General features: G+C 36.7%; 8 protein-coding genes across 19 annotated transcripts in view; 2 read left to right on the forward strand and 6 right to left on the reverse strand.

The window, feature by feature from the left end:
* Window positions 1-22,240: 22,240 nt before the first annotated feature.
* On the reverse strand, window positions 22,241-54,368 carry ramp1 (receptor activity modifying protein 1). Its single transcript, XM_084121514.1, has 3 exons — window positions 54,014-54,368; window positions 38,491-38,626; window positions 22,241-25,618 (listed from the first exon to the last, which is right to left on the reverse strand). The coding sequence occupies exons 1-3, from the start codon at window positions 54,057-54,059 to the stop codon at window positions 25,363-25,365; spliced, it is 438 nt and encodes a 145-aa protein (XP_083977640.1). The 5' UTR covers window positions 54,060-54,368; the 3' UTR covers window positions 22,241-25,362.
* Window positions 54,369-55,631: 1,263 nt separating this feature from the next.
* On the reverse strand, window positions 55,632-96,259 carry epb41l5 (erythrocyte membrane protein band 4.1 like 5). 3 transcript variants are annotated; one of them, XM_084121493.1, is made up of 26 exons: window positions 96,069-96,259; window positions 94,967-95,171; window positions 86,948-87,052; window positions 81,005-81,047; window positions 80,444-80,522; window positions 80,314-80,358; window positions 79,894-79,946; window positions 79,040-79,160; window positions 78,630-78,717; window positions 78,428-78,516; window positions 76,990-77,059; window positions 75,299-75,468; window positions 74,224-74,330; window positions 73,814-73,832; window positions 72,596-72,635; window positions 71,659-71,783; window positions 67,406-67,548; window positions 64,227-64,318; window positions 63,740-63,868; window positions 63,035-63,099; window positions 62,615-62,737; window positions 60,545-60,626; window positions 59,332-59,409; window positions 59,113-59,172; window positions 58,444-58,568; window positions 55,632-57,162 (listed from the first exon to the last, which is right to left on the reverse strand). In XM_084121493.1, the coding sequence occupies exons 2-26, from the start codon at window positions 95,144-95,146 to the stop codon at window positions 57,096-57,098; spliced, it is 2,298 nt and encodes a 765-aa protein (XP_083977619.1). In that variant the 5' UTR covers window positions 95,147-95,171; window positions 96,069-96,259; the 3' UTR covers window positions 55,632-57,095. The 3 variants fall into 3 exon arrangements, with proteins under 3 accessions (XP_083977619.1, XP_083977618.1, XP_083977620.1); XM_084121492.1 differs by having other exon boundaries at window positions 76,969-77,059; XM_084121494.1 differs by lacking the exon at window positions 59,332-59,409 and having other exon boundaries at window positions 76,969-77,059.
* A 1,384-nt stretch (window positions 96,260-97,643) lies between these two features.
* Window positions 97,644-146,114, reverse strand: ptpn4a (protein tyrosine phosphatase non-receptor type 4a). 3 transcript variants are annotated; one of them, XR_014607400.1, is made up of 28 exons: window positions 145,713-146,114; window positions 129,236-129,390; window positions 122,261-122,368; window positions 121,520-121,562; window positions 121,318-121,396; window positions 120,416-120,460; window positions 120,073-120,125; window positions 117,844-117,964; window positions 117,352-117,439; window positions 116,948-117,036; window positions 115,740-115,803; window positions 114,349-114,521; window positions 113,416-113,484; window positions 111,934-112,068; window positions 111,049-111,213; window positions 106,537-106,690; window positions 105,398-105,481; window positions 105,237-105,293; window positions 104,747-104,903; window positions 103,732-103,898; window positions 102,699-102,789; window positions 102,552-102,613; window positions 102,298-102,444; window positions 102,081-102,209; window positions 101,384-101,532; window positions 101,145-101,280; window positions 97,993-99,805; window positions 97,644-97,889 (listed from the first exon to the last, which is right to left on the reverse strand). XR_014607400.1 is itself a non-coding variant. In XM_084121491.1 (27 exons), exons 2-27 carry the CDS (start codon window positions 129,371-129,373, stop codon window positions 99,713-99,715), a joined length of 2,793 nt encoding a protein of 930 aa, XP_083977617.1. In that variant the 5' UTR covers window positions 129,374-129,390; window positions 145,713-146,114; the 3' UTR covers window positions 97,644-99,712. The 3 variants fall into 3 exon arrangements, 2 of the variants coding, with proteins under 2 accessions (XP_083977617.1, XP_083977616.1); XM_084121491.1 differs by having other exon boundaries at window positions 97,644-99,805; window positions 111,049-111,210; XM_084121490.1 differs by having other exon boundaries at window positions 97,644-99,805.
* A 1,455-nt stretch (window positions 146,115-147,569) lies between these two features.
* Window positions 147,570-149,107, reverse strand: tmem177 (transmembrane protein 177). Its single transcript, XM_084121504.1, has 2 exons — window positions 148,995-149,107; window positions 147,570-148,706 (listed from the first exon to the last, which is right to left on the reverse strand). Exon 2 carries the CDS (start codon window positions 148,681-148,683, stop codon window positions 147,751-147,753), a length of 933 nt encoding a protein of 310 aa, XP_083977630.1. The 5' UTR covers window positions 148,684-148,706; window positions 148,995-149,107; the 3' UTR covers window positions 147,570-147,750.
* A 546-nt stretch (window positions 149,108-149,653) lies between these two features.
* On the forward strand, window positions 149,654-160,246 carry mrasa (muscle RAS oncogene homolog a). Of its 7 annotated transcripts, none has more exons than XM_084121508.1 (8): window positions 149,682-149,939; window positions 150,027-150,085; window positions 151,008-151,486; window positions 154,627-154,833; window positions 155,949-156,102; window positions 156,212-156,311; window positions 157,189-157,268; window positions 157,454-160,246. In XM_084121508.1, the coding sequence occupies exons 4-8, from the start codon at window positions 154,641-154,643 to the stop codon at window positions 157,551-157,553; spliced, it is 627 nt and encodes a 208-aa protein (XP_083977634.1). In that variant the 5' UTR covers window positions 149,682-149,939; window positions 150,027-150,085; window positions 151,008-151,486; window positions 154,627-154,640; the 3' UTR covers window positions 157,554-160,246. The 7 variants fall into 7 exon arrangements, with proteins under 7 accessions (XP_083977631.1, XP_083977635.1, XP_083977634.1 ...); XM_084121510.1 differs by having other exon boundaries at window positions 151,399-151,486; XM_084121509.1 differs by lacking the exon at window positions 151,008-151,486 and having other exon boundaries at window positions 149,667-149,939.
* Window positions 160,247-185,873: 25,627 nt separating this feature from the next.
* pth2ra (parathyroid hormone 2 receptor a) lies at window positions 185,874-231,139 on the reverse strand. Its single transcript, XM_084121495.1, has 13 exons — window positions 230,904-231,139; window positions 227,663-227,762; window positions 224,917-225,027; window positions 224,022-224,137; window positions 223,840-223,937; window positions 219,967-220,153; window positions 211,877-212,030; window positions 202,478-202,538; window positions 199,574-199,640; window positions 195,905-195,999; window positions 193,056-193,194; window positions 190,906-190,947; window positions 185,874-188,302 (listed from the first exon to the last, which is right to left on the reverse strand). Exons 1-13 carry the CDS (start codon window positions 231,042-231,044, stop codon window positions 187,913-187,915), a joined length of 1,701 nt encoding a protein of 566 aa, XP_083977621.1. The 5' UTR covers window positions 231,045-231,139; the 3' UTR covers window positions 185,874-187,912.
* Window positions 231,140-250,538: 19,399 nt separating this feature from the next.
* Window positions 250,539-252,904, forward strand: LOC311087964 (2-oxoglutarate receptor 1). 2 transcript variants are annotated; one of them, XM_084121503.1, is made up of 2 exons: window positions 250,539-250,677; window positions 251,294-252,904. In XM_084121503.1, exons 1-2 carry the CDS (start codon window positions 250,675-250,677, stop codon window positions 252,287-252,289), a joined length of 999 nt encoding a protein of 332 aa, XP_083977629.1. In that variant the 5' UTR covers window positions 250,539-250,674; the 3' UTR covers window positions 252,290-252,904. The 2 variants fall into 2 exon arrangements, with proteins under 2 accessions (XP_083977629.1, XP_083977628.1); XM_084121502.1 differs by having other exon boundaries at window positions 250,547-250,677; window positions 251,288-252,904.
* A 2,033-nt stretch (window positions 252,905-254,937) lies between these two features.
* The window catches only part of hs6st3b (heparan sulfate 6-O-sulfotransferase 3b), a 74,323-nt gene continuing 40,902 nt past the window's right edge, over window positions 254,938-288,358 (reverse strand). The window contains exons 2-3 of the mRNA XM_084121499.1: window positions 258,958-259,729; window positions 254,938-256,663 (exon numbers count right to left, since the gene is read on the reverse strand). Coding sequence (XP_083977625.1) covers window positions 259,015-259,729 — 715 coding nt within the window. The 3' untranslated portion in view covers window positions 254,938-256,663; window positions 258,958-259,014. The remainder of the gene's footprint in view (window positions 256,664-258,957; window positions 259,730-288,358) is intronic.

Here is a 288,358-nt window from a genome sequence, read left to right on the forward strand (position 1 = left end):
ACTTAAAATATTTATTATATTTATATTTAAGGGATTTTACAGTACTAAATATTTACCTCGGAGTCAAGCAGCATTTATCATCTGTAATACTGTTGTGTAACCAGTAGATGGCTGTATTGCCCTATATATAAACATATGGATGCGTATTCCCTAGTTGCTGGATGTTTTCAGTCATAATTACTTGCATATATTAAGTTTTTAATTTGGACATATATTTATTATTAAATACTATTAAAGATTTAACATTTGTCAAAGAAATGTTCATTTGAAGTGCACTTTTTTCATTATTATTAGTCAAATATGGACACAGAAAAAGCAATTTGCTACTCATACTAGATACATATAATAGCTTTATCAGTCATCTTTATCACACAAAAGTAATCAGAATAAATATTGCAACCAGGGCGATACTTCAAAATAATTGAGTGTTTACATATTACGAACAGAGACGTGTTCTGTGGTCAAGTCTTGTCTGTCCTCTTTCAAAAACTTTGCATCGCAAATTAATCAGCAATTGAGAAATTCAGGTTTAAATAGCTTTATTGGCATGGTAAAAAAGGCTTTACATTGCCAAAGTTGAATCAGGCAGTGATTGACAGCGCTCTCGTCCTATGGCATCAGTCATTGACTGATACAGTACAGATAGGCTACTGTACAGTACTCTAGCTCAATGTTGTTTGGGGTGGCTGTGGGGAAATATGATCTAATCGAAGACTGTAACCGAATGTAGATAAACAAGTCATGTAATGATTGGGCTAACAGTTAAATCAAGACAACACAGCTCAGCTGTATAATGTTATGGGCTCTCACAGAGCTCTAAAATGCCTCTCCACCTGAAAAAAGCCAGTACTGTATTATAAATAGTATTAGTATAGTATTAAAAACAAAACAAAAATCAGACTTACCACGAGTAGGCTAACGTTATCCAGTATCCTCCTGATATAGCGACGATGACTAATGATAAATATCATTCGTCTGTACTATTCCTTCTATAAGAGATCATCTCAACAATATAGTGTAGCAGCAAATAAATACAGATATAAACTTAATATCACTAAAATGAAATAGAAAGCTGCGATTACAGACGCTCACATCCACACATATAAACACTGACGTCTTCGCTTCCAGGTCACGAAGCGATCAATCAAAAGCTCAGTAACCAATGACTCAGTAAACACACTGCTACTAGCCCCGCCCCCACGAGAGAAATGTGTCAGAACGGCGAACGAAAACTCTGGGAACGTAAACGAAAACTTCAGAAGCGTAAATGAAAACTCTGGAAGCGCATTTGTAAGTTCAGATCAGCGATTGAAATATGAGAAATAGTTAGCAAAACATGCAGTGTATTAAAAACGAAGTCAAAAAATTTGCCTGCGATTTATTCTTTTTCAGTTTTAGAGATAATTTATTTAGTTTCAATTTATATTTTCATTAGTTTCTTGAAAAGCTACGTTCATTTTTATTGGCACAAGAATAGCTCCATAGTTAATGCATTGGTCATCACATGCATTGGTGTCTCTGTGAAGCATTATTATAGCTTGCTACATGATTAATACTTCATAATACACTCCAGTGAGAAAATCGCTTGTCATTATCTATCAAATTATAATATCTGCCAGTTAGCAGTAAGACTTTTCGTCTAGATCTTCATCCAGAACTGGTTTCTTACACCAAAAATACTAATAATTTAAGAATTTCTTTTCTCTGGCATATAGTATTAAAAAAACATTTTCTTGCTGCTGTACATAAAGCGCCCTAAGACTATCTTCTCCATTTACCTTCTACACTGCAAACATGCAGCTTAAAAGTTTGTTATTTGTATTTAGTCAAGAAATGAATGTATGATGTTTAGATACATTGTAAAAAAAAAAAAAAAAAAAATATATATATATATATTCTTTCCATCAGCAAATATTGTTAAATATTTAAATTTTCCTTTAAAAAAAGTGTTGTACTTTGCTTAATTTGAAGATATATTTATGATGTGATAAATTAAATTCATAATGATTTCATACAGTAGATCCAGAAAATATCAACTGATCACTAACTAATCTTTTTAAGAGGAACTTTATAATATGTAAAACCATGAGATGCACAACTCAATTGAATGTGAAGCTAGCAACCTAAGCAAAAGTTATTTAACTAAAATATTGTGCTGGTGACCTGGATCACCTGTTTTCTATCAAGAACAATGCATGATTGCATCTAACAAATACTTTTTCTATTTTTCGTTTGAAATTTTAGTTTCAGACACATTCATTTTACTATTACATATTTAGCATTTTCTCCATGGGAGTTCTAAATATTAGAACCTCCTTGTGTGTGTGTGTGTGTGTGTGTGTGTGTGTGTGTGTGTGTGTGTGTGTGTGTGTGGCTGTGTGTGTGTGTGTGTGTGTGTGTGTGTGTGTGTGTGTGTGTGTGTGCGTATAAACATAGGGGAACAGAATCCGATGGTGAGAAATGCAGCTGTCAGTATCTATTTCCATGGTGAGAAATGTTGTTGTAGTGGCTTAAAAATGATTGTTTCTCAAGTCATCAAGTCACCTTTATTTTTATATCGCTTTATACAATACAGATTGTTTCAAAGCAGCTTTACAGTTATCAACAGGAAAATGATTCCGTGATGTGCTGTAAAGCAGCTCTAAAAAAGAAAAAAGAAAAAGTGTCATTGTTCAGCTGAAGTCAGTTCGGTGTTGATTCAGTTCCGTCGTTAAATTTGTTCAATTCAGCTGCAGAAAATGCTGATGTCATCATCCAGCTCAGTTCAGTTCAGAACTTTTCAGTCCCAAACCAAACAAGCCAGAGGCAACAGTGGCAAGGAACCCAAACTCCATCAGTGACAGAATGGAGAATAAAAAAACTTGGGTGAAACCAGGCTCAGACGTGGGTCCAGTTCTAAATGAAGCAACATTTAATTCCAGGCTGTATAACAAGTCAGAAGTCAGATTGTGGATTGGTATCATTCAAAATAGTTCCTTTTGCTTGAAGATCGGATGCATCATGCTGGTATGGAGAAGAAGCAGGCCATCAGAGTATGTGCAGAGGATTTGTCTGGTTCTTGTTCTGTGCTGATGACGTCTTCACATGGGAGTGTCTTGGCATGGTCTCTACTGACATTCAGGGCTATGCTTTGGTCTTGTCTGTGCAGGTCCACCATCTGATCTGGATGTGGACTGGATCTGGCTGACTATGGTAACCTCAGGATAAGGATGAGACAGACAGACTAATATTAGATGTAACAAATTTATCGGATGTTGTGGGAAGTGTTCCCGGTAATCGTTGACCTACTTTATGCAGCCTAACAATCCTTTATCGAATTTGAATTTATAGAAATGTGATGGTGTGTAATGTGTTTATGCTAGCTGTATGATTGTGAATGATTCTATCCTAAAAGGGAATGGATCTCAACCAGTGTCAGTTTGATCAATATTAGCACCTCCTTGTATAAGAAACATGTAATTAGTAGTTGACATGTCTCAGTATTTTAAGAAAAATGTTGACTATGAACCTCAAACCTAGGTTCAAGGTTAACATTTCTTAAAATTCCATGTTAAAAATGTTCAGAAATGTTAGTGTTTTTGCAAGCCATTTTTAAGTAAATCTAGCAAAGTCTTTTTGGAGTGAACCATTAGTTTAATTGAATTTAATAATAATGTTTATTGTCAAATTCACCAAACTTTTGTTATTATATAGAACAGTGGGAGAGTACATTCTAAGATTTTGAAGACATTTAGAACAACATGATGCTCAATAAGAACATGCATTAAGCAAGTAAACTGAGTCCTTTTTTATTTCATGTTGACTTTAGATGTGCTTACAGGTGCATTTATTTTAAAGCATCATTATGTAATAGCTTCCGGATAAACATGCTAATTAAAACCTATAATACTTTCTTCCCAGCTTTGATCATCAAGCTAAAGTTGCATTGCTGTGCCATGAGGCAGATCCATTAGAACTGTTAACTGTTGTTGTTCTCATTAAATGCATAGCTGGGAGTCTAATTAATTAAACTCCCATCCAGAAACAATGACATTTCATTGCCACATTCAGGGTGTTTTTGCAGGCAAAACTGAACGCCATACTAATTAAACTGTCATTTCAAGTAAGTTGACTCTTTCTTTTTTTTCTTTCAAAATGATGTGTGCTCACCCTGAAGAACATGCAAAGATGCTTTGTTTTTAGGCTAGAAACAAAAACGAGGCTTAGTCTTTAACGCCGCGGACAGCAGTGTTTTGAGGGAATGAGGCAGAGAGCTTGGTTGTGGGATGTTAATGACTTCTCTCTCAGGTGGCCCATTCTGATTGCATGGACATAAATGTTTTGTCATGCCCCCCAGCTCCGACTTTAATCAGGGGGAGAACAACGCTGCTATCAGCCTGCATATTTATCTTGGTTTGCAAGAGCACCTCGAGTTCTTCTAACCAGGACAAACAGAAATCTCATCTGTTTTTAACACATCATAAATATTTAAATAAGCAACGACCTTGTGAGATGAATAAATGAAAGCTGAGTTTGAAATGGATGATTGTTTGATAAAAGTTGTAATAAATTTCATTTAACAAGTTTAAAAACTTCAGTTAACTCATACAGTAGATACATAAACTGTTTCCAGAAGAGCTGTCATCGAAGTTCTATAAATTAGTACAGTTATGGAGGACAGTTTTAAGATATTCTGTTGATTTTTCCAGGTTTCTATTCACTAAACCTATCAGTCCAATAATGGGAAACAGTCAAAAATAATTTTTTGTTTGAATTAATTACTTACAGCACTACTTCTATAGCCTGGAAATCCAGACCTAAATCTGAAAGATTAATGGTCTGACGTCGACTAATGAAAATCGGCCAGCTCGAGGGGCGGCACCAAGCGTGCATTTTAAAATTTCACTGCACGCAATTGGATAACACTACGACCAATCACAACAAGCCCCATACGCTTAGCTACCAGCGGAGCTAACTGTAGATTAGACTCTTGCCGTATCCGGTCGGCAAAACAGCAAAAACGTCCTTCTTGCAAAGGAACGATTCGAGCGGCGTCTTCTGTTTGTGTTTTAGATTAAAGCCAAGTCTAACTCGTTCATTGTAGCGGCCAAAGCCGTTTCAAACAACTGGTGTTCATCCATAGCCATCTTGCAATGTTTACTAATGACTTCGATGTCACAGCGCTGTCGTCATCTCGCCTTTGGCCCGCCTATATCAGATAACCCGATGTGATTGGTGCAGCTCGGATACAAGGGCATATTTAATGAGCATCATTACTCGACACCAGAGTAACTCGCTGAGCAAATTCAACTTGTGCTCTCGCGAGAACTCTGGATTTCCAGGGTACTACTTATAGAGAGTTACAGAGGTAAATAAATGGGTGTTAAACCACAAGCTATGATTGACAGTTAATTGTGTCAATCTAATTCATTTCATTGTTGGCTCCAGTCATTTTTTTTTTGTTCTGGTTCACACATTCTTGCTTTATGCAATTATTTGACTTATTCAGCAGAACACTTTAATGTTTGTTACTAGTTTCCATCCCTCTCCTCAGTGGCAGGCCCTGCAGCGCAGGCATTCGTGTAGAATTGCACATCTCTCCAACAACTGACAGCTTTCACATGTGTGCACTACAACTGTCATTCATCCGTGGCCCACTCCAGTAAAATATAATGGGACCACATGCGTCACTGTTTCTAATATACAACCACTCGCATAGTTGCAGTTTTTTCTTGGTTTATTTTAAAAAAAAACTAATTAACCCACGACAAACAATAAATGCTAATATATATAATAAATGCTGATATATGCTGTCAAATCAATTAATCGATTCTAAAATAAAGGTTTGTGTGTATATATATTATTATATTTGTATATATATATGTGTGTGTGTGTGTCATCATGTAATGTCATCATCGGATACGATGGACTACCAAGAGAGATATATATATATAATTTGTATTCATAATGTGTCTGTAATGAGATAGTATAATGGATTAAGGCAACCCCTTGAACTTTTGTTGTCATGTTTTCATGATAACTCTTATTTCCAAGTACTCCTACATGTGAATTTAAATCCGCCCTGAAGTATCTAATCAGTCATGTGCCGCCTCACAGCATATTCTCAATGATACTTAAGGTGCCAAAGAAAGGACTATCATTATATCTCTGATTTGCTTTTATCTTGTGCTGATGTTTTATGGATAGGTATTATCATTTACTTAATGACTAGTTGGATACACGACTTGTGTGATTACATAATAGAATTTTTATGTCATGGTGTGGGCAGTCTCAGTATTCTTAGATTGGTTTATTTCCATTTAAACTGCTAGTACTATTGAACCAACCAGTGAACTGTCATCTTGTTTAAAAATCGCAGGAAGTCCTCAGAGAGGACTGATTCCCTAAGTTGACAGTCTTTGGTGTTAGGCCAGTGTTTATCCCCCTTAGTGCCATCAGGCCCGTGGAGCACGTATTCATGTGGCTTCCCTATGGGATTGCTTGCTATTGACCACAATCCTCAGCTTGGTCGATGAATACTAGGAAGATCTTTGTTAGAGATGCCTGAAAAAACCTTTGAGACAGATGTCAAGCCAGTAGACAATAATTATCTTGACAACAACAAGCCTCACTAAATCAGAATTTGTGCGATTTTCCATTAACAGGTATTAAACTATATTTATTAGATTTCAAGAAGGAAATGTGCTTGCAAGGCAGCAAAGTAATAAAGTGTTTGGTTAGCTAATGCTTTAGATTTTAGTTAATTTAGTTAATTAAAGTTGAAATGTCCCAAACGGATTTGCAGTTAGTTTGTTTAAGTCAATGAGTTCTAGAATACCTGGAGAGAGCGAACCGCTAGCATTCACAATTGTCTCAATTGCAGTACTTGGCTAGTGCAGTAGTAAGCAAAATGCACTAAATTCTGGACTGGTTGTTTTTAATATATGCCTTATGACATTTCTCTGGAGGTGCAAGAATTTTGTCTGCTGCTTTTGACCTAGAAGTGGAAAAACTTGGGACTGAATGCATTCTTGTGGCGCCATCAACCCCATAATTTGGAAACCTGTTAGGAAAGAATCATAAATTTCAATAATGTGCTTGCATTTAGAAAGAGATTAACAAAGGTGTTGATGTCATCCTCATCTTTCATCTGTTTTATTCTGAAACAGTGTTTTGGCCAAAAACAACAAAAAAATATATATTTTTCATAGCTTTGGCTTAAAATTTGGCTTGAGTCAAAAAAGTCTTTATTTCTAATTATTCACTTTAATCATCTTATATTTTTATATAAACAGTCGTAAAAAAAAAAAAAAAGCCTCTAATCAAGCAATGGAATTTTCATGGCCTTCATACAATGTTAATTTGGTGCTCCTTTGTTATTTCAGTGTCTGTTATTAATGAGTGTTATTAATGAGGAAAATCAGCCTTGTGAGAATGTTGCTTGATTAAGAGATGCTGTGAAATCTTGAAGTCAAGAGCAGGTGAACACCCCATAAATCATTTATTTAGTAGTCGTGTAAAAGGTTCTCTCTCTTCAACTTTGCCCAGCTCTGTCTGCATAATGCCCTCACTGTGCAGGGTCATTTCTGCTCTATTTAGCTGTAATTTGTAAATCGCTTGCAGCCAGACAAATCTAAGTGAAATCTGAACAGCCCTGTTTTTATTACAGGAGGATTTTTATATGAGTGATATTTAGCTGAACAGTGAACGTGAAAGGTTTTTTTTTCTCTGTTTAGATAGATCTTAGTTTAGATCTTGCAGTCTTTGTGTGTATATATATATATATATATATATATATATATATATATATATATATATATATATATATATATAGGCTATATATATATATATACAACTTCACGCTCTGGAAATAGCCTTTCCATTTAGCATTGTTAATCCTTTCCTACGGATTATGTGGGAGAAAATCCTTTTGAAAGATTATGATTTTTTTTAAAGAAATGTTTTTTGATTTCACCAGTTTTCCTGCACTTAATATGAGGCATATATCATTCATTATTAATGAATTCTGATTCATTTATGTTCATGTTCTCAGCTGATGCTTTCTTTCTAAAGTTCGGAGTACAGGATGCATGTCACTAAAGCCATGTTTCCACCGCAGGAACTTTCCCCAGGAACTTGGGACTGGGGTGGTATACTCTGTGTGTTTCGACCACAGGGACCAGGCTCTAAGTGAAGTTCCAGGAAAAAAATGTCCCTCTCAGAAAGTCCCTGCTCGCAAGGTAGTACTTTTTCAATGTTCCGAAACTTTCGGGGGTGGGAATTAGGCGCTGAACATGCTGATTGGTTGAGTTCACGCAGCATTTTGATTGGTTGACTCCACGCAGCATTTTATTTAAACCACCATTTTTTTTAAATCTGTTGCGGTGTGTGCGGTGAGTTGTTTGTTATTCAAATCAACAATGGAGTTTAAAAAATACGACCGATGTGTCGACGACGAGGTTCAGGCTTTATTAAGCTTATATACAGAGGACCAAATCTGACTAATTTGCCTAATCTTCGCGGTACTTTAGACCGCAATGGAAATGCAGACAGTAACAGGTCTGGGGGGGAAAAGTTCCTGTGACAAATTGTTCTGGGTAATTTTGTAACTAACTTGCCTCAATACGGTCATATCGTTCATATGTCACATAATTCACATTCATATAATCCCAGCTGTGCATGTGCACAGTAGCTGTTCACTGAGAAATCTAATGAGTGCTGTGGGGCAATTTCCTTTTCTCTTTAGGGGTGAGGCGGACGTGTTTGCCATGAATATGTGTCTGAGAGCACGTCCTGTTTTCTCTGGACTTTTATGGTTGCTGGGCTACACCATGTTTGAGAAACAATAATTAAATAAAAAAAACGTCAATAATTTAGCAATTTTGTATTTCAGTTTGGCTATGAGTTGATCAAAATGTTTGTATAAATATGTTCTGTAAACATATTTATAGATTTAATTATTATTATTTACCAATTAAGACATGTCTTGTCAGATCACATCAGTAATAAAGACAAGACATTTTAATTGCAATGTGCCATTTAAATGTCTACCTTCATTAATACAAATGAGTCGCATGGGTTTTTCTTTAAAACAATATGAAAATAAGCAATGGCTAGCATTCTTTTGGAAAAATAGAACACAAGTAAGCACCACAAAATCCATTTCAAAGGTCCCCAGTTGCCCAATTGAAAACCATTGATAAATGATCATCAGAGATAGTGTACAGTTACAGAGAATAATATTGAGGACACGGTTTTCTGTGAGGAGTAAGGTGGGAAAATAGTTGGTCTATGTATGATGATATTCCTATCAATCAGATTGTCACTGCACATACTGAAATTCAGGAAAAATAAATAAATAAATGGAATCCCTTTAGAAGTTGTTCCTAATTATGTTAAAAATCCTATTGGTATTCATTTATTTGGTTACTTACTGGCATAAGCAATATATAAAAAAATAAATTGCTGCATCCTGTTTACTTAGTTTTCCAAACTTGTCAGCTTTCCGGCTATGTATTTTCATGGGTATTATGTGTGATTGCCCTGTGGATGGCGCAGTGCCTGAGATCTCCTTTTAATCAAAGCTGAAAGCCCATTCCCACAGGCTCATATTATCTCCTAATAAAATCTGTGCCTATTTTAAAGGAGAGATAGCAGGACAAGAATAGCATTCTAATTGTTTGGTCATGTCTGCTAGCTTTAAGACCATCTGTATGCTACTGTACTCCTAAAAGCTGACTCCGTAGTTGATAATGCTGTTTATATTTAACATTTACATTCTTTCTCTTCTGGGACAAAGGACTGAAAATAATGGTGACAACAAGGGTTTATGTAAATATATATATATATATATATATATATAGAGCAATGCATAAGTTAATACACCCATGCTAAAGTTGACTAAAAAGAGGAATAAAAAATCATATTTTGGAAATTGAACTTAATGCCTTAATTTAAAAAATTAGGAAAAATCCAACCTTTTAGGACACCAATTTTCTTTGTGAATGAATAATGTATCGTAAATAAATAAATGTTATTCCTTAAAATACATGGTGCATAAGTGTGTACACCCCTATGTTAAATTCCCATAGAGGCAGGCAGATTTTTATTTTTAAGTATTTTTTTTTAAATTAATTTTTAGGATACTATGCATCCTGATAAAGTTCCCTTGGCCTTTGGAATTAAAATAGCCCCACATCATCACATAGCATTCACCATACCTAGAGATTGGCATGGTTTTATTTCAGTTAGCCTAAAAGCTAGTTTGATTTGCATTGAGAGATGATCTTATGGAAAGTACCCCATGCCAATCTCTAGGTATGGTGAATGCTATGTGATGATGTGGGGCTATTTTAATTCCAAAGGCCAAGGGAACTTTATCAGGATGCATAGTATCCTAAAATTAATTTAAAAAAAATACTTAAAAATAAAAATCTGCCTGCCTCTATGGGAATTTAACATAGGGGTGTACACACTTATGCACCATGTATTTTAAGGAAGAACATTTATTTATTTACGATACATTATTCATTCACAAAGAAAATTGGTGTCCTAAAAGGTTGGATTTTTCCTAATTTTTTAAATTAAGGCATTAAGTTCAATTTCCAAAATATGATTTTTTATTCCTCTTTTTAGTCAACTTTAGCATGGGTGTATTAACTTATGCATTGCACTGTATATATACACCTAATAAGTAGAGTAAACTGAAGAGAATCCAGTCAGTCATGTGGTTTGTAAATGATCTGGCAGATTAATACCCATTTGTACTGGAACTATTTAAAGCCCCACATGCCCAGGAATATTTATGTTATGTAAGGAGCTGACTGTGGGAGTTGAAGTAGCCTGTATCTCATGAGGCGAATTGTAAAAACGATAGTTCTGTCATCCTCATCCAGGCAGTTTCACTCCCTCCGTAGGCCAAATTAACTGCCGTTCATGTCTTTTCTCTCTGTGTCTGTAAGGCACCCGAGAGTCAAAGCCCTAATTATTCTGCAGCAGATGGAGTCTCTTGTTACATCCAGTCTCTGAAGACAGTTCATCATCAGTGCTGGTGGTTTTCTGTAATGAGACAAATGCTCAACCGGGGTGACGAGCAGTATCTGGGTCTGTCTGATATTAGCAGTCCACATCTTACAGACCGTCCCTTGATTTGTATGAGCATCATCGATTGTCCTCAGCATCATTTTCTTCTTTTCTGCTCTCTCCTTCTATACATACTGTACAATTTCAGGCTTCCAACAGGATTATTGGATAATTTGTCATCGCTGTTGCAGTTTCAAAAGTACTGTAGGTAAGAGATGACAAATGTGAATTTGATGTAATTTGTTTTGTCTTGAAAACATGAAAATGAAAAGGACGTTCGAGAAAACGAATGGGGCGCCATAAGCTAGACATGTTCTGATGATAAGCAGATTTTTTTGTTATGGCTGATAATAACCGATAAATGGATGATATTAGTACTAAAAAATAAATAAAATATTATTTTACATGTGAATTGCAATTGAATTTACAGTAATGTGCATTTTGAATATTGGATATTCATTTTGAGATTTGCTGAAGAGTAAATTTAACTGTTATTAAATGATTAGTGCTTTTAAGTGAGCATTAGATGATGTCAAAGGTAATCTAAATGGTAAACTAGAGGAAATTAGTATGAATAATTAAATGTATGCAATACTGGCTGATACAGAAAAAAAAAAAAAAAGTTAAAAAAAATATCAATGCTTTATGGCAGTTTGGCACTCAGAGCTGGCAAATACTATTGGTCTTTGCATCTCAGAACCAATCGAATCAAGCCATTTTGAATATATAATGTGAAGAGTTTTTGAGCCTTATTGGAACTTGAGTGCTTTTTACTTTTATTGTTTTAAAAAGCATGTCCAGGACCTTCATGATGACATTCTAATTTCTTCACCAATGATATGCACATGGTTGTGACTGTGAGTCATACAGTTGTAGATGTTTTCATAGATGTTTTTTGGAAGTCGCTCTTCCAAGCCTGATATTCAGCGCGCCCTAATGGACTACTGTGACATTTAATATCCGGGGGAAGACCTGTGGGAAAATGGGAAGTGCATGGGAGTTCTTAGCCCAGAGCAGAGAACACACTCAGCTGGTCTGAGTCAGTCCATCTCACACTTGATGCACCAGCCAACCTTACTCATCATCTGACGCCCAGAGCCGCTGTAACTGAACCTTAATCACAGACACCAGAGAACGACCACCTGCCATGCTGATTAACAAAATGCAGATTTTGATGAGGGTGCGCTGAGAACGGCTCACATAATGAATTAGCCTGGAAAGAAAATAAGCCCTGTCACTCTGAGATGCTGCCATGTTCCCCAGATGATCTTCCACAAATCCAGCTGCATGCTCATCCAGTATTCTCCCTGGAATCCTGGGATAACTTTTACCTTTAAGACATCGCTATGTAAAAAAATGTTGAGAAATGCATCCTGTACAGCTTGGACATAAATGTCACTCTCCAGAGACCCTGGTTGTTAATGGCTTTATAGACTCCTAAATGGTCTGGAAAGATGGACTTGCATTTCTCCCTCATGTAAAGTTGCTCAATCTCTCTTATATAAGAGGGTGAACACAACCACTCCTCCCTCTAGTATACTGTCCATTCAACCATGGATCTGGTTGTTATCCCAGTATTCCACAGGGAGACACATCTCAACCTTTTAAATACATTTCATTTTTAAAGTTGAGAGATGTTAGTGGAAGTGTCACGCGAGAGACATGTCTTGGAAATTAGGGCAGTAAAGTGCCATCTCTCCACACCATAAACTAACTAACTTTCTTTCTTTCTTTCTTTTTTTCCAATGTATTTTGTATTAAAGGTATTTTTATATTGTATTTAGTACTATTGAAAGGAATTAGGGGAGAAAGATTAGGAATACATTTTGTGAAGTACTGTAGCAATGGTGGCCTCAAGTATTGTAACCAGTGTTTTAAAAAAAATAATGGTACATATTCTTGAGAAGGCAGATATATTGTCTCAGAGAAATCTACCATACAAAAACAAGAAAATGTAAAGACAAATCAGACACACAATTATTTGTTATATTTAACAAATAATCTTTAAAACTCTTTACCCAACAAACAATCTGTGCATAAGAGTTGTATGGGACGACCCCCGAAAGGCAGTTTACACTGAGATGGAGGACCCCAGGCCTCTGGTTACCATGGCAAGCAACGACAAATCATCTGATAAGACGAAAAGAATGTGGGGAGAGTAATTATCACTCTCACATAAGGCCCATAAAAAAGGACTTTCTTCCATCAATTCATAGGCAAACCTTATATGAATGAACATGCATATCTCAATGACATTGTGTATGATTATTACTGTCTTGTATAGTGTATTTTGTATTGTATACCGTTTTATGCATGCTTTATGATAGAACCACTAGTGAATGTAACCTCACCTAATATTGGTATCTACAAATTTGTATTTTGATCTAAATTATTGTGTATATTATGTTGATACCTATGCAAGAATATTTCATAGTTTCTCCATCATCACCCAATCCAGTTACATATTAAAACATGGAAGAAATTGATGGAACCATCAACATTCAATGGCTAAGGCATTGCAAGTATTGTATATTTAACTAACTAAACAGAGGTTTGGTATAAGCTGTAGACCCCTTATTAACAATGTGCTTTAAAATAAGAAACTGATGGGTTTGTTCAGATGGTTATATGACTCTTGTCATGATGTATTCTTTCACTTTCCATTTTATCCACGTTTGCATGATTGTGTGTATGTGTTTGTTTAGATTAGTTATGTGTTCATGATTTAGTTAAATAAAACTTTTGTGCACATTCATGTGAGTTCTGATTCTAGTCCCTGCTTGTAAATCAATGTCCCTTTAACGATGCAATCAGCTTCATGCTAATAAAGAGTTATTTTTTCTGTGGCCACAAAAAATATCCTTTCTGAGAGTTGATAGACTATCAATAATGAGTCTTCGCTGGACGAACAGATTAATTTATTGTAATATTAATTCAGCTACATCAAGTTAATTAGATTAATTTATCCAAATATTTATAATAAATTATAACAAGTTATGATTATTTATTCATTTTTCCCTTTTGAGCTAATTTGCTAAAAAAAAAGAAAAAGAGTTTGCCAATGGGGTATGAAAAATATTTTGTATATATTCTTTTATTTTTCATACTTAGTTTTTTGTTGTTGTTTAGCTTAAACTTCACAATTTAATTAGATGTCTGACTCAATATCTTATGTTTTGCTTCTAGAAAAAGGATTCTTTTAAGAATGTTTAGACAAAAAAGAGAAAAAATACAGTTTATATATGGAAATCTATTTGAGACTTTGTGTCTTATAATAGTTTAAGTTTAGCACGTTTCTCGTATTGCTTTAGAAGAGAATGGCACACAAATCATATGAACTACATGTATGATCATTTTGATTTTGTCATCATCCCAAAGGCATCTCGTTTTATTCATTTTTTTCGTCAAATCATTTGAGGGTGATCAATTATTCCTCAAAGTAATTAATTAATGCACTGATTTATTATTTTCTATAATTAAAGTTTTTTATGTGTTTTGCAGCACAAGATGCACACTTTACATAACATAATGGTGCAAAAGGTGTTTTAGTTTCAGCCAGAGGTGTGGAACAGCACAAGGATTCATCTGTCCTAGTATGCAGCTTGGGAACTAATGAAAACACTGGGTGTTTTGACCTCAAGTATCGATGCTTTATATAGACTGAAAAAAACAGCTCTAACATGTCTTACTATAAAAGAGACAGCAGTTTCTCACCCTTTCACATCTTGTTATTCTCATCATAGACTCAGTGAAGATACTGAGTTCAGTCTGTGACTGGTAAAGCAGCATTGCTGGCCTTTGCTCTGTCTGTCCTGCGAATGAAAGGAGACTAACATATACCTGGTCTTCTCTTCCTCTAAAGATCCTGTTTACTGCTTTGACACCGGTGCAGTTATTTATAATGTCTTGTTGGAGTGTGTGTGTGTTTTGCCATAGGCTTTGTCATATAAAATTCAGAAGAATGTAATAAGAATGTAAAATCAATGGTCGAAGAGCACGTGTGCATAGAATAGACAGCACATATTCACATCCATTTGATGATGTTATATCTCAACCTTTCACCGATTTTTACTTATATTTTTATTTTAAATATATTTAATATAGCAAATGTAACAAATTACTCATGCAAATACCCTCATGCACCTACTTTTGTGTTACATGGATGAAATCACATTGGTTTGGAACCATCTACTTTTTTATAGAACTTATTTTGATGTATATTGTATTTAATGTATTAAATTATTAGAAAACTAGATCCTTAAAAAATCCAGTCTGTGTGCACCAATGCACTTTGATGCCATGCCACCTTTCAGCTATCAGCTTGAGCTTTCAGACGGCTGAATGTGTCCTCAAAGCCTGAACTCTATTCAGTGAAGAGAAGCCAAATGATCATGTATGTCTGAAGTGTAACTGGCATGTCTTCTTAATGCTCTGAGCTCTTCACTGACTTCTTAATCGCACCCGTTCACACTGTACCAGTCTCCAAGGGTGCCACATAAATACATGCACAGCTTCCTTCATCCACAGCTCCATCTCCCCCTGGATTCACTCTCGCTCAAGAGTCCTTGTGTCTTATCAGTAATAGCTTTCTGTCTTAAAAGAATAGTTTAACCAAACATGAAAATACTGTCTTCTTTAACTCCCTCTCATGTTGTTTCAAGCCTGTATGATTTTCCTCCTTCTGTGGAACTCAAAGGATGTCCCCCTTTTCTTAAAAGAAAATAATTATATACAAATAATATAATAAATTGCCAGAATTGTAATATTACTTGTATCGCTACATCTCACAATGTGACTTTATTATTTTAAACTTTTATTTAGTTATTTTTACTCTGAGACAGAAACAAGCTTCCATATGTTTGAGCAATTAACATCAGAAATGAAAATCAATCACCCATGCCACATTAACCAACCTATGCAACTATACCCATATTGATATTTACATACTGTATGTGTTTGGAATATGAAATATCACTATCAAATATTCATATTACATTATCTCCTTCTTTGTGCAAAATGAATTTTGAGGGGAAAACAGGGGCAGTGAAAACCATGGTTATTGCATTACATTAACAAAACCAACGAATGACTCATATTCACCTGCATCAACCTTCAAAACTGAGGACCTCATTCAGTCGCACTCAAATTTCTAAATAAAACTGCCTATTGCTCATCCCTACTGCACTCAGAGCTAAAAATAGATTATGATCACAGTCAAAGTTCAGAGCCAACAACTCTCTCGACATTATCACAAATGCTGTTATGAAAGAGCAGTTCTAGACCAGTGTTTAATGTTCTTACTTTAGCTTTGACAGGTAAGTCCACATCATCAGAATGTGTGTGTTTTTCCCCATTCATGACTTCTCATTCATTTGGATGTTTGATGTTTTGGGTGTTTAGATTCATTTTCATCTGAAATGAAGATCTGCTCTGTTTTATGGACCTGGAGCATTCATGATTCTTGCCAAGCAGGGGTGGAGAGGGCATATGGCATTTTTGTCAGTGATTTTATTCCAAACCTTTTCGAAGGCATTCACAAGTTGCAAATGATTCTCGCTTGAGAGAAAGATGAGACGAGAGAGACACAGACCTGTTTCTGAGCCTGGCTGCTCAAATGTGTAACATGATGACCTGGCAGGGCAAGTAAGCCAAACAGTAGGCTGTCTTTTTTTTTTTTTTTTTTTTTTTTTTTTTTTGAGCTGTCAATCAAATTACCCATCTCTCATTCTGATTTTTGATGAGGCCAAGAGTGTGCAGGCCTGCTGGATGTCCTTCAAGCTAAGCAACGGCTTTATTCATATTTACTTGTTTACATCATTTTGTGGTTTTAAAAGCCCAATATGTATGATTTTTGGATTAAAATATCGTGGAAATCGTGGAAACACCAAAGACACTTTAATATATTATGTGTTTTATTATACATATCTGCATGAGTCCTGTTGGATAGCTATCCATCAGCTGTGGAGATGAAAATGACAACTCCCATGAATCCACGCTTATTCACGGCGTCATCAAGCTACGCATTTGTAATTGTTTTGAATAAGCGACATCTAGCTGTGAAACTTACATACCGTGCCTTCAATGCCAGTGTTGTGTTGATGCCCAATGGTGTAGTCCCATTAGAAAGAAAAATCGCAAATGACATGTTGTGTTCTATACAGAAACGAGAATCAATAGAGATCAAATGGAGTCTTTGGAATAACCCCCATGTTATTCCAAACCTATATGACATTCTTTTTCTTCTGTGAAAAGATATTCTTTAGAATGTTTAATGTTGTCCATTCAATTAAAACGTATTCTTCGAAATATCTTCTTTTGTGTTTCGCTGAACACAGAAAGTCATGCAGGGTTGAAGCAAAATTATGATAGAGGTTTCATTTTTGGGTCAGTTTACCCTCCTGCTTATCGGAGACAAAGAGCTCAGTAATTTCAATCTCACATTTGCTAAAATACCAAATGCTTTAATGAAAAGTCAGCGTTTTCTGAACTCAACAATCCTCACATTTTTTGTATTTCTCCAAAGGAACTGTATTGGGTTAAAAACTCATAACCGAGAGCTTCTTTGACACCTGATATCTAAAGGAGCAATGAAATACTCTATCTCTGTTCTCATGGCCCTGTCGTTGAACTGAGAGTTGTATTTTTTGGAGGGTGAGGTTAGGATCACTATTTGACCAGGCACTGAAGATATGCAATGATAAAACACAATGCTGTTTAAGACAGGACTGGTATTTCACTATCCTCTCCCAGAACTGTCACTAACACTTGAAGGCATTTTAATGGGACTCATTTTAAACTTTGGTGTGGGTTGTAGAGATTCAGTATAGTCTAACCATGTTTCCATTTGTTTCTTCAAAAATAATCAAGTTGTTGGAGCCGTGCATTATCATATAACTTTCAAAGAGCCGTAGATACCATATATACAGTATATATATATATATATATATATATATATATATATATATATATATACATGTGTGTGTGTGTGTGTTACATTAGAACATTATGTACATTTTGCTACTTTGGTACATTAAAGGGATACTCCATTTTAAAATGAAAATTCTGTTATCATATACTCACCCTCATGTTGTTTCAATCCTTTATGAATTTCTTTCTTCTGCTGAACAGAAAGGAAGATATTTAGAAGAATATCAGTAACCAGACAGTTTCTGGTCTCATTGACTTCCATAGTATATTTTTTTCCTACTATGGAAGTCAATGAGACCAGAAACTGTCTGGTTACTGACATTCTTCTAAATATCTATCTTTCTGTTCAGCAGAAGAAAGAAATTCATACAGGTTTGAAACAACATGAGGGTGAGTAAATGATGACAGAATTTTCATTTTAAAGTGGAGTATCCCTTTAACAACCAAATATATATAGTATAGGTGCATTACAATATGACAAAAACCTGTTGATAAATAAGAGTAAAGACACAATGACAGTGGAAATAATGTGACGCTTTATTTAACTGGGATGAAATTGGAGTTGAGCATCCCAAACACCCTGGCCACTCAAAATGAATGACTATTTTTGCGCAGTTGGAGTTAAATAGAAACAGCAGCAACAAAAAAGAATAGAAATTGTTTTGTTTGGCTCATGCTTTTGAGAATAGTGTCTTTTTCAAGGGAATTACTCAGGTGTTCTTGTTTTCCTCCACATGCATTGACTCTATGAAGAGCCTTTGAGTCTGTGTACTTTGCTTTAAATCATGAAAGCCACCCACATTCAGTGCACTTGGTAGCATGAGCTCGTTCTACATCGGTGAACAAACCCACACGCTTACTTTACACGTGGGAGGCATTGTGAAGCAATTTGACTTCAATGCAAACAAACACCTTTTTGTGTAGCCAAGTTAAACACAGAAAATGGGGCAGAAAATTGGACTCAGCCGAGCTCTTCAGAATTAATGCAGGAGTTAAATGATCCAAGAAGAGAGAAACTGAAAATTCTTCAGGAGGACTTCTTGCAGTTAACAAGACTAAAAATACCATATATTTTGACATAATAATCAGAAGTTAGAGTATTTATGTTTTATTTAATAACCAGGCAGTATGTATATTCTTTTGCCCTCCTGAAAACCTGGACAGTCATGGTGGGATGGTCGACTTGTGAGCTGACAGTTGTATACAAACAAATGCATATTTAGGAACTATGACAAAGTTTTAAAAGGAGAAATCATCATGCTGGCATATCTAAGCTGAACTGATAGATCCTGCTTAAAATATCTGGATAATAGTATAAGTAAAATCATTGCCACTGTACATTTATATTGTTGAAAAGCACATAAAATAGGCACGGGAGCATCCAAACTGGACCTTGGAGCAGTGGAAGAAGGTCGTCTGGTCCAATGAGTCCCGGTTTCCTTTACATCACATGGACGGCCGTGTACGTGTGCACCTTGGCACCAGGATGAACTGTGGAACGACGACAGCTGGTTCCATGTGATGAGTGTGTGACCCTGTGTCCAGCTATTCACATGGACATCAATTTGACACGTGCCACCTACCTAAATGTTGCAAACTAGGTACACCCCTTCATGACAATTCTATTCCCTGATAGCAGTGGCCTCTTTCAGCAGGATATGCACTCTGCCACAATGAATACATTGTTCAGAAAAGAAAACATAACAAAGAATTCAAGGTGTTGCCCTGGCCTCAAAATTCCCCAGATCTCAATCCAATTGAGTATTTGTGGGATGTACTGGACCATCAAGTCTGATCCACGGCGGCTCCACCTCGCAACCTACAGAACTTGAAGAATCTGCTGCTAATGTCTTGGTGCCAGATACCACAAGTACACATATATATACATATATATATATAGGCTATATATGAAGAGTTCAGATGCAAAAGCCTCTAAGTGCCATCTGAAATTTTCTTCTAGAATGATCATTTTTATCAAGCTCAGTAATTTCACTTAAATGGCAATGAAATGTACCTATGAATTGTCATTTAAGTGAAAAATGATCATTCTAGAAGAAAATGTCAGATGGCACTTAGAGGCTTTTGCATCTGAACTCTTCATATATATATATATAAAATATATATATATAAAATGATCTTTGTATTTCTGCAGTTTTTTCAGATGAAACAGCAATTTGAGATGTAAATCCATCTGAATGAAATAGTTTATCCAGCAGGCAGTATTTGTGATACAGTAGTAAATGTAGGGATTATGCACTGTGGGTGTGATGGGCCGCCACTGGTCCTGGGCTTTTCTTTACTAGTCTGTAGTCCAGTCCTTTACTAGTCTATCATGCCCAAAACACAACCTTAAGCTGGGTTTATCTGGATTTTCAAGCAGGGTGTTCAATGCTGTATCGATCCAGTGATGTTTTACGTTTGGTGTTTACAACTTCAACTAGGAAATTTGATTTCAGATTCAGGATAGGCAGGTTGTGCTATAAATATATCAAAGTGAATGACTGACATTGACCATTTGGAAAACGTTTCATTACATCTGTCTTTCTCTCTAATCATCATGGTCAGTCCACTAGTCATAATTAGAAGGGGGTCTGCTTTACTAATTAGAGTAGAACCAGCTTCTTTCTTTAACACCCTACTGAACTGAAACCTTGCTTTTCCTACAGAGGATGTAGTGTGTGTTACGTAATGTGGTCACTTGGTATCAAAGCACAGCATCCTACTCAAATATTTCTCTCTCCTGTTACACATATTCACTTCAATGGGCAAGCTATACCTTTCCCTTGGTTTCCTTTAGTTATTTAGGCAACCTGAGTAGAACACTGAATAATAAGTGCAGTGCTTTCACACACAAAAGGATCTTAGGAAACTCTTTCATGTGGACCAGTTGAGAGTCCAGTCATTAATAACATGCTTTGATATCACATACCAATGAAAGGCATAGACCCTCTTATTAGTGTTCCAATGAAGACAAACTAGGGCACTAAATCTGTCTCTAAAAATTATTTACTTCCACCTTGCAAATGGAAAAGTTCACTGCTCATCATTTCAACTTCCTGATCTCATTATTGAAAGAGCTTTACAGGATGGCATTGGCATGCTGGGATAGGACATTGCTACCATTTCGAAATGCGTGAATACCCTACTGTCAGACAGGGTTTTAGACAAAAAACATTTTTATAATAAATGGAAATAGCTCATTAAAGATTGTGCTGATGAAAGCAGCTAATGAGCTCTCAGAAGATCTGTGACTGCAGTTTGAATGTGATCAGAATCATCTGAAGAGAATGGAAATGTGATGGCATAATAGATTTTATGGCTTTTTATGTGAAAATGGGCTTAATAATTTGACTACTGCCTTTGTCTTTTTTTCTTTCTTTTTTTACGATCTGTACAGTTTTACAAGAATTTAAAAAGCATGAGAGCAGTTAGTTTTGGGTCTTGGCTTCTGATTGGTCAACAGCTTTCCAGTTGTGTTATTACAGGTCTTTGCTCTCTTTTATTGTGACTCGTTGTTTCATGGTACTCATAGCATGAAGATAGAAGCACATTTTTCCAATAAGCCTAGGTTGCTATATTGACAAAACTCCACAGCCTCTTGTATCTAATTGTCTAATGATTTCTTTCTTTCAACTTGGACCATTGTTATAGTTTCTTCTCTAGTGGTAAATTACTGTATAAATGCCCCCAGCCACCCCTATTAATCATTTTGGAAACCCACTAAATAAACCCAGAGCCTTTTCCCATTATTCCCAGCAGCTGCGCTCTGCAACTTCCTTTGAACACTAATTGTTTCATAGTAAATGCTCTGGGCCTAAAATCCAACTAAAGGCATTAGGAAGCAGAGTTGGGGACTGCCAGCTTAGTTTTGAGATCCAACAAACTTTAAAGAAACAACCTTTATATTGAAGCTGGAATCACTGCACCTGCTGGAACCAGACTTGTACCTCCTTTCTCGCCCATGGGTTTAGGATACACATTCCAATTACAGAGCCGCAAATGTAACCTGTTTTGAGTTATTGCCGAAGGGAAGGGCACACAATAAACCTGAGGTTATCTAGAGTCATCAAAACAATGGCTCAGCCTATGGGTTATTATAACCTTAAGGGTTATTTGATTGGCTGAACAATGCAGCAGATGAGGGGAGTGTTCTGTAAAATTGTTTGAAAATCAGTTTGGTAATGCTATATAGGATTAGATTTATTCAAAACTCTGAACTTCATAAACAATCAATAAAGTATATGAGGCCAGGGACAGCACATTTGAAATCTTTTATTGATTCTACATACAGATTATATAAAAGAGATGAATGTTGCTCAAGAAAGATGAACTTCCCTGATATAACACCAACAAATCAGCTCATTGTTTACTCTGGAAAAAGTGTGTAAATGCCATTCATAATGTCACAACAGCCTTTTATACAATCTTGCCAATAACTGACTGGGTGATTCTCACCAGCTGAATGTATGTGAATATTCAGGCATCGGATTTAAAGATTTACAGTTATTCACAAAAACTTTGCCTGTGGTGCCCTGGCCTAAACAATTTGCATTCATGGCCCCAGAACATGAAAAGCATGTGGATTGCTTAAGTATAGGATCATGTTGGTGCTATCGGTTATTTTAGGATTTATATATGAAATTTATGATTGAATACTTTAATATCTGATGTCACTTAAATAAGAATCTTAGATCACTTAATTCTTGATATTTCTACCTTTGCGTTCCTTCACAGCTAAGCTCTGTAAAGATTCGTGAAAGCTGAGCTTTTTAGACAGTATGGTGGAGAGGAAAGAAATGCTGATTATTGAATGTGCTGTCATGTCCAAGTTGTGTCTAAGCTGAAATGAGAGCTGAGTTTAAAGATTTTAAAAACTGAAATCTACTTTCATGATTTAGATTACCTTGTAGTGTTGAGATCTTTATCACAAAATGATTGACAATAACTAACAGTGTGTTGTTGTGTCCATTTAGGTAGGTTACTGATTTATGTTTACTAGCAGTGCTTTACAATTTGTGTTAAAATAGTGGCACATCAGTGCATTGGTGATACTGGCAGTTATTTACAAGAATTCATTATTCATCTCTGAGGTTAAAAAATAAAGCTCCATGAATATCCTTCTAGCAACAAAATGCAGAGACATTAACATCATGTGGCATCAACATCGAAGTAATTCAGGAAATAGTAGTGCTGTAACTGACCTGCTGTTATTTAACGGCTAACTTCTGGTGACTCATGACCGCATGCCTTCTCTCGTGTCTGTTTGTTTGCATATGATGTGCTCCAAAGCATCCCTCCAAATGAGGGGAAATGTCCGGAATAAAATAAAAAAAAGTCGAGGGCAAATTACTTTATTACAACTGCAGGAGAAATCAGAGGCTTTGAAATTCAGCTGACATTAGAGACGGCAGGTGTCTGTTCCACTGTCTAATTTGCCACAGGCAGGTGAAAACCACAGGCTTTTAATCCACTTACTGTGGACACAGAGCTCCAGAAACACACATACATAACAACAAAAACCATGTGAATAAAAACATTTTAGTGTTAATACATGAATTATTCCTTGACAAATGCTGCAAGCTTCTTAGCTGGGTTGTCCTCCACTAAAGAAAGAAAATATTTCCCCTTGACATGACCTCATGAAGCCTGTGTGTTGAGACACCAAATAATGCAGTAATTCTCTCAGTTCACTGCTTCTAGTAGTTTCTGATAGCCACTGTCAGTACAAAAGATCTGATCCAGAACATGATGAGCTGCAGGACTGGCTGATGCCTACAGTATATAGACGTATATAGACCCTTAGGCAGTTACCCTACTGGGGGTCACAAAGATTGCGATGAAGCCTAATTGAACTAACACTTTAGAGCAAATTAAAACATTAAATGTAATGGAGGTAGCACATTGTCCCTTATGACATTAGGGATTAAAAATAAAAACCCAGATGGTGTTGAACAATAGTAAAGTCATTTTTGCAGTCTTTGTACGGTGGAATTAAATTATCTTTAAAGCTCCAGAAGTGCCATCAATTTGTACAAACTTAATTGAGATTACATTTGTGGTGTATAAATTAAAACCAATTTCTTCCAACAGCTTCCCAAAATGTTGCATGATTTTGAAGTTGCAATTCATTGTGGGATTGACTTGACTTTGAGAGATGCATGCGATGCTGTGGCCAAAGCATTTTTAGTTCATATAATTTCAATTTAAAAAAACATAATAGACCATAATATAGTAAAGGTTATTGGCATGATCATGGTTGTAGCCCTTTTTTATTTTTTAAATATTACAACAAAATATTAATCATGAATGTCATGCTACAAATGTCATAATTTAGCACAAAGCACATCTATAGCTAAGTTTCCATCCACTTGTCAATCGAATTATCTGAAGTTCGGTAAAAAAAACTCATGCGAATAAAGCTGGTGAAAGTGTGTTTCCATCCAATGGCTTTAAAGCGAAGAAAAACCTGTGCGTAATGACGTCACATGCTGTTTTGCGATCCAATTGGTATATCGAATTGATTTGAGACATTTTAAGGTGTTTCCATTCATTTTCGCACTGAATCGCACAACATTCAAGCAAACATTTGCGAACAAAGTTTTGCTAGAAAAAATGGATCGCGCCATCTACCAACAAATGATCAATATTGCACAAGTTGTAATAGTGCTTATGTGCCAGCTGATAGCGACATATCAAGCTATAACAAGAAAACGACGCTATCAACACATTGCTATGATGATGCAGATGCACGTAAATGCCCGACGATATTCGGCAAATAACGTTTCCATCAGCGTTTATCACATAAGCCGTATATCGATCAAGATAAAATCCGATGAGACCGAACGTATTTCATTTGAGTCGATATTCATGAAATTCAATCGGATTTTACTGTTTCCATAAGGCATTTTTCATTCCATATCACTTAATTGTGATAAAAATGTGTGGATGGAAACATAGCTTATGAGTGTGAAATACATTGAGGTGTCACAAAGTGATTGAGTCCAGTACTCACATAGGTTTGTCAAACACATGGGAATAACAGTGTCCTTCCTTTGGTGTTTATCCATCCAAGGTTATACTTATCCATCATTATAATGACTTGCATCCAGATTGGAGATCTGTTTCACTGACAAAATGCTGGCATGACAAAACATTTAGTTAAAAACTACTTGAAAGAAATTGTGCTGAAAGTTTTTGTCCGTATAAACGACTTGTATGTTATCTGTTTGTAGATAACACAGTGACTGTGTTCACTATAAGCATTTCGACATACAACTACTTGATGAGAAACAAGTCTTTCTTAATGTTCGCAGTCTGTGAAATATCACTTTCTCTGTTGTTTAGTGTGGAGATTCTCGGTTAACTTTTGTAGACTTATACAATTCCCTCGCTGCGTTTACTCCTCCACACCACTAGAGCAGTCATGAGTAGCGTCACCAGAATGGGCACCACGATAAAAGGCCCCAAGATCCGATTGGGTGGATCGTGAAGCAGCCGTCCAGACAATGAACAGTCATGGAAGTAGTGTCTGTGCACCCGGATGAAGAATTCATCCACCATTCGGTTGGGCCAGAAACAGTTCATCTTCAAAGCCACCAGGAACGTGCAGTTGGTTAGTTCTCCATAAGACCTTTAGGAGAGAAAACGGGAGGTTAATGTCGACTGTTTGCATAAGATGGTGTTGTGCACTTTTAAAGGTTTCAGGATGAAGAGAAAATGGTTTAAATGTGAAGTGTGTCAATGTTTGATATTAAAATACTTTCTCTTTCCCCGTAGGAGGCAGGAGAAATGCAGAGCCAACTATAGGGAAGCCACTCAAAGGTTTATTTCCCAGAGAGTGTAAACACTGTGGCACTTTCAAAACATTGCTCTTTTAGAGTGGTTCTACATTCATTTTTAGCTCATTGCAGTGGCCACTGATAGGAGAAACTGAGCTTTTGCAACTCCGAAACAATTAAAGAAATTGCTTCACAATATGATTGACTGTTTTGAAGCGCTGGTCAAAACGGTGTAAATGCAACAAAAAACTAATTTACCAAGTGCAGATGTTTTCTTGAAAGTGTAACCTGCAATCTACCATTAAGCATTAAGGCCTGTTTTCACAGACAGGATTAGGCCTTAGTTCAATTAGGGCATTTAGGTAGCTTTTTTAAATGTGCCATATTTGCAAAGGTTTCGAAGCATCACAAAGCAGTGTTTCGAAAGCACCCATCACTAATGACCACAACTGAAAACTTTCTCTGAGATAAAATGGCACCACTTTATTGATGACTTTACATTCAAGTCATCTGGTTGATAATGTTTTGCACTTGCCTTTATTTTCACGCGGCAGTGAGGTCATCCAAAAGTCGTAGTGATATTTAAATTAGGTTACTGAAGATATTTTTTTAGTCATTTGTCTAAAACCATTTTTGCAATTCCACTTGGTGCCACCGGTGATGCAGAAATTACACAATTCACTTTAAAATTAATATCAATTTAACATGTGCTGAAATATAAAAGTACTATCAATGAATTCACATCAAAACCTGCACAATTTCAAGACTGTACTTGACTGTACATGGTCTGTAAGAAACTAACCATAGGTTCACACGAATCTCTCTGGTGCTGTGCCTAATCATCCATAAAATCCACTACTGCATATTTGTGTGTGAGAGTGTGCGTGATAAATGTCTTTATTAAGCTGAAATAATGATTCTCATAGTGATCATTAAGGAGCCCTGATGGAATGTGATCACTTCAATAATGATGATGATGGTGAAGAAGCTCAAGGAGAGTCTCTTCTTTAGATGAGCTCTTAATAGGTCCCTGTGTGAGTGTTAGACCCCTCCCCCCTCCCCCCTCCCCTGAGCCATCTATTTTTAAGCCCAGTCAGCCTAGCGTGGGATGCCTGGCATAACCGGTGCAGACTTTTAATCAAGAGGTTTCTTCCGGGCCTGTTTTAGGGGCTGGAGCAGACTGCACACCGCCTCCCCTCACATTTCACCCCGAGGGATAAAGATGGCTTGCAGGATGGCAGCTCAAACACTCGGGAAGTGCAAAAAGCACGTCTCATCTTCCCAAAGAGGCATGTGTGACACATATGGGTGTCTAGGTCACCCCTGTGTGCACAGCCAGGCTATGGAGGCTAGGGGGTGTTTGGGTAAAGGAAATGAGAATGAATTAAAGAAGTCAGTAGAGAATGACTGGAACTACTGCAAATTCAGGAGAGGGGTTTAAAGGATTGACTTGGAAACTGAATTTAAAACACTGAGCTACATTTTACTTACTGTTGCACTGCATTATTAAATGCAAGTCCATTTATTATTTATTTTAATCGATTTTATAATTACATACGATATTGATTTTAAACTTGAATTTTATGTGTGTGTGTGTGTGTGTATATATATATATATATATATATATATATATATATATATATATATATATATATATATATATATATACTGTGCTATGTCATGTGCTGTGCTGTGCATGTTTGTGTCGATGTGCCTGGGTACCACTGATAAATGTTAAAACAAAACAAAACAAGAAATCGTTTGTGGTAGACATTCACTAATGGTGAGAGTGAGTCAGTTTTACTGGAATTAATGTTCAGGAGAAGCTCCAGCTTCTGTTAAACTCCGTCTGTTAATGGACTGACCCTGAGTTCACACCTCTGATCGTCTCTGTCTGCCCGTGTATTATTAGCATTCACATTAAAGACTAAAATAAACAAAGAACCATCCGAATGTACGCCCACAATGGACAGTTAAATTGTAAAGTAGCACTGTATTTATTTTTTCTCATTTCATTTTTAATTGTGTTTGCTAAGACCAGCGTCTTTATTATTACTGCTCATATTTGAAGTGAACATATTAGTACTGCTCATACTTATGATTAGAGAACAAACCCCTAAACGTTTTAAACTTTGGCACATAACTCACTGCTTTGGCTGGATAACTTAAGTAGCTTTATTAAGGCCTCTACCATTGAACATGAACAGAATCATGCAGTGAAGACTATGCCAGTAACTGAAGCTATTTTAATTAGCATTATGTTTGGATGATGTTCTCTCTTTTTCCAGTTTTTTTAATGTTTACTTGAATAGTTCATACTGCTGTATGAAAAATTGTATCTTTTTTTTGTTTTGTTCTATTGACGTAATGTTCCTTTGAAGTTTATGTTATTACTGACTGTCTACTCGTCTTGAATAATTTCTTGATAATAGCACATTCCTCTTTCCTGTGTTATCGAAATTGGTATAGAGAATTGTAAAATTTCACTGGTACCGTCTACTGAAATTTTGGTATTGTGACAGCTGACGCACAACACATTCAGAAATATTAGTATATATGAGCACATTGTGGCCATTTTAAGAGGCCACAGGGTCAGAGGACAACAGGCCTCAATAGAAGCTACACAGCAGCACATTTGAAAAGGGCAAAAGATGGATCCATGTAAAAACTGTATAAATGGCATCGTCCCATTGTGACATTTCATAGGCTCTTAAAGAGGTGGCCATCATGAACGTGAGAGAATCAGAAATCTAATAATATAATATCCTCTCCAGGTGGATTGCAGTGTAAAGCTATGCACATAAGGTTGTGCCATTCAACAGCAGTCATCACATTTTCTTTAATCTATATGGGTTTTCAACACTATGCCATTGTACATTCATTTAATTTGAAAGCCATTTTGGTTAGAGAATCTTCCTAATTCATATACACATCAAACCAGGATGAGACGTGCTCAACTATCTGAAAAATAATCTTCTAGTTTCTGCTCTGCTGAAGAGACAAATGAGTATTTCTGTTTATATTTAACTACTTCATCCAACTGTATACAGAGTGATGAAGAAGAGATGTCAAACGTATCATCACCAGCATGAACAGAAACAGCTGTGGCAATATTTAGCCTGTAGCATCAGTTGGAGAGGAAGTCATTTAGTGAAGTTAAATTTGGATGTTTAATCATAAAGAACCAGCTTAATTTTTGCCCTGTCAAAACCTATTATCATGCAATTAACAAGTGAATACAGATCAGATGAAACAGTTCTGGTTAAGATCCTTTGACTGCAGATGTGAGACATCAGATGATATCTTTGTATTAAGGTCATCATTTACTTTCATGTCATCCCAAACCCGTATGACTTTCTTCTGTGGAATACAAAAGATGTTGAGGCATAATAATGTCTTAAATATAGGGCCGGTTCATCACACAATACTATCTTCAGACGACCACAACGTCTACTTTTATAGTGCTTCTCTTTTTTTATAATTAGACAAAATTACAGCTTAATAGACTTTGATAAAACTTTATTAGGGGCGAAATAATTGGTTGTGGGGGAAACAGTCACATTAGGGAGAGTCACAAATTTGGTAAACATGAATATAAAGCATTTTCACACAATAAATATTGAAATGTTTATTTCACTCTTTGTTAACATTGTTTACATTTTATAGTTTATAATGGGACAAAGGTACAACAAAATTTAGACAGGGAATTTGAAAAGTAGAAATAAATGATGAAGGTATGTTAAAAAGTTCATCTACTGGCAATAAATATTTTCTTTCAATTAAATTTTCATATTGTTCAATTATGATTTACTGTACATTATTTATTATCAGTTTAATTAATCTTTGTATTTAAGAGGGAAGTCTTAGGCAGCACTGAAAGAAGCTGCACAAATGTCAGTTCTTAGTTGTTTTGCACTATGATTAACTGATAATAATATACTGAGTTTAATATAAAACTCAGCAAATCTTTCAGTCTATAGGTGACTGCTGGTGCGTTTCTCCATTGACCATGTGATGGGAAAGTCTTCCTGCAGCTTTCAGTCTTGTAAGACAGCAGATTGAATTTCAAAATGGTTTAACACCACTAAATATAACTTGTGTGACAGGACAGAGAGAGTCAGGGACAAACATCAACACACAGAGGCCATGACTACAGCACAGTGTCACTGTTCATGCTGTGGCTTTCCTACACCACCATAACCAGTCACAGAATAAAGATCGCAGCAATGGTTTCACGTTGCCATTTTCATGTTCGATCAATTCCTTTACTCCTGCTCATCCCTATTGGCACTGCACTATTTGTCAATAAAACCTCTTTGCAAACCCTGCAGTATACATTGTGACAGATTCATGAAACCATCCTAATTTCAGCTCATGCTAGATATATAAATTAAATATATAAATAATAACTAAATGTAGTTACAATTTAATATAAAATGCCAAAGTGGGAAGAAAAATAAACTTGAGGGGGAAACAAGTAGTTTAATTACCCCACTGGAAATGTATTCTTTTTTTTTTTCAGTATCTCATGCCATGTTGCTTCAAGTAAATGTATATTGTTTTAAGGATATTTACTTGATTGTACTGGAAAACAATATAATTGTTATGTTTTATTTTATTTTATTATATTTTAGCAGTGAAATGCCTTTTTATGCCAGCTGTGTTTCTCATACTTATAAATGTTAATAATTTTCCAGATTAATAATATTCATCCATCATTTTGGTTTTTGGAGCTCTATCGAAACAGCACATTCAACTGAAGACTGTTTGTAGCAGAACCCATAACAACAGTGACCTAGAAGAACACATACTCGATGATCCAGAAACATCCTCATAAAACATTTTGAGCATGTGCCTCTGCAACAGTTACAGAAGCAGTTGATCTCTGTCCACTGAATGCTGAAGGTGATGAGAATTGTTGAAACATATTATAAAGTGTCACCCTCTTGTTGGCTCTTTCAGTCTCTCTCAAAGTTATCAAGTGTCATCAAGGCTGACAGAGGGGTTAAATGCTTTCAAGTGTGGTCACATTCCCCAGAGCTAATAAAAACTATCCCACAAACACCTGGACTGTAATGTAAAAGGGGGGGGGCATGCCCGCGGGGGAACAGATGGACATTGGGATCAGAACCTAAACTCTGCGACTGCATGGGCAGCAGAAGGATTTCAAGGGGGACATTTCCCCCATAATTCCATCTTTTATATTGCATTCAGTTGGGTAACACGTTTGTTGAATTTACTACATCTCTATGGCAGTATAAGCCATATGGATATTTCCCAATGTAATTCATATAACTTACAAGTACAGACATTGCAGGAAGTTTTGTCACTTCGTATCACTGCATTCAGATACATTTAAACTCTAGCACTGTCTGTTAACCAGCAATTCTAGATTTCAGTATTCCCTTGCCGTCACCAAAACAGTCACTTTACTTTCTCTTCTCTCCTTTAGTTTCACAAGCGATCATGAGCCACCTGTCCTCATGCAGTCTCATCAGGATGAACAGGACAACAGGTCACAGAGGGGCCAAAGAGTCAGAACTGCCCAAACACCAGATGGTGTACACAGAAATTATGGGTACAATGAGTCAAGACACCTGAGCTTGAGTTACAGGAACTCTGACTTATTATGTGCTTGAAGAGGATCACATCCATCATGGAATAGATTTCTCGAGAGGCTAAATGGGGAATAGCCTCTAATATTTTCTCATGGCCTAAAAACATCATCGTTATGTGTCTGGATTAATAACAGCTTCAGCCACTAGAAGTCTTGGGATGTGCGTCTCTTACGTTTTAATTAGATCATTCATTTGTTCAATTAAACTCAATATAATTGTAAAATGATATATAATTTTAAATTAGCAGTTCAAATATCAACAAATAACATTTATTAGCAGACTAATTATGCCTTTTTTGAACACATTAATTAGGTCTGACATTTTGTCTCCTTGACTATTTCAGACAGAACACATCAAAACCTCAATAAAATGGCTATGAAGTCTAAATTAAATATGATTACATACACCAGGCAAATTTTAAAGATTCAGACCAGAGATGTGTTGGTCAAATTTTAGCTTGAATAATAGCTTTTAGCTGTCATGTAACCATTAGCAGAATAAAGCCCTAAAGCACATACAGGCAATCCTTTCTTTGCTAACTATAGATACTGAAACTGACAAGGTTTATTTATTATGACCAATTACCAAGGTTTTCATTCAGTTAGGCTACTTGTTATCTGTTGTGAGTAATGGCACGAAAATAGATAAAGGTTAGTGTTGCCCATTTATCAACTTTAAGTTTTGGAATTGTTGTAACTGCCAGATCTCATTTGTACAAGCACATATTCAAACGTGATGCCTCAAGACACGCTTTCTCTCTCTCTCTGTTTTTGGAGCTTGACAGCTCTTAGTCACTGTACTATTTTGTTGTATGGAGAGAAAAAAACGTCTGCAAATTTTTTTTTTGAGCTCCACAGAGAAAAAGAATATCAGGTTTGGAACAACAATATTTTTATTTTGGACATTATTCCATTAAAATGATGTCCTGCAATAAATAACCTGAAACCACAACTCGATCTCTAGAAGCTGAGTTTTTGTCTCTTCTTCGATGTAATGTTTGCATTTTATTAAACCTGTTGGGATCTGTTTTGTGCTTGTTAAATCAGTAGCAAAACACTTCACAGTGAGGTTTTAACCCTTAAACACATACCTCGGGTCTTTAGTGACCCAGGACATCATTCACATCTCTCCTCCTTATTCATGTTTTAAAGTTAGACATCAACATTCTTACTATTCCTCAATCAATTTAATATAAAATATAAAAGAATGCCTGATTTTGTTCAACTGAAATTGTATAGGGTCGCTGACGACCCTAGGTGTGTAACAGTGTAAGTGTATTTTTCTGCACAACAATAATTGAATCTTTTTTGATGGCTGAAAAGGTTTATTCCACAAGCTGGCAAATAGTGTCTGATACACAATGATGAAGTGATGTTTCACTAGTGAGCGCAGGGAGAAAACAAAAGAATAGAAAGTATCATCAGCAAAACTTGAATAGGCCTAGGGTGCTTCTCATTTCTTATTTGTACATCCTCATTTCCTTTCCTCGCGTCTCAGCTCCACCCCCTGTAGGATGCGAGGGAAGGCTGCAAGGAATCATAGGAACAGTGATCATAGGGATCATAGGATGGAGGACAGAGGAGCGAGGAGACGAGGAGGGATATTGAGAAGCACCCTCAGTGATTTACTGCAGAGCAAGTACTGAACGCAATCAAATATTATTGTCACTGTCACTTGATGGTAGCCTGGCTAACGTCAGACCAAGTCTCATTTGAGACTTGGTCTGGGAACCACATGTTCATTTTCTCGTATTTGAGGCGTGGTTTACGAATGCCCAGAGCCGTTTATTGGGCGCTATGAATGTCTATCAAATGCGCCTGTACGTAGCTCATAGCCAATCGCTTCAATTATACAAGATGACGTATGTAGAGCGACAGAAATTCGACGAGGAAAAAGACGATGGGTCAAAGATTTATTTGTACACAATGGCGTTTAGCGAATATTACCGTTTGTAGAGCGACAGAAATTCGACGAGGAAAAAGACGATGGGTCAAAGATTTATTTGTACACGATGGCGTTTAGCGAATATTACCGTTTGTGCAAGATAAACATGAGGGTAGAAGGTAACGTCGAGTCTGATGCCATGTTGGATCCATAGATATAAACAAACTGCTTCGGTGTTGTCATCGTCTTGCTGCTCCCTCCCCGTTCTGTGATTGGTTCCCTTTTTCAGGGGAAAATAAAATCGCGCTGCGAGCAAGGCAGCATGGGGAAACCCAGGCTAACTTGATGGTTGATCTGGTGAAGAAACTGTCAGCGATCAAAATATTGATTTTGAAGATGTTGAAAAGTATAGTTTTGAGAATATGTTCGAGATGCTGAATGTACTGGGGAATGAGCTCTGACGAGGACAGTGACGATGGTATAAAACATCTGCTCAAACTGAACCCTTCCAAGATCCAAAAGGTAACAAAATATTCTTTATTTTATTCTTCTGTAATTGTTACTTTAATATCAGTAGAGTTTTATATTATTGCGACAGATAGAGATTCATCAGTGTAAGATATAGATCCGGGTCGCTAAAGACCCGAATATGTAGTAATGATTGGCGAAACATTCATGCATTTAATGGTTACATCTGTTCCTTAATCTAATTTCTTCAGAAAAGCGAAAATTGTTTTAGACAAACACCTGCCTAACTCCAGCTCTTCATTGTTAATTTGTATATATTTAACACGTCTATTTTGCCTCTAAACAGTGCTTTAAGAGGAGTTTAATGAGCATACGGCACACACAGAGGAATGACCCTTGGCAGGGCAAAAGTCTATGTCAGTAGATTGTTGGTTCTCGCCGAGGCGGTTTAATGCTTCATTGCCCAGGTGAGACAATTTGCTGAAGTCCAACAGTGCTTGTATATCTTAATTACCTGCAGTTGACTGCCCTCAGTGCTCGATAAGTCTTACCTCACCACTTCTGAGGCTCATTGGAGGCCACACGCCGTTCTACAGCGTTGCTCAGCCTTCATCCCAGACCTGTGGCTGTCTCTAGATGGTGCTTTGTACATAATTAAGCAACGGAGTTGGATGACACCAAGTAGGGAGCTGAGGGGCCATACATACTTTAATGAGCGCTTTTTCACAGGTGAGTGGGGCACTTGAACCTGCTCCCAGATCTGAGAACACCATGAAATCCCCTGAGCTATGAAAGAGCAACCATTGAGCAATAACACTCTTCTCTAGGAAGGCTGACAAACTGAGCCTGGAGTCAAACTTCATGGTAAAAAAAAAGTGCTGCATTGAATCATGGATTAATATTGTTCACTTTCTGTCCTGCCATGACAGATTTATGTCATGAATTTTCTATTGATTTAAAGAAGTGTGGCATCAATCATTTTTGATGTACTCTGTATTTTAAATAAAGCCAGCTAACTTAAGTCTGTGCTTGTTATTAAGGTTTAACCACAGATAAATCATTGAATCAGACAGAAAAAATATTGTTAGCCATGATTTAAGGCTTCGATTTTGTTTGGTGGGCTAAAGCACTTCTAATGTAAAAAAGCACAAAAATGAAATACCAAAGATCAAGGTCATGACAAACCATTATACACAGTTAGCAGAATCTATGACTCACTGTCTAAAGGGAATCACTCAAACTGCTTTTAATAAAGTTGATATGAATAATCATTTTGTGTCATAATGCCTCAGTATAACAACACCCGCAGGAATCAGTCGTCCTCCTCAACACAATTCTTTTTGTTTGCAACTTTAGGGCAAAATTCTGAGATTTTGATCTGAATGACAACAAATGTACCAGCAGTGTTGTGAATGAACACCAAGAACATTTTGCTCTGACAATCTCTCCACTTCATAGTGGAGCAAAAATCTGGGTTAAAGTGAGGCACTTACAGTGGAAGTGAATGAAGTAAATCCATAAAAGTTAAAATATTCAATAGACAAATAATATATGTGTTAACAAGATTTTCTGTGTAAAGCTATATCTAAATTTTCAACTACATCACCATGACAATGAAATAGCATAAACTCTAAAACCTTAAAATGCCTGGGAAAATGTTTTAAACGTCACACCTCAAATAATACAATAATTTTCAGCTAATAATTAATGGGCTTTTATAAAATCATTCTTCAGTAATCTGCCCCATTCACTTATATTATAAGTGCTTAACCGTAACATCATAATTAAAAAAAGTCATGTATTTAATCACCCTTATGTTGTTCCAAACCTGTTTGACTTTTTTCTTTAGCAGAAAAAAAAAAGATATTTGGAAGAATGCTTGTAACCAATCAAGTTTTGGTTACCATTGACTTCCATTGTATGGACAAAAAAAAAACAAAAAAAACAAACAAACAAAAAACAGTGAGACATTTTCAAAATATCTTCTTTTGTGTTCCACAGAATAAAGAAAGTCATACAGACATGACATCAAGAACGACATCAGTGCGAGTACATGACAAAGGACTTTCCCTTTAATTACAGTGATTTCTAGAACTGTAAAACACTGTCAGCATTTTGCACGTTCGCACGAGCTACAGTACAGTATGTGTGAGGTAGGTCGCAGGGGACAAACAGTGTATGAAATGTTGATGACAGGGACTGGCAGACCTTGCTGGCCCCGATCCGACAGCCTTGACATCCAGTGTCACTTTTCTTGACTGTTGCACTGGAGCGCAACGGTTTCAGTCTAACGTCAGAGTGGAAGGTTTTTAGGGTCAGTTGTCAAAGGCACAAAGGTAAAGCTAAGACAGTTCTTCTTGTTAAGTTCTTCAATATCATGTGTTTTCTGGGGCACCACAAATGACCTCCTCCATTATGTCACAGAGACAGCTGCGCATATGGAGGCATTTCCCAGGAACGGTGTACGCCTGGAGCTGTGCCACATGGCACACTAAATCCCTCTGAAGTATGAAGTATATTACGGTATGGGAACCCCTGTCGTCTCTCTTACTGAGAAAACTCTTCACTAACCTTATCATGAACTGTTCAAATAAACATGCAGGTGTGTCAGCAGCAAGGTATGATTAAGCTGAACAAAAGTTGTTGAATGAGTGCTGAACCAAAGTGTATCAGTATGTTTTTTCATTTAATATTCAACAAATATTATTGATCTGCCTTACTTAAGGTGGACGATGACGCAATTTTGAAACAAACTTTGTTGTATTATTTTCATGTTATGACTGTGAAGCTGCTTTGATACAATCTGTATTGTAAAAAGCGCTATATAAATAAAGGTGACTTGACTTGTTTTTGAAAGAAGTTTCTTATGCTCACCAAGGCCTCATTTCTAATGATAAAATACAATAATACTGTTTAAAATATTTTTTAAAAGATTGTAATTTGTAATAATATTTCAATGTATTTTCAGCACCATTATACTCAAATCTTTAGTCACATGATCCTTCAGAAATCATTCTAATATGCTAATTGGGTGCTCAAGAAACATTAAGGGCCCCATCTTGCACCCAGCGCAATTGACTTTGTACACCGACGCATGTATCATTCCTATTTTGCACCCGCGCAAAGCGGACTTTTCCCTCCACAGACGCACGTCGGTTAACTAAGAAATACACTTGCGCTCCCCAGGGCGGTTCAGCGCAAAGAGGAGGCGTGTTCCGGCGCAAACGTTCCCTCATGCTATTTTGCAGGTTTAGAAAACAATTCCGCCACTGACTGAAAAAAAACAGTTTAAAGTCAGTGGTGCGTTGCGCATGTTATACATATGCTATTTTAAGGGCCATAATCAATATAGCGTGTGCACAACGCGCATACACTTTGATTCTCTCATCTACACACAGACGCAGCAGTTATCATTTTTGCAAATCATACATTATTACGATAGATAGATAGATATATAGATAGATAGATAGATCTGGAATTTGCGCCTGGCAAATCCGCCGTTATAATAGGAAACCGCTATAGAACAAGTGCGCCTGCTCTTAAAGGGAATGTGAGATGACGCTCTGATTGGTTTATTTCACGTTACGCCCAAACCACACCTATGAATAATGAAGCTACTTCAGACCAACCCATTTTAGATTTGCGCCTGGCGCAAGAGTCATTTATCCCGCCGGTATAATAGCAACAGCGCCCAAGACCCGCCCACAAAGTTACTTGCGCTTTGCGCTTGATACTTGCGTTTCAGATCGTTAAAATAGGGCCCTTATTGTTATCAGTGTTGAACACTTTTGGGCTGCTTAAAATGTGTCATAGTTTTCACAAAAATATTAAGAATTCTTTGATGAATAGAAAGTTTTTAAAAAAACACACAAAAAAAACAATTTAAAATAGAAATTGTAACAGTGTTGTAGCAAGCATGTACTGTTACTTTTAATGCATACTTTCTGAATAAAAGAATACATTTCTAGACCCTATACAATTTTTACAAAAAATGAATGGGAAAACAGGCATTTTTTAAAAATAATTGTATTCTTTTTTTCTTGTTATATTGTTTATAAAATAACAATATAACAGGCTAACGACCCGAGGTGTGTAACAGTGTAAGTATATTTTTCTGCACAACAATAATAGAATCTTTGATGACTGGATAAGTTTATTCCACAAGGTGGCAAATAGTGTCTGATACACAATGATGAAGTGATGTTTCACTCATATTACCACCCGCAGAAAACAAAAGAATAGAAAGTATCATTGGCAAAACTTGAATAGGCTCAGTGATTTACTGCAGAGCAAGTACTGAACGCAATCAAATATTAGTGTCACTGTCACTTGATGGTAGATCTGGTGAAGAAACTGTCAGCGATCAAAATATTGATTTCGAAGATATTGAAAATGTCGCTGAATGTACTGGGAAATGAGCTCTGACGAGGACAGTGATCATGAGTCAGACTTGTAACCCGAAAGTTGCGGGTTTGAAATGACTGAAGTGCCCATGTGCAAGGCACCTAACCCCCAATCACTCCCCGGTCACCACAGCAAAAATGGCTGCCCACTGCTCTGGGTGTGTCCACGGTTTGCAGTGTGTGTGTGTTCACAACTCACTACTTCTAATGTGTGTGCACTAACTTGGATGGGGGACAAATTCCGAGTATGGGTTACCATATTTGGCCTTCACATGTCATATGTCAGCTAATCAGAATCAAGAAATTACCAATAATATATTAAATCCTACAAGTGTCATGTTTCTCACTTACTCAACAGTGTCCTCCCAGCTGCACCACTGTTGCTGGTCAAGAACCTCCATGTCCAACTTGAACTTGACCAGGCAGAACTCCTCAATGGCATTTCCATAGAGACTGCTACATGCCATCATTAGCACAGGCAGGTTCACTGCAAGAGAAAAAGAATGGAGGATGAAGAAGGAAAAACATCTCAATTATTCTTTACTCCACAGATCACTGTTCCCACTGTGTGTGAAAACATTTTTAGATACATAAATAGTGGAGCTCAATGGTAAAGAAACATCACAAATGAGATCTCTTTATACTGTAACTCAACTGGTTTCCATAGACACCAAAATTCTCTCAAGATCAAATGATCGGCGTTATGTAATTGTACAGCTCTCATACTCTGACATGTCAATAATTGTCTCATCTATGTCTATTTTTATTTTTAGGTATTATTTAAGGGTTTTTTTGTTTGTTTGTTTTTTGCTTTTGCTTTAGCCTATTTAAAGTAGGGGGGAAATGTTTCCATTCTAAAAAAAGAACCCATCTATTTTATTATCTCATTTTCCCAGATTTCCCCATAAGAATAATGAGGCAAGTGGTTAATCAGGATTTGTTTTAACCACATCCCTAGCACATGATGAGTTGTCGACTGTATCTGTCATCTGACCTTAATAAATCAATAGGCTGAAATCAGAGGAAAATTTTAACAAAACACATTAAAATCAGCATGAGAAAATGTGTTTAAGCACGCAAGTTGTTATTTTGATGTGTCTCAATAATAAAAAAGGACACTTAAAACTCAAAACGTTCTCAATAATCATAATGTTTAATGAAATGGACACTGTAGTCTATTGCTGATACCACATTTATAAGTTTAGACTCACCCTGCAGTTTGTAAAAGGCATAAATCAAGCTTTACTTGACTGAACCTGGGACAGTTCTTTAAAATTGAACATCACGTCCAGATAACCAGCAGACGTGCTGTAATTAATTAATTTAATATAAAACTCTCCAAAAAAGCCAGAAACGGATTAAACGTTTCAGAAGCTATAGCAAAGGTCTGAATAGTGTAAAAGAAAAAGAAAAAAACTTCAGAGGAGAAACAAAGATGAGTCATTTCATTAACTCTGATATAATGGTATTAATGTGCAGCTCTTGGAACATAATAGCCTTTTAAACAGAGAAGCCATTGTCTGACTGTCATTTTCTTTCAAATTCTCTGTTCTCTCTCTCCTTCCTATTGTTTTATTCTCCTATAGAGATCCATAGTATGAATGTAGCACTCGCCCCCAATGCCATACAGAAAAGTGTCTGATCAGTATGAAAGACGGGCTCACGGTCAGAGCCGCAGTGACAGTGCTCCCCTCGGCTCATTGTTAGTCAACAACAGCTATCACATCAATTATGTGACAGCTGAGAGTCCCACAAGAAAAATAAAGGAGGAAGGTCAAACAAAAAACAAAGGAATTTGTGCAGGATTACTATCAGACTTTCTTATCAGTATTCCTATCAGACTTTCATAATCTTGAAGGATCCTAATGGGAATTCACTGGATAAACTGAATCCCAACAGGAATTTTTTTTTTTTTATTTTTTTTTTGGTTGTTGCCTTTTTATAGGATAATGTAGTAAAGGATAGATTTGTGTTTTGTTTTGAATAAAAACTCTCTGAAAACTTTTTTCAAATTATGATTCCAGAGTTAGTCCTTACACATTCCTTTAAGCTGAACAATGACACGATTTTCTTTTTAGAGCTGGTTTACAGCAGAATTGAACTCTGTTCGCATCACTGAATTATTATTTTCCTGTTATCACTGTAAAGCTGCTTTGAAACAATCTGCATTGCACTATATAAATAAAAGTAAATCATTTTTTTTATATATATATTTTTTGAATATATAATATATACAAAAATGTCCAGCCATGAATATTTTATGGGAAAGACACACTAAAAACACTTAAATAACATTTTTTAATTAAATTCAGTTGGTTTCTATATAAAACCCTAGGTTTATTGACATCATTTTAAAGATCTCTTTATGACAAGAAGTTATATAAGGAGAAATGTCTTAAATGGTTGCATAAAACTTTTATGTTTAACAGGTTATTTCATTTTTCCCCCCTAGTGATAAAGTATATATACAAGCAGTTTAATTAAATGGAATTAAAATTAAAACTAAATAAATGAATTAAAACTAAATCCATAAAAAGATGCCATGATGGGCACCCCTAAAATGTTCTACATATGGAGCGCCTGACCCATTTAAGGTTCTATATAAAAACTTTTCATCCAAGAGTGCACTGTATGCTTTGAGGCAGATTTAAGAAAAACAGCAAACATTAAAGGAGTGGAAATGCAAAAGTGCCTAACATCACAACATCAAACCATATTTGCAAATAAAAATAAAATCGGCAGAGGGGAGATGCAAGGATGATGACACTACAAAATGCATAAGAGAGCATAAAAACATTAAAAACACTAGATATTGCATAGCATCTGAGATGTGGGAATATGTTCCTGTTTTATTTCAAGTACATAAATAACCCTGGACGTCAACCATGAGTAAATCCTCTAGTGATTCGAGCTATCAGAGTCTGAAATGGAATAGAGCAGATTTTAAAGGCTTTTGCACAATCTAATGCAACACAACATCACATATTCCTGGAAAGAAACATGTATATGTATCCTAAGAGCACAGAAAGCCCTAATCCAAAAATGTTACATGAGCGTTGTTTACCAGCCCAATGATACAGTGAACCTACCTAAAGCTACACTTTCTTCAGAGCATCTTAGATATAATTAACTGGATTTCACAATTTTCATGTTAATTTTGAATCATGCATATCACTTATTTCAGCGAGAGTCCAATTATCATAATTGCAATTCAATTAAATAATGTAATGTTTTATTTATTTGCCATAGCCTGTTTACACTTGCATTTGCCTCTTGGCAGATGTTAATTCTGGATGCTGACTTCAACATTTTCTATTTTCTACTATTCCTCTCTCTGTTTTTGCTTCTGTGCCAGTGTTTTCCCTTCCATGTGCCAATACATTCATGTTTCAGAAGAGAGAAATGTTCATTTTTGTGATAAGATTTTGAATACGAGCCACTGAATCTCACAGAATTGGATGGAAAGTGTTCCTTCACATTTTCCCTGTTAAAACATCTCCCTTGGGAAGACAAATCCATTCACTGTTCTAAATTCTTATCTTGAATGAATTCCCTTTTCAATCACACAGCATATAAACAAGTGAAAATAACAATGTAAAATAAGTGAATGGTTATATGGTGAGGAACAGAAAACTGTATGTGCAAAGCAGTACAATTCCCAACCAACTAGGTCCAGAGAAGACAACATCAAGCATGTCACATTAAAATATGACCTTTGATGCAATATTCTCAATATGACAGGAACCTTTCCACCAGAACACTTAATTAGTCTCTTTATGTGCAACATCACTGCTCTCGCTGACATTCACAGCATATTTGTGTGAGAGAGAGCGAGCAAGTGTGCTGCTAACTACTTCACATCTGCAATATGCTGGCAATCTGGATGATATCCAGGATCCTTTAGAGTCAATTAGTCAGTAATATGTCACTCCATTTACTGTGGTGTGCAAATACAAATGCAAAAAAGGTACAAAGTGTGATTTCACATTATAAGCACATTGGAGCCTTCCGACAACACGACATAGACAGCTTTGCACCCAAAGCAATTCTATTTCATGAGCGATTCTAGCAGGCGTAGGCTTTTATATTGCCCTGAAGATGGATGAAAGGGAAAATGAATAATACAGTGGAACACTGTTCCAGTTTTGCCTCCCAATACAGGCAAAAGTGGCATATTTGCTTATGCAAAGTGAATTTTTAGACTGAGACTGCAAAGACTGCACTGATGGTGTAGGGGACAGGGCGCAGTATGTTTTCGCATGTTGACTTCCTGAGGAGCTGAACTCTTTCAAACAGATATTAGGAAAGAGAACTTGCCATTTATTATAAATCACTGCAACATCATGGATTTTGTAAGAGCAGTGGCTACAAAAACTATTTGTATACTTTAGTCACAATTAAAAATATATGAATGTATTTGTATTAGGTGGCATTATAAAAGAAACGATGCCAAAGCTTAGAACTAACTTTTACAAGACATTTTTGCAATTACTTTTAACAGTTAACAAAATACTAAAGTTGAGGCCAGCCCAGAGTGTGGAGGAGGATGCTGGGCCACACAGATCACATCCATCTGTTCTGGCTGCTGTTAAATGGTAAACTCACAAGTGTTTTCAGAACCACTTCAGTTGTCACAAACTCAGAGTATCTGTAAACAGAGAATAACAATTCAGTAACTACTGCACTGAATATGACTTGATTTTTATCTTTTTTAATCAATACTTTTCAGTATTTAAAAAAATATATTTATAGTTGCTTTTATATTCGAGTCCATTTGTCATCTTGGATGGATATTTTTACTGAACTTGCGATAGTGCATCTTGGGATTGCCTTATCTTTAAGCATATGTGTGATGCTGCATGACATCTTAGAAGGCAGCATAATGTTGTTTTTTTGTGTGTCAGGAGTGCATATGTAATGCCTTTAAATACTGTGTATTGTTGCAGGCCTCCTAAAGTCAAGGTAATAAAATTGAAATATTCCAATAAAACAGTAAAAACAAAACAAAAAACGTATATAATACAGAAAGTTAAAGGGACTGTGTGTAGGAATTTCTCCCATCTAGTGGTGAAATTGTATTTTGCATTCAAACTAATAATGCTCTCCAGCGCCTCACTTTTTTAAATGCGCGTTGCATCTACGGTTGCCGTTATGTACCAAAAAGCTATGACAGGATGTCTTATAATAGCACTTCGAGTTTTTCTTCGGGTGAACAGGTTTGTTATTTAAAACAAACTGAAACTTGAAACAATGAAAAAAAGAATGCTACAGTATGAATTACTGACTGTGAAAAACATTACTCTAACTTTACTCGTTATATTTTTTGAAGTACGTGCATTGTTAGATATCATCATCATCAGAGCCTTCTCTAACGTTACTTTACTCAATAGCTGCTATTCATCAAAGAGCCTGTTTAACTTTTAACTATAAATGTTCTACTGTCTATATAATAAAGTACACAACCAAGCAATGAAAAAAAAAAGCTTGTAATTAAGACCGTAACACTGACTTACCTGTCGAGAAGAAAGCAGGCAACTTCAGGGTCTCTTTTGAAAGCTTTCTCCTGCATTTAGCTATCCCGACATTAACCCTTGTTTTTGTAATCTCCGGTCACGTTTACGGTCTATTTTGGACTTTTTCGACGACGAGGACTCCTTATCCTGTGACTCAGCATATGTATGAATGAACGGTGTATAAATAACCGTGCAGTGCATCCTTTTAAACTTGCCGGGCAGTGACAAGCGCCTCTCACTGCTCTGCTCCTCCGCTTCTGCTGGCTTCAGTCACGTGACGCTGGTTCTGAACGAAAACGCGTTGGCCTAGTACTTTTTGTCCCTCTCTGCTATTATAGTTTTTCAAGATGGCGGAACTACATGGAAGCCTCCGTGGACCTACCCGTCCCATGTATATAAAGATAATAAATTCTTCGTTTACGAGGATTAGTCTGATCACTGGCATAGGTATTTGTACACCATTGAGGGCATATTTATTAATAAAAATATTGATTTTAGATAATAAAATACCTAAAAAGCTACACATAGTCCCTTTAACATCGTGCTGCTACATGACCTTATTTTTTCTCTTCAAACACTGAGATTCTTTTAATCTCAAACTCTTGCATGAGAAATACAGAAAACAGAAATACAGAAAACATTCGGTCTAAGATGAATTTTGAAAGAAAGGAGAACTAAACAAGAGTATTTCGAGTTTCCTACTTGATAATCTCCGTAACTTTGACTGGTTTGACTGCCATATTTATGCAGATGTACTGTAAGGCTGGCTGTTAAAGGAATAGTTCACCCAAAAATGGATATTCAGTCATTAACTCTCACTCATGTTGTTTGAAACACATTTAACATTTCTTCCATGCAACACAAAAGGACAAATTTTATGTTTTTAAGTTAATATTTTTTATCTAATATTTATATTATTTACGCTTTATTTAAAAAAAAATAATTGTTTAGTTAACAATAAAACGTGTGTTATTCCAAGCATTGAATGAAAAAAACACTTACTTAAAGTTGCTTTATGGATTTTGAAGACTACACTGAGTAGCCAAAACATTATAACCAGTCACAAGTGAAACAAAATCACTGATCATCTCCTAACAAGGCTGTATATTAAGGTCAGATTAGATAAGCAAACAATCAGTTCTTGTAATCAACATGTTGGATGGAGGAGAAATGGGCAGGAATAAAGATCGGAGCAAATTTGACAAGGGCTAAATTGTTATGGCAAGGCGACTGGGTCAGAGTATCGAAACGGCAAGGCTAGTGGGTTGCTCATTGATGGTCATCGAAGGGCAACGAAGGCTATCCTGTCTGGTCCGAGCCAACAGAAGGTCTACTGTGACACAAGTCACACAAAATTTGAATGATGGTTATGGGAGGAATGCATCACTGAATGACAGCACTCTGCTGTGTATGGGGCTGCGTAGCGAGTGTCGGAACTGGACCTTGAAACAGTGGAAGAAGGTTTCTTGGTTCGATGAGTCCTGTTTTCTTTTACATCACATGAATGGCCGTATATGCCGTTTGGCACCAGGATAAACTGTGGGACGATGACAAGGCGGGAGTGTGATGCTCTGGACAATGTTCTGCTGGGAAACCCTGTAACCTCTTTGATGCACTCTACCACACTGCACACATTGTTCAGGAATGGTTTGAGGAACATGATGAAGAGTTCAAAGTGTTGCCCTGGCCTCCAAATGCCCTGAGCATCTGTGGGGATGTGCTGGACCAACAAGTTCAATCCACGGCGGCTTCACCTCGCAACCTATAGGACTTGAAGTACCTGCTGCTAAATGTCTTGGTGCCAGATATTTTATGGTGCTTTCATCATGTTTTTTGTTCCTTTGGTAGCTTGACAACCCCTGGTCACTATCTGCTTTCATTGTATAGAAAAGATGAGCCTAGAATCTGAACACAAAAGGGACTTCAGTCCCTGGAAACTCTGCAGTGCCCTTTAAGTCCATTGAATTAATGCTGTTCAAAAGCACCTAACAATAGACATGAACTATTATTTCTAGTCCAGCTGCAGTTTCAGATATGTCCTTCCTCATCCTGTGTCAACATATCTGTTATGCTTAACTAAACATGAAATATATCAGCATCACTCTGCATTCAGTTTTGTGTTTGTATAGCTGATACCCTATTAAGTGTGCCTCCTCTTCCAAACAATGACGCACGAGATGTGTGAATATGTTACTGGTGGTAATTGTGAAACAATGACACGATGAGACTCACAATTCAAAAGGCCACATAATTATCTCTATGGGATAAAATACTGTATATGCCTCTTAAAACAGGGCAAGTGCATTACTGTAAATGCACCTTTATAAAAACTGATGGAGTCACACAAAAAAATTATGCCAAAAAATGCTGTCAATAAAGTTGTATTGAACCCGGAATGCTCATTTAAGCATATTGTTGTGTTAAATTGATGCTCTTCAGGAAGCACTTGAGACTGTGATGGACAAATATTGCTGACAGAAGCATTATACTGAAATTAACCAGTTAGTGAAATTTTTCCTTCAGCATGCTTTTTATGCCACTGTCAAGCTGTCATGTTTTCTTAAGGTGTAACGGCCTCATAATTGGTCAAATGAATGCCTGCCAGGAGTGTCTCATGTTAGTAAATGGATGCAGACAGACAGTGATTGACAGATACTGAGGGGATGTAACTCAAGAGCCAGACTCATATACACTGGATAAAAGAGGACAACAGCTGGATAGGTTGGTATCATCTGAGAAAATATACTTTTGAAGGGACCATATGTCAATTTATCAAGACTGATGTTCAGCTACAAAAATGTTTCCAGTAAAAATGACTAATTATATACAAATATTTAATGTTTTGGATTACATCTCTTGTCCTATTCTTTTCCAAACAAGCACAAAATAAATGTAAAATGTCACTGTGCATTCTGTATTTCAGTAGTGGCCATCACAGTGATTTGGGCTGGCAGCTATATCAATGGTTTTGGCATGTCTGACTCATTGTCAGACATGCCAAAGTGTGAGAGAGGTGTCATTTGTACATGTGACCATCTCTGGGACCCGCTGGAAGCTTCGAAGCTGCAGGTCACTTCAGACTGTTTACGAGCACGGACCAGTCAGCCGTGAACTCAAAGCTACATTTCAGCAACAGTAAAGTCCATTAGAAAAATACCATTTTACTTTAAACTTTTTTTAAACTTTAATTTAAATTTATTTAAAAGACATTTAGAATTTAGTAAAGCAAAATATAATTTTACATTTGTATAAATGGTCACAAGTTATAACAAATAAAATTGACACGTTTGATATTTATTAATACAATTATTTGGACTGAAGCAGAAAACAAAATGACAAATAAAAAATAAAATTTGATACTATTTTTAAAATAAAATATTAAACAAATTAAGTAGTTTTAAAGGCTACAAATGAATTTCGTCATCACATATTATATTTGGATAAAAAGTATATTCTCAGTAATACCTTTGGCTTATTCCAAATACTACAAATTGCACACTTTGTCTTCAATAACAAATGCACATTAATAAACAAATAAAACTTAGCTATACTTTGTACAAAATACTATAATATATTTTTGAAAGTATACTTTCAATGGATTGTTACAATGATCATTTCCAGCACACAGTTAAATATACCTGAAATATATTTTTAATAAAGTGCAAATAAATACACTTTTAAAAAATAAACAGAATTTTCACTTCACTATTCACAATTATTTTAAAGTGTGTTAAAAGTTGTATTGTGAAAATAGGTAAAAGCATGATGCTATATATATATATAAAGCTATGTACTTTTAATATATTTAAAGATAGTACATTTTTTAGTTAGTATATTTGCAATGTACTATTTAAAAAGGGAATATATTTCAAATACAATATATATACAAATTACAAGTTTTCACTAGGGTGGTATTATGATCTTATTATGTACCAGTGTATAAAGTATGCAGAATTGAAGTGTACTCAGACGCTGCTATCCCAGCATGGACAAAAACAGCCTGAGGCTACTCCAGAAGAGCAAGATAACATTTGCATTAAACCCTTTAATGCCAGAAAAGATGCATTAGCCTACAATATGCTGCAGGGGGAAAAAAAACATGGTGAAAGTAACATACAGCAGACAGCACTCCCAGTCAAGAAGCAACCCGTACAAAACATTTGAAAGTTTTGAAGAACTACACTGCATGACCACCTGACCAAGGACTGTCTGTCACTTTTGAAAGCAAGCAATGTGCCAGTACAAAATGCCACTTGTCTTCTTATTGTGTAACATAGTTGCACGTCCTGATTTTGCCGAGTTAGACCCGTTCCTGGGACAACATGTTTTGTTGATCCTGAAACAACATTCTTGTATGAAAATGTAATCCTATCCATATCCATATCCCTACCCCTAAACCTAACCCTACCCATAAGTTATCCCTAAAATCAGAGTGAAATGATAGGTGAATATCACCTAATGATATAGAAGCACTTAACCCTGGTTATAAGAACTTTTAAGTTTATAAGAATAAACTTGACATAAACTGTAAACTTGTCCCTCAAATCTGATTGGTTGATTGGAATGTTGATTCAGAAACGTTGCACTTGGTGAAATCAGGCTCTGCAACATGGTTTATGACTATTGATAAAGTAAATGCCACCATTTACTCTTCTTATCTCAGAAACACACATGCACAACATCCATCATGGCATTCCAAAATAATCTACATGGGTCATAGCTCAGGTCCTTTGTGATGAAGCAATTACCAGGGCCATGAATGTCAGCGTATCTGTCCATACGGGTGATGGATCACTCAAGGCCATTACACCAACGGCTGGTTCCCATTAAAGAGGGTCATTTGCTGCGGGTCACAGTGACTCACTGCTGTAAGAGTTAATCGACACCTTGCACTGTAATTTGTTGTAGGCAGCAATTGAAATGCACTTCATATTAAGCGTCAGAGTTAAGCTGCAAAAAAAAGATGATGATTTGTGTGTTTGCATCATAATTTATATATATATATATATATATATATATAGGGTACACAGATTACACAAATTTTTATGTGAATTTTTACCTATAAATAGTTCAAATCTTTCACCGTTAGTTCACAGACAAGTTGAAACAGAACCATAGTACAATTGAAACACTCATCATTAATGCTCTATAGCCTAATTTCACATATTAAAATGCCTTTAAAGAATCTATTCTGCAAAAATAATTTGATATTATAGCTCTTCATTTTATTTCTGTGCCTCATATATATATCTGATAATTTGCTATTCAAAGGCAGAGACAATGATGTGCATAATACACAGCGCACGTGAATACAAATTTGTTTTTCACTCACTGAAATTGAATCGGAGTGATCAGGGAACTGAGTGAAATAGTGAAATACTTCACACTACATGCTAAAGAGAATAAATGTCAGTCCAACTGAGAAACGTTGCTGGGTTGGTGAACATCATTCAGCGTGTGTTGGTTCTGACAGACATTTCTTTACGCACAAACTACGCATTCTGATTCTGACATTCCTGATTTTTGTATTTTCAATAATTCTTTATTCTTGACTGATCTTTTTTGTCATCATTTTACCAATAGATGAACTGTTAATTGAGTGATCTTGAGATGAGTCCCTGTAGTCGTCCAATTTGACTGTCATATGCTGATGTAATACATCATAAACTTAACAGGTGATTTTTATGAAATGTAGTTTGATCACTATCTTCTCAGTTGTTTAAAAGATTAAGGCAATTATCAAAGTTTGATAAAATGTTTAATTTTCCAATAAAAGATGATAAATACTTACATGATTTGTTACATTTAATTACCCCTTACCAGATTTTGAGTTCATTGTATGAAAACATGATCATGAAAAGCTAAATTCTGTTTTGGGAGGAAAAAAATTATATTCTTTTTAAAGATATGACTGCTTTATAGGGAGAATTAATAATAGGGGATGTTTTAAGCTGCTAAAATATCTTAACACTGAGCTTTCCATGTCAAATCTAAAGGGAAATAAAATGAATGCTTTTGTTGGCTCAAGTGTCGGTTTACAACTCGAAGGCAAGTAGTTGTGATTTAGATGCCACTGCTCGCTCAGGGGCCAGGAAAGATCTTGTTTCCTGAGCTCCTGCTGTCAGAGAGGTCTTAAAAACACTGTATGGGGTCCAGCGCTGCTTTAAGAGTCTCTTTAGACAATCGAACCAAAGACTCCGGAATGATTCTTCACAGCACATTATGCCACATTCAGGGTCAATGCCAGGTTGTCTGTCCCCTGCTTGATAAGAGGGGCCTTTTGTGGCTTTAATCTCAAGCATGTCAATGAGCAAATGAATCAATCCACCTCGTTTTCCTTTAAAACTAATTTATACCATAGCATGACGCAACGCAGTTTATAGGGTGACTCAATCTGCATAATGAATAATCAGCTAATGCAGGAGTTCCAACCCATCCAGCAGCGATGCAGAGAGCTGCACACATTCCAGCATGCCGATTCCCTGCTGGCATCACAAGGCAAAGTTAGGCATCAAATATTAACTGCATTTTTCAGTCCAACACCTAATTCTTAATACATTAAACAGAGCCACGCTTTCATTTTGTAGCAAGACAAATCCTAAATGTGCCTCAAGGGCAGGGCTGGCGCTCAAATAGCCTGTTTTTATTTATATGATCAGCAGCCAAGAGCTAAGTCTCATGCCATTCTGTTAAAAAGAAAAATCTACAATGCTTCTCCAAGACAGTGATTAAATTGAGATCTTTACAGAAGCCTCCTGCTTTACCAGAAAGTAAAAGACCCTAGTAAAGACAAATGTGTGTCTTATAAAGTTTCAGAAGATATTTCTGTCTACGCTCAGATTCGTCAAGATACCAAAGTCAGCAATGAAACGTCTGAGATTTCGATATAAACTCAAACATTTATTATTAAAACCATAAGCTGTGTTGCTATTTTACAGCTCTGTATGTCATCAATTATCTTTATTTCTATTTTTATTTGTCCTTTATATGAAATTGTACATAAATGTATATAAAAATAAACAATAACATAAAATAAACATATTTTATTACACATTTCTTAACTGAAAGCTCCATTAAGTTTCGCTATTGCGCCGTATACGATTAAAGGCCCGTTCGCACCAAGAATGATAACTATAAAGATAACTATAATAAGCATATTAGTGTTCACACCAGCGACCGATACCGTTTTGTTTATAACCGTGCTCTGCAGTGTTGTTGTCTGTTGCTTTAAATGCTCAAGCTCTTTAAAGCAGGATGGATTCTGATTGGCGTTCAATGTTTTTATCGTTCATCAGCTGAAAAAAAAAAAAAAAAAGTTCTGAAAGTGATTTCAACGACATTGTTCCTCCATTGTGCCGTGTGGTGTGGGTTCTGCAATTCTTTTAAATTTAGAACGATTTGTAGATGTTTTTATGTTTTTAGTTATCGTCCTTGGTGTGAACAAGTCTTAACTGCATGTGCTTTTGTATTCACATCTCCCATATGTATCCGGCTGGCCAAATAGGTTATACAATGCTCTTTTTCCGCAAAATACGATTGTTGATGCAGGTGAAGCAGTCATGTGCCAAACAACTCAAAAAGGTCATCTGGGTTTATGCATAAAAGTAACTTCTTTCAGCTTTAATGGTAAATATCAGGGCTCACATGGCTAACTACTATTTTGAGACAATGACAAACACAGAGAATGAAAAATTCATCCAGATTAAATTAATCCACTTTTGCACTTAAGTTATTTAAGGCTATTATCGCGATGTCTTCAGTTTATGCTACATGACTGTCAGCTCTACTCAGAAATATGAATCTGTTGTGTTCGGCTTCAGCAGCCATTCTACACAATCGAGCATGCTTAGTTTATTCCAGCAGCCCTCTGGATGCCATTTAAAACGCTCCATTGGTAAGACAAATTCCTTAAAACTATTATCATTTACCATTAAATTCCTTGCACACAGTGCTCACTAATGCACTTGGATTCGATAGCTACTGAACTGAATTATAACAAAGGTTGAACTGCTTAAGGCAGTACATTAGGATTGAAATACAAAGCGGTCCTGACAAGCGTAAAGAAATAGAGCAGCCATATATTCATCTTCACTTGTTATGGCTGTCCAGATCTCCCCGCCCACTGCCATCAGGTTATTCACCTCAATCAGAGAAATGCACCGTGTTAATCTGTATTTAGAGAACTGTACACATCCCTGAGCTCCCCTTCATCCTGAAGTGTTCTTAACTCTTTGTGGTGTTTTTATCTGTGGTAGACTTTCAAATGTCAGATATATGAGGGCAATGCATCTCAGTGGGTCTCAAAAGATAAAGCATTCTGGCCTGGAACACAGTGAAAGCTTTGTTCGAATTTTAAAATGTGTGCTTGACATTTCTCTCTCAGCTTGCAACAACAGCATAAAGCAACCTTTTTCTCTGTGCCAGTAGTGAACCGTTATGATGCCATCAATATTCTGGGACTTCTCAGGCTCCCCTAGTGCATCTGTGTGACAAGATGGACATAGCTATCTATAAAGAAACTAGGGTGGGAGCCATCTATAAAAATGAAATGAAATGAAATGAAATGAAATGAAAGGAAAGGAAATGAAAGGAAATGAAAGGAAATGAAAGGAAATGAAAAGGAAGGGAAAGGAAAGCTGAAGGGAAAGGAAAGGAAAGGAAAGGAAAGGGAAGGGAAGGGAAGGGAAGGGAAGGGAAGGGAAGGGAAGGGAAGGGAAGGGAAGGGAAGGGAAAGGAAAGGAAAGGAAAGGAAAGGAAAGGAAAGGAAAGGAAAGGAAAGGAAAGGAAAGGAAAGGAAAGGCAGAAGGAAAGGAAAGGTTGAAGGGAAGGAAAGGAAATTAAATGAAAGGTGAATGAAGGAGAAAAATAAAAAAGGAAGGAAAAAAAGGAAAAGGAAGGAAAGGCAGATAAACATGAGACAGGAAAGAAAAGCTAAATGAAAAGTAAAGTAATGCCAAGCAAAAAAAAAAAAAAAAAAAAAGGGGAAAGAGAATGAAAAGGAAAAGTAGAATACATATTGCATTATGTGACCTATTCTAAAATGCAACACATCAAACTGAGCTTGCATAATATCAACGTTTTTTTTTTTTTTTCACATACTTTTTCAGAGAATAGTTAACATCAGAACCCCTGACATACACTTCTCCTGAGTTCACTTCATCGCTTCCTCACACTGTTTCAGAGTAAGAAGATTCTCCTGCTAAATCTACATATTTTATAGGGCACTCACTACAGCGGGCTTAACTGGAGCAGAATTGTTTATTCAAGAGTTACATATTTCTACTGACTGATTGCTAATATCATGAGCTTAATGCCATTGTCTTGTGTGAATCCATCAGCATTCTCTTTTTCCCTCGGCAGTCAGAGAGCCAGATACATGTCTGTATCTGTTTCACTGTCACAAACAAGAAAGAGTCACATACTTGCATTACTTGACTGAGAGTCAGGTCAGTTCACAACAATGAATCGCTCATATTTGCATTAAAATTCTTTAGAGACATTAATTCTAAACAAATGTATGCCATGATGAATCTTTGCAGAGTAAATCTAGCAATCCCAATTGAATAGTGACAGGAAATCAAGGCAAGCAAAGAGCAGCTTGTTAGTCATGATCAGCACAGCTCAGTGAGCTTGTTAAGGTAAGTGTGAAATTAATTCTTTCCAACAGAAGGAGGTTGCCATGCATTATTAATTAGAAAATTAGATAATTGACCCATACATGGGTGTGCTTTTCACTTATGGATTTTTTCACTTTCATCAAAATTTCCAACCTCTGTACAGTGTGGAAAAGACTAAAAGCATGTGTTATACGTACAAAAATATTCCACGTTTTAAAATGTAAAGGTTACATAGTAAACCTGTTTTGGCCAGCAAATAACTAATTAACAATACAATTTAATTATATAAAATATATACATATAATGTATACACTTTATCATAATATAAGATAGCTTTAATATAAGCTGATATAAGCAGTTGCACAAACTAACTAACTGACATGACATTTATTTATATATATATATACATACATACAATTCCCTTGTCCTGAGAACACAAAATCAGCATTTATTATAGTTGGTTATTTGCCTGAATGCATTGTATGCTAGTATGTTCACTTGTTAACCTTCACATTCATTATTATCGTAATATGGTTTGAATTTGATTGAAACCGACCAACATACAAAACCACTGCAAAACCACATTGGACTTCTGATTCAAAACAGTACAGTTACTGAGATGGATAGTTCCGTTCTGATTTGTTCTAGCTTTCTTTTTTGTATTTTACAGTCAGTACGAATTTTCAAAAACACACATAATAGGTTGAAATGCAGACATGAACTGGACAAAGCAGTTTAACTTACCAGCTACCAAGAAGAAAAGCGCGTGTCTCCACGACACTGATGCCATGACGTTTCAATGTCAGTCAAAGCAAACAGAAGTTTCTTGATTAAACGACACTACTCCCTCACAGCTCGACACATCCGCGCGCTTGGCAGGTCATTTTGCAGACAGTTTAATTCAAAGCTGAATCTCCACTGAAGTAGTCTCAGTCACCATACCCTGTGTTTTATAAAGTACTGCTTTCGTTCCGAATAAAGCTCAAACGAACAACTGAAATGGGTCTCGGTCAGCTGAAGCGTGCGCGCTCATTAGTTCTCGCTAAAGTCGCTCGTGGACAGTCGGTATGTGCGCTCGAGCGCGCGTCAGGCATACAATAAAAGATGAGAGCTGTGCTGTGGCAACTGTAAACGCGAAGCCACCTCCCTCAAGGATCATCAACTTAAGATGGCTTATAATAAACATGAACATAATTCATTAGCGAAGTGAGGAAACCACGGTTACCCACAATCTGCCGTTCACACTAGGGAAAAATTAAGGAAAACATTTAGCGACAATAGGCTATGGCCAAAGGGAATCATGCTCAATTTCAATTTTACTACTGCACAAATAGGCTAGGCTACACATACTGTTCAAATGTAATATATAATAAATACACAGAGAGAGATTTTTCAAAGCAAAGAATGAGAGAAACTTGCATCGAAACTAAAGATGGAATGACGCAAATGTCCAAATGAAATATCATAATTTAGAAGAGCAGTCCCAAGATTTTGACCCATCAGAATGTAAATTATGGGGATTTGCCAAAACAATTAGTTATGCTAAAGGAAACAAATAATAGGCTATTCTTTGCGTAGTATTGTACAAAAACAAAACATTAATAATGTTATATAGGCCAATTAGACTGTTTTCCTCCTGTAACATTTAGGTCCAAAATGTAGGCCTATTAGCTTTGTATGAGTTTGTACAGGGCTTTAAAATATTTAAGTTGTTGTCGACTATGAATAAGTGCACACTGCTTTGATTTCATGTGAACTTGTTGCTGTAAGTAATCATATGACATTTATACTAAATGTTAAAATGATTTATTATTAATAATGTTGTAGGATTGCCCTCTATTTCAATTTTGTCAGCATGCTTTCATCTTTTCTGTTGGAGTTATCTAATGAGTAAAATAAATTTGTAAGTAAACTGTTTGGTTAGGGCCATGAGTTTTAAGATGTAATCTGCATTTGTTTCTGATGCTGTCATTTTTTAAATAAATAAAATTGTTTTCAAACAAACTTCCTTAAATATGAGGCGAAAAAAAAGAAGAAAAAGTTTCAGAGCTTGTACTGAAGCTGAACGACTCAAATCGGAGTATCACTCATGCCCGTGGTGAAGAGCTCTGGCTCCACCTGCTGGATACAAGGATAAGTTCAGTGAATTTCCTTTAAATAGTAATGTTTTCATTTATTATGCGTAAAAAAAGCCTTATAATTTTGCCCATAAATACTGGATAAATATCAGCAACATGAGATGAAATAATTAAATAAATAAAAAATGATTGTCTGGTGCTTTTAAGTAAGGAATTCAATCATCCAAATATATTCTAGGAAATCATGGTTGTCCACACTGCATTCACACAAAAGCACTGGTCAATAACTTTAAAATGCTTTTACTTGTGGAAATTCTCACATCATACAAAATTTGACAAGGCTTACAGTCAAGTGTATTTATATAAACATCATTGCTGTGACATATACAGATCATTAATATATGTAAATAAGCCTACAGTGTGAGACTTAGAGAACAAAAGTAATTAGCGCATCAATGGAATCCAGCTACAATTGCCTTCTGTGATCGAGCACTTCCACTAAAGCAGGGAGTACAAAGCAAATCAGAAGATGTAGACCATATAAACAACCTTTGAGAAGTCTGACTTATTCACAAGAACTGATTGTATAAAAAGTTGATATTTGACCTCCAAACATTTCATCCCAGTGATTACAGATCCAGTGATTATACCAATGATGTACTTTTCAGTGTGCTGAAAAATAGCAGCAAAAAAGCTTATGGAACTTAGTGGAGGAAGAAGGGTCCATGAAAGGCCTCTCGTTTTGTGGTAACTACTGGCACAGACTGCAAGTGGTAATTTCCCCCTTATTATATTACAATTAAAAATATTTTAATTTGTTTACATTGTCCAAGTCTTCCACAGTTTTGATAATGTAAGAGCCAGTGGCTGACAGAGGTCTCAGTGGCTCCTGTGTCTCCCATCACATCTAATACAGCATTTATAATCACAGTGAAGCACACTTAAAACTACACAGTGAAATACATCAACTAAATACAGTAGATGACAAACTACATTGCAATACGTTATGTTGTACATTTAAAATCTTATATGAACTATTAAAATAAGGCAGGTGATAACTACAATGTTTGAATAAAAACAGCATTGATAAAAGGTTCAAACAGCAAATCTTGGCTCAATGACTGCATGTTGCCCAATGCTACACAATAGTGCTCTAACAACCTTCCAGTTTAGAGTACAGTACTTAAAAGCGTAAAAATGAGTGCAGCTACTTCTCGTAAGAACACAGAAAGCAGAGCAAAAGAAAGGCAAAGATTAAAAATATATTTTCTGTAGGAAGAACTACTCCAGTTCTAAAAAAATAGTCAGTGGGGGGATTGTGATCCAAGCGCATTCACAAGCTCTTTCGCACAGCCGTCCAATCAGAGAAGATCTCAACAGGAAGTGGAGAGCAGGTGGATCAAACGTTCTACATCAAACATCCAATCACAACAGGACCGGGTCTTATGTGCTGCTGCTAAAACAAAGGGCTGTACAGTCACTCAAAAGAGGTATAAAAGTTATAAAAGGAATGGTGCTCTCCAAACACTGGACTGCTAACCCTTTGTGCAATGAGTTGAATTGTTATCAGCATTGAGATCTGGGCTTGTGGATGCCTTCAGTACAAAGCCAGCATTCTTGAAGATGGAATTGCAACACCGTGCATGGCCAGAGTCCAGCTGTCTGTGCCTGCACTGGAATGTAGTAATCAAAGGACAACGTGTGATGGTCCAGTGGCAGATGTTGGGCATGTGCTCAATGTGTCGCTCTCAGAGTTCAGTGGTCAGCAGACCTTTGGGCTTGTGGCTGTCGTCCTTGGCTGGGTGAGCCACAATGCTGTCAAAGATCAATTCAGCAATTGGCAGGTTAAGAACATACTTTAAATCTAATTGAATTCTTTAAAGCAATTTTTGATGCACTAAAACATTTGCAATTTATATGCTGCATGCAAAAGCACACTACTGTTCAAAAGTTTGGGTTCTGTATGATTTATTTATTTATTTTAAGAAATGAACACTTATATTCAGCAAGGAAGCATTACATTTATCAAAAGTTACAGAAAAGACTTTTATAATGTTACAGAATATTTCTATTTTATATAAATGCTGTTCATTTGAACTATTCATTAAAAATCCTGAAAATGGTTTCCACAAAAATTAAGTGGCACAAATGTTTTTAACATTAATAATAATTAGAAATGTTTCGTGAGCAACAAATCAGCATTAGGCCCTGTCTACACCTGGTATTAAGATGAGTTTTGGTTGATCGGATCACAAGTGGATGATGCTACAGGTGTAAACAGCGTCTAAAATATTTTGAGCTTGTCCAATTTCGACCACTTACAGTAGTCGAAAATGCATTCGGACAGATTGTTTTCTTAGTGTAGACGCTCATGTGGTCGAATATGTTGTAAACATTATGGGAAGCGCACTAGCCAGACGGGATTTAAACTTTGTCGGAGACCCAAGTTTGGTTTGAAGACGAAAAACGTACAAAGGACAATGTTCTCTCATTGTTAATATGTACAATGCGCAAGCTTATTTTGTCCATTAGATCGAAAGACCAGAGGAAACGCATTTACCCGCTCATAGACACTCCACTCAAAGAAATCAGGACAGAAGTGGTTGAAAGTGGACAAAAGAGACAGATTAAAGCGGCAAGTGTAAACGGGGATGCATCTCCCTCGACTACTTGTGATCGGATCGACCGAAACACATCTTAATACCTGGTTTAAACAAGGCCAAATTACAAAAACCAATTATGTGACACTAAAGACTGGCGTAATGATGCTGAAAAGTCAGCTTTGCCATCATGGTAATAAATTACATTTTAAAATATGTTCAAATAGAAAACATTTTTCACATAGATGCAACCTTGGTGAGCAAAAGAGATAACTACAAATTGACCAACCCCAAACTGTCGAACGGTAGTGTATTTAACGGAATACACAACTTCAGTGGAAAAAGCACGCCCACATAATGGTGTAAATACAGCATGACTCCCCTTGGTTTTAACGTCCACTAAGTTGAAAGTGGCGAATATGATTGCTTCAGAAAGTAAAAGGACAACTGTCCTCAACAGAGCAGAGAAAGGTAATGAAGCAGGGATTAAACAAACCTGGTGGCAATCACATTGTGAGTGTGAGAGAGATGGGGGAGTGGGGAAATAGCAGCCCCCTCAGGATGTTGAGATGACATCTCTGCTGTACAGTCAAGGAGGCCGTTAGTAAAGGTGCCAGACAGCTAGACGAGAGAGAGGTAGCAGGGGGGGACAGTCAGTCACTAAATTAACCACTAGAAATGTGAGAAGTGAGGATAATGAAACTGCACACTCCACTGAACGTGTGGCTTGATAGTGAGTCATCTGAGTCAACATCATCAGATGAAATATGAAAGTTTTTACTAAATGTTTAAATCTACAGAGAGCAAAAACAGAACTGCAGAGAAATAGGAAGAGACATCCATGCACAAGTTCTTAGATAAAGTTGCTGATCTTCTACAATAATGCATGGATCAGTGTCTGGAGTCCTTACCGGGGGAAAACAGGGACAGCTAAACCTCTGTGATTTCTGCATGTACTGTTAAGGCTTATCAAATGTATCATATTCTGAGCATTCATCCTATTCATCAATCTGAGATTTCAATTTCATTCATCTAATATCTTCTAATCAGAAATATTCAAAATGACACTAAACCTACTGACATTAAGTCATAAACTTTTATCTGCCTGCTTAGATAAAAGCTTTCAAATAAAAGAAACTGTTATAGATTTGAGCAGTAAACTCACTGTAGGTGCTGAAGCTGGAATGATCCATCGAGGAGTGATTGTGGGTTTGGGGGCTGGCACCTGTGTCAATTCAAATGTTTCCATAAAATATTAATACTTTAGCAACGTGGAAAAATCTATAACAGGCATTATTGTGCCATACAGTCAATCATACGGACAAACAGTAAACGTTGGCTTACTAAAAGCAGCACAAGCTTATTGTTTCAGTGCTGAACTTACTACAGGAATGGGATCTGTGAAGTCTATCAGGTTATCAGTCAGAGGGGCTGTCAGCGGCTCAGGATCCTGAACATTGACCTGCATTGTAAAAAGCCACATGCTCTAAAGGGAATGCCAACCGAAAGCACATTCAATGTCTTTTTCCTGCAGGAAATGCAAATCTAGACATCAAAAAGTTTTACAACTTTTTGTAATCATTAGAAAACAAAATTTTAACAAATGCAGAAAGGGAGAGATTGATAGTAATATTCAACATAGATGGGTAAACAAATGAGTAAATGGGAAATATAGCATTGCTAGGTGATTTCTTTGAGACACAGTCCAAAACACCCTCGCCAATTCTCTATGGTCCCTAGATATGGTGCAGGTCCCTCCTGTAACAAGTCTATGGGTTTGTTTAGTTTTTATGCAATGGTTTCATTAAGTTACAATTGCAGTCACAAAAGCTGTGTGTTGTGTAGAGTGCTGCAGGAATAGGTCCTAAAACCCAGAAACTAATGTACTTCCCGTTCCATTTTCCGAAGTCAATGCTTTTTGTTTTGGTTAAATGCCTGAAGTAAAGTCTGTGGTTAACACAAGCACAACATATTTTCACATTTAAATCTGCAACATCAGTAATAGAAACCACTCGCGATTTAAAAAAAAAAAGATTTTACATGAAATAGAACGACAGAGGCTGTCAGTGACATTAAACGTCATCACACTGAGCAGAAAAACTCATCTACTCACTATTCTGCTTTTACAGCCTTGTTGTGTTTATACTCACAATCTTGCAAATTATTTAAATAAAGTGAAGTTGAAGTTGTGCGACCATGGCGGAGTTTGTTTATAGCCCAACTTTTGCTTTTTTACTTCTGGCGATTTTATCTAGGCTTCAAAATTCATAAAAGTTGTGATGATTTGTGAAGATTATCATTTGTGCAAGTATCCTAAACTTTTGTTGGTTACAGAGCTTATTTTCAGCAATAATCCAAAAGCCAATCCTATTGTTGTTATTTTGTCGAGGGAACCAGGGTGATGCGAATTTCCGGGCTGGCCTACAATATGTAATCCTTGCAGCACTCTATTGACATGCCTGCTGAAATTGAATTTCCCTGTAAAGGAGAACACGTGTCAGCAGGGAGTGAGTAAATGATGGGGAATGTTGACAGCTGCTAGGGACTCTCATTACAGCGTGCCAGCAGCTGGAATGACATTAAGCCACTTTTGTTACCTTGGATGACTGGGTTTCATTCAGTGGGTCTGATGACAGAGGTGGCAAAGAAGAAATGAAGTCGCCTGCGTTCTCTTCCAGGCTAAGGACAGACAATGAATAGTGATGAAGCATGTCTGAGAAGAGCTCTGGACACAAAACCTTTTGATTTGATCACTGGTAAAGAGCACAAAAGACATGGAAAACCTTTGAGCATTTCAAAGCACTTTCCATTGGTGTTCATTCAAAAGACATACAGTATTTCACAATGTTCACCCTTGAATGAAACCTACGAACACCTCTTATGAAGTGTTTGAGGAAATGACTCAGAGGTCATTTGTGATTACTGATGATTATGGGTTTGTGTATGCACATTTGGATGGCTTCCTACCAGAGCAGAGAAGCCTTGACAAAGTGGGTAACATTGTAAAGGTACAAATTATTTATACATTTGGCAGACGACTTTGCCAGTATGTGTGTTCGCCAGGAATCAAACCCATAATTTTGGTGTCTACGAATTGAGCATCTGATGTGGGCATCACTAGTAAATTATATTTTAATCTCTTGATACTTTCCATATTAACTGTTTTTCATATGGTATATAATTTCAATTAGTCACATTTGATATTTGATTCTACGGACATAAAATCGTAAACAAAATCTGCAGCTGATGTGTACAGTGATGTTGAACAGAGAACAAAAAACTTCCACATTAAGACACTAATTTTACATATCTTTCTTTTATCATGTGACTATCAGAGCTGAATGTCTCCAAGTCAGTGTACACAGCTAATTGTGCAGTCAATCTGTGGCATGAGTACATATGTTTACATAAGAACATGTTCCAGTTCCAGGCAGACCACAGCAATATGACCATAGACTGTAAAAGAATATGACCCATCGGTAACTGCATATCAACAGCTGCCACTAGATGGCAACAGCAAGCTACATTAAGGATATGTTAATGCTAGATTAAGGAAAGTTCTGGGTTCACTACAATGAAGGGTCTTTGGACATCATCTGTAAAATGCTGTCAATTAGTTTCTTTTCTAAGTTGTATTTTATTAAAAATAATCAAATAATTTTTTTACAAACTGTACTATAACTGCTTTCATTAAATAACACATTTTCTTTCCAATTGAAAGTATTTTACAGAAGATGTCCATTTTTCTGTGCAAAAAGACAGCATCTCACAGATAAATTATTTGTATTAAACATTTCATCAAAAAAACTGCAGCATTTCAGTCTAGCTTTTAGGACGCAGGATCACACAAATTTGTCCATATTTGACCCCCTTACATTCTTGCCAGTTCTTGTTAACATACACTACTTTCAAAAGTTAGGGGTTGGTAAGATTATTAAATATCTTTGAAATGAGTATCTTACGCTCACTAAGGATGCATTTATTTGATCAAAAATACAATAAACAGAGTAATACTGTGAAATATTATTACAATTTGAAATATGTCTATTTTAACATTTTAAAGTGTAATTTATTCCTGTGATGCAAAGCTGAATTTTCAGCATCATTAATCCAGTCTTCAGTGTCACATGAAATCATTCTAATATGCTGATTTGGTGCTCAAGAAACATTTCTTATTATCATCAGTGTTGAAAACAGCTGTGCTTAACGTGCTTTTTGTGGAAATTATGATATTATTTTTCAAGATTCTTTGATAAATAGGAAGTTCAAAAGCATTTATTTGAAATAAGTTTTGTAACATCATAAATGTCTTTACTGTCACTTTTGGTAAATTTTATGCATCCTCGAATAAAAGTATTGATTTCTTTTAAAAAAAAGAAAAAAGGAAACTTGCTGACTCCAACCTTTAAATGGTAGTGTATGATCATATACAGAAGAAATAAAACAAGCCCTGGCTTGCTGATGGGAGGACCAGGTGTGCCCCAGTTTCTGACTGCCTGCTTGTGCTCCACTGTCCCAGGAGAATTACAGGCCCACAGGCTCACTAACATTTGGTCCTACTATGTCATAATCTACACACTCAAACAACCAAGCAATGCTTCTTTGTAGTACAATCTTCTCACTGTACTTGGACTAGGTTTTGTGTGCTCACTGTGCTGTGGTCTCACCTGCTAGTAGAGCAGGGCAGCAGGCCAGGCTGTTTGAACAGGTCCCAGGACTCCTGCCGCTCCGCTCTCCCACTCACTGGCAGAGAGGTTGTGCTTCCCATACGCCCCCCACGGCACGTCAGTCTGACAAAGAGACAGAAATCCACCATTCACATCTTATCATTTAAAAAAAAAACATTTTTTTTATAACAATCATGTAACAATTTTAATGTTTGTGTCCATGTTATCTGTCAACTGTTACAACAAGAGAATATTATATCAAAAACAATGTCTGACCTTGAATTTCAGCTGCTACATTGTCATTTATAATCGTAGTGCATAAAGTAAATAATTCACCCAAAAATAGTTTAGCTATAAAAGGCATTCTACACCTTTAGCCCAGAAGCACAACAGCGTTCTCGCCCCCGAAACACATCATACCTGGCTGCTGCCTCCTGTAGGTTACAGTTCTTGTCTGGAGTCAATCTAAGCTCATCTCTAGAATCCTAAACAAAGAGATTTTTGAACATTTTCAAACATATACATGCACAAGACTTCATGCAACAGTATACCTGACATTAACATACAGTGGCTTGCAAAAGGATTCATTTTGTTTTGTTGCTGTCTTTAATCTTCACACCATACACCATAATGACATAGCAAAAAAACAGATCTGTGACAACTTTGAAAATGTATTAAAAAGGAAAAACTGAAATAAGTACATTGCAACTCAGTACTTAAAGCACCTTTACAGTCTCAACTCTTTTTAGGTATGATGTGACGAGCTTTGCACATCTGCATTTGCCAATTTTCTGCCAATCTTCTCCTCAGATCCTCAAGATCTGTCAGGTTGACTAGGGACTGTCAGTGGACAGACATTTTCAGGTGTCAGGTATGGAGTGTAGATTAATGTAAAAAAAAGTGTGAAAACAAAATGTGAGAAAAATTAAGGGGTTTGAATACTTCCGCAAGCCACTGTATCTAGTATCATGCCGGCATTGCAACTGTGTATGCAGTCATAAAAAAGACCCCTGGGTGTATGCACACCCCCTTGGGAAAGACGAACAGCCAACTTTCCTAGAATAGGCTAATACGTTAATAATGCGCATGTAAACACTAATACTGCCTATGAGAGTGTTTGAATACCTTGAGTGCTGCCTCTGCCTGAGCTTTCAGGATGTTGCTCTTGAGTTCATCAGGAGGTTTGAGCTGGTTCAGGACAGGACTGTTGCCCACACTATTTAAACTTTTCTCTGTCAGTTTCACCACTTCCTCCTGCACACATATCAAAGATTGAATGTGTGATGATGAATTTGTATCAACTTTGTATTTGTGTTGTGTTAATTGCTTAAATATATAGAAGGCTGAAATAAATATCAGGTTGAAAAGACCTTACATAGCACTGAGCTGGAAACAATATAGAGATCACTGACTGCAGTAATAACATGAGTAATCATCTTCCCTATTCACATTTAAATGTGAAATACATCCTTAGGTTAGAGTGGCATAGTGGCCAACACAGTGTCTACTCCTTTTATTTAAAGTCTGTCAAGCTTTAATCAGATGCTGTGAAGTCATTTTCAAAAAGCTTTGTTCTCAGTGTGTGTGGGTGCTTCTGGATGGCTGAACTGACCTGGTTGTTCATGTTGAGGTTGACGTTGGTTCTGGCTGGAGCAGACACTGGACTGTTTTCGATCTCTAGTTGCTTGAGCCGAGCTGCAGCCTCTGTGGATGAGAACAGATACAGTAAGCATCACTAAACAATGAGAGGCCAGATAGATGGAAACACATCTGCATGTGTGGGGATTAAAACATGTTCACTCTTGGGTTAATCGGTTCACACAATGGAAAGGCAGAGCGTGACATCACCATAACTGAACAGAATCAAATCAAATCAAATCAAGTATATTTGTATAGCGCTTTTCACAATACAGATTGTATCAAAGCAGCTTCACAGTATTAAATTAAAATAAAATAGTACAACAAGGTTTGTTTCTAGTGGAATTTATTGATTGATAGAATAAAATTAAATATCCCCAACTGAGCAAGCCAAAGGCAACAGTGGCAAGGAACGAAAAAACTCCATCAAGTGACCTAATGGTGTCCTAAAACTCCATCAGGTGACCTAATGGAGAAAAAAAAAACCTTGGGAGAACCCAGGCTCAGTCGGGGGCCAGTTCTCCTCTGGCATTTATGAACTAGAGGCCGGATTGTAGTTTGAACTGTAAGATTAACAATATTATATGAATGCCTGGCTGAAAAGATGCGTCTTTAATCTAGTTTTAAACTGGGAGAGCGAGTCCGAGCAACGAACAGTATCAGGAAGGCTATTCCAGAGTTTCGGAGCCAAATGTGAAAATGCTCTCCCTCCTTTGGTTGATCTGGATATCCTAGGTATGACCAAAAGCCTCGAATTTATTGATCTTAAAGAGCGCGATGGATTATAGGGCGATAGAAGATCCGTTAAATAGACTGGAGCTAAGCCGTTTAGGGCTTTATAAGTCAGTAGCAATACCTTATAATTAATACGGAACTTTATAGGTAGCCAATGTAGTGATGATAAAATCGGTGTTATATGATCATATTTTCTTGATCTAGTAAGAACTCTAGCAGCTGCATTTTGGACTAACTGTAGCTTGTTTATTGAGGATGCAGGACAACCAGCTAATAAAGCATTACAGTAATCTAGTCTCGAGGTCATGAATGCATGAACTAACTTTTCTGCATCAGAAACTGATAGCATATTACGTAGCTTAGCAATGTTTCTAAGGTGGAAAAAGGCTGTTTTTGTAACATACGAAATATGATTTTCAAAAGACAGGTTACAATCGAGTATAACACCCAGGTCTTTTACTGTAGAGGATAAAGTAACAGGACATCCTACGATGTCAAAGTTGTATTGTGAGAGGTTCTGTGGGCGGTTTTTTGAACCGATAAGTATTACCTCTGTCTTGTCTGGATTTAATAAAAGAAAATTACGCGTCATCCAATCTTTTATATCTTTAACACACTCTGTCAATTTGGATAATTTAGCGTTTTCATCCGGCCGTGATGAAATATATATTTGAGTGTCATCAGCATAACAATGGAAACTAATTCCATGTTTCCTTATAATATTTCCAAGTGGCATCATATATATTGAGAATAATAGAGGGCCTAACACAGATCCCTGCGGCACTCCATAGTTTACTGGAGTTATGATCGATTTTTCTCCATTTAAATAGACAAAAAGGTAGCGGTCAGATAAGTATGATCTAAACCAGCTTAATGCTTGTCCTTGAACACCAGTATAATTTTGTAGTCGATCTAAGAGTATTGTGTGATCTATAATATCGAACGCAGCACTTAGATCAAGTAAAACTAGTATTGAGATACAGCCTTGGTCAGAAGCTAAAAGTAAATCATTTGTGATTTTAACGAGCGCAGTTTCAGTGCTATGATGCGGCCTGAATCCTGACTGAAACTTTTCATAGATATCATTTTCTTGCAAGAAAGAGCCCAGTTGAGCGGACACAACTTTTTCCCAGCTCAGACTGCAACGCGTGCAGCTCAAATGTATCTTCACCTGCACCAAGAGGTAGACTACTTACATCTGATATATTCGCCATGTTTGTTTGTAAGTGAGTGTGGAGAAGACGCGTTCAGCCGTGATCCACGGACGTAACCTATGAGAGTATCCGGCGTTGGATCACTAATAGGCTTGAGACGCGTCTGCTCAACAGTCCGCGTTGTAACTATGAGGTTTGAGCAGTAGTGCTTCTCAGTGAGGAAAAGTAGAAAATGTTCGTTGTAAGTGAGTTTAAAGGGAAAAATCAAGAATTATAAATCAAATCGATAGAGCTCCAAAGACAACAACGCGTTCAGACGCGACGCATGCGCATTCGAATTCCGGAAAGTAGTAGGAATCAAACTACTGTCAGCCCAGAATGTAAATTCAGGCCTGCTGAAATCAACAAATTAAAAACCAAGTAAAATATAATGCAAGTAGTACTTTGTTTTATAAAGCCTTAGATTTTAAAAAGGACATTTTCTAAATCTTTCATATAAAATGTATATACCCAATATACTCTACAGTTCATTTATTTGATAAAAATACAGTAAAAAAAAAAAAAAGTAATTGTAAAATACTGTTGCAATTTTAAATTACTTATTTATTCCTGTGATCTATAACAGCATCATTTTCAGCATCATTACTCCAGTCTTCAGTGTCACATGATCCTTCAGAAATCATTCTAATATGCTGACTTGGTGCTCAAGAAACATTTCTTATTATTATCAATGTTGAAAACAGTTGTGCTGCTTAATATTTTAAAGGAAATCATTAAACAATTTTCTCAGGATTCATTGACAAATGGGTAGTTAAAAGCAGCTTTTGTAACAATGTTACAAAGATGTCTTTGTCACCTTTGATCTGTTTAATGTATGCTTGCGGAATAAAAGAATACTCATTTCTTTAAAAAACAAAAACATAAACAATCATACTGAGCCCAAACTATAGAATGGTAATGTATGTGTGATTGGTACTGGTCAATATTGCAGTTTTATTTATTATTCTGTAACCTGAATTGGCCTATCCTGGAAGCAGACGATACCAGTGTTTAACTTTTTACCCAGTTCAAACTATAAACTCTTCTTCCTGTGGCAGGTTACAAAAGCATTAAACATGTCTAACGTACATTATAAAATTGTTTTGTTGCCTGATTATTCTTTTGAAGCATTTAAAATGGTCTGTTTTATTTTACATTTGGACAAAACATTGTCCAAAATTTCTCTGTTAGTGCATCCCACTGTATCTGTGAGGTGTTAACTGACCAGCCAGAGAGAGGGTCTCCTCAGTGACTGTGCTGGCTGTGGTATGAGCAGCACTTGGTCCCACTTCTTCTGCTGTCACCGTGGAAACAGAGGCCAGAACCTCATCTACACATGTCTCCAAGAGGTCAGTCACCAAGGGCATGCTGTGAAGGATGAAAGGGTTAATTACCATTTGTCAGTTATAGGATGTAACCCCCTGCTGCTCGTTCATAGTCCACATCGATAGATATGACAAATGTGACTCACCTGGACAAAAATCCTTGAAGCTGGGCCAACCTCAAGTAACAGCTACGTAGACAATAGCACAGTATCACATCCCAAATATGTGATAGTCAAAATTTAAAAAAGAAAACAAATTACACCCAGTGAAAGATGGTGTACTCATAACTAGATGGGTATTAGGCTTGGGCGATATAGATTTACATGTATATGAAATGTATTGCACAACTCTAAGAGTATAATCAAACCTTCATAATCAAATTTGAGCAGACACTTATTACTAGGGAACCTCACACAAAAGGAATAGAACCGTTATCTAACAGAGTCATATGCCAACTGACCACACACATTCCGCTAGATCTAGATTAAAAGACCACACACACACACACACACACGTAATGTTTGTAATGAAAAAGCAATGTATTCTGGAAATGAAGCTTCATTTTGGACATGTAATTCCTTGCCAAACTGACTAAACCCACCACACTTTGCACTATACATTTTTCAGTGCCTGTACGGACCAAGTAATTAGCACTTAATTAAAAAAATTAAAAAAAGGACACCTTCCAGCTTAAGACATGACCATGTATGTCATTTACAGAAATGTTAATATCACATGAGTTCTAACACAAAGCATATAAATATCCCACAGACCTAAAGTGAAACTGAAAAAAAAACAATGGGGAATTGCTTTTGTTTGTTAGTTTTAATCATATGTCTTACAGCCATGTAAGATACAGCTGTCCTTTGGTTATAATTGAACTGTAGACAATCTAAAAACCATGTATATTGCACTTTCACATTGTCAACTGGTAAAAATGTTTAATCACCCCAATAAGAACTTACGGCAAAGTTCAATAATCAGATAATTCTGATTACACAGAGATATACTGAAATAAAACATATAATCTTAGTGGCACTTTCCACAAATAGCGTAAAAGTAGGTTTCCCTATTCACTAAAGGCACAAAAGTATGGAAATATTTTTTCCATAAAATTATTTTCATTTAAAAAATAAACAGGTCCCAATTTAGTTACCCACTTTGGTGTTTTAATTTTTTTTAGAATGTTTACATTAATCAAAAACGAATGGGGTTTAAAAAAATTGCAAACCTCAAATAAATACAACCTCTTGAGGTGGACAAATCATTTTCTGAGTTAAGCACTTCATTTTAGTGAAATTTGAATGCTCTATTTTGTATCCTATTTGTGAAAAGCACCTAATAACTTTGTTTTAAATGTACAGTACTGTAGGTCTAAACAATCAAGTAAATCTGTAAGTATGTTGATCAAGGTATAACATATGTCAAATAAATAGCTAAAATAAATGTCAACAGGACATTTGCTGTGTGACAAAGGTGGTTGAAAAATGACCAAGTCATTGTCATTGCAAGCACAGCCACATTAAGGATGAAGGTTATCTCATCACTCTGGCTGGTTTCAGTCTAACAGGGGAAGGGCATAGAACGCTTTCTGTGGTTAAAATGAGTGGAAGACTTTAGTCCAGGTAGTTTCGCTTGATGTCAGTCAGAGAATATGCCTTTCATCCTGGCGTTCCCTGGCACTCAGTTTGTATCCGAGGAATGCGGGGGTGTGACAGCGTCCGTGTCTGAGAGGAGGAGCAGGGAGTTGCCTGGCGGTCACGCTGGAGTCAGTGCTGGGATTGAATAGGGGGAGTGAAGCCTGGATGGGTCAGTGGAGGAGGGGGGAGTGTTAGCATGAGGGGACAGGAATACTGTAGAAATCAGCGTAGGCAACATAAAGAGAGAAATAAAACGAGGTAAAAAGTTGAAGGAGCTAAGGCAGAGGAAGATATACAGAAAATATATTAAAGATCTATATAGTTTATAGATGACTGCACTAGTTTGAATGCACTATAGAGGAGGTATTTCCTGGTAATGTTATTTCACTCTTTCAAGCTGCATCAGCACACAATGTGTTCTACTAATTTAATGTAGTTTAATATCATGCATCAAACATATCCCAATCATAACCTGATGCAATGACATTTGTATATGCCCATTTCTGAGTGGAAAAGGGTATAATATCTTCATGCTTTAAATCCATTCGTAAATAATGGGTATTGTTAACATGACAACAACCTCATTGTACAACATCACTACTGGTATTTATGAACAACAGCAGAACTCATTTCTTGATTATTGATTTTTTTAATGTTATATAAAGTACATTATTATAAATACCTTGCTGGTTCATTACATGCAACATTTCAGCCATAAATGAATTATAAATGTTAGCTAGATTATGTTCATTACCTGTCTAGCAATGTATGTTTATGCTGACATATAATTAAATAATGGTTTGTATTTTAATCCTATCATCAAAAAAAACATCTATCGCGTGTCGTGAGTTGGCTCACGTTATTTATGTTTCGCGCTTTAGAACTTCCGTTAAGGGAACATAGTAAACATTGATGCTTCCTGGTTTTCACGGTACATTGTGGGACCTTTTAGGGAGCGAACGTTTCAGTGCACTGGAATGATTTTACGATTGAGACAGCCTTTAAAATGACTGACTTCCTGATCAGTGCTCTGACTATCGAACTAGGGAGCTGATAGAGACGCACCATTAGTTTAACAGATTCACAAATCAATCTTCAAACTCCTGAGCAAAATATAAGTTTGAATCCATCTCACTCATTCGGTGAAACTGACTCATTATTTGAGGAATTTTTCATAGCTTACTATTCATGAATTTATCATTGTGTTAAGAAGCTAAATTAATATTTTTACTATTATTGAGACTTATTTTATTAAGATTAATATGAATTAATTATTGTTACTAGTATTAATACTACAATATTATTATAATTTTTCAATTAAATATGACTATTATTGCACGGAAAGATGTAGCAATGTAAATGGATCAATGGGAAAACAAGGTCATGGGGGAGCAGATGGTAAGACAGATGTAAGGTGACAATAAAAGAGGGCTGAATGACTTCAAAACTGGAATGAGGACAAAATCACAGACAAGAAAGCATTTTTAGTCTGTTTACTAGGTTAGGCAGAAGGGGGTTTTGTTTGGTTAGTGAGGAGCATTAATAGGACTAAAGCATCAAATCAGATAAGAAGAACAGAAGTGAGAAATTGTCATCAGAAAGGAGTGGAGAAGGGATATCCACTTGTCTGTGTTGATTCCACCTTTGAATTAGTTTCAGGTTTGATGAAAGAGAGGACAGGACAGTCACAAAGCCAAAAACAGAGAGCCCACAGCTTCATCTGGCAGTTACAACACACCATTCTATTGGTCCAGCTGAGATCACAGGTACCCTACTGATTAGGTTGGCTGGTTTGGACTATAATCAAGCAATAGCAGAACTGATGTTGATACTGATTTTCCCATTCCGAGAAAAAAACAATTGATAAAAAAGCCAATCACAAGAAATCCCTCAGAAATGCACTGATTGGTTGAAGAGAGTCTATGAAGGGTTGAAAACAGGAGTGTACATACCTTGCCTTATGAAAAGGCCACTGGGGTTTCAGAACATCAGACTACAACAAAGTTTAGAAAAACGAGGATCAAATTGTTCATAAGACAGGACAATATATCCAACACTCACATAATAATCCCACTTTCCGATTTAATTTCTTTTCAATATTTCAAGTTTAAGGCAAAGCTCTGCACAGCACAATAACCACAAAGACAGCCTCAGGAGATAGAGCAAGACGAGGGGGAAAGTAAGAGAGAAAGAAAGGCCTTTCACGTCAAGAGAGAGTTTGTATGTAGTCAGCCCAGCAGGCGTTTTCTCCTGTGCTGAAGCAGCCATCTGCTCAACGTCAAAGCTAAACAGCATGAAGCACCTTCAACACCAGTCACCAGCCAGCACCACAACCTCACACCAGCTCACCAACACACTACCAGCAGGACCAAACAGCCCAAACATATCATTTATACAAGTGTCGCACTCTGCCAAAGTGATGTTAACCGGCTGTGCGGGGGACTGAAGTAACAGCAGGGAATCAGATTAACCTGCTTAGAGGTCTTATTGCATTAAAATTGTGAGAAGCTCACCTCCTCTTGTCCGATTGGCTGCCACCGGGGCTTCTGGGGAGGGTTTCGATTTCCATAGAACCTGGTGCAGAGGGTGGGGGGCTGACCACAGGCATACCGGACCAGGGAGGCCGTGTTTGGGCGGGCTGAGGAAAGATGCGTGTGGGCTGCATTTAGGTACAAAAACACTCAAAGCAAAATAGCCTTGCCAAACCAAACATGTGAATGCATGATAAAAAAAAAGATCAAGTTCAAATCAAACTAGTTAGAGATATGCAGTATATTAAGGGGCCAAATATATATTTAACATTTATTTATATTACTCAAATTGTGATGTGCATTTTTGCAAGTTTGAGGTTGGTAAGATATTGTAATATTTTTGGAAGAAGTCTCTTATGCTCACCAAAGCTGCATTTATTTGATCAAAAAACAGAAACGTAGCAATTTAAAATAATTGTTTTAATATTTTAAAATGTAATTTGTTTTCGTTATGGCAATGCTGAATTTTGTGCAGCCATTACTCAAATTACCCAGCCATTATTGGTGCAGTAACATTTCTTATTATCAACGTTGAAAAAGTTTCAGCTTAATATTTTTGTAGAAATCATGACACTTTTTTCAGGATTCTTTGATGAATAGAAAGTTCAAAAGAATAGCATTTCTTTGAAACAGAAATATTTTGTAAAAATATATTTTTTAATTAAAAATTAATTAAAGTATTAATTCAAAAATTCTTACTGACCCCAAAACTTTAAACAGTAATGTATGTTACTATCTTTTTTAAAGTGTTCAGACTTTTTGTATTACTGTGAGATTTATTGTGCAATAATTTTCTTCAAGTTTGGAGTGAAATATGACTTGACATTTCTTTCAATGTAAGACTGAAAAAAAAAAAAAAAACATTGGTAAACATTACAAAAGTATATATTTTTGTAAGGTAACTGCAACGATGTACTACCTTTGTTTCTAAGCTTGGGTTCACTCCGTTATTGTGGTTACTGTGGAGAGAGAAAATGTGAGTGATATATAACCTATATCGGGGTTTATGAGCTACTGTTGACTGACTTCAGTAGGCAGCACAAAGATGGTCCCTTTATAGAGGTGACCAGAAAACATGGCCATGTCAAACCAACACTGGATCAGCATGAGCCAAGACATTCCTGATGTTGTTTCAGCATGTGACCAGGGGCCCCATTTTCAAAACTTTCTGTAGATTTCATCCTAAAAACATGCACAAGTTCCCTTTAGAAAACCCAGTCAGCTGAAGATTGTGCATACATGATCAAGATCACAGGAGCTACGGTATCATTACGCTACTGTCTGCCTGCACACGAAATCAACAGCAGTGGTTGAACAGTATTGTCATCAGACCTTTTCAAACTGGCCAATGGACCGTTCTACCACCAAACTAATCCAACAGTGTTTGCCATGATATCAGAGTCAAGTGCACATCATTGATTATTGTTCTCGCGAGAAATATTTTATTCTGCAATTAAGCTTAAAGAAGAATTGTCATGCGTCTAGGAGTGCTAGGCGCATGACAATTCCTCTTTAAGCTTTAATTGCTGTCATTAAAACATTCAAACGTATAGCGTGCCACAGGAACTACAAATATTTCTAAACCGCATCAGTCACAGCAGTCTTAAAAAAGTCCCTATAAATCAGCACTACAAAAGTGCTAGCACATGATGTTGTCCACATTTGCATCTTTAACTCTGAATCACAGTCCAATTAGGGGTACTTATAAGACTTTCAGCCTGACAGCAGGTCTTTGCTGACAGACTAGTAATGCACTTTTCCCCTGGAATAAGAATGAAGTAAAGTAGTAGTAGTACTTCATATCCTATATTACATTCAAATCATGTTAAGAAATTAACTCAAAAGACCCAAGTTATGTTTTGACAGTATGTTGGTATAAAATAAAATGTAAAAAAGCTCTGGACATTAAATCATTCAAAGTTCATAAACAGTTACTATACACACATATAGTAATACTACACACTAGTATAGAATCACGATTGAGTTCATAGAAGCGGTGAACAGCTCTGAACAGAGTGTTGGTATGCTTTCAAATGACACATACTTTGTGACTGATGTTGAAAGTGGAAGTCACCTCATCACTATACAAGAGAAAATTAAAATTCCATTTCACAATGCAGCAATGTAAAATACTTACTCTAAGGATCTGTTAGGACCTGCAGGGAAACAAACAAAAAAGAATGAGCATTTGTATTATGCAAGATCACATAAAGCTGAAGTCACAACAGAATTACGTGTAGCTGAAACAGTGCTGGGGAACAGGCGAAGACTCAACTATTTGCTGCTAAAAAACAAAAGCTGATTACATTATAACTATTTATAGGAGGCAAAATGGACAAAAAATGCTGCACAGGGACATCTGAAAAAAAATAAAATAATGACTGGTTCACTGAAATTCATTTAGCTATTACTTGTTGGGACCATTAAATAAATAAAACAACTACATGTCTTAAACCTGAGAATGCCATGTTACTGAAAAGGTTGGCAGTGTTATTACATTAAAAATGAACATTTTAATCCTCAACACTGAACAGTTTATTTTCTCACCTCTGTTCTGCATGGTCCTTCTAGAATAACGGCGACTTGGTCGTCTTTCAAACGAGGCAGATCGTCTAGTTTTGTTGCCCTTAGTTGTCTGATATTCTGTCTTCCCACTTCCCACAAATAAAAGAAATTAACGTCAGTTACAGGCATATCTTTAAAACCTTCATGATAAATCCCTGCTGACTCGATAAGACAGCAGACATTTACTTTTATGGGCTTAGAGTAATGAAAGTCTAAAGGCATTGGAAAGAGTAATGCCACTGTTCCTTGGAGGATAAGCAGACTAACCAGCATTAGCAAACAAATTAACAAAAAAATGAGACAATCAGACACACACAGGGGGAAAATAAAGAACACATTAACATAAAAATAGGTTAATTCTTGAGCCTGGATAAGTGCGAAAATAAATGCAGGCAAAAAAAAAGCCTGGCCAATAGGAAGCCGAAATGGACAGCGTCAAAGCTCCAGGCTGGCAGCTGGAGATAAGATGCAATTCCATAGTAAGGACACACACACATACACGTTTAAAGCAGACCATGCTACGATTTACAACTTAGCAGCAGATATTGTAAAGAGGACCTATGAAAAACAGGAAGTCTTATCCCAATCCAGGCAAAAAGACAAAACATTCAACTGACCACTGGGCATGATTATAATGGGTTTATTATACGAAATTATTATACTAAATACACATTATCCAAAATGCACTACTCTAACATGTGCCTCTACTGAAGCCATTGTATGAGCAAAAGCAGAGATGTAATGCTTTTAAGGGCCAATCCCTTAACCAAATTTAAATTACACAAAATTAGAGGCTGCTTTCAATAAAAGCAAGTAACCAAGTAGTCTAAAATATATTTTGGTGGTGCTTGCCCCTGCAAAACTCATTGCTACAATGCTTGTTTTGGGTCAGCACCAAGACATTACCATGCAGTTGCTTAAGTTCAGTGCGAGTAGTTTTAGTGTGTGCTAAGTTTCTAAGTCATTGTCCTATGTCTGTAGAATTTATTTTCCCTGTTTTATTATCTGCCAGACACTCACAATGGATGAATGATTAATGAACTGTAGAAAAACTCACCTGTATCTGAAACGTGAGCCCATTCTGATGAACCCGGAGCGGGCTGAGCTTTTCTGGACGGGGCCACGTAGGCGGAAGAAGGCATGGTGCTCTATGGCACACTTCCACAGATGCTTGCAGGCTTTCGGATGGTCCATGCGGAAGACGAACGTGTGCTCTTGCTCTTTCCCCTACGGCAGAGTACAAAATGTAAGAGCAATGTACTATTCATTCATCCATTGGTTTGACTAAAGAAGCACAGAATGAATGGTTTAAGAATGTAGAAGGCATAAACAAATGTAAACTCAAGAACATGCTGAGAATGATGTTGAGAACATGTAGGCTCAACCTTCAGGAAAGGTTTTCACTACATAGATTAGACAATTAACAGAAGCTTATTTGGCCTAGACAGAGTTATCTTTAAGGGTACACAAAAAGCTCAGTAGCCATTTAGCTATTATTTCGGAGTGCTACTAGTGCTGCAATTTAGAGAAAATTTCTAATTGTGATTTTTATGATAAAAACTGCAGTTGCGATTTGCGAAAAATGACTTATTTAAAAAAAAAAAAAAAAGCTCCAGGTTTTCTGTGGTTGTTTGTAAGGCTCTACAATTTAACACAAAAAAGTTCAATTGTATATCAATCCGATCATAAAATAACCAATTTAATTATTACCATAGCTTTTATTTTGGCAAAAAAAACAAACAAAAAAACCTTCTCTTTTGTTGACAACAGCTGGTTTTTATAAGTGCTTTTCAATACAAATTTGGGAAGACGGCTAGCGTATTTTGCGTTCCCAAATACTTTGTAAGCAGTTTACTGCAAAACGAGTGGCTCCAAGACACTGAGAACACTAAATCATGAGTTGAATGTGTGTAAATTAACACAATGCAGGGCTTCACTCTGAAAAACGAAGAGCATTTATTTAATTAATTTGCTGCCTTTGCGACTGATAGCAAAGACAGAAAAAAAAGATACACCCAGAAAATACCAGTTGCTCAATCTGCTCTATCTAAGCAAATCAAAGTCTGTCTAAGACTTTTATCAGCAGTTCAACTTCAAAGACCTATGGAGTCTGGGGGACTCCAGTAATCAATGACATACACCTCAAGGAGAACTTGTACAATCGAATACAGGACAAAGACTACTAATTGCATCCTATGGGGATACCTTTCTATGACAAACATCATTTTATTACTGGTCACAATCAACTGGATGAATTAATGGTGGAAATAATTACAACAGACTTCCAGACTCAACAGAACCCCATAATGCAATGCACCAAACCCAAGCCCCCATCAAAATACATTTTATTTTGCTGTCTGACACCATAATGTGTCATGACTGAGTAGTCTCTGTCCTCATTCACAGCTCCAGTGCTTTATAAAGTGTGTAGTGCTTCAGATGCCAGGCATGCCTAACTCCTCATGCTGGAGAGATGCCAACAGTCTCGGCAAGAACACACACACACAGAGTGGGGCGAGTAGGACCCGGGTGGAGGGGTTACACGAAGACCCATACCTCACATTGTGTTATTGCAGATGTATGTTATTGCATTTATCAGAAGTGGTCACAGGAGATTTAAGATGCATGTTAATACCAGCTATACACCAAACTGAGTGCATATTATTTTCAATCACCCCTCACAAGCAGATCATGTGTCAACTGTATGTGTGCGAGATGTTTCATTACCTCTTCTGTCTCCTGCATTACCTGTTCATCATCCTCCACTACCACCAGGGTGAGTTTGCTCTTCTTAAAGTCCAAACGTGTGATCTTGGGCCTGTGCAGACAACCGGTTTGCTTTAGATAAAATGGCCATTGTCACTACATTTACTGAAGTATGACAGAACAGTTAGACAGGTCTCCAGACTAACTTCCATAGATTCTACAGATCTAAGCCACTAAGTTCTACAGATGTTGGCGCCAGCACCTGATTTGGTAATGCTAGGGTACAATTTATCATAAAGTTAATTTAATCATTAAATTACTATTGTTTTGCATTAATAAGTGTAGTTACTAATAATATTAGATGTTTGTTTATTGGAAATTTAACAGTAAAGCATTGAGCTTGAATTGATATGCAGATAAAATGAACTTTTATTAACAACAGTAATGTGCAATAACCAAATTTTTATAGGGAACATTTAAATATTCTACTCTTAATAAATGTACCATTAGCCGTTTTCCGACCGGAGGAACCTTTTCACAGTTCCTAGAACTATTGGCTAAAGTACCCGGATGTCGGCGTGTTCGCACCGCAGGAACTAGGAACGATTTTAGTTCTAGGAACTCCATTTGGAGGAACTAATTTAGGTCCTACTTCAGAGTAGGGTCTAAACCAGCACTATAGGAACTACCCGTGACGTTAGTGTACGCTGATTGACCGAACGCACGTGGAGCACCAGCACCCGCCATTTTTAAAACAGCTATAATGTAAACACACAGATTATAGCCTATATATTTACTCCAGAAACTAACTATACAAACATGGAAAACAGTGATAGATGGGTCTCTAAACCTTTATGCTGAAGAGAAAATCCAACGCAACTTTGAGGGGACCAAGTCAAACATCATGATTATGCAACACTGGACATCAACCACACGGCATAGGCTAATAACCTTTTTTTCATATACTGTCTACTTTCTATAACAGTTGTACTGTTTATACAGTCTATACTGTTAGACAGATCGCTAACTAATAAACACAGAGAATGCGAGCATTGTTTGCTCTGGCGTTCTCAGCGCCGCCAAAATAAAGGTCCGTCGCACCGTCAAAATATAAGTCACCGTGCTTGCGTCACTCCCTTACCCCTCCTACCAGTTCCTATGGCCACTTGGCCAGTGCGAACGCAAACAGCAAAACCGAGTTTGGGGGAGAGTAGTTCATAGAACTGTTTAGAAGTGGACAGTTCCTATAACTAAGTTCCTGTAACTACTTGGTCGGAAAGTGGCTATTGTTGTTCTATAATATTATAGACTGCCTTTTATTGCTCTGAGCTGATAAAATGTTTTTTAAATGTTAAACCCACTCAACTATTTCAGAAAAAAAAAAGATTTATTTTGGTAAATGTAAAAATCCGCTTTGGTGCTGCTAGTGGTGAAGAAATGACACACTGCAGCTATAAAGATCTGGTGAGGGACCACTTACCAAAAGAACAGGCCAATCTTAGTTTCCCCCTCAAACACAAGCACGCCAGTGGGGGTCAGACCCAGGCTGTATTCATTTCCGTCACGTGCCTGGAGGACGAGGTAACAAAGAACAGATAAGTTTCTAGATACATCTGGATTGAAGAGAGCCCCCCTCAAGATCATGATTTTAACAAACTCTTGCATGCTTTAAAAATGCATACCTTGACCATATGCATGTCCACCCCATACATCTCCAGCCATTTGGCCTTATTCAGGTAGTTTATCTCAGCTTGGGCTGGAGTCTGGCCCCTGCGACACCACCAAATGAACAGGGTAAAACAAAATGTAAAGAAAATGAAACGACCCGAGCTGCTGCACATCTGCTACTGATTACAGCTGGTCGAGGTTACAGTGATGAGTCATAAATCACATATGAAGTGTTCAGGGTCAACAGTAGAGCTTTGGTTGAGTAGACAGGAGAGATACAGGAAGAGTCAGAGGTGATGACCTACACATTGACATTCATCCACCTGCTTTAAATTTAGATTTCCTCTTTAAGCACAGACTTAAAAGGAGTCATAATGTGCAACTAGGAGGTTTGTTTTTATAGATTGAGCTCTCTCATTTATACCTGCACTCCTTCCAGGCATTGTAGATGTCTACTTCCATATCTTCCGTCTGGTTTGGCGTGAAACGAAATTCTGTCACCAGGTCAGGTCCGTGCTCGGCAGGGTCACAATCCCCCAGTTCAGCTGAAAGATAAAAATTCTACAGATCAGCAACAAAGTTTGTAGCATTTAGCTGATTTTTATACAAGTATAAAAAATGAGTTATCAGGACTGAATGCTCCATCATGGCTCCATCATGATCAGTACCATTTTTGAAGAAAATAATTGCAACTGGTTGTGGGTTTTGTTGTCATGTACAACTCAGTTCAAACAGCAGCGACAGTGGTGAAATTATGAAGATATCATGATTAGAGAGAACCACGACAAATCATTCTCTCCAACAGATAAAACACATGACCCTCAAAACTTGAGATTACATGACCGTGTTACTAAAACAGCTCAAATTAAAACAAGTTGCTAAATGCCAGCAGAGTGTTGTGCATTTATGTAGAAGATCACAGCACAGTTGGAACAGGGGGATTATAAGCCCTTGCTTTACGACCCACACTAATGAGCCGTCATTTACTTTTCAGAATGAAAGAGAAATCTTTTAAAAACATTGTCACGTAATGATGAAAACTCAGCTTTGCCATCACAGGAATAAATTACACTTTAAAATATTTTTACATAAAAAACACAATATTATTTCACAACATTACATTTTATAGTATTTTTAATCAAATAAATGCAGTCTTGATTGGCATAAGAGACTTTCAAAAACAACAAAATCTTACAAACCCCAAACTTTTGAACAGTAGTATAAATCATAGTATTTCTGAACTGATTTAAAAAAAAAACATTCAGTTCTGTCACTTACCCTGTAGAGCATACGCAGCCAACTCCACTGCTGTGTCAAACGAGCACTCCAACCTAGATTAAACAAGATGATCGAAGCATATTTACTAAAAGCCTTCATAAAAAGCATTTTACAAAGTGTTTCGTTACAGTGAGAAATGTATCACAGATTCTGTTACATGTAAAAGGTTTTTGCTGCAATGCCCTTAATACCACTGACTGCATAGTTTCGAAATACAATTTTAAATTCTAAAATCAGTGGCAGAAAGAAAAAAACCAATATAACCAGTATATATTGGGGCCACTGTATGTTTAAGAATGGAAATGTGTCAGTACAGACAACCGATTGCTCAAAAATACATAAAACTTTAAAATAAATAATAGTAATAATAATTAGACAAATGTGAGGATGCTTTGGCATTAAGGACACAACTTCACTTACTTTCCACTGAGAATGTCCTGCTTTAACTGTAGTACAAAAAGGTATCTACAAGAGATAATGTACATAAAAGAAATGAGTAAAACAACTGAGTGAATATTTAGTTTGTTAATGGTATAAACAGGTGATGAACCTTGTTAGCTCTTCGTGTAAGTTGTTGGGCTCTGAGGAGTAGAACTTTACTCTCATGTGGAGGCAATATGGTGGTCCGACTGAAACAAGGCACAAGGCAGAGAACATAACAGACACGTCAAACAAAGCAAAATGGCTTGTGTACAGCTTTTTGTGGTATAAAAAGTTAATGATAAAGATTGCAGAATAGAAATGGAATTTCAGGATGAACATCATTCAAGTGATGAGATACAGAGTTTCCATTTCATGGTTCATTATTACCTGCCCTTCACATACACAGTTAAGCATTAACCTTATACAAACAGTTATTTCTAAGATTACTCAGGAAGACTAACTAAAAATGTTGCTCTATTCCAAAACATTGTGAGCTTCCTACCTAGATAGTGAAATACAAGGTTGTCCACAAGGTTTTGAAACAGAGTTTCTGAGTAAATAACCATGTATCGAGTGTATCAGGCCTCTATCATATCATTGATCAAAGCACCCTTCACAATGTTGCTTATATAATCAAAACATCATTTCACAAAAAGTGAGTTCAGCAGGACAACAACATTTTACTTACTTTTGACTTGTTTTTTGATGCTTTTGGTGACATCGAGCCAATGCTGTAAAATGTAAAATAAATAAATGAAATGCGTCACTTGTTTGAGAATATGGAAAACCTTTAATTTTGTGCATACATCACTAACATTTAACAACATGTCAGGTTAAAACATTTTTTTTTTAATTTTTGGGCAAAAAGTGTTTCATACACACTAGAAAATGCTGTCCTGTCTATTGAAATGGGCTGCTATAATGGGGTGATGCATGAACAATGTGGAGGGAGGGAGAGAGGGTGGAGACACTCATGCTGATGGAAGAATATCGTGTCTCAATCTCTCCCACACATTCCTCACATGCTCTTCCCTCCCTTTGTCCATTCTATGCAAGACTCTGCACTAGCCTGAGTTCTGTCTGCTGCTCTTTAGCATATTTAATATTGTATCACTCTTAAAGTTACAGAAGTGTCAATAATGAAAGTTTTTAGAATGTGCATCCTGAAGTTCTTTTTATTCAGTTGAACAGAAGTTAATACATTATGACTATTTATTCTGCAAAATAAACCATCAGAATAGTTAAAGCAAATGAAACTGCATAAAAAATGGCAATGTTTAACAACTGTGATTAAGGAAAAGCTCCTGATTTTCAGTGATTGTAGATGAAAGCGTTGTTACTGCACAATGTAAGCAGGGAATGCACCAAATCTAGAATGCTCCTGAAATTTAAATAGATACGGCAATAAAAACAGCATCCAAAACTGTCAGGAATTTTGGGAGTTGTGTTTGACTCAAACCAAATCATGAAGAACACCCAGTCATGAGGACTGCCATACAACATCAGGCAATGTGTTCAGTCTTGATGATCCTAGGAGTGGATGTTAAACTCTTCTTGTCTCACTTCAGTGGCTGCCAGTCACTGCCCGCATCAAGTTTAATACACAAGGTTTAGTAGCCCCCCTACCTCCAACTAACTCCCCTGAAAAATCGACTTTGTGAAATGCTGTAGTATCCTTTATTTTTAAGCAGCTTGGATAACAGTGTGCAATAAATGAATAAAAGCAAAATGTAAATCAACAAAGCCTTTTACTAGTGATTCACCGAAATGAAATTTCTGGCCCGAAACCGAAACTTAAAGATGCATTTGGCCAAAAACAGAAAATGTTTTAAAATATATTTTTTTTGTATAATTGTATTAATATTTAACTTTTTAATTCATTTCATGAATTGTACCTATACACAAATTAAAACTTTCAGAAAATGAAAAAGTTTATTTAATAATCAATTAATTAAAGGTAAAGTATGTAGTTTCTGCGACACTAGTGGCTCCTAGCGGAATTAAATAAATACAACATATTTTGCAAACGCCCCTTTCACGTGTATTAGCCAATGAACAATAAACTGGTTATTAAGAGAATGTATATTAATACAAATCTTACATCACCTTTAATCAAATTTATTTAATAACAGGGAACTACACTGCGACCAAAATGGTCGCATATGCGACCTTTTGAAATGCCATTGCGACCCTAATTTTGAATGGGTCGCAAATGTATCACTGATTATTTTTGTACCTATGTTTTAGGCAATATGCTATGATTTACTATGAGCATTTATTAAAACAGAAATGTGTATTTTAAGAATACGTTTTATAACGTGCTCTGAGCATTGAACACATCAAGTTGGCTTCAGCCCCGCGACCGTTACTTAGATTAAAACGTACCATTGTATCAGTGCTGCGCGAGCTCTCTCTCTCTCACAAATACAGACGCGAGCACACAGAGAGAGGAGATAATTGTAAAATGAAAATTGACGGGCTATAGTTTAAATTTTGTTCTTGCTTGTTTTTTTTTTCTGTCAAAATGTCAGAAAGCATTTTGTATTAGCCTATCCATCCGTGTTTTTAAAATTCGTTAAATGACGGACGTTTTACAACACAGCCCTCGTTATATGTCGGATTCGTCTAACTTAGCCTACTTGATATTATTTTTAGAATAAGTGATTCGTTATGCTATTATTGGACTCCTGTCTATTCATTGTCAACTGTTTTCTATAAATATGTTTGTATTGGCTAACATTTATGCAGCTAATGCGTGTCCTGTTTAAAATGTGCAATGTTCAAACGCAAAGACAGCATGTCACAAATAGAAGCTCTTTTTCCTGTGCTATTTAGTATCATATTTGGATATTTGAATAATAAATTAAGTAGCCTATCTTAATTGTACACCTGTTTTTTTTTTTTTTTTTTTTTACTGTTTTCTAGGGGTTTCTTAATTTTAGACAAGTTGACCAGCACACATTATATGCAATGCAATGCAATATAATGCATGTGTGTCCTATCTGTGACATATTTTGCACACAGGTAAAGGTGCCCAACATAAGTAATTTCTAAAGTAAAAAAAAAAGAAAATATCATTTTGGAAAATATCTCTTTATTTGATTATCAGTAAATTTGTTTTCTATACAGAGATATCGGTATCGGCCATAACAGCAATATTAATATCGGTTATTATCGGTATCGGCCACAATTTTCACATCGGTGCATCACTACTTAAGAGTTCAGGAGTCTGCCCATCTGTGCCAACCATAGCATGTTGAAATCCATTTTGCACTTTATTGTGTACTGTATTTTCTATTGCAGTAAATCTATCCCAACCAATGTTAAAGAAAACAAAAACAAGAAGGCATGTTGTTTAAAAGATGGCAAGTAAAATAAAAAGCACATCTGTATGCAATACAGTTTCATTATTGTTCATTATTATCCAGAGCGGCTTACTATAAATAATTTGTGCGACCAAATCATGTTTTGCGCCAGTAACTGAAAGTAGCGCAAGTGCCACCAGTGGAAAAGGTTAGTGTAGTTCCCTGAATAATCAACACTCAAAAAAATTTTATTTCACAAGATACAATTTTTTAATTTTTACATAAGACAATTTCTATATAAACTTTTTATATCAACAGAAATTACTTTCTACTCAAATTTGTTGGAGAAATATAAACATTTAAACAATTGTTGTAATAATTTCTTTTCAAGACAGATTTATTTAAACATACAATTGGATAAAATCATCTGATAAATGAATAAATGTAACTGTACATACATTAAAAATAAATATATCACTAACAGGTTAACTAAAAATATAATGAATATGTAGCCTAATACAGCACGCTGCTCTCCATAAATATTTCTCTAGGTAACTAATAAGATATGGACATTGAATGGCTTGCCTGACGTAAATGTAACATTACATTGAAATATTCTAATAGGGCTGTGTATAGCCAAGAATCTGGCAATGATACAGGGGTTACGATACAATATATTCATTGACAAACCAACGTGTCTCGTATCTTCTAAACAATAAATTATACACCATTTATTTTTTATATAAATTAATACAAATATTAGATTTTTTTTATTTTTAATTAATGCAGTATATGTAATTTAAAAATAGCCAGATTAGCACTATCTGGTTTACGGAATAAATAAAATCAAATGTCATACCATAGTATAGATGGCTGTATAGGCCTATTTTTAAACAGGGTTGTTCATATTCTTGTTACATAATGACTTACTTTTTTTAGGTATTGCATTTGGGTGTTTAGAAATTATCAAAGACTACTTATGGTCAGATGTAATTTTTTTGTTTAAAGGTGCACTGTGTATTTTTTAGCGGCATCTAGTGGTGAGGTTGCTGATTGCAACCAACAGAAGTTACGGTGGCCGACAGGAAAAGATGTTGTCTGAGACAGCAGAGAGTAGCCAGTTAAAGGTGCTCTAAGCGATGTAACGCGTTTTTTAGGCCAAAACATTTTTTGTCACATACAGCAAACATCTCCTCACCATCCGCTAGCTGCCTGTCCCCTGAAAACACTGTAAAAAACGTGGTCTCTGTAGACACCCCAGGCTCCACAAACGGCATGAAAAACAAACTGGGCTAACCTGCACCACGGAACATAACTTCGGATGAGACGTTAAACCGAGGTCCCGACTCTCTGTGGTCATTAAAAATCCCAGGATGTCTTTCGAAAGAGTAGGGGTGTAACCCCGGCATCCTGGCCAAATTTGCCCAGTGGCCTCTGTCCATCATGGCCTCCTAATCATCCCCATACACTGATTGGCTTCATCACTGTCTCCTCTCCACCAGTAAGCTGGTGTGTGGTGGGCGTTCTGGCGCAATATGGCTGCCGTCGCATCATCCAAGTGGATGCTGCACATTGGTGGTGGTTGAGGAGATTCCCCCTTCTATGTAAAGCGCTTTGAGTGCCAAGAAAAGCGCTATATAAATGTAATGAATTATTATTATTATTATTATTATTATAACAAACTGTTCCAGCCAAGAAGGATTTGGGGGCGGGGTTTGGGGGGTTAGTGCGCGGATGAGGAGGAGGGAGGGTCTAGCTAGCCTCCGTTTTGTTTGACAATACTTTAAACGTCAACAAGAAGTGACGTCACCCAACATCGCTTAGAGCACCTTTAAGCAATGAGGTTTCTTTACAAAGATAAATTAAGAAATTAAATTAGGTTTACTTAATTATTCAGTAAAACGATGTTATTGCGAATATTATTGTTACTTGTTCATCATTGAGTCAGTGTTTTATTCGCTGACTTCAGCTAGCTTCTTTATACAAAGAACAACATAGTGACGAAACGCGTTTGTCCGTTTAGGGCTACTGTAGAAACATGTCGGCGCAAAATGGCTATTTCAATGTAAGGGGACCCACGGTGTACGTAGATAGAAATGGCTCATTCTAAGGTAATAAAAAAACATAACGGCTCATTATGTAAGGTCTTTATATACCACTGAAAACAGTTATGTATATGATATTGCATTTCTGTCAATAGATCCTCCTAAATATTACACAATGCACCTTTAAAACGTTGTTGAATCTTCTGGCTCCACTAACTGTCTCTAACTGAGCATTTGATCTCACTCTGCCTCTCTCTGTGTGTGTGTGTGTGTGTGTGTGTGTGTGTGTGTGTGTGTGTGAGAGAGAGAGTGAGTGAGTGAGTGAGTGAGTGAGTGAGTGAGTGAGAGAGAGAGAGAGAGAGTGAGAGAGAGAGAGAGAGAGAGAGAGAGTGAGAGAGAGAGTGAGAGAGAGAGAGAGAGAGAGAGAGTGTCTTTTTTACACTCTTGATGGTTTACAGTTTAACCCATGAATTGCTGTGTGGTTTTGCCTGCATTAAAGGATAATCAATCTCTTAGGCCTTATTCAAAGTACAGCGAGAGCGATTAGAGGGCAGATGGCCCATATGTTTTCGAATCGCGGTACTTTAATGTCATACACCAAACGGTTTGCGCAGCACCGCTTCATGTTGAACACACCTGGTACTTCGTTTCTAAATGAATTCAATGATTCAATGGCCCATTCACAAAGAGAGCCATTTACATCCTTCCAGAATGAATCAGCTTTTGAACAAATCAAATGAATGACTCAATAACTTATTCATTTAGACATTTATCGCCACCTTAGTGGCAGGTTTTGTTTCTTATTTAGAGTATCACTTCATTAAAAAATAATTCAATATTTTTGGGTTAGTTTGCCCAAAAATTTTAAATCTGTTTATTTACATTTACTCCCTCATGTCGTTTCAAATCTGGATGACTTACTTTATTTTGTGTAAAATAAAAGATGATATTTAACTGTATATAACTGAATATATAACTGTTTAGGTCTGTAAATATATCTAAAAAAAAAAACAAGGCCCTTTGTAGCCTAAAAGTTTGTGTGTGCTAAATTCTGTTAAATCAAATAAAATACTTCTTTCTAAAGCTACTTCTCTAGTCTATTTCTCATTTAACACAATAATTTCTCAGCCAAATTTTATGTGAGATTAATTTGATATATTTAATACAGCGCTTTATACAAAATAGATTGTTAGTAATTAACATGAAATTATCATAATAATCAGATGATCATATATCAAAGCAAATTTTGCATCCACTTTCTAGAAATCCTTTCGTTCTTACCGGGACTTGGGCAGAATCCATGAAGCGCAGTCCAAAGTAATCTTTCTCGACAACGTCCAGGTGATACATGATCTGCTCAAATAGCTCTGCACCTTTGGCTTTTTTCTGTAGAGAGAGAGAGAGAGAGAACATGATTTAAATACTAACAGTCAATAGTGGGTTTCAGGCGTTTAAACTTACATTATGTAATATTAAGTATTTATGCAGGCTTTATTTGTGATTGTCAAAAAATCTAAAGCAAAACCTTTAGGCCGTGTGTCCACCAAAGCATTTTTCCCGAGGCTAGTGTATTTTCCCAATTGTTTTCAATGGGAGCGCTGCGTTTTTAAAACGCCAGCAGCATAACGAGGTGCTGTCTATTTCACACTGAGCACTTCTAAGTTTTTTTACCGGTCGCCGAGAGTTGAAGATTGTTCAACTTTGGGTAAAATGCAGAGCTCATCACTTGTCACTTTTTACCCAAGCGTCCAATCACAGTGGAGGAGGAGCGGGACAAATACAACACTGACCAACCGCCACATCCTGCTTGTACAACGCCAACAGATGGCATCAACAAGCATAATAACGGAACAAAATAATTTAAAACAAGAGCCAGAGCAAATAGACATTGCATCGACATTTTTAATATAGAAACAATACAGAAACAAACTATTTGTGATATTAGATACTAGTAACACTTTCGAGGATATTCCGTATCAGAGCAACCAAAGTGTCTCAACTGAAAGAAAAAAAGCGCCTAGCGTTTTCAGCTGGCTAAAAACGGTTTGGTGGACACGCGGCCTTAGATCCTTGGAATCAGTTTAAATATTCTGTTTAAATCCATTCTAAACACTCCAACCATATGGGAATATAAAAAACCTCAGCCCTTTAAGGCACAAAATCCCAATTTCCAAACTGCAAGAAGAGCTCTTCTGTCTTAACCGTGATAACTCAGCAACAGTTCAACCACTTGACTTCAACTGTGCCTGATTTCAAACCACATCTTGACAAACCAATGAGTCACAGTCTGGCTTTTCAACGAAGGAAGACCCTGACCCTTGACCACCAAAGATAGTGTCAAATATTTCACATGGTTGGATTAAAAAACAAGTGATAAATGTTACTGCAGAGACGATTAACAATGGGGCCACTTCATGGATGCTCATAAGTAAATCAGTGAGTTTTAAGTTTAAATTTCTTGATTCCAGATAATCTAATCTAAAATCTAAACAAACCCCTTTATCTTTAGTCTTACAATAAACAAAATAGTAATTTATGGACAGCTACATCCATGCTAGTATCTCCATGTATAAACTAAAGAGTGCTGACACACAAGCATCTCACCCAACTGCTTTGCTCCAAGTTGGGAAGGCCGGTTTAACCGTAGTCCAGGCGCTCAGCACCGGATGCTCACGCAGGCCCCAGTGAGTTGGCATAGTGTACAAAGCATCCCAGCGAGCTGCAAGAATGCAGACAAAGAGTCCATTGTGTGCTTGAGTGAACCCCAGGCTCAGAACTCTCATTGTTCAGCTGAGGTTTTCCAGGCTGCTAGGCCAACATACAGCCTTTGGAGGCGCAGTTACATTCCTCAGTCTGCTTCCAGCAAGCAGGACAGAAAGTAACTTCAAATATCAGATCACCGCTTCTATAATAAAAACAGCCCATTGTCAGCATTCTAAAACTATCTCTTAGATGCACTACCAAAATTAGAGCTTTAAAAAAAGAAAAGCCAATAGTCAAAATCACTAAACAAACAGGTTGACTCAGCCCTAAAGTATGCTTGTCATGATTTGTGACACTGGGCTTTCCTGTGTAGGGCTTGGCTTCACTCCTCAAGAGTTAGAGAACATACATGTCAAGCCAGAAAATTAATTGAACTTGAAACATCCACTTTCTTACTGAGCAGTGAAACATCGATTCAGCATTTATGGGTATCCAGGGTGACTGTTTGAAAGGCTTTTCCTTGGAGATGCACCAGATGGTCATTGCATGTTTGTGCAGCTTGCGAACTGTAAAGATATTTATGTCTCTTCTTTCTCAGAAGCAGAGTACTATAGAATAGGTTTGTTGTCTCTTTGTCTAGAGAGAAGCAGTGGTTTGTCTTTTGTACTTTGGTGCTTAATTTGTGTGAAGAAGAGACCAGAAAATATCAGTCTTTAAAAACAACAGGTAAGAAAAAAAAAGAAAAAAATGCCTTTTTTAAAAGCTTAGCCTATTCATTGTGGAAAAGTTTAGCATTAATGTTTGCCAAAAAAAAAAAAAAAAAAAAACTGACTTGACGCAAGTCATATGCATTTGGAAAAGCATGAGGTTGAATAAATTGATAACTTTCGCTATAAAAGTTTGTTTTTTAGACTGGAATCTGCTCATTTAATGGGTTTGTTTACTCTTGGTTATGAAGTTTGGAACAGATCAAGATCCTCTAATTTATCAGTCACCACTAGTTCAGTTTATGTTCATCATTCCCTTGTGTATGAGAGGGAATCAGATCAGAGATCAGATCAGATCAGATCAGAGGGAATCTTTAAAACAACAACAAAAAAGTAGTGCCAACTATCTGAAATAAGAACAAAACAAAAAAAAGAAGCAGATTACGATCTTAGATTTAACTACTAGCCTATGTGAATGTGAATCCCACTTGAAATCCTTGTCAAGCCTCAAAGAGGCCACCATTAGTAATCTACAGTGACCAGCCCAGAGATCGCAGTGATCCTTATCAGACGGATGAACAAAACCCAGTGCCTTCAGTAAACAGCTAACATCTATTAGGCCTTCCTCACTGCATTAATAAATAAAAATGTAACACAATGAAATCTTTGGGTGCAAGACCACATAAGGGACTAAAATTGATGCCTCAAAACCAAATATATTTAAGCCTTTAATATAAGCTGACCTCAACCATGAAAGAGCTCCAAATCATCACATGTACAAAAAAGAAAAAGAGTCTAAAAACAGTTTGCAATATTAAGACATGACCACACTATGTTGCATTCAGAAAGTGGAGTCTGAATGGGTTGCAAACCACAGACAATTAGTCATTATTATTGGTGCAAGATCACTATGGTTATTTTAAAATATGGGTAGTTTACGCAATTAAAATGACAACAGATGAAATACCAAGGGAACTTATACTAGATTTGTTATACAGTAATACAGGTAGCACATAAATGTGCACATATTAACACAAACAACTAAAATGCACTAAAACATCAGTTAATGGAAATACTGAACTTTAGTTAGGAATGGAGATCAGAAACGCAATAAACTGAATTTAACAACACACTCAGTCATACATCATACCTAACACATTCAGGTGGAGGTCAGAGAAAATCCTGCCAGAGGCTCAACCACAGCGTAAACAAAGGCATTAAGAAGCTGAGGGGGATCAAGTCATTCACTGTCCACACAGCAGAGTCCTGCGAGCGGGACGGGTCAACCGCTAATATTTGATGTAACGGGTGGAATAATATTTATGTTGTCATTTGTGGTGCAGGTCGGGAATCAATAGGCATGGGCGGACTGCGGGTGCAATAGCCAAGACTATTTTGACTCAGTTCGGTACCCACTTGATAGGCAGCTGCTTTCAGACGGTCCTGTGCTTATTTGTGTTCACACTCCGTAGAATTCTCTGAAGAATTAGAGGTTTCTAATTACAACGCGATTTGCAGCGTTGAGCACTGGCGTTTGCGCGCTGCAACTGAAGTGATTGACAGCTTCAGTCATTAAAGGAGCGCTTATTGCTCACTTTCTGTATATAATCTATTCGCAGATTTAAATGCAGAGTGAATCCGCTAAAATATCCCTGATATTAAATGACAGTAAAGGCTCATATTTGGCTATATGTCCTTTTAATTTATAGAGACCTCTAAGCATCTGTATAGCCTATTGTTTGATTTATGCACATTAGCCTGTAGGGCAGAATGTTCACATATAGGCAAAAGTTTTGTATTGTTTACATGACAGATGCACGTTCTCATCCTTTTTTCTTTTAATTATTACAGTGTAGTAGGGCTGTCACTTTACGTTCGAAAATCGATTGCACAATCGATCGGACCAACCAACGCAAGTTTCGAAAACGAAAATAGGGAATCGATTTTAACGGTCTTTTCTCGGAGCGCGTTCAGCTCGTCACGATACGCCCACACGTCACACAGCAACTGCAGGCTCTGACAAACACACATAACAGCAAATTATACTGCTGCATAATGTGTCTCTTTTTACAACAAAACTGTGAATTCTGCCGGTATGCAGACAGTCTCATGCAAACAGATACAGATTCGGGCTACGGGTCTGCAATCGCCTATGCAGGTGAAATTTGTTTGACATTTCTAATCGTAAACACAGCCATGTTGAAGCCTGCAGTAATGTTTTTCATTGATGTTATGGCAGTCCACTCAGCTTATTGTTTTTCGAGAATGTTACACTCCTGCTTGTCATTGTGCACGAAACTTCAAGCCAATAAATCATCAGGAATATTTGCTCACTTGTGCGTGTCTCAAGCGTCCTCTTTACGTTCGTCCTAATGCCTGTTAGTTGTCCGTGGATTTGCCCATATTTGGCGTTTAATATGGAAACGTCTTTAGACATGGAAAATCGATTTTACAATCGATTCAATGAACACTTATGTCTCAAAAATCGAACAGGATTTTTTCACAAAAGTGACAGCCCTATTACGGTGTTGGGCTGCATGTCTATTATTCTTAAATGCATCAACTCTAATGTTGGTTTGATTGCTTGCGTTACATGAGAAAATAAATAATTCTTGTCTACCTGATGCAGTAGATTTAATGCGGGTACTCTTCTGGGTCGCGGCCTTTATGTCAAACGGGTCGGGACAGGTATGGGTTTACCAAACAAACATGTCCCTTGCAGGATTCTGCCACACAGTCCAATGACCCCATGCTACTAGGGCTGAAACGATTCGTCGACATTATCAAAAAAAAAAAAAAAGTGTCGACAAATATTTTTTGTTGTGGAATACAGTGTAAGATACATTGCAGAGCAAAGAGGACACAGACAACTCGCCAACAGATAAGACAGAGCAGATTACTTTTGATATCAAATAAAGTCTCAGCTTTTGAATTCTGTCAATTTTCCTACAGAATTCAAACAATAAATGTGGTTTTGGCGCTCTTTAATGGTGGCGTGACAGATCACTGTAGCAGTTCAAGCGGCACGTGTCGTGAACCTATCATCTCTTCCTCTTTACTACTATTACAGGACAAAATAAACATGAACGAACATCAAAAAGTATGTTGAAAGTTACAGTACAATTGAAATTAATCATCTCTCATGTAAATCACTTAATCAGTGTTTCAACCGCAGAAAGACGTTAATAAACAGCTTGTAAACAATGTCACAGAATGTTACCTTTACCTCAGGAAAACCATTTAGTGACCATAAACTCGATAGTTAAAGGAGCTGTATGTAAGAAATGTATTTCAATTAATCATAAAATGGCCCTGATATGTCACTAGACATTAAGAAATCATGTTCATTTCAACATCACTGACAACAGTAGTACGGCCAGGATATTGTCATTTAAAAAGTGAAGTTGCAGCCCTCAACTGATGTTGATGTTGTCATCTTGTGTTTTGGCCTGAAGCGCCACCCTCCACCTATCTACCAATCACGAAGTCAGTAGTGTTTCGGCATCCGGGTTGCCAGCTCAGCTCTAGTTACCACAGCTGCAGCTACAAACGTTCCTGCTGGATCCTGCAGCCTATCTGGCAACCTCGAGTCAGGGGGAGGGGGAGGGGATACACCGCTCTACAGTAATTTGAAAGTGATTGCAGTACCAGTTTTGGCCACAATCTTACATACGGCTCCTTTAATAATAAAAAAAGAACTCTAGACGAGCATTTTTCTAAAAGAATATGCACAATATTACATATTCATATTTTTAATCATTAAAAAGTTTTACAATTTCCAGACTTAACAAAAACACAGTACCACTCATTGTAACAGTTGGACTATTGATGACTTCTGAGGAGGAAAGAAAACCTGATGGAGATTCAGGTTCGAAATTCATTAAAAATACATTATAAAAAGCTGAGGTGATTTCCTTGTTTTATTTATTAGTTAAAATAGGTATAAACTCAATATTGTAACTAACTGCAAAAGTGGAATAATTGATCAAAGCCTAATGATTAATCAGGGAAATAAATCAATGATTAGTCAATTAACTGTTCCAATAATCATTAGTTTAATCGATTATCAAAATAATCGTTTGTTGCAGGTTTTTGGTGACTTAAAGCATATTATCATCCAGTGTCACTAATAAGTTATTGTTCGCCCAAGTGTCCTGCATTGTTTCGCAAAAATCACGTCTGCTAACCAGCAACAGAGAAATGACCAGGTGGTCACCCTATATAGTGTTAATATCACACTCAATGATGAACAAAACTCAACTTTATTCAGAGGCCCAAACTGAGCAAGAATATGCAATTCAAATCAAATATTATTTATAAGTCCAAAAGTAAGATAATTGTCTGATAGCTTGTAAATCAATTAGATTTTTATAACAGTTACAATATAGCAGACTACTTACATAAAATGCTTATTATGAATATCAGTTGTCACTACATAATATATAAATGCTTAGTTTTGATGAGAAAAGCTCTCTAGTTTTATTTGGGGGCAAAACATATGCAATGAAATGCAATGAAATACAATGAAGGTTGAGAGATGTATAAATAATCATTCCTCAAAAGCCTATTGGCTCATATTTAATTCACACAAGCTAACATCATTTTTCTAAAAAAGGATGTATGGGTAATCAAGCAAACCTCTTTAGTCCATTAAATGTTTATCTTGAAATATTAATAACAATATAAAAGTTATTAGCCTATGTTTACTTTCACAGCAAAAAGACGTGTACCACAAACTAAAGGTAGACATTTTTGGATTGATACTAAAAGGCCTTCTTTCTTTTTTTTTTGCAAAAAAAAAAAAAAAGACTATCAATCTGACGATAGAATCAGGTTTTTTTCTGCATTTAAAAAAATATTTAAATATTAGTCCTGCCAAAGATTAATTTGATGATAATATGACAATACCTGCCATTCTGAAGAACCAGTACCCGCTGATAGTCAGCTACTTTAAAACGCTCCCGTGATTATTTGTGTAAGCACTCCATGAAGTGTGTCAAAGGTTTCTATTTACAATGTGTTTTTGCAGCGTTTAGCTTTGTAGCGAATCACAGACATATCTGTTGAGTGTGTGAACTCAATGGTCAATCAGATGTTTAAATTAGTCAAAATGGTGTTTTTTTGTTCGGCGCAAGTTTTGCCAGCTTCTGAATCATTTCATTATAACCAACGAAGTATAAACACAGTGTCAATAAGTGATTCATTGCACAGCGCAGAGAGCTTCATTGCTAACGGGAGTTTTTGCATCAAATATGATACAATGTAGGCTTTATTCTGTCAAGATGCACTTGTAGGAAAAATGGCCGAAAACCCTCAGCTTGAACACAGCTTCTCATTTCACATGCTAAGACAGAGTAAAGTCATTAAGACACAATAGCAAAAGGTTGAGGGTGGAAATGGTACTGAAAACATAAATTATGAGTGTTCAGCACAAATAAGTTTTAAGTGGATGTGATAAGTAAAAAAGCTTCTTTGAAGGAATTCCTAATCTTAACATAATTACAAAGCTGAGAGTAAAGACTTCTCATTTGTCAAGTAACAAGTGCTAAGCACATCTGTAGTCACTAAACAGTGATGTCTAGTTTCACTCTCTCAGGTTTTCAGCCTCAAACAGCAACGGACAATGGAGAGCTTTCTCTCTGGCATACTGTCTGGAGTATCTGTCAAAGTACAGGCTGAAAACTGATGCCGATTCAACCTTGAGCTTCAATCAAGGACACCTTTTAACTTGAGCAACTCAAGAAAAACAAATCACAACTCAATCAAAAAAAGAGTGCATCACAACAAGTACAACTGTTAAGAACACTGAAACTGACTAAACAAATAGGTCTGTTTATGAAAACCATAGTAAGCCAAACACTGTGCAACACTTGTGCATTAGTCTACTCACCGGCAAGTCAACACTGACATCTGTGCCATCTAACAAAGAAACTCGGCAGGTGATGATGGACTTGGCATCTCCAGCAGCAGGGATGTGTGTTGTGGCTCGCTGGGCTTCCCGGAGTCGAGCTTTCTCTGCATGTTTGCGGATGGACCGCCGACCCAGAGTCCGGCGCAGGAAGCTCAGCATATTCAGGAAGATGTGTTAGTCCAGTCTGAAAGAAAGACCATCTCGGTTACACTCAGGCCAACCTCTGTGAAAATCTGAAATTGTTCTTACCACAGTAAACCTATGGTTAAGTAGCAGCAATAGAAACTAAGACTGTATTAAAATCATAGCTGGCCCCTTATTTCCTAATAAAAATTCACTTCAGTTTTTGTGTAGAATTGTACAGTAACTACTGAGTAATTTGTAATAAGACCACAGCAATAAGTAAAAAGACATCACAAGTAAAACATCAACGTCTTCTTACCATAGTTATGTCAATGAGAATATAATTTCTATAAATTAAACGATGGTATTTATAATAATAATGGTCTAAGATATTTAGAGACTAACTACAACTGCAGTTGTACTAACTGTACTAAATATACTATACTTAAATCTCCTGATTTTCCTTACAGCAAAATATCATTAAGTGTTACTAGACAGTGATCGGTTCTTTGCTGTTCCTACAAGTTATTCATTACTTTGTCTTCAAATTACACACTCGTTTTACCAACACTGAAGCACCTTTTAAGAAAATAACGGCGGACAAAACATCAAACGTTTAACGCTGCTCTCATGCGTGCACGCGCATTTTCCAAACTATTTCATGCTTCGATCAAAATTGTACCGTGCAGCTCACGATCACGCGCTGACTGACTGAACTCCACTGACACCTGTTTGCGTAAGAAATACTGCACCGACCTAACTGACATTTATTAACTATCTAAAAATTAGCGTTTAATGACACAAACAGCTAGAAATCAAAATACGGCTATACACCGGTGATTCATCTAATTTTGTTCCGATAACGTTATATATCGCGTGCACCTCCGGGACAATCGCAGTCGAGGCGCGAATCCACTTGTTGATCCTCAGTCAGACCAAAGACAAAAGCTATACTTACAACAGATTGATGAATATTCCGCCAATGAAAGAGTCCTCTAGCATCGGCTTTTATCAACAAACAACTCTGTGCTTTGAAATATCCATCTTCTAAGCCACAGTGTGGCACAGCCACCTTTTTTTTCTTTCTTGTTTTTTTAGATAAGTGTAACTGCTATTCTCCCTGCTCCGAAAGCTTGTGGGATGTGGGATGGCTGGTTTCACCTCAGGAAATGACGTCACGTAAATCCCTAAAAGTGGATTTACATTTAAAGGGACGGTGTTTTGCCGAATTCTCACAGGACTTTGTGTAACGGATCTGCATATTTCCCTTGTAAAAGGTACTGTTGTGGTACATAGTAAAATGATAAAGAGGGAACCATTGTGGACATTATTGAGTGCACTTATTCAATCTCACATTCAATCCCACTACTGGAACTGTGTTCTAGAAATACATTTGAAATTGATATGAGGGTAGGCAGGCATAGATTCAGAGGCATAAGGTACTGTAAGTATTACATACAACAATAATAAAACAATACATTGACATTTACTTTTGATACAGTACTTTTAAAAACGAGTTCCTTACAACCTTTACTTGTAACGAAGTAATATTTGACCAGTAGTATCTGTACTTTAACACAAGTAAGGAAGTGTGTACTTTGTCCACCTCTGATTATTATCAATGTTGAATGTTTTTGCTGCTTAACATTTTTATTTATTTTTTGTGTGGAAATGGTGGTACTTTTTTCAGGATTCTTTGATTAATAGAAAGTTCAATGAACAGCATTTATGTCCATTTATTAAATGTATGTATTAAACTTGTTAAAGCATTTATTAAATAGAATTTGTTTGTAACATTATGTCTTTACTGTCACCTTTTATCAATTTAATGATCAAATTCCTTGATGAATAAAAGTTTTTAATTTCTCTCTTTTAAAAAAAAAATCTTATCACAAGTCCACAAATGTTTGAATGGTATCATTGTTTCCACAAAAATGTTGAGCAGCAAACACTATTTTCAACATTGATAATAATAAATGTTTCTTGAGCAGCAAATCAGCATATCTGAATGATTGTGACACTGAAGACTGGAATAATGATGCTGAAAATTCTACATTACCATCACAGGAACAAATTACATTTTTTAAAATATATTCATATATTTATATATATAAATTGTAATATTTCACAATATAGCTGTTTTTACTGTATTTTTAAATAAATAAATGCAGCTTTGGTGAGTATAAGAAACTTTACAAACTTTTGACATGTAGGCTACTGTATTTATTTTAAAAATGTATAGAATGGATTGGAAATGTATAATTTGCAGATATTATTGGGGGGGAAAAAACTAATTATTATAACTTGAAAAATCCCTATTCTCTAGCTAAAACATGAGTAACACAACCCTCAAACTATCAGGTGCTTGCAGGTGCTCTGTATTTTGTTTTTCCAACAGCACCACCCACTGGTTACTGAGGGCTCGAAACTTCTGTAACATTAGAAACCAAAATCAAAGGAATTAAAATGTACAAATATGCAATGTACAAAAAACAGAATATATTTAATGCAAAAATGACCCAGATCACACACCTTATTTTATTTTAAAGACTTTCTTTTTAATATACAACATCGTATGTACACTATAATATTTTCATAAAAATGGACAAGTGGCACAACTTGACCTTGTTATTTGCAGCAAATAAATGTTAACACCAGTCTACAATTGTACATCTTTGTTGAAAAAGTGCTGTCTTTCCCACAAGACAGGAGGCGTGTAGTTTCTCCCAAATTGCATGTCGCATTCCTGTTTTAAATGTCTTTTGGTAAAACCTGTAACCTGTTGAGCATAGAAAGGAATTATTTGGTCTTAAAACCAAGGTTTTCCAGCAAGCATGACCACAGAGAAATGACAAATGAGTGACTGTAAAAGTAGATAGTACCTTACAAAGAGTAAAGGCATGGACAACTCTGCGTTCAACTACAGGCAACCTGTGAAACTGGGCAATGAGTCACACAATTCATTTAGCAGACATTGTGTTCCCTAAACTCTCAAACAGCAACACCTTAGCATGAGAAGCCAATGCTATTTTGTCAAAGCCAATGCCAATGTTGGATTTGATGGATTCTAAACATAAGACTGTTCAATAAAACTAGGGCTAAATTAAATAAACTAAATAAAATCATCGTCTGTACCAGGCACCAGCTCTAATGTGTTGAACCAGGCCTAGAGAAAACCTGAACATGTGATTTGGGCTATTACATTCACATTACCAGTATTATAAAACACACTTACACACATACAGACAGACAGCAGAAACATACAGTAATAACACATACTGGACACACTTTCAGCTGGCTAATGTTACAGAGATATTCTGCATGTGCAGTCTGCTACAAGAAATAAACAGGTCAACCATAAACAAACTCCAATCTGATCCCCCAACACAGTACTGCATTTGACACACTGTGGTGTGTAACGTTCAGATTTAACAACAAAACTAAAAGCAACATAGATATTACATCAACTACATGGGATACTAATCCCTTTAATAGAATATCTGATTTTAAATGATAAGGGAGTTCATTTTGAGGGAATGTTTGCTTCTGGAAAGATCAAATTTCTGAATGGCATTCTTCCTTCAACTAAACAGCAGTGTGAATTTAAAATATTTTATGAAAAGAATCAATCGCATTTTAAAAGAATCTTCCATATGTGAATTTCTGACCCTGAATTTAATATTCAACAGCCTCGCTGGTTCTTGCATTACATAACTAATTGTGTCAACTACTACCTGGGAGTAATATTTTCAGTAATTAAAGTTACATTTCAGTCTTTTCCTCACTCAAAGCTATTGTTTAATATAGTAAATATTATGTTTTGTTTTTTCTTGTAGGCTTTCATTGTATGAAAATGAGCAGCATGAACATTTCTCAAAACATTTGTTCCATTGATGAAAGAACATATGGGTTTTGAAAGACACAAGGGTGAGTAAATAATCAAAATATTATTCCTTCTGCACGAGAGGCTGAATCTTTTGCATCACAGCTGTAATGCAAAGTGCTTTAAAGTCCTTGTTGAGAGCATTTTAGTTTGACAGCAAACAGAAAAAAAAAAATTGTCATAAGAAATACAAATTTTGATTTGTAAGTAGTTAGTTATGTTGCATGAACGGGGCTCAAAAATTGAAACTAAAACAATAAATATAAAAAAAAAAAAAAAAAATCATAATCATCTGCAGCACAGGCCTGGATGTGAGTTGTTTTGTAGGTGTTGTTTGTCTCAAAATAATAGGTGACCATATATAAAAACTCTCATTCATTCATGGGCCTGCCCTTACACACTTACATATGGCACCAGCAATCTCTTGACTATTTTCATTTTTAACATATATATTTGTCAAAACCCTGAACACTCAAAGTCCCAACAAGTACCTAATTTACCATTGTTAGATTTAATTTTTTGTCCTTTCTTTCTCTCCTCATTAAAGCTTGGCATATAGTCTCTTTGCCAGCATAAAGTGCAGCAGTGCTTTGTTTATGTCATGTGTTCCTGGCTCGAGATACTTCTCCGTCGCTCTGTCGTGAAGCTGCGATATCATCACATGGAGAAGATCCTGTCAGTGAATTTCAGCATAATTTTCAGGAAAAGCTGGTATCGCATTAGTTGGATTCGTACAGCATGGACTTGAGCGGTTTCACCAGGCCCTCCTCGTAAACCTTCAGTATGGCCTCGCACACAAACTTGAACTGGCTCTGAGAAGACAGAGAACAGAGGGGAAGTCACAGTGAATGAACGATGAGTCAGTCTATCAAGCAAGAGCAGCCAAGCGTGACGATAGTATGTGAAACTGGGATGAGAGCATAATTCATGGACTGTGTATGTGTGTGAGAGAGAGAAAGAGAGAGAAAGCAAGATGGAAGAATGCATATACAGTAGAACCACCGTGGACATTTTTTGACGATAATATGTGGACAATCAAAAATATATTTCTCGGGTCCCTCCTTCAAAATAAGTCTTTAAACCAATTTAGTGTCCACCAAGTGAAGGCAGAGAAGAAACAGCACATTTCTCCTAAACATATAAATAATTTGTTTAAAACTCCAACCTTGTGTACACTACGTTTGGAGTCAGTCAGGTTTTTTAATGTCTCTTCTCTTGCACAGCAAGTCTGCATTGATCAAACATAAATGCAGTAAAAATAGTAATATTGCCCTTATATTAATATTATTACAACTTAAAATAATAGTTTTCTATCTTAATATATTTTAAAATGTAATTTATTCCTGTGATGGCAAAGCTAAATTTTTCAGCTGCCATTATTCCAGTCTACACTGCCACATGATCCTTCAGAAATCATCCTAATATGCTGATTTGCTGCTCAAGGTAACATTTCTTATTATGTTGCAATGTTGAAAATGGTTGTGCTGCTTAATATTTTTGTGGAAACTGTGATACATTTTTTAGGATTCTTTGATAAATAGAAAGTTAAAAAGACCAACATTTATTTGAAATATATTTTTTGTAATAATAATAATTGATAATTTGACACTTTAATGTATGCTTGCTGAGTACAATTACTAATAATTCTTAAAAAAATATATTTCTGACCCCAAATGTTTAAACGGTAGTGTATGAGCAATAGAAAGAGTGATGCTTTAGCAACACCACTAATGAAAAAGAACAGAGTGGGCATGTAGTGCACAAGTGTTTTCACTGAGCATCAGCCCTTTCTTCTTCCTGTTGTCTAATTAGTGTTGTCTCATGGTCAGCACCCTCTGGGCAGACAGGCCTCATTCATGAATCATGCTGAAATCACAGCTGCATCATTGTCTCAAGCTCTGGGAGTCCCAGCCTGGACAAGAACCCCTGCTACAGCAACTCTTCTTCAAGCCAACGGCCTGTAGCTGCATTTTAAATGTCAGTGAAAATGTCACTTCAAATGATTTTTTTGATTGTTTATTTAACATGTCATCATTGGCTGTGCCGTATTCAGCCATGTCTCCGCAAATGAAGACAGAAAGCCAATGATAAACCCTTAATGGATGACTGATGGGGGATATGACAGGACAAAAGAGGGTGGGTGGGACTTACAGGCGTCTGAATCATCATGGCCCTCTGATCCCGCATGGTTCTCACAATGTCTAACGGATACACCGGCTGACTGCACTCCATCAGACACATTGCCGTCTCCATGGTGATGAGAACTCCCGTCCGGCCAATCCCAGCACTGGGACGGAGCAGAGGGAGGGAGAGGAAAACTTGATTACACTGTGATTCTCTTTGAACAACTACATTTAAAAACTACTTTGTGATATAGATATATGAAATACCTGCAGTGGACCACAACGGGCTCGTCCTTCCCAGCTCGTTTATTCCGGACCAGAGCCACGAAATCCAGGAAGTCCGTTGAGTCATCTGGTACACCGTGATCAGGCCATGCCAGGTACTGGATTTGGGTCAATTCCCTGCTCTCCCCACTCTAACAGCACAAACAACAAAACAGCAAACAAAAAAACGACATGGTTATAATGGCATCATAGCAAATGATACACTGTAAACAAGATCCCAGAGTCCAATATTAACATTTTCCAAGTGCCTACTGCAAATAAACATTGGTGGGAAGTGATAGTTCACCCAAAAAAAAAAAGGAAATTGTGTCAACATTTACTCACCCTCATGTTGTTACTTTATTTCTTCTGTGGAACATAAAAGAATACATTTTGAGAAATGTATTTTTTTTCCCGTCCATACACTGGAAGTCAATGGGCACCAAAACTGTTTGGTTACCAACTTTCTTCAAAATATCTTCTTTTGTGTTCCACAGAAGACAGAATGCCACACAGGTTCAGAATGACATGAGGGTGAGTAAATTATGATTTTTTTATTTTTATTTTTGGATGAACCATCCCTTTAAGCAAGTAAATCAAACACCAGTTTGTAACTTTATTAGGAACTGCAACATTACATGGTTCAAGTCGAATTAAGAATGATACTGACTGTTGACAAGCAAATCTGTGATACACTCACCTCAATGTGAGTAAGAGTCATATCTCGAACCAAGAAAGCAGAGTTTCCCTCCTCAGTCTGGCAGGAAACCTGAAAGCCACCGTACGTAGCGCTACCTGAGGGGTTCGGCCAGTACTGATGGCACTTCACCTGCGGCAGAAAGGGATGGAATGATGTTAGCTCAAAAAGTTAAGAAAAGACATAAAAATGAATGCCAAACATCAAGAGGTATACATACACGTCCTCGTTCAACCTGAGTAGTAAGCATGACTACCATAGAGGAGCCCTGCTCCCATGTCATCTGCCAGAAATCCGGGCACGTGTTGGGCAGCGGCCCCTGACAGGCGATATAGCGGTTTATGAGACGGGAGGCAGGGATTTCCATCTGCGAACATGACAGAACAACATTACGAGAGACTATTAATCACAGTCCATCTTTCGCTGGGCGCTTGAGTTTGCAGCGAGATAATAGAATAATTATGAGCTACTCACATTGATGTAATTTGCATTGATGTAGTCAAATGTGCCTTTCAAGATGACTCTAGTAGCATCATCTGACAAGAAAACAACAAAAACTGATTCATTTTTTTTTTTATCACTGGTTATCAGTACAAAGGAACGGCGTGCAGCAATACTCACAAGGTGAGATGTCTCTGTAGCGGTTTTTGGAAATATTCTGAGGTAATTTGGCACATGACATTGTCATTCCAGGCCTTTTCCGATACAGTTGCTTTAAAACAAAACAAAAACAGTCAGTCTACAAAAATCCCATTGAATGAAAACTCATTAATGGACACAAAACTTTAAGTATGACCTTCTGTATTCATGCCTTCTTTTCAACTTTCAAGTATTAGACCAGAAATTCCATACATTACATTTTCCTTTACAAAACATGAACTGTGGGCATACACTACAGATATCTGAACACGTTTTTGCACATGGGACGCTGGGTAGTGGAATAAATAATAATTTTTTTTTTTTTTAAATGTTGAACTTTAAACTTGAGCTCTGCCATTTTTAGAACGCTGTGTCTTGCACGAGACGCTGCAAAAGACGTGAGCGTAATGGTCAAACATGTCCATTTAGTGCATGTTTACATATAAAATCAACAGAAAGGAAGTGCAGTGGAATGCATAACGCATTCTGTGGGAATGACTGCTTACTCTTACTATCCAAGAATTTCAATAATGTATTACTTCAAGGACACATTCCACCCGGTGTTTTGTGTGTAAATCCATGCATGGCCACATAAAAGCACAATGAGCAAAAAAGCATGCATCCCATCCTTTTTTTATTGCAAATTTTATCAACATACACATACACAAACCCCACACACACTAACAGGAAGATTTTAGAGCTGCCTAATGAAAGACAGGAAGTAATAGGAAGTTCTTTTGATATGACCACATCCTGAATAACCCTGATTGCTGTTGATTGAGCATTCTGTAAATGAGCAATTTAGATAAACAATAGCATATGAGCTTAAACTGCCTTTTCCCTGTGGAGAACAGAAGACAGCTTTTTTAATCATTGATGGAGTAAAAGCATTTGATCGTAAAGATCGAATTACTTGAAACCTGGATTCTGTGCTACTAAAAAAAAATGGCAGAAAAAACATGAACTTAGTTAGAACTCAAAAGAATGAGTGACAATAATCCATTTGTTAACTCACATCAAACTGGGCTAGTATAGTAGCATTGTTAAGACCCTCCTTTAACTGCAGCATCGAGTCCCTCCAGGCGTCCTGGTCCAGCTGTGATGGGTCTGTGGGAGATTTCTCTGGGATGTACTGAAAATCAGGCTCTGTCTCCAGTTTCTCCTCAACTACATCATAGATAGCTACATACAGAGAAACAGTTATTGTGATGGCAGCTAAGTCCACATGGTGTAAAGGACAATAAATAATTTACCCCCAACAAAAGCCATAAAAAGTGAATGAATCACATCAAAGGCTGTCTTTATACTTAAGTTTGGAAATCATAATTATAATGTGTGCATTTGAAGTGATTTTGGTCAAAATAAAATGGACGTGTACAACTAAATCCATGATTCTTTAATCATCGCGCCCCAATTCAAAGAGGTTTCAATAAAAATATCTAGTCATCCGAAGTATTTACATAATTGCACCATTCAAAAGACTGGGCTCAGTAAAGACTTTTTCAAAAGACTTTTATACAGCAAGGATGAATTGATCAAAAGTGAGCACACTGTTCGTAGAGTACATCTAATTAAAATTAAATTAATGCTGCTCTTCTGAACTTTCTATTCATCAAATAATACTATAAAAAATATTATCACAGTTTCCACAAAAAATATTAAGCAGCAAAATATTTAAGAAATAATACTACATTGTTCTGCACCAAATCAGCATATTATAATGATCTTTTCATGATCAAAACTGAATGAATGGCTGCTGAAAAAATTCAGCTTTGCCATCACAGTAATAAATAAAATTTTATTATAATATATTAACATAAGATTGGCAATTTTAAATTCAAATATTATTTCACAATATTGCGTTTTTACTGTATTTTTAATCAAATAAATGCAGCCTTGGTGAGTCTAAGAGACTTTTCAAAAACGTAAAAAAAATCGTACAGACCCCTAACTTTTGAATGGTAGTGAAGTCATTTCAACATGACTTGAAGGCAACAAAAGATTAGTTTATTAATCAGGTGAGTGCTCACCGTTGGGCCGCACCAACAGGAGGAGCTCCCCGGAATGGCTCTCACAGCTGGCCTTGATGAACAAGACCACCTGATCATGCGTGTGCTCTGCAATATCTCGACCGTTGATCAGCACAACTTGATCGCCCTCGTTCAGTCGAGGCACACACAAATCAGCCTGGAGAGGAGACAAAGACAGAAAATGATGAAATTCAAACTACTTGACCCTAGATGACAGATGAGATCTTAATTCTTCATTTGGACTGTTCTAATATCAAGTCAGAAATATCAACTAGGAAAACTCCATATGCAATTTTGAATGAAAAGAAGCATAAATCCTTCAACACAGGCATAAACCAAACATTGACACACAGGGCAGTTCACTGCTAATCCTATAGAGGTCACTCTTCAATTAATCTTTCAATTAGTCTTCAGCTTTAATCCATTCCTAGCTGCCCTATAAAGGGTAATACTACAGTATTTACAACAATAAACAGTCTATTAAACATACCGATGTCCCAGGTGCTACTCGAGACACAATAATGGGCATCTTCTGATCAGAGCCACCCTAAAAAGGAGAGAAGGAGAGAGAGAGGTGATTTCTAAGAGGCAATGGAATCATTAAATCATCAACAATCAGTTACAATAAATGACATATGCTGAGCATTTTACCTTCACATTAAACCCAAATCTCCCGTTCTCATCCGGTTTCATTTTGATCAGGACAAGATTGTCATGAGGAATGACACCATTGGGCTAAACATTTGAGAGAAAAAATTACGATAAAGTCAATATTTGATTTTAAATTTAAAACAGCACATTGCATTTGTTTTATCCAAATTTGCATTAATTTTCTATTAAGGACAGGATTCTATATGTTTTTTAAAGCATTGTATGACTTGGCACCTTCCTACATTTTCTTGCTTGCTTCATTTCTTCCTTCTTACAGTTTCTGAGCATGTTTCAAATCATTGTTTGAGCTATTTTATTGGCACATCTTCACCTGATCTCAGACCACTTATAAGCCATTACGCCCCCCAAAATCTGGAAAATCTTACCAAGTTCCAAGCGATCACAATAGCTTTTGAAAACATCTTAGTTAATTAGCTTTTATATAAAACATTGAAACCCTTTTAAGGTGATGATACACAGGGCAACTTTTTGAGCAATGTTGCTGGGCAATCTTGCCGAGCGATTGTTGCTTGGGCACTTTCCCATTGAAAATGGGCAATAAATTTCTATCTGGATAATTTAGATTGGTCGTGGGCCCTGTGTCTCATCTGGTTGCCCGTTGATGGCAACATTGCCCAGCAACATTGCTCAAAAAGTTGCCCTGTGTGTCATCACCTTTAGTCACTGCACTTATTTTTTAAGCTTTTTTCGCCTCTATTAATTTATATCAATCTTTTGATTTCATCCTTATTTTGTATTTGTTTGTTTTTTTAAATATTGCATACTGAAAGAATGAAGCACTTTGGCCTGCATTTTATGTATGAAAAATACTACATACATAAAATGCTTTATTACTATTAGTTTTCACAAACGTAGTGTTTATCTTAAAAGACAGAAAATATCTTAACAGATAAAAAACGTGAAATATTAACTCGCACTGAGGCAGTGAAAATGATTTATGTGCAAGGAACTGCGTGCACCAAACCACCCAGTGTTTTATAACTTTTTGAGAGAACAACCACATCAGCGGTGTACCATAGAAGGGAGGGACGCTGGACTATTAATGCCAACTTTGGAAAAAGGAACAACAAAGCAGCACAAAGAGTCTGGGTCGAGTGAGTCAGTGGATGTATTCTTACCATGGTCTTGTCTGTTGCTATGGGGACATCGTACATTTCGTTGATGTGGTTGTCCAAGTCCTGTTGGGAGTGGGACAGTATAAGCTGGCTCAGGTTCTTCCGGGACTGTTTGGGTGGGAGGGCAGGAGGCGGTCCTTCGACGCCTTCCGGAGACCTATTATATTCAGGGAGAATAAAAATATATATAATAAATATAAATATATTTATGCTTGCATTTCATTGAGAAGAGCATCAAAACATTCTATAAAACATCTCCTTTCGATTTGCTAGATAAAAAGAAAATTATACATGTTTGGATCAACACGAGGGTGAGTAAATGATGTCAATGTTCATTTTGTGGTGAAATATCCCTTTAATAAAATGGTTCCAATACCATTATTTTTGTCCAACACATGAATGAAGCTTCGTAAAAGTTTAGCAGTAGCAAAAAGCTAGCAGAGACATCAAACAGGTCTAGCACAATTCAGCTCAATATATTTAATTCAGTTGAACTGAACACATTATACTGTGACAATCCAGTGAACCACTGAATTATTCAACACATTGTTTTAGCTTTCACACTTGGGCACACACTTCCAATGAACACCACACCATGGGGGTCACGAGTATCTGAGTGTGTGTTTGGATATGGGGTATACGAGTGTGCGCATCTCAATGTGTGCGTCGGCTCTTACTGACCCCGTTAGGCTTTTTTTATTTATTTCTAGTCATGTTTTCACCCCAGCAGCCATGGCTCGTCAAAATATTCATCCAAAATATAGATAAACTATATAAACTGAATCAATCAATCAATTGTAAATGTGTTCAGCATTCTGCAACAAATATTTTTCAGATTTTAAGTCGTAAAGTGAGAAGGATATATTAAAACTTAATGTATGGCTTCTGCAGGCATGTATAATGATGCTAAGTGAGGCAGCGGGTTCCTGAGCCCTCCCCAGCTCTACAGCGCCCCATAGGTTTCCCATGTAAATAAATATGTGGTGAAAAATGGAACTGCAGCGTGATCTGATTGAGAGCCATTGGGGCCGATTTCAGGCAGCCCCGTTTGTTTTCACATTACCTTGCGTAAACCTCGCTCCAGACCAAGACGATATTAATAAGCTTCAGCTTTGTGTATATTAGTCTGCATCAGGTCAGTAACTAGTTGGCATGTCTGTTCTTCCTATGTGGACTAGCGTATCAAATTAATGAAAGTATAAATCCTTAAGCGTGCTCATGTAAATAGCTTTTTATAGTTCTGTTGTGTTTGTTTTATGTTTGAGAATAGACATGGCTTTCTTTTCCTCACTGGAATTCCTCCACAACTTGTAATATTTTAAAACAACATTTGGAAGCAATAAATACTGCATTAAGGCAATTCTAAGATAGCATTCTATGCATGTGTCGTGTGTACTTAAAGCCTGTCAGTCAACACTAGAGTGCCACTCTCAGGCTGAATAACACAACCTCTGCCAAAAGTTTTCTGTGTGTGTTCTGCGATTAGAATATAAGGCTTACAAATGTTTATTATAAACTAGCGCTAACCCAGAATCTGCCCTAGCTAAATTTACGGTCAGGAGCCGCTACTGCACCCTAGCATGGTGTCAGAAAGTGACCCAAACTGAACACATCACACACATACAGAGCAAAGGCCAAAGGTCACAGAGCAAATGTCTGTTTATGTACAGACAGCAGGGACATACAACACAACCAGTGTTGTCCAATTCTCAAACAAATGATTCGTATGAGCCGGATAGTTTCATGAATCGAGAATTTAGTTCTGCTGCTGGGTTCTGAGTATCTACAGCAGGTGGTTATGTCATCATTTGGAAATGTGACAGACTAACAAGTATCAGTGTGTGTGTGTGTGTGTGTGTGTGTGTGTGTGTCTGCATGTTGGTCTATTCTTTAGGTGAACAGGAAGTTAAAACAGAAGAGAAAGCATTGCATGCATTGTGGAGCATGAGCTATGCATAAATCTGTGTGTTATAAAATATATCTATTCATATTCAGTTCCTTTAAATGATATATAAATAAACTAAGAAAGCAGAAAGATGAATGACATTTACCGGCCCAATAAACATCTCCAACACAGACCCTAAGATATGCCAAACTCTCACTTCCCGATTACAGTTAATAGCCCCTTTTACACGTACAGGTAAACTGACAGTAAATTACCGTTCCGAGTTCACGGGAACAGGACCTTTTCCAAAAAAACGTAAATCAGTTCTGGCAATTTTCCAGTTTGAGAAGTTGTAACATTACTAGTAAATTAATGGTATGATGCAATATGTGAAAAAAAAAAAAAAGGATTATTCAGGGTTAGGTCACGACGTGCTGACATAAGAAGCCTGCTTTGGGCCAATCATAAAGCTCTGTCGGAGATGTTTACAGTAAGATCTGCTGCTTTTAATTGTTTTTCTATGTAAACGTTCTAGACAGACCATTCTGACCATTGCGCCACGTCACACTAAAGACCCAGCCTTCATTTCCACTCATTAACACTGTGGCGCTGGAGTTAATTTTTCGCACTATAGCTTAGTTACGGCTGTACTATAGTAACTACAGTGTTATGCGTCTCATGTTTTTAAGAGCAAAACACGTTCTCTGTGATCATCCCCTTACGCCTGACACTCAGAAGTTAGTGAAACTAAAGTGCTTCTATTCAGTGCAGTGTTTAATTTCTGATGATTGACATTACAGAGTTTGCCAGTATTCTGGTACTGAAGTGTAAATATCCTTCCGGTAATAAGACTGAACGCCGATGCTTGTGTGAACAGCACGTTTATCTATTTACAGGAAAAGTCAATCTGGTAATTTTACCAGGTTTAATGTGTAAAAACATATTTTATATTTTATAAAATAATATATTTTACACTTTACACATTTTTTGTGTGAAGATGATTTAACTACAACCGTGTCCGAACACACATTTGATGTATAATACACATTTAGAACCAGATGTTGGACTTATGAGATTTTATTGTGGGCGGGGCTATCCAAAGCAATTTATACATTTATGAATTCAGCAGATGCTTTTATCCAAATTGACTTACAAAAGCAAAGCATAAGCAATTCATCACAGAGCCGACAATATTCATAGCATATGAATATTGGTAGGTCAGCAATACCACATAATTAGAAACCAAGCACTTGACAAAACGTCCAATTGCACATTACATTCTGCAGCTGTGGCTGGTTAGGACATGGTGTTGTGCTATTTTATATATGTTAAACTGCATACATTTTAACACATAAACGAGGGGGGAAAAAAGAATAGAATGAATGAACTTTTGTATAAATAAATAAATAAATTGCAAGCATTGTAACAATGCTCACCAATCAAAATCTAACTCGAACCAAAATATACCTTCTAACTTATTATATCCTCCTGGCATCACATTCTGACAAATGACCTTTAAAAATGGCATATAAATACACCTCAATCTTTCAATAAAATTCATGTTAAGAAATTTTGTGACACTGCAGGCGCTATCAAATTACTTTGAGCCGTAATACTAATTTAAAAAGCAATCAAAGAACAATAATGTTGTTGCTTTTTTGCCTCAGAACATCATCAGACAGGTTATGTGGTGATGCCCCCAACCGTAAACAGGTCATTTCTAAAACGGTTTAAAGAGTGAAACAAAGGAAAGGGGGTGGGGTGTTATATTTCAATTAAACTAGCTCAGCAAACAAAGTCAAAACCACCACATGTCATGCAAACAGCCTATCTGCCACTGGCAATGTCATTAGGCTTAAGTATACTGCAGACCTATTCAAGAGGATCACAAAAGGCTTGACATGTTTACCATGCACCGTTAAAAACCAAAGCTCTGTGCCCTACACTATGAGAGCGGTAAACACGTTTTACAGCTGCGCAGCGTGCGTTTAGTTTCCATTCGGGGCCATTTAAGGGCGCAGACAGAGGGTGGTAGCCGTGATTGGAAGGCAGAGACAAAACAAACAGCCAATATAAGATGGTTTTGGTGCAGAAAAACCACTTTTCCCATTTGAGGAACAGACTTGCACTTCTGTTTTTTTACACTAAATTATGTGGCTTCTCTAAATAGAGTTTATAATAACTGAAATGATTTAATGTTTCAATAAGTTAGAGCGGCACTGCGGTATGGATAAGCAAACATTCAAGTCTTGAAATGCAATACAAAGCACATTAATAAAAAAAGCAAGTATACCAAACGTCTGCAAAAAGAGTTGGTTTTCAGGGGTATTCTACTGAAAGATTAAAATAAACTGTCACTGAAATTACTTTGAATAAAAATATCAGCATTTCATCCGTCGGACTACGACATCTGGAGAGTCTTATCCTTTAAAAGGCATAATCCACGCATTGCTATGTTGTTGCTGGGGTATTGTGGGCGGTCACTAGATCGTTACTAGTTAGTTCTGGGTGGTTGCTTAAGTATGAACACAAGGGGAACCTTAGGAAGCACCATCAATAATAATAAAGCGTTATCAAAGCCAGTTCTTGAGGATGGACTGTTTTCCTTCTGAATAAGAGGAAGTACTTACGGCGTAGACTCCAGGCTGATGCTGTTCGCTTGTGTAGAGGAAGCTGATTTGTGATTGGAGAAAAGAGGAAGGCTGGGGGAGGCATGGATGACATGGTCCACCAGGTGACCCATGGAAGAGGGCCGTAGCCGGGCACCCTCTTGCACAAATAAGGAGTTTCTACTGCTGACAGAACATTTATAGTTGCTGTAATCATTTTCAGCTGTTTGTTTTATGAGTAAATACAAATCCTCTGGCTAAGGTGTTCTTACCTATTAAAACAAATACATTTTTCACAGTAGCATTTATAGTGACTGTAAAGAGTGCAGTGCATTATAACATATGATGAAATGTTAACTCTAACCCTATTTTTTTTTTTTTTTACTGCATTCATACAGTCCCTCTTTCTTCCTGAAAACAAAGTCACTGTTAGTTTACTGATAATGCTGAAGTCCATCTCTGAATCTTTGACTGAGAGTGACAGTTTTCATTAGAGCTCCTTGAACAGCTGTCTGACTCCCTGACTTTCTGCATAGGTAAAACTCACAAAACCTGTCAAGAACATATCTAGGTCGTATTTTACCCCCAAGTCAAAGAAAAAATCATTACAGTTATAATATATTTTGCTTTAGGAATTTAAGCCTTTTCAGGACCATGTTTTTGCATGAAATAAGTTTACATAGTAGTTAAATTATTTTTAGTGCCTTTGTGCTGATTTAGTCATTTTCTTTTTGCAAAGTATAATTTCTTCTTTTTTTTGGAGTGAAATGTGAATAATTGCAATTGTGAGATTCACTTACATACAGCTTACACACTTGTCTCCCCCCCACCCCCATCACCCCAAAGCACCCTGCAGTGTCTTTGCTCATTAGGTTGAAAGTTTCGATGAAACGGAGAGGCACTCACTGGTTGGGTGTCCCAGGGGGGGAGCGGGTGGGCAGGCTTTGGGTCTCCAGCCTCTCTTCAGACAGTGAGTTCCTGCTCACTGCTTCCCAGTCTGTCACACCCATCAACTTTCTGTCCAGGGGCTTGCTGGGAGATCTGAGAGATGAAATGCATTCTGTTAATCTCTGCCATACCCCAGTAGAACCAAAGGCTAAGGTCAATTATAAGCTTGTGTTAACTGTCTGAGGTAAGGCAGTTAGATATTCCAGATTACTATTATCTAATTTGACAGAGATCAGGTTCTTTTTAAACTGAATTCTGAGTATCATTTTACCTTTATGTTCTCCTGAGATATTGTACTACGTTACATTTATATTTTGAATGTTTAACTGCAGACGTTCAGTACATTTAGACACAGTAACCCCTAGTGAGAGATCTCTTTTTAGCACAGAAAACACACCTAAAATTCAAGAGCGCTGTCATATTTTGTTCTGTTATACCAGTATCCACTCTGACAGTCAGACAGAACAATCTACTGCCAATTTCATCATTATTTTGAGATAAAAAAAGAACAAATACAAGTTTGACTATGCTCATTACTTGAGAATTTTGTATTTGTTAACATTTCAAACAACTCAAGTGCATAAAGCATTACATTTTTGAAAAGTCGTAAAAGATAGTAAAAAAAATGAAAGGCTTTTCAGAAAGGATATTAGACTCTAAAAAAAAATGCATAACAAATGTCATTGTCAACAATTTGGTGAAAGTATTAGATTATATTGGAAATTTTAATATGATTTGATTGAGCAGTAACTCATTATTCAATAATTCTCTATTGACAAAGGCATGACCTGGTCTTTTTGCTCTATAATGTTCATGTACTCTACAGTTCAAAAGTTTGGGGTCAATATACGTGTATTTTTTAAGAAATTAATTTTATTCAGCAATTAAGTAAAAGATTAAAAAAAAGATTTCCATTTCAAAAAAACCAATAGCAATTTGTAAAAAAAAATAAAAATAAAAAAAATTAAACTTACTAAATTTTTGAATTGTAGTCTATGTTAGCATTATAGTAGCCTGATTCGAGCTAAAGAAGTTCCATTACACATTACACTGTTGTCAGTAGTAGTGATTTTATTCGCATGACTGAAACATAAGCTAGGCAAACAGTTTTGGAGATTTCTAGTAGATAGGAGCTGTACTTTCGTGACTGAAACCATCTACTCGGGGGTGTTACTAAGACAGTGACCACTGAGTGAACTGATTTACTTAAAAAGGACTTTGATACAAACATCTCAAAGCTGCGAGTAAAGATCCTTCTAAAGTTCACCTGCTGAACCAAGTCACTCCTCCTCACCAGCTGGTAGTATATTTTATAAGAAAGTTCACACTTCCACAGAAATAAATACTCTTTTAGACCAAATATGTTAATGATCATTAACTGAAGAACCATATCATAACCGGTCACCAACACAAAATCCCTTAAGTACAAGCTCACATTACCTTGCAAACACTCTGTCCTTGATTCCCTTCTCCTTGCCATACTGAACAGATTGTGCTTCCGTCCTCCCACTGTGAAGAGATGTACAATGTTGGTCAGGATTCAATCCATATTTCACAACATATAATGTGACTTTCCTGCCTGACACCTCCAATTCTGTGAATGGCCTCATTTTATATGAGGCTCTTGCTGCTCAAAGCTACAGAGTTCAATGTTTCAGTATACTATAGAGAGCACCAATAAACACTAATAAATCTAGAAAGCATTGCAAGATGAATTATTGATCACCTCCTCATCCTAGTTTCCCTACATCTAAAAGTGGCTTAAAGAGCATCATCTATTTTTCAAGAGTTTATCCCCATGATTTACTAGAGTATTTGTTGATGTCGACGAAGGTCAAGCTTTCTGGTGACTGTGGCCTCCCTCAGCAGAAAAAATTAAACGTGCATGCCACACAAAATAAAAGTTTTGAGATTTGTAAGAATAACTTTTACATTGTTCTACATAACCCTGGTTCAACAACAAGAATGATCTGTTGCCACAGTTTCCTATATAAATATAATTGGGTTTCTTTCTAGCTATTGCAAATTTTATTCGTAAATAAACGTAACATGTCTATGTTACGTTTATCAAATATTTAATTTGATTTCTTTATTTTAAATGTATTTATTTATTATATATATATATATGTATACACTTTTAAATTCATACAAATATTAAAATACATAATTTTCTTCTGTTTTGTTTTTGGGCAAGTGAAAAAGTGAAAAGGAATGGCCTGAGTGGGCAAGTAGAATAAAAATCTTAACTGTTGATAACTGACAGCAATTCATAACAAGCTGCACTTCCTCAAACTACATGCACTTTATCTGGCCCCTTTTAAAAAGAAATGCAAAGGGCTGTGGATGTGTAGGAACACTGGAGGAACGTCTTACCAGTAACGGAACTTGGAGCCCAAACTGAAGTAGTGCGCAAAGAAGTTCTTCTGTGGAGGAACGGGCCGATCTAGCCGGAAAAAGGTGTGGTGTTCAACACAGGCCTTCCAGAGATTCTTACAGGCTCGGTAGTTGACCATGTTGAAACCGAGCAATGTATCTCTTGTCTCGTGCTGTAGGCAAAAAAAGAAGGAAGGATCTTGAGGCGGTTAAACCAAGCATACTGCATGCTTAACCCAAAAAACAGGAGATGTCATTTACATTCCCTGCTCTGAACGTTACACACATTATGTCGTCTTGTTTTGCTCTTAACTTGGGCCTCCGTTTGAAACCTAGCCAAAGTATCCAGAAACCTCTGCTCTGGATAGACCTATCAGGCCTGACACTCCAATCTGCAAGGCTCCATTGGTCACTGGGGACTCCAGAGGGGGGTAAATGCACTTCCCAGACTGTTTTTGGTTGTACAAATCGCAGGGCCTGTGACCCAGGTCCAGGGAAATCGGACCCACTCAGCCAAGCTCTGCCATCTGGGCATCAATTATGGATCATGACATCATTGAGTTCTGCTTTTAGTACAACTGCTTCTGAAAGGTCCCTGTGCATTATTCACACCGCCGGGGTGTTTTGAGGTCTCCAGCAGAGGGTCTGTGACACAGTTGAAACCCGGTTCAGGCACACAGGTTTTCATCGAGTCTCAGCAATCAGCATAGTTCTGATGTCAGGTCGCATCCTGCTCCCCCACATGCAAAATGCATCATCTACTCTCCATAATTAATAAGCTGTAAAGAGTGTCTATCTCTCTCTGCATCGTCACTGACAGCAGGGCAGTAATTACAGAGGGATTTCAAATAAACAAAGATCAGTGGTGCTATGGGAGCGAGCCATTATGCTATTTAATTTGATATTGACTGAGATGATTTATTAATAGGAATTACCACTCTCTGCAGTTTCTAAATGGGAGTGATGATGTCTTTTGGAGTCATCTTATGATTTTACATAGTTATCAGCAAATGTATTTTTAATACAAAAATATTGTAGTTTAAATTGAACGTTCACTTCACACATATGCAAATGTGCTGCCACACATTACACAAGAATAAATTATATTTTTAATATTATAAATGTATACTGTTTTAATATAATAATTTTAAAACATTAATATTTATTTAGTTATTTAATTATTTAATTATTTGTGCAGTCAATATAATGCCCTACATTTTGTGAATGGCGACCTTTGTTTTGTGATATGTATCATATATGTCTCAGATTATGTTTCCTGGTTTACTCAGAAATGCATTACATTACATAAGTTAAATGTGTTGTGAAAGCTGTTTTAAGTTGCGATGATTAATTGATCTAGAATTACAGAAAAAAAAAAGTGTACCACTTACCGCCTCTTTTCTTAACTGGATGAAAAACTGTTTGCATTTAAAAGATATTTTAACAATCTTCAACCTAAAATAGAGAAGAAAAAAAACAAGAATTTATTGGTAACACAAAAACACATTGCATTGTTGCAGGGCAGCAACAAACACATTTATGCGCTGTTAAAATTCCCTGACCCATTTCATGGCCCTTTGTGTCTCTCTAAGCATTACTCCTATTAAAATATGACTCAGAGTGAAGCTACATACTTATATTCAACACAACACACACACACACACACTCTCAAATGTCTGAATAAACACATGCTGGAGGAGTGTCAACCACTTATGACACATTCTGTCACACACAAATAGTACAGCAACAGTGTTGCCTCAAGTTGGTCAAACTGAACATCCACATATTTGTGTGCATCCATAGTCAGTGTTGTATACATTTACTCTTTTTAACCATCACTATTGAACTTTATGAACTACAGTGGTGAGCGATAAAATAATCAATAAGCGCAACCGTTTGCCCTGAGAGCTTAGTTGACATCTGTGGTAAACAGCCCCTGTTTCTCTTCTGGGCTAAACATAGTTTGCCTGGAAAGCATCTGTGCGTGTATTTCAAATGGGAGGTGCTTGGACAACAGCTACAGGAGCAGCTGGGCCTTGTGTGCCAGAAAAACAGTCTGCTGGTGTGGGGTGGGGGGAAGCTTTGGCTGATGAGGATTTGGGTGCCGCTATTTACACTTACATTTGATCATTTAGCAGAGGCTTTTATCCATTCCACTTCTCACAATTTGAAATGAGTGCAACCAAAACATGGAAAATCTAAAAATGTCTGAACATTTAGTCTTAATAACAAAATATAGATATGCACATATTTTAAAAGTTGACAAAATCAATAAATCAATAGAAACTAAGTTATATAGTTATAGAACAATTAAGAGTGAATAATATATAATGTTCTTATCAGATTATATTGTCCTACATTGTGAAGCATTTAAACATTCAGCGTTGACAGGCAAACTGACGCCTAGTTAAAATAACACATTAACACAAAAACTTACAGCAACAAAAACTACATTTTGAACTGGAAATCTTCATTCAAGGATGCCTTGAGGCTGACAGCAATGCTTAACATTCAAACTGGCTCAGTTTGCAACCTCAGCCACAGTCATTACACTTCATGACTTGAACCCGAATTACACAAAGTAGGCAAGTTCACTTACCATGGAAAGTAGTTGATTCGTACCCTGTTCTTGAAGATGGCAATGCCAGCTGATATCAAGCCTATGAAAATCTCTGTGTTGCTTTGATCCTGAAAGCAGGAACAGAGCGAGAGAGAGAAATTATTAATGAGGATCATTAAACGGTTTCGAAACTGTGTTGTGTAATGTCGTTTAAAGTGTTAGTCCACCCAAAAGTGAAAACTATTTTCTTACTTCTTACTTTCATGGTACATAAAAGCTATGCAAAATGCTCTTTCCCATACAATGAAAGTACAAAGCCTTCTGAAGCTATACAATAGCTTTGTGTGCGGAACAGACCAGAAATGAGCTCGTTTCAATGATTCTCTTTCTATACAAAGAGGCTTGTGTGTAGATACATAATGGAACAGCACTGGCACACTTACCCTTGCATAGTGCAGTTCCACTCCGTAGAGTTCCAACGTTCGTGCCGTGTTCAGATAATTGAATTCAGACTGTGCTGGGTTAAGTCCACTGTGCCCAGGCCAAAAAAGGGGAGAATAAAAGGTAAAAAATGAAGACATATGCTTCAGATTCACATCACAAGACAGTGTAGTAGAGGTATGTGTGTACAAAATGCTTGTGTAAATCTTTGAGAATCCACCGATTTGTCAGTATGGCAAAGACGTGGAGTACAATGAGCTTCCTGTTCTCAGCACAGCTCTACACTGTACGTACTAAGTAATGAGCACTGACAAAGCACATGTGAAGTGTTCATGAATATTCATAAAGCCATATGTGAAATCAACCAGACTCCTCCATTGTGGCAAATTTCTGACAGCAATGTAATGTGCTGGAAGGAATATTTGATTATAATAGTGACAGTGACAGGGTTGGCCAGAGTTCAGCCAGAGTAAGTTTAGAGCGGTGACTCTTACTTGTGTTGCTGGTGATGTTTGGTGACATCTTTTTCAAAGCCCTGAGGCTGGTTGGGGATGAAGCGGAACTCAGACAGGTATCCCGGCAAATTCTCTGCCTCACTGAAATCACCCAGCTCAGCTGAATCACACAATACAACCACAGTGTTATGAATAACAGCCATGACTCATAACAGTGCAACATGCAGACAATGTCACCCAATAATGTGTATAAAGGGGCAGGATCACCGATGGATACACACTGGTGCCCACATCTCTTGATCACTCGCTTTGTGTGTGATATTATTATGTGTCACTATTATTATGTGACATATTATGTGATGAAGCAAAATGCCCTAAAAGTTACGTGTCTACAACTTATATAAAATAAATAGATAAGAAAAGATATACTTTTATTAAGGATTCATTTAACCGATCAAAAGTGACAGTAAAAACTTTTAAATTGTTACAAATATTTATATTTCAAATAAATCCTGTTATTTTGATATATATATATCAAACTGCTTGCGGCAGTTCTAGTAGTTATGGAATTCTGGCACTTCTAGTGTTAAAACGTATTAAAATAGAAAACAGTTATTTTAAATTGTAATAATATTTAACAATATTAATAATTGTAAAGAAATTTGACCAAATAAATGCAGATTTGGTGAGCATAAGAAACAGCTTTTAACTTTATTTGAAAAATGTATTGAAAATAATTATTAAGATGTGTACAATCATATAAATTCAAGGTGTAAGATAGAATGTAAAAAACAAACGTAATGTCCGCACACTGATATGACTGCTCCAGAAAAGTATTTATTGCATCGTTTTTGACCATCAGGTCTTCGTCAGGCAAAGACCTGCAATAAATACTTTTCTGGAGCAGTCATATCAGTGTGTGGACATTACGTTTGTTTTTTGCTTTAGTTAATCTCCTTTGTCCTGCACATGAGCCCTGTTTGGGTTTGAGGATTGTGCAAACCTTTTTCGTATTTTTGACTTCGTAAGATAGAATGTAAGAATATTCTATATATTTTATATATGTAAAAATATACTATTTTTAAGTTCACATTACATGTTTAGAGTGTTTTAGAGTGAATAAATCAAAACATTCTGATGAGATAACATGTTTTTATTGACAAATGCCAAATGTTGTCAGATCAAACATGTTGAGACAATCCATGACTGCACATTGACTGAACGAGACCAATTCACCTTCACTTAAAAGCCAAGCATTGTGTTATCATTACATTCATCCTCACTTTAGAATACAATGACAAAACACACTAATGCTTAAAGCTATTCAAGGTTTTAGCATGATTAAACACCTGTTACAAATGTATTATCATGTAAAACACACAAGTCTTTCAAATCCGCTAAACCAATCCCATTGACTGACAAAAACAGCATAAACTGCAGCATTTAGCATCAATTTTGCCATTATGGCAGCTTGTCAGTAAACCTTAAAGCAAACAAAATAAGTTGCAATAGATAGCGCTGTCCTAGGCTACTGGGCTCAACAGAATCCCCTATGACCTATATAGCGCCCAAACTGCACGCTAAAAGCCCCGGAGAGACCGGAGCAAATGTGCTCACTACAGCAATCTGTCAAGAGTCATTATTGTTGAGCTCAATCTGGCAAGCGGACCCCCTAGGGCTCGGGATATGCCATGTCACTGCTCCATCTCGAGTGGGCACTATTAGGTTAACTCAGATGTGCTGGGCTGTGTTTGTGCCTGCTGTACTTCAGAGAGATTTCTTGCTCGCATATACTCCTGTTTTACAAGCTAGTGCTTGTTAAGCGTTGAGGTTGTGCACAGATGGAATGTACCATGCTGAGCTTGCGCAGTTGTATTTCGGTGGTTTGCTGGGAAGCTCAGCACTGGATTTTAGTTTGCATGATACCATCTATGGTGAGATATATTGCCTGACGTGGAAAAAGAAATGTGGTGCATATCATAGGCAGAAAACAACTTTAATTATAATTCTGCTGCTATGCTAAATTGCTATCAATTCCTCTCACTCAAGAAAGAGAATTACAGGCGCCACTTGTTTGACACCAAACATAACATTAAACAGGATTTAAAGTTGTAACATTAAAGAGGCCAAACCAGAATTAAAGCAAACCACATGTAATTGACCGTCACATACCGTTCTGCTTTAAAAAACTGATTTAGTTTTGTGGCTTCTTTGTCATTTAGATCCTACAACCATTCATTCCAATGAACGAGAAGAACTCATACTTACACTGAACAGCGTATGATGCCAGGAGTGCGGCAGTATTGTGCGGACAGGGCAGTCTGGGAAGGATATATATTATATTAAATTAACAGTATAACATGTTGGATATCAAACCAAATTGGTCCCAAATTACTATATTCAAGTAACCATAAAAGAACATTAAGCACATGCAACTTCAGAAGCACAAACTGCAGTGGTATCACAAGATGAATATTGAATGAACAATCTACATAGTACGAGTTACAATCATTTACAAGAAAATTGAATGCCCCTACTACTGAACGCACCTACCATGCAACTGGACTTAGAAAGATTTATAGTTAAAACAGTCACACAACATCCAGCTCACCTTCCACTGAGTATGTCCTGCTTAATCTGTAGAAAATACAGGTACCTACACAGATGGAAAAGAACATGACAAATCATTTATGTGAACCACTGGACAAAAAGTTCATGAGGTGAAGTCTTAAATATAAAAAATATAAAAAAATTAATTCAAACATCCTACAGGAAATGCTGTGCAGTCCTTGGATATTGAACCCACGATGACCTGCTAGTGCCATATTCTACTGTTTAAACACTACAAAGAGATAATGCTACCATATCACCATGAATCACTATGAATCACCGATTCAGGTGAGGATATCAATCAGTGTAATTTGCTTTACTCATCCCTGTTCTAGTCTATACTTCTCTGAACTATTTTTTACCTCTATATTACAGCACTTTTTACAGCCGCCTTAGAAACAAGAATTACAACATAAATGATTCAAGTATGCTAAAGGAATAAATGTAAAAGACAGACCCCATGACATTAAATCTATTTTTAGTTTATATCTATTAGCTCTGAAGACTTTTACATGACATGGTACGCATTTAAAAGTGTGCAAATTAACTTTTAGCATACTTATTTTAAAACAAATTGTATTTTTACATTTATTTTTTTCCCCCGCATTTTAAATACAAAATTTTTAAACATGCATTTAAAATGTTCAGTCTTTCTCTTTTAGAAAAACAGACCAAAATATTGCTGACTGAATTTGGTGACAGATTTTGGTCCAAAAAAAAAAAAAAAACTAGAACTAGAACTAGAACTAGAAAAAGGACTAGAATGTCCTTCTTACCTTACGACCTTAACTTATGCCATAGCCAGAATTCAAGACACACAAATGAACAGAGCAATGTTTCTTTAATAAACACTTTTCAGTGTCTTCATTTTATGTGCATCAGAGCTGAAATCCACAAACTCACCGTGTGTATTCTTCCTGAAGTTTGTTGGGGTCACTCACAAAAAATTTCACCCGGAAGTTTAGATGATGTGGGGAGCCCCCTAGCATTTTATTCAAAAGAAGAACACATGTGCAAGATGTGGAGATACAAAAGAGAGAAATAATAAATCAATATTGGGTTGTAAACAACAGCCTTTAAAATAGCTTTATATACAATTACTTACTTTTTAATTGCTTCCTTATGGGTTTATTTGGATCCAGCCACCTCTATAAATTATTGATAGGGAGAAAGAAAGAGAGAGATAGAGAGAGGAGAAGAAAAACCTTAATAACATGGCAACAGTCCAACACGACCTAATGTCACTCAATAATTCAATAGGCTGTTTTCTGCTGTGGGGAGGTGGGGATGTACTTATCTGCAGTTACACAAAGAGACAAAGTAAGTGTGTTTGTTGAGTAAAAAAAACTTTGATCCAGTTTCAACTGAATCAATGTAACTATAGTCTTTTCAGCCACAGATCGACCGATTGGTAGATACCTACTGGTAGACTGATGCAGGTGTAACATGAATGCTGATATGGGTTTGCTTTCATCTGAATGATGTAATTTCTTTTAGAGTCTGGAATATATATATATATATTTAACATTTACTGTAAGATTTTAGGAGGACATTCACTCATTTTTCCCCTAAAGAAACAAATGGCACTTTTGAAACTCACATTAGATGAATAATCCAGTCATATCAGTAGTCTAATATTCTGCTAATACTGAATATTGAGTTGGGCCACCCGAAAGGGAAAGATGCTTAATAGGATCTTTAAACCTGAACCGTTGTCTGTCCTACATTCCTAAATGTGAAACTATGTCAGGAATACTGGCCATTCACACAGTTGTGAAGCGAAACCCTTGTGAATCCCAGACCGGCTGGACTCTGGCACATCATTGAGCTTGACCTTTGAACTCACCGGGTTATCAGAGGAGTCGTCGGCCAGGTACAACCCAAAATAGTCTCTCTCGGTCAGCTCCAGGTGCTTGAAGACAGCGTCCAGTAGGATCTCTCCTTGATCGTGCTTCTATATAGTATGCGCACACACAGAGATAGAGGGAAAAATTCAAGTTTTAAGAATACACTTGAATTTAAGAATAATTTTTATTATGTTATATTAAATATTTGAATTTGAACCATTTAATTGTATTAAATACAATCATCATCTTCAGAATTATACTGTCTACAAATATTATTATACAATAACATTACTATCCTGATTTCTTCATTTTTTAATTTGGCATAAATAGTTGAAAACAGGACCTAGAGGGACCTAGAGCATAAAATAATAAGTGTGGAAGCGAACTAAAAGCAAAATGGGATCAGAGCCTCATTAAACTTTGCATTTGTCACAACAATCATGTGCATCTTTTTGGCTGACATCAGCAGCAAAGTAAAATCGGAAGTATACCCATATTTCCAGTAAATTCCAAGCCACTTGGGTGGTTAGAAACAGTCAGACGTAATAAGCCATTTTTATTGGCTGTCAGATCTGTTACAGCATCCTGATAGCAAAGCTGAGGCATTAGCAGCACTTTTATTTCCCGTTTTATCCATTTAAATGGTCCTGATAATACCAAGACAGCATATTCTGAACACGTGCCTTCTGAGAAACACAGACAGACAGTTCAAACCACATCCACGCTGTGTTGCTCAATAAACAAAATATGGCAACAGTCACATCAGCAGAACGAATGACAGGCCAGCCGAGAGAATATGGACAATCTAACACCTCTGCAGAGCTGCAAAACGTGCAAGAAAATACAGAAATATGGAGCGCAAATAGAATTTACATATTGACGTCACATGGAAAAATTTAAAATGAAACAAGCTTCAAGCTACAGATCATACATTCTGTACACACCATAAAACACACCAGACAAATTATATGTTGTTATTGTTTTTTAGACAGGTTACATGCCTTTAGTCACATCATCATATTTATTAAGTGACTCAAGAGCATTCATACATGTCTTTTATATCAGCATGAGAGCCAACATAAACAACAAATAGTCAAGTCACATCACCTATATTTACATACTGCTTTATACAATACAGATTGTTTCAAAGCAGCTTCACAGCAGGTGAAGTAACAAATAGGTCACAAATAGGTCTTACAGCCTCTGTATACCTTAAAAAATAAACCATGGGAAAAATTTACGTATACCAAAACAGGAAGTGTTTATATGGGCTTTGATTCTTCTAAAAGTTTTTTTTTTTTTTTTTTAGGATGTAGATACGAACAAAGTTCCCGGATTTTTGGAACCTTGTGTTTCCTTCCCCTGCCCTCAGCACTTTTGTGTAGATTTACAAACTAAATAAAAGTGTCTGAGAGGAGACTTGCTGTGGTCTCAGACCTCGAGGCTATTCGAGTGTGAGTTTTCAACAGAAGTCTAAAGTAACAGTAAGAACTGGAAATGGGATCCAAGTGCGGTATTTCCAATGAATGTGTGGATTTTGTTTTGTTTTTTATTTTGTAAATTAATTAAAAAAAATGTAGGCCAAGGACTTGGTTCTCCATCAGTTGTTGATTGGGTGGAGGCAGAACTGCTGAATGTGAGCTTGCAGTCAATTGTAAGAAAATGTTGGGGTTCAAACGGACTAAATGACTGTAAAAGTCTGGCATATGTCACCAGAGAGAAATAGTTTTACCAGAAGATCAAGTTTTTGACATTTTGATTAATCTTAATAAAGTGAAAAAAAAAAAAAAAGTTAAAAAAAATTGTGACATGCACGGATGAATTGTTCACAATAATATCAATAACATACATTTAGAAAATACTGTAAATTTATATTTAATGCTGACTTTAAAGGAGAAAAGGAGAGGAGTGCGGTATGACAAAAATGCTAACAGACTTGCGCCAGCTTGTCCAGATATCAGAGGTCTTCAGGAAGCCTGTGAGTGTTTTGAAGACAGTCAGTCCAAAGGAACAGGCAGCAAATAGCTTTGAGTTCTGTGTTTTGATACTAAGGGAAGATTGGCACTGCACAGGAGGCCCACAAAGTATTTGGACACACTTAAGCCACAATTATAGCCAGCATGAAATTGATTTCTCAATGCACGTTCCTGGGGTTATTGGGCAAGATTCATTAGAGCATGCTGTTTTGAAGGAAAAAAGTAACAATTGTCATAACAAATGTCCTTCTAAGCTAATGTCACTAAGGCCAATTGTGATGTTAAATGTGTCCAGAACTAAACAACAAGGATGGCCCGCTAATCCAGGCCAGAGCCAGAATGAGAGAGTTTCGGTCCAGCTGATGGAACCATCATTGGCCCTATTGGGCTGCTACATTTTACATACTGCGCTCAAAAAGCTGGCTCTCAGACAGCATGCGATCCCAAATTCAATTCTCTTTCGTGGCTTATTGCACTTGAATGGTCAAATACACACAAAATTGTCAAAATGTCCATCTTGGTGAGTATATTTTTGGTCATCATCATCAATATCAATATTTTTTATATAAAATTATGATTTTTTGACAAGAATGGTTAAAAATCTAAACTACTGGTCCGACTGGGCAATTGGAACATATGCTTATTGTTAATCCCCGGTGTTGCTTCTCCTTTAAATTGTATCGCTGTTGCCATCCCTCATTGAAAATAAATGAAATCCACACAACTCGAGGTACCATCCATGTCTTGCGGCAAAGGATAATGCTTAGGGTCAGGGATTTGAACAAACCCTAACCCCAGTATGTGCAATATGATGTTACTTGCCTTCGCAAACACCACTGATAAGAAAATCAAGATCAAAGTGACAAAATCTATAAGAACCTAGACATTCACATTAAGAGAGACGCTACAAGGCAGCAATCAATTCTAATATTTACAAACTTCCGGCTACTTCTCTGCATTCCAGACGTAACATGCACCTCTACAAACACACAGATGAGACATATTTACGATGACCCCTCCGTAACATCAACAACATCAACTTCTGTAACACAAATAACAACCTTCCTGCAAATAACACCTCGCCCCCCTCCTGATTATTTGCCTCTGGTCCTCCTTCTCTCCTTCCATTAGACCCTGTGCTTCCGTTCCATGTGCGCCTTATACTCATCAAGGACCCGTTGTGCTGCCAGACTATCTAGGTCATAAAGAGGTCTAGCACAAAAAAGTACAGACAAGAGAGCGAGTGTGTAAATTTGATCAATGGGGCTGTTACATGAGGACTGGCTTTCCAGGAAATGTTGGTTACAAATCAAAGAACAGAGTGACATGACAACTTCTAAGTAAGAACGCCTTGATTCATCTAACAGATCAGCAGCTGTTTAAAGTGAGTCATGTGATGTTTATAGGTTTACTGTTTATTGCTTGCTCAAAATCGAATATGGAAATACTTCCTGATTCACAGGAAATCCTTGGATAGTGTAACTGACGGGAAACCACTGGGGAAAACCTGAATAACTTTTTGTAACATGAGCAACCTTTAATTCAATTTTGGCACAGGCCCTTATTTCAAGTCAGGACATAACAGTTCTCCGTAAGGACCCTTTTATATACAACACTTTGCACAACACTGTGGATAAGGATGAACAAACACAAGGGTTTTGCAATAAGACCAACAAATGAAAGAGCTGAGGATTTGTGCCTTTGCTTGTCGCGTGTGAGGGGTGTGTCGTGGTAGCTTTATATTGCAGGTGCAAGTATCTACATGAATCTCTGGAACCCTGAAGGCCACTCTTCATCCTGCTGGAATGTCAAGCATGCATCCTTCTATAAGCAGAATTACACACTATCCTCTAGCTAGAACATGAGCATGATGTAGAATAGATGACGCAGACTGGAAAAATTCACATAGACGACACATTTCAAACGAATATGCATATGATTTGGGGTTCATATAGGAAAAAAAGGGAACACTTTATAATAAGTTCTATTTATAAGACCTTAAACACTGCATAATGTTCTACAGATCTGGCATTCACATACAATCATTCATTCATATACTGTATGATTAATGAAGTTTGGTGGCAATTATTTATTACACTACCATTAAAAAGTTTGGGGTTAGTAAGATTTTTTTTTTATGTTTTTGAAATAAGTCTCTTATGCTCACCAACGCTGAATTTATTTGATTAAAAATACTTTCTAATTGAATATATTTTAAAATAATTTATTCCTGTGAGGCACAGCTGAATTTTAATTATTATTAGTCTTCAGTGTCACATGATCCTTCAGAAATCATTCTTATATGCTGATTGGGTGCTCATGAAACATTTCTTATTATTATAAATGTTGAAAACAGTTCAGCTACTAAATATTTTTTGTAGAAATGGTATAATACTTTTTTCAGGATTCTTTGATGAATAGAAAGTTCGAAAGAGCAGCACTTATTGGATGCATCCTTGCTGAATAAAATTACTAATTTCTTTTTTTTATTTTACTTAGCCCAACCATTTGAACGGTATAGTGTAAGTGATATTAACAATGTTACTAATACGGATGCTGATAATTCACTTGTTTAACCATTAACTGGCAGTTAAAGGGTTAAACAGTTTAAAAAGTAATTTAAGTAATTTTTAAAGTAAATTTTCAAGATATTTTAAAACGTTTGCTGCATGGTTAAAAAACACGCTAGATATATAAAACTGAGTTTTTGAGAAAAAAAAACAGATTTTAAATAACTTTCTAATTGAATGTATTTTAAAATAATTTATTCCTGTGAGGCACAGCTGAATTTTAATTATTATTAGTCTTCAATGTCACATGATCTTTCAGAAATCATTCCTATATGCTGATTGGGTGCTCATGAAACATTTCTTATTATTATAAATGTTGAAAATAGTTCAGCTACTTAATATTTTGTACTTCACTTGCGTTCCAGTATCGACGCAAAATATCATCCTTCATATGTGCAAAAAATGTGCTTGGCATAGCACCACTGGGGCGGTGGTCACGCTGAACGGCACAGATTGTACAATGGAGCTATTTAAATTGAGCTGTGTAACTTTTTATGTTTGGTTAACTACTTTATTTTGATAATGAACAAACAATGTCAAGTTAGCATTGCTAGAACTGATATGTTGTGTGTGTGTGTGTGTGCACATGAGGTCACTTAAAATATTCCATTAATGGTCATACAGAAGACATCATTAGAAACTATAAAGGGTTAACTTTTATTTGTGTACACTCACAATAAAAACAAAACATTGTGCTTTTGTAAAATAAAGAAAACAAAGAGGATGCCGCATTCTGCCATCTCCGTCTCCTTTCCTTGAACTTTTTTTGGAGCGCTGCGGCTGCTTTTATACATAGCCTATATGATTTTATTGTTTTTCTTCGTTCACACAAGCGCTGCAGGTGTGTGAATCCTGCGATGTGTGAATCCTCATGTTCTGTTGTTTATTCTGCTATTTGCACATGTAAAATGAAACCCCTAGAAAACAAATGTTGTTATTTTTTATGGTTCACAGACTCTTATCCATTACAATTAAATGTAATTCTAATTGAACATAATCTTGTATGTTAAAGGTTAATGAGTTTCCCAGTTATGGGGGAAAAAAAACTAAATAAAAATCCCTAATTACTAGTGTTTGAAAAGGATATAATCAAGATTTGTGTTGGCTAAAGCAAGCATCACTAATTTTATTTCTCATAAATATGAATAGGGATTTGAAAAAAGAAAAAAATACATGTATTAAACATCAGTGTGAAACTGGTCTTGCACCATGTTACAGACATGAATCATGTCTCAGACTCAGATTGAAGAGAGTGTCTCTTGTTGTAGAGCCAAGCTATAACTTTTACAAATGACCAGACTCATCTGAGGGATGATGAAATGGATGAGAAACCACAACTGACTAACATTAAAAGAGGGACACAAGCCATAAAGACCACAATATCATAGATACTTGGACGTGCATGGACTCCATCCAGAACAACCTACAAGGAAGCATCTAGAAATGATCTATCAACTACCCAGAAGCACCTACCGTGATTTTGTTCATTGATATGTCCCTGGATCAACATCTTTTGTTGATCTTAGAACAATAGTCCTGTCAAAAAACATAGTCCTAACCATATCCCTTCCCCTAAACCTAACCCCACTGTATACCTAATTCTGAGATCTAATTGGATGATTGGAATGTTATTCCAAGATCAACAAGGATGTTGATCCAGGAACATATTCTACTTGTTGAAATCACATTCACCCCAGCAACCACATAGCAACACCACTCACATTTGCTTTAGAAAATGTGCATTTTCACATTTCAAGCATTTTCACATTTTCTTTAGAAAATGAAAATTTTCTGGGAAAACAGAAAAAATGCTGTTGAATTCCCTTTTGCCAAATAGGTAGGAAAACACCCATAATGCACTGGGCACGTTGCCGTCCATGGCCACTCCCACCAGGCTTCTTGGGATTGGCTTACTAGAGTCAAATATTGCCTTGCTTTAGTAGGAAATACTTCCTGGCAAACTTTTAGTCATAATGGTGTTTAGTCATATTATTCCCGGGTGCAAGCTTTCAAGAATAAACATTTAGCGGGAGAGATTTACTTTCGGTCTCTAGTGAAGGATCCAACGTATTGTAGGCAGTGGCTAAAGGCTGCAAAGAACCGCAAATACGTAAAGAACGCCACAACGAACAATCTAAAAAACCTCCATATTTGTAGTCAACATTTCAAACTGGATGACTGACTACGAATACACTGTTTTAAGCCAAACGGAGGGGAAACATTTTTAAAGAAACTTCCATTTTGTCACGCCAACAATCAACAATTTCTCGGTTCAGGCAACACGGAGAACGAGTAAACATTGTTAATTTACATATACTGCCAACATCGTAACAATACAAAGTGGATTGAAAAACGGCGAAGTTAGACATGACCATATCATTAGTTCATGATCTGATCATAAGTAAACTGAATTATTCACATTACTTACATTGACTTTAAAAGGCTGGACAGTGTTATCCAAAAGAAGAACGTTGCAGACCACCTCGGTGCGCTGCCTGTCACGTGCCAGCTCCGTCGCCCGGACATTGTAGGATCTGCCTGCAGGCAACCGGAAGCGTGTGGTCATTACGGTCCAACCAGAGTCTGTAACACAAAGATATCTGCTTAAGGTTGCGCAATTCCAGTATGACATAACATTTGCATCAGGTTGGGTTAGTAATTAATTAATTTAAAAACTAGGGCTGGGTATCGTTCAAAAAAATTCGATACCAATACCGATACCGATACCTTGATTTCGATACCGGTTCCTGAACGATACTTTTTTCGATACCAATTTTATGAAATCCATTTTAACAAGATTACATAACACATTACCTCAGAAAAATGTTGGTTTTATTTTTTCAGTTTGACTCATGCTCCTTAGTCAGTGCACAAAGGAACAAAAAAAGCACAAAGGAACAAAATATTCCTTATACATATACATAAGGTACAAAATATTTTTTTATAAAGAGCTCATGCTCACCAAAGCTGAATTTGTTTGATCAAAAATACAGTAAAACTTGTAATATTGTGGAATAGTATTACAATTTAAAATCTTATTTGAATATATTTCAAAATGTCATTTATTCCTGTGTTGTCAAAGCTGAATTTTCAAAATCATTACTTCAGTGTCACATGATCCTTCAGAAATATGAAAACAGTTTTTGGAAACTATGATACATTTTTTCATGATTCTTTGATGAATAAAAAATTCAAAAGAACAGCATTTATTTGAAACAGAAATCTTTTGTAACATTACACATGTTTTAAGGTCATTTTTGATCACTTTAATGCATCCTTACTGAAAAAAAAATTCTGACCAACACATTTTTGAACGGCAGTGTACACTCAGTAGGTCATTATTGCAATATAAACACTGTCAGAGTGATCAACAAGGTATCTCTTCATTTACCAGTCAAAGACGGAGCAACTTTCTGCTCTTATGTTTACTCATCATATCTGTCGCGGTACCGTCTTTGCAGCAAATACTGCATCGCGCGCTGTTGGCATCGAGCCTGGAGAAATGTAGCCACACTTTTGATCGACTTTTCCACATCTTTAGGGTATTGTGAGTGTGTGTGCTCGCGTCTCATTGAGTATGTGCGCGAGTTTGTGTGTGTGTGCTCGCGTCTCATATGAGAATGTGCGTGGACAGTTTGTGTGCGTGCGCGCGTCTCATATGAGTATGTGCGCAGAGAGTTCCGCGCGTCTCGTGAGTGTAGAGTTTGCGTGTATGTGCGTGAGCGACTTTAGGCGTGTCGTTGTGCATTTCATATGTATTTGTTTGAGCACTGACGTTGACGAGTTAACCCCTTAGGTATCGAAATCTGGTACCGAAAAACAAGTAATTTTTCGATACTCGATAATCGAGGCAATTCGGTCGGTACCTAAAAAGTATCGAACTCGGTACCCAGCCCTATTAAAAACAGGTATAATTATTACTATAAATATATAATTACAGCATAGACAATTTTGTACTGGTTAAACTGGATCACAGCATTTACAAGGCCGATTCAGACTCCAACTTAAATGCACACATGACAAACTGATATTTTTATGTACAGCCTACATTATGCCTAAATATATCTATTTCCTTAGGGGTTCTTACGCAGCTTTCCTGCTAAAAGTAACAGCAAATGGGGACATGGAGGATGGACTCAAAGAAGAGGTATTCACATACACAGAAATACATTTCATTGTGTTGCCTGTCGATGACATCATATCCCCGTTACACTCGATTTCTTTGATTTTACTTCAACCATGGAAACACCAAATATTCTTTAATGTAATATGTGTTTTATTAGACAGGTGAGCAACTGTTTGAATACATTTATTGTCAGAAAAAAAAATCATTGTTATATAGGTCAATATGGTTAGAAATTTGAATCTCTCTGTTTGTCAAGTGGCCGACAAAGCATAATCAGAAAGTCAAAGAGCTTTATTTGTAGTAAGCATTTTCTCCACCATACAATGGCCCGGTTTCATAGACAGGGCTTAGATAAAGCCAGGATTAGGACTTAGTTTAATTAGGATATATAAATAGTTTTTATAAATATGCCTTAGAGAAAAACATTACTGGTCTGCATCTTGAGAGAAAACAATGGTAGGCTACTGACATATTTTAAAATGTAGGGGCTTTTGCACCAGGTAGTTCTAGGAGCTTAGCTTTAGGAACTAGCCACCAGGGGTGCGTTTCCCGAAAGCATCGTTGGCCAACTATGGTCGCAAGTTCATCGCAATGTCCATTGAACTCTATTGGTAACGACAGGACTTGCGACCATAGTTGGCCAACGATGCTTTCGGGAAACGCACCCCAGGGTGGTTCCCAGAGAACTAATGGTTCCCTTAGGAACATTTTCCTGGTTGAATTTGCACCGCCAGTAGGAACTCTGAAGTGACGTAAGCCACGCTTATTGTTGTGACTTTAATATTGACGGCGCGGCGGACCTTTATTTTGAAGGCGCTGAGAACGCCAGAGCCTGATCACACAATGCTCGTATTCTCGTGTTCATTAGTTTACGATCTGTCTAACAGTCCAGCCAGAGTAACGTTATAACATAACTTTAAAAACACTCAAATGTGCTTTTAGTATGGTAGTTTTGACAAGTAAAACAGCCCTGTGTTAACCCACAATTTTAATTAGTCAAATAAAGCGACCTGTATGAGAAGAAGTAATTCAGCACCAGCTACTATTTCATTAGAATTAAATAAAATGTGAATTTAAGTGACCAAACGTAACTAACAAAGTTCAAGTTCAGAGAAGGAGGTGGCGGACGTTAAAAGTAACTTTAATTGTAAAATAAACAAACAACAAAACGAAATAAAGAAACAGCAGCGGCTAGCCTGGCTTCGCCCTCCTACGTACTTCCGCTCAATTTTCATTTTCTTTCAGTACTCCGTCTGGGTTTGCGGTATATTCGTGGGTTTTTTCCGGTCAAATTTTTACCGGTCCAATCAGCGAACAGAGGGGATGGCTGATAGGGCTGAACGATTAATCGCACTATCCATGTAATCGCACTTAAATCGAGATGGCTTATCACGATTTTAAAATCGCAAAGGATGCGATTATTTTTTATGCTCAGTCTGTCATTGATGTACGGCTCTGTAAACGCTGCTCCATCTGAAAGCACTGTGAGTTTGAGTCACTTATAACGTGCATTTGAAAAAACAACACGCGTCAAACATCTTTCCAAAACATGAGAAGCATTTATGAACCTCTTGTCCAACAACAGACATTTAATAACATGCATTTACTCCAAACTTACTTCATAAAGACAGTTGAGCTCCTCCTTCTGTGAGATGATGTGCCTTCTTACACAGAATAAGGCAGCCGTGTATTTATAAGTCATGTTTAATCAAAGCGTTTCAATCTTCTGTTTATTCAGCTACAGCGATAAGGGTTTCCTGGAATGATGCGCATTATTGTACTTCTGCGGCGGGGCATATTTAGCGTGTTTGCGAGATCGCGTGCGGTTTTGTTGCGATTAATCGTTCAGCCCTAGTGGCTGAGAACGATGACGTTGAGGTCATGCACTAGTTTGAGTTGTAGGGTTACGTCAACGTTATTGATTGGTTATGCCAGATCCAGAGTGGCTCTGTACCCTGTACCCTGTACCCTGTACCCGTCTTCAAGGAAGTTAACGCTTGTCAATGGAGTGGCCAGACTCTCTGTACAAATGAAATGTACGAGAGTCTGTTAGGACCAGGCTAAGCAGCGGCTGACTGCGGCATATAAATATAATAAAACGGCAACATAAAATGTCCCATGCAGGCTCTCGGCCCCGCCCTGCATCATATCAATGTTAATAAAACTTTAATACATTAGATCACCCATGAAAATGATTCCTGCCCGAGTCCTGTTGGATAGCTTCCCATCGGCTGTGGAGGTGAAAACGACAACTCATGCTCATTCTTGGCGTCATCAAGCTACGCCTTTGTTATTGTTTTGAATAAATGACCATAGCGGAAAAACTTACATACTGTGCCTTAAACCTTTAAGAGATTCAATTATTAATATTTTTCCCCTCACATTTCTCAGATTGCCTTATCTTGGGAAATCTGCTGTGCTCTATCAGGTGAATAGAACAGTAGAGCAGTTTGTGTGTAAGATCAGCCATGTGGAAGCGCTTTCACTTCAGTATTCTGACATGTCCACGGGTCATAACCAGCAGGCCATCCACAGAGACTTCTGAACCCCTCTCATGTTCATTCATAGATCTACAGTCATGTAAAGGTCACAGAGAAATATCTCTGACCTTTAAGGTACCTCACCTCACAGGGATTTCTGGGCATTCAAGCTCAAAGGTTTTTTTTGTGGGGAAAAAAGGGAAACACTATAATAAAGCATTTAGATTATATATAAGCATCTAAAATAAAACAGAATACATACAATGACTCGATAACAATTCCTATAGTTTTGAAGGGCATGTGTGCATGTCACATGAGCAAGAGAGATCAGGTAAAATGAATGCCTTATGAACTAACAACAGATGACCATCATTTTGTGAAAATGCTAGACAGTCTAGAACAGCATGAGGATGCGTACATTTTAGCTTAACAGACCATTAAGAATGAGTGCACCTTGCATGAGTCTTGCACTGCACAGTTATAATGAAAAATGTCTGAAGTAATCTTGCTGATGATAAGGTACCTCACCTGACTGCTGCCTCTGTATTTAAAACAAATCTAGAGAAACTGCCCTTTGCAGACAATAAGTAATATAGGATTCTGTTGTTCACAGGTTTATTAATGATTTAATTATAGAGTATGACATTTGAATGAAGCAGCTTGCATGTGCATTGCTGGAAGTCAATAATAAAAATAAAAAAACAGGAGAGTAAAAGGGCAAACTACTTAAGACAGATAGTTTACAAACTCAAGACAGATGCTAAGAGCAATGTCCTCATTGTGTCATAATGCCGAACAAGCAGCTGAGGGACTTATAAAGATGTAAACAAAAATTCACCTTAATGGTTTACTATCCGGTCTTCCAAAAACATCAGCTTTAATGCATTCAAAGCACACAAACTCAACGCGCAAAGGTCAGTAAGCATGGCAGAATCTACACAGCCCAGGTGTCCTCAGTGTAGCTCGATCCTCCTATGCAAGCTAACCTTTATATGTCTGTTCCCTCGGGGGACGTCACCTAACCACATGAGCGTGCTTGAATAGGCTTCCATTACATTCAGCATAACTCGGCTCAACAGAACAAGCATTTAACTCGCAAATTACAGCATATGAATGTGAAAAATCATTTGGCTACACCGGTGCAAGTTTCTGACACGCACACAAACTAATGAGGATCTATAATATACCATCAGAATAATAATTCACAAAAAAATAAAACATATATGCAAATTATTTAGACTATGATTGGCTGTTATTCATTCTATTTTTTCATTCCCTCTGCCCATTTCATTTTTGATGTGAAATTATGTTTTGAGGTCCCTGCATTCAATTGTACAATCTCAATGCAAAAATCACCTGTCAAGTTTATTAAATATATTACATCAGCGACAGTCAAATTGGACGAATACAGACATTGATGCAGATCCTGTTGTAAATAATAGTGAAAAATCACTTTATAAAACTGTTGTTCCATTATTACCCCTTAGCAGATTTTGATTAATATACAACCATTCCATTTTAAAGAGTAAAAAAAAAAGAAAAAAAGAAAGTGAATTCATACTTTCAGTAAAAATGCAAACAACAACAAAAAAAAGTTTCTTGATCACCAAATCCGCCATTCAGATTCAGCAGGAACCATTTATGTAACTTAAAAATACTCAATCTATGCCACTGCCATAGAAGCATAAATAAAGACGCCTCAAAAAGTGATGTAGTTTTTGTTTCATATATGATATATTACTATATCACTTTATAATAACTTTCTTTCTTTAAATTAGGGATGCACCGAAATGAAAATTCTGGTCCGAAACCGAAATTTCTGGATGCACTTTGCCGAAAACCAAAACCAAAAATAAATAATACATTAGTAATTAATTAATCAAATTTTTTTAATAATTAACACTTAAATACTGTAGCTAAAACAAATTTAAATTGCACATAAGGCACTTTTAATAATTGTTTATATTCCAATTTGTTGGTGAAATATAAACATTCAAACCAAAAACTGTAATAATTTGTTTTCATGACAGATTTATTCAAGTATACATTAAACAATGAAGACCTCACTAACAGGTTAAGTACAAATATAATGAATTTGTAATACAGTGCATACATTTAGCAAAATGCTTCTCTCTAGAGTTTTTTTTTTAGCTAACTAATGAGTTTATGGACATTGAGGTAAATGTAACATTAAGTGACTTTGTATAGCCTACAAGCTGTTTTATTGACGTCTTTCCCCAGTTGAAACACACTGATTGAGTGATTACATGAGACATGATACATTTCAGTAAGTTGTAATGTATCTTTCAACATACCTTCTGGTGTTCACCCATGTTTATTTCATGCTGTAACAAGTAGTAAAGAGGAGATGAGATGATCAGTTCATGTGCGCTGTGCTGCCGCTCGAACTGTATTAAAGAGCGCCAAAACAACATTTATTGTTTAAATTACGTAATAAAATCGACAGAATTTGAGACTTTGCTTAATATTAAAAATAACAAAATAAAAAGCCGAAATTTTGGTGCATCCCTAATTTAAATAACTCTATAATATCATTCACAAATATACTGAGCCAGAAGTCGAAATTTTCTGGAAATCAACCTACAAATAGCTTATTATTTAGTAGTCTCTGCAGATTACTGAAAGAGAACAAATATTTTAACATAAAAACAATTACAAAGTTCACCTTTAAATGTTTTCATTGGAGGATGTGAATAGTGGGCATGAAACACACATGAAATGCAAATGATCAAAATCAGGTAAAATTACAGTCACTTTAACATTTATTAGAAGCTTACACCAAATTGTTTTTGTGTGCGTTCTCAGGTACAAAATATTGCAAGGCATGGCAAAAGGCTACACTAACAAGCTTCTTGGTTCCCCTGAGCCAAGACTCAAACATTTTTTGATTAAAGCTGCATATTCCAGTCAATTCTGCACTGCTTACAGTAGCAGGTTTAGGCTAACTGCTGAGGGTTTGTCCACTCTAACGACGCTGTCAGTTTCTGGACACACGGACCCTGTATGTTTCCACTCCTGCATCCGGCCTCTCCGCCGAGACATAACCACTCACCAGGAACACAAAGCTACTTGAATAAAAAGACGACTACCACAGCAATCAATATCCTGTAAACAAATCTGCCTCACTTCATTAGAGGGAAGAAAGCCTCCCCTGGGCTGAAGATGGTAGAAGAGTCTTGAGCACTTTAGTAATGGAGACTACAACTGAGAAAGCGGCTAGCTCAACTCAAATGTTCTGTATTCATTATACGTCCCCAGGCGAGGCAAGTCCAGATCGATAGATGCTGTGTGTACTACACGGTCAACTTGAGCCTTGAGCCCTTTGCAGGGATGTGTTGTATGTTGGAAATCCCCATGTCAGATCTCCTTCCATTCATAGGATACATGACTCAGGAGACTCACATGTTACTCTGTCCATTAGCTTATGCATGTTGTAGCCTTTGAAAAAATAATGCGATCTTCGCTTTTTGTTCAAAATGTTGCTTTTTTTAATGAAACTTGTGTGTTGATAAAAAGAATGCATAGAATAAAGTTAGAATAAAAAAAAAAAAAATCTTTTTTTTTTCTGTTCTTTCTTTTTATAGCATGTTCAGATATTTATATGACAAAATATTCTGGGAGCCATGAAAGTTTTGTGCAAATTATCAAAAATGCTAGCGGTGGCTGGCAACTTTTTTCAAAAACGCTGGTGGGGAAAGTGTTAAACAGTTTAAGCTAAATTAATTGTTTTTAAAGCAAGTTTTTTTTATGATTTTAAAACAATTTTGTAACCAGCATGAAACATTAAGCTACCTAAATTAATAAACACTTCTTTTGCCAATTTAGTTCAATAGTTAACTGTAGCCTGATTACAGTTGCTTAGCAACTTGCCGCATTAATAAAGCATTCGACTAACAGTTAAAGGTATACTTCAGCCTCTTTAACACTTTATCTACTTATGATTAGTAATTCTGGTATAAATGTGGGCAGTCATACAATGTTTTATGGATCCAAGGATTTCCAAACAAGCTGATTTTACAGCTTAATACTCAAATGGTTTCAAATCTGAAAGTAAAATTATGTTTACTAGAAGTACATTCAACTTTTATTTCATATGGAGAATTAGCCTTCCCACAATATGATCTAAAAGCTCTTAGGAAGTGGTTGAATTTGCATTGCCTTGAGTATGTGGATCCAGAAATTGTTCATTTTTATATTAGAAAGTGTTAAAATGGGACCAGCATATCTAGATCAGTCAACAAGTCAGACTCTGACCAAAACTGAAACAGGAGAATGATCACACAATTATGCACAGACATCATTCAGAATTACTGCTAGCAAAAGGACTCCCTCAGTCTAAAGCTTAAGGTTTAAGGTTACAGTAGCACTGTTGAACAAGGCAAAACAAATGCAAACACTCTCTCTAAAAGACATTTGCCACAATGCAGCATAATACTGCAGACACACAATACAGAATTGCAAAAGCACAGAGAAAGCTTAAAGCTTAGAATAGCCAATAACTAATAAAGGATAAAGAGTTTGGTAAATTTGCCATGCATGTTAGCTTGAGGTTGGTTTGAATCCCATTTTGGGAGAACAAACACAGACCTTTCCTCTACAGCGAATGGCCAATGGCAGCCCACATAAACAGCGCAATGTGCTGCGAGTGTGTTCTCTGGCATGTGGGGAGGGGAAGTGGGCGTACATCCTGACTCAGGTGAGTATACACACTTTCAAACTAGGTCTACGGGAGTCAGTGTGTAACCAGATCTTACAAGCACGACCCAGTCAATCTCTGAACTTGACATTTTTGCAGCCTCTGGCTACATTTGGCACAGCAAGCACAAATGCAATGACTAGAGGAAGTAAAAAAGGAAAAGAGTGATTTTTCCAACCGCTCTGCTTCAAAAACAGTTTGAATGTGGATGAGGGAAACAAAAACCAGCTTGGACAGTATGGAATTTTAAGGGAAAGCACTTTAGGTATTAAGACTTTTAGTGTACTGCAATAGCTTTTTTGTAAATGTCTTTGTTCTTATTTTTTGTAAAGTTAAAATAAACTATATTATGATTATTAATATAATTATTAATAATAAAAGAATTGGAGGAAAGGATGCATAATTGAATTTTTACCTTCTGAATCATAGGCTAATCAAATCGAATAGTGAGCCAAGCAAAGATTCACACGTCAATTAAATTACCATTGCCGTGATTTAATGTTCACTTAAAAGTGAATCTTTAATAATACTTTTAAATAACTGTTACATGTAATCTTTAGCAAATCTCAAAATTAATATTTTTTTTTATAATGTACATTATAATGTTGTGATGTCTACATTTACATTGGATTAAATACCCCTAAGGTATTTAAATTAATTTACACAATTTAAAAGCATCACAATTAAAATTATTGATTTTAGTTTTTAGTGTATTATTGTAAATGTATGTAGTACAGAATTTTAACATAAGCCATTTATCGGTTAATGACCATAATATGAAAATAACTATAAAGCTTTTAATAATTATTGATTCATCTCTAGTGGGAATACTTCAAAATATCCCATTGTATTTGCATGGTTCAACAATAATACCATGGTATTAAAACGGTAATTTGTCCAACAAGCCATGGTACTCGTAGCCTATGTTCATTCAAGCATACCTCACAGAAAATAATCTAACCTCGGCTGATGTGTCCAAGCATGCAGCGTCGGTTCCGTGAGGTTAAATAAAATTTAATATGCAGAGACAGTTACAAGTAAAGCCATTAGTAGGCTTATATCCTCGCCAAAGAGTAAACATTATGGGCTATGTTTGTTTGAGTATCCCAATGCAGCAACACTGGAAAAATGTGAAATGTAAAGCTAAGAAGCAGTGGGCCCATCAAAACAGGTCTACTCTGAACTGCAAAGTTGTTTCCTAAAAGTTTCAGCATGTCTGGTAGTAGCATCTGAAATCAGTTTCCTACTTTCAAATTAACAACAAGTAAAGTTCATAACACTGTAATTAAAATTATTTTCCACTCACTCCAGATTTGTAAAACACCACATCAAACATCCTATATGGAAAAAAGGTCAATAAACCAACACTTAATTAACTTTTAACAGTTCGTTAAGCCCTTCCACTCGGGCCCTGTCTACACCTGGTATTAAGATGAGTTTTGGTTGATCAGATCACAAGTGGACGACGCTACAGATGTAAACAGGGTCTAAAACATTTTGAGCTTGTCCACTTTCGACCACTTCCAGAGGTAGTCGAAAACGCATTCGGACAGATTGTTTTCTTAGTGTAGACGCTCATGTGGTTGAATGTGTTCGAACAGCCACAACGAACGCGTAAACATTATGGGTAGCGCGATAGCCAGACTGGATTTAAACTTTTCCAGCTGAAGACCTAAGTGAATTGAAGACAAAAAAATAAAAATAATAATGTACCAAGCACAATGTTCTCTCACCATTCCTGATTTAGCGTTCATCGTCGTCTTTAGGCTGTCAGAGTAACGAAAGCTGGTTGTGTGTTTTTCCAGTCTCCGGTCGCATTCATATGTAAATTGCACAAGCTTGTTTCGTCCATTAGATCGAAAGATCTAAAAAAGCCCTTCCATTTACTCGCCCATAGACCCTCCCCTCGAACAAATCAGGACAGATGTGGTCAAAGGTGGACGGAAGAGATGGATTAAAACACCAGGTGTAAACGGGAATATGTCTTCCTCATCTACTTGTGATACGATCGATCAAAACGCATCTTAATACCAGTTGTAAATACTGTAGGGCCTTAGTCATTAAAAAATACAGAGGGTCAGGGTCCAATATATGTTTAGTTATAGATAGATAGCTTATGGTTCTTCTTATTTGAACAAATTCCTAATCTATGTTCCTATTATGTGCACACATCACAAGCATATGGAAATTTCTTGTGAAAATATTTCATGCACAAGTGGTCCAAACACAGGGAACAGGCTTGTGTAATAGAAGGGATAATACAGATGTAGTCTACAGATATAGACACACTCCCGTGTGGGTGAATTTTTCCAAACGACTCTTCCTCTTTCCGTCAAAACACTGAACTGAACACAAGAACTTTACTCAATGCTTAAACATCTCATTGTCTCTTTGAGATGTGTCACGAGCCTTGCATTAAAAATGGAGGGGGAAAAGGAGGTCGTCTATTTTTGTCTGTCTGAGTTTAGTTGCAGACAGGCAAAAGCCAATGAAATGCAGAAGGGAATCTCCACAGGTTTGATCATAAATTGTATCTTCCGGGGCAGAAGAGACATTTTAATAATACAGTATTCTGTTTTGGATGTTTCCTTTCTTTTAAGGTCAAGTTCAACTTAGTGCTTTATTGTATGGCTAAGATTAAAGATAAACACTTTAAAATAATGTTCTGTTTGTTAACATTAGTTACCTACAGTATATTAGTTCAATTAATGTTAATCTCAACATTTACTAAAACGTTATTAAAATTAAACATGTTAACTAACATGAATATGAACAAGTTAATAAATACTGTTAAAAAATATACTGCTCACTGCTAGTTTAAGTATATGTTAACAAATAAGATTTTATTGTTTTTGAAAGGATTTTCACCATCATTACTCAAGTCTTCAATCGCATGACCCTTCAGAAATCATTCTAATATGTTGATTTTGTGCTCAAGAAACATTTATTATTATTCTCAATGTTTTAAAAAATTAAACACTTGTGTTGCTTACTTTTTTCAGGATTTTTTTGATAAATAGAAAGATCAAAAGAACAACATTTATTTAAAATGTAAATATTTTGTAACATTACTGTCACTTTTGGACAATTTACTGCACCCTTGCTGAATGAAAGTATTAATTTCTTTCAAAAACAAATTCTTACTTACCACAAACATTTAAATGGTAATTAGTGTAAATGTCAAATAAGTCTCAAAATAAGAAATTGTATTTCCTGTCCGCAGTGATAAAAAAAAAGAAATCTCAAAGTAAAAAGGAAGCTCATGATAGCTTTTCCTTTCTATTTTGGAGCACTTACCACAAAAATGTGACACTCATTTCCTCAGGGCCGAGCGCGTGTATGGTGACAGCATGAGGAAGCAACACTGAGATTTATAATTAACAAAATCTATGATGTGGATTTGAAAGAATATGCCATTTCATCAGAAAAACTGGGAAATGGAAATTATTGAATAAATCCTCCCTCACAAAAACAACACACAGCTAACAATAACAAGTACCGTTACTCTTGTAAAACACCTTCGAGTCTGCGACAGATGGGCTGTATACACAGCTGTGATTTGCTTCTGTCATATCTGCTGAAACGCATGCGATGTGTGGCTGGTGATCCGTTTGAGTGCCACATGAGCGGTCACCGCAACACCGCTGACAGAACACTCTCTATTCATGATACCGAGGCCAGTCATTCATCTCCTACCATCTCTGACAGGAAGTTTTCATTGGAAAGAACAAGCAGAGAAAATCTGTCAAAACAAGCCTGTATTTCCTGCAGGCTCATCTCTTTATGAATCAGATCTGAGATGAATATATTTGACCTGGCAGCAGAAGGTGCAGTGCTTAGATGAACTAATGATAATTCCTGATTGTCCAGTTAAATCTGATGGGTGTTTCTGTATTGCTATACCCAAATGTTTTCAGTCACTTTGACCCCTGGCGTATGTGGAGGTGCTCTAAACTTTGGTGCATTCAAAGCTCTCTTAAGATTTGCACTAAGTAACTAAGTAGGACACCGAACCCTATAATAATTTCCACAAAGAACAACAGCGCTTCAAATTATCAAGAGAGTCAGACACTGAAATTCTCAGTTGGTGGTGAAAAGAAGTCTCTTGCAGATCCGCTGATCAGCCTTGTGTCATCTTAGAGAGCACACCATCATTTAAAAGTTTGTGGTCAATAAGCTGGTCATGTTGTTAGTTGTTGTTTTTTTTAAAAGAAATTAATACTTCACTGAAAAAAAATTATTCGCTGAATTTAATTTAAAAAATGTATCGTAAGTGGTTGCACACAATTGATTTTACCTACATTTAAACAAATGCATTAAGTTGAACTAAAATTGAACTTAATGCATTTGTTTAAATGTAGGTAAAATCAATTGTGTGCAACCACTTACGATAAAATTTTTTATTAAATTCAACGAATCATTTTTTTCAGTGTTTGATCCAGTAAGAAATAGGAACACTTTTATCAAAAGTGACAGTAAAGACTTCTACACTTAAAGCTAGAACGCTAAATAAAAACAGTATTTAAAGTAAATAAATGCTGTTTTTTTAAGATTTCCATTCATCAAATAATCCTGAAAAAATTTCAGAGTTTCCACAAAAAAATTAAGGAGCACAATAAGATAATAATAAGAAATGTTTCTTCAAACCAGCATAGAAAGATTTCTAAAGGATCATGTGACGCGTTTTAATAATATTACCTAAATTGAAATGAATAAATGCTACTCCCATGAGGAAGCTCAGCGATTAATACAACAAGAGTACTGTGAAAAAGGAAGACCCTTCAGCTTGAAATGAAATATCAGCTCAGTCTGAGAGAGTACATGGTGTTAAGATCCCATGAAACATCTCCATAATAAGGTGCTTAACTTGGCCATGGGTTGCTCTCGGGAGGTCAGAATTTACACTGCAATGTGCTCGGTCAGGCAATGTGGTTTCCAATACTGAGATGGGCAGGTGCTGCCAGTTCCAACTGTCTGAACACCTGCCTCCTGTTACCCCCTCTTCAAAACTCCTCAATTCAGCTCCACATGGCCTTGGCTCAGGTGCACAGAAATGCCTGCCAGGGCCCTTGGTGCAGCCCTCGCGCCCCTAACAGCTGACACCCTGAAACCATCCGGACTACTCCTGCATAACATCCACTCAGCCCAACGGGATGTCATGTAATGTTCATGACCATTCATTAAGATATTTCTATTCTCTTTTGCATATGGGGGTAGTATCTTTTTGTTTGTTCTTTACATAAATAAATACTTTTATTCAGAAAGAATGCCTTAAATTGATCACAAGTGACAGAAAAGTGACCTCTACTTAGTTACAAAATATTTCTATTTCAAATTAATGCTATTCTTTTTGGTTACGCTTTATTTTAAGGTGACGTAGTTACATTGTACTTACTCAAATAAGTACTGAGTAATGTTAATTATACTATAGAGTTAATGTTAGGGTTTGGTTTGGGGTAAATTACTTGTAATTATGCATATTATACTGTTATTACTATAGTAAGTACATGTAGTAATGTGTAACTGTCACCTTTAAATAAAGTGTTACCTTTTTAACTTTATATTCATCAAAGAATCCTAAAATGTTTCACGGTTTACACACAAACATTTTTTAATTAGCACAACTGTTTTCAACATTAATAATTAGAAGAAATGTTTCTTGAGTGCCAAATCAGCATATTAGAAAGGTTTCTGAGGGATCATGTGACACTGAACACCGGAAAAATTCAGCTTTGCCATCACAGGAATAAATTACATTTTAAATATATTCATATAGAAAACAGTTATTTTAAATTGTAACAATATTTCACTATTTTACTGTTTTTACTGTATTTTCAATCAAATAAATGCAGCCTTGGTGAGCATAAAAGACTAAACATTTTAAATGTGTGTACATACATCTACATATATATACACTCCTGGGCAAAAAATATGAATAATGAGCCAAGCCAAAAATATTATTTAGTGGTCTTCTAATGGTTTTGGTTTCCCAGTTCGTTTGAGTTTAATGCGATACCAAATATTCACTATATGGTTCAAATCTGGACTCTGAACAGGCCAAAACATGAGCCTGATGGACTTCTTCTCAAGCCACTTCTTGGTTGTCTTTACAATTTGGGAACACAATGACAGTCTCTTCCACCATGCTTCACTGTGGGAGAGATGCGTTTATTATTATATTCTAACCAGACGTTCGAAGACACCGCTCTGGAGCATCACCATGCAACCCGTGTTTCATTGTCATCACTTCCCAAATTCTGCCAAAAACTTCATTCTGTCTTTGATATTTTTCTGAGACAGAAAAAGTAGTGCATTTGCTTTAATTTTGGTAATTTCCTGACCAATAATTTGTGGTTAAGACAATTAATAGCTTTGTGTATTGCCATTTTAGGCTTGGCCCTTTTTTGCCCAGGAGTGTGTGTGCATTTGTGTATATACACACACACACACACACACACACACTGCCCGGCCAACAAAAAAAAGCTGCTGTTTGGATTTAAATAGGCAAATGCTTAAGAGTATATGATTGGATCATTATTGCAGTGATTATGTTTCTAGCATGTTATAAGTTTGGCAACAGTTCTTCTAACCCTAATTGATGGAGTGTGTCGCTTTTCATTTCTTAAACAACCATGTAGGAAGACACATCATGGCCATATTCCATGATGACAATGTCAAGACTCATCAGGCTCAAACTGTGAAAGAATGGTTGGGAGGGAGCATGAAGAATAATTTTCACACATGAATTGGTACCTCTGAGTCCAGACCTTAAATTCTTTGAAAGTCTTTGGGATGTGCTGGAGTAGACCTTACAGAGTGCTGGACTCTTTTATTGTCAATACAAGATCTTGACCATGAAAACAACATCACAACATTTATTTCCAAATCATCTCAATATCCCAATCACCCTGACAATATATAAACACACAAACACATATCTACTCGTGCCTTCATGAAGGAAGAATTCTGAACAACTGGTTTTCACCTGTCCATATGACGTCGTAATGATCGAGTCACATGCGTCTAGTCATAAACACTGTCAAAAACGATGACGTCATTGACATGTAGACATGTAGACGTGTAGACATATAAAATAACTCTGATTAAAAAAAAGAAAAAAAAGAAAGTGTGACCACGCAAACACATCTTTGACTTAGAAATCACCAAATGTTTTCACCAATGACCAGGATTATCAATGTTTGGCTCTTAATGAGAGAAGTTAAAGAATGATAATCCTCTCAAATAGAATTTATGATTATGTTCATCTCCCATCTGAGCACTATTGAGTTGGTTAAATACACCACAAGCCCCAACAAAATCAATCTGTTTTTAATGTCTTCAGCTAAAGAAAAGGCTATATGAACAGCTGAACCTTCTAACATTTGCAAATAAAATGCTAAAGAAGTATTCCTTGTATGTAATTATTTTCTTTTATAAAAGATAAAAGTATGATAGGCAACGAGAAATACCAAGAAATTTGTTTTGTTTACTTGTTGTTTTTTGTATATAGCCTACAGGAAAGCAGGCAGCATTTTAGTAAAGAAATTCCCCAGTAACATCAAAGTGACATTCCGATTCTTACCGTCATAAACTGCTCCAGGGGTGTCCAGTTTTAGAAGTAAATGTGATTTCGTTCGAGACCCAAGGCAGAGGAGCGGAGAGCCCGCTCAGAGCAGCAGTAGCAGAAGCCTCATACTGACCCACTCCAGCCCAGCACACACACACAACTCAACGAGCCTCCGCTTCCAATAATCCACATAAACTCAATCCTATAAAGCCAGTCAGCGACGACACTTTACAATCCAGTCAACGGACCACTAGGGCGGAGGAAGGGGTCTCGCAGGAGAATAAAAACGCATTTCACACTCCGGAGGTCGGCTCATCAGGATCGCTGACTTTTTTCAGTTGTGTCTCCGTTCACGGCGTTATTACATTGTAGGAGCCGCAGAAGCAGCAAGCAGTGCCGAGTGTTACATTGTAACATGGCCCGACATCTCTCCGCAGCGCCACTAGCGGTCGGGGGTGGAATCACAACCTGGAGATGCGGGGAATTTCCATTTAGATAGACGGACAGATAGATAGAGCTTGTTTTTATCCACAGGCTTGTTTTATCCAGATATAGCGGGACAAACATTGATTGTGGACTCACTAACATTTCTTAACAAAAGTCTAGAAGTGCAACGATTCTTTTGGCATCCAAGATCGCATATTCGAGGCACAGATAGTTTGTGGACAATAGTGGCATCATGTGGCCAAATCGCGTTAAAGCTTATAGTTACGTTTTTACGTTTACGGATTTGATCCTGTTTTTGAGTCTCTTGTGTTTTTTGTAACACTTTATTTGACAGTGTAACTGTTACATTATTTACATGTAGTTAATCATCAAAACTATAAATTATGCATAATTACACGAACTAACCCTAAACTAAACCAAATCCTAATCTAACCCTTATAGTAAGTATGTAGTTACGTAATATCACTCAGTACTTAAATGTATAATTACAGTGTAACAAAGACACCTTAAAATAAAGTGTAGCCTTTTTTTTTTAGTGCTGGGCAACGATTAATCGCGATTGTACTGTGTATAATTATTTTGTATATATAAATACACACACACACACACACACACACACACACACACACACACACACATATATATATATATATATATATATATAAATAAATATTTGCATGTATATACTTTATATTTTTTACATAATTTATATTATATATAAATGTAAATATTTTATATATAAATAACACATTTTTCTTAAATGTATACATGCATGTGTATTATACAAAATAATTATACACAGTACAATTATTGTTTAATTTACTATTATTTGTAAGCCCTGTACTGTTTTCAAATGTCAATAATAATAAAAAAAATTAGTAGATATAAATTCTTTAACAATGTATCTAAAACTTCACAGTGAGCAGAATATATAACACTATAGCAAAAGTTTAAAGACTAAATTGTATAGAAATAAAAAGTATGCTTTTACTTTAGCTATTATCTAGAGGGAAAAAAAAACATACAGTAAAACACTGTTCAGAGAGCCATAAAAGGGCTGACACCGCAGAAAGCCAAACCTACTGGAAATGTCATTACAGAATAAGTGATCTAGTATGCAAACACTGGGAAATGTCCACACCCAAAGTGTGCTTCGGCAAGATTGCCTCTCAAACATCTTTTGGCATCCATCCTTCGGCTGACTGTCACTCACTAAGGTTTTTATGTAGGCATGTGCCAGCAGCAAATATTTTTTAAAAATGTGACCAAAACTATTCTATGTTCCATGATCATTTAGATTTAAAATACAGTACTAAAAGGAAGAATAGGAATTTTGTAATAATCTGTGTCATATGTCATTGTGTGATGACTTAGAAAAATATATATGGCATATTGTTTACATAATATATACAGCCAGTAGCATAGTGTCCTTAAACATAAGTTTGTTTATTCATGTAAAAGAAGACAATGGTATCCAGTGGTGTGTTGTACCATTTCAATCGCATTGTAAATATACAATCTAATTTACAAACACAGTATGATTTTAACATGTTAAAATCCAAGAGATAATCATTAACATATAAGATTTTAAATATATTTGGGCAGCTCATACTTTCTCATTTTTCAAAACATTTAAAATCCCATCCCGTCTAGAAGTGTAAGTTGCATGTCTGAGTTGCAGCAGGTGCCCAGGAAACAAGTTTCCACTGGGGGCGTACATCTCTTCCCCTTTAGGGCCCATCAGAGAGCGCAGGGTCCTGTTCCGTGTCAAGATTTTCTCATAGAACTCTAAGCCACCCTTTGCATAATCGCTAGACAGACATGCCGCACGGTGGTCCGAGCTGTAGTCTAACCACTGGCTCAGAGCATCAGAAGTCATGATATACGACACGACTCCTAAACCCAGTGCAACCACATTAACACCGACCCTGAAGATGATGGACCCAGCCTGAAGCCCAAAGATCTGCTTGAGGGCTACGCTATATATACAAGCTCCGGCCAGACATGCTGGAGCCACTGCAGCGTGCAACACGGGACCCCCAGCCCCCAGTCGGGCCACTTCTCGGGCTATAGCAAACTTCTGCGCCTCTGGAGAGAACACCAGGGAGTTTTTGAGAGCAATGCCCGAGTCGCTGTCCCAATCCAGCTCTTTGCCATTGATGAGAATAGTGCGATTGGTGATGCCCGCTGGCTCCTCAGTGGTGCTGTTGAAGTTGGCTGGGAGGCCGATCTGTGCTCCAGAGGGAAGCCATGGAACACCAGCCCCTACCGGATGAAAGCCGAAAGAGGCAAATGCACTAAAGGTTTTAGAGGAGCTGACAGCAGAATCTTTCAGAACCTCCTGAAAGACGTTCTCAAGCTTCTCTGACAGGCTGGCAGGTTCTCCTTTGTGCCAGGCCTGGTACACTTTTCTGTATGTATGATCTGGGAAAACATGATAAAAAATGTTGGCAGAGAAGACCCCGCCACATCCGACAAGGAGCAGTGGTGTCCGATACTTCTGAATAAACACGGAGAATCTCAGAAAACCCGAAGCCATCTTTTCTTGCTCACCTGGCCAAGCTGTCAAGAAAAAATGACTAAATGTATTAATCATAAATGGCATAGGCCTAATCTTAGCATTTAATAGCAATGTTATCCAATCTTATTAACATGCCATGCAGGCTACATATAAAATATTGCACATATTCAATGTAGGCTATCGCAATAAGCCCTTCTTTTCCCAACACCTACGTTATTATATGTTTAGAATGCATACATTTCCCGCACATTTTCAAACAAGGTTGTGTCAAACAAGTCTTTGGAAATAATTGTCCATTAAAGAGCATAAAACCATTAGTATTCTCTTACTTGCTACTTTGTTTTCATTCTCACAAGGACAGCACGTTGAGAGTGTTATGGAATGACAACTTTACGACACTTTTACGACACCACGGACGATGTGTGGACTCGACTAGAATAAGGATTAGAATAGAAATAAGAGTGTATAAATTTGTATTACTAAAATGGGTGTGGACAGGTACATATATAAATAAAATTTGACAAATTTTAACTCTTCATTTTGTATTTATAAATGAGTGGCTATCAGCGTTGTCTAAATATAATCACGTGTCATGTGAATTTGGGATATCCAATAAGACAAAACATGTCCCAATGGAGGAGATACAAGCTTAAGACATTTCTTGTCTTATGTATTGAACTTGATCTAACATGAGCACGCTTTCACAACAGACACTTACATATTTATTTCACACGGATGTAAGCGCAACTTTTTGTCTGTTGTTCAACCTCATCCAATATGTGACAAATGACAACGCCTACACTTTTCTTCTTTTTAAAAAATATTTTTAAAAGTTACAATTGTCTGTCAAGCGTCGTATTTTTAAGATAAATAGAGAAAACGTAGAGAAGGGTATTTTTAATGTCCACTGAAATGTTTGTTTTGCACCTCATATATCTTATAAATCGTACTGTAATGATATAAATTTATCTGCCGCTTTAAAAGTGATGATGAGGCTTCACACAGAGGAACAGTCCATTTGCGTGTGTGGGGAAGAAAGAGTCTTCCGTGTATTCGACGATGTACATGTTTTGAAGAAGACGGTGTTTTAGGAAAATATCTGGGTATATATTCACGGTTGTTGGTATCGGATGCATAATGCTGCTAGACAAACAAAACAGTGCTGTTCTATAAGAGTGGCAAAAGAAACCCATCCACCCCATCGAAACCATGCTATTTATAGCATCAGCAGTTGCGATGTGAAGTTTGTTACTCCGTAATTTCATAAGGGCGGGGTAAATGTTTTAATATTTCATTTAATCTGAACAGCAGGCCCTGTCTTCACTAAGATTCCGTTGATTATTCTGAACTTAAATATACAGGGATGTCGAGGAGGAGTCGGGATATTTGCACACTTGGTGAATTAACCAACACAGCACTGGTAAGTTTCCTGCCTGCCAGAGTTTGATGATGGTTTTTGATGATCATTGTCAGAAGAATCACACTCATATGTTTAATTTCAGACATAAACGTTTGTCAGTTTACACCCCTCGGGTATAAACTGCTTGTCATTGTTTATAATCATCAAAGATGTTTAGTAAATGAGACTCTGAAATAAACTCTGAAATCTGAATATTGAGACTGATCTAACAGGATACGTCATCACGCCGCGTTAAAAGTTACGTCATCTGTGATGAAAGGGCGCATGAAACATCCGAGTAATAGACTATTAAAGCTAAAACTAAAAAAAACTGCTTTACATGATGTAAGTGATATAATGATACATTTAGAAAATATATGATTTGTAATAATATTGGGGAAGTTCCTGTACATAGAATGAAATGGTCACGTGTACTCATTTCAATCACATAAGAAAAAAAATCATGCTTTGGTAAATAATAACTAGAAATTTAAAAGCCATAATTATGAGATAAAACAGTAATAATGATATAAAAAGTCACATACTGAGTCATAATTATGCTATTAAAAGTCATGCTATAGCAAATCCTAATTATGAGATTTAAAGTCTAATTATGATATTAGAAATAGAATTATAGGTAAAGTCATAATGACGAAAAGTTGAATTTTAATGTCATAATTATGTTTGTAAATTTGTCATAATCTCGTCAGTTTAGGTAATTGTCCTCTTTTTATAGGTCTATCATAATTTTTACTTTTTATACATTTCTCTGAATGTGAAGTGGTCTGTAAGGTAAAACAAGAAAAATAATTTTGAAGCAAATATGATGAATAGAAAAGTATATGTTAAGCTATCCATATATCATACATAATATCACTGTTTATAACTATTTAATTATTTAAACTTAGCATAATTGTGATTATTTCACAATTTCTTCATTTAGGAAAGTTAAAACTCACAGTGACACTTTATCATTGCACTTTATCAACCACTTTGAATTGACTTCCTGATGAAGAATATCTGAAACACTGAAAAAGACTTTCCACTCAAGAAAAAAGTCATATATGGAATGACACGATGGAGTAAATAACAATTGTGGGGCGAACTGTGCATGAAACCTACACCTACAGTACATGAAGTGTTAGCTTGTCATCTTAAGAGGTCAGTTTGGGGTCTCTCTCATGGGTGTGTCTGATCGAGAGGTGTCTCATAGTTTCCTTATGAAAGAGAGATCAGGCCTGTTGGAATTAGGAAGGAAGTTTACTCTTTCCTCACATTGTGGACCGCAGGAAGGGGAGGCCGTCACCCACTGACAGACTTTTCCTCCTGAATAGCCCACAGTGCCCTGCTCACGGGCCAGGCAAACACTTCCTCATTAACCTAGCTGAGTTCCTCTTCTTTCTGCTAGAGTTGTCTTTTTAGGTAAGAAAATGTGTTTTTACTTATTTTATTATTATTTATTATCGTACAACCTGTAGGTACAAATTGCTATTTCACTATAACCAGTGTTGTGCAAGTTACTTCCAAACTGTAATACATTATACATTACTTGTTACTGTTATTAAAAAGTAATTATTTACCTTACAATATTACTGTTTCAGAATTGTAATGTGTTACATTACTCCTGTATTACTTTTGAGTTACTTTAACCAAAATAACTACAGAAGTAGAACTTAACATTCTAAAATGACTAGGGCTGTAAAGATATGTGATATGAAACCGCGACACTCAGATTCATGAACCTGTGTCGGTGTGCGGTGTGAGAAGGCAGAATCACGACACACCCCACACGTCCAGATCCAAAGCTACCACATCTTTAAATTACTTTTAGTATTATTTGAAATTAACATTATAAAATACGTAGACCTCTACACCACAAAACTAGTTGAGAATAAATTATTTAAAATTGGGCAATTCCAGCGTTATGGACGTGACATTTGCAGTAAAAACTTGAAATATAAATTCTCAGAAAATGCATTTAATACCAATATATTGAAACGTCTGTTTATACATCCATAGGCTACTACCTTAATAAAGGAGTCCAGACATTAGAAAAATATACACACATGCATTTTATATTTAATATGAGGGAAATAGCGTGACACAAAAAATCTTTAACTTTTAGGTAGGTTATAGCAAAATATTTTTTAGTAATTCTGTGAATTACACTAAGCAAACCAAAAGTAGGCCTAATACTACCCACCGGATGAAGAAGGGTTGGCTCTCCACAGAACATAATATATTCATTTTATTTTATTTTATTTTATTTTTCGTGTTTGCATTTATGAGGAAAAAACGATGTTGGTCGTGTCAGTTCTCCGTAACGGACGCGACCGCTCTGAAAGCGGCACTAAAGACTGCTTAAGCTTTCACAGAGACCTCAAACAGCACAAAGCCTTTCTTTAAAGTGAATTTCGTTTTGTATTAATTGTATCTTAATTTTAATCAATGATTCATCTACCAATTGCCTGGATTTAATAAGTAAGAAGTAAATATAAGTAGACAAGAGATAACCAGGACACGGAGGCGCGGGCGTCTCATAAATGAACCGAAACTCAGCGTCTACTTGCCTCACTCACAGTCAGACATGTCTACTTTTAAACAGAACAATTCAAAACGAAAGAAAACGGACTGCTCTCTGGTTAGAAAGAAAACACAGAAGAGCAAACAGAGCAATGCGCATACGTCCATCCCGCGAATGTACAGTCTTCTTCTACCATATTCTCCCATTAACCGCTTTTCCACTGGCCAGCGTGAGCACAGAGACCGAAATCATGATCGCGGCACTCCTGTAAAACCTGCCATAAACACGCTTTTACTGGAGTATGTCACACAATAAAGGTACACCAGCAAGAGGGAGATGAATGAAATAAATCGCCTTACAAATATATCAGAAGCTGTCATTTAGTCATTATTTACAAACTTGGACACCACACGCACGGCTATTGACTGACCACGAACAGGTAATAACTTGCATTTTTCATTCGTTAATGTCTCGCGGTCTGGCTGTATTTTTTATTTTTTTTATTTATTTTTTTAACAATTACATTTTGGGCTAAAAGTGTGTTGTAACGCATGCGTTACTGAACATGTACCGAGTAAAATATTACTGAAAATTGATTAGTAATGCCTTACACTACTGCGTTACAACAAAAAGTAATAAGTTACTGTAATACATTACTTTTGTAACGCATTACTCCCAACACTGACTATAACTCTGTACATAATAACACTGGGGAACTTGCTTAAGAATCGTGCTAATAGTTTTACACAGCCAGTCCTTGTTTTCTTGTCATTTGTTGGATATTGATTAGTAAATTAAATATTAATTTATTATTTTTTGATTGCCATAAAATAAAATATAATGCTTGTAGGTTATTTATTTATAGCTTATATATATATATATATATTTAATCAATAATTTGACACAAAATATTGATTTAAAAAGGAGTTTATCGATTTAAAAACGATTGTATTGCTTCCGTTAAAGAAAATAGTCTGTTCCATCTCTACAGTTAGAATCCTGCGTCCATAGCAACGGTCTATTTTTCATGGCAACGGTGTGTTATACTTAGCAGCGGTCTGTTATCAAGAATTATTACATGGCTTGGTTGAATTCTAATGTAAAATGCGGTCTGTTATTTCTTCATAACACCGCTGCGAAGTATAACACACCGTTGCCATGAAAAATACACCGTTGCTATGGACGCAGGATTCTAACTGTAGAGATGGAACAGACTATTTTCTTTAGCGGAAGCAATATAATCGTTTTTAAAACAATAAACTCCTTTTTAAATCAATATTTTGTGTCAAATTATTGATTTATTTGGTGGGTAGCCATGTAATAAGCGGGATAATGTAGAGCGAGGCGGTTGTTATAGCGAATACAACCCCTTCAGGCTGATTCAAGTCCCGATCAGCCTGTCGGGGTTGTATTCGCTATAACAACCACCTCGCTCTACATTATCCCTTCCCTTACATAACAGACTGCAAATATATATATGTATATATATGTATGTATGTATGTATGTATAGATATTTATGAGATCCGTATTGTGTGTGCATATAATGTGCATATGTGGTGCATTTGTACTTTATGGTACATTTTGTATTAAGGATACTTTTTGTATTTAAAGACACATTTGCATGGATAGATCTGATCTTTTATAAATAATATATGAATATCATCAAAAAAAAAAAAAAAAATTCTCATCCTCAAATATAAACTTCATGGAGCTTTAATAGAGTGTAGCCTAATTCTTTTATTTTTTTATTACCGTAAACAAAAATAAAATAGAAGGCTTTGAAGATTCAAGGCTTGTGTTGTGCAGAAAATAACAGCAATTACAAAGAAGCACAATGTCTGCGTCTAGACCATATCCCTCTATCCTAAATTAGCTCTCTGCAGAACTGTTCCCAAACCACACAAAACCTCATTTGAACTTGTTATCCATAGTTTGAGCTTCTTTATTTCACATAAAACCCAAGAGGTGCTCATAACTGTCCTCAATGCTTGGGCCTAAATCATGTTCAAGGATCAGATTCTCCTCTCCTCTCCTCAGGTGTAGCTGTTATCATGGCAACCAGCGCGGTCCCTAGCGACAACCTCCCGACGTACAAATTGGTGGTTGTTGGAGACGGAGGCGTAGGAAAAAGTGCTCTTACCATCCAGTTTTTCCAAAAGATTTTTGTGCCAGATTACGATCCTACTATTGAAGACTCCTACTTGAAACACACAGAGATCGATGGCCAGTGGGCTATTTTGGATGGTATGTGCCAATACCTCATTATTATCTGTAGTGTTTTTCTGTATTATTTATAAGTAATACTCATGCTTTTAGTGCTCTCATATTGTTATGCGTATTTGCAGCCTTATCAGTAGACCTACCGTATATCAAGCTTTTAGCCTAATTACGGCACAACAAAAGTCTTGTGTCCTAATGGAAAATCCAGCTAAAATTAGCTTCAGTTGTTTGCCATTTTAAATAATTTCTAACTGATTGAAGTTGGTCAGGTATGGTCATCAGTTTAGATAAAATAATACAAAATGGTAAAATGTACTGAATTTAACATTCTGCTTTGTAAAAAATACTCTGAAACTGGGTAGAAATTTTTTTTTTAGAATAGTTTATATATATATATACTGTATATACAGTATATATTTATATATATATATATATATATATATATAGTACCGGTAAATGTACTGTATTCCTGTGATGGCAAAGCAGCTGAATTTTGTCTTAAGCGTCACATGATCCATCAGAAATCTTTCTAATTTGCTGATTTGGTGCTTAAGAAACATTTCTTATTATTATCAGTGTTAAACACAGTTCTGCTGCTTAAAGGGATAGTTCACCCAAAAATGAAAATGCTGTCATCATTTACTCTTCCTCCAGTTGTTCCAAACCTGTATGACTTTCTTTCTTCTGCTGAACACAAAAGAAGATATTTTGAAGAAAGTCGGTAACCAAACGACTGATGGACCCCATTGACTTCCATAGTAGGAAAAAAAAATACTATGGAAGTCAATGGGGACCAGCAACTGTTTAATTACCAACCTTCTTTAAAATATCTTCTTTTGTGTTCAGCAGAAGAAAGAAAGTCATACAGGTTTGGAACAACTTGAGGAAGAGTAAATGATGACAGCATTTTCATTTTTGGGTGAACTATCCCTTTAACATTTTTGTGGAACTTTTTTTTTTCCAGGATTCTTTGATGAATAGAAACTATATATATATAAATAAAATTATATATATATATATATATATATATATATACATACTGTATATACACACAGACATACATGCATACAGAGAGACATTCTGTAAACATTTTCCAGATAATATTTTACACACATTATGTTTACTTTTGCTCCTTGCAGTTTTAGACACAGCAGGTCAAGAGGAATTTAGTGCCATGCGAGAGCAGTACATGAGGACTGGTGACGGATTCCTCATTGTGTTCTCTGTGACAGACAAGGCCAGCTTTGAACACGTCGACCGGTTTCACCAGCTCATCCTTCGTGTGAAAGACCGGTCAGAGATCATGTTTACTTCATACAAAACTCAAGACCACTACACATATTTGACTAGACTTCTCCTTACAAAAAAATTCTAAGTAAAGTTTCTTTCGTGTCTGCACCAGAGAGTCTTTCCCCATGGTTTTGGTGGCTAACAAAGTGGACCTGGTGCATCTGAGGAAAGTGACAAATGAACAGGGCTGTGAGATGGCCGCCAAACACAACGTGAGTCCGTCAGATATCGAAGCACTACTTTATGTGAGAATGACAATTGTCAGTGTGTGTGCCTGTGTGTGTGTGTGTGTGTGTGTTTGTGTTGACTGACAGTGGTTAAAGGGTTAGTTCACCCAAAAATGAAAATTCTGTCATAATATACTCACCCCATTTCAAACCTGAATGACTTTCTTCTGTAGAAGAAAGGGAGATTTTCAGTGAATAACACTCAATTTTCAGTCTGTACTATAACTACTAATTCTACAGTGCTTTTTTATGTCATTTTTGGAGCATAAACACTGATACACTACCCTTCAAAACTTTGGAGTCAGTAAGATTTCTATTTTAGAAAAACTATTTTATATTTTTATATTTTTTTTACATGTAATTTTTTTCCTGTGATGGCAATGCTGAATTTTCAGCATCATTAATTCAGTTTTCAGTGTCACATGATCCTTCAGAAATCATTCTAATATGTTGATTTTGTGATATGTTGACAATAAAAAATAAATACATAAATATATAAATATATATATATTTATAAATAAAAAAATTCAGGGTGAATAGAAAGTTTAAAAGAACAGCATTTATTTATATGCAAACATTTTGTTACTACTGTCACTTGATCAATTATAGTATTCTTGCTGAGATAAGGTTTTGATTTCTTTGGAAAAAATCTAATCTTACTGACTCCAAACTTTTGAACAGTACCGTATTTTTGTAATTATTCTGATATTGTATACATCATTAACAGTTTATCTAAAATCTTAAAGAAAAAAATATCAAATTTACGGTCACACAAGTGTTTATCCTCCTACTCTTTTTAAAGGCTGAAGTAAATGCGAGTGACTTCATTGCAGTAATTTGCATTTCTTAACTATTTCTTTAGATTACTTACATTGAAACAAGTGCCAAGGATCCCCCAATGAATGTGGAAAGAGCTTTCCATGAACTAGTCAGAGTTATCAGGTGAATAAAACTCATAATCTCACATTTTTCAGGGGTTTGTCTTCTCATAATGATGTACAGTAAAAGATAAAAACGTAATCTATTTCTGCCTACCCAGACAGCATTTTGGGGCATTATTGGTGCAGTTAAAAGTTTCAGAGTTTTTATATTAAAATGTCCCTTTCATTCATGCTTTGCCTTTTTAGACAGCAAGTTCCAGAGCATATTCTGAAAAACAAGAAAAAGACAAAGTGGCGTGGAGACAGAGCCATGAGTTCTCACAAGCTTCACTGTGTGATACTGTGATATTGAGTCTCTTCTGGTTGAAATCATCAGCGTTTGGCAAGATAAAATGCCAGAGAGGACTGACTAGAGATCTGCACTAATCAGAGGACCACAGACTTTATCAAACTAGAACTGGCATGAAGCCATACTATCTCTTCCTGTCTCAGGGAAGCATATTAGGTCAGTGAAGGAATCACTACTGCCAGACAAAGGAGGAACAATCAGGTCAACACGTCCTAATGGAAGCACTGCCTGAAACAACAAAGATCACAGCCAATCAGAACATGTTTGATGTTTAATATACTATTTGAAGCTAAATTTTAGTCCAGTGAGATTGCACTGTGGGTGGAGCTACCCAGATAGATGCATCAAAACCGAAACCATACACCGCAATAGTTTACGCACCTACATCAAAATTATGTGCAGCTTCCAAAACGCTCATATAATTATGTGGATGATTGTTTTGTAGAGCTGTCTAAACATTTTATTTTCAGTAGTTACCACAAATATGAAGGGATATTGTTGTTTTAACCTTCAAAAAGAGCTAAAATAAACCTTACAAATGGATATTTATTCGCAAAGGAATATGTAGCTATAGTCAAACTTCTTTGACTTTTAGTGTCATAGAGTGTTAGATGCATCTTCAATATGGCCTTTACTGTTAAGCACAAAAAGTACTTAAAACGTTGGATGGGCTCATTGCACTAGAAGACAAATGCAAGTCTTTTTGCACTTTCAGTATTTGCTCGTTGGCTTTTGCTGTTTAACATGCTGTTCAAAGTTGAATTGTGATGTTAAAGACGTATGTATTGAATTTTGTTGCACACTTTACAGGTGCTCTAAGCCTTTTTTTTATAACACCACACAGAAAAATCCCCACTACTTAACAGATACCACTGAAATACTTCCTTAGAAATCTCACGTCCGTCCCTGTTACAGCTCTGTGGGCAGTATTAAAAAAAAAAGAGTGAACATTTTTTTCAGAAACACTTCTTTGAATGATTTTGCACCTTCGGATTCGCTAACATATAGAGAGTTTCTTGAGTGCCACATCAGCATATCAGAATCATTTCTGAAGGATCATGTGACACTGAAGACTGGAGTAATGATGCTGAAAATTCAGCTTTGCCATCATATGAATACATTTCATTTTAAAATATGTTCAAATAGAAAACAGTTATTTTTAATTGTAAAAACATTGCTGTTTTTACTGTATTTTTTATATAAAAGAATGTTGCCAACCCCAAACATGTGAATGGATATAAACCATTAAATTTAGCATACATTGTGACTGAAGGTTGCCAAGGCAGTGTGAAGAATATAGGTTTTATTCTTAATCAACCTTCAGTATTCAACAGTTTGCCAAACCTCCTGTGCCTCAGTTTCCTCTACATTGGACCAATTTATGTGTCTGTGCCAGTGGGATAAATAATCTGTTTTTTAGCCACTGGCTTATCCAACTGTTCCCAAAGCGCAGGCCTGTAGAAGCTGATCCCATCTGCTGTTAAGCCAAATTATGTGTTGTAATGTTCATAACAGCTTTGCTCTGCGCACCCAATTTTATATTGACACATAAATAAATCAGTAGCCTAAGGCACAATATCAGACCGTGCTGTGATCTTTTGAATTGGGATTTTTTGGTTTATTTTTTTATTGTTTTGAAACATCATGTCTAATCAGCTAGAGAGTTCAACATATCCAGAAGCTCTGTTAGAATTTGTTTAACATTGACATTGGACTAAATTGACAGTATATGGAGATGAATTTCCACAGGTGAATAGATGCCTTACAATGACTCTCTGGCTTGATTTATACAGTATAAGGTTAAATAAAAGTAAAATCACAGTAATCTGACAGTACATTCCATTTTGCTCCCCTAGAAATATTGTTGTTATGTATTTGTTTTTCCTTTGGTTGGTCAATTACATTAAACGCTTCATAATTAGAACACTGCTATCAGTGATGTCATAAACTGGTGTATTAGACACTAGATCAGAGTTCATACCAATCCAATCCTATGTTGTGTATGATATGATAGATCCGGACAAGGTTTGTCAAGCATTAATCATTGTCTGCATGCACTGCTTGTAAATGAGTTGTTTTGCATCCAGAGGTCATCATGGGTCTAATGGGTTTTTCGTACTGTGAAAAAAAAAAAAAAAAAAAAATTTGTGAATGAATGGAAAGTTTGTTTATTGCATTACTTGACACTTGTTTTCCAATGCCATAACTATTTAATAAGTTGTCATCTCATCTCTAAATGAACAGAACCAACATTTGTTTAATCAGAGAAGCATGTCAGGTTTGATATTGTTGTGCAACATCTCTTTTTTTTTTCTCACCCTGATAAGATTTGAAAGTGTTTCAATGTGCAAGTCATTGTCAAAAAGCTGCTCAAAAGAAAATGACATTTTAAATTGCCTTGGATAAGAAAGTAAAGCTATTATGATGGATTGTTAGTGATGGGGTTTTAAATAAATAATTCTTTATACACAGTGTAGCCAATCATAGATTTTTACAAGAAGATGACTTGCTTTTGAACGTAAATATTTGTATTAGGTCAGTACGCTATATCTTTACATCTGTAGTAAATGCTTAACGATTTCTTTTTTAATTTATGGATATTAGGCACTGAATGTATATCTGAAACAAAAAGACACCAGGATACGCTTGCATTTACCAGCAGGTGGCAGTAAAGTACAGACATTTGTATTGATCTGACTCGAGAAAGTTTCATTCGTATCCTACAACAGCGATTTGTATTCTTTATTTTAATGCTGAATTGAAATCATTTATTTGACATTTGCCAGTGATAGACAGAACATGAAAATATAGATTTAGATCTATGATCTTATACCTATAAGAGGGGGGAACCCTCTTCAAATAGCTTATTGTGTAGCCTATATTTTAGCAGACTCGTTATTAGTATTTGACTGTTTTATATGCTCTGTCTTTTTCCTGTGGATTACAAATGAGTCAGTTCTGCTTAATATTGAATTGTGCCTATTCATTAAGAATAAGAATTTGAGTATTTTTAAGTTACAGTGAATTAATTTTGTATCTTATCTCATTATCTCCCAGAAAAACGAGGATTCAAAGCAACTCTCTTTTTTTCTCTTTTTTTTTAGCTTTTTAACACAGTTCCTTAGAGGATTCACTCTGTTCTCTGAGTCTGGCTCTATTAACCATCATAAAATGCTGAGTGCTAGCAAAATATAGATTATGCAATAAAATGTGGATTTTTAAAGAGCTCAGCATTTGATTATTGCTTAAATGAAGCTCTGAGATAACTTGATTCCGTAAGTTTGTGGACTCAACGTACAATCACCAGAATCTGCTAATTAGGAAAAGGTTCAAATATAATTGGTTTGTCCGATGCTTTCCTTGAAAAGCTGCATGAACGATGCACTCAGCATTATTTTTTTATGTTGAATAACTGCTAAGACTGTGACCTTAAAGGGATATGATATAATATGAAAAAACGGTAGAGTATCCCTTTAAGAGCCACGTGAAAGGAAACTCAGAATGTCTTAATGTCTTCTTTTATCCCTTTTTATTGCGTGGTCCATGAAAACTTACACAGACTAACACGTTTCACCTCCTACTGTTCTACAGATGCTTTGAGAGCAAATACAACCAACAACACACCAATATGTCAGAGTCTTTCAGAAGCAGCTCCTTATGAGCGCTTTTTTCCCTCCATGAATCATCAAGAAATTTGAAGATTTTATAACCCTCACGAGTCCTCTTCTCATCTTGAATACCTTGACATCTGCTCCATTCAAAATTCATGCTGTGAATGGACACAAAATATTTCTTTCCAGTAATGCTTGTAAAAGCCATTTACATTCACTTCTGCATAGTTTTTTTTTTTTTTTTTTACAGAGCATTTGACTCTTATGTATTTGATAACAATACCGCTTTTGAGTAGGCTCAGTTAAATTCTAAGGAATACAATTTAGTCCATTCAAGGCCACCCAGCGAGCAAAAAGTCGTCCAGAAGACGTCTAAAAGACGTCATTCTTAGACATCCAGAAGACGTCCTCACAGGAGCCAGAATGAAAGTTTTTTTGACGTCTTTTCTGGACATTGTATAGACGTCAATTAAAGACGTGCTAAAGACGTCATTCTTAGACATCCAGAAGACGTCCTCTCAGGAGCCAGAATGAAAGTTTTTTTGACGTCTTTTCTGGACATTGTATAGACGTCAATTAAAGACGTGCTACAGACGTCATTCTTAGACATCCAGAAGACGTCCTCTCAGGAGCCAGAATGAAAGTTTTTTTGACGTCTTTTCTGGACATTGTATAGACGTCAATTAAAGACGTGCTAAAGACGTCATTCTTAGACATCCAGAAGACGTCCTCACAGAAGCCAGAATGAAAGTTTTTTTTACGTCTTTTCTGGACATTGTATAGACGTCAATTAAAGACGTGCTAAAGACGTCATTCTTAGACATCCAGAAGACGTCCTCACAGAAGCCAGAATTAAAGTTTTTTTGACGTCTTTTCTGGACATTGTATAGATGTAAATTAAAGACGTGCTACAGACGTCATTCTTAGACATCCAGAAGACATCCTCACAGAAGCCAGAATGAACGTTTTTTTTGCGTCTTTTCTGGACATTGTATAGACGTCAATTAAAGACGTGCTACAGACGTCATTCTTAGACATCCAGAAGACGTCCTCACAGGAGCCAGAATGAAAGTTTTTTTTACGTCTTTTCTGGACATTGTATAGATGTCAAGTAAAGACGTGCTACAGACGTAATTGTTAGACATCTAAAGGCAGCCAGAATAAAAGTTGTATTAGACGTGTTTTCTGTAGTAGAAATGTCAAAGACTGTTAAAGACCCATACTGACATGGAAATCCCATATGTGCATTTTGCAAGGATCCAACTTTAAAAAATATTTACTTACAAATATTTATAAAACAGTGGTTGAACTTGTGAGTGAGCTAGTTCTCACTGAGAAAAACCCAGTTACTCCTTGTTAATGGTTGTCGTGTCATGAAACTGCAGACACACAGACCATAGACCTAAATAAGATTTTAAAGAATATTGATAATATTGTATATTCAATTGAATAACTGTGGTGTATATACTTGCATTTGTATATCTTAACAATATAACTGTAATAAACTGCTTACCATTTTCCTGTAAACCAAACTAATCACTCCAAGAAATCAACTATTTAAATCTCAAGATATATTTTTATTACTATTTTAAATCTTAACAGCCGAAAGAGTAAAGTATAAATTAACACAATAAAACTTAAAAGACAGAACAGTAAAGTTGTAAATTAACACAATTTCCCTTTAAATAATCTATAAAATGTTGTTAAAAAAATATAACATAACAGTTAACAAAATATGGCTGCTATAAGGTTCACAAGCTTCATTTATAGCAGCAAGCAGTTCCAGATGATCGGCTACAGACTTTCTTTGGGCCTCTGTTGCAGCTGGGTCCCATTTCATGACAGCAGCTACAATCAAAGCAAAAAAATCCACATGTAAAATAAATAAATACAAATGCCACTGTTGTGGTTTAGCTTATAGCAGAGATGCATAGTTGAACATTTGAGTACTCGAATCAATTAAATGAAATAAATCACAAATCAAGTAAAATTACATCAAGCCTGATATAAGGCATTCCACACACACACACACACACACACACACACACACACACACAGGGGCCATTTACAACTTCATGCGATTTTAGTGATCGGATTGCTATATGATCTTGAAAAGACCAGGTGTAAATGCCCTCCGAAACGCATTCGTGACGCATTTGAATCTGAATGCTCAAACCACTTCAGGAGGTGGTCTGGGTCGCATTCCAGAAGAAACTGGACATGCATCTGGTTGTTGAAACCACATATGTAAATTTTACTCCTCCCAAAAACGCTCTAAAATAAAGGTGTGAGAGCGTGTTATAGGCTATATGTCATGTTATAGCCAGTTATGACGACGCTACTGCCGCATCGCCGCTGACCATCTAACGTTATTCATCAAGCCAACGTGCAAACTATCGCAAATCAAAGTGAAAGTAAGTCCCAGATTCTTAACACACAGTTATCATCATTAAAAGTAAAGAAACGAAATGATCTTACCAGGGCTGTTGCGCTCTCTCCTATTGCGGTCTTTGATTTAGAAATTTTAACGGATGATCAATAAAATGCAGCTCATATCTGTTGCTTTCGGTGACGTGAACGCCATTAAATTTGCATAGCGAGGGAATCGAGGGAATTATGTGACCAGGTGTAAATGGAATTGTTGTGATAAAACAGATAGCTATCCGATCTGAGAAAACGCATCAAGTGGCCAGGTTTAAACAGCCCCATATACACACACACACACGCACATATTAGGGGTGTAAGTTAACGGTTCACAAAATCCATGGTTCGGTTCAGTTCAATACGATACACTTGTGTCACGGTTCGGTACGTTTTCGATACAGGAAAAAGAAAGAAATACCAGAGAAATTTCCTTGTTTTAATATTTTTAACTTTTTTTTTGTATTAAACCTAACATCATAAAGTATGATTTTTTTTTTTTACTTTGAGGAATGATGAAGCTATAATTGACTCTTAGAAGCATGTAAAACAGCTCCTTGAAAAAAATGAAATGTAATATTGTAGTTATAAACAAAGGTTTATTTTAGTTCAGATTAACATTTGAGGGCAGTAATTTTATTTATGTCAAAAAAATAAAACCAACGTAATGTAACTTGAAAGCATTATAGCCTACTATTCCTGCCAAACTTCCATGGTTACAGTTAGTGTTACTACAGTAAATCCATGGTGAATGTTGCTGATCTGTGGACACTGGATTGTTCATTCATGGCACAATGTTTCTACGTCAGCGCTGTTTGATCCGTTAATAACAGAGAAATATGAATGCTTCTCACTAGATCTCGCAGCGATGTTATTACTTCAGTGGGGATCTATTAGCGCCGTGTAGTAACAGTGTCGCTTGATCAAGATCGGCTCGCGCTGCACTGGTCCAAACTGATAAACGGCCCGTGAAACACATAATAACAGCACCTGCTTTCTGGTCAGTTAGCCTACAGTACCTGCTTTTTTTGTGGAAACCAAAACTTTTGATTGTGAGAGAGCCATGTGTTAAAAGTCAGATGGCACTTAAGCTACTTTATGATTTGCCCTATGTCTGAACAAAAGAAATAAAAGTTAACTATCTATACCATATTGAATTGCATAGCATCATATTTTTGCAATACGTTGAATCGAAATCGAATCGCACCGGATCGTAATAATAGTGAATCGTATTGCATTGCATTGGTAGCTGGCAGCTGCTTATATGTATCATTAATGTATTGTATCGTTGGCTATGCATCGAGATGCGCATCGTATCAGCCTCAGTTATGGAGATGCACATCCCTAATACCTACATAGGAAAAGTAACTACATTTACATACTGTGAATCGTTTTTTTATTTATCGAGAATCGTTTTTGAATCGAAAATCGCAATTGTATCGAATTATGACATTTTCTTAATCTTACACCCCTAATATAAACATACATATAGTACTTTGGAGACCAATTGTGTTGAAATAACATTGAGACAAAGGAGGTAGAGGACGAATACTCACTTCTCTTGGTAGCTGTTCCGATGAATGACGGATCCTGGCCACAGAAAGATAAAAGAGAGAGGTAAAAGGGGGGAATAAATTAGCATGGGTCACATTTCATCTGTTTTGTCTGGTATCTAAAACTTATGTCTGATAGAAAAATGTGCATCACCAAAAGAAGGAACATGTAGATTAACACAGTGGATCTGTCCAAATGGTAATCGTTTTAATAACGTTGTCATTTGAACAAAGAAAGAACTCTTCCGTTTTTAGTACATTGTTGTTGAGTAAAAGTTCCTTAAGTTTGTGTGTTCTTGACGTCTTTTCTTTTAACCCTGCAGGTAGTTACATTAACGCATCTATTAATAAAAGTTTTACCTATGGAACTTCGGTATGATGAAAATGTGTGTAATATAGCAAACCCAAACAAATGTTAAATGGAACTCTTCCACCATATCTAGTTTTAAAATGAATCACAGGAACTTGCCATCCTAGGTCACATTACCATAAATATAATATAAAATTACTATAAGATAAAATTACTTCAGTTAATTTACCATCGCATGCATGTCCCCCTTTGCTAACCCTTTTGTGGAAGGGCTCTTTGTGAAGGGATTTAGATGTTTGCTTGGAACACCCCTTTAATTGTACATTTATTAAATCACATGTAAGGTTTATAAATAATACTAGGTAAAGGAGAGCAAACTGATTCCCCCTTCATTTTATCTACCTTATGCCGACCGAAAGGTATATGATTTTCTTTCTTCAGATGAAAACACATATTTTAGAAAAAATAAACTAGACTTTTAGAAATATTATCCATCTCCTGTGTTTGTGTGTCAAATAATGCAAGTGAATAGACACCAAAATGCTGAAGGTCGAAAAAGTCCAAGAGCATTGCTCACATGATAAGTGCAGAAAACATCTTGTGTGAACAACACAGCAAGCTGTGAGTAGGCTGTATGAAGTTTCTGGCATATGCACTTGCATTATATTGGCTTAGAATAATGGATAATTAAAAAATATATATTTGTGGAAAGAAAGTCAGATATACATCTGGAATGGCACGAGTGAAGAAAAAAAAGAGATCATTTTTTTAATTTCGGAGTGCATTGTGCCTTTAAAATTGACTGCGGATTTAGATACTGGGTAACACTTTATTTCGATAGTCCACTTTAGACATTCTACTAACTATAAGTAACTTTGCAACTACGTGTCAACTATCTGTCATTAGAGTATTAGTAGACTGTCTGCTTAATATTTGCTAACACTCTGTTTTGTTGGTCCCCTAACAGACATTCTACTGACTATAAGTTACTTGGCAACTACAAGTCAACTTATTCTCCTAACCCATTTCCTAACATCTAAACTTAACCTACCAGTCTATTGACTGTCTGCTACAGCCTACTAATACTCTAATGAGAGTTAGTTGACATGTAGTTGAAAAGTTATAGTTAGTAAAATTTCTAAAGTGGACTATCGAAATAAAGTGTAACCAGACACTGCAGTGGATACTTACTAGTGATGGACTTGTTTCTCTGTTGGTGCCTATTCTGCTCCGTAAGTCCAATGCTTGATCTAAAAAATTTTTTTTTTTTTAAAAGAGTGTTAATAGGATTATTGATCGGGTAACATAGGACCATTTTTTTAATGTTCCATAAGTGTTATATAAATCTGGAGAACCCTTACTAAAAATTAACACTGTTTTGCGACACTAACCAAATGGTAATAAATTATTGTAATACGTAAAATAGGAAAGAGGCCGCACTATGCATAAACTTTTATTTGCAAAAACACGTTTCGGCGTGTGCCTTCATCAGTTTGCACGCGCCGAAACGCATTTTTGCAAATATAAGTTTATGCATAGTGTGGCCTCTTTCCTATTTTACGTATTACAATTATCCAGGCCAGCACTCTAAAACTTTATTAATATATGCAGTGAAGCCTGCTCCTATACTTACTTAATAAATTGTTGTATTAAATCCACCATAAAAACATGGTTTCTACACTATAATAAATAAAACATGGTTAATTTAGCAAATGTCCTTAAATGATTAGTTCACCTCAAAGTTGAAAATTGTGTCATCATTTACTCACCCAAGTTGATTTAAACCTGTATGAATTTCTTTCTTCTGCTGTACACAAAGAAAGATATTTTGAAGAATGTCGGTAAACAGACAGACTTGGGTCCCATTGACTTCCATAGTAGGAAAAAAAAATACTATGGAAGTCAATGGGACCCAAGTTACAGACATTCTTCAAAATATCTTTCTTTGTGTTCAGCAGAAGAAAGAAAGAAAGAAATTCATACAGATTTGAAACAACTTGAGGGTGAGTAAATGATGACACAATTTTTAACTTTGAGGTAAACTAATCCTTTAAAAGAACAGCTCATCCAAAAAAAAAAAAAAAAAAAATAGAGTTTAAAAATAGAACACTCACCCTGGTGTTGAAATTTTATGAGTTTAATTTTTAAAATTTTAAATTTTATCAATTTCTTGTGTAGAACCATAATTAAGATATCTTGAAAAATGCCTTTTATTTTTGTCATACAATGAATATAGGCCTAGTTGTTTTATTCCCAAAATTCTTGTGTTTCACAAAAGTAAGTTATAGAGGTTTGAAAAAAATACTTTCATTTTGAAAGACATTTATTTTTGGGTCAGCTAGGCCTGTAAACTCAAGAAGATAAAGCTTGTCTGGAGGGTTTGAACCAGTGCATTTGAGCAGAGTTTACATGTTCTGCCTCTATTTCACGTGTATTTTATGACAATACTCACCGCATCTGAACATCGTGTGGCTGGATAATATTTATTCCCAAAATGCCTGGATCATGAAGGAAACACACACATACACATCAATATTAGTTATTTGTTTTACTTACTAACGGAGACATTTGCAAAAGCTTGCAAAATTGACTCACCAGCTCCAAAACATATTACGACTCGTTAATTTAACTGATCGGTTAGCCATCCCGCGATCAACAATATAAAAGCCTAGTTTGCAGATTCTTATAGTAAGACTGTGACAGTTCCTTTCTGTCTAAAGATACAATATTCTCAGTTCACTCGTTGTAAAGCATTTATTTTTTATCATAAAGTTAGACAAGTTAACGTTACACATCCTAGCAGCACATAACATTAATACATTGGGAATACCGTATGCACTAATAATATTGCTCTAATCGCGTTTAGATTCTCAATTTAATACACTATATCTTGATGTAGCAGAATTTGTATAAAATAAAGTTATTTACCTTCCGTAGATTGCAATATGTCCGTTGTTAAAATTCTTTGTCCATTTCCTTGTTTGTTCTTCATTTACACCCAGCAACACCCAGCAACTCGCTCAAAATAAACATTTAGCAGTCCGATGTAAAATAATCCATGTTTTAAACGATGTAAAACCCACAGAATAGGCTAATATTGAAGATCCCGCGCAGCAGCAAAGCAAACACCGACTCGCTCAACTGACGTTTATTCAAACTTGACTCATAAAGGCGCGCTTAGTTGTCATTGGCTAGATTCCTGGATGACAGTCAGAATAAACAGAGAATAACCAATCATGCTCAAAACAGCTAGGAGAGACAGCCAATAGTGTGGCAACATTGCAATTACAGGAAAATATGAATATATATATATATATATATATATATATATATATATATATATATATATGTTTTTTCATTGCAGTGCATGATTAAAAATTAAAGATTAAAAATTAAAGATTAAAAATACTGTAAGAACTTACAGTAACTGACCATATATAATATGTATTTACCACTGTTCTTATAAAGCGCAATTTAATAGAGCAAACAGTATATTAAACAGAGCAAACACTGCATATATTCATATACAATTCTGTATAGATCTATATGAAAATCTAATGAATTGGTATCATGGTGGTGACAGTTACATTCATGTGACCCATAATGACCCTTTTACACTTTCACAAATTCTTGACCTTTCCTTTAGAAACACTCTTATGCCTAATAATGTCAACATCCTTTTTCACCCTGTGTGGCACTGGTACACAACCTGTTGGTTTAGAGTTAATCCTCTGTCCAACGCAACACTTTGGTAACATTGGCATAATTATATACAAGTTACAACATAATACCCCGGGTTTCACACTTTCACAGGCAAGACTTAAGCCTGTAGTCCCAGACTAAAATGCATGTTTGAGCAGTATTACCTGAAAGCAACTTGTACTGACATATCTTATGGCAGTGCCATTTGTTTTGTCTCAAGATGCACACCAGTAATGTTTTTTTTTTTCTAAGGCACATTTTTAAAAGCTATAATTAAATACCCAAATTGAACTAAGGACAAATCCTGGCTTTATCTAAACCATGTCTGTGAAACTGGGTCTGGGTTAGAAATTAAGGGTTAAGGTTAACCCTAACCCTAACCTTAAGACTTGCCTACAGACTTTTATTTAACAGCTTGGTGTTAACTGCAGTGGTTAGGCCTTTAGCATTGATAAAGGACAAAAATCTTCTCACTGTGACAGTCTGTTTAGTAAAGATTGTTTGTATGGATTGTCCCTAAACTAGAGCTATTGATGCATTCAAAACATACCTGTATCATAAAGATCGTATTTACAAATTGAACATACATGAACGCCGCCACAATGATGAAAATATGAGTAGGAAGCTTGGGATTTTCTTTTAGCCCGATCTTGAAGAGTTATGAGTGTGTCAGTGAGAAACATGTAATACCACAATACTTTGGTATTTAGCAGTTACATTGTCAGGCTTTTCTATTTACGATGAAGTAAGCTAATGCCTGCACAAAATATGACAGTAGTATTACAATATAACATGTAATGATACATTTTACAGTGGCTTCATAAATTAATTTCAACATAAATAGTAAAATAGTAAAACCTCATGAATACAAACTTCCCAGGAGGACTTAAAAGCATCATGTGTGCATCATGAACCCTGTTGGTGTCTGATCAGCAAGATCAATTTAACAGTTAATGATATAGTCTGTAAATTAACAGTCAGTTAATTAATTTACAGATATTGTTTGTCATTTTGTTCTGAACTAGTTCTGGCTGTCAGTGGACGTTTAGATTATGGCTGGATTGGACATCATTATTCACGTCATTTATGGACTGTTTCTGGATGTCAACGGACGTCCAGATTATAGCCAGTATGAACGTCTTTTCTGAACTAGTTCTGGCTGTCAGTGGACGTTTAGATTATGGCCGGATTGAACATCTTTATTCACGTCATTTATGGACTGTTTCTGGATGTCAAAGGACGTCCAGATTATAGTCTGTCTGAACGTCTTTTCTGAACTAGTTCTGGCTGTCAGTGGACGTTTAGATTATGGCTGGATTGGACATCTTTATTCACGTCATTTATGGACTGTTTCTGGATGTCAAAGGACGTCCAGATTATAGCCAGTATGAACGTCTTTTCTGAACTAGTTCTGGCTGTCAGTGGACGTTTAGATTATGGCTGGATTGGACATCTTTATTCACGTCATTTATGGACTGTTTCTGGATGTCAAAGGACGTCCAGATTATAGTCTGTATGAACGTCTTTTCTGAACTAGTTCTGGCTGTCAGTGGACGTTTAGATTATGGCTGGATTGGACATCTTTATTCACGTCATTTATGGACTGTTTCTGGATGTCAACGGACGTCCAGATTATAGCCAGTATGAACGTCTTTTCTGAACTAGTTCTGGCTGTCAGTGGACGTTTAGATTATGGCTGGATTGGACATCTTTATTCACGTCATTTATGGACTGTTTCTGGATGTCAACGGACGTTCAGATTATAGCCAGTATGAACGTCTTTTCTGAACTAGTTCTGGCTGTCAGTGGACGTTTAGATTATGGCTGGATTGGACATCTTTATTCACGTCATTTATGGACTGTTTCTGGATGTCAAAGGACGTCCAGATTATAGTCTGTATGAACGTCTTTTCTGAACTAGTTCTGGCTGTCAGTGGACGTTTAGATTATGGCTGGATTGGACATCTTTATTCACGTCATTTATGGACTGTTTCTGGATGTCAAAGGACGTCCAGATTATAGTCTGTATGAACGTCTTTTCTGAACTAGTTCTGGCTGTCAGTGGACGTTTAGATTATGGCTGGATTGGACATCTTTATTCACGTCATTTATGGACTGTTTCTGGATGTCAACGGACGTCCAGATTATAGCCAGTATGAACGTCTTTTCTGAACTAGTTCTGGCTGTCAGTGGACGTTTAGATTATGGCTGGATTGGACATCTTTATTCACGTCATTTATGGACTGTTTCTGGATGTCAACGGACGTTCAGATTATAGCCAGTATGAACGTCTTTTCTGAACTAGTTCTGGCTGTCAGTGGACGTTTAGATTATGGCTGGATTGGACATCTTTATTCACGTCATTTATGGACTGTTTCTGGATGTCAACGGACGTCCAGATTATAGTCAGTATGAACGTCTTTTCTGAACTAGTTCTGGCTGTCAGTGGACGTTTAGATTATGGCCGGATTGGACATCTTTATTCACGTCATTTATGGACTGTTTCTGGATGTCAACGGACGTCCAGATTATAGTCAGTATGAACGTCTTTTCTTAACTAGTTCTGGCTGTCAGTGGACGTTTAGATTATGGCCGGATTGAACATCTTTATTCACGTCATTTATGGACTGTTTCTGGATGTCAACGGACGTCCAGATTATAGTCAGTATGAACGTCTTTTCTGAACTAGTTCTGGCTGTCAGTGGACGTTTAGATTATGGCTGGATTGGACATCTTTATTCACGTCATTTATGGACTGTTTCTGGATGTCAACGGACGTCCAGATTATAGTCAGTATGAACGTCTTTTCTGAACTAGTTCTGGCTGTCAGTGGACGTTTAGATTATGGCTGGATTGGACATCTTTATTCACGTCATTTATGGACTGTTTCTGGATGTCAACGGACGTCCAGATTATAGCCAGTATGAACGTCTTTTCTGAACTAGTTCTGGCTGTCAGTAGACGTTTAGATTATGGCCAGATTGGACAAAATTACTCCGTGTCATTAATCGACTAATTCTGGCTGTCAATGGACGTTCAGATCATGGCCTGGACGGGCGGACTTGATATCAACCTGTTTTGTACGTCCACAGACGTCGCTTGCTCAGTGGGCACAGTCATCCTGCGGAAGTATCCATCTACTAAATAAATAAATGGTATAATGTGTCCAGATGTGAATTTTTGGTATTGTGTTAGATCGTGATGACATTTCTCATGTTTAGGGAAAAGGTTGGATATGACTTGAACTCACTAACAGTTAATAATTAGCTATTCAATTCACTGTGACCTTAAGTTTTCTCAGTGATCAAATACTGAGAAAGTTTGGTAATACCATCTAATTAAAAATCAATAACATTACTTTAAACCTTCACTTCTGCTGGTTGCGAAGGGGTTCGAGTGTAGAAATAGTGGTTGGCGCTCTAGGGCCCAAACCAGTTTGCTGCAAGATTTTACCTGGTGAGCCTTGAATCGAAGCCAATTCCACCACTGATCATTGTGTTCATATAATCACACTAGTGCTGCATTATTAAGCAAAATAATATGTAATTTACAAAAGGTTCTGACAAAATGTTGATTGCTGCAGTCTTTCAAAAATATTAAATTAATTGGAATTATTATTATTATTTTTTTAAATTATCGGTTTGAATGAATGATTCCACGACTCGCTTATAAAGACACTTGTTCCATTACTGGAACTGTAACGATATAATTGATACAGTCTTTACCTAGACTATTTGATGCTTCGTTACTTTCAAAAGATGATTTACTCTATTTTAATTGCTACTAGACATCAGTGTTTATATTTTCGAACTATAAACTTGTATCCCAGTTATTGTCAGGATTCCATCACCATCTCCTTCCACTCATTCCCTCACTCCGCCCACTCAGTCATTCACACGCTCATTGTCACCTGATTACTAATCACCGTCACCTGGACCTCATCATCAGTTCACCCATATATACCTGCTACAAACATTCAGTCATTGTCTGATCTCGTCTACACATGACACAGACTCTCTGCTATACTACCTGTATACCTACAGTACCTTCGATCCCGATCTTCTCAGCCAGTCACCATTCCGTCTTCTAAGGAACTCCTTCATCATAGAGAGAGAGAGAGACAGAGAGAGAGAGAGACAGAGACAGAGAGAGAGAGAGAGAGAGAGAGAGAGAGAGACAGAGACTTGGTTACACTTCATTTAAGCTATCATCTGAAATTCAATTTACTGTTTACTCACCTGTTTCGCTGTACCGATCCATTCTGCAAATTAAAGCATTTAACTTACCATTCTGTCTGCTTCGTCTATGCCAAACCTGACAGTTATTCTGTGATAATTTTAATTATTGCTCTGCCTCTACAAAGCAGCAACGAACACCAAATGCACTGAATCGTTCTTCTTTAGACCGTTGACTTGTCACCATCTGAACAAGCCCGGCATAGAAACTCCTTACCATAGAAAAGCACCTCTTCAGCGGAAGGCATCACAAGCTTGCTATTGTGAATGACATTCATCAGTTTGACAACTTCATCAGTTTGACAACACAGGTGCTGCAACGCAACCAAATACAGAAACACGCTTCAAGTAGCCACTCACAATACACATACGATCTGGATGTTAAAATAAACAAAACAAAAACTAACTGTAATTGGCATCACATGACATATTAGTAGTCATTACCTACTCTAGGACACATATCCAGCTGTGACGGATGATTTTTTGCATACTCTAGTACTTGAGCTGTTGACATTGCAGGTTAAGCTGGATTGCCTCAAGGGACTGATAACGGACAGCTCTGCTGAAGAAAGGAGGGGACTGTTTTTCTCCTACTTGGCTTTCTGTGTGCATTGTCAAGCTCCCAAACAACACCATTACTACAGCGCTCTATACCACAAGCATTATTAATGACGTGTCAATCAAGGCAAGTGTCAGTTCGCTACGAACATGAAAGTCACGTGCTTCCAAAGTCCCTGGTGGAAAAAAAAAACCTGCTTAGCTCTGCAGCAACTTTACCCCTTATCATATGGATTGGATCAACAGTCTAATCACAGAGAGCTACAGTGGGGAGAACAAGTATTTGATACACTGCCGATTTTGCAGGTTTTCCCACTTACAAAGCATGTAGAAGTCTGTAATTTTTATCATAGGTACTCTTCAACTGTGAGTGACGGAATCTAAAACAAAAATCCAGAAAATCACATTGTATGATTTAATTAATTAATTTGCATTTTATTGCATGACAAATATTTGATACATCAGAAAAGCAGAACTTAATATTTGGTACAGAAACCTTTGTTTGCAGTTACAGAGATCATACGTTTCCTGTAGTTCTTGACCAGGTTTGCACACACTGCAGGAGGGATTTTGGCCCACTCCTCCATACAGACCTTCTCCAGATCCTTCAGGTTTCGGGGCTGTCGCTGGGCAATACGGGCTTTCAGCTCCCTCCAAAGATTTTCTATTGGGTTCAGGTCTGGAGACTGGCTAGGCTACTCTGGACCTTGAGATGCTTCTTACGGAGCCACTCCTTAGTTGCCCTGGCTGTGTGTTTCGGGTCGTTGTCATGCTGGAAGACCCAGCCACAACCCATCTTCAGTGCTCTTACTGAGGGAAGGAGGTTGTTGGCCAAAATTTTCTTTAAAGCTGTGGTCCCAGCTCTCTTCAGGTCATTGACCAGGTCCTGCCATGTAGTTCTGGGCTGATCCCTCACCTTCCTCATGATCATTGATGCCCCACAAGGTGAGATCTTGCATGGTTCCCCAGACCGAGGGAGATTGACCGTCATCTTGAACTTCTTCCATTTTCTAATAATTGCGCCAACAGTTGTTGCCTTCTCACCAAGCTGCTTGCCTATTGTCCTGTAGCCCATCCCAGCCTTGAGCAGGTCTACAATTTTATCCCTGATGTCCTTACACAGCTCTCTGGTCTTGGCCATTGTGGAGAGGTTGGAGTCTGTTTGATTGAGTGTGTGGACAAGTGTCTTTTATACAGGTAACGAGTTCAAACAGGTGCAGTTAATAATGAGTGGAGAACAGGAGGGCTTCTTAAAGAAAAACTAACAGGTCTGTGAGAGCCGGAATTCTTACTGGTTGGTAGGTGATCAAATACTTATGTCATGCAATAAAATGCAAATTAATTATTTAAATATCATACAATGTGATTTTCTGGATTTTTGTTTTAGATTCCGTCTCTCACAGTTGAAGTGTAGCCTACCTATGATAAAAATTACAGACCTCTACATGCTTTGTAAGTAGGAAAACCTGCAAAATCGGCAGTGTATCAAATACTTGTTCTCCCCACTGTAATTGATGCATCAGTTTTACATTTTCTGGCATATTAATAGTGTCATGTGTTGAAAAAACAACATTTTCACTGAACACTTTTTTTTTTCTTGACAATCATGTGTGATAACTGTCTTCAAAACATTGTTAATTAATGGAAGAAATGTTACATCTTCTGAAGAAACTAATGCTAGAGTGTTGTGGATGGTCGCCAGGACTCTACTACACCATTGCCAATAATGTGTTTCTAAAGCATTCTGAGAGGTTTGAGTGAGTTACAATTGCAGACATCCCACCCTGCAAAAACTAATTTCCGGGAGATGGCACAACCCCGCATCCATCACTTCATCACTAGTGACCGAATAACTGAAAATGCATCTTAATTCCAGGTGTAAACAGGCTTTCTCTCTCACTCGCTCGGTTTCTGGGATATTGTATAGTCTATAATTTGTTGGCGTCAAGGAGACGCTATTAATTTAAAGGAGACTCCTGGACCTTCTGGGAGAGGTGGGATGTCTGTAATGTGGTCGCTAGGGTGTTCTGTGTGGATTTCAGGACATTGCTAGAGTTGCTAGGTGGTTGGTGGGGTGTTGTAGGTGATTTGTAAAGAGCTGTAATGGGTTTATAGGGTATTCAGGTTGGTTGCTGGGGAATTTAGATAGTTGCTAGGGTGTTCTGATAGAGTGTTCTGGGTGGGTTGCTTGAGTTGCTAAGTGGTAGGGTGTTGTGAAAGTGGTTCAATGCTGTATTAGTGAAATCATTTTTGAAATTATACATTAATGAACATCACTGTGTACATGCTAAATTGCCCTTTGAGAGTAGTGAAAGGCTTCCTGTGGAGACGGTTATGTCTGCCAAAGGCTCCATCTAAACCCATTCTCTAGTAATTGTCGGGCACATTATTGTTTACTTTGCAGCTATGTGATTTGTCAGGATTGCACTGCTAAATGTAAAATGAATCAGAGATGAGGGCCCAGTTCCAAATCTATTTCCATCTGAAAGCCTTTCAAACCCATTTAAACAATTAAACTTGTGTACTCTTGAGTAGTAAAAGTACATTCACTTTTGTATAACAAGCAGCGATTGCTTAACTGCAGTGGTATTGTGTCTGACACACACTCTGCATAAAAATCTCTTCCGTGACCACTTAACCTCATAAAAAAATAAAAAAAATATTTCCTTTTCCTTTAATCCTCCCTTGTCTGGCTTATGCTACTCTGAGCAATGCCTGAACTTTGTATTTTGAACACTTCTTGCGTTGTATTTGCCTCTTCACGATGACTCACTTAATTAAGTCCTCATTTGTAAGTCGCTTTGGACAAAGGCTTCTGCTAAATGATTAAACGTAAATGTAAATATGATAACTCAGAATAGACTCTTGTGATGTGAGATATATACAGTATATAAATATTTCCCATTTTAGAAAGGTGTGCTTATTTATTTTTTGCTTAAAAAAAGAGAGATTCCAATAATGACAGGCTGAAACTGCTGTTTTGTGCTGTCCTTGTCACTTCCTGCCATTTTGGTCCATGCAGTTGTTCACAGCAGCTTATAAGATAACCAAAAAACAAAAGTACTTTGCATTAATACTAAAATCTAGAGTGCCACTTTATATAAGGTGTCTTTAACTGACATTTAAATCAATAATTTGATACAATGCTCTTCTTGTGTTCATACATGTTTTACATTGTACATTATTATAATGACCTGTAATTACATTTATAATTCCACTGTTGACCCTTCCCTTCCCTTTTAACCCATCATCAACACAAGCACATTGTACTTATTATTTTTTTTATGTCAGTACATAGGGCCTAGTTAAAGACACCTAATATAAAGTGTGACCAAATCTAGCTTTTGTTAGATAATTAACATGTTTGTGCTTGTGATAGAAATATTTTATGTAATGGGTATTTTCAACATTAAATGTACAGAGAAACGCAGACTAAGGATGCTCAGGTCAAAGGCCATAACCAAAAAGTGCTTACCACAGTAGAACTAACAGTCATATGACCAGCTCAGATCATTACAAACCAATCACCAGAACAAATCACAGTGAAGAAGACTTTAGTGACATTGATTTTACTCAATTGTATGATATAAATGTACATGTATCTTTCTATTCAGGAGACTAACTTGGTTGTTGTGGCCAGTGATCTCCCGGCCGTGAATAAAACTTCATTTCTACAAAGAGCAACTTGGGAGTCGTGTCAGGTATATTCTGCGCAGCTGAGAAACAGATCCTACGCTCAAAAGAAAACAAAAGAACATCTGTGTGTGATTGAGGTAGTATTAGAAGTACTAAAGATTCTATGCTCAAAAGACCACCGTAGAGACAGTGATAGTGTTGGAAGGCTATAGAGCCGCCCTCGGGGTGAGGCTGTAATACTCTGAGTTAGTATTAATGATCCTGTGTCGGACCAGCGTACACCTGAGAAGGACGGTGAGAGTGTATAGATGCTAAAGACCTGTGTGCTCATGTGTGATTGAGGTAGTGATAGTAGCTTTTTGACGGGACGCCGTCACCTTAGTTCAGGGAAGTATTGTATTAAGTATTCAGGTAATTCAGGGAATTACCTCGAGATACTGTAGTTATTATTTTTAACAACTGCAAGTTGTTTAAATTGTCCGTGGTGAAGAAGTCAGATTAAGGTTGTATTCGTATTAAGAATTTCCACGACATGCTCAACCAACTAACTTTTGGGCTTGTAATAAACTTTTAATAAAAGAAAACTTGCCCTGGCTTATATACCATAGTCCGTCTGAATATACTCGATACTGCTGAATGCGCAGTCAGTTTAATCACCGTTCTGTATTAATGTGCTGTTTTCAGTATCCAGGTTTCCATCCAAGGAATACATTTTTTTATGTTCTTTTGCGGAAAAAGTTCAAATTCTCAATCAAATTTTGCAAATGTCGACAATCTTTTTACCTTTGACTTTAGAGCATAAATTCTTGATACTTAAAATGTCACGAAAAACTAGTTTGGAAACAATTGTCGAGAAAAAGGGCTTTAACCTGAACATTTCACTGAACCAATCTTTTTTTTCAATGCACCCTAAAATACCGCATACTGTACACGAGCTGCCCTGTGTCCAAACCCATGGGCTTTGTCACATAAAGGCATTTACATGGACTGTCAGATAATGTCCCACTTCTCCAGGATCTTCTGATTTCCTAATATATCCTAATTTAATAATAGGCCTATAATTCATGAAAATTGTAAGCAGTAAACTGGCGAATTTCAATTGTCTCGTTACTTTCTGCATTTTACAAAAATTTGGGATGCAAAAAATTACAATATAATTTGCGATATACAAAATGATTTATGGAAACGACAAACGACTTGAGGGCAGATTTTTTTTAGCCATACAGCAAAACTTATGCAACAATGCAGTTTTTTATTTTTTTATTTAGGTATTACGTCATTATGCACAATTTTAACGGTAAAAGGCCAATTAGATGGAAACTAGCTGGAGACAGCAAATTTCACAAACTTTTTTTTTTACGCATATTTACTTTGTCTATAACAAAACAGCACAAAAAGTGGATGGAAACTTGTCTATTGAAGCGCACACACCTCACTCGCACACATGCAAGTGATGCAAGAGCAGAGAACATGCTGCACACACACATAAACATTCAGCAGCACAGAAACTTATCAACGCTGCCCCATGACTTTTATTGATAAAATAGCTTAGCTACTGAATCGCTTTATTATATTTCTCAGCAACGTGGGGGTAAAATTGCTGGTTTTGAAGTAATTACAGTAAACTCACAGCTTCACATACACAGAATGCTAGATCTAACGAGCCATAACTGAAAAAAATAACCGTTATTTTTAGCCTTCCGGTCCACTTCGTGTTGGGTGGTTCTTTGCCTCCACGTTGTGCATTAAAATCATCTAATGCACAGCTTGTCACGGGGTTGTGAGGTGAGAGACAAAGTACAACAAGTACAACTATTCAAATAAATTACAAAGACTTCTTGTATTGAAACAAGAAACATTCAGAAGCTTAGAAATGCGCCTATAACCAATGCCATCATTATGTTTTGCAACAATTAGGTTGCGAAGGTCTTGAGACAGCTCTTTGCTTTTACCCATCATGAGATGTGTCTTGTGTGACACCTTGGCAATGAGACCTTTTTGTAGGCCATCATCAGTTGGGACTGAACCAGCTGATATTAATTTGCACTGACAGGGATTGTACTCAGGATTGCTTTTTAATTACTGATAGTTTTCAGCTGTTGTCTTGGCTTTCCATGCCTTTTTGCACCTCCCTTTCTTCATGTGTTCAATACTTTTTCCCTGTGTCATTTCACATTATTACACATAACGTAATTTCTGAACTTATTTGTTTTGGTTTCTTTGTATGTATGGATTATTTGGGTTGTTACCAACATCTGGTGAAACACCTTTGGAAATATATTTACTGAGAAAAATGGTGACATGTTCAATACTTATTTCACCCGCTGTATATATCAATATTGTTTTGGTGTATCGATCAAATTATCTGAAATTCCAAATAGATTCTTATTTGTGAAACATGAGGCTTTCGGTCTGTAAAGCATTGCACCATTGGTGATGCAATGTTGTTGTTTTTTTTAACAAAACAGGTCAACTTATTGCAGAATGTTTTTGAAAACTAATTGTAAGTCATTTTCGTTCCTCCAGTTTATATCACAAGATTGGCTTTAAGGCATGAAGTATTTTGTTCTGCTTGACTTCATAAATGTTGAGCACACTCTAGCACACTAGATCCTGCTGTTATTGCAGTGAGGACTCAGAAGCATTCATTCCCACACTAATTCTAGCAGGTTCACGCAGTCAGTGGGCAGGATAAAATCCTTAGGGAATAGAAGAGACACGTCTGATCGCTCGAAGTTAAACCCAGGAGAACCAAACCTGACAAGCTGTCTCTATGCTAGCAGAGGTTTCTTGAAAACCTGAAGACATTTCCTGATGAAATCCTTGATATGATGTGACTTCTTGTAATAAACACAATGAGGCCCAGACTAACAATTCATTGGTTCTATCCTTAAGATATTTCATTTTTATTTGATAAAGTGACATTCAAGGTCATACTTATGCAAATTTAAAGTTAGCCAAATGATTTCCCCCTAAAGTTTGTGACAGTTTTCCTTTAATTGATATCTAAAGCATCTATATTTACTTGCATAAAACATTCTTTTCTATAAGTTACTGCTGAAAAGGTATTCTTTTAAGCAAATATTCACATAATTAGTACTGTAAACGCTTTCTAACAGTTACAAAGACTTTAAATGATGCCTAAAAAGTCACTTTTGGCAAACTAGAGCGATAAGGATTCATATTACTCTGTCCCATGTAGATATGGTTTGTGCTACTTGTGGGAGTGAATCTAATACCCATTTCTTTCTGAGTAATCACTTCCTCATTAGCAAGTAGGCCTACATTTTTTTTTTTTAATGTTCTAAATCAATAATTGTAATATTGCAATGCTTTTGTATTTGAAACATCCCCACATAATCTTGTATTGGGAAATGTGTATCATTTTCTGCAGTAATTTTTGGTATCAAATTGATTTGCATTTCCTCTACATATGCCAGGCAATTTGAGGATTTGGAGAGATTTGCAATGGGCCAGTGGGGCGGCTGTTATGGAGACAAGCTACAGAAAAAAAAAAGCAGCTTTTTACTGAAGAAAATTTGAGTGGTGCAAAAATACCATGATACTGTGGGTGATTGCTGAGGGGTTGCTTACATTTTCTTTGAACTGCATAAATGTTTCCTAGGGCATACTGATATTCTGGCTCCTAAAAAATGTCTTGGTTTCCTCTATCAATTCAAGTCTATGGGATTTTTGGCAACAACAAAAAAAAATTAAGTGGTTTTAAAATATTTTTGGTTGCTAGGAGTTTGCTTGGCAGCTTGTTTGTTTGGATGTTGCAAGGATGCTTTTGATGGTTGCTAGAGTGTTGCTATACAAATGCTACAGGTTTTAATGCATTGCTAGTTTCAGATAGTTAATACACTAGTTTTTAGTGATAGATACTGTAAACAACATAATGAAGTTTAACTTAAGAAGTACCATCAATAAATAATCAGCTAATTGTGTTCCACATTGCTACAAGCTGTAAATTTGTGCACTGGTGAGATTTTTGCAACACAAGAGGAAGAGGTTAGCTGTTCATAGCAAAGAAAAAAAATCATGCTACATTAACAGAAAACAAAAGTATGTAAAAACATATCAAGTTGAAATATTAAAAGTTTTAATGGAAAAACTTGCCTTTGCCAACAAAACAATATTCACATGTAAATATAGGCTATATGAGGAGTGATACTGATTTTAATCAGTGCTGCTACTCCACATTACTTTCCGCTGACTGAGCTACTCATTTGAGCAGATTAATCAAATCCATAAATGCTTAAAGCTGGTCTGGAAGAACCAGTGCGCGCACACACACACACACACACACATATGCTACTGTATAGCCTGTGGACAAGCATAGAAAGTTCTCCAACTTGGGTGTCAGAACCCATTCCAGTGTACACATGCAATCTGTTTAAGAGTACACCATATTATTCTGTATAATGATTTTCAGCATTTCCAAAAAACAAATAAAATAAAATAAAATAAAAAATAACAACCCATGGCCTTCTTCAGATTACAGTGCACATGGTAGACCAAACAATGGCATTACCACATAACTAGGTTCAAGAGGGCTTGTTATATCATATACACTGACAGCAATGGTATATATGCATACATTCATTTGTCTTGGGCTAAAGTATGCCAGAGGTTTAAATATTTATAAAGTGTTTCCAGCTTGTGCAAGTGGTTTAGATCAGAATGCACATTTTTATATGGAGAAAGCACACTTATATGATCTTTTTCTCCATGCCCATTTTTATAAGTAGAAACTAATGAAATGGGTCATTTTAAAACATTGACTCTCAGACTATCAATGAGACGTTTGTGCAAGGTATGCAAGGAGTATTTCGTCATAACTTGAGTTGTTTTCTGTGTGAAGCTGTAGTAAAATGGTGAATCATTGCCTTTCATAAGAGCATGTTTCAGCTGACAAGGCAATTACTTGCCGTGTTCCTATGGAAGCCGATTTGTCTCAATTATAATTCACGCAAAAAACATGATTCACACATGCGTAGACAATTTCACATGCATGAAAACTAATTCACGTACACACAAAAAAAATTCACGTGCGTGAAAAAAATATACATTCACAAAAAGCAATTCACATGTGCAAAGTAAAATTATATATTCATAAATTACATTTCACAAACGCAAAACACAATTCGAAGATATACAACTGTGCACAAAAACCTTTGAATGTTTAAAATGTACGAGTTTATCCTTGAATGTGAATGTGCAAATCGTCATTCACGTGTGAATCGCCTTGGGTGTGTGTGTGTGTGTTTTTGAGACTTTCCTGGCAGCGCTTTCCTGTTGCTAAAGGTGCATTCATGCCATACTGTAATTACCGTAATTACCAGTAATTCCAACCTGCACAAAGCACTCACTTCCTCATAGAACTCATAAACTTTTCTGAACAGCAGTTTCCAGACGGATTCCGTTAAATTACAGCAAATGACCATTTCACAAAATTACATAAAAACCGTAAAAATACAGAATTGACTTAACAGTCAAAATTAATTAAATGACAGTATATTACTGTTGGCTTATTAAACTGTGGAAAAACAGATCAATTATGTCAAATTACATTAAACTTTCAGGTTAAACTGTAAATTTATGGTTTTATAAAGTTATTTTATAATAATGCTGTCTATCTACAGTATCTACAGTAATTTTCTTTTAATATAGTTTTTCTGTGTAAAATAAAGTTATGTATAAAATGCAATATTTACAGTATTAGTCATTAAACAAACACTGAACATCAAGATACATAATTTAGAACATGTAAAAATATCCACAATAAAAGGTAATTGCTGTATACCTTTATACTCAAATATAACTTATTATTTTATACATTTACAATTACATTTTATCCAAAGTTACTTACCAATTAAGAGAACAATAGAAGAAACAAGTGCAGTGACAAGTCCCAGGTAGTCTAGAACAGTACACAAAGCAAGTTTATATATATATTAAAACAAAGATTTAGTATTATTGGGTCAAGTGTTTATGAAAAAGATGGATCTTTAGCAGTTTCTTGAAAATGTGTTGAGTTGGGCAGGTCATTCCACCAGCAGGAAAGAGTCCAGGTAAAGGTCAGTGAAAGAGATTTTGTGTCTCTTTGGGATGATGGCACCACAATACAACGTTCACTTGCAGAACACAAGCTTCTGGAGGACACATTGAAGCAGTGAGTTCAAGTCTTGCTGCAGCATCTGGATCAGTCGCAGAGGTTTGACTGATGCTGGAAGGCCTGCCAAGAGAGCATTACAGTCCAGTCTGGATAGAACAAGAGCTTAGACAAGGAGTTGTGTGGCTCTGATAGGAAGGGCCAGATCTTTCTGATGCTGTATAAGGCAAATCAGCAGGATCACACCGCAAGTATTGGCTGAAACCATAAACAGTTCTGTCTTGGCAAGGTTGAGATGAAGGTGAAGGTCATTCATCCAGCAGGAATTTTCCATCAGGTAGGCTGAGATGCGAGCAGCAACCGTCAGATCCTCTGGCTGGAATGAAAGGTAGAGATATGTGTCATTAAGATAGTAGTGATAGTAAAAGCCATGTTTCTAAATGACAGAGCCTAGTTACAATAAAAAAAAAAATTAAAAAAAATAGATGGGTGGAATCAAACACAATCGTGGTCTTACTGTAGCAAAACCAAACCTTGTGCAGCCACAGTGGCCTCACAAGGATCAAATGAATATTCACATGGGGAAATATATAGTATAAAACAAATAATTTTTTTGCCACTTTTAGTGCAATCATATGGAATCAGAAGACTCGGCCATTACGATTTTTTAAGTTACTTCTTCCCATACCTTGTTTGCCATGATCATCTGCTTTCCACATGACCTGAAATCATTAAAAAAAAAAAAGAAAGTATTTTTAAAACTCAGTATTACATTTACACATGTCAGAATATGTTCCACTGGGACAACGCAAAACCTCAACTGACTATGATCTGGAAGCTGAGCAGGAAAGGCTAACAGTAATGTTTTGAGCTGCCATGTGATTTTAGCTATAGAAAGTAAATGTAGCCTATATACTGTCTTAGCTGCTTCAGTTACACCTAACTGTCCGTTCATCTGGATCAATGCAATTTTCAAAACCAATGATTAAGTATCCTATGCAAAAGGCTGCCTATGATGACCCCCAGGCCATCCAAAATGTAGATAAGTTAATTTCTTCATCAGAGCACAAACATTCTATCAATTTTTATTTTATAAGCCTATTATGCACCTATATGCATTCTATAGCTAATGTTACGTAATGGCAAGCAGATGCGGCCGGAATATGCAATTCATCATGTTGTATTCATATTCTAGTCTTTCCTGTATCATCAACAAGTACAGTAGTTTACTGAATTCGATTTCTCAACTCGATTTTCACAAACACAAACAGTCACACGCACACAAAGCCACGCAATGTGCAACAACGCAGATTTGCAAAAATATTCAAGTCATAAAATATACATGAAATTAGGGGAGAATAAGACAAATGGTGATCAAAATGAGCATCTATTTGCAAGACAAGATTAAAAGACTATAATAATTCAATAGGCCTGCCTACTGTACTGTATGTACAAATATTATTTAACCTTAAAACTCACTTTAACCCCCACATGCTTAATGATCTTCAAGGAAAACATGTTGAATGACTGCTGATTTCTGCAGTTATACCTTCTTTGCTTTGTTTTCTAATTTCACATAAAGAAACTGTAAAATATTACTTAATATTTTATGTAAATTACACATAACTCTGTAAAAATACAGACAATTTCCTTAAAAAAACCCCATAAAATTTATGTAAAACCAAAATTCAAGCAATTACCTGTAAATTTAATAGTGGACCTTTAAATTACAGCAAATTATACAGTAAAATAACAGGCATTCACTGTATAATGACAAAATGGTAAAATTCTGTAAAAACCTTACAGTTACCTGTAAAATTACACCTTTTTTTACAGTGCAGAGTAGAACTACATGTAGAGGATGGGTTGCCATCCTGTAATTACGGTAATTATGACATAACATGAATGCAGCTGAAGTCCAGCCTGGTCTCGAACTAACAGCTGATTGGTCCATTTCTAGTGAAACTTCTGATAAAGTGAAAGTAACTTTTGCATAACATTCAAAAACAAACCCAAGACTGTCAGATTTTCTTTTGCATTTGAAATCAATTTTATTAAATTATTAAAATGCATCCTCTGGAAAAAAATATTACATGAAGTACGTAAGACTTACATTTTTTACCGTACACCCCCCACCCCCCACCCCCCACCCATACCCACCCATACCATAGACCTTAATACAATTATTTATCCTGAGCATTGCTCCACAGTCTACACAATTCATGCTTTTGAATTAAATAAATCATTTGATGACAAATGAAAACCAGTATTCAAAAATAAATTGTTGGCAGAGTAATGGAAAATCTAAAAACTCCAACATTCACATTGTCCATTTGGCAGTTTCGGAATTGCATGAGGCAACCAGAAATTGTATCCACCATCAGCATTTCCAGGGCCGTGATGGGTGGAGCTGTCTTGCCATGAACATTAGCCTGGAAATCCAGACCTAAATCTTAAAGATTAATATACTCGCTGAGCAAATTCAACTTGTGTTCTCGCGAGAACTCTGGATTTCCAGGGTACATGAACATATCAATCTATGGCTGTTTACACTTGGCATTAATATGCGATCACCATGGTCCGGTCAAGCAGATCGGATCATAAGCCAATCAGGACACGGTGCGTACACCATATCAAGTGGCTTCTGTATCTGGATAAGAGATCGGATCTCGCATTCCTGCGAAAAAAAAGAAAGGAAAAAGGATGGCTCCAGTGCAAAGTCGACCTGAAGTGGTGGGTTTTCTTTTAGAAACAGTTTTCAGTCGGGGTACATTTAACAAATCTCACAAAATGAGGAGGATGAAGAGGCTGCAAGTACTAATAATGTGCATAGATGCCGTAATGGAAACGGTATAGAGTATCCGAGAACGTTGCCAGCTGTGGTGGGAAAAATGTGTGTTCTTTACAGAAAATGAATGGTTCTGCAACTTTAGGGTGCGGAAGCAAACATTTCAGTATATTTGCGATGTACTTCGCACTCGACTGTATCGCAAAACCACGCAGCTACGTGCAGTAATTCCTGGAGGGAATAATGACTGTGGGCGGGGTTTTGTGTGACGTCCACCTGTGAATGCAGACACGATGGCTGGATTGCGTTTACATTACACTGAGATCCGATCACAATGCGTCCTCGACTACCTCCGAACCTGGACTCGCTGATCGGATAACATTCCGATCAGAAGCGCGTTTACACTTGTCTTTTCAATGTGTTTGTGGACAACATCCGGATACAGGTCGCATGTTAATGTCAAGTGTAAACGCAGCCAATGTCAAAAACTGTCAGTGAAATGTGGCCCAATTCAGATTTTTTGCTCATATGTGACACAGATCGGATGTGTTCAATGACCGCGTAAACAGGAAAAAAACACATGCATTCGGATATTTCGAGATCGGTTTCAGGCCTCATTCATATGTGGAAATAAATCAGAAATAAATCAGATACAGTATGTGCCAATGCGACTGTCATGTAAACAGGCAGATCGGATTTTCTGAGGCATTAGGCTACGTCTCCGCGGTTTAATGACGAGAGAAACCCCGACGCGCATCTGCAAAGGGACGGATGGCCAGATGAAACGTTGTGTCGTCGTAGGAGAGGAATGTGGACAAACGTTGACACAACATATCAAAGATTGGCTTGCTCATCCTAAAATTTCGGACCCACTGCTCCTCGTTAAAGCCAACATTTAAACACTATATGCTCCCACCAGTCCTGAGATCTCTCTCACACACAATAACTGAAGCATATGCGCAGACTGCAATTATGGCACTTTTCGTCCTCCTCCGCTTCAAATCATGGTGATGTTTGGTGAACTTCGCATATTCCCTAGCATCAAGCATATTTCACGTTCGTCCATCTGTGCAAGAGAAGTAAACCCTTTAACTATGCGTGATGTTTCAGATAGTATGGCAAATGTAAACACAATACAAATCGTATATTGGTCACAGTTGAAAGAACGTGTAAACGGACGGTCAAAAAAATCGGATTAAGGTAACAAATCAGAATTGGGCATTGGACATCAAGACCTGCAGTGTAAACGAGGCCTATGTATCACAGATTGAGCAGGAAGTGTCCATTATAGAGGTGCTGTTGCCATTCACAGCAGAGTGCGCAGCAGGTGATGTACTGTCATTTTTGTTCTTTAACAAATGCCATGTCTGCTATTACACCCAATTTAGCTGACTATCATTCTGCCTGACTATCATCCGCACCATTCTCTACAGAGTTTCCTCGTCATCCTCCAGGCCACTGCTGGGCCTTGTGGGAAGGGATTCCTTCAGCAGGATGTCATCGACCTGTTTTGCACTGTCCTCCGGCTCCTCAGGTATAGATGGTGGCAAGCTGTCAGCATCCGAATTGAGCACATAGCCTGGCAAGGAGGCGTGTGTGCTGATAGTTGGCCCCCCACTGCTGCGGTAGACTCGGCTGGAGAAGAGTGTGGTGGAACGGGTGCTTGGGCCTCCGGCAGCGAGCTGGGATTGACTGCTGGTGCTATTGTTGAGGCCAGTTAATACAGAGCCATAGCGGTAGCTCCCGCACACCACCGGGCCCTTCCAGTCGAATGCTAGGTTCCACCGCGTCCATGTCTTCTTGATCTCAGTCTGGACCTGAGGATCAGAGTTAGATGATGTAGAACAGTTAAAGGGGTGGTTGAATATAATTTCACTTTTCTAACTTTAGTTCAAGACAGAATATGCTAATCAATAACTAGAAGATAAGCTACATAAATTCACCAACTAACCATTCAGAAATGTTGTCTACATGTCACCTCTTCTTGAGTCACTCCATCTTTCTGACTTTGGTTCGAACATAAAAGGCTAAAAGTTTTTTAAATTTCCAGTGCATGTCTGTGTGAGGTAAAAGGACACAAGCTCTTGTAGCTCCGCCCTCTCTGTACTGGGAGCAGCAGCTCATTTGCATTTAAATGAACAGATAAAAAAACGGTGCGTTTTTGCTCACTCTCAAAAAGTGACAACTTTAACATTCTATAAAAAAAATATCTGTGGGGAATTCTGTCCCCTCTGGGGGACATCAAATACTTATTTTACATCTTGTGAAAAGGGCATTATACCACCCCTTTAATTCTGAAAAGCATGGTGACTTTAAAAAGCATGGCCAAGAGCCTTACTGCTTTACAGTTTTTCTCAGTTGCTTTGGCTCAATTATCGAATGAGAATTTATTTTTACTCAAAACAATTAGTTTCTTGTTCGCATCAGATTTGAATTTCTTATTGATTTATGCAAAGTTCAAATTTTTGGCATGTGTACGAAAGACTAAGAACAATTGTCTACAATTTGCACAATAACTAAACGCACATGGCTTGTTGATCAAAACTGATTCTCAATGAAATTATTAAACTCTTCACAACTTCTAAATATTCTTTCATCATGTGAGCCATCACATGCAAAATGATCCATTCAGTGATCAAAATCCTGTCAGACATGCATGAGCATGAGTATTCCATAAATATCTAACATGGCAAATAGTCTGCTATTTTAATGAAATAGGAATCATATATATGGAGTTTCGCCCAGCACAATCGCTACCATTTTTTTAACATAGAGGAATGTCACAACCCTAAACAGCTACAGTTGTGTTATTTTTGTAGAAATGTGTTTCATGTAAACTGAAAATTCACAGTTGCTTGCCATGGAAGAGCAATTGGAATGGGAGGTGATGTTAGGGGAAGACTATAAGTGTGTGTAAAAATAAACAAGGAATTGCGAATTTTCAGTTTACATACACTGTAACAAATTTCTACAAAAACAAATGTACTGTATAAATACAAAGTTCATTTTCTTTTGTGTACTACAGTATTGACTTTTCCTAGTACATTTTTTACCTTCTGTTGAAATCCGTATCTAAAAAGCTCAGTGTGATACACAAGAGCATTCAGCTAGACAAAACTGACATTCTTGTGTAGTATAAAAGCAGTTAGTGTCAACAAAAAGTAGAAAAAACATGAAATCTGTATATAACAAATATTTCCATGGTGAAAAGAACATCTAAACATTTTGACCAGATGACATCACGATGACAAAAACACTTTTTTATTTTGGTGGCATTGGCCAATTTACTGACACAATAACTAGGTTTTGGAGCATGTATTAAATGTTTTGGGTGAGTTACTACATTTTGCAGGCATGCAATAGAGTTCTGATGTTCCAGCAAAAAGTTGTTACAATTGCACTTACAGTTTAGAGAATATTAAGACTGTTTCGAAAAATGTCAAATTGAACTGAAAGTGCTTTTTAAATTTCAGTTAAATTCCTGAATTGACCTTACAGATAGAAAGAATGATAGAGAGAAGGATGGATGACATTTATTGTCATCTTTCATATGTAATAAATTCATTTTTGTGCAGGGTGAAATAATCTTCATTTCTCAGAATGCATTACCATTGAATTGATTTGAATTATAGTTCAGTAAATTCCTCTTTCTGTCATTCCACTGGGTGTGGCCAATTCATTTCAAATTCACACTCAGAAATTGAAAAGGAGATGCTTCTTCAATTATGAAATTTGCACACCACAATTCTGGCATTCAACAACTACTAGACAGAGCAAAACAGATTAAAGAACAATAACCTACCCTGACAGTGGGAATGGTTAACACTTAAAACTCCATCCTTGTTCCACCCACAGCTTTTTCTGACTGTTTAAAACTAACATTTGTTGTGCTAAAGCACTTTTTTCACAATTATAACAGCAGTATGTTTAAATTAATAACAATATGTTACATTGAGAAGAGGCCAAGTGATGCAGCCAATCAGTTTAAAAGGCTGAGTAGGAGGCTATGATGGATGGATGCCAAAGAGCAAATTTGGCCAGGATACCGGGGTTATACTCCTACTCTTTTTGAGAAGCACCCTGGGATTTCTGATGATCTCAGAGAGTCAAGACCAGTTTAACATCTGTACACTTGTCAGACACACTGCAATCACAGTGTGAGTCGCAGGCACCTGGTTTACGATTATTTGTGTAACGTGCACAAAATCACCAGCACAAATCAAGAAACTGATTCTCTAAATGTGACAGGGCAACCATTTTCAGTCTTGAAGTGTGCAATTGTCCTAAAAACAATGTTTGACGCTACAAAAAAAATGAGACTGCGTTGGCAAAATTGTCAAAATAGTACAGAATGCAATTGCACATTCTCTCTATATTCCCCTAATTATTGTGATTATAAAGCAGCTTTGCAATTCCTCACCTCTCCATTACAGTAACAGTAGATGATAGACACAAAGAAGCCCTAAAAACAGAAACAGATGTTAGAAGGGCAACAGCAGGCAGTCTCAACACAGAGCAAATTTCTCAAACAGCTGACTGGGGTAAAAAATAAAAACAAGTCACAAATTAATCTTAAACCTACTTTTTTGTTGTTGAAGAAACTATACTTAATATTTAACTTTATAATTGCTTTATAAGCATATTTCTGCCCTCAGCCATTCGACACCCCCCATGGAAGAGAGGGGTGGGGTGAGCAAAGAGACATGCACTGAAACAGGTCACTGTGAACAAAGCTGTTTTTGAGGAGGTAAAAAGGGTGTTGTTTTACACAATCATTGAGGAATTTTAACCAAAGTATATTACAAACTTTACATGAACACCCTAAAGAATCATACCAACTTGTGGAAAATGGGCATCTGATGACCTTTAAACATTGATGAAAACATCTACATTTGTAAGTTTGGTGAGATGATATCTTAGGTATTTAATTAATTACAGTTGACACTGGCCACCTGTTTAGTTTATATAAAAATAAATTAAATGCTTTTGCATTTTCCCAGTTCTATCGAAATTTAGTTCTGTGAATATTTTTGTCTGTGTTTCTGAAGATACTGTGAGCCCTATTTTAACGATCTCAGGGCGCAAGTTCACTTAGGGCGTGTCCGAATCCACTTTTGCTAGTTTAACGATGGGAAAAATGGTCGGCGCGCCAGGCGCTTGGTCTAAAAGGGTTGTTCCTATTCTCATAATGAGTAATGGCTGTGTTTTGGGATTTATCAGAGTCTCATATCCCATTCCCTTTAAATGCCAGTTGCGCTCGCACCATGGCAGATTCGCTATTTACATGACGGAATTTGATAGTGGAAAGACCGAAGCCGGATTCCACCATATCTTTATGTACACAATAATATTTTATATTGTAATCATTTTATTTGAAATATTTGGCATGTTTGTGTGCTGCTGTGCGTCCATGTGTGTTTAATAAGCAGAGTGTAAGCGCATTGTGGACCCGCCTATAGGCGCACATTAGTTCTAACTTGCTCTTTAAATAACAAAAAAAATATGGCGCCATTGACTTTAGACCAGGTTTCAGTTGGTCAATGGAAGTCTATTTCTGTTGCCTCAAAATAGCAACACGCCAACAATGCGCCAGAACACACCTTGTTTTCAGACCAGCATGCCCATGGGCGCCTAAATGAGCGCAAATGCATTTGCTATTTAAACAACGTGGCGCAGGACGTGAAAATGATAACTGCGTCAGACTGAAACTAGCAAAAAACACTTGCGTCGCGCTTGGCGCTGCATTGCGCCGGGTGTAAGATAGACATGGAAAGATAGACATGGAAGTGCGCCGGGTGTAAGTGGACATGGAAGTGATCTGTTCTTGATGTGAAAGACATGCCTTGAGTCATGTCATCCAGATCCAGATAAAATACTCTTAACCTAATCAGCACCTGTCATTTAAGACAGCCGAACATCTCAGACAAAATCAATGTGGTGTGTCATGAGATGTCAAGCACATTTAGAGTGCTGTGAATTGGATTGACCTGTCAATTTATTTCTGTCTTAGGCATTACTTGAATGTTTTATTGCTTGCAGTTTGTGCAACAAGTATCTTTGTGTCAGGGAAATTCTTATAAATATCTGTGGGTCCTTGTTACTTTTTAATTATATTTAATAGTAAATTGGTTAAATATCCTTGGTTAAATATCTGAGATTTTCCCAAAGAAACCACATTTTTCTCTTTTGCTTTGCAATGTGAAAAATTAAGAGAACATTACTATTAATTTCATATTTCATTATATTATGAACATATTTCTTCCTCTATGATAGTTGTATATTTTAACAGTACAATAAATTATTCAATGCAAAAATAAATAAATAATAAGTTTCATTGCCAGAGCAGTTTTCATCAGTGGCTTGTTTTTCCTTCTTATTTTTTAAGTCTTTCTTCCAAATCAATATGAAATCAAAGCAAAATACATGCACGTCATTTATATAAATTATGCTAAAATACAAATTTGAATTTATGATTTTTGGATTATCAAAAGAAAATCATATGAATCTTTACTTGTAGAGATCACTGATTACATTAGCTATTCGTGCAATGAAAGCACAGTTTCCAAGTACCTGGAAAGAATTGAAGAACAGTTCACAATACATCCGCACCTCCCAGCCCAGACCGTCGAAGGTGTGTGGCATTCCAACAAACACAATGTAGTGCACCCCAAACACCAACACCAACACAAGCGTGGATTTGGCAAGCTTCCTGGACAAATAAAAAATGAAAATGTTCTGTCAGTTAAAGGGAAGTTCACCAAAAAAAAATGTTATTTAATGACACCTTACAAACCTGTATAAATGTATTCTCTCTGTGGAACACAAAAACAGATTTTAAGGTGCAATTACATTTATCTTTGCACTGCAAAATTCAGCGGGTGAAATACTCTCATCTCAATAGCAATCTCCATGATCTGGAATTTCACATTAGGGAAATGAGGCAAAAAAAATCCTCATGCTAATTCCCATTGGATTCAAGTATGAACACGCAAATTTGCTTAATTTACTAATATAAATCTGCTTGGTTTGGAAGTGACTCTAGTTCACCCAAAATATTTAATTCTGTCATTAATTACTCACCCTCATGACGTTCCAAACCCATAAGACTTTCGTTCATCTTCGGAACACATCTTTTTAATGAAATCTGAGAGCTTTCTGTACTCTCCATTGACAGCTATGCAACTATACCACTTTGACGCTTCAAAAAGTTTGCAAAACTAATCCTTATGAATTGAGAGGTTTAGTCCAAATTTTGGACTTGGCTTTATATGATGAACAGATTTAAGTTAGACTTTTATTCACATACCTCATACCAAACCTCATTGGTCCTTGCTGAAACTCAAACGTGCTGCCTTACACACAAGAATGAACCTCATTAGTTCTTGCGGAAGCTCAAACGTGCTGTGTAACACAAGAATGAACCTCATTGGTTCTTGCGGAAACTCAAACGTGCTGCGTAACACGAGAATGAACCTCATTGGTTCTTGCGAAAAAAAGCCTAAATCTGTTCATCATATAAAGCAATCAAGTCTAATTTGGACTAAACCGCTCAATTCATATAGCTTTACAATCTCTTTATGAACTTTTTGAAGCATCAAAGTGGTAGTTGCATAGCTGTCAATGGAGGGGCAGAAAGTTCTCAAAAAAAACAAAAAACATTTGTGTTCCGAAGATGAACGAAAGTCTTGAGGGGAGTAATTAATGACAGAATTAAATTTTTTGAGTGAACTATTCCTTTAATGCATCACAATACTATTGACAATGGATCTACTTTACTGCAAAGTTTCGCTAATGTGATCGCATCCTTAGGCAGAATTTTTAGGCTGCTATTTTTCATATTGCGAACGGGGACAGATATTATTAAACTCCTCAAGACATAAAAGCACCATAAAATAGTCCATATGACTTGTGTGCTACATTTTTAAGTCTTCTGAAAGACGGTAGATTTGTGTCAGGAACCGACTGATACTGAAAACATAATTTGCTGAAAATCATCCCGCCACTGCAAAGTTATACAGCTTCAGATCACTAGGAATATAGGACACAATGGACTTTTTTTTTTTTTTTTTATTTGTGGAGATTGGCAGCATATGTCCCCTACTCAATTTCATGCGAAAACAGTAAACAATCTAACATCTCCATTTGTGTTCAACAGAAGAAAGAAAGTCATACAGATTTGGAATGACATGAGGGTGAATGATGACAGATATATAGTTTTTGGCTAAACTGCCCTGTTATAAGCGCTATTAATGCACAGTTTCACTTAACACTTTTTGATCTCTGTGAGTTATCTGTGTAGGTTGATGATGCCAAGTACAGCATGAGACGTAGTTGTGATATTATAAATTCAAAAAGTTTGTCTTTAATCCTATTTTATGAACGACACCCCACACGCCTCCGTGTGGCTTTAATCTGAACGAAGACAAGCGCGACATATTAATGGCTACGCCTTGCTTGCCCTGGAAGACAGGTAAAATGTCTTGCAAATAAGTCATGAAAAGAATCATGAAAAATAATTGGAAAAGAGCAATGCTAGAAGACCATGAGTTGTAAATCCCCTTTTAATTGAAGCCCGGGTTAGTTTGATCAACCAAAGTGTTCCAGTAAAGGGATTGTCGTACCAAATAAGAGTCAAACGATGTGACATGCGAGCGTACAAGCCAAGGTCATTCGCATTACAGATTTATTTCTATTTCAAATTCTGACAAGGAATCAGCCAGGGCTCTCTTTGGCTTAGCATAACGCACTGTTTGCAAACACGACTTGTCTGTGTCTTCATGTCTGCCCTACCAGCTGTGCAAGCTGACACCTGGGGCTCAGCATACCACTAATTAGCAGGGATACAGCAATGATCAAATTGATTACTGTTATTAGCGGCGCAAAATGACATCCATTGGCATTGTTTTGCTACAAACTGGAATCTTTTAAGGCGCATCCAGAATAACATGTTGACATACCAAAGCCAGAATGTGCATTTATAGGGTCTAAAAGCATCTATTCAAAGCCAGGTAAAAATGGAGGACAAAAATGTTTCTTTCCACATGTAAGAAGATCAAATATATAATATCCAGTGGCCTTAAAATGCGACACTGATTTCAGTACATGATGGAATGATGGAATGATGGAAAACACAACCCGAATCAAACCGTATAATGAGTAGGCGTAGGAAGGAAAGCTTGTTATCGCATCTCTTAGCCACAGGCAATTCTGCCTCCAAGCTGTGAGATGAAAGATTTTGCCTAAATTACATAAGGAAATAAATAGTTGCTGCAGGGACAGCTTCCACTCACAGCAATCTGATACCAGAGACGATGCCACTGTAATGACACCGACAATTCAGGCTGGCACAACACTGAATTCACAATTTCAAGGCACTTGAATGCGTAAAACCATTGCCCAGTGGAAATGGACGCACAAACCTGTACTGTTTCCGAGTATCGTATCTGCCTGCGTTGGTCTCGCGGATCTTGGTTGCGAGCACCCGCACGATATTCACGAACAGGATGAAGTTCAGCTGAAAAAGAGAGTGCAGAAAGAATGAACTGAGTAAAAGGTGACAGCTAAAATCCCTTCTGCCACCTTAACACAATTCAACTGAAAATTCAACTACACTTTCAGTGTAACTGAAAAACTGTAATAAGGACTGATGACTAAGGATTTTATGCATTATGGATAACTGGACAATAAAGCCTGTCGCAGGAGGTCACCAGCAGATGACCGTACAAGTGATTTGCATGGCTGGCTTTTCCCAACTGAGCTGGGATGTCATTTGAAAAATGCTAATTTCCGTCTGCTTAATCACAATGAGTGTGATGTCTGTGCATGAGATTTTGCGCTCAGTCCGAAATCAATAAGACAAACAAAAATGCATTCTGGGAGCAGAAAATAAGGTTTAGGGTATAATTCAAGATATGGTATTTGTAATTCAGCATTTCACAAACAAAAATGACTCCGTTATAGATGCATTATTTGATGTGTAAAGTTATTCTAATATTCATTTCTTTCGTTTTCTGTTTTGCATAAGTACTTATCAGCTAAAAAAAAGTGTTTTGAAAGCAAATAAAGCTAAGATTTAGATGGCTAGGCTGAGCATGAATAATTAATGAAGAAACATGAGTACAAACAAGCATCGGTGTTATTGAACAACATGAATTATGATGCAAACTATTTGAATAATGAATGCTTAAATGCCTCCAAAAGGCTAAAGTACACAAAATTATTTAAAGCTTTCTTAAAAATGAACAATTAAAATATAGCATTTCAAAACAACATTTCAGTAACCACAAAAGTCAGTCATTATATTGTAGATTTAAATATCACAGGTAATAAAACTTGCTTATAAATGTTTTGCTGCAGGGGTGGCAAAAGACGATTTGTGCAAGGTAAAGCTCAACAGACTGTGCTCTGAATACCGTATAAAAATTAAAACTGCACACACACTATACACAAAATAAAATTAAAATGTTCTTTACACAGAGAAAAAATGGTTCTTTTAAAAACAGTTCACTGTAAGATTCTCTGGGAAAACAGAAATGGTTCTTCTATGGTATCGCTGCGAAAACCACCTTTTGAAACCTTTATTTTTAAAGGTTAAAGGGTGTAGCAATAGCATGAGTACACATATTTCTATTCCTTAAAAAGATAAAAGAGGACATTAACAGCACTGAAAGGACAAACAAAATTGCAGAAATATCTCTTTTTGATGAAAACACCACATTCTTCTCCACACAGGACTCACAGAGCTCTTCTCTGACATGCAACAGGAAAACAATGACGTTATTCCCAATCACAGCAATCACACATTTATCTGACCTCTTCTGCAGAATATTACCACCATACCATCTGTTCAGTGGGAGTATGGAAAAAAATGTAAATGTGCTTTAACAGTTTGCAACATATGAATCATCATTGGCCAGATTTTACTCTCATTAAACATCTGACTTTCCCTTTTTAATTGTTATCCATCCATCCACAACGGCCACAATGGGATTTAATAATATTAATAGCGTTACATTATGTGTGTGTGTTGCATCAGAATATATTATGTTATCTCAGTATTTTAGAACTGTATATCAGCAATGAGGAGATTATTCAACGCTTAATTTTTGAGTATGTGTAAATGTGTGAAATATCATCATCTCAATATCTGAGTAGATCAGCATGGGGCAGTCACTGATTTTCGGTCTTATTTCAGGGGCAAAATTGATGTAATTTAAAGTTAGAATCATCTCTTTAAAACCACAAACACCAACTTGTATCGCCTTGTGTGTGAAACTTGTAAAGAGTCCCACTGTGCTGCCTGGAGCAAGAAATCGTGCTGAGGCATCTTTATCATCCCCATGGAATAATACATTTGCTTGATGTGCACAAAGAGATAAGTGAACAGTTGGATATAGGCCTACACGATAAAATTTCTCACCAGTATGGAGATTATTTACAACTTCAACCAATGCGAATGAGTCTATTTACACATGCTATTTGTCTATTTATAAGATCCACACATAAACACAACCCTCAAATGTTTGATACTGTGATGCCGTAAAAACTGCATATATAATCCCCTATATAATACATTAAAATAAAAGAGCTATTTAATTAACTTAAATTACATTTACAAATACAATGTTACAAAACCATATGGATATCAAAATGAAAAAAATTTCACAATGTCAACTTGAGACCTACAACCACAAATTGGAATTCATGTACACAATTTAAGTGAAGGATGAGCGGAATGGTAGCGATGACCTAAATAACTTCAAAGGTTCTGTAGCACAAGATTCTTATTTTTTTATTTAATTAGTACGATGAGGAATAAAACAAAATTGTCGGCTACACGTAATGTGTTCGATATCTATTCCACCGGCACCACAATTGCAATTACTGCAAGTAGTACTGTTTAATATTACAATAGCTATTTACAGTAAGTGTAAAATATGTAAATAGTGGTAGATACTATTTGCTCCAAGTAAAAAATAGTAAAGAAAAAAAAACTATTATTTAAACTATTTGACAGATGCTATTCATACAAAGTGTAAAGTGTAAAGCCTGTATTATCGTTGCCAACAAGGCTGACTATTTGCACTAAATGTTAATCAAGTTAACTACCACATTCACTCAGTTTAGCTAAACAGTAACTACTGTTTTTGCATGCCTCCCAGAGAACTAAACTATACAGTTTCATAATTAATGTGAAACTATTCAATAACTTACAAATTAACGTTTTAAACACTACTTTCATTAACATTTAACCACTTACATAATCATTAAGTAATAATATGCTAATAAGTATTTTCATTAATACCTATTGTTAGAATAATGGTAACCCACTAGGTTAGGGTTGGGGGAATAAAATGACATGTAGTTGCAAAGTTACTTATAGTCAACAGAATGTCTGGTAGGGACCATTGAAAAAAGTGTACCCTGATTTCAAACACCAACCAAAATCACCTTAAACAACAAGACAGTAATTTCTGAGAAAAGGTCTCGAGTCGCCACTTGGTTTAATTTTTTTTTTTTTTAATGATGCAACAGCATTTATGAATACTTTTTTGGGGCCACTGCACATCACTTGTATGCATGGCTGATATGAACTTGGCAGTTGACTGATTGAGAAGTTAAACCAGTAGCAGTAAATCATCACTTAAATTTAACAGTGATGAATAAAACCCCTGGTTTTTAAATCAAAAAATATTTTTTAAATGAACAGAATGAACAAGAATGGAGAACTTAGATTAACGTGGGGAACCCCGCTGAGACACTTCAGTCTCTCTGACTGTGCCCATGTCTGAATCATGTTATCGCCTGCATCCAATAATTGACAAATCTGGAAGAGACACACACGCACACTCACATTGTAATTATGGTAATGTTCTTGCCAGTTCTTCTGACATTTGCCTTCTTTGGCAAAGTTCTTTTCATCTTGCAGTGTTGAATAACAGAAAAGAGAAAAGTTAGGCTGAAGTTAGACAATTTCTCCCTCGTCAGAGTAAATTGCCTCAGTCTTTGAACTGTTTCCCAGGCTGCCGCTTCGTTCTCACGCCGTGTTTATTAAGGGACTGACAGTTTTTCACATCGCTTTTACTCACCCCAATGGCTGTCAGAATGGGGACCTGGTAGATCCATTTGATGTTTCCTGCACTCAGCTCCCAGCATCTGAGCAGATAAAGACAGATTGAATGATAAATGAACTGGCACACATGGATTATGATGCGATGGATATTTTAAAAGGCATAGATCGAGTGTGAGAAAAGCAGATAGGTTTCCAGTCCCAGAGGCAGTGCTAACACAGTAATGATATACTGTACTTCACAGTACATACTGTATAGATCAGGAGGACATAGTTTAGTATCTAGCTCTTCTTGAAGTCACTGAACCCCTCCTTCACTTTGAGTAAGCTCAGGCGCTTTATAAAACTCATTTCCATTTGTTTACCACCAATTTGTTACGCCATTCATAATCCAATTAGTAATGCTTACTATGATGTGCAGCTGAATGGATAATATGCCGTGCAGAGGATTTTGTCCATAAATAGGACATACAGTAAATACTCAGAGGGATGCTGAATGCGTGGCCAGTCTGGAGCAAAACTAAAGAGTCATAATGAACATTTGTTAATAATTATATTCATTATAACTTGAATTGATTTTTATTATCCTCATTTAAATTACCTTTGTGCCATAGACAGTTACTAAATATGGGCACTGCAGGCAGAGTATCATGTAATATACTTTCATGTAAAAGAACAAAGAAAGGAGTGAAAGGACTAATTAAAATGAGACTGAGTCAATGCTTTTTATATAACAATAGTAAATAAAAGACTTTGATGCAGAAAGACATCAACAGGGAAACACTGGAGAACACACTTGGCTCTTAAGTTAAGTTTTCTTTCTGAGAATCAGTTATTACACACTGTTTAATGCATCAATTCAGAAAAGCAATTCTCTTGCATTTTACCTTCTTTAAAATGTTTTAGTGAAAAATATGCAGATAAATAACTGCTTATTAATTAGTATTGTTTACAGAAATATTGTGTATTCATATAAATAATGAAACAAATTTGTACTGAATTTTACTTCTTGCATTAAACAAGTTTAATCTACTTGGCAATGTTGCTGCTATATAGGTCAAAATTATGGTACAAAAAGAAAAAAAAAGAAGCAAAGTACATAAATATTGAGACGCATGTGGAATATCAAACACCCAGACAACATTTGCATTTAATAATTTGGCAGCCAGTGTGTTGTGATGCATTCAAGGTACACATTTTATCAGAATGTGTATTCCATGATGACCTCCGCTTTGTAAGCGCAACCAGTTAAGCTACAGGAATGCAGATCAAGACTTGAGAGTACCTGTAATCTTCTTCACATTTGCTTTTCAGAGTGGAATATCTTACGGTTCTGCAGAAAGCCATTAACCCACCATCACTGAGAAGTGACAAATGTCAAGATGCTTTACAGAGCTCTCACTTCTTGCCTTGCCAAACTGAGCATTTCATTTTTATTTTACTCAAGTGGAATAAAAGATCAGTGAGTCATAAAATATAAGCTATTTTTATCTTTAATAAGGAAGTTAATTCAAATAAATGAAAAGTTGGAAAATTCTAATTCATCATACAGTACTGTCAGTCTCAAAAACCATCTAGCATATTAAAAAGCAATCAGTATTATTGCTTTTATTATTGACACAATCTTGATTTACTGTATTTAGTTTATATTAGATTACTGAAAATACTAGTAATTGTTTTTCAAACATCTGAACCTGACCTGTTGCCATATACGCTTTACCCACCAAAGCTAATGATCTTCTGAGTGGCTTAGTGGGTGGCATCGTGGCCTTCAGGGACGATGTCGTACTACATACTCTTTCAACCCCCTCATATCAGAATATATGCTCATGTCTAATGTTAATATCATTCCAATAAACCGTATTGCAAAATATCAATTTCAGAATTTGTGAAATGTTCTAATAATTTTAAATATTGATTTAATATTATACCATATGACCCCCTCTAAACATAACATGCAGTGTGACTTTTTTTTTTCTTTTTCTTTTTGAGATACAATAAAGATAAAGAGACAATCTGTGATAAGCTAAACTAGGCCACCTTAACAACACAAGTGACAAAAGAAACATCACAGCTAAAGCAAAGCCTTATGTTTATAAAGAGTGTTCTCCCCAGAGAAGCAGCAAGTTGTTGCTTGAAGACATTTGCTTTTGTACCATGACTAACAGCCTGTAAGCTGCAAGAATACAAATTGTGCTCTCGATGGTAGTGAGACAATGGCATTCAGCAAGTGTTTGAAAATAAAACAGGGAAAAGATCACGCCTCTAACACCCTTAATGGCATAGTCTTACATCAATCTGGCATGAAAACACTACTTCATTTAGATGATCTGGTGATAAATAGCTTGAACATAGAAGTGGCTATTTAACCTAAAAACAAAAACATTTACAGATCGAAGAGAAGTACTAACTGATCAAATTAGTTCACTATAACTAGAAAATGTGCCCTGCGTTGTCACATCATTAATGAGCCATCAATGAAGACCTGAACTAGTGAGGGTTGAATATTTATGATATATTCATTATGTTGTTGATAATTTAAAATTAAACAACACCATTGCCATTTAAATGTACTTCTTTTATTTAGCTGGTTAAATTTTATTAGACTAGCTTTTTATTTGCTTAATAAATAAAAAAAAGATTTTTACAGTACAATATTTTTTTCCCCTGGCATTAAACTTTTTGAATCTAGTAGGGCTGTTTCAAATGGTGAGAACTCTGATTAAAAAATAATAACTCTATAGATATCAAAAAGCAAAAAAAAAGAGATTTTTAGCTCTCTCACCTAGCCTTTTATGTTTTTTACCCACAATATTTTTCATGAACAGTGCCATACAAATGCCCTAGATGACGTCTGCCATCATTTCTACAAAGATGATTAGGACAAGAGGTCAAGTCTGTGAGAAAGAACACATGAAATCACCTTGCATCCGCCAGCGTTGCCCTGACAACTGCCCATGCAGCAACAAAAAGAGCAGGAACACCTGAAATGAAACACAGGGGGGGGGGGGTGGGGGGGTGGCGGGGGGGGAGTATTTCAAGGAAGGAACTGCTAGCAAACATTTTACTGTAAGTGAAAACGATGGTAAAGCTAGTGGTTATATTATATTTTTTTATAATATTATAAGGTCACAGTCAACATTTTTCATTATTTGAAAAATATGCTTCTGTTCACCATTTTGCAAATACATATCTAAAGAGAGTAAACTGCGTAAAGTAATTTGAGAACTTATACTTGGCTTACATTGCATGCCTTCATATTATGTGGACTATCCAAACAAGAATGCAACAGTACTTTGTTTTCCTAATTCAGAATGCATTGCAGTAAACCACAATAAATGACGTGAACAAAATCTAACATCATGTAAATGGATGTTAAAACATCTTAAGATATTTGGGGAGGCACTGAAGCATGACCCTGATTTAATGCCTTCCCAGAGGTTTCAGGAGCACCTGTAGAGGCTTGCACTCATAGATGGATATCCTGTAGAGTAATATTGATGAAAAACTTGCCAATGGAGTGTTTTTCATTCTGAACACTGGACAGGAAGAGCATCTGTTCGGTCTGGTATGTAGGAAACTTGATTGAATATTTGGTTTCTGACAGAATTGCTATTATTATTTTTTTCACTTTGAATGGTTTTTCGTGATTCACAATCAGCCTTTGAATTTGAAAGCTGGTCAATATAGTGTTGGAGGTTTCACACCTATACAGTGAGGAAAATAAGTATTTGAACACCCTGCTATTTTGCAAGTTCTCCCACTTAGAAATCATGGAGGGGTCTGAAATTGTCATCGTAGGTGCATGTCCACTGTGAGAGACATAATCTAAAAAAAAAAATCCAGAAATCACAATGTATGATTTTTTAACTATTTATTTGTATGATACAGCTGCAAATAAGTATTTGAACACCTGTCTATCAGCTAGAATTCTGACGCTCAAATACCTGTTAGTCTGCCTTTAAAATGTCCACCTCCACTCCATTTATTATCCTAAATTAGATGCACCTGTTTGAGGTTGTTAGCTGCATAAAAAACACCTGTCCACCCCATACAATCAGTAAGAATCCAACTACTAACGGTCAAGACCAAAGAGCTGTCCAAAGACACTAGAGACAAAATTGTACACCTCCACAAGGCTGGAAAGGGCTACGGGGAAATTGCCAAGCAGCTTGGTGAAAAAAGGTCCATTGTTGGAGCAATCATTAGAAAATGGAAGAAGCTAAACATGACTGTCAATCTCCCTCGGACTGGGGCTCCATGCAAGATCTCACCTCATGGGGTCTCAATGATCCTAAGAAAGGTGAGAAATCAGCCCAGAACTACACGGGAGGAGCTGGTCAATGACCTGAAAAGAGCTGGGACCACCGTTTCCAAGGTTACTGTTGGTAATACACTAAGACGTCATGGTTTGAAATCATGCATGGCACGGAAGGTTCCCCTGCTTAAACCAGCACATGTCAAGGCCCGTCTTAAGTTTGCCAATGACCATTTGGATGATCCAGAGGAGTCATGGGAGAAAGTCATGTGGTCAGATGAGACCAAAATAGAACTTTTTGGTCATAATTCCACTAAACGTGTTTGGAGGAAGAAGAATGATGAGTACCATCCCAAGAACACCATCCCTACTGTGAAGCATGGGGGTGGTAGCATCATGCTTTGGGGGTGTTTTTCTGCACATGGGACAGGGCGACTGCACTGTATTAAGGAGAGGATGACTGGGGCCATGTATTGCGAGACTTTGGGGAACAACCTCCTTCCCTCAGTTAGAGCATTGAAGATGGGTCGAGGCTGGGTCTTCCAACATGACAATGACCCGAAGCACACAGCCAGGATAACCAAGGAGTGGCTCTGTAAGAAGCATATCAAGGTTCTGGCGTGGCCTAGCCAGTCTCCAGACCTAAACCCAATAGAGAATCTTTGGAGGGAGCTCAAACTCCGTGTTTCTCAGCAACAGCCCAGAAACCTGACTGATCTAGAGAAGATCTGTGTGGAGGAGTGGGCCAAAATCCCTCCTGCAGTGTGTGCAAACCTGGTGAAAAACTACAGGAAACGTTTGACCTCTGTAATTGCAAACAAAGGCTACTGTACCAAATATTAACATTGATTTTCTCAGGTGTTCAAATACTTATTTGCAGCTGTATCATACAAATAAATAGTTAAAAAATCATACATTGTGATTTCTGGATTTTTTTTTTTAGATTATGTCTCTCACAGTGGACATGCACCTACGATGACAATTTCAGACCCCTCCATGATTTCTAAGTGGGAGAACTTGCAAAATAGCAGGGTGTTCAAATACTTATTTTCCTCACTGTACATGTGCGGCCTGGTGGCCAATCTTCATTGATTTTACATTCCATCAGTAAGAGCAGAGTGTGAAGGTTGAATTAGCAGAGCGATAGCACAGCTGCACATAAAATATTGCAATCCTCACAACATAATGGGAGACATATCAGAGTTGAAAAGAGAACAAATTGTTGGTGCGCAGAACTCCACAAGGTCAGTATTCATGGTCGGGCTGCTATAGCCAAATCTACGTTTCATTGGTGCCAACAGTGCAAATCTTGAGCTGTGGACTATGTGAAACATGTATAGTTCTCTGATGAGTCCACCTTCACTGTCTTTCCCACATGGGAGTTATGGTGTGGAGAAGCCCCAAAGAGGCTTAACACCCCGGACTGTTTCGTCTAACAACCACGCTGCATGAATTTAAGTCTAAACTCAAAACCCATTTGTTTAAACAGTATTATCAGTCATAACTCTGTATTACAGTAATAATGTTTCCTTAGTCTTTTGCATCTGACCTTTACTTCAACTGCCCACCTTCTATGCTGTCTGTAAATAGTTTAGTTTTTTGTTTCTGTTTTTGTTTCTGTTTGTATTCCAAATGTAATGTGAAATGCAACTGCAATCGCTCATTTCTTGGACTGGGCAAATGTCTATTGTCCATTTATGTATGAACTGATTGTTTGTTCTTTACTGTTATTGTGAAGCGTCCTTGAGCTTGGGAAAGGCGCTATATAAATTAAACATATTATTATTATTATTATTATTATTATTATTATTATTATTATAAGACAGTATGTAAAACTAAGTTAAAAAAAAAGAAGTATTTTATAGGCTACTCAATCAAAAAAGTAAACACACCAACAAGCCAAGTATACTTAATTATACTTTTAAGTATATCTCGAGTACAAGAATAGGCCAAATATACTTGGACTTTTCTGTCAGTATAAGTCAAGTATACTTACGAGCAATTTTAAGTATATTTCTGAGAAGTACATAAAGAATATTTCTGAGAAGTACAAAAAGTAGACTGAAAGTATACTTTCTTATTTTTAGTTTAAAAGAAGTAATGGCACACTTGAATAAACTTATTTTTTGTAAGAGCAGAGAGAAGCACTGGGGGTGGATCAGTGATGGTTTGGGCTGCAATATCATGGCATTCCTTACTGTACTTGATGGGCGCATCACTTCCAAGGACTACGGAACCATTCTGGAGGACCGTGTGCAACTAATGGTTCAAACATTGTACCCTGAAGGAGGTGCCGTGTATCAGCATGATAATGCGCGATACACAGCAAGATTTGTGACAGAATGGTTTGATGAACCTGAAACAGTCACCAGGGGTCTCATTTATAAAACTCTGCGTAGGAACCTTACTAAAAATGTACGTGCACCCGAAAGCCAAAAATGGCGTACGCAAAAAAATATTCAGACTTATAAAACCGTTCGTACGCCAGAACCTGCGCAGAATTCACTTTATAAATCCCAGTCAGCGGAAGATTGTGCGCACATGCGTCTCCTCCCCGAAATAACCATATATGGAGCTTACAACGCCTAGTTTTACTATGCAGATCCTCATCTGCATATCATTTGCATATGATTATTCATCCACGTGATAACGTTTAACGGTACAAGACGCATTAGGCTACATTAATAAAAATCAAGTAGTTGCCTATCCTTGCCTTGTTTTTGAATACATAAATCAAATAGTGTAAAATACATTTCAGAGAAAGTTTTTCTCAATCTTTTCCACTGGCCGAATTGTATTTTTAATTGATTTATATTTTTAATGGAAACAGATAGGCCTTGGGCATTATTTGCACGAAACTATTTTCTCAGACAATCTGGTATTATCATGATAAGCAATTATCTCTGTGGTTAAAACATTAAAACACAGCACACCACAGGAAAAGTGTTAAAAAAACATTGCATCCACAACAAATATTTCTATTGATTGAATATAAAAATGTTGTAACTTCTCAGTAATAATTTCATGTTTAAGTGTTTAACTCCATTAATTTGAATGGCATATTTAATCTAAATGTTTATATCAGAAGCAAAACATAGTTTAAATCATTATTTTATTTATTTAAACTGTTTTGCGTCAGTTTCACTAAACGGCTCAACGCGCTCGCTGGCGCAGACATTTAAGAAGGGATGGATATTTGTTTCATGTAACAGGCTTGGTGAGTCAAATTATATTTGTATTATCTTTCTGTATATGTTTAATTTTCTTTAGATTTTCTGTCTAAAAGTGACCAAAAAGACATTTAACTCGATCATGTTCCTTGAAGATATTTAGTAAATTTCCTACCACAAATATATAAAACATTAATTTTTGTGAGTGAATGCAGCACAGTCGCGAAAGTAATTGGACAACTTTAATGGCGATTTTCTCAATATTTAGATTTGTTTGCACCCTCAGATTCCAGACGTTCAAATAGTTGTATCTCGGCCAAATATTGTCCTATCTTAACAAACCATACATCAATGGAAAGCTTATTTATTAAATTTTCAGTTGATGTATGAATCTCAATTTCAAAAAAGTTACCCATGTGACTGGTTTTGTGGTCCAGGGTCACATATACCTGGTGAATTATTTTAAAGTGACCTAAAGTAAAGGTTCCTAATTTTGTTTTGGACGTCTCCTACAAGTTTACATGCATCAAAGGTCAAAAAACACTTTCATTTTCTTATAATATACATTGCACATCACCACATTTTTCAACGATTCTAATTTTTTCAGTGATTCTCAAACGACTCGACGGATCTTACATTACGGACACTGTGGGAATATGGCATGTTCACGCAAGTGAGCAGGGACCCTGAGCATCTTTCTCCTGGTGTTTTTCAGAGTCAGTAGAAAGGTCTCTTTAGTGTCCTAATTTATTGGAATTGTGACATTAATTTTCTTCCACCTGTAAACCGTTGGTGTCTTAAGGACTGTTCCAAAAGTGCATGTGTAATAACTGTATATGGTTCATTGAACAGTCATGAAAAACATTGCTTAAACACTTTTCAATAAAGATCTCTAAAGCTTATTTGGATTTTTACTAAATTAACCTTTGCAGCTCATGTTTTCACATAATTTAATGTTTGAATGTGATGTGAAATAAACCGGAGATATCTAAGTGAGTTGTTTACTTTCTTTTTTATTGGTCTTCCCATTAACACAGACCAATTTGGGGATGCTGAACATGCATGAAAACAAAAGGCAGGATTTATTGTGTGAACAGCGCAATAGCCAATCATAGCGCAATAAAGGCATTACCCCTTCTCACATGACACCCCCCCCCCCCCCCCCCCACCAACAAACCCACGGCACACTTACACTTTACTTACTCAAAAAAATGTAAGAATATCACAAACACTGTTGAATAAACAGTATAAGGTAAGGCTAATAGCAGTCTAAAATCAGTTTTTCATTGTAGTAAGTGTTTCAAAGTTATAGTAAGTTGATATGAGCCACCACAGTCATCAAAAAAAAAGTTTATAAAAGTGAAAATAAAGTGTTATTTTAGGTTAAGGTTACGGAAATACACAGTACTAACATCAATTTATCATAAAACATCCTGATGAATAATGAACATCATACCTGCATACAATCCCTTCCCAGTTAAAAGATGGCAGTGAATTTGTTTGGCTCCGTTTTATGCAAACAATAACAATACAAAAATTAGTCTTTAAAACATTTTTCTGCTTTTGCAAAATCAATAATGATGATGTTATTCAACAAATTTTATTTTGAATTTATTTTAACAGCTGTGGTTAATCTTGAGTGGCTCAGCCAATAATCGAAAAAAACGCTGCTTCCCACTGATGAGATGCATGGTTTAAACCTTGGTGAAACCAGGATCATATCATGCATATCAAGAAGCAAAACTGCCTGGATCTGAGGGTGAACATGTCAATCGAGGGTGCTCTCCTCTCAGACAGCAGTTCCCATGGTGATTATGGGGTAACTGTGGGAGTCTGGGATTATTTAGTTGATATTATATGTGCCTTGACTCATACTACATTATCTTTCACACCTTCATACATGCCGACTTTGGATATGCTATACAACCTACTTTTCATTAGGACATTTCCTAGTAAATCTGGAAAAAGTAGTTGAGCAGTCAGTCTAAAATAAAACTGCATTTCTAATTGTATGAATATCCCACTATCACAGAATTTGTACTTTCATCCATTCATCTATCTATCTATCTATCTATCTATCTACTGAATCCATTCTTAAAGGTACAGTCCACCAAAAATGCAGTTACCATTTACTCACTCTTATGTTGTTTCAGTGATTTTCTTTTATCGGTGGATTTTTTTGAAGAATATTCATGCAGTTCTTTTTATACATCCAAGCCAGATAGTGACCAGGCGATGTCAAGCTAAAAGTAGTTTTCCATTACTTTTTTTAATTTAATCAATAATAAAATTTATATTTTTATCCCAAAAAAATGGCATTTATCCCAAAATTGAATTTTGATATAGTGAATATAAAGTCTGTGATCTATTATTTTGTCAATATTTGACTATAGTGTAAATTGTCTCTCTAATTATATTTATTTCATCAGCATATTTTTGGAAATAATACAATAATCCAAATTAATCAAATAAATAATCCAAATACATTTAACTGGATCGAATCATAACCCAGCTTCAGATTCATGATGCATTGTATGGAAATGTGCACACAGCCAACCCGATAAACTCCTTTTCCATGGGGAAAAAACATGAATGTGGGTATAAGTAGGCTAATTGACAAAAATGTCCTTTTCTGGCTGAATTATTCCTTTAGGCATTACAAGATATTAAGGAGCTCAAATCCACAACATGAATTACATCACTTATCCTTTGAAGATTGAAGATTTCCCCTCATTAACATTATTTTAACAGTACCAACATGACATTATTGTGTAGTACTTTCAAAGACTTAACCCTTAGGTCATTAATAAGCCATGCCTAACGCATTCAAGAGAATGTAGTGAGCAGCCGCTCCTAGAACAGGGAATCTGCATATCAAAGGTACCTCAATCTCTGCCCTTCCACTAGGAACACATCAAACAGGAATGACAAATAAATAAAGAACACTTCAACTTGAAACCACTTGAAAAGGAAGCAACCTCTCAAAACAAACTGCAGTGAGCTATCATTGTGCCGTTTCTCCGTGTGGGAGCAGAGGAAAGGGTATGAATACCATTTGCTAAATAATAGCTTATTGGTTTCCATGTAGAGATTTCTCAAAGGAATACATAAGATATATATTCAAAGGCAGGGGCATCTGTATGTTTTATGATGTTGGAAAATAGCACTTCTTTCCTAGATAAACAAGACCTTCACATGAATATACAAATAACAGCCAAGATCCCTGTTGAATTGTCTGCTGCTTTGACCATCATAATGAACTGAGAATGGTCCTGCTGTCAACAGTTAAGACAGTTGCTTCTTTAGTGAGAAATGATGTAATGAGACCTTGTTAGCGTAGTTCTCAAATATCCCTGTAAGTTATTGCATCTGTGTGATTTGATGGTGTGAAGGTTTAGCTGGCTGAAACAAGTGATATATTTAGAGCTCATTAAATCTCTCATTAAAAAATGTAAAAAAAACTTGGTTGATTATTTCTTTAACGTTTGTATCTTTTCAACAAAGGAATGTGTAATGAGAAACATAATTAATGACATAATGATATCAAGAAAATTAGCAGACTTGCCGTATATTTATTTCTACATGCTCTGTCTCACATTTGAGGTCAAATATTTTAATATAACTATTTTAAAAAGGTAAAAGTATTATAAATATATTAATTATAATAAAATCTAAAATATTTTTAGACGAAGTTATTTTTTATTTGAACTTTCGCCACTTTTTATCAACTCTTTAACTTCACTAGTTCGTTTGGAATGGTCCACTGTCACACTGCAGACCATAGTATTTCCAACAGTTAACCTCCCATATATATTATCCACTCAATTATAAAGTGGAGTAATTTTTCTCTGATTAACACAAAGTATTTTAATATTATGTGGGGGCATCAGACTGCAGAACTAAATAAAATGAACTGTTAAGTAGCTCCAGATTACAAATTAAATTTCTCATCTCGATTTGATCAAAAGTAAGGTCAATGCCCTTGAAACAATTTACACGATTTAAGCAGACTCTTCATTTAGCCAAACAGTTCAATTTCATTTTATAATGAAGTATTGCATTCTTGTCTTTACATTTATCACCAGCCAGTACTCACATTAAAACTATTAGTGTTCTCTACTGATTACATATTTAGCTATGAACACACTGCTTTACTACTGAAAAAAGCACATTTATCTAAAGTCTATAATGAAGATACATGATTCTGTATACTTCTGAAGATGTACTTATATCAAGCCTCACAATTATGTTTGAGCAAAGAATTTCCTCCACATAATACAGTGTTTTCTCAAGCTATAGGTTAAAGAAAAAAGCATTGAATATTGATTGATGCTCAATAAATCTCTGCAGGCTATCTCTTGTGCATGGACAAAAATGACTGCGTCATTAAAGCTGCATGGAGAGGGAGTGAAGAACTCCACCACTGGATCCAGAAATAGAGATTATAGTAGAGGGAGCACCATGTGATACAAAATACATAATACTGCACAGATAACGATTTGTGTGCTTAATTGAGCGGCTCTTTTGGGGTTTTTCCCGCTACTCTATTTACTTCCTCCCTGTGGTTTCCGTCCTCTCTATTAATCTCTTCTCAGTAAGCACCTCTTCTTGTTCTACTCGCTCTTTCTCCAGCGTCCTCATTGTTGGTTTGCTCTGGGTTTTCACATGATGACATGTCCATTCATGGAAAAGTCAATTTGGTAAATTGCATTTCCTGTGTGGTGCGTATACTCTTACGTACAATGTGATTTCATTTGTGAACATGCTACAGATCAGAGTACATTTCGTGGAGGGAAATATATATATTATAAATTCTAAATGCAGCTTTGGTAAGCATAAAACACACACACACACACACACACACACACACACACACACACACACACATACTCACCCCAACCAATCAAAGTGAAGCCCCACAGGTATTTCGAGTCAGACAAGAAGGCCATGAAGATGAGACTATGCAGGTACAAGCCCTCCACCAGGATCCAGTAATAGTTTGTAGCCAGGAAATATATGAACAGCAAGACGGTAACTTTACAACCCATCTGAAAAAGAAGAGCGTAGCAAAAAAAGTCAACACCCATATCAAAACATGGCAGTTTCGATTATATAGAGCCAAATGTTTAGTTAATCAGTAAACATACTGGCTGGGAAGCAATACTTCAGCTGTGACAAACTATTTCCTACTCGTGGTTGGAGGCCACCTCAAAAAAAGAGTCAGACTGACATAAGAAAGAAGAGCAAAATGAAGTAAGATGCCTTTGTTCTGTTTCTGTTATGGTACAATCAGTATAATCACATGGGCTTCTTTAGATCAAAGCAAAATTCATCTATAAGACTCTCTAATGTGCTCTTATTTGTTTAAACACTGCATCAATCGTGAACAAAATTTAAACTTAATTTAGAGTTTCTGCAGAACACTAAAGTAGATATTATGAAGAATGCTTCAAATTTTGAATGTCAAAACACCTTTGGCTTTCACTGTATGGCCAAAAAAAAAAAAATTCTTTAGTGTTTCACAGAAGAAAGAAAGGGTGAACTGTCAGATTCAAGTCTTCTCTTTTATATTCCGCTTATCGTCATGAATCTTCTTTTAGAATAATTTGCTCACTAACTTCATTTAAGATGACACTGTCATGTGTCAAATGACAGAAACACTCTTTAGGACAGCAGAAGTGTGACAAAATGACAACCTTTCACTACAGTGTGACTGGCTGATGCTGTAGATAGCGAGCTGCACTTTAATGAAGCTATTAGCTCACTTCCATGACAGATCTGTGTGGTTAATGGCCAAGAAGCATTTCCAGACCAATGAACTGAATTAAAAGGGATTTCACATCACAATCAAAGCTTACAGATGACGGATATTTCTCTCTTATTTTCTAGCCACCCTCAGCCTAGACTCTTCCGCACATCTTGGTATTGTCTCAGGCAACTTCTTGAAGTCATACCAGGAATCTTTTTCAAGGACTCTTGAAAGACTTCCTATGTATGCTGGGAATAATGATAATTCTGTGGAGATTTTTTTGAGGGAAATCAAAAGAACTGACTCCATTTCTATGGATATTCTTTTTGAATTAACTGATCATGTGATGATTTGACTAGACAATCAGAGAAAATAAGTCTTCTGAACCTTCAAAGTCTTCTGATTTTGAAAAAGGGTATAATGTGTTTCAAAAATGTTATATGGAAATTCTGTTATAATAAAAAGAATGTTATCATTTTGTTTGTTTGTGGGTTTGTCAAAGTATTTGAGTGTTCCGTTTTAACAAGAAAGTAAAGTGTCAAAAAATTGACCAAACTAAACTGAAAAACAAATTTTGATTTTACTGTTTTATAGGAATCTAAATATTTACCTTCTTAAAAGAAGAGCAACAGCTAGTCGTAAGATATCAAAGATTCACAAAATGTTCTTGTTGCTGTATTATTTTTGAAAAATATATCTTTATATGGAAACTACTGGCATGAAATAAAGTCTTTTTGTATGCGAGTTTGGCAAGTATTTCAGTGTTTCAGTTTTGGCAAAAAAGGAATGTCAAAAAATGGTCCCTCTGAACTAAAAAAAAATCTTTCTAATTTTCAAATCATTTTGATTTAAAGAATTCAAACAGTCTGTAATTGTCTCACTGCCATCAAAGATTAGAAATAAGTTTATGTAACGATTGTAAAAAAATCGGTGGTAAAAAAAACCTATGAACATATTGGTATTCCAAATATCCCATAAATACATTTCCAGTAGCACCTACTGTATCGTCATGTCCTGTCAGTCATCTCAGTCAAAAGGTGTTGACAATGATATAAGATTACTGTATAGTATCATTGGAAGTCTAATGTGAGCATCAATAAAGTTCAAAAGAGGCTCAGTCAGTAATCCCAGACACAATCAGTCTATTACATTATGGCACAAGAAAAAGAAAAGAAAAAAAAACACTGTTAATAAATGTTATTAAATGTTGCACTGGGGTAAACTGGATTTTTATTTTTTATTTTATTTTTTTGTACAACTGTCTATAAGCTCTTTCATTAAGAGCTCATTAAGAGCTTGTGCAACTGTCTAAAAGCTCTTTCATTGAATCCCAATTGTTTTCTTTTTAAATAAAGCAAGTAGCTTCTGGATTCTAGGGGAGGACACTTATTCACTTTCTTTTTCTGACTTTGGACATATAACAGTGAAGGGAGCAAAGAGGGGAAAAGTAGCTATAGCACATGAAGAATCTTAGAAAACATTACCTGTGCTGTGGCACAGTTCAATCTACACTTGAAAAAGATCAGGAGAAGGACTCTTGAAAATATGACAATAGATGATTAGTCAAGTTTAAGACTAAGCTCAGTTGGTTTCTAACCTCAAACCTCTCTAACCTCTGCATCGTACCTGGATCTGCAAAAAAGTATGTGTCTGTAGGATTGCCCCTTGACAGACCACTAAGGATAGACAAATTCTCAAGGGCGAACAGGTGTGCTAATTGAATGAGTGTCCTTGGAAACTAACGACTGGCAGGAAATTAGAACAAAGGAAGCATGTGACTGAAGATAAACAAACTAAAAGCCCATGAAAATGAAACTAACTAAACATAACTGTGACATCTATTTAGTGAGTACAAATTGATCAAAAGTGACAGTAAAGATTGTTATAATGTTACATAAGATTTCTATTTCAAATAAATTATGTTCTTTTCAACTTTCTATTCACCAAAGAATCATGAAAAAATGTACCACTGTTTTCACAAAAATATTAAGCAGCAAATAAGAAATGTCAAATCAGCATAGGCCTATTAGAATGTGGAACTGGAGATTGCTGTTTATTACACCCTTTAACAGATGTGCTGTGAGAGAAATTTGTTCATCCAGTGCCTTCTGGACATAATCAATAATAATGACTGTGAAGTCAAGATCTTTTGTTTAACATTTCACATTACTGGGTGCAAAATACACTATATTGCCAAAAGTATTGGGACACCCCTCCGAATCATTGAATTCAGGTGTTCCAATCACTTCCATGGCCACAGATGTATAAAATCAAGCACCTAGGCATGCGGACTGCTACAAACATTTGTGAAAGAATGGGTCGCTCTCAGGAGCTCAGTGAATTCAAGTGTGGTACCGTGATAGGTTGCCACCTGTGCAATAAGTCCAATTGTGAAATTTCTTTACTACTAAATATTCCAGGATTAACTTGTATTGGTATTACAGTATAACAAAGTGAAAGCAATTGGGAAATACAGCAACTCAGCCAAGAAGTGGTAGGCCACATAAAATCACAGAGCGGGGTCAGCGCAGGCAGCGCAGGCAATCTGATGGACGAGTCTGGGTTTGGCGGTTGCCAGAACGGTACTTGCCTGACTGCATTGTGCCATGTGTAAAGTTTGGTGGAGGGGGGATAATGGTGTGGGGTTGTTTTTCAGGGGTTGCACAGTGTCCTGACCTCAACCCGATAGAACACCTTTGGGATGAATAAGAACGGAGACTGCGAGCCAGGCCTTCTCGTCCAACATCAGTATCTGACCTCACAAATGCGCTTCTAGAAGAATGGTCAAAAATTCCCATAAACACACTCCTAAACCTTGTGGAAAGCCTTCCCAGAAGAGTTGAAGCTGTTATAAAACCTCATTGGATTTTGAATCTTTAACCTCCCTGTCTTCTCAGCCACTCAAAGACTTTGTGACGAGAATATCTGTCCATCCAAATGTCATTGTATATATAAGGTGGTTGCATACTGGTCCAAAAGAGTCAAAAGTGCCACCCACTATGACATTCTGGTCCCTAGATATGGCTTGGTCCCTTCATTGCAAGTCTATGGGATGTTTAAACTTGATTTATTGCCTAGCACGTCATAATCATACGTCTGATCCATAGACTGTAAAGGTCTGATCACGTAGAAAAGTAATAGAACACCTCTCCTCAACAAGCTGCACATTTTGAGGCATCATTGAACCCAAATGCTGCAGGATGAGTTGTGGACTATATAATATCTGGGATTAGGAGTTTGTTGAAATCCCTAACACCAAGTATAATCAATAATAGTGATGCTTGCAACAGCAACTACTGATCAAATCTTAAGATATGTTTTTAGCTGTGCTTTCACTCCACACTTTTAGTCTGGATATATTGTATGGTTACAGATATGATTGTTTGATAAGAATGTGGCTCTAAGTCCAACACAGGGATGATCCTGATCCTGCAATACACTACCCTTGGAGTCTATAAGATTTAATTTTTTTAATCAGTTACTACTTTTATTCAGCAAAAGTTACAGTAAAGACTTTTATGTTACAAAAAATATATATTTTCAGAATCTGTTTGGACAAGTGTTTTCAACATTGATAATAATAAGAAATGTTTCTTGAGAAGCAAATCAGAATATTAGAATGCTTTCTGAAGGATCATGTGACATAGAAGACTGGAGTAATGGCTGCTGAAAATTCAGCTTTGCATCACAGGAATAAATTACATTTTAAAATATTTTAAAATAGAAAAAAGTTATTTTAAATTGTAATAACATTTCACATTATTTCTGTATTTACTGTAATTTTGATCAAATAAATGCAAATAAAAAAGACTTAAATTCTAAAACAAATCTTATTTCTGAAAATTTGTGACTTGAGATTTCCTCCAAACTCTAAAAAAGACATACAGGTATGTGAGATTAACAAGGTCTACAGGATTTGTCAGGAAAAAAATTACAGTAACAGACGGATAAAAGTCTCCATTTGCTCTGCATTTAATCTCACAGTTTCTCCTTTAGGATTTTTCTATACAGTTTTATGATCCTCACTCTACTTAGTTTAGTTAGAGGTATGTATGTATAGTTAGAGATCCAGTAGCATACTGAATATTCATAACATAAAAAAGGTATTTAGCCTGATGTTTGAGTTTTCATTTACCCCAAATATCCATAAATGTAGCACAACATTTCTTGACTAATCAAAACACTATCTGTCATAAGTGATTTGAATAAACTATAATTACCGCATATAATGTGCAAAACTAGCTATAATTACAGCGATTTTTCCAACATGGGCTCTATATTCTGTCCACAGAGAGAGAGAGAGGGAGAGAGAGAGGGGTAAACAGCTTATGAATGAGAATGAGATGTTGGGTTTAATCAGTGTTACATTTTTTTCAGTTCTCATTTATTCATCCATACGTCGTTCCAAACCTGTATGACTATCTTCACAAAAGGAAATTTGATAGAATATGATAGCTTTGTTTGAGGAACAAAAGTGAAGTCATTCAGTTTAATTCGTACTTATGCATGTAATGTGGCAACTTTAAATATGTGAATGCTCAAATTAGATTAGAGGGCTACGGTGGAAAGAAAGATATAGGAAGAAATATCGATCTGTTCCTCACACAACGCTATTGTATGGCTTTAAAGGTTTTAAAGGCAGCCCTTGTATGCTTTAAAGGTCCCTTGGCATGAAAATTTCACTTTATGAGGTTTTTTAACATTAATATGAGTTCCCCTAGCCTGCCTATGGTCCCCCAGTGGCTAGAAATGACGATAGGTGTAAACCAAGCCCTGGGTATCCTGCCACGTCCTAAGGAAAGCTCATTGTGGGACAAGCTCGTAGTGGCTGTAATTCTGCACCAAGGCTGAATTTCAGGAAAGAGACTTCAGATACAGTATTAGGGGACCACTAAGGCCTATATAAAAGCATCCAAAAAGCAGCATGTCATAGGACCTTTAATTAAATGGAAAAATAGCATGAACATTCTGCTAAATATCTTCTTTAATGCTCTACAGAAGCAAGAAAGTAAGGTGGGTTTTGAACGACATGAGGGTGATTAAATGATCACAAACTTTTCATTTTTAGGTTAACTATCACTTTAATGTTCTCTGCTGTTCTTACTTTCCCCCAAAGGAGTGCAACAACCCAGTGAAAGGAGCTGCTATTCTGAGTATGGACAATAACAGATGTATCAACTCAAGACACATGAAAGTGCCAGAAACTAAGGGTAACCTTGAGAGCTTCAGTGCTTCTGACAGATGATCAAAGAGGCGCTGGAGGAAAGCAAGGTGCAGATTATGTTGTCAATACACCTGGAGGATCTGAACAGCTCACCTGAATGCCTGAAACTTTTGTTCTGTCTTTTAAAATGTCCTAAAAATGTTTTACTGAAACAGCACTATTGACTGTGTAACTCTCTTCAGATCTCTTGATATCATCATCTTACATCACAAAAAACTACTGTCCAATTTGGTTTAGAAGTAAATTGACTTATATTCTTGTTGTATGACGCAGATTCCAATTATTATTAATAATGGAAAATACTGAATGCTACAAGTGCAGCCTTTTCTTCAGTTCACACAATACTGAGAAAGGCAAATGGGTTGAAAATAATCATATTAGCCTTGGCCATACAGAGTTAACTCAACACTAATAAATGACAAAAATAACTAAAATTATAAAATGATAATGCAATATCCAAAGACTCTATGAGTCACTCTAAATCCTCCCACAATACAGTATCATAATTTTGTACCAAGCATACACATTAGCTTACCAATATCGATGTGCGAGACTATTCGACTAGTATGGCAAGCCATTTAGCTTGAAATGTACCCAGCTTTATTCATTGTAATTGCATTTTTACTAGTAAGAATTAAATTATTGAGCTCTCTAATTCAGTTTTTACTGTTAACAATTATTATTATTAAAGAGCTCTCTAACTGTAATTGTTCCAAGTAAGAATTGAATTGAGCTCTCTAATGTAATTCTTACAGGTAAAAATGCAAGCACGACGAGTCAGTACTGCCAATAATAATAATAATAATACATATTATTATTATTATTATTATGCCTTGCATACCTAAATAAAAGCTGGCCTGAAAAAATATGAAAACCCAAATGTGAGCCTGGTGTTTACTTTGAGAAGTCCTCACAAAGATCCTTGATATGATGCAGAAAGCATATATACAGAGCAAATATTTGCCAATAATTGGTTCTGCTGCCATACTGGTCCACTGAAGAAAATGGAAGGGCAGGAAATGTCCTGTATGTTCCTTTAAATGAGAAATTTGCCAGAGTAATAGCCACATATTGATGTGAGCATTTTGGCTCACTGACCTATAGAAACACAACACATACAACAAAATGGATCAAAGCAAAGCAGTTGTGCCTTTTAATCTCTGAAGACAGAGTAGCTGCAACGCTTATGTTGTAAACAATGGATGCTAAACAACTGGTCGCAAAATCCTCCCTCAGATGTTGCCTCCATCATACTTATCTCCTGCAATGCAGCTGTTTGAAGAAAAAGCTGAGGGCGCAGTCATTGAGTCTCCAGTATTGCCCGCAATGGGATACAGTTCGAGTCTGAGCGTAGGTGGGAATGAATAATCATTTCCCACCCAAAAGACAGCAAATGGGGACAAGTGAGTTTTTTTAACCTCTTTGCATGGATTGTTGAGGCTGGCCATGTGGTGGGCGTAGAGTATAATAAAAAACACTCAGACATGTTGTGTGTATGAGGTGGAGATTGGAGATAGAATAAAACAAAAGTCCTCCAGTTGGAGTATGACACACTGCACAGGATGAGACTGAGCACTTATAGCTTCTTGCAATCCAATAACATACTTCTAGCATTGGCATTTCTTCCAAAAAATTTCAGTGTCAAGACAGGTCACAACCTTGCACTAGCCACTAGCATTAAAATATGTATTCTCCACCATAATCAGAATTGAAGTCAAACTTGACCCCTTTCAATTTCCGCTCTACTAGGCTTGTTTAACACTTCACTGTGCCTCTATGCAGTGCTCAAGCTGTTATGGATGACATTCTACAATGATTTATGTTTCTGGTCATTCAAGAGTTACTAATTCAAATGGCACATTTTGCACACAGCATGATACGTACATTATGTACCTGGAACAGACAGCAGATCATTGATTACATAATCTAAAACCTAGCCACATGAGTTACTTGATAAATATTTACTAAAATACTCATGATGCATGAAAGAGTCAGATAGCGTTTGACTCACATACTGTGAAGTGTCCACTGGTGCCACATCCACAGCATTAGTGAAGTTATTCATGAGCACAGCGTCAAATTCCTGCAGCCCGGTACCAGTGTGCACCACGTGATCCTTCACAAAGATGCTGACGGCACGCAGCATGAAGGAAACAAACAGGTGCATGTGAATGTAGTTCCTAGTGCAGTGGAGACGTCTGAGGACACACAGAAATACATATGAGGTTTGTTAGGGCAGAGAATAGAAAAGATGGTAGACCTCAGAGCTAATGTGCATTCAGGGAAATGAGGAAAAGGAAAGTTTACATCAAATGGATAGTTCACCCAAAAATTTAATTTCTGTCATTAATTACTCACCCTCATGTCGTTCCAAATCCGTAAGACCTTTGTCCTAAGAGTCCATATGACTAGTACAGTGGTTCAACCTTAAAGGATTAGTTCACTTTCAAAAGATTTTTTGCTGATAATTTACTCACCCCGATGTCATCCAAGATATCCATGTCGTTCTTCAGTTGAAAAGAAATTAAGGTTTTTGAGGAAAACATTCCAGGATTTTTCTACACAGAATGGACTTCAATTGCAACCAACTATACCAATGTTCAAAGAAGGGTCAAATGTCCGTCTCAATGCAGCTTCAAAGTCTCTACATTTTTCAAAGTCATTTTCTAAAAAAAAATAAAAAAATTATACACTTTTTAACCACAAATGCTTGTCGTGTACCATCTCTGAGATGTGCCACGCATTGCGTCATCATGTGGGATCGTGTAGAGACTTTGAAGCTGCATTGAGACGGACATTTGAACCTTCTTTGAACATTGGTATAGTTGGTTGCCATTGATGTCCATTCTGTGTAGAAAAATCCTGGAATGTTTTCCTCAAAAACCTTAATTTCTTTTCGACTGAAGAAAGAAAGACATGGATATCTTGGATGACATCGGGGTGAGTAAATTATCAGCAAAACATTTTTTGAAAGTGAACTAATCCTTTAATGTTATGAAGCGACGAGAAAACTTATTGTGCGCACCAAACTAAAATAACGGCTTTATTCAACAATTTCTTCTTTTCCATATCAATCTCTGACACTGGTCACGTTGTAAAACACAGTGCAGTGCTTCCATGTTCTTCGTCAGAACGCTGGCTTAGCATTGACCGGCTCCTGCGTCAGTATCAAACGCATGCATCGTGGTGCTCATGTGAACAGCGGAAGAGAAGAAATTGTTAAATAAATTCTTCTTTTTTTCGCACAAAAAGTATTTCGTCACTTCATAACATTAAGGTTGAACTACTATAGTCACATGGACTATTTTAATGATGTCTTTACTATCTTTCTGGGCTTTGAAAGTGGCAATAACGTTGCTGTCTATATATATATATATATATATATATATATAACCCCTGTCACTATATCACTATATACTACACTCTATCACTATATATTGAACCTTCTGTTTCCCAGAAAGACCTGATCCTGATGCAATTCTGTGAAAACTGCACACTGGGAGATACTTTATTACAACACTGGTCTTAATGCACTGAAAATGGCAACAAATAAATGAATGAAAAGGATTATAATGGAGGTAGATAATAATCTACCTGTATAATAATCTCCATGTCATCATGCATATAAACAATCAAGCTAAAGCAAGAAAAAATGCATTTCCAAGATCACACTACATTCATCATCAAAAGTGTAGCTGCAAGCTAGCACTGTCCAGCATAGTTTTGCAATGTTACATTGCCATCTGCGCTATAAAGGTGCTCTAAGCAATGTTGGGTGACGTCACTTCTTGTTGACGTTCGAAGTTTTGTCAAACAAAACGGAGGCTAGCTCGACCCTCCCTCCTCCTCATCCCCTCCCCTCTCCCTCCTCCCTCCTCCCTCCTCCCTTTCGTGCTTCCTGAAACAGTCATGAACCATTTAGAAAAAACAAATTGGATTTAACCACCTGTCCAGCAAAAACAGAGCCACCTGAATTTCGGATTGAAAGCCCTTCTGCCGGTGGAGTTCTAGCCACCTTTTGAACGCTTTTCCGATGTAAATTCGAGACTTCGCGCATTCCTTCTCCTTTTCCCTATTCTTTGTTATTTGTTCATCTCAGCTAACTGCACGTTCTTATTGAACGAGCTACTAATGGAGCAAGGAGAACAGAGAGAAAGAAAACTACATGGTAGCACTGATTCACAAGCCTAGAAATCTAGACGCACCCTAGCGGCAGCAAATTTTATTTTGCAGCCAAGTGTCGTCTAGCAACTCTCTGTTGGCTTTCGAGCTGGAAAAACCAAACTCTAGTCAGGCCAATCACATCGTGTATAGAGTCGGGGGGGCGGGCTTAACATAATGACGGCAGAGTTTTTGACGTTTCCGCGTGAATTCCCTCCTACTTGAAAACAAAGAAGATGGCTGCTGCTGCAGGAGAACAGCGGTCTTTCGAATCTGCTTTGGCCACGACTCTGGATGACTTGGAGTTAAGCTTTTCTTTGAGAAAAGAACAAAGAATGGCACTGAAGTCATTCTTAAAAAAGGAAGATGTGTTCGGAGTTTTGCCGAAAAGTTTAAAGGGGTCATATAATGGTACATGCACTTTTACAAGTTGATTGTACTGAAATGTGTGTTGGCAGTGCCTGTACACAACCATCATAAAATGATAAAAATCCATCCAGTGGGTTTTTTTTAATCTCCTTATATGTTTGACCCTCTCTGAAATCAAGCCGTTCGATTTTGTGACGTCACAAAATCGACGCCCCTCCCACTATTGTGATTGACAGCAGCGTTTCAACACAGACCCGCCCTCGCTCGTGAGCGAGCTGTCTGTCATCATAGTGCATTGATATGCTGGAGAAGAATGGCGTCGTCTAAGCGATTGTGGCGTTCTGTTCTTGGGTGTAATAAGGAACACAGCAGTCATTTTGATGTTTTGATGGAATATTCCCAAAGCATTGACGCGGGGATTCCCTCGGGATTCCCCACAATCAACGTCCATGCTGTCATGTTTGCGCAAATCATTTCACCAGACTGCTTTACAAACGAGGATCAGTATAAAACTGTTTTTGCTAAGAAGCTGCTCCTGAAAAAAGGATCGGTACCAACTATTTGTGTTCCTGCTGAACCTCCAGAAGAACTGAAGTGAGTGTAACGTTTTATTAACCTTTATATTAATCTTTATATTACTCTTTGCAAATCGCTAGCACGCTTCAAGATGAATGCGGCTGTTTACACTCAGGGTACATTACGGCATGTTTTCTATTTACGACGTTCTCAATATAATTCATAATCCCACGTTTATAATGAACAACGCGTTATGGTTATTGTGTTATTGTGTTACGGTGTACGCACAGAACAGAGGGGCAGGGTGAGCAAAGCTCATTATCAGACATTATCATTATAAGACACATGCACTTAAACGGCGTGCTGAAAACAGAGCTGTTTTTGACCAGGTAAAATGAGTGGTTTCTTACAATACTAATGAGAATATTATACTTTTAATTAAAGTATATTACAAACTTTTAATTTAGACCCTAAAGAATCATATTAGCTTGTACAAAAATGGCATTATATGACCCCTTTAATCTATCAACTAGCTTCGCTGGTGGGAAAACACTCTGGTTGGTTGTAGCGCTATCCTATTGCGTGCAGAGGGAATTTGAAAGACAACCGTTAATCCCGCCCCTCGGATTGAGCCCTGCCAATGGTGTGTTCCCAGACCCAACATCTTGATGTGGGTCTGGCTTGTCAGGCTACTGATTCACATTTGTGCAATAACAGTCTGATAGAAATAGAAATACAGTATTAGGTATAAAAAAAACTATTTAAAGCATCAGTTCAACTGTTTTTCATGCAGTTTATGAGATGAAGTACAAACACACACAGTCAGTCAGTTACTTACCTAAAGTATCCAATAATAAAGATGGCCACTAGAAGAGAGCTGAAGGAAACTGCATAGCCTACTGTGTACATGATGTGCAGCCGTTCAAAAAAGACCTGCTGTGGGGTCAAAGAGGTGGTGCGTCAAGCCACCTATAAAGTGATCTCGGTCCATTGAAGATAACTGATGGTAATGTAGCTTACTCTCTTTTTGTTGGGCTCTGGGGATTTGATGCACTCGGTGTAGTTCACCCAGGTCTTGTTTGAACTCTCTGCAAGCACCCAGGAACCATTAGAGTCACACCTCCTGTAGGCATGTCCTGAAAGATTGACAAAGACTTTACTGGCTATGTTATGTATGCTGCCTATTATTATTTTTATTTTTTTTAAACAGAATGCGAAACAGTACACATTATACATCAATAAAAAATTAAAACAGTGGTAAATAATAGTATATTAGAATGTCGGTAACCAAACAGTTCATGGGCTCCATTGACTTCCATAGTGTGGAAAAGAAATACTATGGAAGTCAATGGGGCCCTTGATCTGTTTTTTCATACTATGGAAGTCAATGGAGCCCCTCAACAGTTTGGTTACCCATATTCTACAAAATATCTTCTTTTGTGTTCAGCAAAAGACAGAAATTCATACAGATTTGGAACAACTTGAAGGTGAGTAAATGATGACAGATTTTTTTGGGTGAACTGTCCCTTCAAGTGCAACATATGCAGCGGAAATCTGTCATATAGGCGACATAAAATTATAATGAAAACACTATTGTAAAAGAATGTTTTGTATTATTTGTACACCCATGTTTCAGCACGTTGTTACATGATAAGCACATGGATACACCTTCATGACTATTAGTTCTTTTGTGCATTCGCTGCCTTTTGTTTTGTGCAATTTTAAGTTGTAATATTGTTTATTTTGATTATATTTATACATCTGATTTATTTATCCTTATATAGGATGTGCTTGGTTAAGTTAATTAACGCGGTAGTAAAGCACTCATCTTTCAGCGCACACGACTCAAACAGCAATGCACGACATTCGTAACTACAAAAAACACGAAGCAGAGAGAGAGAAAAATGTTTCAAACCTGCATGGTTGAAGTCATAGATGTAAGTTGGGCAGAGGGTCTTGGTCAGAGCTCCAGGGAAGCCTTGCGGCCAACAGATCAGACCATCCCACTCTGGGACACATACACCAACTGAGAATAGAACAGTTTCAGAGCAGAGATGTCAATTCACAGAGGGGCAAGTTCAGATATGCCCAGTGAAATTATCCAATCGTGCACCATAACGTTATACCGTATGAAAGTTTTGTACATTTTCATTCTTTCCAAACCATTAAAGTAAGATATTTTCACATATATAAACATGAAATGATCTGTAACACAGTCATACATCCTTTACTGTCACCAAATTAATTATATATGCTTTCCATTAAAAAAAAAAAAAAAAATCTGTAAGAAATATCACTCATTGTATCAACTAAATACCTATGGGTGATGTTTTGTGTTGTGTGGATATTGGATTATATCCAACTAGCATGACCTAACATGAGTGCCCACGGGGTAACCCACACTGACACATCATGAAGAGGCAACAAGTGTGCTTGTCCAAGAAATTATTATTTTTTGCTAAAACAATTATACAATTTATAACCGTAAGAATGACTGTAATGATTTCTGTTGAAAGAAAAACATGCTGAAGAAAAACAATGCAATTAACGCCAGACAGTTGATGAGTAAAGACGTTCAATAAATCACCGGTGGATTCAACAGTCAGTCCAGCAACCACAGATTTCTTATAACATCAGACCACAGAAGCAATGAAGCTTTAAGTTTGAAAACATTAGACCATGAAGTGCTTTCAGGTCTTGTGCTTAGTCATGAAACACTAATTTACTATCCATTTTACTTTAATGTGACATTTCCAAGTGAAACAGGAAACGATGTAGGACTGGACTTAATTTCTCTGGTATTTTCAAACTTGTGTATTTAAAAAAAAAATTTAAAAAAAATTGTGCTGTTGTTACAAAGAAAACAACTGTGAATCTGACCGTACGTTAAGCTAATATAATTTAATGAAAGAGATGACAGCATATCTTTGAAACTTGGAAGGATGAGGAGCATGTTAAAACATTATTATTAACAACAAAGGTCTTTATTCATGCCAAAAAAAGAAAAGAAAAGAAATTCTAGTTTACTGTTTAATCATGTTAAAAAATAATGTACTTCCACTCAAAATGGCATAAATTAAAAGATACATTTTAATTTGTCCCTCTCTTTAGAAAAATGTAAACCAATGAATTGTACCAGACTGTATTAAGTATATAAGGTCAGTTTGATTTTATGTTGACTTTTGTTGGCAAAAGTAAGTTCAGGAACCAAAAGAACAATATAAAATTGCAATTATGCTAAACACTTCTCCTACTGAAAATTGGCTGTAATCAACTCCTCACGTGCCAGTTGAAAACTAAATATGCTGCACCCACATCCTTTGCACACCATTTCCTTCTACATAACATAATTGCTTTTTTCTCCCCAAATTACGTAAAACACCATAACCCACGACGTTAACATGAAAGGGAAATGGGAGTGAGCCAAGTTGTATTATTGAGTTGCCAGGTCACTACGATAAAATGGCCAGGAAGGCCATTTTACAATGAGTCATCTCCAACAGAGCTTGTTTTTTCCTCTTCACATGTTCTGCCTTTTCACTTGTGTTAATAATGAAGCCAAATGAAACAGCAAACTGTGCAGTGAGTTTCGCCTAACAAAGGTCCTGAAGGAGTCTAATTAGCTGTCTGATTCAGTTTATTTCATTTACCTTTACATGCTTCATTTAAGTGAGTGAGCTGACTCAAGTTTTATATAAAACATGTTTTGGCAGAAGTGATGATGGTCATACTTTTGTTTAATTTGTTACTATTTCTAGGTGAAATTGTGTGGTGCACAACAACATTAATGTGGAGAACTGAAAAGGCCACTTAAAGTCACCCTAAATTGACAATTCTTGTTTTTTTATGGAATATTGCAGTAAACTATGTATCAGTGCACGTCGTTATTTTGTTTAAATTCATGTCCCCATGTAATCTTTAGTCAAAATGATTTCCAACAACATCTATTCTCTGATGACGTGTTTACTGAAGCTTACTCACAGCAATAGCAAACAACAACCATCCTATCAATTCCCAATGAACAAAATCAAGTCCCACCCTATATTCTTGTTTGTAGAGCCGTTTCACTCAGATATACGTCACAATATGGAAGAAAAAGTTTAACTTAGATATACGTCACAATAGGGAAAAAAAGTTTCACTCAGATATACAGTACGTCACAATAGGGGAAATCGCAACTTATGCCATTTCATGCTGACTTAAAGGAGTAGTTCACTTTCAAATGAAAATTAGCCCATGATTTACTCACCCTCAAGTCATCCTAGGTGTATATGACTTTATTTTTTCAGATTATGTTTGTTTATCCGCAAGATAGAATTTTACTTTGTAACGTGTTAAATATGAATATTTTTCTTACACAAACTCATCGTTTTGCTTCAGAAGGCCTTTATTAACCCACAGGAGCCGTTTGGAGTTCTTGTATAATGGATGGATGCACGTTTTTGAGCTTCAATCTGTTGGTTGCAATCCACTGGCATTATAAAATTTGGTAGAGCCAGAATATTTTATAACTCCGATTGTATTCGTCTGAAAGAAGAAAGCCATATACACCTAGATTGGCTTGAGGGTGAGTAAATCATGGGCTAATTTTCATTTTAAAGTGAACTAATCCTTTAAATTTAAAACTGGGTAAAAAAACGTTCAGCGGGAACAGTGCCTACCTGCTGGGTAGTCTGTGGAGACCTTCAGTAAGCACTGCAGCTTTGCATCCAGTAGCATCTGTACCTGTTCTTCAGCTGTAATCTCACCATCTTCACCAGCCTGTCCAAAAAAGGGCTCATTTTGTTTCTCCATTATGTACTAAATCTTCTGAAGCCATCAGATTTTTTTTTGTGTGAGGATGTCATTTACAAATGTCATTTGTATTTTCTGTAACACTTTATTTAGTTGGTCTACTTTAGACATTTTAGACTTTGCAACATGTCAACTAACTCTCATTGAAATAAAGGGTTACACTTTATTTTAAGATGTCATTGTTACAGTGTAATTATATATTTATGTACTGATTAATATTAATTAACAACATGTACTTAATTACTATAAGGTTAGGGTAGGATTAGGGTTTGGTTGAGGGTTGGTTGCATGTAATTATGCATACTTTATTGTTATTACTATGATAAATAACATGTAACATACGTAACAAGGACACTGTAAAACAGAGTGTTACCAAATTCAAGCATGGCCCATCAAGACACATTTGGGATCAATGATGCAAAATGTATTGATTCACTGTTCCTCTCTCAAAGTTATCGTATTATGCATTTTTGTCATTACCTTTCACTTTTGTTACACTTTTAGTATGGAAAAGAAAAGCTCTGACCCTTTGAGATTTAAACAAATATATATATTCCTTATATGTTCCATGGAGGGAAAAAAAGTCATAAAGTTTGGAACGACATGAGAGTAAATGATGGCAGAATTTTAAGTTTAATTAATTTTAATTCCCTTTATTTTTCAAAAGAATGGTGCATTATGTAAAACTGAGTGTGTGTGTTGGTGTGATTATCAAAGGGTTAGTGGTTAGTGGTTCTCTGTCTCATTTCTGGTTTCTTATTGAGTCTGCGAGGGAGTGTGAAGAGTTGAACTTCTAAATACCCTGAAGAAATGAAAGAAATTAAAAGATTCACTCTCTGTAATGATGAAAGAAAGGTTTTCAATTAGTGTAAAAGTGTATCAAAAGGGTATTGGATCTGTCATTTCTGCTTGATATTCTGTCTCAATTAAAGACATTTTCTCAGTCATGCAAAGTACAGATACATGTGCAGTTTTGAGAGCTGTAAATTGGGCTTTGTTCAGGAGGATATTAAAATGCAGCATGTAATTTATTAGGAAAAATAACGGGGGGGGGGGGAGCTGAATGTAAATACATTTATTAATGTCTTGCATTCTAATTATTTGCAATAAATAAATTTGGAATTGACATTAGTCAAGGTAGATGTCGTATTTAATTTGAAATGCATGAAAGCAAAACTGGCTGTGAGGAAGTGCAGCCTGTTCACTTGGATTGTAATGTCATAAATTATTAGGTAACGTCTAAATTCACAATCCAGAACTACAATAATCATCATGTTTACAGAGTGAACACAACACATTTGCCTCTTACTCCCGATTTCTCTCAACATGGGGACAGGAGAGGTGTCAGTCAATCAATGAGAAAACAAATACTTGTTTGAAAAAAGTAACTAATTTTTTTTTTTTTGTAAATTTAAAAGTAATGCATTTCTTTACTCATTTCCAAAAAAAAAGTAATCAGATTATGTAACTTGGAGATGACCATAAGATAACACTACTCCAAACTTTTCTAAGCAATTTCTAAAGTATCTTGTCCACCACTTCCTTCATATCTACTACTTTAAATACTGCACAGATATTATGGCTCAAATTAGCATAAAAATTATAGTGGGAGACTTTTAATCATTTGGGCTCAATGTGACTCAATGTGTGGGGAATTATACATCTATGATTACATTCGTATATCCTATGGCAGCTTAATGAAGTATGCAAGTGCACTTTCCGGTGGTAATAAAAATTAATAATAGTCATGCAGCATTCTTGACATCATCAGGCGACACTGTGAGATTACTGACAGTGTTCCAGTTAGATGGGCAAATATGCTTGTCCAATTCAAAATACCTAACAGATTCTAAACGTAGCAAAACATTTATGAAAAATGTATGAATGTATGTATGAAAAACATTCTGAGATTGATCCAGAGCCCCAGTTTCTGTAAATAAAAAAGTCTGAACACAAGCAGATGTCATAATTACAGCAGAAATACACAAAAATATTGTAGCATTTCAATATGAAATTTCAAAAGGGGGCATTTCAAAAGGATCAGAACCTCTGCATTAGATGTAATAAATTTAGATGTGCCACATGTAGCACATTTTTAGATGATTCTCACAGGACAAGCACATTTACTCATGCATTCATGATTTACTAATTTGTTATAGTAACTTGTTGACAATGCAGTGGGAATAAGTTTTAGGTATATGAAAGTAACAATTAACATGCAGCACATGACTCAAACCTGCAAGCTGACCCTCATGAAAAATAAATCTCACAAAGCATTCCCAGTTTAACTGTGATTTGCTGCTTATTACAGAATTGTGAGGTTATACAGTCCATGAATGAGCATCATTTTTTGCTGTTGTGAAGAAAGTGACAACATATGCATAACCAGGTTTGTATGATATTGTGTATTGTTTTGCTGGATGATTTCTGTTTCCTGCAAACAATTTATTTGGTTTATTAACGCATGAACAAAAGCACAAGCCACTCAAGTTTTATGTCATTTCACCAGCACAGGTAGATCAATGACCACCAGTGACAGAACAAAAAGTGAACAATCCGTCAACAACATATAATGGAATGCTAAAATAAAACATGAATGCATATTGTATGTATTCCATACTCACATGAGCAATTGTTACCATAAAGGTCTATTTCCACCCAATATGGTCAATTCAGTCATGTTAAATAACATGATGAATGACAAATAAACTAACTGACTTGCTAACTAATGCCAATTTAGAAAAACTTCTTTTTTTTTTACAGTGCATGCAGTAGCAACTCTTTATAGTTTAGGAGAGAGGAAAATGGCTGTGAAACATCCCAAGCTTTCATCAACACCTCCACTGTTGTATTTCACGTCTCAGAGGCTGATATTGGGAATGGGGATTACAGAATTGATGAAACACACACACACACACACACACACAGCACAAATAAGGCGTTTGTATGAAATGTTGTGTTAGAAATCTCACATTTACAGGTGCTCATTTTCAGGCAAATCGAGACGCAACATAAAGACGCCTAAGGTACCAAGTGAACCTGGACTACCCCAAGTGCCCCCACAAAAGAAAAAAAACAAACAGAAGTCATGTAGACCTAAAGTCTTACCTGAGCATCAGCTAATGTCCAAAACAGAATCACTTTGGCGAAGTTCAATAGGAGACAATACCTCATGTTTCTGAAATGATGCTTTTGTCGAGATAACGGCAGCCTTCTTCCTTTAAGACTTTGTGTATCTCCAGCGACCATGATCTAGTCATGTCGTAAGTGGAAAAACATAATTAAATCTCCCGAAATCTTTTCTTAAGTGTCTAATAAAACAGCACAGAAGCACGTGACGTCGTTGTTCTACGAAGTTCAAATTCGTTCACATCTCCTTCGCATCGTAAAAGCAGCTTGAAAGTTTGCAAGTGTAGGCTACTCCATGAAGAAATCCCCTCGGCCAGTTCGGCTGACGGACTCAACGTGAGTGATATGAGTGAAGCGCTTGAATGAATGAGAGAGACGCTCCTCCCGTCACAAACAGCAAGTGTCACTCTCACTATGGGCGGATCGATCTTAAAATATTGATAGTATACTGACGGTTTATCGCGAGGAAAGATCCTCCTCACGTCGACAATATTGACTCAATGCGTTTTAACTAGTGCTTCTTCTTCGAAAATGAATACGTATCACGAGCTTTGAAGAGAAGACAATGAATCATGTTAGCAAATTGTTGTGAAGAATAGGAACTATTTCTTCTTCCGCTCATCTCTCAACGCACATGACTACGGAGGCAGTGATAAGCAGAGCTCACTCGCCTTGTCTTCAAAGAGTTGAGAGAGAAAAAGCAACATCTTCAACTTTCTTTCAAATAAGTTGTTAAATGATTAATCGCGTTCTGAAATGGTTGTTAATAAATGAAAGAAGTCTGATCATTTGCGATTTATTTAATGACAGCCTAAATGGCTTTCAAATCATATTGTTAAACTGGTATAGGCCTACTCAGTTTATCCTGCTAAACTCCATTTAATTTTAATAGTTCTCTCAGAAAAATGAAATATCTGTTATTCCAAACTTGTATGATTTTCTTTCCTCTGTGGAACACAAAAACAGATGTTAGAACGCTATAGTAACTGACAGCCTCACTTTGCATCTCTTTTACTGTAAGTCCTTTCAGCCAGGGAACAGGTGAGACAAGATTTTGTTGTGTTATGATTTACATGTAAACAAAATTATAATTATCACAATATGTTACTATTAAAAATGACCATAGTATCCTTATCCTGAGGTAACTGAACTGAACATTTTCAGGCATAATTTATGAGTAAAGCCATTTACAAAAAGTGCTATGCTCAGCTATAGTTACAGATGGCAAGATTAATATAAGGTTCTTTAAAGAAGCAGGGTACAATGTACTTCAAAGAACGGCATCCATCTAGAGTCTCTTTTGAGGCACACTGTGGGCTTTATATATGATCAGAGATCATCTGTAGTATAGTGTAATGGATCTGCTTTGGTATCAGAAAGATTGTTTAAACCCCAGGGAGGATAAGCTAAATGACTTATAAGTAAAATCAAAATAAGAGTAAGTTGTGCTGTGGATCTGTCCATGGTGCTGAAACATCAACTAGCAACTGCAGTTCCTAATTGACTGGTTATCTTATTTTCTTTTAGGGGCCGTTTACACAACACCGTTTTCACCTAAAAACGTGGAACTTTTGATGTGTTTTGGCCGTTCATTTACAAGACAACGGCATTTTGGGGGCCTGAAAAAGCAAACTTTTAAAAAACGGGTTTCAAAGTTCAAGTTTTAGAAAACTATACCGTTATTGTCTCCATGCAAACTACAAAAAAGCTAATTTGTGAAAACTGTGACGTCATGAGCATGTGTATTACATGTTCAGTCTATAAGCACATAGTTTTGTGCTGCAGAATACAGCGTTTTTAATCGTTTTTGCAGATGACAACATTGATATCGTTGTCACTTTTGTGTGAAACACGCAAAGGAAAGACTTTTCGGTTTTTAGTGCATCATTGTTGTGTAAACGCACCCCTATTCAGTTCACTACAACTATTCCACATTTCAGTAAAATGAAAATAGCAGCTAACCTCTTACAAGGGGAAAGTATTAATGCATTAAATAAAATAAACCCTGTGTAGTAAAACATGTAGTTAACCCATTAAAAAAAGGGAATCCTGCAGAGCAAAACGCCAACACATTTTCTCACACATCAGTTATTCAGAGGAACCCTGAGGATTCAGCATTACTCTTATCCCTTGGATTCGATCTGTTTAAAGAGGCAGCGACAGGCCACCGCTTAACCATTTCAGAGACTGAGCGAACACACATTCAGTTTTTCTCTTTGCTGTTAAACATGTATTTGACGTGATCCAAAGGTGGCTGAAAATACTTAATGAAAGACATGCAGCCTATCTGTGAAATGTTATGTGAATAAAAGCCACATTAGGGATGATGACAGCTAGGGAACAAATCAGCCTAATTTCTCTGTCAGGTTTGAGAAGATGTTCAATAAAACAATCTCAGTTCAATTACTTAGGGTCTCAGGTGGGGATCATTACTTTATATCATTCACAAAAAAGAAACATTTAATGCCCCCTGTATCTATTCTTTTGTCCAAATTCATATCAGTCATATCACCATTAATCATCTACACTGTTACATAAACAATAAATGGAGAAAATAGTATTAAGACTCGAGTCCATTTCTGTCTCTTTTTGTTAATAAAAGGCTGCTCAAAGAATGTATTTCTGAATATATTATGTTTTGCATTCATAAAAAATCTAGGAAGAATATCAAGGTCTGCATTTTTTAATTTAGGTCTTAATTTAATACACACTCTGCTTTCAACTTTCTTTGTGACACTGATGCAATTTTACTTTTATTTCTTTTAATCTAAAGGATTTACATTTAAATTAGCACAGATAAACAACTCTAACAAATGAAATGACAATCTCATAACCATATTATGTTTCTAATTGAGTGTACATTGAATTATCATTTCCTTTCCATGCAAGTGGAGTAATGAGCTTCACAGCTTCACGAGCTTCCCTTGAAATAAGTTGTTGGAGTGCAGTCTAGCATTCTTTAAAAATCATAAAAGGTTCCTCATCTGATGCAATTACTACAAGAGACCATCCTACCAAAGCCTTTCTTCTGCAGACATTGACTCTGAAATGATTCATATGTTTGTCACTTGGCAAGTGAAAACATATACAGAGGGGTAAAAGTCCAAGGAAATGCTGAAAATATGGGATTCAGGACCTAATTTAAACATATAATGTTTAAGGACTTAAAACCGAAGAAACCTTATGATGAAGAAGAAATCTTAAAATCAAAAAGAAATATGTCAGACTCAAATCAAATTTTATTCACTTTGAACAAAAGGTTAGAGTTCATGCCTAAGTAAAATGTTAATCACCATTTTTCAATTCTTAAATGTAAATTTTCCAATTAAGCTTCTACTCAAATTGTTATAAATAATATAATATGCAATGAAAAAAGATAAAACTGGTGAAAAAAAATGGAAAGATTTTCACTAGTGGTCTCAGACTTTGGGCTCCCACTCTTTGAGGTGCAAATAGCTCCAATACAAACCTACTACCAGCAGCACTGCAGACTGGCACAGAGATACTTCTTACACAGAGTCTTATAAGCTGAAGACTTTGTGTTTGGCTGGTAAAGGCAGCAGTGTAGAGAGAGATTTATGTGTGGAAAATCTCAAGTAGGGGATATGTCATATCTGTCTCTATCCAACTAAATCAGTTTTTACAAAAAAAAAAAGCCCCACTAGTTTAGTTGGTCCAATTAATCAAAACGGCTCAGTTTTGCTTGAATTGCTTGAAAATGGCACATATTGTGAAAGGAGTTCAACATTTAGGATTTTCCTTTAATTGCTTTCTGTAATGCTCTTAGTTTGTATTACTTCCTAGCTGAAGCATACATCCATTGCACAAGACAATACCTCATTAGTGCATGTCTTCACAGCAACCTTGCAGCTTCTTTTCCCAAACATTTGACACTGTCTTTTTTATTGTATATTACTGTTTATATTCATATTTTCACAGGGTCATTTTGTTCAAACGGTCGTGAAGAGGACAATAACAAGCATGTGCTTGAAAGAAGAGGCATTAATTTCATAAATGTTTCGTGCTTTTATAAATGCCGACATGTGTGGCTTTCAATAGGCAAACATACAAACAAGAACACAAACTGGAAAAAGCGTGCCAAGCAAGCGGGCCACCATCAACAGAGACAGAGATTTATACTGGTCAGGCACGTGCACAGGTAGGGCTCAACCTGTGCAGAGCACATGCCCTTTTTGCCCTTACACTCCGAAGTGCCCTTTTTTTGGTGGTGTTTTTTTTATATTTTTTTTAATTTTTTTATCAATGCTATTGGTCACCCTTTACGCCTGTCTGTCTGTTTTACAAATATTTAGCCAATGAAAGTTCTTAAAACGAGCTTGTGTAAATCTTATTCGATCCTCAAGCTGTCAGTAAGCTGATAACTCCGCCCCCTCTATATTCACTGAATCAACTGAAGTTCCACAGCAGCCGCACAGTATCAGCAGCTGAACGAAGTTTTGCAAAGGGTAAATAAATATCTTGTTGTTTGAATAAGTACTACTAAACACTATGTCTATAAAGGCCTGACTCACTAACTGAGACATGTGGGACGTCGCCTGAGACTGAGAGAGAGGTCTAGCATTTGCCATCTAGTCATAGCCAATACATAGCCTACACTTAAATAGCCTGTGCATACAGTAGCATTTCATCTTTTATAAAATGCGGTTTTGGCCAAATGTATTTTACAACAGGAAAAACTGAGCGCCCCGCCTATATACAGTAGCTACAACAAACTAGTTTGTAACCTGTTGATGAAAATGTAATGTGATGCCGCCGGCGCCGTTTTAATGACGGACAAAAAAAATGCACATTTGCACACATTCGCTGGTCAAAAACTATTGATAAGTAATATAATATATATTTATTTTTTTTACCATCGGAAAATCATAATAGGTGCGCCCCCGCGCTGTTTCGTACTGGAACTTACACAAAGCGACGAGTGATCCTCGTCATCCAGGTAACATATATGTCTAAGAACTAGAAATAAGAAATTTCTTCTTTGATTTATGATTGCTGCTGATACACTTAATTTATTAACATTTAGGCTGATCATGTTATGGTAATAATATTAAATTATGGTTAATTCAAGGCTGTTAATATGCACGTATTCGCTATCTAGCTAATTTTTTTAATCTAGTATTCTATACTCTAGTCCTCATATGTATAAAATGTTTTTACTACAGTAATGTTGTAGTAGTAACTGAAAAAAACATCACAGAAGATCACTGTGAAATCTTTATATGTTATCATGCAGAATGTAATTCATGATTTAATTCATTCCAAGGCTTCATTTATTTGATCCAAAATACAGCAAAAACAGTAATATTGTGAAATATTTTTTACAATTTAAAATAACTGTTTTCTTTAATATATTTTAAAATGTAATTGATTTATGTGATCAAAGCTGCATTTTCAGCATCCTTACTCCAGTTCAGTACTCTTCAGTGTCACGTGATCCTTCAGAAATGCTTTTCACTGCAACTGTACTTTTCACACTTTTTTTTTTTTTTTTTTTATTGCTGGCTTATTTTAGGGAAAGTGTAGTGAATAAAGAGACTTTCAAGAGACCAACATCCCTGGCTCACAGAATGTTGCTGTTGTAATTAGGTTTAAAGAAGCCCTTAAAACCCTGTTTATCTATATTATCTATATTATTATTATTATGGTTGTTATTAATCGTGAATAAATCTAAAGCTTTTGAGACTATTATTTTGTGTTATTGAAAATGGGAGGGGGGTGCCCTTTTTCAGTTTCAGCACATGCCCCTCAAAAGGTCTGTGCACGGCCCTGATACTGGTAATATTTACCCCCCAAAAAAATGCATGTATCCTAAAGCACAAACAGCATGCTCCCAACTTATAGGGTGAAAAATTAACTAAATAAATATATTAATTAATAAATAAATTATGAATCAACATATGACATATTAATAACCATAATTATTCAAATATAAATATGAAATAATACAAAAAGTATAACTGTTTAGAAGCATAGTCAGACTCCCATTGACTACAGAGCTCTGTATAAGTATATCTCTATCACAGGTTTGTCTCATAGCTGAGAAAAAAATGATATACTGTATATATATATCTATATTCTTTCTTATCCATCATTCTCAGAATGAGCTCATTCTCAGATCCAGGGCTGCGTCTCCCAATAGCATCGTAAGCCTAAGTAGATCGTATTGCCACCAATGGTCTCTCAACTTAACTCACAAAGCTTTTAGAAACGCAGCCTGTATCTAAAATTTAGCCCTGTTGAAATAACAGTCCACCCTAAAATTAAAGCTCTGTGATAATTTACTCACCCGGCCAAATTCCAAACTTCTGTCACACACAAGATTTTAAGGAATGTTGAGAATTTTTATATATATATAATTTAAATCAGAGGTTTCCAAAACAACAGAGGCTTCCTTTTTTTGTGTGTGTGTATTTGTTCTACAAAAAAAAAAAATAGTCATACTGGTTTGGAAAGACATGACGCAAGTAAATGGTGACAATTTCCATTTTCGCTGAATTATGATGCGTTATGAATAAGTGGTATGAATTATGAATAATTACATAACAAGTGATTTGATTAAAAGTCATGTCCTTAAGTAAAACTCTATAATTGCTCTATAATGCTAACATATCAACTAAACACATATTTGGCAATAGTTCAGCTGAAATGCCAGTCATGCTCCAGGCTGATGTGTTTTAATGCTGAATTGTTATGTGTGGAGGTGAATTGTTTTTGTTATAAGGAAACACTTTCAATCTGTTGAAACTTAATTAAGAACTTTTGCATGATATAAATATATGATAACTCTGGAACTCAATCCCTTTGAGTCTCTGCATCATCTCCTCCATCTGTGCTTTCAAATTACTTCAATAAAAAATAGTACTATTTCTACCACCAACTCTTCTCTCTCTGCTTCTCATGACTGTAAGTAATATCTGCCTCTTAAAAGTTGTCTGATAGCTGATCTTGAGCTATAAAGGCATTTAATAAACAAAACATTTTCTATTATTAATGACAGATTATTCAAGACAGACATTAAATTAGCTATGCTGTGATACATTTCTTCATTGTGAGAAATGGTAATAACCTCCTAATTATAATAGCAATCACCTGCTCTAGGAAACAGTGTTGATCTATTTCTACATTCAAAAGATGAAACATTTGATCTTGCTGGCAGACTCATGAAAGTAAGTGTAAATTCCTAATTTGTCAAATGTCAAAGGCATTGAAAAAGTCTTAATAGCAGTGTGCAAAGCTGCAGATGCATCCAAATCTGCAATGCATGCTAATTGGTAACTGCAGGGGAGTATTTTAATGTCTTTCTATAAATGGATTAGATTGATTGGGTTTTCTTGCCAGATGTGATTGCTGTTACTCACGGCAGTGGCAGGGACACACTTCTAATTTACCCATAACCTTCAATGATGAGGGCCAGCTTTCTGTCTTTGTTAGCATAATTGAATCTGTTCTCCTATGACCTCCAGAGGTTAAGATAGAAATTTAATTTCAACTCAAAAGTTCCAGACATTATTTTAGATAAATAATATAGAATTAAATGTCAGATTAATCTTTCTCTGAAAGTTATGTTTCAAGATCTGGATACAGTAAAAGCCAATTCCACAAGTGTTAGTAAATGCATCAACTAAAAAAATAAAATAAAAAATAAATAAATTGCATTTTTTGCAATCACTTTGAACTTGCAATCAAAGTTGGTTAACAATGCTTTTGGGAAACGCACCCCAGAGTGACAAGTATAAAGCGGCAAAGCATTTCAAGTTTTTTCACTCAGCATAATTCATTCCTCTTGTTATTCAAAGCAAAACTATACTCCAAATTATAAATCAAGTCAGCGTTCTTGCACTTTTAACCAAGCTTTATTTTTTTCTACTTTGACATCCTTGTTTACTTGTCCCATGAAACTTCTTTTTGTTGTCAGCTAGAAAATTATTCTTGGATGAGACTAGTTATTGCCTACCACAAAATATCATAAACTCTGTCCTGTTCTTTAAAAAAATTAACAAAGAAGGCTGGCTGAATAAAGCAAAGCAGATGTGAGAACAGTTTGCAAAGTTTGGCAAGAGGAAAAACAAAGTTCCTAATCTTGGAGAGTAAAACAAGCCTTGTCTTCAAACTTCTAAAAAGTTAATCCATTGAACACTCTCTTGCTCTCACTCTCTCTACGCTTGACTAGAGCGAGCAATACTGTTATGATATGACAATTGGACTGCTTCAGCAAGGCTGCATTAAATTGATCAGAAGTGACAGTAAAGACATTTGATACAAAATCAACATTAATTCATATAAATTCTGTTCTTTTGTACTTTCAGTTTCCACAAAAATGGTCCTATAAGCAGAACAACTGATAATAAAAAATATTTCTTAAGCAGCAAATCAGCGTATTAGAATGATTTCTGAAGGATTATGTGACACTGAATACTGGAGTAACAGCTGCTGAAAATTCAGCTTATTAAAAGCTTATAAAAGGAAAAAAGTTTATTCTGTACATGGTGAAATATTTTTGTATATTTGCACTGCTAATGTGTGTGTGTGTGTGTGTGTGTGTGTGTGTGTGTGTGTGTGTGTGTGTGTGTGTGTGTGTGTGTGTGTACTGTACTGTTAGGTATAGTGTAAGGGGAACGAATATACAGTTTGTACAGTATAAAAATCATTATGTCCAAAATAAAAAGTCCTCATTAAAAATTAAAACACAACACATTGCTGCTAAATAATTGGTGAGCCTCAAGTGCTGCTTAACTCAAATATCAAAGCTTTTCTACTTCCTCCAAACGGCTTTGTGGGTTTTACTAAACCAAACAGTTCCCGTAAACACTCAAGTTCCTGTGAGCATTAGACCCCATAGTATAATTTGTGCTGACATATATGCTCATTTGTATTCAAATGAATGGGAATGAAACTTCAAAATAACTCAAAGCTTCTCTGAGAGGAAGCATTAACATCTGATTAAGACTTATATATGGTGAAGTACGTAAAGGACAATGTTTATGTTCTACTATTTATCAGAAACTATTTCTGATTTACATGTCTTTAAACTGCACATTCAAACAAAACATTTGTGGTTGGTCACTTAAAATGCCAGGCAGACACTTCCTGTCTAAAGTGGCATTCTTGATTTGTAAGGACAAAGCAACCAGAAGTCATACATTTCCAATAAGAGTTGATATTTCCGGCATAATGACAATGCAAAGGTTAGTTATACAAGATGTGAGAATGTCTGGGATACAACAAAGCTGTTGTATGCAAATGAGCAGCAGCGACCAATGGGAAGAGACAAGTGTGGGCAAGACAGAAAAATGAGTGTTACTGAGAGCCATTTTATTGTTCTATATGATTTGGCTCAGCCCACGTACAATGATAGAATAAATGCAAAATGCACGAAGAACATCTCAAACATTGTCAGCATGAGCAAGTTTGATTCTTGCATTGATAATCATTCATCTTGTTCATTACATGATTTGCATTATGTTCTGCTGTAATTTGTATGCAAAGAAATAAATGACAAAAAATACAAACTTTAATCTTATTTTTACCTGCTATTTTATATTCGGATTTTCAAAGCTATTGCCAGTCAAGCAACCTAAAAATATTGTTAGGGCTTCCAGCAGAAGGAATGCCTTCTCTGAAAATGCAGAAACCTGGTGACTTCCGATGATCAAATCACTGTGTGGATGTTCTCGGCCAGAATCAGCTGAAATCTGGACCAGGCTTCATGCTGATAGCCAAAAGTCTGGTTATGCAAGGCTACCTCTAATCCAAACATACACATATACAATCAAATGCTACAATGCATCTGGATTGCAGTGGTCACAGACATACTGAGATGTTTATTGCTCCTTGCTTATCATCCAAAATTCTCATTCTCATTCTCTTTCTCTCTCTCTCTCTCTCTCTCTCTCTCTCTCATCCCCACTGGTGTTTTCAGAGGAAAACCAGTGACAGTCTGCCTTCAGATCAGCCAAGCAGGTAACTGTCAATCAAAGCAGCTAACACATCATGATGAAAGAAACCTTCCTTTTATCTGACTGATCTCAACTTTTCAAAGTTTTCAAATTATTTTCCCATCCCTGACACACCTACTGAAAAAGAAGCCTGATCATAGCATACATCCATATTTTTGTAGATAGCCGAGATAAGACAAAAAGATTTGGAGAATGAGGAAATGATGTTGTAGATATGACTTTGGGAGCGGAAATGCTATAAGGGTCTGGCTTTTGAAGAGATCACCAACTCTGCCAATAATGTTCAGTCCTTTCATCTTTGCTATGATCTACTGTGAATGTCTCTCTCAGGGTACCTCATTTTTGTGCGTACGTGTGATTCAGAGAATGAACGTATGCACAAAAAGCATGCGTACGCCTCTCTTCCAGATGTGAAATCTCGCAAATGATCTTGAAATTATGCTCAGCTGAATGGGTTGATCTTGCTGCCTAATTAATGTCATTAACATATAAAATAGAATCAGTCAATGTCCAAACCCTTTACTTGAGAATGGCGAGCTGCAAGAATTGCTTAGATTTCCAAATACCATGCAGTACACCGACTCTCTGCCACAAGGAACAGTGTGTACATTTCTGACTAAGCACTTTTCCATGTCAAGACCGTTTTTACATCTGAACGTTGGCGTGGATTTTAGCATATGCACACTCTGAGATCAAATCTGTAGGTTATGCACGTTTTATAAATGAGGCCCAATACGTAATAGGGTTTTTTCCATGACCCTCAAATAGGCCTATTAAAATCAATGCTTGAAATGCCACCTACATAATCTAGTATTTAATTATATAGGTCACACATATTTTAAATTAAGTAATAAAGTATCGTTTTAGGTTTAAACATGCACAAACAGCTGAATCTGTGCAAGCTCTTTTCTTAACTGATTTTTATAAGATCTCATTCATGATCTTAAAATAACACACTTGAGTTTGATGTTAATTATCAATAATTAAATACCCCAAATAATCCAAAAAATCTGAACTGATTAATTAATTTCACAGTTAAAGTGAATGCTGTTGATTAAACATAATTCATTCTCAGCTGTACTTTTGCAACATGTCTATTTGAAATTGTGGTTGCATATTATACCTGTAAAACCCTAGTCTATTTGACTATGGTGAAATCAATAAAAAACATATCTTATTCATATATATATATATATATATATATATATATATATATATATTTTTTTTTTTTTTATTCCATAACATCCTCTTTTAAAGAACATTTATGCATCAAGCTAGATCTATAGTTTTCAGTTGGACGTAGCAGTGAGATCATTAGCTGTAGCCATATGGACCCAACTTGGCCTGACAAACATGTTGTGTTCTTGGCAGCTAGTCTCTGAAATTATATGATGTGCGTTTACACTGACAATGACATAAGGAAAATCAGTTAAGAAACAGTTACATAAGTTCCTGTGTATTATGTGCCCTGTACCTTCAAAAACATTCTCTGTGAGCAGTGTATCTTCCCATCTTATTAATACTATCATTCAGATACATTTATCAGCCACTTTTTACTCTTTCCTTAGTATTTTTCTTCTTTTTGAATTTTATTCAGCTGCTTGATGTTAATTTGCCTTCCAGGTACAAGAAATACAAAATTATAAAGCATTAACTGAATAGGAGCACATCTTTCACAGCATAAAAGAAAGTACAGTACCACAGGATTCAATGTTGAACTATTATTATATTAAAGGGGACCTATTATGCAACTTTTCACAAGATGCAAAATAAGTCTCTGATGTCAGGACACTCTGAAAATGTCAAACTCCCAGTAGCAGCGTTCAGTTCGAACCGGAGTCTGACAATAATGCCTACCGAGCCAGAGAATATGCTATAGAACAGGTGAGTAAAATGTGTTTTCTTTACCAAGAAAGTGGCAAGATGAAAACCTTTCACGTAGCATCTTTAAGTTATAATAACATAAAAAAAAAAATCAAATCCAGATTTTGTTTTTCAAAGATTTAAACTTATTATTTTTTCCCCAAAATGAAATAAATTCATGACACTTTTTTCAAAATGCAATTAATCCATTGAATCAATATAAAATCAATATTATTTGTCATATTTTAACTGTTGAAAATACACAACAAAGTAAGTTGATCCACATGACAGCCTCTGAACTTGGTCAATACTAATCTTATATAGCCTACAGGCAATGGACTAAAAATACATTAAATCAGCCATCGCTAGGAAATACCTCCTGAATTTTGTGATGATGATCAGCTGTAAAATGGCTTGGTCCTGCTCGGTTTTCGTTGACTTTGAGTAAAACAATTAAAAGTTTTTCAAAAGATCCCCTGGGGTCAATTTGTCAGCGTGACAGAAGTTTGATGCTGTCATGTGAGAACAAGCAACAGTCGGCATTTTTCCTCCTCCCGAGTGCCTCATCTTCTTAATCTCTCCACGTAAATGATTACATTTCGATGGCTTACGTTTCTTCCCCACCGCAGAAACTGGCATTTGTTGCGGTTTGGAAAGAAAGGGAGAAAACATGACAGAATAACACGGCGGATATCACATTTTACGTAAAATTAAAAATTTACTTTTCAATAAGGACCAGATACAATGCTGATTTTTGCAGGAACTCTTTTTTTTTTTAATGGCGTTTATCGCGTTTTATAACTCTTCAAGTATAGTTTAATTACAGTTATAACTTATGCTGTCATCTTGTCAGTATGCTAATGCATATGGGAAAATACAAAACAGGTTTTGCTAAAAAGTTGTTACTCAGATGGATCAGTAACAACTTATGCTGTCATCCTGTTAGATCTAACAACAGAACACCAGGATTGAGACATTGTTGTCACAACAGCTGATCAAGCGCAGAGAAAATGGTGGATAGTACAACTTGCTGAGGGCGGAAACTATGGTAATGCAGGACTGTCAGTCAGCGGCTGTGGGCGGGGCCTGAGCAGTATGATGTCACACTGCTCAGAAAATCAAAACGGAATGGCAACGTTCACAAACTGCCAACACACATTTATGTCCAAACACCATGTAAAAGTGGATTTTGCATAATAGGTGCCCTTTAAGTTCATATATATATATATATATATATAGCCTATATATATATATATGAAGACTTCAGATGCAAAAGCCTCTAAGTGCCATTTGAAATTTTCTTCTAAAATTAGTATTTTTATCAAGCTCGTATATTTAAGCTCAGTAATTTCACTTTAATGACAATTAATAGGTAATTTTCATTGCTATTAAAGTGAAATAAGTGAACATAAACATACAAGCTTGATAAAAATGATCATTCTAGAAGGAAATTTCAGATGGCACTTAGAGGCTTTTGCATCTGAAGTCTTCATATATATATATATATATATATATATATATATATATATATATAAAATTCATAAATATATGTTTTGTCAGATAAATTAAATTTGCTTCATAAAGTAGGCCTAATATATAAATGAACTGGTTATTATGTTTTCATAATACATAACAAACAAAAAATGTTATCACAGAATATCAAGGTAGAAAGATCACATCTGACTCATGCTCTGTTTGATACTTTCAGTTCATTCATCCACAACATTTCATAACAGCTGGCACAATTATTCTTTTATGGATTGAGGTACCTTTTCTTTTTTCCAAACCACTGAACCGAGTCAGGCTCATTTTTAATTCACTAAAACACATTTTGTAATGTATACTGTCGATATGTATGACGTGATAATCACAATTACAACAATTACCATTTGGGGAATGTTAAGCTCACACAGCGATTACTGTCAGTCAGTGTCACAAATTGACAGCTCAATCACTGCACGGATACTTCAGATGTACTGTAATTTAACAGGCATCGACTCCATGTATTTATTCATGGACTGAGAAAAAATAAAGCTATTATTTTTCTAATGTTAACAGAACAGTACACGACACGTCCAATACACTGACACAAGTGCAGAAGCCCTTAGAATATTAAACATACTAAGAACAAAGAAATGGACAGAAGTGAAACCAAACAACTTCCTACAAGCAATTTAAAACTTCTAATCCTCATTATGCATCAGCATTCTAAGCAATAACACAAGTCCCATACTATAAACACCTAGTTTGATTCAAACTTTCCTCCTGACTGCACGATAATTGCAAGCCACGCTGTGTTGACTCAGTTGCTGTAGCAACACTCCATTAATCGCATGTGCAAGAAGTTGTTTGTTGGTGGAGGAGCTGCCATCTCTCCTCTCTTTTGTGCTTGTTGTTTTTCATTGGTGTTGTTCTCCTGCAATTAGTATAGAGCTGATTATGATGATATTGATAATGATATGTGGGCCTCGGATCAAGAACAAGGGTGTGGATCTGTTCTTTTGTAAGCACTGTAGTATGCTTTACTACAATTTAATTACAACTAAATACTTAGTACAAAATTAATTGTTTCAAAATAGCACACTTCAAGTTAACTAATTATTAACACACTTAAAGTATACTGATAAGTATACTTAGCATATTTTGTTTTTCACCAGGGTTAAGACAACCAACCAACCTTCAACCAGGTTGTAGTAGCTAATAATTGATAGCCTAGGTAACTTAAATGTTTAAAGAACCTATGGAATTATAAGTACAGTTGTTGTTGTTGTTTTACTTTCTACCCTTCTGAAAGAACACAAACATTTAAAGGGGTGGTTGAGTATGATTTCACTTTTCTAACTTTAGTTAGTGTGTAATGTTGCTTTTTGAGCATAAACAACATCTTCAAAGTTACAACGCTCAAAGTTCAAAGCAAAGGAAGATATTTGCTTTTAAAGAAATCGTTTTTTAAGGACTACAACAAACAGCTGGTAGGGATTACACGACATTCCTCCAGGGTTAGTGACATCACCAACCCTAAAATTTACATAAACCCCGCCCCCGGGAACACACAGTCTGTGTTGAGAAGAGGAAGAGTTGCTGTAGTCGAGCACATTTGTGAGTCAGCTCAAACTGTAGCATCCGTCTTTTCACATGCAATAGAAAGTCCCTCTGTGTGCATCTCATAACATTTCCTATACGAGCGATTTATAGATTATCATGACAGAATATGCTAATTGAAGATAGTTAAATCCACATCAGCAACATAAATTCATCAACTAACCAATCAGAGACGTCCTGTTGCATTCTACATGTTGTCACTTCTTCTTGAGTCTCTCCATCTTTGTCTGACTCTGTTTAAACATAAAAGGCAGTTACTGTCATTTTAGTGTGTCTCCGTGATGTAATCGGAGCTGCTAACACATGAGCTCTTGAAACCCCGCCCTCTGTGTCGGGAGCAGCAGCTCATTTGCATTTAAAGGGCCAGACACAAAACGGTGCGTTTTTGCTCACCCTCAAAAAGTGACAACTTTAACATGCTATATAAAAATATCTGTGCGGTATTTTGAGCTAAAACTTCACACACACACACTGGGGACATCAGAGATTTATTTTACATCTTGTGAAAAGGGCATTATACCACCCCTTTAAACCAGCCTGGCCAAGCTCTGTTTAGCTGGATGGCCAGCTGGTCTCCCAGCTTGAACAGTTTAAAAGTGGCTAAAACCCATCCAAAACCAGCCAACAGACCCACATAGCTTAGTTGGTTGGGAGAGAATCGCCTGGTTTAAGATATGTTTTAGTTTGTTTGCAAAGGCATCAATTGTGTGTGGCAACACAAACAAACACAAGCTAAACTATAATTCTTAAGGCAAAACGACTAGCTGGCATCACAACTTAGCTCTGATTGATTGATACGTGATTTTTTCTTCTAATATATTTTTTATATGCATGAATAACGTGAACAGTTTTGTCGGTATTGAATTGTATTGGAAATGTCTGTGCTCTTTCATTTTGATGAAAAAGTGAAAATCATTTCATTATTGGCAACAAAGAACGCAAAAGCGTCTGCTTACGTCAGGGATTCGCAACTTCGGTCCTGGAGGGCCACTGTCCTGCAGAGTTTAGCTCCAACCCTAAAAAAAACTCACCTGTCTGTAGCTTTCTAGTATACTGATTAACATGTTCATGTGTGTTTCATTAGGGTTGACGCTAAACTATGCAGGACAGTGGCCCTCCGGGACAAAAGTTGCACAGTACATCCCTGGCTTGCGTAAATTGCTGATCCAATTTGGTTCCTCAACCTGACTGCAACTGTACATTCTCATCGACAGACAAGACGACTTTCACCGCCACGTAACAATGGTGCAAGTCATCAAAGACCCATGTAGACTAACCACCCGGACTAGAGTTGCTCTCCAATACTTCCCACTCCAGCAGCGATACCAAGAACCTGTGCTGCACAACATCTGAAGCATAGCCTACTGTACCTGATTTTTTTACATTATTCACTGTAATTTGTTTTGTCCGTTTTCCTGGAAAAGAAAGACAATTGTGTGCATATGCTAAATGGAAATGTGTCATTATTATCAGCTAAATGTCATAATTACTCAGCATTCTTTCCATCTATATGTGTATCTCTGTCCATTAAATTTTTTTTGTAAAATTATTTATTTACTTATCAATTTGTTGTGTCCAAATGGCCTGAAAATGCATGACCATGATTTCCCATGCCATTAGCAGTGCTGCATGTTTGACTGTTCAGGTGATGCTGTGCCCTAAAACACTGCATCTCAGAGCCAGGCTCATGACAGGTGCTCCTATGACAATGATGTACGACATCACCCTGGTGAAGAGAAGGGCCATGAAAATGTTTTAGGTAATGCATACATTCCCAGAGGCCTAAATCACCAAGACTTAATCCCAAAGAGAGAAAAGAGGAAAGGGAAAAATGAATAACAAACAAACAATAAAATAGAAGTGAATGCCTTGACATTCAATTTTCATCAAAGTAAATGTCGAAGCAACATGCGCAAGCTTATTTTTTGCCAAGGGTTTATTCATGATGTTTTACAATGAATTTCAGATGAATCTGTACATAAATCAGTCCATCCTTTACTTTTAGAAAATAAAAGTAACAACCATTGGGAATTTCAATATAAAGACAGTAAGGATAATTACTTAATAATTTAAGCACAGTTAACATCAAAGAACTGTTTTGAAAATATAGGTTGAATTTGGCAATGGTCAGAATAAAAATGTATTTGCTTTTACTTAGTGTATCCTTTCATTTATATTCTAGTCTTGGTCAAGACCCACTGGAGTGCCTCTCAGTGCTCTGATAAGAATCTCACATGAACACCACACTTCAGCATTTTCAGATAATTTGCTCACAGACTCCAGCTTTTGCCTGAGAGAGTGGACACAGAGTAGCTCAACAGAAACGCACACTAATCTGTTATCACGTCAACCAAACAGCAACTCCTGCTAATGAAGTGTCAGTCCGTTCAGAAAGACCTGACACCAGTCCAGTCAAAATAGACATTGAAAATGTAGTAAATCCTTCTCTACAAGATTTTACTACAAGATAGGGACAAGTCTTGCAGTACCACTGATCAAAGAAGTGAACGGACCCTTTTCTTAGTGTGTTTTGGAATAAAAACATCACTGGCTGAAATGAAATGGCTTCAATTTTTCATCTTAGGGTGCATGATTTCCATAGGAAAGAAAAACAAATGAGATTCCTTTTATATTTAAATGATTTCTCCAACAGCAATATGATTAAAAAGAGAGCATTTTGCTGCTCACATTTTTTCCTCTGAGAAAAAGTCCCCGCATATTGCATAAGTCTCCTCTGATTCAGTAATAAGTTACCAAGATGTCAATAGAATGTTGTTGAAATTCAAAAAAAAAAAAATCTAAAAAACTAAAATATTGATGTATATGCACTGTGACTGGGTCACTGAAATGCAGATTAATAATTCATTAACAAGTCTCTTGAGTAAGAACAAGCACACACCAACAGAGATCTTCTATCTATTGTTTTCAATAATTGTTGAATAATTGTATATATTGTTTATTGTATAGTCTAAAACCCTTGTGCTGCCAAGTGCAAGACATATGATGTAATATGGATGTGATAGAGCTGAAGAATTATGAGAGGAAAAAATAAAACTGGTTAATTAATCACTAATCAAGATCCATTGTATGCTGAGTCTGTATTGAGAGAGTACACATAGACTAATGGACCTGGCTATGCTTTAGGACTGTTGAATGAAATGAAAGTAATCAAACCCCAATGTGCAGCAGATTTCTAATGTTGCTCATTTTAGATTTATTTTAACTGTATACAGATATACAGTAATTATATTTATTATTATTTTATTAGGCTATTATCCACATTTTGAGTTAAAGTCAGCCTCTCTCCAGGTATTAGGAACAAAATGTCTAACTGCCAGATCAGGTAGGCCTAGTTCTAGAGAACGGATCAAGGAAGAGTTGTCTGGAAGTTGGGTTCGGTATGATCTCAGTAATCAGAGTAGATTGCTGGAGTTATTTCACTGGTTCGTCCAGAACTTATAAAATGACATTTGATGGGAAAAGACAAGCACATTATTTTTTTTATGTGTGTAGCCTATGTGATATTTATACAACTGGCTGGTTTTTCTTTTTTTTTTAAATGAATACTGCACGCCATCTAGTGGTAACACTTGATTAGTTATTGGAGCACAGCCAATATTAATGCAAATGTTTGTGTTGTTGATGGTCTGTTTGGTTGATGTCTTATTAAGGCTACATTACTTTTACAGAGGTTTACTTTGACTTGTTTTTACTTATTTTGACTTTTTGAAAGGAACTGAAAGAATAAAATATAAAATGTATTTAGCAAGGATGCTTAGAAATGATTAAAAGTGACAGAAAAGGCATTTATAATCTTACAAAAAGATTTCTGTTTAAAATAAAAGCTGTCATTTTAAACTTTCTATTCATCAAAGGATTGTGGAAAAATGCATCACAGTTTATACATTTTGATCAAATAAATTACAAAAAGTCAGATTGCACTTTTGATGAGCACAAAAACAAACCAATTACTCTCCATTGTAATCGTTTTAATTTATCCAGATGGGCCGTGTGTCTAATTTATTTTATCCATTTACTTGATCTCAATACAAATGAGAAAACAAGAGACCTTGAGGAAGAACCTTTGGTTGACTACTGCAAACAGATTTCACATGCAGTGAACAGAAGTTGAAGTCTTTCTCGTTATTTCTTTGTCCTCCTGTTTCCTCATACCAAGGTGTGTTCAAGAACTTCCCGGTTCAATCCATAAAACATAATCTAATGGTGCTTTATCAATACATGTAGACCTAATACGTATCTTACTTCGTTATTCAGTTTTACAAAGAAAAATACTGCTAGCTGCAAGCAGAAAATGTTAGCTGTATTCATCTCCGATCTGAACTTGTGACTTTTGGTATCAGATGTATGTCAAACTCATGCAATAGTAGTTCTTTTCAAACAAGGACTGCACATATTTGTTCACTGGACAAGACATGCAGGTGTATGTCTGCTAGAAATGTTGTGAACTGCAGTTTTGTGAAATGATTAATCACAGACCTTCCACTGCCAGTATATTTGTATGTGGGCTATAAAGACTTTTTCTAATAACATGTTTCAGGAAATGTGTCTGTATCAGGAAATTACAGGAAATGTTAAATAGTAACTCAAGGGATAATGCCCACTGCTGTGGTGGACAAGCTGACTCATTTCACAAGCATGTGTTTCTTGGAAGTGAAGCCAGACAATACAAAAACACAGATGACACTTGATAGACAACCACAAATCACTGAAACTCTGCTGAAGACTGTGTGTATTCATGATACTGCATTAAAGATTGAACAACTTGAGGAGAAAGTGAGCACTTCATCATGGTGAGTGAATGCAAAATGCCTTATGTTGAAAACATTAAACACTTATAGGTTAATGGTTTAGACTTACAAAAAAGAACCAGGAAATTACATTGTTTTTTTGTTTTTTTTATGGTACAGTATACCATAATATCATGGTATAAGTTATAAGTTAAGTATCATAGTTTTTGGACAGCTCATCGGCTCGTCTTTCTGTTCGCCGCAAATTTGATTATGCTAATATTCGGAGAATATTAGTGATTTTGTTCACGACCGAATCTGTATTTTAGAATGAATATTGACAAAATAGTTCTGATTCACTTGTACTGATGTTTTTAATTTATTAGTGTTAAACTTTTTAAAGTGACTGTTTTCGTGACAAGTGGGCTATTGCAAATTTTGAAAATTTAACTATCTGGTTCATGAAGAAACATGTTGTTCAGTTCGTCACGTGAATCGATTGTGTAAATGATTCAGTGACAAATTTTTAACAAGCAAAAGGCCATTCAACTTCGAGTAAGTGAATGAATCTGAACACATCTTTTTGGTGAATGGATTCAAAAGATTAGATCTATACATTTAATATACAAGATAATAGAAAAAATGTCACCTCTGTGTATTTGTTTTTGAAAAGCAACAGAAAGCAATGGCAGGCCTGGAACTGAATTCAACTGACTGTCCTCCCATTGATGACTACATAAAGAGCTATTATCTGCCAGTGATGTATAGCATCATTTCTGTATTTGGATTTGTGGGAAACTTCCTGGCGGTCATCATTTACCTGGCAAAGCTCCGACCCTGGAAGAGCAGCAGCATTATAATGGTGAACCTGGCAGTAGCTGATCTGCTGTATGCTTTGAGTTTACCTATGCTGGTCCAATTTTACATTACCGGAAACTGGATCTTAGGGGAGTTCATGTGTCGTTTCATTCGCTTCTGCTTCTACTATAACCTCTACGGCAGCATCCTCTTCCTCACCTGCCTCAGCATCTTCCGTTACGTCGCAGTTGTGCATCCATTGAAGGCTGCTGAGATCCGGAGGAAAAGATGGGGCATCTTGGCTTGTCTGGCTGTCTGGGCCGTTTCGCTGGTGGAGATCGGCCCAATGTTGGAGATGATTACTTTACGGCAAAAAAACAACATGACGCAATGCGTTGACTTCGCCAGTAATGATCCATCTGAGGTATGGTGGTACGGTTGGATACTTACGATGCTTGGATATGTGTTGCCATTGCTGGTGGTGTGCTGGAGCTACACTCACATTGCAGGTGCTCTGGGAAGCAGCATATCCAGAAACAGGCCGAGTCGTTCCCGAGTTCGCATGCTTACCATTCTGATTCTGGTGGTGTTTGTGGTGTGCTTCTTGCCATATCATATCATGCGTGTACTGAGGGTGGATAGCCTGCGCAGTGCTGGTGTGTCGTGCATGCAGAGAAGAGGCATCCATGCAGCCTACATCTTGTCACGACCCCTGGCGGGCCTCAACACCTTCTTCAACCTAGCGCTTTATACACTGGCAGGAGACAGGTTTCAACAGGCTCTCTGGAGTTTTGTGCACAGGGAACGTACGAGCAGCACCATATTTGTGATCCACACACCAAACAACATGTCAAAGACAGTCCTCTTGAGGATCTGATACACTGTGTCCTACATATTGAGTGCTATAGGCTACATTAGGTGTGTGTGTGAGTGTGTATACTGTATTTACACACACTACATTTCAAAAGTTTGGGGTCAGTCATTTCCCATTACGTCTTCACTGTCACATGTTCCTTCAGAAATCATTCTAACATGCTGATTTGGTGCTTAAGAAACATTTCTTATCATTATCAATGTTGAAAACAGTTGTACAGATTAATATTTTTGTTAAAAGTGTAATGCATTTTTTTTCAAGATTCTTTGAAAAAATACAAAGTTCAAAACACCAGCATTTATTTGAAATATATTTTGTAACATAAATGTTTGTTTCTGTCACTTTTGATCAATTCCATCCTTCCTAAAAAATATTTTTTTTTATCTTACTGACCCCAAACTTTTGAACAGTAAGTGTATATATGTTTATTAGCATCTTAGTACATAGACTTGAACAAAATTTTAAATTGTGGGTAATAGTGTTTTAACTGTATTACAGCTGCTTTGTGTATCTTGTGATGTAAATATTAAGAAATGTTTAAATGAACATATACACTGTATATATTACTGTCAAACAACATGTATGCAAAAACCTATTTATTAAAATTTACACTTTTGGATTTTTTGATTTTTGGTATGAGGTGCAAACTCAACAATATAAGGACACAAAATATGTGAACTATAATACGATAGATACACATAATATAGAAATTATTCTGGGTCATTTGGGTCAGATGCTAATTAAAAAGGTTTCTCCACTCGTCCATGAGCATTCATCCACTCTTGCTGGGAAATCTCCACTGACAAACACCCACATAAAACAAAACATTCTTTGAATACCTAATTGACTAATAATCTTCACAGACAAGGAAACACAACAGTATTTATGGGCAGCCATTTGACTCCCAGAAGTATGTCAGTTCAGTAGGCATGAGATTTGCAATAAGGAACTGTAAAAACATTGCTCTGTTCTTCAGTTGTGTTGCTCCATTGTGATGTCTATAAGGACTGTCAGAACCAACTCTTAAATTAGCTAAAAAAAAATTTTTTTTTTTTTTTTTTCATTTTTCCAATGCCAAATACAGTAGACCATAGATATCATATATAAACGCTAGATGTCTTATGGTGCAGTCACTTCCGGCATCACCGTTCGGCCATCTTGTCACAGTGAAGCTGTGAATTAAGGTGAGTGATCAGCATGCTTATCTCGCTGAAATCTTGACGGATTTACAAACGGTTTGGTTTCTTACAAACGTTATTAACGTGGCTATAATTCCGAATGCTTGAACATGTATGTTTAATTATTCATATGTATGCAGTGTATGCAGTGTCATAACTACATCTCTGACGTTTACAACAAACCAAACCGTTTGAAAATCGGTAGAAAATTGAGCAAGTTATGGTTATTTAAAAGTATATGCACCATTAAACGAGTGAGCGAGCGCACTGTGGCAAGATGGCCGCCACGTGCGGACGTCGACCTCCATTGGCCAGCAGGGCGCACGAGACATCTAGCCTTTATATATGATATCTATGCAGTAGACACCATCAGAACACAGACAGAAGACATCATACTGTAAAAAAAAAAAAACAACTAGTGTGCAGATGTCTAGTACTACTTTCTTTCATAAACTACTGTTTTATAAACATTGTGAATTCGGACATTCTATTTTTTTTCTTACTATTTTTACTATTACTATTTTTTTCTTAATAGTAGGAAAGTAAACATATTCGGAAGCAGCCTATCACTTGTAACCCATGCAGAAAGGGCCACTGAACTAAACTTTTATAAAAGATTTGAGTCACAAAGATCAAGAAAATTTGCTCCACTGTTATCACGGTAAATCAAACTAACAAAACAAACCTCTGCACCAAACCTAGACACTTACACAAATGCCAGGTGTTTTGTGTTTTGTTTTTTGTCCCCAGACACTAATAGCCTACCAAAAAAAAAAAAAAAAAATTGTTCTGAAGAGATATTTCTGACAGACAGTTAGCCTACCTAACAATTAGATGACACCATTTCTGTCAAACACTTTGAAGGCAAGCGATATGTCACTGCAGACCATGAGAAGAAAAATGGTTTTCAGGTGACCGGTGGATGAATATTGTCTAATAATATGACATCTTTTAATTCTGCCAAATTACATGAAATGTGTCATTTCCTAGTGCAGGTGAAAAATCAGAACATTTCTCTAGGTCCAACTCTTTCTTTTAAAGGTGCACTAATGTTTCTCAGTTGCCGATTTCATTTTAAAAATAGGCCTACCCGATTTGTATTGGTCAAAAGTTTGCGTATTTTAAGTTTATGCAGTGTTAAACAACGGGTATTATAACATTGGTGGAGCTTCTCTGCCCTCTAGTGGTTGAATCACAAAGACAGAGAATATGGCACCTTTGAGATTTTACCCACAGTTGCCCCAACATGTATTTAAATGCCACACATTCTGTAAAACACATTTACATTACAATAGATACAAAATATCAAACAAAATGTCACCTGCAACCAAATGATGCCAGACCTTTGAGCAGAGCTAAAACTTCACTGAAAATTCATGTGAAATGAACAATCTTATTGCGCTTCAGCCCCGGGTCAATATAATTATGCATTTGAGAGAAATGCGATATATTTATCTGAGCATCACTGTTAAATAAGGGGTCATAAGGGGTTATTTTTAATATCATATTGCACTTAAGTGAACAAAGCAATTAAAATACATTGCAACACTGATATTTCAGAACACACACACATACACACAAAAACTTGCATTGGTATACAAACCTCTTTTGGCCACACAATAAAGGCTAAGGTAATAAAACAAAAAACACAAATAGCAGCACAGATTCAAGTTTTAAAAAAAAATATGGAACAGCATATACAAAGAAAACAAAACATTCCACTTTACAGTCTTTTTCTCTCTTTTTTGGTCTAAAATCATATATTTCTGGTAATGCATTCCAAAACTTTAAATTGTAAATGTAGCATTCCTATGTTCTCCATAACCACAATGAGCAATACAGACAGTTTATTTGCTTTTATGTATAGAAAAATCTAAAAATGTGAATGTGTTTACATCTTTTATTCATTTGCACACAGCATCTGTGGATATATATTTTTAAAAGGTGCTACAAAGTACAGACCAGAAAAGGTTTTGTTTTCTTTCTTACCGCCAGTGGTTCAAGGATTTAAAGAGCGTTTCATTCCATGTGACTTGGAAGTTCTGGCTTCAGAAATATTCTCCCAGACAGTAAAAGTTTTAATGAGGACTACAGAAATGTGTGAAACAGCACTGAGGACGAAACAAATACTGACCCATTGATTTAATCTTTCTGAAACTCTCTTACAGCATAATGCAGTTCCATACTGGATTTATCTATAGTACAAACATTCCTAAAATCTTTATATTGCTCCATTCCAAGTCAAACATGAGCTGAAGTATTATAACCATCATAATTAGACAAGCAGTTGAAGTATGAACAAATGGGTGCAGTTTTGTGACTTTTTTTCACCATTAGAGGGCCTACAAATGTGATGTGTTTTCACATTTCATCTGTTCATTCATTATTTGCATGGCCTCTCATATTAGCATTGTGTTTTTAAGTAAATTTTCACTTTTAACACACAATCTCAATCTCAAAAAGAGTTTTAAAACAATTAATTAAGCTGAAAATCATTAAGCTGAAGTCCACTTCTTACAGTTATGGCTTAGGGAACAGGATGGGTTTATTTTGTTTTGGTTTGTTCACACTTTTATTTGCAATTATAAAACATGGAGAATACCACTCTCACTGTCTTTTTTTGTATAAAAAACAGTTGTGCAACTCATTCTCAAATAAATCATGTGACAAGAAAGAAAACAATGAAGGAAAGATTATTTTTTTTTAAATATCTTACAGTAGCAACTGCAACATTTCTCAGCTCCTATGTCACAGATGAGGATCTTGTTGTGGTGGTGTCTGCTAACCCTGAATTGCACAACATGTCATTGAGAAACTACCAGAGACTACAGATTCTCAGTACAGACTGTCTCCGTGCTGTAAGTTTGATTCTTAAAAAAAAGAAAAGAACAAAAAAAGAGAGCTCAGAGAGTGTCTCCTGAGAATCTCTACTGGCAACAGGCCCGGGCATTAAAAACTTGTCTGCATTTTTTTCCATTCACTATCTCTAGCTGTTTTTGAATGCAAGAACACAGCTTGAGTGTACACCCCTCACATTGTAGTGTTGTACCTATATAATACTCTGTGGTGTAGGGTTTGTTCCTTCACAGCCATGTTGCTTGGCGAATATCCACCTTTTTCAGCTTTAGGATTGCAGTCTATGTACATTGCAGTCTTGATTTCATTGCAAAAGAATCTGCAGAAATCTTGAGAAACCACACTGTAAAAAAAAATTCTCAGTCAGTATTTTTGTCATGTTTTACAATAAAAATATTTAGACTCTCAAAACAAGATAAAAATGCAAAAAGTATTTGCTTAATGTAATGCATACATGTAATATGAAAATGTTAGTTGCTAACAAGCTGCTGCATTTCATTGGCTCTGGACTTGTACTCTGCACAATGACAATACGTTGAACCTATAACCTACACTACCGTTGAAAAGTTTGGGGAAAGTAAGATTTTGAATTAATTTTTTTAAAGAAACTTTTATTCAACAAGTACATAATTCATTGATCAAAAGTGAGAGTAAACATTTATAATGTTACAAAAGATTTATATTTCAAATGGCTTTCTATTCATCACAGAATCTATCATGTTTTTGTTTTTTTTTCGAAATTAAACATTTAAATAATTAATAAATACAACATCAATCCTTCTTTCAAAATGCGTTTTTGTCTTACCCTGACTCACTATGGTAAGCCTGTTATATATAAGTGTTTCTATTTTAGACCGGGCGGAATGGTTTTCGCAGGAAATTGTGTAGGTTACGTATGTCAGTCGTGTACGTACGTCACTCATCTGCGCGTCTCATCCACTGATCTTTGTAAAGAACATTTATATAGATCAGTGATATCGCCACATTCGTAAATAGAGAAAAGTTTCTCCAGCTATGGTGTGAGAGTGGCATAGGTAAGTTGTCGCAACGAGCGTGAAAGGGTGACATGGACAAAGCTAAATCTCCAACTTCCGGGGAATCACCCTTTAAAAAACAAAAAACAAAACACAGAACAGAGAGTCGACAGCTGGCAAAAAGAGAACGTTCGTCATAAAACGAGAATCAAGACTGGCTTGGCTTTTGGAGATGGCGAGACCTGGGGATTTTAAATGATGTAAAAATTACTCAACAGGCGAGTAATAAGAGCCAGAGCCGAAGCACAACCAAAACAATGTTCTTTTGCAAAATGCATGCAGTTAAAGGGATAGTTCACCCAAAAGTGAAAATTAGCCCATGATTTACTCACCCTGAAGTCATTCTAGGTGTATATGACATTCTTCTTTCAGACAAATACAATCAGAGTTATATTAAAAAAATGTCCTGGCTCTTCCAAGCTTTATAATGGCAGTGAATGTCTGTTTCTGTTTTGAAGTCCATCAAAGTGCATCTATCCATCATAAAAGTGCTCCACATGGCTCCGGGGGGTTAATAAAGGCCTTCTGAAGCGATGCGTTTGTGTAAGGAAAATACCTATATTTAAAACTTTATAAATTATAATCACTAGCTTCCGACAGATGGCCGTAAGCATCGATTTACGGAAGACTAACCCCTGACCCGAAGCACAACGTGATGACGAACGTGGAAGCTCAGAGGAAAGAGCAAAACAAAACACCAGTCGCATATTAGAAATTTTGAAGAGAAATGTCAGAGGATTTCAATATAATAGAAGAGGAGCTTCAGTTTGTTGCACTGCCCTATTTGTTTAAACTGCGAGAGGCGTTTAAGCTTACGATAGGCCTACTCCTACATCCTATGTCATATATGCATCACTGGTTACTCTTGTGGTGCAAGTCAACTTGCGTAGTATGCGTACGGTCGTCTGGCGGAAGCTAGTTATTTTAGATTATAAAGTTCTAACAAAAACCCATGGCTTCGAAGGCCTTTATTAACCGGAGCCGTGTGGAGCACTTTTATGATGGACAGATGCACTTTTATGGACTTCAAAACAGAAACGGCAATTCACTGCCATTATAAGGCTTGGAAGAGCCAGGACATTTTTTTATATAACTGTCATATACACCTATAGGATGACTTCAGGGTGAGTGAATCATGGGCTAATTTAAATTTTTGGGTGAACTATCCCTTTACTAAATATATATATATATGAGAGACTTCTTTCAAAAACATTACAAATCTTACCAACCCCAAACTTTTGAATGGCAGATTTAGATTTAGATGTTTTTTGTTTTTTTAATTCAGCTGTGCCATCACAGGAATAAATTACATTTTAAAATATATTAAAATAGACAACAATTGCAGGTATGTATCTTCAAATTAAAGTTTTCTCAACCAATTTTTGCTTTGTCGATTTAAGCATACATTATCACTAAATTTTATTTGATTCTATGCTAAAAACTAGAAAAGTGATTAATTCTAAACATATTCTTTAAAAAGAATTCTTTAGATAATATATAACACAAGACAAAAATACTGCTCAAGGCAATGATTTTTTGCAGTGCAACAGGCTTCACGACAAAAGAAACTCATTAGAATGCTAAAGTTCAAAATGTGACCTACTCTTCCTCAAGTGGTCCATTATGTATTAGCCTATGTAGTGCATGTTTCCAAGAGATATCACCAACGGACCACTTGGCTGGCATAGTCCTCAGTTGTGGTGACCTGAGGTTGGTTTTCCCCACTGGGCTGTTTGCTCTGGTTGACTCGGCGCTCCCTAAGCCAGCGTCTCTCTTCCCGCCTCTTCAATCTCTCCTCCTGCCGCTCACGCTGGCGGATGAACTGGTATCTCTGCAGGAAGAGGTCCTTGGCAAACTCGTACAACTGCATATCCAGGAAATTCAGTTGCTCTATGCGGCTGCGCATATCGTCGCGCAGCTCCACATTGGCGGCGCGCGTGCTGTTGATCTGTGTAAAGGCTGAAATGAACCGCAGACGGAAAGTGCGCTCGAACAGGTACTGCGTCTTGCGCTGGAACTCCGTCAGGCCATAGAAGGCCATGTTCTTCAGGTTACTCTTAGCGCTGGCCAAGAGAATTGGGTTCCGTTCGCTCTCATTCATGGTGGAGAGGTTGTAGCAGCCCACCAGGCTGAGATCGGCCAGCATGCGCACCTGCCGGTTGTTGGCCAGGTTTGAAGGGCAGTCCATGAACTCGTTTAAAGTGACCCCCGACCAGTCGTCTCCGTTATAGCAGGTGGGCAGCTCGTCCTGTGTGGGAGAGCGGCCATCACACATGTGAAGGGAAGTCTTCCAGGTGGCACCGCGCTGCACGTGCTTCCATTCGCTCAGGTAACGTGACACAGGGTCTCGCAGCATGGTGATATAGTAGAAGTTCCTGGAATGATAATCACAATGTTACTTCAATAAAGATATCATTTTATTTTCTCTTTTACAATTTAGGTTGTAATTCATGTTGTAGAAAAAGGCATTAAAGTCTCTGAGTAATGTTAAAGGTGCAGTCTGTAACAATGTCGAAATAGGTAGGCTACTGCAGTCCAAATTCAAAATATCGGAGATCATTGACTACGTTTACAAGCTGTCAATATTCGGGTTATGGTCGGGTTAAGGTCACTATTTGGGTTTCTGAAACATTCGGAATAACCCGTTTACATGCGTGAGCAGAGAGAGTTACGGTACGTTCACACGGGTCGTCAGCGTCAACGCTTGACGGAAGGCGTGGCTGAAGTTTGGCACTGACGCCATGGTCATAGCAGCGTCAGCCAATGAAATTAGACAGGAACTCAACAACAAGCTTCATTGTCATTCAATGGTCATAAAGGACCGGGTGATTGCCCACCGCAATAATTAGTTTCTCCTCCATTTTAAAATTTATCCTCAGTTTGCTGCTCTTGAACAGGATGAACGTGATTGGCTGCCGCCTGGCTACTGTATTTGCATAGAGCGATCTGATTGGCTGACGCTTCCGTCGGCGGCGCTTCACTGGCGTTACTCGCGGCAGAAGTTGAAAAATTCTCAACTTCTGCCGCGAGCAACGCCAGTGAAGCGCCGCCGACGGATCCACAATTCTTTTCGGCAACGCTTGACGTCACCCATTCAAAGTCAATGGGAAGCGCTGACGCTGACGCCCCGTGTGAATGTACCGTTACTCCTGTATACATGGAATTTGTAATCAATTGGCAATATCCCGATGTAAACAGCGACGCACGGTTAGCGTCTGGACTTACGGACAACCATTAAGACGCAATATGCGTCATTTCTGATTCTTCTTCCTGTATCCAAAGACAACAACAACAGCAGCAGCACGCGGATAATGAATAGTTCGGGGCAGTTAGCGATCGCCTTTGTTTGCGCTTTCCTCCTCGCTCCAAAAGTGTGGTGCTGTGCTGCGTCTCGCCATGTTTACGTCTACTTCTTGTTTACTTCCGATATACTGCACGAGGGTTTTTGTATGCGCTGTCTCTACTCAAAAGACCAAGATTCCTTGCGAATCGAACATGCGCAGAACACAAATCAATGTTCCTTTTGATGGGGATATGCCGATACGCGTTTACATGACCAAATATTCGGGTTAGAAAAGGGGTACCTCAGGGATCATATTCGGGTTTTTAAAGGGGTCATATAATGGCATGAACTTTTACAAGTTTTAATCTTCTTATATGTTTCCTCCTGTCTCAAATCAAGCTGTTCGATATTGTGACGCCACAATATCGACGCCCCTCCCACGATGGCTGATTGACAGCAGACAGCAGCATTTCAAACACAGACCCGCCCTCGCGCCCTCGTGAGCGAGCTGTCAATCATAGCACGCGCCGACCGGCGCGTTCATTGTTGATAGCTGGAGTGCTGAGCAGAATGGCGTCTAACGATTGTGGTGTTCTGTTCTTGGGTGTAATAACGAACACAGCAGTCATATTGATGATGTTTCTAAATCCGTACAGCTGAAGACGCAGTGGCTGAGTTTGTTTTCGAAGGGAATATTCCCCACGATCAACGTCAATGCTGTCATGTTTGCGCGAATCATTTCACCAGACTCGAGACGGCTTAACGTTACAAACGAGGGTCAGTATAAAGCTGTTTTTGCTAAGAAGCTGCTCCAGAAAAAAGGATCAGTACCAACTATTCGTGTTCCTGCTGAACCTCCAGAAGAACAAGTGAGTGTAACGTTTTATTGACCTTTATATTAATCTTTATATTAATCTTTGCAAATGCACGCTTCACGATGAATGTGGCTATTTTTACACTTAGGGTACATTATGGCATGTTTTCTATGTACAACGTTCTCAATATAATTCATAATCCCACGTTTATAATGAACAACGCGTTATGGTTTTTGTATTATTATTTTAAACGGTGTACGCACAGAACAGAGGGGCGGGGTGAGCAAAGCTCATTATCATTTAAAGACACATGCACTGAAATGGCGTGCTGAAAACAGAGCTGTTTTTGACCAGGTAAAATGAGTGTTTTCTTACAATACTAATTTTTAATTAAAGTATATTACAAACTTTTAATTTAGACCCTAAAGAATCATATTAGCTTGTACAAAAATGACATTATATGACCCCTTTAAAAACCGGGATATAAGCATATTCGGGTTTTTGCCGGTGTTTACATGGCCGTGCGCGACCGGGTTATTGCTAATATTCCGGTTTTGAACGGGTTATTGGCTGCATGTAAACGTAGTCATTGTTTCTCCCGCCACCTGCTCCTCAGACTCCTCAGACTGGACGGTGCTCACACAGCTTGCCAGTTTGAGCACACGCAACAGGAACGAGCGCAAATGACAATATCAATTGGCAAATTGGCAACGTGCAGTATCACACAAACCAGAACAAAAACAAACATTCCAGCCTGGAAACGCACATTTCAAAGTAAAATAACTGGCTGTAGAAGTGTTTTTCAGAGAAACGAGTATGTGAACTTAGCATGTTTCCTCAATATATGCAAACATATTATGGTATTTGTATGCTTTAGTAGAGTGAAAAAAGTTACATACAGCACCTTTAACTTAACTACAGGTTAGGCCTGCAGGATTTGGGGACAAAATCTTCTATTCTTCTGATAAAAATTCTGATTGTAATAAAAAATAAAAAAATCCAGATTTGCTGTGCTTTTTTGTTGAACTTATGATAAACGCTTCTCATAACAAGTATGGGAAGGTTGGTGCATGTCGCATTCCCAAATGCGCGTTAAAGCAAATTTGTCATTTGTTATAGGACAAAACATGAACATCTCGTTGAGTAACATTAACCACAGGTTTCATTTTACTTATAAACTGAAAAGCGTTTTAAGTGTGGGACTCAATGGACTAAATTGCTAAATGTAACGTAAAAACATACTTTTTTAATACATTGCTAAACTACAATTTGTCAGGCGTACTTGGATCATTGTGGTATTTCAGGTCCTTTTAGCAACTTGCTAGCAATTTAATTAGCAATTTATGTTGTTGAACAAAAGTTTCTTCAAGTACCATAAAAAACAGACTTTGTGTTACTCATTACTGAAAACTAAAATAGAAAAATTAGTATTAAAAAACCTACTCTAAAAACCCACAGGAAACTCCAGTGGTTATCAATAGTGAATTAGCCTTTCTGGTAAGCAAATTAGCATAATGAATAAACAGCTCTATTCTGCAGAGCTTTGTGTGTTATTATTTTTAATGAAAATGATAAAACGTTATCAACCTGTCATCTAGGCTAACGTCAACATTTCAGTCATGCAATGTAGGCTAATCCAATAGCACTTTCAGCACAGAGCGGCTGCAAAATGGAACATATTCTTTTTACACGCATCACTGCGTCTCTTACAGAGAAAGACCATCTTCTCAATCCTTGTAAGCCAGAGGACAGCCACAGAAGAGTGAAAAAAAATTAAACATGTCTCAATTAATTCGTCTTCAGCAGTGCAGCATGGAGGACATTTGTAGGTTAAATAGTGATATGCAGAATAAATTACTTCAAATTTAAGAAAGAAAAACAACGTGAATACACTACTCACACTATTTATACAACAAAAAAGGCATAAGTATGCAAATTAGGACAAACCTAATAGCTTTTCCTACTAGTTTAGCATAGCACAAAATTTTCCATTCCCAACCCATTTTATGGAGACCACAATAGGCCAGATAGGCAACAACTTGGACGTACCCACAACTTATTAATTTGTACCCTTCATTTTAGGAAAATTGTGGCAATGTTGTACTCATTTTAGTTTAGTTAAATCATGGCCACAATTTAAATAAAATGAGGGAGCAAATTAGTACAATGTGGGCATAATTTAACAAGAACAAGGGAATAAATTAATAAAATGTAGCCATGAATACAAAAGTTGAGTGAACTTATTCTTAATTTGGTTTTCACAGACACATTCTGGGGACAACTGACTTGTAAAAAGGGGCATAACAGGTGCCATTTAAAGATTATGAAGACAAATTTCTTTATTTGGAATAACATCCACAGTGAATCATTCACAATACAGCATGAAAGTGCATTAAAAAAGTAAATAGGGTCAATTTTTATTTGTTCGATTTATCTAAATGTAAAAAAGTTACAGCTGTATTTGATGCTTTAAAGAACAGACAAAGGTATAGCCAAATATTCAGTAAATTAGATCACAACTGTTATATTTTGCTCTTGCGTTTGAAAAACACGTGAGGGAACAGATGCCATCTAAGTGTTATTAGCAGCAGGCCGATGCGTTAATGAAGAGAGAGGAACTAGGCACAGTCATGGTCTGATGGAGAATGGGACTGAAGCAGGTGGCGACTGCCTCTGTGCTGGGAAGAATAGTGAATGAGGCAGTTCTGATGTTCCCCCAGAGATGACAGACGCCTGGGATAGAGAACGCAGCTTCTCTCTCACCTTCTCTGACTTCTCTGAGCTTTCAAGGGCTTTTGACTGAAGTGTACTTCTGACCAGCTAAATTGTGTTTTCTAGTAATCTGGAACTCATTTAATACCAGTCCATGTCAGTCAATGATCTGCAAGATTTATATTACAGTTTAAAAGTGAACATTTGGCCCAATGTTGTTTTAGTATTACTGTATATAGCCTACTATAATACTATATGTACTATTATAGTATTTATTAATATTTTGAATTCACTTCTTATTTTTATATTTTCAGTTTTTGTGAACAAACTCCATCGCACACCTGTAAGTGATAGGTGCGTAGGATAATAAGACCAGGTGGATCCCTCCTGATGAAGGTCGTGTGACCGAAACGTTGTGTGAATAAATATTACTTCTTTGCAAGTTACGATAGTGTGCAGGAATTGTTTATCTATATTTTCAGTTTTTGAAATTATAAATGCTGAAAATGTGTGACCAGCACTGACAAAATGAGTCGCAATGAGCACATTTTCAAAAATGAGTTATTATTATTTTCAAAATGATGTATGATTTGTTGGAATCAGACAAAAATGAGCTACACTCTTTTGAAGTCGATAGAATCAGCAAGTCAATTTTAAGAAAAATCAAGTTTTCTGAAGGTTCCAAAACAAAATCACCTAGCAACCATACCTTAAAATCCCTGGTAATAGCACCAAATTTGGCACACATTTGGCACACCAAGTCAAAACCAAATATCTATAGGAAAAATATATTCAACTTTTTTTCCCCATGATACCAACATTTTTTGATCAACATTAATGAAACAGACCGCCTATATATTAAGACCTACTGTTCCACACGTATATAATATAATGTTATACATGAATACTCGCCAGGACAGATCTTTAATACTGTAATTCTGTGTAGGCTATATGTGTATATCTGGATCGTCAATTCGGTCAGTCAATTTTGTTTACATCAGCATAAGTTTGAAAATCACATTTCATTGGTTCAGACTCATGCCATCAATAATTCGATATGAATATTCACAAAGTTGGAATGCTGCGCTTTAAATCGATACCAAACTTGTGCTGCAGAGGGGAAGTGCCAGTCGTCGAGAAGCAAGCAGAGAAGTTGTTTTAGTTAAGGATAACGCTAACATTTTACAATAAGGTTCATTAGTTAACAACCTTAGTTAACATGAACTAACAATGAACAATACTTCTTCATTTTATTTAATATTTAATATTAATCTCAACATTTACTAATATATTATTAAAATCAAAGGTTGTATTTGTTAACATTAGTTAATGTGTGAACGTCTCTGTTGGCGACCCATGGCGACCGAGTCGATTTCCATACCAAGAAAAGAGATCCTCTGCACGGGGGAGAGTTTGTTCTTCTTCCCAGTTGACCTGAAGTCCCAGGCGGGTTAGGTGCCGGAGCACCAGGTCCATGTGTTCGCAAACCTGGTCTCGAGAGTGAGCTAGGATCAGCCAGTCATTGAGATAGTTCAGGATGCAAACCCTGTGTTGCCGTAGTGGCACAAGGGCTGCCTCGACGACTTTCGCAAAGACACGAGGAGACAGAGCTAGCCCGAATGGGAGAACCGCATACTGATATGCCCGCCCCTCGAAGCAAACCAAAGGAACGGTCTGTGTCGAGGCAGAATGGAGACATGGAAGTAGGCGTCCTTCAGGTCGATCGCTGCAAACCAATCCAAGGGACGAACGCATTTGAAAAGCCGTTTCGCTGTCAACATCCCGAACGGAAGCCTGTGAAGGGATCGGTTCAGGATGCGCAGGTCCAGGATGGCTGTAACCCACCAGTTTTCTTGGGTACAATGAAGTAGGGGATGTAGAACCCGGACTTCATTTCGGCTGGAGGGACAGCCTCGATCGCACCCTTCGCCAGTAGGGTGGCAATCTCTGTACGCATGATCTGGGCATTGGGATGCTCTAGCCAGGCTCCCAAGAACTGTACCAGCGGGGTCACACGAACTACGGTGTGGGGGCACAGTCATAAGCCCGCATCCTGACAGAGGAGACCAGGGAAGGACCAGCATTCCACGGGGGCCTGCTCTGACAGGGGTCTGGTGACAGAGGGGGACGAGAGTGGCGAGGCAATCCATGGCCTCTTGGGGCTCGGAGTAAGGGGCATCAGTTCTTAGAAGACAAAATATTCTCCCCCAGCCCTCCACCGGGGGAAGGAGTGGTCCTGCTACCAGCTCCTAGGAAGAACTTAGCCCTAACTCCAAGCTGCCCATCACAGGAGTGCTGCTTAGCCTGGCGTTTGGCCGGCTTAGGGGTGGAGACGTGTGGTGCCACCCTCCTGTGACCTCCTCCTGCTCGGGGCCGGTGAAGGCTCGAGGGGAGGCGGCCTCAGCGGGAAGCAGACTAAGGAAACCGCACGTACGGATGACCGTCGGTGCAGAAGTGCCTCAGTTTGCTTCTGGGGGTTCGAAGACTGTTCTTTGGCGCCACTCCAACCGATGCCTTCAGCTGCCCGGGAAAGCATGGCCGTTAGCTCTGGATCTGACTCGGCTAGCGCTGGCACTCCCGAGGGAGGCAACGCAGTCGAATCCTCATTCCAGTGGAATCGAGCCTGCCTTGTGATGCTGTGAGTGACATGACATCATCCGCCGGAGCCCCGAATGAAAACACTGGGTCTCCAAGAGGAACCAGGCACACACAGAAGCTCCACGGTTTGCGATGTGGAGGGGTGCGTGGCCCGAGGAATGACTCGTCGGTTATTGTGCCACACCGTAACCCTCAGATCACCCTGGCCACCAGCCAAAGTATCCCCTCTCGAGGAAGAGATAGATTGGGGTGTGGCAGAGGGGACTCTACCCACATGGAGATCGAGTCTCAATCTAAACACAGCGATGGTCATGTTCCCAGAATAAAAACATGACTCATCCACGAACGCTGCCGAGCGTGATTAAGCCCAACACGCCAAACAGCGCTCGTGATCGTTAGGCAGATGGAACATGCGCCTACATCCAGAAAACACACGGACGAACCGTCTTGAAAAAGATGTGCAGCTCTTTTAGAGAGAGATAAAAGCTCAGAAGAGTGCTGAAGCGCTCAGGGAGAAGCACACACACTGTCGGCAGATCACTGCACAGATCAGCAGCAGGCAATGTGATCTCGCTGGAACGTGCCGTTGCACCAACACACTGGAGAGCAGCTCGTATCGTACAGTAAAGCTAATTCAGAATGGCTTGTGGGAGTGAAGAAAACTCTTGGCTCCGAAGCAAAAACATAACTGCATGTTGCCAGCACACTTCCTTATATACCCACGAGGTGGGGCGGAGTTATGCTATGCAAATTCTGCAGACCCATGGCATTTTCTTGCCATTGGCTTGTTTTGTATACTCGAAGGTGAGAGGCTTTCTAAGCGAAACCCCATTCGTCGTCACAACGTAAATCGTAGTGACCACGAAAGGGAACTAACTAACATGAACAAACAATGAACAGCTGTATTTTTAAACTAATATTAACAAAGATTAATAAATACTGTAACAAATGTATTGCTCATTGTTAGTACATGTTAGGTAATACATTAACTAATGTTAACTAATGAACCTTATTGTAAAGTGTTACCACAATAACAACTGATTTTAGCCCATTTGAGGAGTTTAAATGTCTGTGTGAACCGGAAGTTGTGATTTTACACGAGTATCGTGACGTATTTTGGAATGAAATGCTGAATAGAAGGCGAGCTTGATTTTTATGTTCACAAATATTTTACCATCAAACTCACATCCAGAGAGGAGCAAATTTTTTGATTTTGACTAAATATTACAAAGACCGTTTTTTTTTTTCTGTGGATAGATTTTCATGTGGGCTAGTGTTGAAACCAATTTTGATTTCATGCAGACTTTATTGGTGAAATATGTAATTTCTTAGCCACCCCTTCTTCCCTGTTTCTTCCTTTGTTCAGACAAACAGGAAAACTCACACCGTTGGTGGAACCAGTTGACATGCCGCACCATGCAAAAAATAAAAACAGTTCTTATTTGTAAATTAATCTGGATTGGAGAAATTATACTTAAAAGAAAGATATTAGATGCATCAGTTTTAAATTCCTATGTGAGAATACATTAAACTACAAAGAATGGTGATGAAGTATACATAGAAGTGATGCTCGTATTTGTAACTGTATCAGTGGAAAATCAGTAACTAGCATTACACGATGATGTTGTTTTGTGGGAGAGGAGACGTGTCAGGGTTTAGCACATACAGTATAGAGAGGTGTCGGGCTTTAGGGAGTGATTAGAATCCAGCTGTATTCGGCTCGTCTTTCAGAGTGGGTGGAGTGCAGACACTCCCTCATTAGCCTATCCCAGGGACACAAGCACATGCAGGAAGTGGTGTCAGAACAAGCCGACTGCAAAAAAGGTCATAGTGAGTGCCATCAGTGTCACAGTATATTAGCCTCAAACGGCTCCAGCCTGGCCCTTTACCTCAACCAATCAAAGCCCAGGCGCAATTGTGGTGAGCCGTGCTTATTACTTTCTGCTCGATAATACGCATTTGAGTCATAGCCCACAAACATTCCACGAAGCACCCATTTTTGCCCACAAAATGTAACTGAATAACTGGGAAATGTCTTTTAATATACTGCCTGTCTCTCTTGACTTATAGTAGGAATAATTGAAAAAAAAGTGCTATTAAAGTTTAAAATTAAATAAATAACTGACACTTATGTTGTCACTGTATTACAGCCAAACAAAATTATCATATTACAGAAATGTTAGGAAAATACTTGTTTAAATCAAATAATGATTAATCATTTAAATGTATATGTATAGCACTTTTCACATTAAACATTAATATTAAATAATATATTTAAATATATATATATATATATATATATATATATATATATATAAAATGTAAAAATGTCTTGAGATCCTCAGAACCAAGTTTGACCCCCTGCACTAATAGTTTTTAAATCTCCTTTATGAATACATGTTGGATGCATGTGGACTCTTTCATTATACACTATACCGTTCAAAAGTTTGTGGTCATTAAGATTTTTCTTTAAGTCCCTATGAAATCAAAATTGAAGTTTTTTGGCTTTTAGTGTGAATATGTTAGTTTTACTGTTATCTATAAGCTAGTGTGCTCAAAAACAATGATAAAATTCACAAAAGATATAAGCATTCAAAACTTACAGTCTCTCACTTCCGCCGATATGGATCAATGATTTTGATGACATCACTCTACACTTCAGCTTCTCATCAGATTCTATGTCCAATGCTCTCTAGATTCTAAAGCGTCCCGCCCCCAAACAGACACTGAAGCTAGGGCTAAAATCGGTCACTTGTTCACACATTTACTATTTTCTATGGTGAAGGGCATAGGGAACGATTCAGACAGTGTAAATGTTTTCTTTACTTTTAAAAAATAAAAGTTTTATTTCTTAAAAATATGTTTAAACAATACTGTATGTAAATGTAAAAACAAAACAAAAAATCTTGACTTTTCTGGAAGAAACAAAAGTCATTCAGGTTTGGAATTATAGTTGTATAGTATAGGAATAGAGGTTATATAGTTTTGAGTGAATTATTTCTTTAAGGAAAGTTTGCAGCAAACAAGTAAAAATAGCCCAGTCGTTCATCTAAAGTAGACCCAGGCAAATGTGTTTAGAGATTACTTGAGGTTTACCAAATGTCTGAAATCAGAAGCCGAGTGAAGCTCTTTAAATCCAGGGAGAGCAATCATGGTGTGGAACAATGTGTCTCAATAACACTCGGTTGTCAATTGACTAGAGGCGACCTGCCAAACACATCTCAGCACAGCTCAGCACAGCAGATTTCAGAGTGCAGTAACTACAGGAAGCATGACAACAGGTGAGACTGAAGAGATGAAATGTCACAGAGCATTAATGAGTGACTCCTATGAGGATCTGCAAATAGACACGCAATGTTCAAACCAATGAGGACCCTTGGTTTCAAATGAAAACACCAAAAGTGCTACACATGGGGAAAAAATAACATCATTAATATCTCAATTGTCTCCTATACAGTACTGAGATTAAACCGAGAGCAAATGGAGCATTTCGCTTGCATCTTCTGCCTCTCAGATTGTTCTATGCACCATCATTTTAAAGCTTTATATTGTAATTAAATAACTCAATTAAATCTCCTGAACTATGAAAGAGCAAGTCTTATACTACTCAACTATGTGCAATCTACCGAATAAAGTACAGCAGCACCAAACAGGAACAAACAAGTACTTTCTAATAGCATTATGCTAACTGAAACAGTCCAGATAGAGATCTCCATTCTCTTGCTGTGTCAGTTTCAGAACTATGTGTTTTAAAAGCCTGTAATTAGCCACAATGGTACAATCACGCTCTGCTATTGTCTATCCAATTACATGCTACCAAAGAGAGCCAAATATATGTAGCCAAACTGTATGCTTGATACTAACAGAGGGTTTAACTTTCTCTTTTGACCTGGCAAACACTTGCTGATGAGGGAAACGGATTGAAAAAGCCCAGTCTTTTGTCTGTTGCTTGAAGTGTTGTGACTTTTTAAGTGGCTATATCAGCTAAGAGAGAGAGAGACAGACCATTTTCTTTAGTATTCCTTACAGGAGGCATTTCGTAGCTTATTACTTTTTGTATGATACAGCAGTTTGATTCAGCTGCAAAGCACCTGTTTTTCTGCAGTAAAATCTCCTCAAACTCAGATGTGCACATCTTTTTATGTCTGGCCTTGCTGCATCAGATGCAGTGAAGTTCACAGCCGTCACACACACATGAACGCCAGCAGAACACAAAAAATACACACACAAACATCTGTAGGGCCTAAATAGGGTGAGGCTTCAAAGAGCAATGTATCCTACCAAAAAACTGACTATTTTCACTTTTTGTACTGTTGAATTATTGAAAATGCATGTGCACAAAAGGTGGTAATAATATGGTCATGGCTTGGAGCAGACTGGTCATTACACTTTGGGTATAGGAAATTAGTTTAATAATTCAAGGGTCTGTCTTATTCTTTATTAATGTTATGATGAAAAATAATATGTTGGCCAATATCATAAATCAATGCAGTTTTTGTCTGTTTTTGTATACACATATTCAATGTTTTACATGCTGCAAATCAGACATCAAAATAGGAGAGTACAATGGACAATCACAAAGTTCAGTCATGAAACTATAGATGGCGCAGGCTGATAGGTCCTTAACTCAATCTGCTTTCAATCACATAATTCTCTATAGGGCACAGTTGATTGGTTCCTGCTGTATCAGTAGGCAATGAACTCACATGCTCAACCTTCAAATACTTGGTCAGCGTTTGCTATAGCAGTTTGCAGCACGCTTTCAGAAGCCTTCCCCAGCTCCACCTGTATAGATCTGCTACAGGTATTCATGTATGCTATTGTGCAGCAACAGCATGTCTTGCTCAAAGCACCGTGTTGTGTATGCAAGTCCTGTACCTGCTCAGCAGCAGCATAGCAGATCTATTCCACCAAGACCAAACATATTAATAACTGGTTATTACCTTTGGAAACCTGCCATAAAAAATAAAATAAAAAGTATGCAGTATTTTGCACAGTCAAAACCTTTGAACACAGTTTGTCCAAAGACTTTTCAGTCGATTGTCTGTTGACAAAAGTATCTGACACATCCGTTGCAATTGTGACAGTAAAGATTTTTGCTTAGGGTGATGTGTCTTCTCCAGTCACCTAGGAAAGCTGATGTTTTTACAGTGCACAGAGACAGCATTATGATTGAGGCTGAGAATGCACTCAGCACCTCTGTTGACTTCTGCCCTTTCCTCATTCAGTTTTCTTCCTGTGTCTCACAGCCATCAGTTATCCCATGGGACCTCAGACCTTTCCTCTAAAGGTTGCTGGATTAATCACGCCTCTGATTCTTCTGTATTTCGCACAAATCTGAACCCCCCTCCACTTCTATCTCTTTTCCTCCGCTCTGCATCCATCTATCTCTTATTATGTCACTGTCCCCGTCTCCGGTTCTTTTGCCTTAATTATTGGTATCAGATATGACATTTTGTCTCAGTACAAGGATATTTTCTGTGAAATTATATTGGACCAGAGGATAAACCTACGGATAAGGAGGATCTTTCAGTGCTGTCTGAGGCAAAGAACAGAGGATAATAACTTTACTGAAAATAAAAAAGATTTTTCTTGTAAATAAACGAGCTCAGATCTGTATCAGTAATGAAGACAAGGTAGCAGAAAAAGATATGCATTTTCACGACAAAAGAAAATAAAAAAATCTGTGTATCCATTTTGTCAGTGATATCTTTCCTGTCTCCTTTTCAGGTTTGAAGACCAAAAGAACCAGGAAAAGTAAAAAAAAAAAAAATCTTAATAGTTTCTGTATTATTGTGTTGGGTTTGTATTCAATAGATATTGAACAATCTATCAATTCTGCAGGTCAGTATGGAAATTCAACATGCAAAACGTTCTGCAGACTGTTTCAAAATTGGAAGGCCTGCCATTAACAAAGTTCCCTTAAAAGTCTGCATGAAACAGAAATTGTGATATATAGTCTTTTATTCCCTATTGTGACATATCCGAGTGAAACAGCTTCTCGAACAAGAAAAAAATTTATAGGGCGTGACTTGATATTGTCCATTGAAAATTGATTGGATGGTTGAATGGTTGTGGTTTGTTATTGCTGTGATCTCATGTGACTGACAGGTTATCCCGCCCTCGCGCCAGTAAACACGTCATCAGAGAAGAGATGTCGTTGCAAGAGGCTGGGGAAATTATTTTGATCAAAGTTTACAAGGGAATACAGATTAATAAAAAAAATGTGCATGGATAAATTATTCATAATAAATAATGCATTAAAACAATTAATGGTGACTTTAACCGTTCTTTAATTAATATTTTGGCTCATATATGTTTTCAGATATCAATAGAGTGTACTGTCATCTGTTTATCAAAGCAAAAAAGGAGACAAAAAAAAAAAGTTTTCTGTTATCTTTCATATTTCACTACCAACAAAATGGCCCAAAAGCATAAATAAATAAATAATGGGAAATGGGAACACTAAATTATCTGTAAATCATAGTATAAACAAATATAGTAAAAATATTTAATAAAATAGTTCTTGTACACCACCAAGCTACAAACATCCGACTGAAGAAATTTCAGAGATAACTTATAGCTTCCACAACTACAAAAAAATAATAATAATTTCCAGTCCAGTTTGTCAACTATACATCTTTGTGCTTTGTCTTCATCAAATGGTTTAGGGCTGTTGAATTTTCATTGTTCTTCTAAATGTTGTGTTAAGCAGTCAAAAGGTTTTTATTCGGTAGATCTGCGCTTGCCTCTGGTGGATCCTCAGGCCGAACAGCATGCAGCTGTAATCCCAATACAGTTCCCCAGCACTCCTTCCCTCCGGCCAGAAACTGCATTACCATCTACAGTACATGCTCAGCGAAGTTCAAATGATGAAGAAAACACAGTCCGAAGCAAACGAGGGCATACAAGGTATAGAGTCAACATAACATGGCCATTGTAACCCATTTGACTTACACTATGTGACATATTTAGTGAAACACGATATACAACAACAGAAAAATGACTGCATCATGAAAATTTATATAACGTGGTCAGAGGGGACTGATGACATCAGCCAAAACAGAAAATATTTTAAGAGGAAGAGCAAGTTATATCTAAATAAATATTTTTTACTACAAAGACAAAGATTTTTTTTTCTTTAGCATAACATGCAGCACAATCGCCCTCAACAGAATCAAGAAATGAGTGTAAGGATGATGGATACAAGGGGTAAGGCAAAAGTAATGCATATTAAAGAAGTCATTGCACTTAAGATTTCACATTCTGCAGTGACATTATAATAGACATGCTGCAGAAATGACATTCACAATCCTGTCTCAATATCATTAGTGCTCTTTCTGGAACGCAGATACAAAGGGAACCATATAAAAAAGAAAACTGACAGCATTTTTCCTTGCACAATAAAGTTTGTATATATTGTAATGTCTCCTAAAAGCTCCAATTAACAGTTTCAGATGAATGTTAAAGAGAAATCTTGACAAAACGGTTCTTTTTTTAGTGCATTTGAATTAGCATATGGTTACTGCTGAGAGCTTCTGTCAGGTTTTACTGGGATAAAGTGAATATATATATATACTAAAAGTTTGGGGTAAGTAAGATTTTTTTTTAAGAAAATAATACTTTTATTTATCAAGGATGCATTAAATTGGTCAAAAGTGATTTATATTTCAAATAAATGCTGTACTTTTAAACTTTCTATCAAAGAATCCTGAAATAAAGGCATCACGGATGTATCACAAAAATATTAAGCAGCATAACTGTTTTCAACATTAATAATAATAAGCAGGACCATGTGATACTGAAGTAATGGCTGCTGAAAAAGATCTGTTTTGCCATCGCAGGGGTAAACATTTTAAAATATATTACACAGTGTTGGGTAACTCTAAATTACTTTCTCTAAAAAAAGTATTGCATTACTTATTACTATAATTACTTTCTAAATCCCATATCAACCTCGACCAGTTGAACAATACAAGGATAGACATGAAACTGCTCTTTTAATTCTTCCAAATAAATAATATTAAATTGCATAAATTATTCTTTAAAGGAAGAAGGCCACATTAAAAACATCCATTTTACCATGAAATTGCATTTTGATGTTAAATCCACTATTGTTCAAAAAATAATTGTTCAATCTATACAGTATTTAATGCAATTACATCAGAAGTAACTATATTAAATTACAGAAAAATTAAGAAAATTCCTTACTTTGCTTTTTAACATAGAAAACAGTCATTTTAAATTTTAATATTGCATTAGAGACTTCTATCAAAAACATAAAAAGATAAATAAATAAAAAATCTTACCCCAAGACCCCAAACTTTTGAACATGTAATAATAAATAATGTGTGTTAGGCAATGATCATATTTTAATCTTTGTGCAAATAATTCTATGAAATCATCCAATTAAGTAGCCTATGTGAGTTTATGATGAGAGGATCTAATATGAAGGATACCCCTCATCCATCATATTAGATCTGAACTGCATCATGTGTGCATATGTTGCCCAAGATATAGTTCTGGCAGGTCACGTTAGTCAGGCTTGCATCAGCTTTATATATATATATATATATATATATATATATATATATATATATATATATATATATATATATATGGTCCATTCAGTATTATCAGTAACAAGTACATTTATCAAAGAAATATTCTTTGTTTTTATTTGAAATATTGTTTTATTAGGCTGCCAACTTACCCCAGTTATCAGGGAATTGTTTATTACACTATTTCAAAAGCAATTTAGCCCTACCATTAAATTCTCATAAATGTCTTGAAAAACCGAATGGTATTTAATAACCAAAAGAGAGTTACAGTTTGCTATTAAACTTTCAAACTGACTGAAGGTGTTTTATTTTCTACTCGTACTTATCCTCTTTATTGCAGTTTAAAAAGGCATAACAAATCTAATGAGCCATCTGGCAAATGGGAAATGACACATACATGAGAAAATATGGAATCTGTGCCCATCTGCAAAATAATGGTTGATCCCTTGATGCTGTCCCTAAGTAAAAGTTTCCCAAAATAAAAATACTCTGATAAACTACAGACACTTAAAAGATTTTGTAAAAAATACTTTGTAACTGTTCACCACAGCTAAATATTCAACATTTTAATTAGTCATCTGTACATCTTTGCAACTTAAATCATGACACAAGTCAGATGGAACTAACCTGACACATTCAGATCGACTGAATTGTGGATACAAATGTACTCAACATGCGCTCACCAGTTTCTTCTCTATAGTCTTACACTGAAACAGTAATGCGCTCGTTTCTGCTGCTCTGCAATCTTCTCCCGTTGTCGCTCTTGACAGAATGGAGTGAGAGCCTGGAAACATGCATTATTTGTAACGGATATCATTCCCTAATGGTGCCTGTACTCCCTCTGGCAGACCATAATGGACCGTTTTCCAGACTCTCTGAATCTCCTTCTGTCTCTTTGATAGTGACGGAATGGGGACGGCATGTCACCTGGGAAGAAACAAGAGGAACGAGGGGTCCTTCATTTAATTGTCAGGAAGCTGGCATTAAGGTTAGTTGACATGGTGCGCATACTGAAAATGGCACTCGCTGGCAGTTACAATGCAGCAAGAAAAACCTGCCCTTCGGCCCAAGAGCATCACGACAACCGCATCACTGTTCAGAGCACATAAAGGTGGACTGGGTACTCTTCTCCGGCTGAAACAAAAACAACCTAAATATGTCTAAGCTTGCTAATCTTAGTGGATATCCTAGTCTGTTATGGTTTAAAGGTTTTTGGGCACTAGACCAGCTGGCTGACCAACTTACACCAGCCGGACCATCAAGACCACAGCAGGGCTGAAAGTCCATGTTCTTTGACTCATCCTGCCTATTTAAGTCATAATTAAAGAAACAGTTCCATTAAAACATTTAAATTGTGTCATTATTTACTCATCCATGTCATCCCAAACCTATATGACTTTCTTCTTACAAAAGTAGATATTAAAGTAAACAATAAAGTAATGCATACAATAAAAGTAAACAGGGCCCAATCAATGTTGTTTTGAACCCCTGTTTTCATATGTACAAAAACCTTTGAAATCTTTTTGAAGGAATGACATGATGGTGAGCAAAAAATTACAGATTTTTTTTATTTTTTGGTAAACTGTCACTTTAAAGTGTCTTTTAAAGCAATTAGGGCTGCACAATATATCGAAATATCGCAAATGTATATATCGCAATATGCATATCGCAACAGCTTGCAATAACTGGGGTCATGAACAAAAGAAAAAGAGAAAATCACTCACTGCTCTTGGCTGAATAACTTTTGTAGCTTTAATAAGAATCAGTATATATTTAATTTATACATTTTATTATTCAGTTTCTGTTGTTAAATAAACCTAATGTAGGCCCACCTGAAACCCTAAACCCTGTGGTTTACACTGATGTTAAAATAACGCTTCTTATGCTTCAGTAAAACACTGCTGTTCACTTTCAGTTGTAGGGATGTTTTCTTGTCACAAAAATAATGTGAAACACGTATGTAGGTTATATAATTTTAAATATATTTTAAAGATAATTTAAGTTTATTTTACACACTTTAAGCATTATCGTATCGCATTATTTAATGAGTTATTGCATATCGTATTTTTCTTCAAAATCGTGCAGCCCTAAAAGCAATTGCATGTTTGTCAGCAAAGACGGTTCAGGTTTGTATTCTCCAAATCGTAGGAGCACAGAGAAAATAAGACAATGTGAATGCCTTCAGTACATACATACAGTATTGTGCTCCCTTTGAGAGGAAATAACAAGTCTGCTTTTGTGTGAAACACAGGAAAGCACTCAATACGGTGATGACATACTTTTGGTTCTGGAGGCTCTCAACACCACCAATCCATTTTTGGAGACTCAAATCATCTCAAGTTTTCAAAAGAACTGGAAATGGATCAGCCATAAATCAAGCCAAGTCAAGTTGGTCCTTGTTTATATTACCATTACCCAATCAGCACATTACATGTTAATCATGAGGGATGTCACACCCACTTCCGGTTGTAATAATCCACCAAATCAAGTTCCTTAATCTACTTTGATCCACCATGAATGAAAAACAGGCATTTTTGTCATCACTACTGAGTAGTATCAAATAATTTAGATATAAAAAGACTGTGCATATTACTTATAAATGGTGGAATAAGTCCCACCTTCAAACTAAAAGAGCCAAAGTCATCACGTCACTGCAGCTGCCGTTAGTCAATGGGTGCTTCTCATTTCTAATGTGTGCATCCTCGTTTCCTTTCCTCGCTTCCTCTCCTTGCGTCTTAGCTCCACCCCCTTAGGATGCGAGGGAAGGCTGCAAGGAAAGAAAATGAGGATGGAGGAATCGAAGGAAAGCTTATTTGTATATTGCAATATTCTAGATCAATCGAGCGTCACTTCATAGCATCATCAGCTGCGCTCAGAGCAGCATCAGCTGCCCTTATGCTGTTAAGGTTTGGATATTTAAGAAATTCTTAATAATAATAATAACGCAAGATGCCCTGTTGAAATATGAGAGATGTGTGGTTTATTTAAACTGCAAAGGAAAAGCATAAATTAAAATTATTGTGACAGATGTGAAGGGGGAGGAAATTTTATACGTGTATCAGGTTTGTATGTGCAACTTTGATCAGTTTCCGGGTCACAAGCTGGAGGACGGAGGAACAAGGAAGATCAATTTGAGTATTTAGAAGCACCCAGTGTTTTGAGACGCTAGATTAGGCCTGCACGTGCACATTTTGCAAATAGTTCAAATGTATTGTTTTACAATAAATTTTAACATGAATAAAACAAAACATAGTGAAAACACAAAATAAAACATAAAAAATAATGCATGAAGCTTTTTTTAAAAGCAGAGGGTCTGTTCTTTCTTTTGATATTTTGCATGTTCAGATATTCATACAACAAAATATTCTGGTGGCCATGAAATTTTTGTGAAAATTATCAAAAATGCTAGCGGTGGCTGGCAACTTTTTTTATAAACCACTGGCGGGAAAGAGTTAATCAAATTTTTATGTCTCCCCATTGTTTAAGACATCATTATGACCTTAAATCACAGCTGATATTTGCACATTTTACCAGAAAAGACTGTCCATTTTAAATGTGTATATCTGATTAAGGTTGATTTTGTTGAATTTTAGACTAGCATATAGAAAGTAAATAAGCATATTTAGACAACTCAAAGCTAACAGACATGGAACATCCACAAGAATTACAATTTTAATTTCATAGGGTTCTTAATGATGTCTCAAACCCATTCTTTGTTGTGCGGAAACATGAATGTAATGACCTCACTGGTCATTTAGGTCCACTGAGGTCAAGGCAGGAAAATTAATTTGGCACATTTCACAGAGCAGCAGGTACTTCCTCTGATTAAGTTTAGCTTCTCTCAGCATCACCAAAAAGCCAAGTATTTGCAAGCATTGTATTTGAAGCATTACTTCTGCACGAGAATCAATATCTTTGCTTAGAGAGAGAGAGAGAGAGAGAGAGAGAGATTAAAGAGGTTTAATCTGAGATCTGCGGCTCAGCCGCATGTCTCTGTTTCCTGCCAAATCTGTGGAACAGCAGAGCGCATGGAAGGGGCTAATCTCCATCCTACCGTTAGGGAGGGGGTGTCTGTGTGTGTGGCTTTATTATAGCTACAGTTTGGGATTCTCAGAAGTTGGGTAACATCTTTAATTGAAAAAAAGAAAGAAAGAAAGAAAGAAAGAAAGAAAGAAAGAAAGAAAGAAAGAAAGAAAGAAAGAAAGAAAGAAAGAAAGAAAGAAAGTATATGTCAGATTGGGTGGCTGTAATGAAAGCGCACGATGATGAAGATATTCAAATAGACTTTAATCTAAGAATCAAAACAATAAACAGGAGAATAACTCAACCCAACCACGTTCACATTGACATTAAACAATCCCAGAATGTCTAGGTTACTAATGTAACCCCCGTTCCCTGAAGGAGGGAACAGAGATGTTACGTCAGACTGATGTCATGGGGTCTCGCCTGGGAGCCCAATCATCTCCAAGTGGTTACTAAACAAGCCAATGAACATTGGTCAGCGAGATTTGCATGCCAAGTCACACCCACCCGGACATACGGGTATAAATAAGACAGGCATTACTCACTTCATTCATGTTTTGCTGAGGAGCCGAGACAGGATCCCGGCCATTCAGCGGTGGTTCAGGGCTGTGGCAGGGGGGACGTAACGTCTCCGTTCCCTCCTTCATGGAACAGGGGTTACATTAACAACCTAGACGTTCCCATTCAGTCAGTTATGTTCGATGTTACGTCGGACTGATGTCATGGAATCCCAATGGAAAGCGCCATAGCCACTGAACTGTGTTACGAGTGTTGGAGATGCAGATGCTGCCAAGCTACGGCGTGCCCTTTTGAAAACTGCTCTCACAATGTCGTAACCTACCCAGTAGCCTACCCCAATTAAGCCCGCGTGGGATACCAAATGGGATGGAAGGGACAGGACTTACTCTGGGGATGGTCGTAGCTTCTGTGACATTTCATGGGGAGAGTGCTTCTGATTTCAATTCCTAATGTTTTTCAGCCATGACCAGTGTTGTTAACACTGGGGAAGTGTGCCAAGTCCAATGGAGAGGGTAATGTGGGGTGGCTACACATATGGACTTACACGTGGGGCAGAGCTACATATGGAAGATCTCTGCGGTAGACAATACACATATGGGATTACCAAGGGGGAATCGCATCATATGGGCATCGAGTCCAGTACAAGGGCTTACCGGCCGGGCATGCACACGAGTACTATAGGCTTGGCGACTACCGAAGGATGCTAGAGGAACTCGATTCAGGGTTCGCCAAGAGGAGAACTCACCTGAAGAGCAAGTAGGCGCTGTACCCAACACACAGGAAGAAACCAGCTCCACTCGGAGATTGTAGAATCTCGTGAATGTGTTAGGTGTGGCCCTGCCTGCAGCTTGGCAGATGTCTGGCAGAGAGGCGCCGTGCACCAATGCCCAGGAAGAAGCAACACCCCGAGTGGAGTCCCCCTCACTCCAAGGGGGCACGGCTCGCCTTGGGACTGGTACGCCAAGGCGATGGCATCATCGCCTTCCTGCGGGAAGCTCGGGTGGACAGGACGTCTCCATTCTCCCGGGATGGCATTCCTGGACAACCTGAGTTGACAAGTTGACACCTGAGTCGCGCTGTGACTTTCGTCGAGTCCTTGTCCTCTATGTTTTCATCATGGTCATGTAAATTCAAATATTTCTGTTGTATTTAGTATAAATTTACCTGTTTACATTTTATTCTGTCACTCTGATTGATATTGCAGTGCCATAGGTTTTATACTCTCAGTAAGTCAACTTAATAATGATTACTTTTTTACTATAGGAATGTCCAGATATAAACTCACCTACTGTCACTTACTGGCCTACAAATGTTACATCATTCTAACTGAAATACATGTGGCTGTACTTCCATGCCCTTACACAAATAAGTAGCCTATAGGCCAACTTCAAGTTAATTTTATAAAGTTTACTTAAGTGAAGTTGAAGCAGTTTTTGTAAAAACAGGCTAACGATTGCGTCATAACCACGCGACTCTCTGTCGCACAGTAGAGAAATTACCGTATGGACAGGAGGAGAAGCTCGCGGGCAATCGGGGGGACGTGGAGGCAAAATGACAAAATAATTAAATGATGTTTTATAAACAAAGTTCGGGAGGAGCACGTTCAAATAATCAATCAATCAACTCGTCATCAAACAATTACCATGTCTACCCTATCAGCATGAGAGGAAGCATATATATATTCACTCTGTCAACTCGCCTAACATTCCTTGACAGTTTTCAGCATCCCTCCACCACCCCGACTCCTCATTCTTGGCTTGTTCTTTCATAGCCAGGAATACGGGGGGAGTACTCTGGGTTCGGGCCGAATACCGAGCCCAGAGCCCTCTCCTCGGACAGCACGCCAAATACGCATCTGACTTATCTGACTTATTTGTAAGTGTGAACTCGTGAATCAGAATACTTAGCAAAAGTTTCTCCTGCTCCTAGCTCATGGACATCTCCTACTCACGCTCTCCGTCTCTGCAAGTTTCGGAAGGGAATGATTCAGATTTCTCTTGGCACAGCTACTAGAAGACAGACGGGTTGCTCACGTCACATCTACGTCGTCAAGCTCAGTTTGAGTCTACGCAGTACGGTCAGCCATCAGGAAGTGAGTGCTTCTAATTGACTTCACTTTTCTCTGTTGAATCCAATGGGGTCGCTGTGTCCATTTATTTTACTGTCTATGGTGCAAACAGAGCGAGAATGGCAGGCAAGCAGCAACAACCTAACATTCCTTCTGAACTGACAACAAGTGGCACTGGAAAAGGATCTGCGATCTATTTATCTTCATCAGAGCCAAGCAGACTCTCATCATGGAAACCCTGTCATGCAATAAATATTTTTACACACTGACAAGTTTTGCTAGCTAAACAAAACGAAAACTTGCTGCATCTAATTCTGTTTTTAAGAATTTGTTTACGTTTGGTATTGTAGTGTTACTAACTGTACTGTAAAGTTTTCTGACCGGTAAATGACACATGATGTATTGCAGTAACGTTGTCTCCGGTCTTCTTGGCTGTGCATGTGCGCGTTCATGCCATCAGGAGGCGTGCTTTGGATAGCGATTTGCAGGGAGGGTTGGATGAATGCTTTTACTGCTATCAGTCTAAAGTTAGCATTTTAAGTGTAACAGTATCAAACTTTGAGTACACAACTAGTTTATGTCCGGATCGAATTCAGAACGACGATCAAAACATAGATGCAATAGTTTGAGTCCATCAACACCCCCAAAGCCTCAAAGATGTTCCTCTTCATGGGTCAACATTTCATTTGGTAACGTTAGGCAGTTTTGAACTTATATGCTGTTCAATGTTTGATTCTTTGTGTTTTTTTTACATTTGCATAAGCAATCTTCTAACACTTGTTTCCACTTCTCCACTTGTGTTTTGATCTGGAGATTCTGTACTATTTCAGAAGATGCATAATCCGTGTGAAAACCATGGATAGCTGCAAAAGTCAGTCAATGGCAGGGATAGAGTAGCCTGGTAATACCAAACTCTGCTACTTCGCTTGTCTGAAGTTTAAAATCATTGGTTACCCGTAAGCCAATCACATAACGTTTGGTTATGGCGTGTGTTATGCGCATGCTCAGCCGCATCTAACTTCCACTGTAAACACATGTATGATGCGAAAACAAAACCATCGAGCAAAATACCGGAGTGAACATGGCTGTGAACGACTTTTGCAGATTATGTGAAGTAAATCTACGCATCCACGGTACAATCAGTGTCTACGTCACGGCTCTCAGCCCGCCCTCTGTTCGTTGATTGGCCGGCTGTTTTCAGGCCGGAGGAAAACGGAAAGCTCTGACGCTGTCTCAGACTGAGTACAGAAGCGAAATGAAATTGAGCGGAAGTACGAAGTCTGACGTAGTCAGGCTAGGGATAGAGTAGGTTTGAAGTAAATTTTACAAATTTTCTTTATAAAACAATATTTTCAAACAATGCAAGTCAATAAGACAGTATGTAAAATTATGTGAAAAAAGTATTTAATAGGCTACTCAATCAAAAGAGTAAACATAACTTTATGCCAAGTATACTTAGGATACTTAATTATACTTTTAAGTATATCTCGATCAAAAGATTGAGTAAGAAAAGGCCAAATATACATATACTTTTCTGTCAGTAAGTCAAGTACTTAATTTTAAGTATATTTCTGAGAAGGACATAAAGTATATTTCCGAGAAGTACTGTAGACTGAAGTAGTAGTAGTAGAATGAAAGAATACTTTCTTAATTTTAGTTTAATTATACTAATAGCACACTTGAATAAACTTCTTTTTCGTAAGGGTAAGCAAACAGATTGATTCCTGAATATAATTTCATTTTATTACACTTCATTCATTGGAAACAGCCTTTAGTGCTAGTGGTGATACTATTGATTAGTCTTTACATCTGATATGATAAGCACATTCAGTATTTATAATTCATAAGTGCCCATTCTCTGACATGCACACTTTCAGCATTCCAACAAACTCACATTTGTAGTCCAAAGAAAGGTTGAATTGTATGTCCTTCCCAGAAGCAAGCCTCAAGCAAATGTGGTAAAACCCAACTTTCTCTGCTCATAATTTCAAGTTGCTATACCCTCTCTCTGACCCTTATAATTAAATGGGCACTCAGGTAGTTACTTGCATAACCAAAATGTTCTGCACAAAAAAAAAAAAAAAAAAAAAAAAACAGGAAAAAACATATCCACCCAACATAATAATAATTAGCAGAATATAACTTCAGGGCTATAAAAAGAGATGTTCACATGTGGCTGTCAAAACCACATGCAGAAAAATAATGTTCCTAACAGTACACACCAACTTCCTCAATCTCCCTGCTGAAAATAACAGCTTAAACCAGCCTAAGATATAGTTAGCTGGTCTCCAAGCCAGGCAAAGCTGCTGGCTGGTCCCGTTGGTGGGTTTTAGAGAGGTTTTGAGCAATTGAAGACTATCTTAAACTATCTAACAGATAAACAGAAGAACAACCTTTAGTAGTTACAAAGTAAAAACAACATACATCTCCCATCTGGGCGTAGACTCAAAATTCCTATGGCTAGAAAAAATATATATACAAAAAAAGAATTTGTTCCAATGGAAACCATCTCTTTCAACCATTTCTTTTTCACTTAAGACTCTCAAACATCATTAAAAATTTAGTAAAGGTTTTATCATATCCATGTGAGAACATTTCTCATGGCAGGACAAATGAATTTGGAATTTGGTATAAAAATTGGTGAGAAAAAAATATTTTTGGTGTTTAAACTACAAACAACTAAACAGATTTGTGTAGGATACACCAAAAGTTAAAATGTGTAGTGCCTGTGTTAAAGTTGCCGACCCTGCATGAGTGAATTCCAAAAGACCTCAAACAAGTGAAACATTCTCTCACAGATAAAGTGTCCCAAACTGTGGCCCACAACACAAGTCATTGATAATGAGATGCTATGTTAAACACTGCAGTTATTGATGTTGTGTGGAGCTGTTGGGATTCAGGGATAAGCGATTTGTCCCTGCGAGCTTGTCGCCCTGACTGCACAGAATACAAAAGGCATGAGTGGGGCCAAAAATCTGATTGTGACAAATGAAGGCGGTTTCAAGGTGTTCGCTGACATTCCCTTTGGAGCACTCAGATGTGCCCGGGCTGGCCCTTGCTGTATGCTCTCTGAATGACGATCTATATGCTGAATTCAAATGAAGAAACAACTTCTTAAATGGCTGAGCGGATCTATGGCCACCCTGTTGATTAGATTTCTGTATTAGAGCTGCATGATTCATCTAAATAAAAACAAAACTTGATATGGCTCAGAGTGATTATCTAATCACTGTGATTTAATAAATATATGCACTGCATGTTTTAAAGTAAAGCGCAGCACTGTGTTCTTTTACACGCAAGCAGCTCATGATACTGCGTTTTCAGTGTCTCAGAGCGTCTCAGTTCACAGTAAATGCTGCTCTATAAACTAATTTCTTCATCTAGTTTGGGTTTGCTCAACATGCATTTGCGAACACAACAGGCAATCATCTTCCCAAACCTGTAATGAGAAGAGCTTATAAATGAGCTGTTGTCTAAGAGAAGCCTTTAAGGGTTATGCGATCGATCGATCGATCGATCATCCATCCATCCATCCATCCATCCATCCATCCATCCATCCATCCATCCATCCATCCATCCATCCATCCATCCATCCATCCATCCATCCATCCATCCATCCATCGTGTTCCACTTGTTTTGTGTGTTCTCTTGTCATTTCCTGTCTTGTGCTAAGTCTTGTAGTCCTATGTAGTTTTTCAGGTTGATTAGTCTCCCCAGGTGTATCTTGTTTCCTCATTTCCTAGTTAAGCTTGTTTGCCCCTGTGTATTTATAGCCCTTGTGTTTCACTTGTTACTTTGTCAGTTGTTGTACGTGTAATGGTTGCCTCTGTGATTCCCCTGGTTTTGTTCCTTTGATCTTTGAGTTCTGTGTTCCCTGTTTCTTGTTACTTGTTACTTTATTAAATAACCCTGCGTTTAGATCCTCGTCTTCGCCTGCCTTTCTCAGCAACGTTGCAGAACAACTGACCAAGTAACACGTGAAACACAAGGGCTATAAATACACAGGGGCAAACAAGCTTAACTAGGAAATGAGGAAACAAGATACACCTGGGGAGACTAATCAACCTGAAAAACTACATAGGACTACAAGACTTAGCACAAGACAGGAAATGACAAGAGAACACACAAAACAAGTGGAACACAAGACAAGAATCATGACAAAAACCTTGATGGTTTAATGTTTGAAAATGAAGAAATTAAGACAGCCATACATATTAGTAGCATAATTTTACAGTATGTACTGTAAAGTTATATTATTATTTTTTAGTACTCAAATACTTTTTTTATCTTACAGTAAAATATTATTAGTTGTATTTCTTATTTTGTTCAATACTTCAATTTAGTAATAATAAATAATAATATTTTAACAATAATAATTGTAATATTATTTTATTTTACAGTACATTTATTATTATTATTATTATTATTATTATTATTATATAGTATTATTTGATATATAATCACAAAATCTCTGGCCAAATTGTGCAGTCATTAAGACCGAGAAAAAAAGAAAAAAAATTACTAGTAAAAAAAGTATTTTAATAATTTTCCCCAAATCATGCAGTCCTACACTGTATAATGATACATTACATGGTTACAGGATTGATTCATGGTTGAGATATGATACGATTCTTTGTAAAGATAAAATGTAAACAAAAAATGGGAGAATATTCTAAAGTGTTTGAAGATTAAAAGGTCATAAACACAAACTGGATAAAATGTAGGTACAATCATATGATGAGATGCTGTATGTAAATTGTCCATATGCCCATAGATATGGTTATTAATATTGTTTTCTGTGCTGTGTTTTTTGGTTTTAATATGTTTTGTTTGAAATAACAAAAATGTTTAATAAAAAGAATATAAAAAATATATATAAAAAAGATAAAATGTAAACAAAACAAATGGGATTTACTGAATCACTGTAAAAAAAAAAAAAAAAAAAAATCCTAAACCAAGTTATCTCTATGCCTGCATCCCCAACCCCCACCCACCCACATGACACATGCCAACACACAACCCCTAAAATAAACACGTCTTCCTCACTGTCCTCTCCTCCGTGAGCAGAACTTTCAGTGGCAGCCTGCAGGAGGAAATGATGTCTGTGCTGCTCGACTGTGTCCTTGAGCCATACTGGATCTGACTCCTCCGAGCCTAATTACCTCAGAACATCCCATGCTGCAGAGCACTTCTTTAACCGCCCTCTCCTCTGTCTTTCTCCTATAGCACTCTCTGTTTTGCTTTGCTATTATTTTCTTGTCTCGACTAAGCTATTGTAATCTGTTCCTATGGGAGAGGTAAATGTTGTTTATCACCACTGCGCAAATCCACAGCCGCACAAATGAATGTTTTGTGAAAGGACTTATTTTGTGAAAGTTTACTTATTCATAACCTCCACATCTGAGCTGTCTGTTTATCTTTTGCTTTGTTTTTTTTTTGTGTCGTGACTTGTGTGTGTTTCCCGTCTTTTTACTATTTTTAATTAAACAAATGTCCAGTTTTCATCGTAGCCTTTCAAAATATGGACATATAAATTTGCCAAAATGTGCAGTATGGAGCAGAGCACATTGCAAGGAATACTGTCTCCTGTTTCAATGCACTGCGCTTAACTTGACCATTTCCAGAGTAATGAACTAAAGTAATCCACCATGATTTTTACCATTATTCTTCAGGACACATTATGCGATCAGACTGCTAGTTGCAAAGTTTTAAATAAAAAAAATAAAAAAATGTTTTAATCCACAATCAGCATCTTCATTTCTGAGATGATAACAGTGCGCATTTTAAGATTTTTCGAAAGTGCAGTTTTTTCTTTATGCAAAACTTTTTTAATGAAAAAAACTTTACTGAGTGCACCTTTATTTAGGAAATGATTGATAATGATAATTAAATTAAGGCTCTGGAGACAAATCTTGTGATCCAGTAAACAAAACCCTAGCAGGAACAATGTATATACCCTATTCAGCTGTTAAGTATAATTAAAAACTTTATTAATAGTGGGATTACTGCGGAAGCTTCAGCAGACCTAATTACAATTCTTGTAACCCCAAATGAGTTTATCGTCCCTGACACAATTCAGTACACCGTCAACAGTTCATTCAGGGAGCCAAACATTTACTCCCTGATGCAATGGGAGTTGCTCCTTTTCTTCACAATGATGCAAAACTTCATACAAATTAGCAGCAATGCAGTAACTACCAGTGGGAGTGCATTTTTGGGTGAACTTTGAAATGGATGTATGACACAATTTAAAACTATTTAAATAACTTTTTTTCTATTTTAATATATTTTAAATGTAATTAATTCCTGCTAAGGCAAAGCTGAATTTTCAGCAGCCATTACTCTGGTCTTCAGTCACATGATTCTTCAGAAATCATTCTAAAATGCTGATTTGGAGCTCAAGAAAAAATGTATTATTACTATCA

This window comes from Abramis brama (assembly GCF_963993115.1).
Source record: "Abramis brama genome assembly, chromosome: 8".
In the NCBI taxonomy this organism is placed as follows: Eukaryota; Metazoa; Chordata; class Actinopteri; order Cypriniformes; family Leuciscidae; genus Abramis; species Abramis brama.

What these genes read in the sequence shown, in the direction of transcription:
- mrasa (XM_084121505.1), top strand. Translation starts at nt 154,641, where the DNA reads ATGGCAACCAGCGCGGTCCCTAGCGACAACCTCCCGACGTACAAATTG. An exon ending in AGATGGCCGCCAAACACAAC is followed by an intron (nt 156,312 to 157,188) that starts GTGAGTCCGTCA and finishes CTATTTCTTTAG; the next exon opens with ATTACTTACATTGAAACAAG. An exon ending in GAACTAGTCAGAGTTATCAG is followed by an intron (nt 157,269 to 157,453) that starts GTGAATAAAACT and finishes TTGCCTTTTTAG; the next exon opens with ACAGCAAGTTCCAGAGCATA.
- ptpn4a (XM_084121490.1), bottom strand. Translation starts at nt 129,373, where the DNA reads ATGACCACACGCTTCCGGTTGCCTGCAGGCAGATCCTACAATGTCCGG. An exon ending in CAGGACATACTCAGTGGAAG is followed by an intron (nt 120,126 to 120,415) that starts GTGAGCTGGATG and finishes TATCCTTCCCAG; the next exon opens with ACTGCCCTGTCCGCACAATA. An exon ending in CCCCCTGGGACACCCAACCA is followed by an intron (nt 111,214 to 111,933) that starts GTGAGTGCCTCT and finishes ATGTTCTGTCAG; the next exon opens with CAGTAGAAACTCCTTATTTG.
- pth2ra (XM_084121495.1), bottom strand. Translation starts at nt 231,044, where the DNA reads ATGGTCGCTGGAGATACACAAAGTCTTAAAGGAAGAAGGCTGCCGTTA. An exon ending in GATACTCGGAAACAGTACAG is followed by an intron (nt 193,195 to 195,904) that starts GTTTGTGCGTCC and finishes TTATTTGTCCAG; the next exon opens with GAAGCTTGCCAAATCCACGC. An exon ending in TGTTCTTCAATTCTTTCCAG is followed by an intron (nt 190,948 to 193,055) that starts GTACTTGGAAAC and finishes TTCTGTTTTTAG; the next exon opens with GGCTTCTTTGTGTCTATCAT.
- tmem177 (XM_084121504.1), bottom strand. Translation starts at nt 148,683, where the DNA reads ATGGCTTCGGGTTTTCTGAGATTCTCCGTGTTTATTCAGAAGTATCGG.
- epb41l5 (XM_084121492.1), bottom strand. Translation starts at nt 95,146, where the DNA reads ATGCTGAGCTTCCTGCGCCGGACTCTGGGTCGGCGGTCCATCCGCAAA. An exon ending in TGGACATGCATATGGTCAAG is followed by an intron (nt 78,517 to 78,629) that starts GTATGCATTTTT and finishes CTCGTCCTCCAG; the next exon opens with GCACGTGACGGAAATGAATA. An exon ending in GGCTCACGTTTCAGATACAG is followed by an intron (nt 74,331 to 75,298) that starts GTGAGTTTTTCT and finishes ATTTGTGGGAAG; the next exon opens with TGGGAAGACAGAATATCAGA.
- ramp1 (XM_084121514.1), bottom strand. Translation starts at nt 54,059, where the DNA reads ATGGCATCAGTGTCGTGGAGACACGCGCTTTTCTTCTTGGTAGCTG. An exon ending in GCTTTTCTTCTTGGTAGCTG is followed by an intron (nt 38,627 to 54,013) that starts GTAAGTTAAACT and finishes TTTCTCTTGCAG; the next exon opens with TGAACCTGCCTGTGCTAATG. An exon ending in AGCTGGGAGGACACTGTTGA is followed by an intron (nt 25,619 to 38,490) that starts GTAAGTGAGAAA and finishes TCTCTCCTAAAG; the next exon opens with GTCTTATGGAGAACTAACCA.